This window comes from Triturus cristatus, chromosome 3_1 (genome assembly GCF_964204655.1).
Source record: "Triturus cristatus chromosome 3_1, aTriCri1.1, whole genome shotgun sequence".
In the NCBI taxonomy this organism is placed as follows: domain Eukaryota; kingdom Metazoa; phylum Chordata; class Amphibia; order Caudata; family Salamandridae; genus Triturus; species Triturus cristatus.
The window spans coordinates 59212943-59501300 of NC_140583.1; the positions used below are offsets into that span (position 1 = coordinate 59212943).

Below are 288358 nucleotides of genomic sequence, written 5' to 3' on the forward strand. Positions count from 1 at the left end.
TGCATGGGTTCAGATGGTGGGCCCACTAACCTTGTGAGGTCTATATTAAGATTCCACACTGGGGCAAGTGGAAGTCTTGGTGGTATCACTCGTTTTAGTCCTTCCATAAATGCTTTGATTACAGGCTCTCTAAATGTTGTCGATTTTGACGATAGGCTGCAATTGCAGCGAGCTGCAGTCTGATGGATGTATAGGCCAATGATGACTTCTGCAAATGTAACAGGCAGCAGAGAATGTTCTGTATGGAAGCATCCAGAGGGTTGATGTTATTGCGATAGATAACATTGGGCTGCGTAGCAGGCTCTTCTGGTAGGCCGTCTGGCCCTCTTAATAATGTTCATACAGTCTGGTGGAAGGTTCAGATAACCAAACTATGACTTCAGGAGACAGATCATGAGGTTCAATTGTTTGGGATCTGGGTGTTCGATTTCTCCATGGCTCTGTGTGATTAGACTGGGAGTTAAATGTAATTTTTGATGCGGTACCAGAGAGAGTTCCAACAGGGTTGTGAACCAGGGTTGACGTACCCATGTAGGAGCTACCAGGATTAGTTTGAGAGCTGTTTGCCTGAGTTTCTGAACCACTGATGGAATGAGTGGGAGAGGCGGAAAAGCGTAAGCAAATATCCCTGACCAGTTCATCCATAGAGCATTGCCTTTGGATAACGGGTGTGGATACCTGGAGGCGAAGCTTTGGCATTTTGCGTTTTGGGGTGTTGCGAACAGGTCTATGTGAGGGACTCCCCAGGCCTGGAAGTATGGGTGGGGAACGTGAGGGTGAAGTTCCCACTCATGTATTTGATACCTCTCCCTGCTGAGGAGGTCCGCAATCTGGTTGTTGACTCCTGGGACGTATTCCGCTAGGAGATAGATATTGTGGTGAATAGCCTACCTCTAGATGTCTTGGGCTAAGTGGGACAGCTGGAGATAATGTGTCCCCCCCCCCGTTTCTGTATGTAATACATACCTGTCATGTTGTCGGTTCGAACCAAGACAGCTTTACCAGACATGTGATCTTAAAAGGCTTAGAGAGCTAGAAATATTGTCATCCGCTCTAAATGACTGATGTGGAGCAACCTTGGCTGGTGGCTCCACAGACCTTGCACTATATGTTGTTGAAGATGAGCTCCCCAGCCAGTAAAGGGCGCGTCCGCTGTTAATACGGTCTGTGGAACCAGGTCTATGAATGGCCCTCCTGTTGACAAATTTTGTGTGTTCCACCACTGCAGAGAGCGATGAGTACGGCCGCTTACCAACACTAGATCGGGTAACAGACTGTGAGACTGGTTCCACGCACTGGCTACGCATTCTTGAAGTGGATGCATGTGCAGCCTGGCATGGGAAACGATCATGATGCAAGACGCCATCATTCCCAACAGCTGCATAACAACTCGAGCTGGAAGTGACCGATTGGCTTGAAACTGGAGAATTAACGCCTGAATATTTCGAATTCTGGCTGCGTTGGGAAACGCCAGAGCCCTCCGAGCATCTAAAGTGGCTCCTAGGTAGTTCTGAGTTTTGGATGGCTGGAGATATGATTCTAACACATTGACTGTAAACCCCAGTTGGTGAAGTAACTGAATGGTTACCGAAGTATGCTTGCGGCATTATTGATATGTGCCGGCTTTGATCAGCCAATCGTCCAGGTATGGGAAGACATTGATGCTTGGTCTTCTCAGATGAGCAGCTACTACCGCCAGACACTTTGTGAAGACTTTGGGGGAAGTGGTGACTCCGAATGGGAGTACCTTGAATTGGTTATGTTGAACAGCTACCACAAACCTGAGAAATTTGCGGTGAGCTGTGTGGATTGGAATATGAAAGTAGGCATCCTTTAAGTCTAGAGTAGACAGAAAGTCACCCTTCTGCAAGAGAGGTAGTACTTGTTGAAGTTTTACCATGCGGAAATGGTCTGACTGTATGATAAAATGGAGTTCTGTGAAATCTAATATTGGTCTGAGAGAGCCATCCTTTTTGGGAATTAGGAAGTAAAAGGAATACACGCACGATCCTGGATATTGTGGTGGTAGGGGCTCTATAGCTCCTAGTAGTAGAGACTGTACCTCTTGTTTGAGGAAGTGTAGGTGATCCGGTGAAAGTTTGTGTGACTTTGGGGGAATGTTTGGAGGAGTGTTGATGAACTCCAGGCAGTAACCAGAATGGTTAATATGTAGAACCCACTTGTCTGTTATTAACTGCCACTTTGGTAGGAAATGTGACACTTTTCCCCCGACAGGTGTTAAGTTGTCGGGGGGGATTTATAGGCAAGTCACTGCTTTGTATTGGAGGGGCAGGTACGTGTGTTAGAACCTCTACTTCTGCCTTTGCTGTTGTTCCCTCTGTACCACCCTCTGAAGTAATTTTTAGAGCCCGGGGGTTGGTTATTGCCCTTATAGGTGGATGCAGTTTCCGAGGAAGTATTTTTGGACCCTGCCCGATAGAAAGAGTGCCAAAAAGATCCAGAGCCTTGTGTAGACTGAAAGGCTCTAACAGATTTAGCAACTTCAGTATCTTTTTTCATCTTCTCAAGTGAAGAATCTACCACTGGCCCAAAAAGGTGTGCTTTATCAAAAGGTGTGTTTAATATGGAGGCCTGAACCTCAGGTTTGAACCCAGATATGCGTAGCCAGATGTGTGTTCTTAAAACAACACTAGTGTTTACCGCTCTGGCAGATGGGTCAGCAGCCTTTAGGGAGCACCTAATTCGGTTGTTTGAAATTAATTGTCCCTCACGTACCAGGTCTTGTGCTTTAGATTTATGTTCTTGGGTAGAAATTGGATGAGTTGTTCCATTTCCTCCCAATGCACACGGTTGTGTCTGGCTAGCAATGCTGGTGTTTTAGAAATGCGCCAGAAGTGAGCTGCGGAGAGGCTACCCTTTTCCCTGAAGCATCGAGATGCTAGACTCCTTATCTGGGGGTGGAGCGTCTCCAGCAGTTTGGGAGTTTGCCCTTTAGCGTGCATTGGAAACTACCAATGAATCTAAGGGTAATTGTCCTCTTATGTAGACTGGATCAGATGGTGCAGGCTTGTATTTTTTTAATCCACTCTAGGGGCAAGGATATGTGCCCCGACAGGATCCTTAAATATCTCGTCTACATGCCTAGTCATTCCTTTCAGCAGGGGTAACATATGTGTTGACTTTTGTGTGCTGTTCGATGTTTCAAAAAGGAAATCCTCTTCAAGGGATTCTTTATGGAGCTGCACCTCATGGTAATTGGCAGCCCTGCCTAGCAATTCAATATAGCCTACACTGTCGTCTGGTGGAGAGGGCCAGGTAGGACATAGGTCAGGATCATGGTCTGTGGGCGAGTCAGGGTTGTAGTCATCCCACTCATCTGTAGGTCCTGGCTGACCATCATCATTATCATCATCCCCATCACCCTGATTAGCAGGTGTATGTGATGGTGAGTGCTCAGGGGAAGTTGGCACAGGTAGAGACTGAGGAGAAGGTGGCGATTGAAGAGGAGGAGGAGGAGGAGGAGGAGGCGGCGGCGGGGTAGGGTTTGTTCCAATACGTCTCCTCTTCAATGGAATATGATATTCCTCTTCAGAATTAGTTCTTCTCTTTAGAGTCACTTTAGTGGTAATGTGTCCAGTTTTAGGATGTATGTACATCGGGGTTGGTGTTTTTGGATCAGAGGTGGTTTTTGGTGCAGAGAGGTGAGGTTCGGAGCGGGACTTGGGATTCGATCCTGAAGCCTTTGGCTCATGGAGCTTTTCAAAGCCGGCAGGCTTTTTGGTAGCTTTCGGTGTCGAGCGAGAAGGCGGGGCGTCGGAAGCGTGGTCTCGGGGCCGACCGGGGCCCGAAGGCACGGGTTGGTCTGGAGCCCTCTTTTTCGGTTGACTCTGGATTTGGGGTGAGGTAAGAACAGTACTTACAGTATGTTGTCCATGTGGGATATCATAATTCTGGTCGGAGCCGTCCTCTGAAATCGAGATCGGATCCTGTTCTTCCTCAGCCTGGATAGCATTGCCGGCTTCTTCTTATTATTCAGGTCCGAAGAGGTCTGGAAGAGCTCTGCATGTTGCATCATCCAGTCAGACGGTCGCGAAGCGTCTTTTTGGAGCGGAAAGCCTTGCATGTGTCGCAGTCCTGTTCTCTGTGTTCTGGTGATAAATACAGGTTGCACACTTCGTGTGAGTAGGGGCGCGGGTATTCCGCGTGGCACCGAGGGCAGAATTTAAAGGGCGTTCGTTCCATCGACTGAGTCAAATCGAGGCGGTTAGGCCGACGGTCTACCACGAGCTCTGATCGAAAGAGGGTTTTTGTCGAAATAACATGATACACGAAGAATGGAATAAGTGAAACAATATCGTCGAGGGTGTGTGTTCTACGCACCAAAGGATCGGTGTCGAACTGGAGCGCAGCGAGTAACATCCGAACCCGATGGCGGAAAATAAACAATCTGAAGATGGAGGCTCTCGAGAATGATAGCTTGAAACATGTAGTTACCCAAAGTCTAATGATACTGAGGTGGCTTTTGGTTTTAACTGTAAATGTGGCCCTATTGGGGAGGAGTTGTGTCTTTAGCGCGGTAGGTTGTTCCAATGTCCCACCGAGTAACCGAGTCATATCCAAGCCAGCATGCTGGCCAACCGCAATCCACCAGAAAGCACGACTTCCAAAATACAAGCATTTACACCACAAAAAATAAAGCAATTTTAAATACCACATAAGAGATAATGCATGCATGCAGTGTAATGTAAAACCCAACATAAAACTGTACTTTTAGTCAGCAAATGAACAGACAAAAAAAGAATTTGGTAAATATTTTCATCTAGACACTAGATACGACTCACTGTGAAAGCAAGAGAGGAACTTTTGGTTTTTTTAGAAAATCTTTATTTGAAGATATTTTCACCAATACAATATACATTACTTATCTTTTCTATCAGTGTACACACAGCTCAGAAAAAGAAGCTTGTTCATAACAGCGCAAAAATAAAACTAAACACAAAAATAAAAATAAATTTAAGTAGTATAACTATGGTAAATGAGAAAAAATTAAAGATATTCTCACAGATAAAATAGCAATTAATCGGAGAGGAGCAAAATCTAAAAATGGACATCATTTAATTGAAAGATGCACACTCAAAAATATACAACCCGTGAGGACGCTGTAAAAACACAATTACACATAAAATGTAAAAATGTATTCCCCCTATGTACTATTGAGGTGGGAAAAGAAAACAGGCACTTTGTGGGATACCCACTGACAGAATAAACGGAGCATTACGTGAAATTTAATTTACAAAGTTAGTTCAAATTCACAGGAAATTCGAGAATACCCCAGTAATGCAAAACATAGTTTATGAATTCAGCATAATTTCATTTCTTTTTTGACTCTGCACGTGGTCACAAATTCATGTTCTTAGAACATTTAGTGATACAAATTTATATCCCATTTTTCGAGACCGTAAAATGAACTAAGACAATGCTTAGATAAACTCAAAAATAAAAAAATAAAAATATCTGATCGATGTGTTATCTGTGTGTACTGGTGAACTTCTAAACGATGCGGATACTATAATTATGGGGCAAAAGTAACCGTTAGAAGGGGAGAGGTCACAAGCAATTCTCTCAACATTTGATCTGGGAATTTTATAACAGGCTCACAACTTCTCATCCCATAACCTGAATATATCCAATAGCCTCACATATCTTCTGTTCCACTTGGCTGTCTCACTGCCTCTCTCCTACTGATCGGAGAATGTCTCACAACCTTTCCCTACTGATATGGGAATGTCTCTCACAACCTTTCCCTACTGATATGGGAATGTTTCTCACAACCTTTCCCTACTGATATGGGAATGTCTCTCAGAACCTTCTAACAGTCTCAGCACTTCAAACCTTCCACCTAGACTGTCTCACAGCCTCTCCTCCTCTTATCTGGTAATGCCTCAACAGCCATGTTACCCGCGTCCTTCAGCTACCTCCATCTCAAAGCTGATGACATCATGAGGAGTTAATATAAACAAGAGCTCACAGCTGGTCACTTTGTGACTAGGATCACGCATCATTCTTAAAACAAAATAATCTAAGATACTTGTGGTCTCACAGACTTACCCTCAAATATGTGATTACCGATAGGTCTCGCGATCAGTTCCACATGCCCATCCCCCATCCCCCTCCTGGACCCTTCCTCCTCCCCAGTAAAAGCAGAATGGGCAGGCAGGGTTACCTAGACGTCTAGGAATGTATTACCTACCGGTCCAGGGAAGGAATGAGTTCAAATATATCTATATATGTGCAGACCATGCCAAAGGATAAGGGCTCTAGCACGAAGCGTGGTACCCTGTATTCACAGACTAGTATTCTCCGCTCCCCACTCCCTACAGCTATGCAATGGAAATAAGGCACCTGGGGCAGTACTTCAGAACCATTGCCCCGGTGGAAAAAAATGGTACTCTGATGTACCCCAATTTTGCTGCTTGTGCAGTCCTTCAAGGAGTAAACATTATTTACCCAGGAAACCAGGGCAAAATATGGAGCAAAGTGTTTCCACACTATTTTTTTTAAGATAACCTGCATTTTCGTCCATATACAAAATGTGAAAGAAAGATGAAGTTTGAAGAAAGCATCTATTTCTTTATTACACATGCAGCAATCAAACCCTACACATGCAGCAATCAAACCCTACACATGCAGCAATCAAACCCTACATATGCAGTGGTTAAACAGCTTCTTGCATGTTGTAGAGTAGGCACTGCCTAGGATGTGTTAAAATCACTATTGCAGACATAAAATGATTTTTCAGCAATGAAAGTGATCTATGTACACGCGTCTAGTGGTCTGTGGTCACCAGTGTGGACTGTGGATGTGGAGAAGAGAGGGTGCATGGGGTACGGTGGATGCCCCTTCCCGGACTCAACAAAGGTAATGTATTGCAGAGGGTGGGTGCCATGCAGTCTGTTCAGGTATAGTCGGTATAAACAAAGGCAGCAGAACAGAGAGTGTTCATTCTGTAGAGTCAGAACAAAGCTCATTGTGAACGGTGGGAGTCCAGCTTGGTGCTGTAAAAGGGAACCGTTGAGGGTGTAGAAGGTTATTCCTTCACGCTGTAGCACTGAACCCCTGCTCTAATGGGCCTCGTTTATTTCTCCAGAAGGGATCCCACAATGTCCTTCTAACTTTATTGCCATTATATGGACTGGAAGGAAATCCTTTTACTGCCTTTCTTTTTACGCCTGCAGCAAAACAACGCAAAATGGATTTACCACTGAATGCGCTGGAGCAAGGTTTCATGTCCTCTGCTATGCTGAATTTTGGGATGGGGTGGGGGGGGAGAGGGTGAATGAATTTGTCAGGGGTGGAGGGGAAAAGATCACATGGGTATATTTACATTTGCCTCTATACCCCCATTGCCCTTGATTGGAGAAAGGTCTTCCAGAAAACACACATTTCCCCCACCCTCCTGATTTCCTGTCACTTCCCCAACTCTATCGGGCACATAGTGGTGTTAGAATGTTGGGGAAAACATCCAATTTTTTTATAGGCCGGTTTGCCTCAAAGTCCTGCTCCAAGTTTCAGCATTTTCATTTGTTTTTATGATTTTCTTTTGAGGGTGTCTCTCTTCACCACAGGTTGTGTGCTCTGCTGGCCAGAAAACCAATCACTAGCCGGGCAGGGATATACCAGCACTACGGCTGACCTTCACAGCGCGTTTGACCTGCACAGCGGGTTACTGTTCTCTTCTGCCACACCCACCTTTGCCTGGCCCCAGGGTACCAATGAATGGTACCTCTTCCCACCTCTCCTAGTATCCTCAGGCAGACGAAACTAGTTGGAATCGTCTAGTTTAGTTGGACTCTACTAGTTAGCCACTAGCAGTCCATGGCAGCAGTGTGTCCACCCCACAGCACAATGTATTTGCATAAGCAAGCACCCCTGCCAGTATCCCGCCCGCCATCTAGAAGAAAGGCTTAAATCCCTAGTGCCATCCACATCAGTGCACAGTTGACTCCTCCTCACTCCAGAGAGTGGTCACCTGTATATCTTTGTGCTAGGTACACCCAGCACACACTCTTAGGATCCCACCCTCTTCTTGGATTCCTCTAGTATAGGGACTTGGAGGTCTAGGAAGTCTTTCCACTGGAGCAAGGCATTGCTGCTAGCCGACATCTGCTGCAAGCTCTGGGCTCCTCCTGGACATGTATTATGCACTCCCTGTGTGGACTGGAGCAGCAGCTTATCCTATAGACTTCTCTATGCCCACTTTCAAAGGATCAAAAGAGCCTTAGGGCACAATGCAGAAATGCACCTTCAACTGGTCTCGTTAGCGGGCCGTGATGGGCGCATTGTGTGAAGAACTAGGCCCTCTTGGAGCAGCCCCTCTCAGGGGACACGAGATACACAGAGACAAAGGCAGCGGAGATCCTGCCTCTGAAGTTTAGAGTCCAGGTGTCGGACTGCATGACATGGACTGCAGTACATTCCATCAAAGATCACCCCCTTCAAGCAAGGTGGACCCTGTTATTTACATTAAATAAAATATTGGAAATAAAGTGGAGCAATGCTAAGTTCTTTCACAAACGCGAAGCAAGCTCCAGATTCTAGAGGTGACCAAGCACCCTAGGGGTCATTAATCTGAGACAGCAGATAAGGGGCGCCTGGGTTTGATACAGATCCGCCCGTGAACCTCAGATCAATGATCCGTTATTGGATGTCCACAGAAGCTCATGTCTCCAATGGCAGGGCAGTCCCAGCATGAGTGATTGTAGACCAGGGAGTCCAGTGTTGGTGGGGCCACCTAGCCTGGTGAACCAGCTGTAGGTCAATCTAGTTCAAAGTGGTAGAGGTCACACTCTGGGGTCCCTCAAAGGCTGTATGTACCTAGTCTCCGCGGTTAACGACCGCCCAAGGCATGCATGCAGTTGGACACTCAACGGAGGGCCAGATGATGTGGTTTACATGGACTGTCCCAGGGTGCAATTTCTACACTAAGACAACACTAAATATTTTGGGTAGGGATAGCCTGTAAAAAATGGCTCCGATTCTACAGCACGTCCTCCCGCATAGTGCATGCACTCAGAGTACTGTGTGCCAGCGCGACAGCGAACCTTTAAAACGCACCCGTTTCATGCCCTGGCCATGGTCATAATCATGAGTCAAAAGTCTATGAGGAACCCCTGTAAAGAGGTGTCCGTTTTTGTGCAGGGGACAGAAGGACACGGCCCGTTAATTTTCCTTGCGAAAGCTCTATGAATCGAACACAAAAAACAGACAAACCACCCACATTAGCACAATCCACACATTCAAGATCCATCGCCAGCAGGAATCCTTAACGACATGTGGTTCATTTTACACATTATATCCACAAAGTGCAAACACAGGCTATATACAATGTACTCGCTTTGAGTTGGATGCGTATTTTCAAGGGGAGGGGGGGGAAGAGTATGCCCACCCACCCAGTCTATCGTATGGGTCCAATACCCTCAACCAGCTGGAATCGTGCCTGGGAGGCTGGCTTGAGGTGTGCACACTTGGCTGATTGGAATGCACACATTCAGTTAACAGTTCCGGGTTCGGGTGGGCGGCGTACGAAGTGTTGCCAATATACGTCAGTCACTGTCCATCACTCACAGTCGCTTGCTGATGTTCTTTTCCATGCAGGGTCCTGTCGGCGGTCATCTTTTCTCAGTATTTGGGCACTTTCGTGTAGTCTTCGTTGTGGACACTTCGGCACAGGCAGATGGAGAGAACCATACCCATCAGCTGCAACGAGAGGGGGGGTACACGGATCGTGAGGCGTGGGAATATAAAAGGAGGAGTTTATAAAAAGTGAGGGAAGGTTTAGAGGGGGCGAGACAGAGAGAGAAGGAACATATTGATAGGCCAGGAGAGGCACAGTATGAACACACATCTCTGGCCTTACCTAGCCTAGAGCTAGTAAGACATCACTGGCTTCATTACCCTCCGTGTAGAACATCTCTACTATAATCTGAGTCACAGTACGGACACAAATACAAAATGGTGCCTAGACAATCCAAGGACCTTCTCTGCTCTGTTGAAATATGGCTAACACTACTTTGTGCGAGTATCTTATCATCAATTCCATACACATAAGGTGACACTGGTGTTTACAATCATAACACTGGGGATGGGTTGATGCAGAACTGGATTGCTTTGGTCGGACTGGCCAATGTCATGGCCGGGAATTTTCCCAGTGGGTTGCTTTTAGAGGAGGCTGGGCTGTCATAACCCAACCATTAAGGTATGCTTCTCCCACTTCTGGTAGCTGCCTTCTGCAGGGTGGAGCTAGTTTAATAATGTTGCCACGGTCCAGTGTATCCGATTCATAGGACTGCTCGGAATAATATCTTCGGAGCAATGTCTGTACGCGATAAGGGTGGATTGATTCTTTTAAGTGGTCTACTAGTAATTATTTAAACAGAACCTACTGACCAGATTGATAAAGGATAATTTTGCAAATATTTGATTACATTTAATTTTCAATCTACAAATAATGTTATTTAACGTGAGAAGAACATGTTATCCGCTTCGGACTATTGGCCTATAGATTGTCCTTTGTTTTATGTACACACCGTGTACAGCTTTTATCTTGGTGCTCTAGGACCAACTAAACTAAATATTATTACATTGGACTTCTTTGGTAAGAAAAACAAACTGCTTGGGGTTAGTACATAACCAGGTTATATTCAATGTTGGGATATGCGGCGACACTGGTCCATGTATCTGAACATTGCATCGTGTCCATTCATACCTACCCGCTACCGGACCTTTGGCAAATAGGAACATATTACACATTACCAGTTCTGTATTGGTTATATCAAATGGCTGTGAAAGCAATTCTTATTTTTCAAACTGGGACATATATATTGCAAAAATAAAAGGAATCTACTACACTGAACTATTTGTCTGTATTAAAAAGAAGAGCAAAGTAAATATGTTTTTAAGAAGTTATTGGTTGAGATAGAACAGGTTTAACTTTCTAGAAAGGACATTCTGTCGACAGACATTTGTCAAGCTTTGCCAGCAAGGCAGAGCTAGCCGCAAACCTCATACAATTGGACTGTTTAGGTCTAGCTTAACTTTCATGAAGAGGAAGCTAATGAAACAATGGGCAGCACTGAGTATCTGTGCATTGGTTTGGTGCTATCATTATCTAAATACACGGCCATGCTTACCGGGACTCATTAGCCAAAGGGAAGGGAAGAACCCTGGATTTAAGCCTCCCATTGGATGAAATGTGATGGCAAAAGATCAAATCAAATCAAATCACTAGCACTTGAAAAGCGCACGGCTACTCTGTACTGCAACCACGCTTTACTTCCAGAGGAGCAGGTTAGAAGGCACAGTGAAAGAGACAGGTCTGTGAACCGCGCTTGAAAGAAGCAGCGTTCCTAGTGGCACGAAGGTGCAAGGGAAGCGCATTCCGCCTGCAGCAGCCAGCGCAGAGAAGGAAGAGCCGCGCCATCTTCCACCTGGTCTTAGGCACCACCGCCAGCGCGGCATCAGCAGAACAAAGTTCTAGCTGGAGGATAGCGTGAGCGTCTCTTAGTAAAACAGCTCGGACCAAGGACATGGAGATCCTGCCGGTAAAGGTTGTGTGGACGCCTGGTCTACAAACGCAAAACATAAGCGACTCCATATGGCATGTGGCCACGTTGCTACTGCACTAATACCCGATCATGCTTCAGCAACAAATTCAGATGGTGTTGCAGCGCTCAGCTCCGGACGGCATTCAAAGACCAGGGAGTGACATTAAAGGATCGCATTCTGGCATGGTTGGGAGCTTCTCAAATATTCAGTCGCGATGGGAAGAGTGCGCTGTTTAACAAATGTTATCAATCTACCAGGAAGCAGCTGTTACACGTATGAGTGCACATCTGTTTGTCTTGCCTGAGAACTGAAGGCTACATTTCCATTGCTGTATGAGGGTATAAGTACTTGTGCTTAGAGTTTTTAGTCGGACATTTTGGGGGAGCTCTAAATGCACGGATGTCATTCAGCTGAGTAAACTTCACTCTAACAACTAACCTAATTATAAATTATATTTAAGGTTTGGGTATTGAAAGTTGCACTCTATAAATATTCACTTGTGTTTGTATTTCACATGTAACAAGCATCTCCCTGTGAAATAGGTTTTTTATACTACTGCACTTAATGCAATAAAAGGACCATGCAGTATGTGTGCACGCTTACGCCGGTGTGCACAGAAGAGGGCTATACCTGCAAATCAAGGAGATTTTATTGATGGAAAATCCTTTATGAATCATTGCCTCACCTGATGTTGGATTACAGAAAAGCCTTTGACGCTGGGTTGGTGCATGTACGGTTTTAAAGCAGCTCCTGAAACAACCTGGTGCTGCTGCGGAAGGAGTTGTACAAACCAACTGTCCTGCTCAACCAACTTCTACAACACGCGGAATCCGGGTTTAGATCCTGGTCATATCCGCAGAGTGAAAAGAGTGTGTAAGGGCACAGTTGTAATACCTTAAAAACTTGATAGGCGAAAAGGCTAGGGAGGGATTCTTAGCTATAATGAGTTTCTAAGTACAATCAGTAGAACAAGTGGATTAACTGAATACATCTGAAATGAGATGTGTGACTAAGTCCTGCACCCTGATTCGTACATTCTTGTACATAGTTTTAAGGAATGTTGCTGTTGGTCGGCTCCATCCTTAAGTATTTAGAGTCCTTTTGAGATGTTGGAGGTTTGCTGTCTAGGTCCAGCCATGCCCAGCTCATGTCATGAGGCATACCATGTTACTGCAGATGATGTCACTCTTTAGAAAGATTCCTAATTCAAGCTTTGGACAGTTCTTGTATTTGTAATGAACAGTTTGCGTTGAACGTCTGATAATTAACAACATTGAAGAAAGTCGAGTCCAGTGGGGAGTTCAGTGATTTGGCCAAGAACTTTTTTTTAACTCAGGTACTTTCTTAGCAGAAAACAGAAGTGGGAGTCCTACAAACACCAGGTCACCAGTCACCATCTACTAAAATCCCCGGGGATAAAGAGAAAAGCTGGACCATTTGAGTCCAGCACAAAGGAAGCATTGTCCATCATTAATCACCACTCCCTTTGTAAAAGTAACACACACTCGGAAGAGCCCATCGTCCCCTGCTCACGCGCTGACCGATATCAATCAAGCGCCTACTTTAAGGGGGGAGGAGGAGTCCATGAGGTGCTGCAAAACCTCCAATCTATCAGCACAGATGGCATCACAGGCTTCTATGCTGCAATTATACCTGGAACCCAATTCAGTACCCAGGCTCTCACCGGAGCAGCACCCCAAAGCACCATCCACTCTGCAGAGTATCCCCACAGCACTAGCCAACCATCTCGCAAAGTACCCCGAAGACTCAATAGCACTGTCCTGCAGAGTACCCCAAGGCGCAACCCTCCAATCCCACAGAGTATTCCCCTACTGCTCTAATCTACCATCCTGCACAGTACCTCGAAGACTCTATAGTATCATCCTAAAAAAAGCCCCAAAGCACTATGCACTCTGCATAGTACCCCCCACAGCACTAGCCAACCATCTCTCAGAGTACCACAAAACTCTATCCTTCCATCCTGCAGAGTACCCCAAGGCACTAGTCAACTTTTCACACAGTACCCCAAAGCCCTATCCTACAGACCCACTGTGAACCCCAAAGATTTATTCTACCATCCTACTGAGGACCCTAAGGTGCCAGCCTGCCATCCCACAGAGTACCCTAAGGTACCAACCTGCCACCCCGCAAACTACCCCAAGATGCCAGCCTGCTATCCTGCAGAGTATCCCAAGATGCCAGCCTGTTATCCCACTGAATATACCAAGGTGCCAGTGTGCCATCCCGCAGAGTACCCTAAGGAAATGGCTTATTTTCTCACAGAGGACCAAAGGCTCTACTCTGCCATACTCTGAGTACCCCAAGGTGCTACCCTAACATCTTGTGGAGTATTCCAAGGCACAAGCCTACCAACTCACACAGGTCCCATCTTCCCATCCTGCAGAGTACCCCAAGGCTCGGTCTTATCTCCCAAAGAGCTCAGCATGGCTGTGACCCTTTCCTACAATCGCAGAGTATACACTCGGACACGCAGCTCACCTCAATAATTGCTACTCCTAATCCTACTAGCAAGACCGTGCCAGGGACCACTGACCCTCTACTCACCTCGATGACTGCCACTCCTATGCACACTCCCAAAATGATGCCAATGTTGTCCTGCAGCCAATTCTGCACCTGCATCATGCAGCCCTGTAGAGAGAAGACACAGAGTAAGTATGAATTACAAGTGGTACCACAGCAGCAAACCCTACGTCCCAACACTCTTACCCCTAAAGGAGGGGAAGGAAGTGAACAGAAAGGTCATCCTATGTACTGGTCTACTTGACCTCAGAAGCATGGAAGGTCTAAGGTCATGTTCTATATACTTGGTTGTCACCGGTAATGAGGTCTACAATAGCAGGCCCTCCACACACAAAATGGGTGAGAAGGCATCTTCTGAAGCAGTCAGCTCCAGGCTCTCTCTCATCCCTCTACTAAGCGGTCTCACTTGCTCTCTTATTCGTCACTTTACTTTACTCCTGCTCTGCCATGAGGCCCATGTGCCATATTATTTGCAGATGTGCGTTTGCGTGTACTGACTAAAGGGTTGTGCCAGAGCAGATAACCCTGCAATGCCCACCACACAGGACTCGCATGATGGAATGGACTGGCCAGGAGTGCTTCTCTCAGAGATGATGTCACTGCTCCATCACACAGGACTCTCACACTGGTGTGGACAAGCTTACTAGTGTCCCATGCGCCGAGTCCCACTACTCATTCACGACGCCCCAAAAACAGTGCAGACTTACATTGGTGTACACAGGCCAGGTACCATTGCCAGCGTTGCAGAACCCATGCTCCTGTCCATTGTCAACAAGACTGCAGGAGCACGGGTACTTGGTCCCACTCGAGTTGGCAATCACATGGTTCTCCGTCCAGTTCTGAGAGCCCGTCCAGCCGCAGCATTTCAGCTGAAAGAGAAAGGTGGCATTTAGACCTCACTGCGTGCTCTCTGTGCCCACTTGGAACCACCTGGTTTGTTTCCAATGGAGAATCATTTGGTTGACAGTATGAAGGGCTCAAGAGGTCAAGGGGGCAAGTGTAATGTCCAGGGGTCCTTCAGATTCAACCTCTGGGATTGAAGAGAGTTCGAACGGTGGGCACTTAGAACTTTCCAGTGACTTTTACGAAGTAGCAGGGTACAAGTAAAGGGTGGACGTGTGTGGACAGATGCATCTCTGCTTGAGGTCATAGGAGGAAGAGATGAAAAGAGGTCATTAAAAGCCAGCTTTATTACAAACTTCTGACAGCTTCCTGTGATGTCACTATGTAACGCCTATACCAACTAGTCCATCATCTTAAACACTTAGTACTTATACCAGGCTATAACAACTTAGTTTGGCCATAAAGCCCTTCATAACACACTTCTGACATTTCTATATGCTGTAAATAGCAAGGATTACTATTGCCTGGTTTAACTATAATATTTCATTTGCATCCACTGCGTCATTAGAAGCGTGCATACATTATTTTCTAGGGATTTCGAACCAGACCTCAACATGCAGTACCAGATTATAACACAAGGGGATGGGTGAATATCTGGGATTGAAAGACAGTAGCATGAGCTGCTGAGGTGCGTAGGTTCCTAGGGATAGTCTAAAATATTGAATGCAACATTTGTATAGTACTTTTGGTCAGAGAGCTGAGGTTTTGTGTGTAGGTAAGGAAAATGGTAATTACTCTAGAAGCATCTGTTTGTAATGTGTAGTGCTGTAGATTCGCATGCCTTGCATACCCCTGCCATCTAGTGTTGGGCTCAGATATTACATGCTGTTTTTTTTTTTTAAGTCACTGAATGTGGAATGACTCCTCCCTTAGTCCACAATACGCATGGGTACTGACTCCAACCTTAGAATGTTTTTGCACAGTAGACGAAAGGTGAGAGTGTGCATAAGAGAAAGTATATGTGCTCGGTGCATTGTAGGTAACTAAATAAGGTATGCTGATTATAAAAAAAAAAACATTGTGGAATCGCTGCCAGCTTCTGGTGAGCAGGGAGGGAATCTACAGCACTATACGCTAGGAACACATGCTGACAGAGTAAGATTTTCCATTCACGGTATGTGTGACTGCAGAGACACGTGCTTTGCATCAACTTTAAAGCAGTTTCCCTTCGGCAGTGGCTAGCGCGCCTTATAGACATCAGTTAAGGGTATGTAGGCCAAGAACACACAGAGGGGGTATTTTTACGTGTACGGGGTGCCTTAGGTGGTATGGAGAGCACTCTCTTAGCCTTAGAGTAGCAAGTCTGGAAATACATTTTACCATCCACCTTGCAATTCCTACTTCGAATATTGCCTGACCCCTGTATGGTATTGAATAACAGAGTTGAGTAGTCTAATGGAAAGGCTTTGTCCAATCAGTAGAATACATGAGTGCAAGTTCAACATCTAATGTGTGCACGGCTCTGTCTGAACAGAATCAGCAACTGGGAAGAAAACTGGCAGCTCAATAGTCTGATTCAAATGGAAAAGAGAGACTTCTGTATTTAAGAACCTGGGATTAATATGAATGATTACCCTATCCTTATATACTTGAATGAATGCGTTTTGAAGGGTGAGTGCTTGTAATGCTCTATTACACCCATGAGAAGTTATAACTATGAGACAAGCCTCCTTCCATGAAAGGAACTGGAATAACTATGAATGCAGAGGTTCACAAGGAGAACCACTTTCAAGTTTGAAAGAGCTGCTTGAGGTGCTCTAGGGTTCTGAACCTTTCCAGACTCGAAATTAATGCTTTAACTGCAGGAAAATCTAAAAAGAGTTGAGCATTCCCTGTTTTTCCTCTATATTGCTAGAGCTGGTAAGTGAAGACGTATAAAGGATATTCTAGTCCTGCCTTCTGCAGACATCAGAGGTGGGAGCGGATACGCTGCACCTTCATCCAAGGGATTTGGACAAAAGGCTTCGACTTAGCAACGTAGCATGCACGTGTTGGAGGTCTACAAGATTCACGCAATATAATCATACACAGCTATGGGGGGTTTAAGTATTCAAATCCGAGGACCTCAGATGCCAGATTGCTTGATTTAGCTGCCTGGAGTACGGGTGTTTGATTATGCCCTGCTCTTGAGTGAGAAGGTTCGGCCTGATTGGGAACTTCTTGTGGGCCTAACAGACATTTTCTAGCAACATTAGGTATCGGGCAGTCTGGCCCAGGTTGGTGCCACCAAGATGATAATCATGGAGCCTTACCTCACCTTCCTCACCATTTATGGGATGAGTGGGATGGCTAGAAAAGTATAGGCAAATGTCCCTGACCAGCTTATTCATAGTGCATTGCCCATGGACTGTGAAGGTGGGAACCCGAGGTGAAGTCTAGACATTTTATGATTTCTTGAGTCGGGAAGAGGTCAATTGTTGGGCACCCCACATGTGAAAGTAAGTTTGTTGGACTTGAGAGTGGAATTCTCATTCATTGACTTGTTGATGTGTCCTGCTTAGCAAGTTTGCAAAGTTGTTGTCGTCCCCCCTGCAGCTACTCTGAGAGGAGCAGTTGGGGCTAATTGCCCAGTGCCAAATCTGTTGTGCCAGGATAGATAGGAGAGGGAAAAGGGTGCCCCTTTTTTCTATTCAATACATTGCTGTCATATTATCTGTTTTTGTAAGGACTGCCTTGCCACAGACAAATGAATAAAAAGCTTGGAGTGCTAGGTAAATGGCTAGTAACTCCAGGCAGTTGATTATGCCTGCTCTGCTGAAGAGGAGTGTATGTATGTGCCCTAAACAGTTATGTCATCAAGATGTGCGCCACAGCCTGGGTGAGAAGTCAGTGGTAATGGTCACGAGAAGAGGGAACAAGAATGTCCTGCCTAGCAACAGATTGATGCTGTTCCACCAATGCAGAGTGTGCTGAGTGCTATCCTTCTCAGCACTATATCTTCTAAATTGACGCTCCACTAGTGACCATTGGCTGGTGAGGCACTGTTGCAAGGGGTATATGTGAAATACAGCATACCAAACAATTGCTGTGCACGTCACCATCCTCCTCAGCAGTTTTATTAGTTCTTACCGACAATGGGTACGTTGACTCAAAGAGTCAGCATCTGTTCGAATACCATCACACTCCTCTGGTTAGTATGCCTTGCCTAGGACGGTGTTTGATCCTAAAATGCTTGGATCTGCTGAGGTTGTAGGTGGAATTGCTTTGTGTTTACCGTGGACCCTCATTGGTTCTGCTGCTGCTCTTGGTTAGCCAGTTGTTGAGATAAGGAAAGATATGGATGCCCGCTCTTTGCAGACGAAAGGCCATGACAGCCAGATACTTGGTGAAGAACCTTCGGCTGTTGTAACCTCAAAGGGCAGTATCGGGCAGTGACAGTGCTGTCAGGACGTACCGATGATGGGTGGGGATGGATGGAGATGTGGAGGTAGACATCCTTGCAGTCCAACACCATCATAAACTCTCCTTGTTCAAGCAGCGGGATGAACTAAGGGAGGAGTCACTCCACACCCAGTGTGTAGAAATCTGCTTTTTCTGCCGGGTCACCTTAAGTTCTTCACCTTTTGCTACACCCTTTATTTCTGCTGGCTTTAGAACTCTGTGCGCTTTAACCAGGCTAACCAGGGGTAAGTGGCTTGTGCTCCCCTTTTAAAATGGTTGAATTGGATTACTCCTAATTGGCATAGTTAACTTACCTATAGTTCCCTAGTATAAGGTAGGAAATGCACTCAAGGCCCTGGAAGTTTAATGCCACTAGTGCATTGCAGCATTTATTGTGCCATCCACTATAGTGGCAGTGCAAACATTACTTCATGCCGACCATTGTTACCAGACTACAACAGTACAAAAGGTGCACTGCAACCTGGTAAAGTAAACCCCTTTTTGACAGGTAAAAACCTTCCTTTTAAATATCAATAAGCCATCCTTATGTAGGCGTTGTAACCCAGGAGGCAGGATGCATGGTATTTAAAAGAAGAACATGTACAAATATAATGTATTTACAGACACACAAAAGTTATTTTTACTGTAGCAGGCCCAATTGTACTACATAGGAACCTAGACTGCAGATGCAAAGACTAATACTCTACCTGAGAATGGGACCAGCTAGAAAAATAATTAAACAATTATTTTTAATAGTTATTGAAAAAACACCTCAATGGAAAAGTTGCATTTCAATAAATATCAAGGAAAGGTAACTTTTATAGATAATACCTGAACCGGTCTGAACTGTCAGAAGTCTGATTAGCATAATCCTCTGCCAGTTCTCTGCCTGCTCTCAGTCTTAAATAGGTGTGAAATGCCTCCCGGGGCAAACAGGCTGATCTGAAAGGGCAGAGATGAGTCCTCTGACCTCCACAGAATATGCAGGGTGGGGGCTGTGGGACTCCTTTTGACAGCACAGTGTCAACTCCTACTTGCCAAGGCTTTAGAACAGTACTCCTGTTGTAGATCGGGATTTAAAGGACTAAGTCAAAAGGTAACATCTTTGACCCAGAGAAAACGAGTTGGTGTATCCGACCCTCGCTCCATCACGATCAGCCTCAAATTTTTCCTAGGCCCCGGTCTACTGTAACTATTGACTATCATTTACGCTTTGTGCTTTTTTGAACCATTTCTACTTCAAACATTAAAGATTTATACCTATGGTTCCTCTTACTGGATTTTTTAAATTTTGTTGTCATTTTTTTTATTTATTAAATGTTGCTCTATTTTTCTAATTCAAATGGAGATTTTTATTGTTTCGCGTTTTGATTTTATACAGTACCCGCACAGCAGCCCTACCGATTGCCAAGCATTGTGGGTTAGGCTTGCGTATTTTAATGCCTATTCCTGCATCACCGCACTGGCATGAGTTATGCCCTTAATTGGTCAAAGCGCTGCAACTCTTGCATCCCAGCAGCATTAGAGCCCAACTCTGGTGTGTGTGTGTGTCACAGGCAGCCAGAGCGCAAGCCAGGCCCAGTGTTAAATAGAGGACTATGGTTGTCATGGATTCACCGTAAATTCAGCCCTGGCCTTGCTTGTTGATCTTGTTTGGCTCACAGCTTCCGCTCATGTGGCACCGGACCCGTTTTGCTGTAGTTAGACTGTACGGCGCGGAGTTTAATGCCTCTACAATTCCCTTCCTGTGGTGCCTAGAATAGGAGGTGGCGCTGTTGGTCCCCAAGCTGCTTCCAGGACTGGCACTGACTGCATGATACAACGGTCAGCCACACGGACCGGCATTGTCCTGCGGCTCGCGAGATGGCCGCTCTCCTTGGTTAAATGGGCTGTTACTTGTACAGGTGGGCGATCTGCTGTCAAATGAACATGTAGTCTGTATTAGTTATGAAGCGCTGTCTGTACCATAGGCAAGGTCCCGCTATTTAAACTGCGGAAAAGTAGATGTGTAATGTAGTCGGTGGCAGCGATGAAGCGCCCTTTTAACCCAAGCTTTGCCCTATAAAACTTCCAAACAATGTGGATTCTTCCCATCACTTATGCACTCATTTCAAACGTCAATGAGAGTAAGGTGAAAGCTTCAAACTTTGATTTGAGAGAGGGACTGATTTGCCCAGGGCGAAACTAGAAAACCTGGGATCACTCCTGGTTTCCCTGCTTGACCAAATTGTTTTATTTAACTATGCCTCCGTTTTTTGTTCATGATCACGCATGAGAGCACCTTCAACTACGTGATCTTAGATGCACGCTGGGCAAAATCCTCTCGTGGTTCATTTGATATCCTACAATGTTGCTCCATTTATAGGATAAGATTTTAGGCCACATGTAGGGTGCAAATGACGACTGACTTGGTGTACTTTGGGGAAATGTTTTAGCATGCATTTAAAATAAGTACACCTTTCAGAATTTTAAAGACCCTTTTTTTCAAATATTTCCATGACGTTTGTAGGTTTTTATCCATGCCAAATATTTTCAAGGCTCGGCTTGTGCACAGGCACTTGGCGCCAGAGCCGAGTTTTGGCTCGACTGTCCCTCAATCTGTTGGCTCACCCACCTCTGCTGACCAGGGAGCGCAGCACCACTGACGGTAGGGACAGTCCAGTTCCTCTGCCCCACAGGGAGTCCTATACACCTGCCTGCGGTATCTCTGGCGATCAGCGATGGCTACCCGCCCCCTTGCTTAGATAAACATAATAGCCATTTGTACCGGTTAAGAGATTATGGTTCAAGGGGTAAGAAATATTGAATTCCGATAGTTTAACGCATTAGTTTATGTGTAATCTCCTGAGAATTCCGGCCAGGTGGCAACCTTGGTGATTGACAGATATATCTGTCACTTTCACTCTGTGTACCTGCTGTAAGGTTTGTCTAGTACACTGTTGTAAATGCAGAACAAACGTTTTCCCAACAGGAATTGGGTAGTATTCATGTCAATTATCATTCTCTGCCATTTCAGACGTTTTGCAACAGTTTCAATATCTTTTTAGAGCTTGTAACTGCCGATAAGAGTGTAGTTAGAAGTCTCTTTTTATGCACGTCACTGCTTGGGTTTGCTCACGGGAAAATGTCACTCAAGGTGTCACACATTTGGTCTTTGAATGTCACTCAAATATACTGAAACCATGGAATTGTCACGAATATTCTGAAAATCTGACAGCTATGCGACAGTAATATTTATTTGACGTTGCTCTATTTGAACCCGTCTGTTCTGTGCCATGGCAGTCAGGCGGTTGAGTTCAGATTCATTTCGTGACTTGGAGGGCTCACCCTGTCCAGGGTTACGATTATTCCATTAATTGGGCAGTCACCTTCCAAAATAATAATCCAATTTCTTACATGTGACTGGAAACGCCTTGAATAAAAACAACTTGTAATTTTCAAGCCCAACACCAGATGGCAGGAGTATGCAACGCATGTGTATTTACAGCCACACATGCTATGAACACAACTTTACGGTGAAAGTAGGACAGGACTCATCGGATTTCTGAATTGCAGGTTGCATTTAGATGCCGGAGTGGTGGGTCACGTGTGCATGTAAATACTACAGTATTTATACAGTCCTCGCTACCCCACGTGGGGCACTGAAGCACTAGCCTACATGGGTAGCGTGCTACACGTTATAGGGTGTATGGTTGGAAGTGTGATTTGGATTTTTTTATGCAATGCAGGAGGTGTCTCCCTGTCCTGTATGAAGACCCCCGGCGTGCGGTAATCGTTCTATGGGACGAAGCACCTGGCGCTTTGGAGGTAGAATGGTGTGAGAGATAAAAGCGCAATTTATGGTTTTTTGTAAGCTGGCTGACGCAAGCAGCTCTGCGGGTCCATTTTTGATATTTTTAGGATCATGGTCCACATACCTGGTCACTGCTCTTGGTCGTCCAACTTCATATTTTGTTTACATGTTTGGTCCTCATCAGCCGTAGTTAAAGGAAGAAGTGGCGGGGAGATCTGCTTGGTTGGGCTTTGTTACTATTATCCAATATTTATTTATTATTTGGATTTTGTAGAGCGCGCGGCCACTCAATGGGTGCCCAGCACGAAGGTCCGCTGTCCACAGGTAAGGTATACGGATTATAGAAAAGCCAGATTGAACAGCCACATTTTAAGGCTCTGTTTAAAAGCACTCATCTCTGGTGACTCGTAGTTCGAGAGGGAGGGCCTTCCAGCTGGAGGTGGGGGGGGGTGGGACTGTGAAGGAACAACCCCCCCCCCCCCATTTCTTTCTCCTTGTTCTTGGAACAGCCGCCTCCATGGCATCAGAGGAGCGCAGCGCGATTGTTGGTAGATAGTCCGTGAATCTGTTGGCCAGTTAGCAACCCCTTGAAGGGCACGCTTTCACAAATGATCATGGTGAGATGTAGAGAAGCTCGTGCGGTACCTGCAGTGGTGCACTAGATCAGAGTGCTCTGATTGGCCAGCAGCAAGTGGCAGATCACTTAAGTCATTTCATGCCTGTTGAGTTGGTGAAAGCGGATTTATAAGTTAATGCAGTTGTGGGTGATGAACAAGACTAGTAGAAGATGTGTCGTGTGTGAGTGTAAGAGGACTAAGCTACAATTGGCTGCTTGCCACTGAGGGTGATCACATTAGTATGGGGGTGAAGGATTATACATGAATTAACATTACTACGTAATACTCGGGCTAGGCATAGGTCAGCTCTTCTCATCTTACCTGGATATACCTGCGGCAAAGTCCTCTTAAGCACTTTATCGCACTTCCGTCGAGACCTTTACAAGCGCTTTAAGGCTTCCATCTAGGCTTTAGGAGTGACTTGCGAGGCGTTAGACATTATAATTAAAAATCGGTTTCCCCTCACTCTACGGCTCATAAGGTCAGCCCTTCAAAGAGTTTTTGCAATCGTCTATTTTTTTTTAACACAAGATAACCCTTCCACATTATATTACATGTTCTTCTCCCCCACATTGAGTTTTTGAACAGAGACTATTGTTTCAGTCCCCACCCCCCGCCCCCATCTCCACTGGATCAGGTTACCTGTTTCTATGCAACTCCGGGGAGTCCCGCAGACCCGCCTACGCAATGTGGTGTGAAGAGCACTGGACGCCAGTTGTGTAAGCATTTCAGTCACTGTAGTTGAACAGAAGGAAGGCAGTAGCATACTGCCTTACATCCCAGCAGTCACTTTGCCCCAATGCATCACGGTAGAGGCAGCGTATGATAACACTTACTTCAGCAGTAGTCTTTAGTTTTTCACCTTTGTGGGTGCAGCCCATGCAGTGTAATTCTAGACGACACGAGGTTCTGGATTCATTCTTTCATCATTAGACAGTAAAAAGTAATTTTGAAGGTGCTGGAAATGCTGTCCCAAGTCCTCTCAGGTCTCTGTACCACTCACTTGGTGCAGGTGCATCAACGCAAGCTCATCAGCTCCGTAGCTCAAGGGAACGTTTTCATACAATAATGTGTGTTATCATGCACTGCATTTACCATGATGCATTGGGCCAAATGGACTGCTGGGATGTAAGGCAGTATGCTCTCATCCGCCTTCGGTTTTCCTTCTGTTTGAAAAGGCTTCCTCGAGGTACTGAGCTGACGAGCTTGAGTTGACGCACCTACGCTCAATGAGTGCTACGAAGACCTGAGAAGACTCTGGGCAGTATTTTCAGCACCCCCAAAACGACCTGCTGCTCTCTACTGATGAAGGAATTAATTCAGAAACATGTATAGAGTTACACAGCACAGGGTGCACCAACAAGGGATGATACATTAAACACTATCACTGAAGTAAGTGTTATCATGCACTGCATTTACCATGATGCATTGGGCCAAATGGAGTGCTGGGATGTGAGGCAGTGTGCTCTCATCCGCCTTCGGTTTTCCTTTTGTTTGAAAAGGCTTCCTCGAGGTACTGAGCTGACGAACTTGTGTTGACGCACCTGCTCTCTACTGATGAAGGAATTAATTCAGAAACACGTGTCTAGAGTTACACAGCATAGGCTGCACCAACAAGGGTGATACATTAAATACGATCACTGAAGTAAGTGTTATCATGCACTGCATTACCAGGATTCATTGGGGCAAATGGAGTGCTGTGATGTGAGGCAGTGTGCTCCCACCGTCCTACTGCAGTAGAACAGATAGGGGAGTGGAGAGCACGGTCGTGGTGTGAAGAGCACTGGACCTCGGTGGTGAAAGCGTTTGAATCCCTGTAATTGAGCAGCTGGGGGAAGGGGAGAGTGCAGCTCTCGATGTGCAGAGCACTGGACTCTAGTGATGTGCTTTAGCCCCAGTAACCACACAGCCGGGGTAAGGGGAGAGCACAGCTCACGGCATGAAGAGCACTGGACACTAGTGAGGTACTTTAGCCTCAGCAACCACACCGCTGGGGGAACAGGGGAGAGCGCAGCATATGGTGTGAAGAGCGGTATAGGTCATAGGATATAGGCACCAAAAGGTGGTTTCACTAGATATTTACAAGATGAGTTTCTGAGTTGTAACGGTGCTGTGGGGTTGGGGAGAACCACCTGCCTCCCTAGATTTTTGTGGCAAAAGCAACAAGATACAATGATTGTAGAGACCCTAGCACACGTAATATTCAAGTATGGTTCTTTTCCAAAGTTATTCACATTAAAGTAGTGGATCAATCAGTCAAGTTGTTTTTCTTTTTTTCTCGAACACGAGGAGTCTGGTGTGGGGTCTGAGACGCAGAACGGCGGCTTTATTTCAGATTTGGAAATCCTTATACGGAAGAAGGGTGCTTATCTGTCGCCCAGCTGAGCTAGAAACATCTAATTAATCGTGAAGTACACCCTACGCCACAGGATTAATGTGGCTTGGAATTATCACCGTATTATTAACTACAAAACAGTACTACCGTTCAGCCGTGAACAAGTTGCATGTACAAAAATACTGAGGCGACGAAACACGTGTTGGCTAAAGAACGTTTTACTCACCGGAAACCTGAAGTTTGATTAAAGAAAAAAAGAAAAACAACTTGACTGATTGATCCACTACTTTTATGTGAATAACTTTGGAAAAGAACCATACTTGAATATTATGTGTGCAAGGGTCTCTACAATTATGGTGTGAAGAGCTCTGGACACTAGTGATGTGTTTCAGTCCCTGGAGTTGGGGCGAGAGTACCGCTCATGAGAAGAAGAGCACTGAACATAAGTGAGCAGTTCAGGTCCCATCAGTAAAACAACAGGGGGTTCTTGACCCCACATGCACGTGTCCTGGACCCCCATGCTCATGTGCCCAGGACCCCCACGTTGGCTTGACCCCTTGCGCTCACGTTGGCTTGACCCCTCGCGCTCACGTGTCCTGGACCCCACACTCACGTGTCCTGGACCCCACACTCACGTGTCCTGGACCCCACACTCACGTGTCCTGGACCCCACACTCACGTGTCCTGGACCCCACACTCACGTGTCCTGGACCCCACACTCACGTGTCCTGGACCCCACACTCACGTGTCCTGGACCCCACACTCACGTTTCTTTGCACGTAGTCCCAGGCATCCTCGGTGGCTGTGTTCTGCATGTCCTCGTAGTTGTACGTGATAATCAGTTTGTTGATGACTCCGGACAGCTCCGTTTTTAGCTGTGAAAACAGAAAAAACACATGAGAGCCAAACAAGAAGAAAGACTTGTACTTGAAGTCATTACCCAGGTGCAAAAGGCCAGAGGTCTCTGACCAGGGTCAGTTGGGAAGTTCTCCTCCTGGCCCTTTTAGAACAAACCCATAGAGAGGGATAGCCCAGTAGGGCTGCAGTAAAGACCAGTTAAAGTCAAGAGGAGCTGGGGCCCAGAGAGGGACAGGTCAGGAGGAACCTACCGCTCACCGTAGCCTCTCTATTGGGCAATCCAATGCTGAATATTGAGGGCAACCCGCTGCCCACCGCAATACTCTCACGCTGTAGGACTGACGCACTATTTTTCTAGCCTTTTCTATTTCCCAAAGAGGTTACCATCCAAATTCTGAAAAACACTGAAACTTTCCATTTTTTAATTACCTACACAACCATGGCTTCTACAAAATCTACCGCTGTTGTGTCCCACAGAAAACACTGCCACATAGTACCATTGATGACTTCGCTGGTGACATCACCTACACAAGAAAAGCCCTCTCCACAGTTAGAAAGACTGATTCAACAGTACCGAAGTATGAGAATGCACACAGATATCCCTCTCCACAGCAGACGTGCTTGGAGGGTTTATATAGAGAGGAATGGCTGGGGAGTCCCACTCACAAGCAATCGATGGGCAACAAGGCATTAATAACAGATGGAAGTCTGCAGTACCACTGTGGGCGGCTAGATGTCCCCACATAGTTATATACACAAGAAAAGCTCCTGCAGCTCCAGTTACAAGCAATTAATGGGCACCAAGGCACTACATCTGATGGAAGTCTGCAGTACCACTGTGAGCCGCTAGATGTCCTCGCAGGGTTATATACACAAGAAAACTCCTGCAGCTCCAGTTACAAGCACTCGATGGGCACCAAGGCATTAAATACAGATGGAAGTCTGCAGTACCACTGTGCCGCTAGAGGACCTCAGAGTTCTATAGATATGAACAGCTACTGCAGATCCACTCACATGCTGGAGAAGGTACTGTTGACTAGTTATCTACAGCTGGGGAACATCTATGGTGTTTGTGCTCAGACCACAACTAAAACAACTCAATTGAGAGTATTTCAGGGCATTTTTAACAGATTTGTTTAGAACATTACCTGACCTTGGAAGCCAGGCATAATATTTCTTAACATGAGCATTTCTCAATTATTTTACTTGTGTTTTAGCACCAACATACTTTATCAACTGCACAGAATTGTGTTACAGTCCTGCCCAGTAGGCACCGGCAAAGTCCTGGGCCTAGAACCCTGGCCTCTGTACAACTGGTCAAGGTGTGTAGCTGTGAGAAGCAGCACTGGGCACAAGGCAAGGCCTTTGTTTACATCCTGTGTACAATACTCCAATCTCAAAAACCCTTAGGGCACTGTGGCCTCCATCTTTGAATTCAGTACTCGACAGCCCGATCCCATGGTTGGTGGGTCCAAGGTGCGACTTTTGGTCACGCCCTTCCACAAATATCGCTATATCAACTGTTTACTGGACGACAACATTTGAGGCAATATTGTAATATGTCCACTCCCCATGGGATCAGTCAAAACACTGTATAAGTGAAATTAAATTATGGACATGTTTAATGTTCCAGTGCTTTTGTACAAACCTTTAAACATGGGTTTAGTTATCTTCAATAATCTAGCACAAGCATTGTTTCTCAAGTGTTTAAACCCCTACTGTGAATCCGGGGAACCAAAATGCAGTTTTATCTAGGAAAAAGAAAAAACTGCAGTTTTTGGAACGGTTGACGTGATTTTAATTTTTTTTTATATTAAAACTGGGTTTTAATAACTTGGTATCAATTGAAGAATGTTTGCATAATTTTGAAAAGTTTGAATGGCTGGTTACAAATTCTAAATGTTCTTTATAATTTCATATACGTATTGAAGAATGGCAGTTAAGAGCTTTTGAAACTTAACATTTTTTGTAAATTTAATTTAAGACTTACAAACAAAAAAAGGTAGATGGGATTAAATAAAAAAACATTGTTAATGTTGCATTTAAAAAATTGGAACTGTCGGTTAAAGAATTTATAATTTGAGATCAGCAATAGCTTCCAAAAGTATATTGTTCGTTTAAAGCATTAAAATAACTCCTGCAGGTATGGGCTGATGTTGATTCTCTGTGGGGGAGACAGCCCACGCAGGGGGCTAGAGAAGGCTTCCTGAACCTGAGCGACGTTACTGCTCTCCAACTCATACATTCATGGGGGGTCTGGTGCAGGAGTAGTCTCTGACCTGCAAGGCTGGTCATTCGGATTTATAGACCCTTTTACACGGCTTTCAATCTACCGCCCGGCATACAAAGCCAGCAGGATAGCGGAGTGGGGAATACAACCCCTTTACACATATGTTTAGGTCTTGCCTACTGGATCGAGCATTTGCGGTCTGCTGCGAGACATTGCATTGCAAGTTTTTTCAGTTTTTTCCTTCAATTAAGGAAAAGGGCTGCATTTCAAAATATGAAAAATTGCTTTCTTGAGAAGCAAACACAGACATGGTCTGCTGTCCCCCACCGGTCACAGTCCCTGTTATTTTTGCAATACCAAATGGGTCGCAAACCGAGACCTACCTCATGAATATTAATAAGGTAGGTCTATTTGTGATCCACTGGGAATCGCAGAATGTGTCAAAGACACATTTGTACATGAGGGTGTGCGATTGCAAAAATGTGCTATTTGGTAATCACAAACGGTTACCCACATACATTCGGCCCATGTTCCTCTCTGTCATCCATTTGCTTCTCCCTGCCCTCCGCAACGTTGCGCTCACCCTAGTGTGCCTCCTCCATTGCTGTCTAGTCTGTGTGCTTGCCCTCCGCCCATTCAATGTTGCTGTATCCCGTTGCGTCTCCTTCTCGCCCTTCTCTCTCACCCATTGCTTATCCTCCCCAGCCCGTACACCGTGCCTGCTCACCAGTGTGCTTCTCTCCTGACCGCTCCATGTAGCTCCGTCTGTTCCTTCTCCCCTCAAATGCAGTTACCATCACAACTCAGATCGGTAACAAAACAGAAAAAAAGTGTCTGCATAATTTTGTAGGTGAACGCCGCTATGCAATGACATCACCAACCGCACCAAGATGCTATGCAGCATGGCTAAAATCCATTGGCAACCCCAAAAAGACCCAAAGGCGAGACCCATTGCTTTGCCAAGGTTTATTAATCAACCGCATGCCCTACGAAGCCAGCAAAGACTGTTCAGTGGGATACACCGACCCCTTTCCACAGGTTTTCAATCTACCGCCCTCCATACAAAGCCACAGAGGTGCAACTAGAGCCAAATATCGGGGGGGGGGGGCTGATTCTTCCAGCAATATGCAGAGTGGCGATGCAGGGGCGCTAAGAAGGGGTGAAAACACAACAAAGCCTCGTTAACAAGTAAATGGTCTTTTAAAGACCTGTGACGTACTCGGGTGCGGCTGTGTGTGCGCCCGGGAAGCTGTCTCAGCCGGTCTGACCCACACGACGGGGGTGGGGGGCTGAAGCCCTTTGAGCCCAATGGCCGTTGCGCACCTGCAGAGCCACGGCAGATTGTTCTGTGACATACGCCGACCCCTGTGCACAGGTTTTTAATCTACCGCCCTCCATACATAGCCCCAACAGATAGTTCTGTGTATACACCAACCTGGGTACACAGGTTTTTAAATCTACTGCCCTACATAGGAAGCCAGCTAAGACGGTTCTGTGGGATACACCGACCCCTTTACACAGGTTTTTACTCTACCGCCCGCCATACTTAAGCCATGACAGACTGTTCTGTGGGATACACCGACCCGGATACACCGACCCCTTAAAACAGGTTTTTACTGTACCGCCTGCCATACTAAGCTACGACAGACGGTTCTGTGGGAAACACCGACCTCTTTCCACATGTTTTTACTCTACCGCCCGCCATACTAAGCTATGACAGACGGTTCAGTGGGATACACCGACCCCTTTCCACAGGTTTTTAATCTACCGCCCGCCATACAAAGCCACGACAGACGGTTCTGTGGGATACACTGACCCCTTTACACAGGTTTTTAATCTCCCACCCTCAATATGAAACCACCACAGATGGTGTTGTGGGATACACAGACCCCTGGTTTTGTGAGATACACCGACCCCTTAACACAGGTTTTTAATCTACCGTCAGCCATACAGAGCCATGACAGACGGTTCTGTGGGATACACCGACCCCTTTCCACAGGTTTTTAATCCACCGCCCTCCATACAAAGCCAGCAAAGATGTTTCTTGTTGGACTTTTGTTCCTGTTTTTAGGAGCACGGCGGGGCCAATTGACATGAAGATCCCTCGCTCTCTCGTGCTTTACATAAACATTTCAGTGGCTGATTAAACAAACTCGGGGTTGGATGTTTGCATAATGCCAGAGGAACTCTGCCCTAGTGCCAAGGTTTCCTGCAGCTGGGGACAGCCAAAAAAGGCCCAGAGCAAAGAGCCAGCCATCCCCGGGGCTGGGCAGAACCAGGTGCAAAGAGCAACTCAACACGTGCGCTACAGACTGCGGCTAGGGGCCAACCTGACGGGCTTCACGGCACTACCCAGGGCAATGCCCAGCACAATACCCAGCACGTGCACTACAGACAGTAAGAGCCACCAAACAGAGGAAAAACACAACACGTAATTTACAGACACCACATAGGGGAAAACCGAATGCATGCTTTACAAACCTCACCCAGGGGAAAACACAACAGACAGCAACTAGTGGAAAACCAAACACAAGGACTACAAACTCTACGTCACCACCAAGGGGAAAAACACAACCCGTGCTTTACAGACACCACCTGTTTCAGAGACAACCTGGGGGTCAATACAACATGTGCTTAATAGACACAACCAGGGTACATTAGACATGCTTTAGACACACAACAAAGGGGGCAATCTAACATGTGTTTCCGGACACAACCAGGGTGCATTAGACATGCTTTAGACACACAACAAAGGGGGCAATCTAACATGTGTTTCTGGGCACAACCAGGGTGCATTAGACTGGCTTTATACACATAACAAAGGGGGCAATCACACGTGTTTCTGGACACAACCAGGGTGCATTATACTGGCTTTATACACACAACAAAAGGGGCAATCACACATGTGTTTCTGGACAAACCAGGGCGCATTAGACTGGCTATATACACACAACAAAGGGGGCAATCACACATGTGTTTCCGGACACAACCAGGGTGCATTAGACTGGCTTTATACACACAACAAAAGGGGCAATCTAACATGTGTTTCCGGACACAACCAGGGTGCATTAGACTGGCTTTATACACACAACAAAAGGGGCAATCTAACATGTGTTTCCGGACACAACCAGGGTGCATTAGACATGCTTTAGACACACAACAAAGGGGGCAATCTAACATGTGTTTCTGGGCACAACCAGGGTGCATTAGACTGGCTTTATACACATAACAAAGGGGGCAATCACACGTGTTTCTGGACACAACCAGGGTGCATTATACTGGCTTTATACACACAACAAAAGGGGCAATCACACATGTGTTTCTGGACAAACCAGGGCGCATTAGACTGGCTATATACACACAACAAAGGGGGCAATCTAACATGTGTTTCCGGACACAACCAGGGTGCATTAGACTGGCTTTATACACACAACAAAAGGGGCAATCACACATGTGTTTCTGGACAAACCAGGGCGCATTAGACTGGCTATATACACACAACAAAGGGGGCAATCTAACATGTGTTTCCGGACACAACCAGGGTGCATTAGACTGGCTTTATACACACAACAAAAGGGGCAATCTAACATGTGTTTCTGGACACAACCAGGGCGCATTAGACTGGCTTTATACACACAACAAAAGGGGCAATCTAACATGTGTTTCTGGACACAACCAGGGCGCATTAGACTGGCTTTCCAGGCATCACGGAGGATAAACCTAGGTCCACACTTCAACAACATGGACAAGGAATGAAAGAAACTGTAGAACTGTGAGATACACTCTTCAGTGTGCCCATGCTCCCTGCCTCTGCACATCGAGCAATCCGCTGCCTCACAGGGCACTCACGCGGCACCGCAAGAATGAAACGCCCTATGGCAGGGCATGGTCAGATAAACCTGGAGTATGGACATTCTTGTGTCCCTCGGTTCAAATCAGTAACTGAAGAATGATGGGAGAGACAATATTGCACATTTCATAGCACTGGTACCCGCTTCCCCACCCCCAGAGCTGGGCTCATGTTTACAGCCAGGGCTGTCCTAAGCCACTTGAGATCATCACAAGCCAGAAATTCCTGTGCCACTCCAGAAGAGGTGGACTATGCATGGAGCCTGGGTGGGAACCCGAGCTAGACATGCCCCAGCCCTACTGGCCTTTCTGTTCGTTTATGGGGCTTTGTATAGAACTCGTCTCACTCGGGGTCTCCTAGCACTGAAGCAGCAGCTGTATGGACCGAGCCAGGGCTCGGTGAAGAACCAGGCCTGTTTCTTGCAGATTTCAAGAGCGGAGATGTGCAGGGGTAGGCCGTTCCACGCTTTAGGAGTGAGGTAGGAGAATGCACAACCCCGGTACTGGTTCTGCTTATGCGTGGGGGTGTGCAAGTAGGAGTTTATATGGTTGTTGTGGTACGCGGGGCCAAAGATTCGTATATGTGTGTGAGGCGCTTGAAGAGTGCTGGTTTGTGGACTGGGAGCCAGTGGAGGTCTTGGAGGCGCGGGGAGATCCGAGTGTGGGAGCTTGACTGCCGAGGCTACTGGCTCTCACAAACCCCCCTGAACTCTCAATGGGTCGGTCAACCTCTCCACACAAAGGTAACCATCTGCTCAATTTTTCTAGGAAAAGTCTCCAACGCCGGAGGTTGCTCCAAAACTATTTCGAACGGACTTAAAATGACCTCAGCTGCGTGGAATCTGGACTTGTAAATGTTGTGAAGGACACGTCACGAGCCAGACAGGGAAAGGCTCCGATGCTCTTGTTTCCTGTGTGTTTCTTGTCTCCAGAGACAAAGAAAGTGCACTGTAGGATCCGACAGTGGGATCCAGTCTCATTTTAACCCCTTCATTCCTTATGGTCAGAGGCGCATCACAGGTTGATGGTGGCTTGTGTCTCTAAAATTACGCAAAGTAATATTCTAGCTCTTGCTTTAAATAAGGGAATCGGACCCCCACACCCCACACCGGGGGGAGTCTCTAAGCACCCTGCCCACCTCCACGCAACCCATCCTCCAATCCATACACCACCTGCAGCGCCCATAAAGAGTTTCAACCCCCTTGCGATTACCCCATGACAATGTATACTTTACAACTGGTGTTGGTGCCCAAGCCACATCCACCTTAACCGTAGCGTCTGTAGAGCGCCTGGTTGCTGCCATCCTGCCTCTTGGCACTAGTCCTCTTGAATGTACAACTCAGGAACTGGGAAACTGTACATCTTTGTTAGTTTACTTCTGTAATCTAGAAACGGACTATGCACTCCGACGCGTTACAAATATTGGTGATGGACTGTATCAGACAGGAGGTCTGTACCGCAAGGGGTATGTGTGGGAGAACCTGAACAGCACGTCACCGCCCCAAGGGTCCGAAGCACTATTCCGGTCTCTCCAAGGAACCCCACACCTCTTCCCTATACTATGACGTCATGTACTCAGATATTACACAAGTGCAACCCACTCTCTCCATCGACGTTTCCTCTTTTCACAATCATTGCAAAGTCTTTTACAACATCCCTTTTATTTCAGCAGTGGTGTGGTGTGGGCACTCATGACTGGAGGCAGAGAGGGCAGAAACACCTGTGGACACTCATGACTGGAGGCAGAGAGGACAGAAACACCTGTGGGCACTCATGACTGGAGGCAGAGAGGACAAACACCCGTGGGCACTCATTACTGGAGGCAGAGAGGACAGAAACACCTGTGGGCACTCATTTCTAGAGGCAGAGGACAGAAACACCTGTGGGCACTCATTTCTGGAGGCAGAGAGGACAAACACCTGTGGGCACTAATTTCTGGAGGCAGAGAGGACAAACACCCGTGGGCACTCATTTCTGGAGGCAGAGAGGACAGAAACACCTGTGGGCACTCATTTCTGGAGGCAGAGAGGACAAACACCTGTGGGCACTCATTTCTGGAGGCAGAGAGGACAAACACCCGTGGGCACTCATTACTGGAGGCAGAGAGGACAGAAACACCTGTGGGCACTCATGACTGGAGGCAGAGAGGGCAGAAACACCTGTGGGCACTCATGACTGGAGGCAGAGAGGACAGAAACACCTGTGGGCACTCATGACTGGAGGCAGAGAGGGCAGAAACACCTGTGGGCACTCATTTCTGGAGGCAGAGAGGACAAACACCTGTGGGCACTCATTACTGGAGGCAGAGAGGACAGAAACACCTGTGGGCACTCATTTCTGGAGGCAGAGGACAGAAACACCTGTGGGCACTCATTTCTGGAGGCAGAGGAAAGAAACACCTGTGGGCACTCATGACTGGAGGCAGAGAGGGCAGACACACCTGTGGGCACTCATGACTGGAGGCAGAGAGGGCAGACACCTGTGGGCACTCATGACTGGAGGCAGAGAGGACAGAAACACCTGTGGGCACTCATGACTGGAGGCAGAGAGGACAGAAACACCTGTGGGCACTCATTTCTGGAGGCAGAGAGGACAGAAACACCTGTGGGCACTCATGACTGGAGGCAGAGAGGACAGAAACACATGTGGGTACTCATGACTGGAGGCAGAGAGGATAGAAACACCTGTGGGCACTCATTTCTGGAGGCAGAGGACAGAAACACCTGTGGGCACTCATGACTGGAGGCAGAGAGGACAGAAACACCTGTGGGCACTCATTTCTGGAGGCAGAGGACAGAAACACCTGTGGGCACTCATTTCTGGAGGCAGAGGAAAGAAACACCTGTGGGCACTCATGACTGGAGGCAGAGAGGGCAGACACACCTGTGGGCACTCATGACTGGAGGCAGAGAGGGCAGACACCTGTGGGCACTCATGACTGGAGGCAGAGAGGACAGAAACACCTGTGGGCACTCATGACTGGAGGCAGAGAGGACAGAAACACCTGTGGGCACTCATTTCTGGAGGCAGAGAGGACAGAAACACCTGTGGGCACTCATGACTGGAGGCAGAGAGGACAGAAACACATGTGGGTACTCATGACTGGAGGCAGAGAGGATAGAAACACCTGTGGGCACTCATTTCTGGAGGCAGAGGACAGAAACACCTGTGGGCACTCATGACTGGAGGCAGAGAGGACAGAAACACCTGTGGGCACTCATGACTGGAGGCAGAGAGGACAGAAACACCTGTGGGCACTCATTTCTGGAGGCAGAGGACAGAAACACCTGTGGGCACTCATGACTGGAGGCAGAGAGGACAGAAACATCTGTGGGCACTCATGACTGGAGGCAGAGAGGACCGAAACACCATGAGAAAAAAATGCCTTTTGCTGCCCCAAATTCACAAGGTTCTAAATAATCCTGCAGCTTCCATTCAAATAACTGCTGGTCTGTAAGCCAGACCCTTCCCCCCCCCCCCCCAAGCCCATGCAGGCAAATAAGTGCGCCTTGATTAAGCAGGAGTCCTTGTATACCACAGCCCAACCAAACCGCATGAGGTCTTGTACATCCCTCCAAAAGACAGGTGAAGACAGACAGGTAAACTTACGGAGTCGCGCTGGAGGTAGATGAGGACTCCGGCAGCCACCTGGGCGATGAGGATCAGCAGGAGACCAGTGAAGTACTGCAAAGAAAGGAGACAGACACAGTTAGATCAGTGTCAACAGGCGGCAGACCAGGTCAGTGCCAACAGGCGGCAGACCATGCCAGTGCCAACAGGCGGCACACCAGGCTAGTGCCAACAGGCGGCACACCAGGTCAGTGCCAACAGGCAGCAGACCAGGCTAGTGCCAACAGGCGGCAGACCAGGCCAGTGCCAACAGGCGGCAGACCAGGCCAGTGCCAACAGGCGGCAGACCAGGCCAGTGCCAACAGGAGGTAGACCAGGCCAGTGCCAACAGGCGGCACACCAGGCCAGTGCCAACAGGTGGCAGACCAGGTCAGTGCCAACACGTGGCAGACCAGGCCAGTGCCAACACGTGGCAGACCAGGCCAGTGCCAACAGGAGGTAGACCAGGTCAGTGCAAACACGCGGCAGTCCTGGCCAAAGACTGACTGACCCACCCTTGCGGCGCTTCAGCAATTCCAGTAGGGCTTGTTTGCACCGGCGTGAGGGATGGAGGCGGTCAGAGCCCTTCGTTGTATCCACCCCACACTACCCAACTGAGGTAGATTCTACTCCTGGAGCATTGCGAGCTGGGTTACCAGATGGCTCCATGTCACCAGAGCACAACTTTTACAATCTTGCTCTTACTTTTTTTTTACAAATCATGTTTCAGGTGAGCTAGTCCAGCTGTTCCAGCTGAAACGACAGCAGAACAAGGCTTGCAAAGGAGCAGGGCTATCTGGTCACCCTGTGTTAAACAAAGCGTGAAATCAAAGCACACCCTCACCTCCCCAGAAAGGAATGGAACACTCCAGCTCACCCATAAACCCTCAGGAGGAGAGATGGTGGGAGCTCACCGGCTTCTAGAGCACTCCATGCGAGTGTGGGGGGGGGGGGGGGTAGAAAGTGGGCATGCTCACCATAGGGGAGGTCGCAGCAAGGAGCTAACCAGCAGCCATCTTGCTGCTTGGTTACCCAGACTCATCACTGCATGAGGAAAAGTGTTTAGAGGGTGAAGTCTGTCCAGTTCTCTCTAAACAACCCAAGGTCTCCTTTATTGGCTCTCAGTGTTCCGGCTCTGGAGTTAAACACCAAGTCTCACGGAAAATGTGTAAAACACCACCAAACTGTGTAGAACTGACAAGATCATTCACAGATATCCCAGAGGCGACAATTATTCCAAACCTCCAGAAAATATAGTGAAGGACCTGAAAACCTCTCAGGCCGGAACGAGCCAATGGGAGCCGGTTTCGGCCAGTACTCACCATTCCCAGCAGGCAGCGGATCTCATTCACGGCCCCGATACAGCCGAGGAAGCCCATCACCATGGTTACAGCACCAACGGTGATGAGGATGTAGGAGCCGGTCTTCAGCGACTCGGACGACTCCTCTGTAGGGACAAAGAGTAGAGTTAATGTCAGACCTTACAAATTGAAACCAAATTGTCACAAACCTGACTGCCTCCACCCTCCCCCCCTCAAAATATTGTACTCCAACCTCCAGTCAAGGGTAATATTTATCAGCTAAACATATTACCTCCTCTTGTGAAATTAACTGGCTTTCACATGAGTGTTTTTGACAGAATTACAGAAATCTGGAAAGAGCGAATAGTTTCAGAACCAAGGGTCTCCTTTTAGAAGAGAACTGGCCGACACCAAGAGAAATCAGGACCAGCCGACCAGTCCATCAGGACTCGTTTGGGAAATTATGTTAACATTCACCGATTGCCTGGAAAGACTTTCAAGGCCATATCCTGTGCATCGATCACTGGATCCAGTGCTTAATTTGTAAAAAAAAAAAAAAAAAAGTGCCAGGGCCCTCGTCAAGAGGTCACCGCAGCTTGCACCACCCATTGCTTCTGCCATGTTGCCAATGACCGCACCAGCAAACTACAAACCATCACACTCCTACCAGTGTGACAATTCGGACTATTTCAGTACTCCAAAGCTTATAGCATGGGCGGCAGGTAATGGTATTTTTTTTTCTATATTGAATTAATAATTAACTGTTCATCCCTAAATTAGCCGAACAGCACCACCTTGTGGCAGATTGTCGCAAGCGCCGGAGATGACAATTAAGTGCCTGGTGCTGAGCACCAGAAACCACCGGCTCAAATTAAGCACTGACAAGATCCAAGTTCTATGTGAGAATACTCTCTCAAAGGCTGGGAGTGTGAATATTACTTTCGAGCAGAAGACAATCTCTTGAGAATCTTGGCTCAGAAAAGCACAGCTTACATGTCACAACATGGCAATCCTTAGCTGTTTCTGCACTCTCTTCCGCTGGCAGCGGGCAATGCATGCTTGCTCTTATTTCTGCTTAGAAAGCTATTTCCTCTGCTTAGGCTCTCCACAGAAGTTTATGCAGATGTTTTTGTTTTGTCAACTAAATGTTTTACTATTTATGGTAGCAACCAATTGACTTTCTTTTCTGATAGAGGTTTGGATGAAACTTTGGCACCACTAAAAATGACAGATGCCTAGGACCGTAAACAAATTCTAAGAAGTACTGGTGACAACCAGAAGTGCTTTGAGGCCATGTGTGGGCTTGAAGTACTGTATAAAAGTTACAATTACAATGAAATGGCAAAGATGATGATGGATCAGAGGACCACACCAAACACCAACCTCAGACTCCTGGTATGAAATTAGGGAGTCTGGAAACTCCCTATGTAGAGAGTCATAAGACAATCAATCAATCAATCAGGAAATTCTAAGCGTGCTGCTCACCCGGGAGGGTCTCAAGGCGCTGGGGGCTGGGGGGGTAAGCAGCTCCGTGCAGTCAAAAAGCTAAGTCTTGAGGGTATTCCTGAAGTTGTTCAGGGAGGGGGCGTGTCTGATGTCGATAGCGAGCTCATTCCAGGTCTTGGCTGCGATGTAGGAGAAGGTTCTCCCACCTGTTCTGGCTCTGCGGATGCACAGGGTTTCGGCGAGGACAGCAGATTGGAGGTTTCTCTTGGGTACGTGGAAGGAGATTCTTTCGTTGAGGTATTGGGGTCCGGTGTTGTGGAGGCATTTGTAGGCGTGGGTGAGTATCTTGAAAGTGACAATCTTCTCAACGGGGAGCCAGTGGAGGTTCGATAGGTGTTGGGTGGTGTGTTTGTGTCAAGGAATGTCGAGGACGAGTCTGGCTGCGGCATGCTGTATGGTCTGTAGCTTGTGGATCAGAGACTTGTTGATCCCGGCGTAGAGGGCGATTCCGTAGTCCAGTCTGATGGTTATGAGCGCATGGATGATGGCCTTCCTTGGTTCGGGGGGATCCACTTGAAGGTCTTTCAGAGGATTCGGAAACAGCTGGAGGTGACGGCGTTGACCTGTCGGGTCATGGAGAGGGAGAAGTCGAGTATGATGCCGAGGTTTCGGACGTGGTATGTGGGGGGCTGCAGAAGGCATTAAGAACAATTAAAGCTTCAAGGGTGAACAAAAAGTGCCTCTGCTTAAGTTTAAGGTTCTTCCGTAGGTAAGATTAGGCCCGGGCTTCAAATTTCATTCCTCTCGGAAATTTGGCAGAATTTCGGTGACTCCGCCTTACTCTTGTAATGCGGAGTTCCGGCAAAATTCTGCCAATCGCTGCGTAGTGGAATTTTTTTGCCCACCAGGCTCCAGAAATGTGAGCTGGCGAACACAAATTGGTATCCCATAGCATGATATCTAGTCGCTAGGACTTCTGGTGAGATTTTCTAACTTGGGCGGTCGCGGTCGGAATCAACTAGAATCCGCGATGTACATATTTTCTCTCATTAGGGGAACTCCAAAGGATTTCACTGAGGTTTTATGTAACACAGAATTCTGTAGCGTGAAATTCTGTAAGTTCTGCCCACGCTTACATAAGATTCATTAATCTAGGTGGTAGCCCATGGCACCACGCTAAGTGGGGAGTTTCTATGGTTTCTGGGGTGGAATTATCTTCTATCACAATATGTTTCTCCCCAGTCATGTGCATGTCGCGATATCAGACTATCCTTGAATGGAAGCCGACAGGCTCGTGTGGTCAGCATACACACACGTCCTAGTTCTGTTTAGGGAAACTGTTGCCTTCAGAGGGCATCTGTTTTGACGGCCCGTAGACCCCTCTCCTGCTGCCAGAGTGGGACCCACTGGGGATTACGCACACACAATGGCTCTCTTGTGCAGCAATGCAGACAGCTGCACAAGGCACCACTCAACACATGTATCCGTGAACCCTGCACTACAGGAAAGAACAGAGCACCCAAGATGAAGGGGACACTCGCAGGAATGCCTCTCTATGAGCAGTCACTGTGTCAACAGACATGTCAGCCACATGCATATAGAGAACTACATTGATGCCTACAGAATGTGGGTGCACAATAGCAGAAGGGAAGAAACTTTGGGGTGCACAGCTGAAAACAATGTGGCGATAGCAGTGGAGAATGTTTGGAAATGAAATGAGCCAGTAGGTGACGTTTGGCTTCACTGTGAGGGAGAGGCTTGACATCACTCCTGTGGACAACAGCTTGACAGCACACCATGGACTACAGCGTGCCGTCACACGCACCGACTACAGCGTGCCGTCACACGCACCGACTACAGCGTGCCGTCACACGCACCGACTACAGCGTGCCGTCACACGCACCGACTACAGCGTGGCGTCACACCGACCGACTGCAGCGTGGCGTCACACCGACCGACTGCAGCATGGCAGTGCGCTGTGCACAATAGCATGTCACCATGCCACATATAACCATTTGATGCCACTCTGGTACAAAATAGCTTTAATTCTTACCAATACGACACAATTGTAGCCATAAACTTTGGGTGTCATGTCAGTGCAGACCAACTTGCAGTCACTTGAACAACGAATGCCATGCCACACCAGATGTTGGCTAATAATGTGATACCACAGCAGTGGAGTATAACTGCAATACACAGATGAAGACTGCCATGCCACACCAGCGGTTAATAATGTGACGTCACAACTTTGGAGTATAGCCTCCCAACACAGAAGAGGAATGCCATGCCACACCAGCGGTTAATAATGTGACGTCACAACTATGGAGTATAGCCTCCCAACACAGAAGAGGAATGCCATGCCACACCAGCAGTAAATAATGTGACGTCACAACTGTGGAGTATAGCCTCCCAACACAGAAGAGGAATGCCATGCCACACCAGTGGTTAATAATGCGACGTCACAACTGTGAAGTATAGCCTCGTAACACAGAAGAGGAATGCCATGCCACACCAGTGGTTAATAATGTGACGTCACAACTGTGGAGTATAGCCTCCCAACACAGAAGAGGAATGCCATGCCACACCAGCAGTAAATAATGTGACGTCACAACTGTGGAGTATAGCCTCCCAACACAGAAGAGGAATGCCATGCCACACCAGCAGTAAATAATGTGACGTCACAACTGTGGAGTATAGCCTCCCAACACAGAAGAGGAATGCCATGCCACACCAGTGGTTAATAATGCGACGTCACAACTGTGAAGTACAGCCTCGTAATACAGAAGAGGAATACCATGCCACACCAGCGGTTAATAATGTGACGTCACAGCAGTGGAGTGTACCCTACATACACAGATAAAGAATGGACAAATGCCACACATGTGAAAAATGAAATGACAACACCCAGTGGTGCACCACACGACTACCTGCCCATGTGCAACAATTTCGGCAAAATCTTGCAGGTCTGATCTAGGTGGAAAAACAGAAACCATCTGTCTCAAACAATACCGAGAACCCATGACCTCAATTTTTTTTAAAATTAAGTTTGTTGCCATTTCTCATTTGTTTTTCTCCGAACACCCCCATAAACCCAGACCCAGGCCTGTCAACTTTGGAAAGAATGTCATAGTTTGATGAAGGTGGGGCGGGGCTACGGATCAGCAGGACAATGGAGGGGTGGGACAAGCGAGAGGCGGGACTTCCTGCCAAGCACTTTAGATTCACCACCTCCACAAAGTTTGAGGCTGCCGCCTATTTCCTTTAGATGTTTCAGACCCCGTACCGGACACCGTCTGCACAGCGGCCCCTATCATAGCTGGAAAACTGTTCTTTGTAGGGGTTTCCAGCTCACTGTGTGCACACCGTGTGATCCGAACAAAACAGACAATGGTTCTCTGGGAGCAAGCTTCTAAGTCCAGGCTTCCTCGGCAGAAGAAACTGCACTAGCTTGAGAACAAGGTAAACCGATATTTTGTACAGTGCTCCGATACCCAAAAGGTTCATGTTCGTGCTATAGAAGACACTATAGATAAAGTAATTATACTATTTAAAATTCATCAATAAACAAAAATAAGACATTGCTTTTGTAGTGAGTGTGATTGGTGACAAAATTAAACAATGTGCATAAGTATTTAAGACAACATAGACATAAAATGTTGGCTACTTCGTCTTTCAGTGTAAGAAGCACAGACTGAAGCCAGGAGGACAGGTTTATGGACCGAGCTTCCTCCACATGAACCACTCTCAGTTGTGGTAATAGTGGGTACCCCTGTCCCCAGGAATACAGGGTGGCCCTATGTTTTGTACCGTTTCACCGGGTGATGCCGGCTTTCATCGGGTGACCATGTGAAGGGAGCCGATGTCGTGTGAGACACGGTGACACCACGATGAGAGTACCACGGTTTGCTCTATTCGTTCCACCCCACACATACCTGTGAGGGTCTGACCCCAAATGGTTTCATAGTTTTCTTAGTACTATTTTCAAGACTGTGGCTTTCTGGATTATGGGGTAGACATTTTGGTGTAGAGTCGTGGCATGTCGAAGGGACAGCAGCCCTGCACAGGTCAGTGGTGGTGCTTTTAAGTAAGACCTTGTTTTCCATTTAATGAAAGGATGCAAACTCCACCCCTCTGTAGTTTCTAAAGATTCGTACATTAAAAAAAGGAAAATAACCCTATTAGAGAGGGGTGTGTGTGAAACAGATGCAACCTGTCTGCAGAGAGCTGCGTGGACAGCCGCAGCCGGCACAGACAGATCGAATGAGACACCCAGCAACAGCTGCACGAGGTACGGGGGGCACTGCCCCCTCGGAGGAGGAGCAGCTGTGCAGTGTCTCAGGACGTGGGGGGCAGGATGAAGGGTGAGAAACAAGAGAAGCTAAATAAAGGGTAGGGTGCAGAAGAGACTTTAGGTAAAGAGTAAGGTGCAGAAAGAGGTAGGTGCACTAGAGAGCTAGATATAGCGAGAGGTGCACAAGGCACTGGATTGAGGGTGAGGTGTACAAAAGGGCTAGATAAAGAGTGAGGTGCACAAGGCACTAAATTAATGGTGAGGAGCACACGAAAGGCTACATAAAGGGTTTGGTGCAGAAGAGGCGGGATAAAGGGTGAAGTGAACAAGAGAAGCTAGCTAAATGGTGAGGTGCACAAGAGAGGCTAGATAAAGGCTAGATAAAGGGTTTGCTGCAGAAGAGGCAGGATAAAGGGTGAATTGCACACGAGAGGCTAATTAAAGGGTGAGGTGCACAAGAGAGGCTAGGGAAAGGGTGAGGTGCATGAAAGGCTAGATAAAGGGTGAGTACAAGATAGGATAAAGTGCACGAAGCAGTAGATTAAGGGTGAGGTGCACGAGGGGTCTAGGATAAAGTGCACGAAGCAGTAGATTAAGGGTGAGGTGCACGAGGGGTCTAGGATAAAGTGCACGAAGCAGTAGATTGAGGGTGAGGTGCACGAGGGGTCTAGGTGAAGGGTGAGGTTTGTTTATTTATTTTATTTAGAGAGTTTTATAAAGCGTGAGCATTACCCAAGGGTATCAGAGCGCAGTACATAAGGTTGAATGAATAGAAAAAACTAAAATAAAATGGACATAGACAAGTACAACAAAGTGAATGACATAATGAGCTGATGTCAAAATAAACATACACCATTCCATTATTATGCACTGACCCAGATTCTTCATGGTGGGTATTCTGCTGCTGCACAGAGAACATTCAGTTCCAGGTACCCAGGGGAGCAACATTAGAGAGGGGTTCGCCCTGGGGAGAGGCTCCCCAAAAGTCTATGAGAAGAATCTATTCATTAGGATCTTGTTCCCCTCTTTTTTGAAAAAGTGGGTCTATGGGTTTGAACGCACCTTAGGTGCAATGGCGTAACGAAAGTTTAAGGGGCCCCCTTGCAATGTGAACACGGAGGGGCCCCCGCTCTGGATTTTATCCTGAGTGCTCAGACTCCAGTACTGTGCTGAGGGGGCCCCCTGCAGCTGGGGCCCCCCACACCGCGGGGGATGCGGGGGCCTGTGTTAAGCCCCTGCTTAGGTGGTAAGGAGTTCCAGATCCCTGGTGCCGATCCGGAGAAGGAGCGTGTGTAGGTTTTCTGTTTTCTGAATCTAGGGGGTTCAAGCCTGAGAGAGTTTGTACTTCTGAGGTAGCAGCTGCCACCTGAGGTTCGAATCTTTTCTGCCAGGTATCTTGGTTCGTTAAAATGTAATGCTTTGTGTGCGGGGCAAGCAAATTTCAGTTGGGTTCTTGGCTTGAAGGGACGCCAGTCTAGATACCCAAGTGATGGGGTGATGTGGTCAAAGTGCCTAGTGCCTGTTACCAGTCTCGCTGCAGCATTAAGAGTCCTTTTGAGTGAAGCTGTTCTCGCTTTGGGCAGACCTGATGGAGTCGCCAATCCGTTTCCTAGTCTGGAGACGATTAAACTGCTTGTTTGAATTCTCAAGGTGGCAGAAATGGTTTCAATTTCTTCAGTAATCGGAGTTGGAAAGACACACTGCGCGTGGTAGCACGGATCTGAGCTAGCATGTTTAGATTCTTATCTTCTGTTTTTCCAAGGGATTTTGTGGAGTGAATAATAGTAGGTTTGCAGTTGAGGGCATCTAGGTGTTTGAGCCAATCTTGGATGAGTGTGGAGCGGTTTTGAGGGGAGAAAAGAATGAACTCTGTTTTAAGAGAGTTCAGCTTGAGGTTATTTTGAGATAGCCAGGACTGAGTTTTGATTAGAGTACTATTCAGTTGAATGACGCCATCTAGGGAGAATATCTTTAGGTATAGTTATGTGTCCTCTGTGTACATGTGGTATGCAGTGTTCGATTGTTTGAGGATTTCAGTTAGTGGCTGTATACATCGGTTAAAGAATATGGAGGAGATGGTTAACCCTTGAGGGACTCCGCACCTCACTGGTGAGGAGTCAGAGAATCAGTTGCAGAGTTCGATACGTTGGGAGTGATCCTGCAGGAAGGATGCGAACCATGAGAGCACCTTCCCATACATCCTCATTCAGTGTTCTAGTACTTTTAGTAGGATGTTGTGATTGACCATGTCAAATGCCCATGAGAGGTCTAGGAAGATAAGTAGGCAAGAATCGTTGCTGTCCATTAGGTGAACAATGGCCGATAGCGGTGTCCTGTTCTAAATCCGGATTGAAATTTGTTGAGTAGGTTGAATTGGTCAATATGCTGGCTCAGTTGGTTGTGAACTCATTCTTCCAGCAATTTTTCTAGAAAGAGGATGTTCGACACTGAACGAAAATTGTTCAGGATTGTAGGGTCAGCACCAACTTTTTTCAAGAGGGTCGACACTTGCCCAGTATTCGGGCAATCTGGGATACTGCCTTGTTTTAGTGATAAGTTTACCATCTTCGTTAGTATAAGTGAGAAAAGGTGCCAGAGTTCCTTTAGTGTTGTTGAGGGGTTGGTTGGTTTCATAGATTGTAAAATCTTGTAGACCTCTTCCTCTGTTAGTATTTTGAACTCTCTCCAGACAGCTTGGCTTTTTGTCTTGGAAGGGTGGTTCTTGGAAGGGTGGTTCATCATTGGCTTCACCACTTGGAATGAAGGGTCAACGACGGGATGGTGATCATAGACTAAAGTGGCTTGTGAACTGTTTGCCGGTTGTAATTTATTTTTCAATTTCTAGGATCTTTTCATTGAAAAATGAAGAGCACGCTTCACATTTTTCAGCTGTGTTATTACTGAGCTTGGTTACATCATTTGCCCCAGTCTGTTGGTTGACAATTGCAAACAGTTGTCTTGGCTGATTCCTTGCATTGTCTACTTGCGTTCTGAATTGCGATGCTTTGGCTTCCTAGATGTGTTTTTTGTAGCTGTTTTATCGTTCATATAGTTTGATTAGAAACAATGTTGAGGGTTCCTGTTGCCGCCTTGGCTACGTGTGTCTAAGACTTCTCTTCTCCTCGTTTAGGCTGTGATTGAACCAAGGTTGGGAGGGTTTGATTCTAAGTCTGGGCGAAGTTCGCAGAGTTCCGCTAGGCAGAACTCTGTGAAGTGACCAAAAAACTATGCCGCGCTACATGAGTTCTGCAAGCGTCAGAATGCGCTTGTCAAGGACTGTTCACATTGATTTTCAGCATCTGTTTGTACTTTGCTGGCAAGTCAACACAAACAGCATCATGAGCAGCTTAAGAGGACGCCGCTCCTTTTCTGACGCTCAAGTAGATTTTCTACCAGAGCGGCAACTTTCTCAACGCAAACAGAATGTTTCTCAATGCGAGCAGTTGCCGGGTCTGGTGGCTCAGTGGGCTAATGCGTCCACTGTAGGGGGTTGTATTCCACCTCATGGTCACAGGTTCAAATCCCGGTAGGTCCACTCAGCCTTTCAACCATTTGAGGTCGATAAAATGAGTACTATTGAGTTGGGTAACAATAAACATCGGTTATTCAGCGCCTTGATACCCTTGGGTGATACGTGTGCTTTACAAATACACGTTTGGTTATTGAGAAATAAGACCGCCCGCGTTGAGAAATCTCGCCAGGAGGTGGATTTTTTCTTGCTCGTGTTAGCCAAATTGGTGTTGGGGAGTGAGAGTGAGCAAAAATCTGACCGGGAGGTGGATTTTCCTCACTCGTGCTCGCCAACTTGATGTTGAGGAGCGTGAGCGAGGAAATAAACTCCACTACGCGGAACGTTTTATCGCAACTCCACATGCTCTGCGGACCGCGGAAAACTCCACAAACTCCACGAGCAGAGCAGATTTCACCGCCCAGACTTATTTGGTCCATACAGAGCAGTGTTTACAGCATGTGGCAGAATGCACAGTTTGTATGATACATGGTGCAGTTTACAGTGTGTGGGCCTGAATAAGCACACAGCATTCATGATTCATGCAGTGTTTGCAGTTTGTGAGACTTGATGCACAGCATGTATGATTGAAATGGTCTGTTTATTTCAATTCTGCAGTTTGTAAATGCCAGCTACCATCTAACATAGGGGCACCTGTCAATAAGAGTGAATCAGGTGCTCGCCTAAGACCTGAAGAGTGGAAATTTGCTGTGGTGTCTTTTATTAAAGACAAGCTAAACGTATTATGTTAAGGATAAAAGAGTGACAAGAGGGGTTGCCTGCAAGACCCGCTGCACACTCTTACAGAAACCTGGAAGTTACACCCCCACTACACCAAACACCCACTTCCTGTATAATGCACTAGCAAAGTGCTTAAATTGTAAAAAGGTAAGTGCCAGGGACCTTGTCAGGAGATCACTGCAGCTTTCACCACCCACGGCTCCTGCGAGCGCTGCCAATAAAAACCGCCAGCCATCAATCGCACTGTTACAAGTTTGACAATTCAGACTATTCTAGGCCCCCATAGCGAGAAGCCTAGCTTGGGCGGCAGATACAAGTCATTTTAATGTATATCAAATTAATAAACAACTACTGTGGTGCTCATCGCTAAATTAGATAGACAGCACCACCATGTGGCAGACTGTCATAAGTGCTGCTGGTAAAAATTGAGTGCCAAGCAGCGGAAACAACTGGCTCAAATTAAGCACTGTACTAATCAAGGTTCCTTGGTGAACAGGAAAAGCAGGTATATTAACTTCAAACTCAAAGTGGGAATTAACGTTCTAAATAATACTGGGAAGGAAGAATATAAGTTGAACTGGGGAGGAGGGAAAGCCATCACATCCGCTCTACTCCATTTTTTTGGCCTTGATTAACCCCTTGTGTGCCCCGCCCTTTGCCGGGCGTTGAATTAGCGGGCGGGGTTCATGACGAGATAGTCTCGTCATGGGCACAGCGGAACCGCGGCCCATGACGAGACCATCTCGTCATGGGCACTCAAGGGGTTAAAGAAGGGGGCGGCATTTGTCAGACCCTAGATAATAGCGGTGGCATAAGAACTAAAGTGTTCATATTCCAAAGAAGACGTTGCAACACTGGTGATAAACAGGGTAGGACTGGGACCAAAAATGGGTCCAAGCACTAAAATAAAAGCGACCTCAATTAGTGCAGTATATAGCTAAAAACAAGAGGTATTATCAGGGGAAATCAACAGTAAAAACAGGCCCAAAGCTTCTAAAATCCAGGCCCACAACCCGATGTGTCCGAGCAGCCTATGGGGCACTGCGTGATTGCCCTATAGGCCAGTCCGACCCAGGTGACAAAACAAATGAAACTTCTAACAGTGGATGCATAGCTGAGAAGAGTAATCGATGATAGACCACAAATCATGCATGCTAGAAACAAACCCTATGGTAGACCCTTTATTAATTCCAAATACATCGTCATTTCCCAGAAGTTGCTCAGCAGAACGCTGCACCCCAAGCATCCAGGAAACCACCTTGGAAGCTGCAACCACTGACACTTGAACCCATTTGCATTAGAGAGGTTTGCATGGAATTTGCTTAGTACCCATGGAATACAGTTAGTGGGGGGTGTCTGGAAAGTAAGAGAAAGGCTACAACGCAAGACAAAAGCTAAAAAGTAAAAATATATACAAGTAGCGTTAGGAAAGTAGCAGTGAATAAAAGTTAAAACTAGAGAACAAGAGTTGAGAGGAAGAGGAAGGTAGGCGAACAGGAGGAAGAACTGGCTAGTGGGATTTTCCAAGTGGTGTTGAGAACAATCCACCATCAGAAAACAGCTTTTTTTCTTCTAATCAGTGTCCAAAAGCACCATTCAACTTACGCAAAACAGCAATAAAGCTGGTTTTGTCCACCAATATCCATATTCCGAAGCCTAGGATCACCGCTCCAAGGATCTAAAAAAAGAAAACAAACCGGTTTAAAAGAACAAGCAGGTCCTGTTCATTACTAACATATTATTGCACATAAAAATGTAAATGTTGAAATAAAACCTTATTACAACCACATATATTGCGATAAAGGTAGTATTGACACTTGCTGTACTGTGAATTGAAGCTGCTAATTTTGCCCCAAAGAACAGAGGCCATTTTGTGATCCTTGGGAGGCTGAAAAGCTCATTGGTAAACCTGGGCTCTGAGCATGGAGAACGCATCTCTGCAGCACTATAGCACTCTAGTACTCTAGTAGGATTGAGGAGAGCATGGAGACTTAATAGCATCTAGTGCCTAATTTGTGCTGGTGTTTTCCGGTGCTCAGCACCAGCAGGTATTTGTTAACATCAGCACATAAATATCACAATCTGCCACATGATAGCGTCCTAAGCCTTTTATTTAACACAACACATCAGCAAAGTTTCTAACAATGTTGAAACACACAAACAAAAAAAAGAATACCAGAGTGCCCAGATGCATGATACAACTGTGTGACCTGCAATATTCCAAATTGTCACATATGTAAGCGAACTGGGTTTAACAGGTAGTGTTGGCACAGGTTTTCAGGAGCGCTGTCAGTTAGTGGGTGGTGAAGCTGCGGTAGCCACTTGAGAATTATATTGGGCCTAGGCAGGGCTTTAAGTGGGCCGGGTCTGAGCACCGGCAGTTTTTAGTTCAAGCCTAGTGCAGTGCGCATGCGCTGCCCTAGGAGATGACCTCTAGAAATCGGTTTACACTTTTCAAGCACTCGTGCTTGTGGTGGCATCCACCTTGCAGGAGTGAGCAGCAGCGCGCAGGGTCCATCTGTTTGTAATTAACGTGGCCGCGTGCGCTGGTTTAGATTTCTTTACTTTCCCTTCCACTGCCTGCCTCACCCTCGCACTCCCTTGTCAACAGGTTCCTTTTAAACAACTTTGGGGCCGATTCCGATCCTGGAAAAATATTCCCCGTACGAATCGTATCTGGATTTTTTACCGTACGAATCGTACAAGTCCCGTACAAACTGGCAAGTACGATTCGTATGTTAAAAAGTCCATACGAATCGCATTGGGTAAATTCCCCGACACGTCCTCGGGTCGGAAAAGGTGTCTGACACGTCCCCGGACATTTTTACGTACGAATCTGAAAACTGAAGTCCGAGCGCGCAAGTACGATTCATACCGTCCGTCCGATTGTACAACCGTATGGTAAAAAGACCGTCCGGAGCGAACTCCTATAGCAACCATGGAGACGTCCAAACAGGTGCCCGGTATGCGCCGTCTCCCCCCCAGCCCCCCGTATGTACGTGCCGTCCCCCCCCAGCCCCCCGTATGTACGCGCCATCCCCTCCCCAGCCCCCCGTATGTACGCGCCATCCGTCCCGGCGCGTACCCCCACCCGTGTATGTACGGCACGTTCCCCCACCCCCGTAGGTACGGTGCGGACCCCCTGTGTATGTACGGTGCAGACCCCCCACCCGTGTATGTACGGTGCAGACCCCCCACCCGTGTATGTACGGTGCAGACCCCCCACCCGTGTATGTACGGTGCGGACCCCCACCCGTGTATGTACGGTGCGGACCCCCACCCGTGTATGTACGGTGCGGACCCCCACCCGTGTATGTACGGTGCGGACCCCCACCCGTGTATGTACGGTGCGGACCCCCACCCGTGTATGTACGGTGCGTACCCCCACCCGTGTATGTACGGTGCGTACCCCCACCCGTGTATGTACGGCGCGTACCCCCACCCCCGTAGGTACGGTGCGGACCCCCACCCGTGTATGTACGGTGCGGACCCCCACCCGTGTATGTACGGCGCGTACCCCCACCCCCGTAGGTACGGTGCGGACCCCCAGCGCGTACTTTGTTAGAAGTATATGCTAGCATGTATTTTTGTATAATACATTAAAACAGGGGCTGCTCTCTACATACACTATATAAACAAGCGCTCTCTCCTAGCACATGCTGCCTCTCTTCTCAAATTATAGGAAGGATGAAACTTAGAATCAGCCCTGCTTTCGTTTGAACCTGTGGCTGCTGCGTGTGCACAGATTTCTGGGGCCATCTACAATAACAACACAAGTGCAAAATACTGAAACATATCGATCTATGGATATTAGGAATGAACTTCTAATGGACTGGTTTATGATCAATACAGATGCGGAAGACTTAGCCGATGCACTTATGCCGTATTTACCGCAGACATGTGAAGTAATATTTTGCAATGGCATTATTACAAAAATATTAAAAGATATTGCAACAGGATGAATATATTTATAAAACATATATAAATGTACATCATAAATATTTTTTTGCCACTCAACTTACTTCAAAGTACTAAATGTTAACTAAAAATTCTTGCAATAAAATTTAAACTAAAACATTTGTCAGTTATTCCTCAACAAACCATTGCCAATATCTTTGGTTACACACTTATCAGGTGCCAAAAAAACCCACATATTAGCAATGCCAATAGCTCAAAAATAAAATCCAAACTACCAAGCTCTAATTGGGTGTTTTATGTATGCTAAAAAAATATGACTGCACATTGCTCAGAAGGTACATTTTGTATTTTTAGCCTTCAGGATACTTTAGCATCAAAACTAATTGTAAAGCTGTTCCACATTTTCTTTTTAAGCAAAAAAGCTAGAACAAGATTTGTCAGTAGCACACAATTCATTACTTTGTAGTAGTGTTTAGAAACATAGTTATGCTATAAAAACATTGCCATAGCCAATACATCTCGCCTTTCAGAACATACAAGTATTTAGTTATGCAGCACAATATCCTTGGTGCAACAACATCAACTGTTGCATGGCTAAACACTTTAAGGTCCCAAAGGCGAGACCTATTGGCTATGCCAATGCTTGTTTACTGGAGGCCTCGAAACGGGTCTCCATCGGGCTCTGTTTTGTGCCCTGGGACAGGCGGTCAGTTTTTTTTCCAGACTGCAGTGGCAGCAGGCACATCGATGTGCGCGTGCTCACACTGCTCACACTTGTCACTAGTGGAGAAGTTACGGCATGACGTCATGCCAGGTGAGCGTTGTAGGGGAAGGGAAATCCTTTCAAGAGAGTCATTTTCTCTCTGGATTTCCCTTCTCTTTTTGAAACTCAGGAGCAGCAACATTGTCGTGGTGTCACCAGGGCTTTAAGTGGAAGCTATTTCAATATTATATACAAGCCATCGTTGCTGCTTATTTTTCTTACGCAACTAACAACCATTGACAAAGCCAATAGTTCTGACTTGTTGTAGGTTTGATGTTACTTGCTGTATCATATCTGGAAGCAATGACAGAAACAGCAAAATACAAGTCGGGCGGCACAGTATGCTAAACACAGATTTTTAGATTATGTATTTTTAAGCCACACCCTTAATTACACAGGCCACGCCCCTTTGAAAGACCCTCCAGTTTTTTTTCATCTCACTTAAAGCCCTGGGCCCCGTTACTATTTTTTTTTAATCAGTCAGTCACTAATGACAGCAGAAGATCGTGAATATGAAACTTCTCGCGAGTTACCAGTGACCGCTTAAGGAACAAGAAGCCAGCGCTGGGCAGGACAGTCTGATCTAGTCTGTCTGCTTACACCCGTGGAATCCTTCGAGAAGAGCCGCTTATTGCAACCACCGGCTCAGATCAAGCTTTGGACAGAGCCCTATATACTGTGGCCTCTTCCATATAACAATCATCATTTCAAAACTATCTTAATACTAGTAGGAACATTTTCAGAGATTTTCCATACGTGGCTTCGTCAGTATGACTTCTGTATAGTTCAAGCCACAATGCACTTAATTCGACAGTGAATTATAGAAACAAGATTTACAAAGAATGCTAACAATTAAAGTGCCTCATTTTATGTATTATTTTTTACTTGAAGACTTGTTTTTCCTTTTTGTTTGTGATCTATACAACAAAGTGCCTTGTGACCCTCACGGGTGAGCCGTGCGCTTACAATTTCCTGATTGATTGATTGATAAGCAGTTAGTAGAAGCTTAAATCTTTTTTTAAATGCTTTTGTGAAAAATGTTTCAGGACAGGATTCTGCTGGAATCTACAGAATACTAAAATGATAACATCAGGTCGTCATCATTAAGGCCCTAAGTACAGGACGCTTCACAGCACGAATCCGCGGTCTTTTTTGTAGGGGTGGGCGGAATTTGCGTAATCGCGTTACGCAAATCTCCGCGAAACGGTAAAAAATCTCCGCGAACACGCAGAAATTCCGCGAACACGCGGAATTGCTTGTTCGCGATGCTTTTGTCCTGTTCGCAATCGCTGTTTGCGTGTTCGGGGAGAAATATCTCGCGAACACGCATTTTGAGAACGCGAACAAGCATAAATTTCGCGAAGCCGCGGAAAGCGGGATTTTGGGCAATTTCGCGTTCTCTGCGGAACGCGAAATTACCCAAATTCCGCAAATTCCGCGAACGGAACGGAATTTACCACCCAGGCCTACTTTTTTGCTCTGTCTACACGGCACAAACACTGCCAGGTGGAAAATCCAAACGTCTCTTGAAATTAATGAAAAGAATGTAAGCTAAATGGTTCATGACTGGAAAAAACACAGTGCAGGGATGCTGGCGCACTTGTAAAGATAGCATTATACCTCTGAAGCACTCCCCAGCCACTAACAGAAAGGTGATGGTAATATTGCACCATCTAGATGTGGCGCCTTGAAGCTCCGGCCATCTCTCATCTTGTCGCATCAAAGGGCCAGGATACGGTAACCCCAGGTGCTGATGGACTTCGTCTAAAGCAACCCCACCATGAGAAGACGATTCTCCTTGCACGCTACAAAGAGGTACCGGAGAGTGAAAACACCCACTCTTGAGCCGTACGGGTGCAAAACACTTGTTGTGAATGAACAGTGGGCGTAATTCCCGCCCATCGCTTACAAATGGTTCGCTTTATTGTCAATCTAGTTTGCTTGCTTCTTATTTGATGGCTTCTCTTCCTGCTCTTGTGCCTGTCCCTCTTCCGGAGCGTAGCCACTCTATGATCCTTTTGATTGGCTGACTTGTATCCGTCCACTGTTCTCTTTTATGCAGCGTTTTTTCATTCGGCACTCCATGAGAGCGCCTGTGTGTTTTATTGCCCTCTCCCTGTGTACTGCTCTCAACCCTACAATATCCCCACCTCCAAGCTATGTTGTTCCTCACTTTTTCTAGCTGGCTTGTAAAAACACACCAGGGATATTTTTTGCTGGAGTAGGGCTGAAGAGCAGACTTTAAGGGTTGGTTCTATTTTATCTCCTGCTTTCCACATATTGCTTGAAAGTACAAGCGTTGCCTCACAAAGCCCTTTACGGCTCTTTGGCAAGGGCAGTCTGCTGCGCTCCCTGTGCACGCACCACGTTAGAGTCGGTGTCCCGGCGGTGCAATGCGCAGATGCTTCGGGCACCGTTGTACCACAGCAGGAACCAGACGATTGTGCGGCTCTTTCTGTAATACTGACAACGCCAGTGCCCACATAGCGCTGGTGCGCTCTTAGGAGAGGGTTACCGGATTTGCTTGGGGATGGGAAGCTATGCAAATGAGGGAAACACCTTGCCTCTGCCCCGTGCCACACTATAGATGCAGGCGCACAGGCAAAAAGGCCATCAGCCAGTGGAGCCTTGACTTAGGAATCTGGGGGTCTACCCACTGGTGCCGGGGAGGGAATCGTGCATTCAGAGTGGTTCAGGAGTACAGTTTCCACATGCGTAGTGCCTCCATAGGCAGATCACAGCACTAGCCGTGCCCCTGGCTTCACAGACAGTCAGGCCTAAGGAAGTGACTGAGCATGGAAAGAGAAAAGGGGGGCTTGCGGCCTTCCTGAGTTTGCTGGTCAAGCAGGTGGGCTTGTAAAGTCATCAAGGACTATTCGGAGACAGTAAGGAAGCTAGAGAGACAGTAAGGAAGCTAGAGAGACAGTAAAGAAGATAGAGAGACAGTAAGGAAGAGTGCGAGACAGTAAAGAAGATAGAGAGACAGTAAGGAAGATCGCGAGACAGTAAAGAAGATAGAGAGACAGTAAGGAAGATCGAGAGACAGTAAGGAAGATCGAGAGACAGTAAGGAAGATCGAGAGACAGTAAGGAAGATCGAGAGACAGTAAGGAAGATCGAGAGACAGTAAGGAAGATCGAGAGACAGTAAGGAAGATCGAGAGACAGTAAGGAAGAGCCAGAGACCGTAAGGAAGAGCCAGAGACAGTAAAGAAGAGACAGGAGACAGTACGGAAGAGCCAGAGACAGGAGACAGTACGGAAGAGCCAGAGACAGGAGACAGTACGGAAGAGCCAGAGACCGCACGGAAGAGCCAGAGACCGCACGGAAGAGCCAGAGACCGCACGGAAGAGCCAGAGACCGCACGGAAGAGCCAGAGACCGCACAGAAGAGCCAGAGACCGCACAGAAGAGCCAGAGACCGCACAGAAGAGCCAGAGACCGCACGGAAGAGCCAGAGACCGCACGGAAGAGCCAGAGACCGCACGGAAGAGCCAGAGACAGTACGGAAGAGCCAGAGACAGTACGGAAGAGCCAGAGACAGGAGACAGTACGGAAGAGCCAGAGACCGTATGGAAGAGCCAGAGACCGTACGGAAGAGCCAGAGACCGTACGGAAGAGCCAGAGACCGTACGGAAGAGCCACAGAAAGTACGGACGGAAGAGACAGAGAAAGTACGGAAGAGACAGAGAAAATAAGGAAGAGACAGTAAGCTAGAAGTCTTTCACACCTCACGAAGGAGGTGTGGTACATACTCCTCATGGGACACAGTTTGCAATGGATGGACTGGGTTTCCACCGGTCACCCTTTTGTACAGGAGGGCACATAACGTACTGAGAGTCTCATGAACGGCTAGACTCCCAATAAGGAAGATGTGAGAGCTGCTGCTGCTGCGTCTCAGAGTCTGAGGCCTCCTGCAAGAAGCTCAAGAAAGACCGTTCCATCTCCTCTCTATTGCAGGGAGGGCTCTGAGATGGTCACTCACATGGGGACTTGTCCCATATAACGGCATGCTAGGTAGGGTGGGGTGGGGCCCAGCAGTCTCGAGACCCACTCAACGTGTGGTTAAGTAGCCACTTTAGAGAATCCAGCGTCTCAGTGCTTCACCATTATGTGTGCAGGAGCTGGAAACCAGCCAGAGTGGACTCAGAGACTCTGGATTTCCTATCTTTGAATATGTTGCATGGAAGGTTTGTTTCTCATTCGTTATTTAACTTACAGACGTGCTTCTTGCCTTCACCCATACGAACTTTGCCACCTCAGCTGCCTCGCCGTCTGAACCCTCATCTCAGGAAGAGCTCACTGGAGGGCACGCATGTGGCACCAACACCGTCGAAACCCTGGTGATTGCTACTGCACTCCTGGGGGGATCAGGTTGGCACAGTATAGGGGTAAGAGGGCGAGGTGTATATGGCTGCATAGCCTTCACTTGTGTTATGCAAAGCAGTTCCTTCCTGATCCAGAAAGTTCTGTTTATGCGCTGTATGTTGTTTATCTGTGCACAGTGCATATTGTGCATAGTATTGTTTCTCTACAGGTTATAATGTTGACAAGCGTCCCCTGCATACACCTATGCATCCCCGCAGGACTTTCGACTATTCACATCAGTGAGGCACACTCGGTAACTGTGCAAAATGCACTCTCATATATATAGTGTGTGGGGGGGGGGGTCAGTGTGCGTCTGCATGTGTGTCTGCGTCAGTGCACTAGAATGTTATCCAACTATTCATCCTACAAGTGATATGCAATCAAAGCCAACAGGTCTGGCCTCAATGTGCAGAAGCATCCGACAGCATTTGTGCACGTCCATCTTGGAATATTAAAGCCAGACTTGTGGCGGGCTCCTGTGCTCCAGAAGCAAATTGTGACTTCTTACTAAAATAGGTTTTTAAACCTACCGCAGAGACAAAACACAGGGATTCTTTCTGTATGGAATGCAAGCAAGAGGTAAAGAATCTAATGCGTGATATTCATTGTACCTTTGAAATGTAAAATAGTCCCGCAGGCATTGCAATGCCAGGTCTACACAGGAGCCGCAATAATACACCAAATAAACCTCTGAGTGGAGGTAAAGTCCATTTTCAGAATATTTTAAAGAATTGGTAGCAAATGGTACCACACAACCACGCTGTCAAGCCAGACCTAAAACCTAATTGGGCCACATCTGGGAGCAGCGGTCACCAGTTGGAGGTGTCTAGGATTCGTGGGAGTCCATGAAATAGGTTTGAGTCTGTGCCTAATTTGGAGGAAATAAAATAAGTGCCAGGGCTCTGGTCAGGAGGCCACTGCAGTTTGCACCATACTTTGCCCTTGGTATGCTGCCAATGATAGTAACAACACAACTACTCACCATCACACTCCTACCAGTGAGACAATTCAGAGTATTTCAGGCCCTAAAGCTATAAGAGTGGTTTGGGCGGCAAGTAATAGTCATTTTTAATGTATATTGAGTTATTAATGTTGTGATCCTCTCTAAATTAGCCAGACAGCGCCACCTTCTGGCAGACTGTCACAAGCTTCAGTGTTGACACTAAGTGCAGGTGCCAAGCACCGAATCCACCGGCTCAAATTAAGCACTGGTTTGAGTGCGTCAAAGTAGCCCTGGAACGGTCAGCCAGCACTACTGTCATTTGGAAACACTTTATTAGTGCCAGGTGAACACTTATCAGCACAAAGACCCCTTAGACTGCAAGGTCTAAGGAGAAGCAGTTCTGCTGTGCAGTCAGGTCACATGTCACTACACAAACGTGCCCACGGCACATTAAAATAGCCTCTGACCGCAGCACCCAATGTGGGGCATGTCGTCTGCTTGACTACATGCTTTTAGCCTCGATGCAAACAGGCCACTTACTGGTTTTGAGTGGATCTGGTGCAAAATACAAGCAGGTCATGGGCAGGCAGGGGACAGCAGTGGGTCTGGAGGCCAGGACAGCCCTCTTCTGAAGGAAGTGTCTGGCAAGGACAGCCTTTCAGAGGCAGCTGTTAAATCTGTCAGACCGGCCTTCGAAGAGACAAGGCGTGTGGACACAGATAATCTTACTACCCGATATTTCTCAATGGGGATAACTGGTCTATAGGCAACATCTAGCATTTAGCAGTACGGCGCAGGCAGGTATATTCAGCAATGACATCAGTAGCCTGCCCTTGAGCCACCATTACATGACTGGTCTGAAGTTTAAACTTGGTCTGCCTGTCTTGTAGGCGGTGAGTGAGTTTGACTGAATTAAGGAATTTAAAAGCGCTTCATATTTGTCCAGGTTGCATTTATAAAAGATGGAGGCGTTGGTGCTCTGGATTTTGGAGTCTATGTTTTCACACAAACCCATCGGGCCTAGACGTCAGAGCTGGGATTGTGACACTGCTGGAGAGACGACCACCAGCTGAAGGTTCGATGGCCCAGAATCAGGGGAAGATGCTCACAGGAAGATCGGTTACTCCAGTGAAGTACTACGACAGATTGGTAAGTCAACGAGCAACAGGACTGACCTGTTACGATTCGAGGAAACGACTGGCCCAGAGGCTGACTTTGTTAGGAAAGATGCTCTGGCGGGAGGGCTGCTGAACGTCAGATCTTTACCTAAACACCATGTGGCGATCCAGCTGTTACTGGACTCTCACTGCTTAGATGTCTTCTTTATGACTGAAACCTGGACACATTTGGGATCTGAGGTAGAACTAGGAATAGCATGTCCTCCAGGTTACAAAATCTTACATAAACCACGAGCTAGAGGACGAGGAGGTGGGGTAGGGGTTATTTTTAAGGATACTCTGGACTTCACTTAATTAGATATCGACGAAGTTGAAGGAGGTGAATTCATGGGTTTCTCACTTAAAGACCCAAAAGGTGATCTACTGGCGGGCATAATCTGTTACAGACCCCCTGGTGGGATTAGCTCTCCTCATATGCAGGGACTGGAAGATGTCATTTGCAATATGGCCCTTACTCACTCTAATCTGCTTATTTTGGGTGATTTTAATTTACGGCTTAATGGGAACCTGGATTCAGGATACAGTAACCTAATTCAGTCTTGTGAGAGTCTGAGACTGTCAATAGATCAATGAGGCTACCCACAAGGGGGAGGGGGTGGGGGGGGGGGCATACTGGACCTAGTCCTCTCTAAGGAACAGGCCTTGGGAGCAGTAGAAATCCTTCCAGTTGTCTGGTCCGACCATTATTTGGTCAAGTTTCAGATATTCAACCCTAGGAAGGTACGGTCAGCTACCAGCAAGATAAGGACGTTCAGGAGTAGAGACTGGAAGGGGCTTCTAAAAGGAAAGACCACTTCATCTTTGGTCTTTTCCTTTGAAGAGAATTTCAACAATGGGAGGTCAGTGGAAGACGAAAATGTGGATTTCTGTGATCAGACTAAACTTAGGCTTGACCAGGTTGCTCCCATGAAAAACTGTAAGAAGACTGGCAGGCCGTCAGCCTGCTAGTATAATGATCGCCATAAATCCTTCAAACAGATCTGCCGGCAGGCGGAGAGGAAGTGGAGGAAGCTATAATCTAATGAGGAAAAATCTAGGTGGAAGGCTGCAATAGCGGAATATAGGAAGGGAATTGTTTTAGCAAAACCAGATTATTTTGCAAACATTATCTTAAACTCTAAAAATAACTCCAGAACTATTTTTAAAATTGTAAAGGATATTGCTACTCCCGAATGTGCACAATCTAAAATCTTGCCAACTCAAGCTCTGTGTGACAACTTAGCGACCTGCTTTATGGAGAAAATTAGTAATATTATTGATGGATTGAAGGTGAACAATCTCTCCAGGAAAGAGGGTCCTATTACTAAAACTAATGGGTCACGAGATACAGTTATGGAGAACAGGGCGGAGCCAGGTCCACCGATCTTCTTGAACCATTTTGAGCCACCCACGGAGGAGAACTTTAACAGAATTGCCTTGGGTGTGTCATCTGGTTCCCCTTTAGACCCTCTCCCACATAAAATCTGGAAGGAACTGGGCTCGGAGCTCTTTCCCTCTCTTCGACAGATCTGCAATAGCTCCCTGACTTCTGGATCAGTACCAGCATGCTGGAAACGGGCTGTGGTCACACCACTTTTGAAAAAAGCGACACTCGATCCTACTTGTGCTAGTAACTACAGTCCGATCTCACTCTTACCGTATCCGGTTAAAATCATTGAATGACTGGTCAGCAAAACTTTGTCCCAGTTCCTAGAATCTAACTTTAGGCTTGATGTACAGTTCAGTTTTCGACCTGGCCATGGAACCGAGACTGCTCTGGTGACCGTGTTAGACGATCTTCGATTGAGGGCAGACAGGGGACAATTGGAATTCTTATTCTGCTTGACCTGTCTGCCGCTTTCGACATGGTCAACCATGACATCTTGCTGACCAGGCTGGAAGAGATCGGGGTGTCGTGCACGGCTCTAGAATAGTTCCGCTCTTATTTATCCGGCAGGTGTCAGGCGGTCTCTCGCCCTCCGTACCAATCTGGGTTTTCCAATATCCATCATGGCGTTCCTCAGGGATCGGCAATCAGTCCTATTCTTTTTAACATCTATATGAGACCCTTGATTGATATTATAAAGGCGCATGGTGTGAAATTGGTGAACTACGCTGACGACACTCAGCTCTTTTTCTCCTTAGATGGTAGTCAGTCGATACCTCTTGCGACATTTCATGCCTGCATGAAGGACACTGCCCTTTGGCTAAGAGCCAATTCTCTTCAAATTAATTCTGACAAGACTGTAGTGTTACATTGTGCTTTGGGGAAATTTCCCTCCCCTTTCCTGTACAATTTCTGGCCTTCTTCAACTACCTCTACTCTGGTCCCGGCTAAATCAGTACGTAATTTGGGAGTTAGGCTATATGCCAAATTAAATCTGGAAGTACATGTAAACAAGCTGGTGGTGAACTGTTTCTCCCTGATCAGAGCTTTGAGGAAGATCCTCCCGCTGCTGCCTAATATGGCCAGAGCCTTGGTCAGCAGGTTGGACTACTGTAACGCCCTCCAATTGGAGTCCCCAAAATTCGTGATTGAACGCCTTCAAAGAGTTCAAACTTTGGCGGCCAAATTGGCACTGATGAAACCTCGCCGCTCGTCAGGCTCCTCGGCCCTTGCAGAGAATCATTGGCTACCAACAATGCAGAGAATTCAGTTTAAATTTCTCTGCTCGGTATTCAAAGCCCTTCACGGCTTCGGACCCAAACCTTTACAGAAGACCTTTGCATGGTCTACCCCACCGAGGTGCCTTCATTCCCCCACTGCTTAGCTGGTGAGAACTCCTAAAATTCGAAGAGCCAAGGCAGGAGGTAGGGCATTTAGCTCGCCCGCCGCAAAGCTCTGGAATAAACTTCCTTTGGAAATCAGACAATCCCATGACCTTTTGCAGTTTAGGAAAAAGGACAAAACATGGTTGTTCCCTAGAACTCTAGAACTTGACAACTGAGGACTTTCCATGCTATCCCATATCTGATGCCATCTCGGACTGATGATTCACGTACTATAGCACCAAGATACCCGTTGGGTGATAGCTGCGCTCTATAAATATCACATACAAATCAGTACAGAGGCGAGAGCTGCTGGACTGGGGTGGTGGGGTCTACCTCCTGGGTGATGAAGGGAGTCACGCACAGCCGGAAGTAAGATCCAGTCTCACTGATGGTCAGATTGGTCACTCTCTGCAAGGGTTTAAAGCGATTCATTCGTGATGCGATGGAGAGAAAGAGAGGGAGGAGAGAAAGAGAGGGAGGAGAGAAAGAGAGGGAGGAGAGAAAGAGAGGGAGGAGAGAAAGAGAGGGGGAGGAGAAAGAAAGAGGGGAGAGAGGGGGAGGAGAAAGAAAGAGGGGAGAGAGGGGGAGGAGAAAGAAAGAGGGGAGAGAGGGGGAGAGAGAGGAGGAGAGAAAGAGAGGGGGAGAGAAAGGGAGGGGGAGAGAAAGGGAGGGGAGAGAAAGGGAGGGGGAGAGAAAGGGAGGGGGAGAGAAAGGGAGGGGGAGAGAAAGGGAGGGGGAGAGAAAGGGAGGGGGAGAGAAAGGGAGGGGGAGAGAAAGGGAGGGGGAGAGAAAGGGAGGGGGAGAGAAAGGGAGGGGGAGAGAAAGGGAGGGGGAGAGAAAGGGAGGGGGAGAGAAAGAGAGGGGGAGAGAAAGAGAGGGGAAGAGAAAGAGGGGAAGAGAAAGAGGGGGAGAGACAGAGAGGGGGAGAGACAGAGAGGGGGAGAGACAGAGAGGGGGAGAGACAGAGAGGGGGAGAGACAGAGAGGGGGAGAGACAGAGAGGGGGAGAGACAGAGGGACAGAGAGAGGGACAGAGAGAGAGACAGAGAGAGAGACAGAGAGAGAGACAGAGAGAGAGACAGAGAGAGAGACAGAGAGAGAGACAGAGAGAGAGACAGAGAGAGAGACAGAGAGAGAGACAGAGAGAGAGACAGAGAGAGAGACAGAGAGAGAGACAGAGAGAGAGACAGAGAGAGAGACAGAGAGAGAGACAGAGAGAGAGACAGAGAGAGAGACAGCGAGAGAGACAGCGAGAGCAGCGAGAGCAGCGAGAGCAGCGAGAGCAGCGAGAGCAGCGAGAGCAGCGAGAGCAGCGAGAGCAGCGAGAGCAGCGAGAGCAGAGAGAGCAGAGAGAGCAGAGAGAGCAGAGAGAACAGAGAGAGCAGAGAGAGCAGAGAGAGCCGAGAGAACAGAGAGAGCAGAGAGAGCAGAGAGAGCCGAGAGCAGAGAGAGCGAGAGCAGAGAGAGCGAGAGCAGAGAGAGCGAGAGCAGAGAGAGGGAGAGCAGAGAGAGGGAGAGAGAGAGCAGAGAGGGAGAGAGAGAGCAGAGAGGGAGAGAGAGAGCAGAGAGGGAGCAGGGAGAGAGAGAGCAGAGAGGGAGCAGAGAGGGAGAGAGAGAGCAGAGAGGGAGCAGAGAGAGAGAGCAGAGAGGGAGAGCAGAGAGGGAGAGCGAGAGAGCAGAGAGGGAGAGCGAGAGAGCAGAGAGGGAGAGAGAGAGAGCAGAGAGGGAGAGAGAGAGAGCAGAGAGGGAGAGAGAGAGAGCAGAGAGGGAGAGAGAGAGAGCAGAGAGGAGAGGGAGAGAGAGAGAGCAGAGAGGAGAGGGAGAGAGAGAGAGCAGAGAGGAGAGGGAGAGAGAGAGAGCAGAGAGGAGAGGGAGAGAGAGAGAGCAGAGAGGAGAGGGAGAGAGAGAGAGCAGAGAGGAGAGGGAGGGAGCAGAGAGGGAGGGAGCAGAGAGGGAGCAGAGAGGGAGGGAGCAGAGAGGGAGCAGAGAGGGAGCAGAGAGGGAGCAGAGAGGGAGCAGAGAGGGAGCAGAGAGGGAGCAGAGAGCAGAGAGAGAGAGCAGAGAGGGAGAGCGAGAGAGGAGAGAGGGAGAGCGAGAGAGGAGAGAGGAGAGAGGGAGAGCGAGAGAGGAGAGAGGGAGAGCGAGAGAGGAGAGAGGGAGAGGGAGAGCGAGAGAGGAGAGAGGGAGAGCGAGAGAGGAGAGAGGGAGAGCGCGAGAGCAGAGAGGGAGAGAGAGGGAGAGAGAGAGAGCAGAGAGCGCGAGAGCAGAGAGCGCGAGAGCAGAGAGCGCGAGAGCAGAGAGCGCGAGAGCAGAGAGCGCGAGAGCAGAGAGCGCGAGAGCAGAGAGCGCGAGAGCAGAGAGCGCGAGAGCAGAGAGCGCGAGAGCAGAGAGAGCAGAGAGAGCAGAGAGAGCAGAGAGAGCAGAGAGAGCAGAGAGAGCAGAGAGAGCAGAGAGAGCAGAGAGAGCAGAGAGAGCAGAGAGAGCAGAGAGAGCAGAGAGAGAGCGAGAGCAGAGAGAGAGCGAGAGCAGAGAGAGCGAGAGCAGAGAGAGAGAGAGCAGAGAGAGAGAGCAGAGAGAGAGAGAGAGCAGAGAGAGAGAGAGAGCAGAGAGAGAGAGAGAGCAGAGAGAGAGAGAGAGCAGAGACAAAGAGAGAGCAGAGAGCAGCGAGAGCGAGAGCGAGAGCGAGAGCAGAGAGAGCAGAGAGAGCAGAGAGAGCAGAGAGAGCAGAGAGAGCAGAGAGAGCAGAGAGAGCAGAGAGAGCAGAGAGAGCAGAGAGAGCAGAGAGCAGGGAGAGAGAGAGAGCAGAGAGGGAGAGAGAGCAGAGAGGGAGAGAGGGAGAGAGAGAGCAGAGAGGGAGAGAGGGAGAGAGAGAGCAGAGAGGGAGAGAGAGAGCAGAGAGGGAGAGAGAGAGCAGAGAGAGAGAGCAGAGAGGGAGAGAGAGAGCAGAGAGAGAGAGCAGAGAGAGAGCAGAGAGAGAGAGAGCAGAGAGGGAGAGCAGAGACGGAGAGAGAGAGAGCAGAGAGAGAGCAGAGAGGGAGAGCAGAGAGCGAGAGCAGAGAGAGAGAGCAGAGAGAGAGAGAGAGCAGAGAGAGAGAGAGAGCAGAGAGGGAGAGAGAGCAGAGAGGGAGAGAGAGCAGAGAGGGAGAGAGAGCAGAGAGGGAGAGAGAGCAGAGAGGGAGAGAGAGCAGAGAGGGAGAGAGAGCAGAGAGGGAGAGAGAGAGCTTGTGTGTGTTTTACAATTAGCATCCTGTGTAGTTCCGTGGCTGTCGTTGGATGGTATTCGAGTCCCTCCTGAGCTGTGGGTGTCTGTACTTTTGTCTTTTCTGGCACCCACAATAATCCGGAAGCCTTCTGGCATCAGTGCACCGCACAAATGATTCAATGAAAAGAAGCCTTCGGTACTCGAGGCAAGCAGGGGTGAGACTTGGATCCATTAGAGTGGAGCTGAAGACACTGATGGAAAGCGGTTCCTCATACTGGTCCAACCTCTGGTAGGCACCATAGAGGTTCCGCCCTGGAAACCAGTAGGCCCCTGGAGCTCTGCCGGTATTGTTGGAGTGGGGGCTTTCTCACCACTGCCACGCAGGGAAGGCCCATAACGATACTGGTGGGAACTCAAATCAGCCATGTTGTTTTACTTTCTTGGCTTTAATGAACTGAAATCCCCCAGTGTGAGGAACACAGCACCATCGCATTGACCTTCGCACTCCACGGTGTCTTCCTCGGCCTTTAAAACCCCAGTGAGAGGAACACTGTACCGTCTCATTCATCTTACATACTACGGTGCCTTAATCTCCACTTAAAACCCCAATTAGAAGGCCTCTGTACCGTCTTATTGACCACGACATCCTATGATACCATCATCTCTGCTTGAAACCCCAGTGTGAGGGACACTGTACCGTCTGATTGACCTCAGCATCCCATGGTGCCCTCATTTGCACTTAAAACCCCAGTGGGACAGACTGTGTTCAGTCTCCTTGACCTCAGCATCCTACGGTGTCGTCATCTCCGTTTCCAGGTGCTGGTTTAGTGGGACAAAATCAGTCGGAGGCAGAGGGCTACCAGAGAACAGAGGTGTGTCTGTGCACACAGGGTGTATCAAACACACAAAATACTATCCCCGTTTGTGTGTTTGATGTACCGCCCAGGGTATGCTCAGACGTGGGTTCTGTGCTCACTGTGCCACTGGAACCAAGCTCTACGCGACTGAAGAGCCACAACCAGGGCAAAGCTGGACTGGGGCGGTTGTCTTCTGTTCAGAGAGGACCGGGCCTGGCAGTGCGATCTGGACTGTTCCTGTAGGAGCAGAGGGAAGCCTGATTTGCATAGGGCTCGGACTAATCTGAGGTGGTATGGGGGAAAAGAATGAGGACTTGTATTGCTACCCCGAGCGATTGGCAGTGGTTAGACTTCTTGCAAACATCCTCCCATCATCTCTTGAGCGTTTGAGCTCTTGTAGCAGGCTTCACCCTGTGGCAGTCAGTGTTCCTGCTCAATCATGGTGGCTGTTGATGTTGTTTCCATGGGGACACCCAGCACCTGTAACTGGGCCTCCTTACTCCGGCAGATCCTTGGGAAGGGACTGTAAAACTTCCGGTTCCAGGGTCACGTGATCCACGAGGATGAACTCCAGATGCTAGCTCCTTTCTCCTACCCGCATCCTCTCCCTAATCCCCCCCCCCCCCCCCTTTACCCTCACCTTTGCACAATGTAAATCCCAGATAGGCATTTATGTTTCGTGGTACTCTGGCTCCGTGTGACTTATAAGTTTAACTGGTGGCTATTTAGGGGAGAGGATGTAGCCTTACAGCTAGAGTGGTAGACTTAGGACCTGGGGAACCGGGTTCGAGTCTCGGCAACTACGCTCAATATCCTGTGATTCTGGGCAAATCACTTAATCTCGCCGTGCCTAACAAAAATGAAAAGTGTTCATCTGTAACGAAACTGGTGCTCATGTAAAGCGCTCTGATACCAGATGTCCCAGGTCTAGTTTGAGCTATATAAAACACACAAAAAAATCAAGTAATAAAATAAAAAAAAGTGGACCTGAACTTCACACCAGCAGCAAACTGGATTCATGGAGGTGCTCTGCTCCAATGCAGGAAGCAGATGTTACGATGCCATGCTGGCATCCCTGCGCCACGTTATTCGGTCCTAGCTGCCAAGAGTTGGGCGGTGGGACAGGTCCGCTGCCATCGCCCTGGCTCCTGGGACAGTCGCCACCTCCACTGCACGCCCGGAATCAGCATTTTCAACTTTGAATGCAAACTTCTTTCTTTGCCTTTTTCTAAAATTCGTAAATGTACTGAGAGTCTGACAAGACATGCAACAGACAACACCCACCGGCATGCAAGCTGGATAACAGTTGTGGTCGAGGGAGAGGAGCAGAAAGGGTCCCCGAGTGTGTTTGGCCCACTGCCCCCCCTCCATCAGCATTTACACAACTCATATCCGGAGTGGAAACCGGCCGAGCGGGTCCCGGCAGCACAGAGCGCGAGCCAAGGCCCTGCCTGGCTTTTAAATCAGGAAGATAACAGGAGCGTCTCCCTCGGGCGCTTCACTCGCCAAAGCTTGTTCACGTCTCTCCATTTTCTGAGTGTCTCTCTCCTCTACGTGCTTTGCATGGGGAGGAAGTGGGGGGGGGGGCTCTTCTCCACGTGCTTTGGTTGGGTGGGGGGGCGCTACTCCGAGGCGGGGGCAGTGAAACCTTCCGACAGGCACACCTTGGGTATAGGTTTTTTCCTGGCATCTTTAGCTCCAAGTAACTATGTGTTCCCCTCCCCCTCCTCGCCGGATGCCTGGCTTTGCAGGCAGCCGTATGGCGACTCCCGGCTTTGCTGGCAGCCGTATGGCGACGCCCGGCTTCGCTGGCAGCTGTATGGCGACGCCCGGCTTCGCTGGCAGCTGTATGGCGACGCCCGGCTTCGCTGGCAGCCGTATGGCGACGCCCGGCTTCGCTGGCAGCCGTTTGGCGACGCCCGGCTTCGCTGGCAGCCGTATGACAAAGCCCGTCTTCGTAGGCAACCGTATGGCGAAACCAGGCTTCGCAGGCAGTCGAATGGCGAAGCCCAGCTATGCAGGCAGGGGTACGGCAAAACCCAACTTCACAGGCAGTCGTACGGCAAAGCCCGGCTTCACAGGCAGTTGTACGGCGACACCTGGCTTAGCAGGATGCAATTATTATGATTAATTTATAGAGCGCACAGCTACCCCACAGGGTTTCCCACCGCATGGCAGATAGAGGAGTTGTAGAGAGCTAAGTGGGTTTGAAGAGCCAGAACTTTAATCCCCAGCAAAAGGCACTGAGGGACACGCAGTTCCTCACTGAAACTGGAAGGAGTTCCAAAGTTGAGGTCCTAGAGAGGCGAAAGAACGGCCGTTCATACGGGCCAGGCGAAATCTCGGTACACTAAACCGGGTCTCTTGCGAGGATCTCAGACGACGGGATGGGCGATATGCATAAACCAAATCCAAAATGTATTTAGGACCAACTCTGGCTTTTGCCTTGAACATGTAGCATAGATCTCTAAACTGAATATAATTCAAGGCAGTAAGCCAGTGCAGCTCACGGAGAAGGCAAATTTGGGTAACCTGTCAAGATACCTAGCGGCAGCATCCTGCACAAGCTGCAATCGGTGTATCGTGGATTTATCGCCTCCCAGGTGTAACACATTGCCATAATCCAGTCTACAGATATGGAGAGCTTGAATCACTGTCCTTTGTGCAGAAAAGGGGATCAGCCACAGGATCATTTTAGCCATTTAAGTTCCGCAAAGCAGGTGGGGGTCACCTTAGCCACTTGTGGTTTCATAGATCATGATTCGTCCGCAGTGAAGCCCGGGTACTTAAGCTTCTCTGAAGGTGCAGGTGGAACACACAAAGCGACAGGCCAGTGACGTGTTCCCCAAAGATCGGGCTTCTTGCCCAGAATCGTGACCTCGGTTTTATCCCCGTTGAGTCCGAGTAGGTTATTACGCATCCAAAAGGAAATCTGACAGAGCAGATAACATGGGTGTCATCGGCATAGGAAAAGAGAGACGGCCCGTAGCTTTCCACCACATCTGGTAACGGGCGGATATAAATGTTAAATATCGAACTCAGCACCAAGCCCTGCGAAACTCCAGGGCTTGGGAATTGGACCTAGCAGATGAGGAAAAAACCTGAAAGGATCGGTCCTTAATAAAGGAACGGAACCACTCCAGGGCCACACTGTCAAGACCGAGTGCCATCAGCCCATCCAATAGGATGGGATGCGACACGGTGTCAAAGGCAGCACTGAGATCTACTAGGATGAGTGCTGCTGTTTCTTGTCCTAGCGCTGCCTCGACAACTTAGTTACCCCTAGAAGCAGTGGTCGAAGTGGGCGGGAACGGCAGGGCACGGCATAGCCCTACTTCTTTTATTCTATAGATTCCGTTCCCCTACTTTTTTATTTTGAACATGTGTCCCTGGACCTCAGAAATATCCAAGACCTGCAGAGAAGGCTCGGTATTTGTGGCTGTTTGGGGACGGGCGGGGAGCAGAGAAGAAAAAGGTCTCCGTCTCTTGCTTCCTGCCCAGACGAGACAATGAAGGTGTCCGCTTCTGCTCTCCCACTGGCAGCTGCCCCCCCCCTCTTTCTTACCCTTATTCCCGCTCTCGGTCTTAGCTACTCCTCACTTAAGTCCTCCTCACTTACCGAAAACCGTGATTCAAGAAATGGTTCTCACCCTCTCTTTCTTCCTGTTGTTCATTTGTTCCCCTGTGAAATGGATGCAAGAAAGAAAAACACTTTTGCCGGAAATGTCGTTTTGACATTTTTCTGTTCCAAAGTGCAGCCACGGAAATAAAAGGTTCAAAATATGAAAAATCAATAACTAAATAAAGCAAGATGGAGTGTTCTTAAAATGGCCAGATCGGTTTTATTCAAACCCCAAAAACATTAGCGTCACTTTACTGAGTTTGCCAGTGAAGCGCTGTTTTTCCTCGGTGGGGAAGTGCGCCAAACCTGGAGGTACTGCAATATCTGGTTGATGGGTGGATTGGAAAACAAAATGTGTACGGCGGCTTTGTGTTCACAAATGTGGTCTTTTTAAACCATACTGCTTACGTTTTGTAAGCATATAAGCAGTGGACATTGAAATGGGTCCTTTCTGGGCCCTGTACTTTTCAGGCAGAAGCACTCACTGATTTCTGAATAGTGAGTGTAAAAGCGTTAAGTTCACCATGTTGTTTCTGCTTACATTTCACATGCTTTATTTCAGCTTTCATTCCCTATGAGTGTTTGCTTTTCCCAGGATGTTGTTAGTTTTTCCTTTAGGCTGCATATTGCTCTTGCCTAGTGCGTAATTTGAATTGAGTCGCATCCAGTTGTTTATTGCAGGTCATATTGGATTGTAGTTGAAGGCAGTGAGAATTTCTCTCAGTGGGGCGGTATGGTGTTCAGTGAGGGAGCGGATGTAGCACTAAGGTCAGAGCTGCCGAATTTAGAACTGAGGAACCAGGTTCAGCCTTCATGAGCGGTCCCCCAGACCACTCTCCTGAGGGAGCACATTCCCATGCTAGACCTTAGAAGGCACCGCAAATCCGGAAAAGCCCTGGTGTCTTAACACCAGCAGGTGGACCCTAGCAGTGGCAAGTGTGTGTTCACCTTGAACGCTTGCCCACCATAATCTATGCTGAAGTTCACCTCCAGTCTTGCAGGCAGGCCTACGAAGTAGCAGACCCTAGACCAACAGTGACAGTCACCGAGGTCACAGGACCCCTGAGAAGAGCTGGCTCTAGGGTAGTGCGACCGCAACGGGTGCTGACTTTGAGTGGGGGCGTTGTATATTATGGGTTTTAAAAGCACTTGCTGCCTCCTTCCTGGCCTACAGCAATTTTCGGCAATGATAAAAATGTCATGATAACTCCGGTGAATAAACTGCTTCCTAGAGCGAGATCGGAGTTTGGTCTAGTGGAAGGTTTGACTCATGGAAAGATAGGGTTAATGTGCCTGCTGCTAAGAACATGTACCATGCCCATCACAAAGTGCACATATTGTAAATAGGTCAGTGGGTTATTGCTTTTGTCAGTGAGATCCTTTTGCTACTTGCAGTTTATAAGTTAAAATCCTAACAAAGAACAGTGAGCTATTAACTTTCATCTAAGAGCTGCATACAAACTGCAAGGTATAAACTAGAGCTTTATGGGTTTCCCTAAGCCTTTGATTATCCTAATGTTGCAAAAAGTGTTCATTTGGATAGAAATCAATAATGATTATTAAAGTGAACCCCCAAACATGGTATTAAGTTTTAAATTCTGAGTTTGTGTTTCTCCAGATCAATCACTATTAAACTATACTGCCTACTAATACGGTTGTCATGTGACTCCTACACCTTGTTGTCCTTTGTCTTATGTATTATTTCCCATACAGTGATTTACAGACGTAAAATTAATTGTCTGTGTATATTGCGGACGACAGAAAATCCATGGCTCGGAAACAAATGGCTTGTGCTTCCACTTAAGCATATTTGGGACATTCTGTGATTAGAAACATATCCCGCTTTGTGAATTTATGTTAATGTAAATAACTCATATTAATCGTTAAATAATACTGTGTATCCATTGGTTGAATTACATAACATAATAAGCTGTAACTGGTCAGTGAAATGGCAAACAAATACTAAAGATTGGGATGTTTTGCCAATCCTGGCCACACCTCTAACTCCGCCCACTGATCCAATCCTCAGGTTAATCCCACCCTCTGATTCTCCGCCCACAGTTACCCTACTTTTTTTTCCCCACTTCGACCACTGCCTAGAAGGGTGGATTCCGTCGAGTAGCCCACCCTAAAGCCAGCTAAGAAGAATGAAGAAAGTTCTGGGCTTCCACAAAAGAGATAGCTGGCCATTAACATGTGTCTCCAAGATTTTAGAGAAGATGAACAGCAAAGAAATAGGGCAGAAATTGGACAAATTAGTGGGGTCTAATTTATCTTTTTTGAAGAGGAAGGACCATCACATGTTTCCACTGCTGGGGAACCACCCCATCATTCAGAGAGGCATTAAAAAGGTCCATATTCATGGATAGTAAGCTGGGGTCCAGCTGACAAAGCAAGGAGGGGGGGGGGAAAGAGTATAGGGCGGGGAGCCCGATTTAATGGACTGGAGGATACCATTAAAAGATGTGATGTTCAGATGTTTAGATGATTGATATGTGGATGCCTGGCAGGCAGTGGTATGGTGATGCTTGGCTTCGCAGGCAGCGATATGGTGATGTCTGGCTTCACAGGCAGCGATATGGCGATTCCTAGCTTCATTGGCAGTGGTATGGTAGGATCTGGCTTTGCATGTAGTGCTACGGCAATGCCTGGCTTCTGAGCAAGTGGTATGGTGATGCTTGGATTCGCTGATCGTGATGTTGCTGGAACGAATATGGTGATGCCTGGCTTCGCAGGCAGGGATAGGGCAATGCCCGGCATTGCAGGCAGCAGTACAGCGATGCCCGGCTTCGCAGGCAGCGGTACGGCGATGCCCGGCTTTGCAGGCAGCGGTACGGCGATGCCCGGCTTTGCAGGCAGCGGTACAGCGACGCCCGGCTTCGCAGGCAGCGGTACGGCGACGCCTGGCTTCGCAGGCAGCGGTACGGCGACGCCCGGCTTCGCAGGCAGCGGTACGGCGATGCCCGGCTTCGCAGGCAGCGGTACGGCGACGCCCGGCTTCGCAGGCAGCGGTACGGCGACGCCCGGCTTCGCAGGCAGCGGTACGGCGACGCCCGGCTTCGCAGGCAGCGGTACGGCGACGCCTGGCTTCGCCGGCAGCGGTATGGCGACGCCTGGCTTCAAAGGCAGCGGTATGGCGATGCCTGGCTTCAAAGGCAGCGGTATGGTGATGCCTGGCTTCACAGGCAGCGATATGGTGACGTCTAGCTATGCAGGCAGTGACATGCGGAGCCTGCCCCAGACATTCTGATAAAATGCCCTATAGAAGTGCACCGGCCACTCGGGGGCAGCTCCTGACCAACGGCGGCTGCAGATTGAGTCCTGTGTGGCCAACACATACCCTGTACTCAAAGTCTGGTGCAGAACGACACCTAGTGGCCAGGCAGAGAATGACAACGTTGGAGATCCATAGAACTGAAGGAACACAACACGAGACATGACGCTGGCAGCCACTACAGAGGATTACATGTGTTTAGAGAGCTTTGTAACTTGGGTCTGTCATTGATTCATTTATTTGTTCTGACTGATGGTCTCACTGAGATGACTTCTGCAGAAGCGCCACCCAGTGGCCAGGGTACACCCTGTAGTGAGGTCTAAGTGTGGCAAGTCTCATGCAGTAGCGACTCCAGTGGTGAGGCAGAGAATAGCACTGGTGATGATCTGAGTGAGGCCGACAAAGCTCATGTAGCAGAGACCCCTTGTGGTCAAGCAAGGAACTGCACTGGCAGAAGTAATTGAATGAGCGAGCCAAGCACAAGCAGCTGCAATTACAAGGGGACAAGCAGAGACTGGCTCTGGCCAAAGGCCTCACCACGGATCAGGGTTTTATCAGGGGGCACCAGACTCTGCTATGATGGGCAGCAGCATACCACAGCGGGAGCGGTTCACTGGAGAAAGGATCCATCTGTAAAGCATCTGCTTTACAGATGAACGAGCCCTGCCAGCTGGCGGCTGGACAGGACAGCGGAGTCTGTGATCAAACATTGTCTTCACAATGTATTCAGGCAGCAGAGTCCGGCTGATTGTGAGGCAAACCGGAGCCAGGAACATCAGCGAGAGAAGCGGGAGGCAGGCTCCTCGCAAACAGAGCCGGGAGGCAGGCTCCTCGCAAACAGAGCCGGGAGGCAGGCTCCTCGCAAACAGAGCCGGGAGGCAGGCTCCTCGCAAACAGAGCCGGGAGGCAGGCTCCTCGCAAACAGAGCCGGGAGGCAGGCTCCTCGCAAACAGAGCCGGGAGGCAGGCTCAGGCTCCTCACAAAGAGAAAGGGGAGGCAGGCTCAGGCTCCTCACAAAGAGAAAGGGGAGGCAGGCTTCTCCTCACAGAGGGAACGGGGAGGCAGGCTCCTCACACAGAGAACCAGGAGGCAGGTTCCTAACAAAGAGCCAGGAGGCAGGCTCCTCACAGAGAGACTAGGGAGGCAGGCTCCTCGAAGAGAGAACCAGGAGGCAGGCTCGCACGAATGTGCTCTTTAACTGCCCCTTGCACCCAGATGTGCTTCTCAACTGCAGCAGCACAGAGGGGAGCCCACAGCTGTGATTCTCATCTGTACATGCGCAAAGCCGGGAATCTCTTTGGCTTCCACGCAGGGATGTGCGGTATGACAGGCTGCCCCTTGCACAGAGATATGCGATTTGGCAGACTGCCCCTTGCACAGGGATGTACAGTTTGACAGACTGCCCCTTGCATAGGGATGTGCAGTATGACAGGCTGCCCCTTGCACAGGGATGTGCAGTATGACAGGCTGCCCCTTGCACAGGGATGTGCAGTATGACAGGCTGCCCCTTGCACAGGGATGTGCGGTTTGATAGACCCCCCCGTGCACAGGGTGTGTTGTTTGCTAGACTGCTACATGCACAGGGATGTGTGGTTTGCTAGACTGCTACATGCACAGGGATGTGTGGTTTGCTAGGCTGCCCCTTGCACAGGGATGTGCGGTATGACAGGGTGCCCCTTGCACAGGGATGTGCGGTATGACAGGGTGCCCCTTGCACAGGGATGTGCGGTATGACAGGGTGCCCCTTGCACAGGGATGTGCAGTATGACAGGGTGCCCCTTGCACAGGGATGTGCAGTATGACAGGGTGCCCCTTGCACAGGGATGTGCGGTATGACCGGCTGCCTCTTGCATAGGGATGTGCGGTATGACCGGCTGCCTCTTGCATAGGGATGTGCGGTATGACCGGCTGCCTCTTGCATAGGGATGTGCGGTATGACCGGCTGCCCCTTGCACAGGGATGTGCGGTATGACCGGCTGCCCCTTGCACAGGGATGTGCGGTATGACCGGCTGCCCCTTGCACAGGGATGTGCGGTATGACCGGCTGCCCCTTGCACAGGGATGTGCGGTATGACCGGCTGCCCCTTGCACAGGGATGTGCGGTATGACCGGCTGCCCCTTGCACAGGGATGTGCGGTATGACCGGCTGCCCCTTGCACAGGGATGTGCGGTATGACCGGCTGCCCCTTGCACAGGGATGTGCGGTTTGAAAGACTGTCCCGTGCACAGGGATGTACAGTTTGACTGTCCCATGCACAGGGATGTGCAGGATGACAGGCTGCCCCTTGCACAGGGAGGTGCGATTTGGCAGACTGCCCCTTGCACAGGGAGGTGCGATTTGGCAGACTGCCCCTTGCACAGGGAGGTGCGATTTGGCACACTGTCCCTTGCACAGGGAGGTGCGATTTGGCACACTGCCCCTTGCACAGGGAGGTGCGATTTGGCACACTGCCCCTTGCACAGGGAGGTGCGATTTGGCACACTGCCCCTTGCACAGGGAGGTGCGATTTGGCACACTGCCCCTTGCACAGGGAGGTGCGATTTGGCACACTGCCCCTTGCACAGGGAGGTGCGATTTGGCACACTGCCCCTTGCACAGGGAGGTGCGATTTGGCACACTGCCCCTTGAACAGGGAGGTGCGATTTGGCAGACTGCCCCTTGCACAGGGAGGTGCGATTTGGCAGACTGCCCCTTGCACAGGGAGGTGCGATTTGGCAGACTGCCCCTTGCACAGGGAGGTGCGATTTGGCAGACTGCCCCTTGCACAGGGAGGTGCGATTTGGCAGACTTCCCCTTGCACAGGGAGGTGCGATTTGGCAGACATCCCCTTGCACAGAGAGGTGCGATTTGGCAGACTGCCCCTTGCACAGGGATGTGCAGTATGACAGGCTGCACCTTGCACAAGGATGTGCGATTTGAAAGACTGCCCCTTGCACAGGGATGTGCAATTTGAAAGACTGCCCCATGCACAGGGATGTGCAATTTGGCACACTGCCCCTTGCACAGGGATGCGTGGTATGAAAGGCTGCCCTTTACACAAGGATGTGCGATTTGGCAGACCGCCCATTGCACAGGGATGAGCGGTTTGATAGGCTGCCCCTGGCACAGGTTTGTGTGGTTTGATAGGCTGCCCCTTACACAGGGATGTGTGGTTTGATAGACTGCTCATTTGCACAGGGATGTGCAGCATGACAGGCTGCTCCTTGCACAAGAATGTGTGGTATGACAGGCTGCCCCTTGCACAAGGATGTGCCGTATGACAGGCAAGCCTTGCACAGGGATGTGCCGTATGACAGGCAAGCCTTGCACAGGGATGTGCGGTTTAGCAGACTGCCCCTTGCAAAGGGATGTGTCATTTGATAGGCTGCCCCTTGCACATGGATGTGCAGTTTGATAGACTGCCCCTTGCACAGGGTGTGTTGTTTGCTAGACTGCTCCATGCACAGGGATGTGCGGTTTGACAGGCTGCCCGTGCACAGGGATGTGCGGTTTAACAGACTGTCTAACCGCACATCCCTGTGCAAGGGGCGACTACCCCTTGCACAAGGATGTGCAGCATGACAGGCTGCCCCTTGCACAGGGATGTGCGGCATGAGAGGCTGCCCCTTGCACAGGGATTTGTTGTTTGATAGACTGCCCTGTGCACAGGGTGTGTTGTTTGATAGACTGCTCCTTGCACAAGCATGTGCGTTATGACAGGGTTCCCCTTGCACAGGGATGTACGGTACGACAGGCTGCCCCGTGCACAGTGATGTACGGTTTGATAGATTGCCCCGTGCACAGTGATGTGCGGTTTGATAGATTACCCCGTGCACAGCGATGTGCGGTTTGAAAGGCTGCCCCGTGCACAGGGATAAGCAGTTTGACAGACTGTTCCTTGCACAGGGATATGGGGTTTGACAGACTGCTCTTTGCACAGGGAGGTGTTGTTTAATACACTGCCCCGTGCACAGGTATGTGTTGTTTGATAGACTTCCCCTTGCACAGGGATGTGGGGTTCGACACACTGCCCCGTGCACAGGGATGTGGGGTTCGACACACTGCCCCGTGCACAGGGATGTGTGGTTTGATAGACTGCTCCTTGCACAGGGATGTGTTGTTTGATAGACTGCCCCTTGCACAGGGATGTGCGGTTTGATAGGCTGCCCCTTATGTAGGGATGTGTTGTTTGATTGACTGCCCCGTGCACAGGGATGTTCTGTTTGACAGACTGCCCCTTGCACAGGGATGTGTTGTTTGATAGACTGCCCCGTGCACAGGGATGTGCAGTTTGACATGCTGCCCCGTGCACAGGGATGTGCGGTTTGACAGGCTGCTCCGTGCACAGGGATGTGGGGTTTGATACACTGCCCCGTGCACAGGGATGTGCTGTTTGACAGACTGCCCCTTGCACAGGGATGTGCTGTTTGACAGACTGCCCCTTGCACAGGGATGTGCTGTTTGACAGACTGCCCCTTGCACAGGGATGTGCTGTTTGACAGACTGCCCCTTGCACAGGGATGTGCTGTTTGACAGACTGCCCCTTGCACAGGGATGTGCTGTTTGACAGACTGCCCCTTGCACAGGGATGTGCTGTTTGACAGACTGCCCCTTGCACAGGGATGTGCTGTTTGACAGACTGCCCCTTGCACAGGGATGTGCGGTTTGATAGACTGCCCCTTGCACAGGGATGTGCGGTTTGATAGACTGCCCCTTGCACAGGGATGTGCGGTTTGATAGACTGCCCCATGCACAGGGATGTGCGGTTTGCTTGACTGCCCTGTGCACAGGGATGTGCGGTTTGACAGGCTGCCCCTTGCACTAGGATGTGCAGTATGACAGGCTGCCCCTTGCACAGTGATGTGCGGTATGACAGGCTGCTCCTTGCACAGGGATGTGATGTTAGCTAGACTGCCCCTTACACAGGGATGTTTTGTTTGATACACTGCCCCGTACACAGGCATGTGTTGTTTGATAGACTGCCCCGTGCACGGGGCTATGCGGTTTGACAGGCTGCTCCTTGCACAGGGATGTGGGGTTTGACAGACTGCTCCTTGCACAGGGAGGTGGTGTTTGATACACTGCCCAGTGCACAGGGATGTGTGGTTTGATAGGCTGCCGCGTGCACAGGGATGTGTGGTTTGACAGGCTGCTCCTTGCACAGGGATGTGTTTGACCGGCTGCCCCGTACACAGGGATGTGTTGTTTGATAGACTGCCCCTTGCACAGGGATGTGTTGTTTGATAGACTGCCCCGTACACAGGGATGTGTGGTTTGACAGGCTGCCCCATGCACAGGGATGTGCGGTTTGACAGGCTGCCCCATGCACAGGGATGTGCGGTTTGATACACTGCCCCAAGCACAGGGATGTGCGGTTTGATACACTGCCCCAAGCACAGGGATGTGTTGTTTGATAGACTGCCCCGTGCACAGGGATGTGCGGTTTGACAGGCTGCCCTGTGCACAGAGATGTGCGGTTTGACAGGCTGCCCCGTGCACAGGGGTTTGCGGTTTGACAGGCTGCTCCTTGCACAGGGATGTGCGGTTTGACAGGCTGCCCCGTGCACAGGGATGTGCGGTTTGACAAGCTGCCCCGTGCACAGGGATGTGCGGTTTGACAGGCTGCCCCGTGCACAGGGATGTGCGGTTTGACAGGCTGCCCCATGCACAGGGGTTTGCGGTTTGACAGGCTGCTCCTTGCACAGGGATGTGCGGTTTGACAGGCTGCCCTGTGCACAGGGATGTGCGGTTTGATACACTGCTCCGTGCACAGTGAGGTGCACCGGCGTAAAGAAACTTGAGGGGGGGCCTGCAAAGTACATGGAGGGGCTCCATTCCGGACTCACTCAGGAGCTCTCAGGCCAGGGTACTGTTCTGAGGGGGCCCCCTGGAGCCCCCCATTCCCCGCACTGCGGGGACCCTTGTTACGCCAGTAGGGATGCCCTGTTTGACAGACTGCCCCTTGCAAGCAGAGGTGCTTCTCAGCTAGTGTGACCAGCCCTCCCCAGCCCTCCCGGATTTCCCCGGACAACCCCGGTTTTCAGAGGACTGTCCGGGTGTCCCGACGCTTTTCAAAACTGTAATTACATGTCCCGCTCTAAGGGACAAAGGTCAAGTCATCCGCAAAGCAGAATGTATTTTCTTCAGGGCTCATCTAAAGTCTGAAGATCTTTATCTGTTTTTTTTTTTTGTGCATCTCTTACATAGCATTGGAGCGCTGTACATGAGCACTGTATTTACATTACACATTTAGGCACGGGGAGATTAAGTGATTATCCCAGAATCACAGGATGTGGACGCGAGCGCGAGGCTCGAACCCTGGTTTCCTGCACCAGGGTTCGAGCCGGGTTTAAGCCGACGGACCACATCCTCTGTTCCTTTCGTGCAGCACAGGCGGTGGGCTGCCTGCCCCCAGCAGATGGGAGACAGAGTGAGCGGGGCAGGTGGGCTCAGGGGGGCTGTGCTAGCATCATTAATGTTAGTGAGCGTAGCCTTGTTAATGTGTGCTTGTAAATAAACACACACTCACACTTACACTGTCCTCCCCTTACGGCGGTAAGGGGAGGACAGTGGCAGTGTTCCCCCGACCCCGCTTGGTTCAGGTAATTTCTCAGAGCGGAGCGCATTTGAGCAACTAATAGAAAGAACTGTGTCACTGTGAAATCGGATTTGAGTTTTTAACATCACTTGCGGCGAATTTTTTAAATATAGCACTTTGAAGTATCTTTATTTCACATTGTGCGGTGTATGTGTGCACAATTAATTGCCTAACTGTTATCTAATCTGATAGCACTTTTACGATCTTACCGCTACTGTAGGGGTTCTAGGGGCCAGGTTTCTGTCTCTGCTCAGTGATCCAGCCCACCCGCCCTGGTCCGACTCGGTAGCCAATACCGTTGAGCGGAGGGCGGGTGGACAAGAGCAAGACACGCCCACTAACCCCGGAACAGGTGAGCGGTTAGCGCTCTAACAGATTTGCACTCAGCCTATTTAGCCCCTCGTCGGCCAAAGCGCGCAGCGGGTGCGCGCAGAGGGGCGCCATTGCCGGCGCCGAAGACAAGCCAAAGACCTGCCCGTCTGCGCCCGTCCGCGACAGGACGGGGCCAGGGGCCATGGGGACTGTCAAGACCTACACACAAAGGCATCCCCCGATGAGGCTTACCTATAGCTCTCAGGTATTGAAGGGATATAATGTACCATTAGTAAATGGTGGTAGGGTAAATGAACACCCTGAGGTAGATGGACTTCTGTTAAGCAAACAACGGCGCACTAAGAACACCTTGTTCTCACAAGATCCATCGGATATGGATTGTTCTATTTTTGTCGACCCAGATATTAGAGGGGTTTCAGGAAGTAACCATACTCTTTCTGGGATGAAAAGCATCCTGTGTAACATTAGGTCGCTCTCGAAACATAGTGCTGAAGCTTGGGACCTAATCTCTTCCAAACAACCAGATTGATGCTACCTCACCGAAACGTGGTTGAAACCACACTCCACTCCTGCCATAACCTTGGGAGTCCCTAGTGACTATAAAATAGTTAGGCTGGATCGCCCCACTAAAACTGGTGGGGGGATCGCAATTGTACACAAACAGGAAATTGGTATATCTGTTCTAGATGAAATAAGCTCCCCTGAAATTGAATTAATAATTTTTAAAATAATACTGCCATCTAACGATACCCAAAAGGGTGCACTAGTATATCGTCCCCCTGGATCGTACAATAATTTCTCCAGCTTATTGATTGAGTTACTTGCCCCATATGTCAATAGTGACAGCGAGTTTATTTTAGTCGGAGACTTTAATGTACACTGTGATAAGTCGGACTGCTGCGAGGCCCAATCCCTACTTCTTGACCTGTCCTCATTGGGCCTTGTGAAACGCAACTCTGGGCCCACACATCAGGCGGGCCATACCCTTGATTTGGTATTTTCCAATTTTATGCTACTCTCTTGTCCACCAGCAAGGCAGGTCAACTGGACAGACCACTATGTTGTGGAATTCCTTACTCCCTACCCGAAACGTATTTCCTCCCAAACTAAACAGCTACCGAGGACACGTAGACAGTGGCACAGAATTACCGACACTATTTTTAAAAATACTTTTCATTGCCCACCTTTTGTTTCTAATGAAAATATTGATACGGCCGTTAAAAACTGTGAAAAAGCTATGGTGGAAACTATTGACAAGATTGCCCCTTTTAAACAATTCAAACCCAGACATACAAAGAAACAAGAAATTTGGTTCACTGATCAACTTAGGACGTTAAAATTGCATGCCAGGAAACTTGAGAAGAGATGGAGAGCCTCTCATTTGATAGAGGACAAAAATGAATATTGGAATTCACTATCTATATACCACAAAGCCATTCGTGTCGCCCGCAAAACTCACATTGCATCGCAAATTACAGCTGCAGGAAACTCTTCAAGGATTTTGTACCAAGTCCTACAATCCTTTGTTAAACCGGCAGCATGTGAATCTTCGGATCTTGCATCCCAACAGCTGTGTGATGACATCTCTTGTTTTTTTACGAACAAGATAGATACTATCTATGACAAAATAGTTTGCACTAATAACAAACTGACCACAGATATGGCACCTTTGGAAATAGATGCTGACCCCAACCTGAATAAACTTATGTTACGCTTTTTTCCACCCATTTCCTTACAAGAGACATCTGCACTAGTATCACGGATTAAAAGTGGTAGCCCTGACGATATCATCCCAGCCAGGATTATGCCTATCCTGACTGACGAGCTGTGTCCCATGATCCAAAGGTTGGTGAATCTTTCTCTGGGTTCAGGCATTGTCCCAAGAGAATGGAAACGTGCTCTTATCAGGCCGATTAGGAAGAATACTGCTATCCCATGGTCCGATTTAACAAATCTCAGGCCCATATCCCTTTTACCATTCTCAGGGAAACTGATCGAAAAATATGTTAATGGTCATCTGTCCAATCATATCGAACTTGTTGGCGGCCTGGACTATTCACAATCAGGGTTCAGGCCGAAACACAGTACAGAGTCCAGCTTGCTGTCTGTTATGGATGACTTACATATGTATCAGGACAAGGGTTTCTCTGTAATCCTAGTTCTTTTAGATCTTTCAGCAGCGTTCGACACCGTGTCCCATACCATTCTTATTGACCGGTTGTCGAACGCTGGTATTGAGGATAAAGCCATTGATTGGCTAAAGAGCTTCCTATCGGGGCGCTCCCAGAGAGTGATCATGGACACATATCGATCAGCGGAGGTGGAGATATCTAAAGGGGTGCCACAGGGCTCTTGTTTGAGCCCTACCTTATTTAACATCTATGTGGCACCCCTGGCAAGAGTGATGCGCAGCTATGGATTCATCCCAGTATCCTATGCAGATGACACGCAGCTCCTCTTCCCTTTTAAGACAATGTCCGCAGAAACTAAAAACTCCTTTTCTGCGGGCATGAAGGCGGTGGCTAATTGGATGTCTTCCAACTTCCTGCAATGCAATGTCAGTAAGACGGAACTAATGTTGTTTGGAGAAGCCAAACTATTGTGGACCCCTGATTGGTGGCCCCCCGATTTGGGAGTAGCTCCAGAACCCAAACAGGTTGTGAAGAGTTTAGGGATTCGGATGGATCAAGACCTGTCATTTGGACAGCATGTTAACCATACTGCTGGAATTTGTTTCCATACGATTGGCCTGCTACGCAGAGTCTTTCCCTTACTACCGGACTCTTTTAGAAGAACTCTGGTCCAGACATTGGTTCTGAGTCGTATAGACTATTGCAATGGCCTGTTGCTTTCTGCCAACGAAAATGTGTTGGCCAAACTTCAGGTCATTCAAAACACCGCGGCTCGTCTTGTCCTTAATGTTCCTCCAAGAACTGCGTCCAAACCTCTTCTGGAGAAACTGCACTGGCTTTCCGTTCGCCAGAGATCTAAGTTCAAGATATGCTGCTTAATCCATAAATGTTTAAATGGCCAAGGGCCTATTTATCTTCAGAACAAATTTGTTCCTTATGTTCCTAGTCGCTCACTTAGGTCCAGTAACTGTCTTCTTTTAGTGACTCCCCGTGCAAAGAAATCTAGACACGGTAGTAAAGCGCTATCTATCGCAGGCCCTACCCTATGGAATAGACTTCCTCTTCATCTGAGACAGTGCAAAGAGCATCTCACTTTCAGGAAATCCTGAAGACTGTGTTGTTCAGAAATGAGATCTAGCTCCTATTATTCCTCTGTTTCTACCGGCTCCAGAAAGCGCAGAGATACTCCAGCTGGAGTCGATTCTAGCGCTATATAAACCCACAAATAAAGGGTGCGCATGAACTGGGACAGGCCAGACATGCAGTAGGGTTTTAGTCCCACTTCTATGTCTGGGCTGTCATGTGTTTGCTTCTCTATCTGGTGGCCCTGTTCTCAGCCATGCGCGTGCCCTAGTGCTGGTGTGCCATGTGACCTGCGCTCCTCCCTGGCACACAGATGCGTCTCAGATGCCCTTGTGCACAGCTGGCGTCTGCGTCCTCGCCCGCGCCCTCCAGAGGCAGACTCCAGACAGGAATGCTGGGAATTCACTTTTCCATGAAAGATCCCCTGAGATCGCCTTCTCTCTGCCCTCAATGTGGGAAAGCACTTTCCACGTCTTCCCCGGTTTTCTTCCCGCACAGCGCCTCCCTGAGCGCTCGAGAAGGGTTCGGAGGCTGCACAGGGAGGGTCCCAAGGACCCGTCCTGGCATGCAGGCGGTGCCCATTGTATTTTCTGACAGCCCATGTGTAGAAAACTGCGTTTCATCTCCTGAATGGAACCAGCCGTCAAAGAATTGGAGATTTAGCAAGTTTATTAAATATAATAACTTCTCTCTAAGCCATCCCAGCCTCTGTCTTTCAAGACATGACATTCCGTCCCAGAACAATGATGGCTGATGACGTAGGCCCATTCAAATGACGTACATGAATTCCAAATGAGAAGCTACCACCACATGTTATTCTCAAAACCCGTGCAGCCTGGCAGCTATAAGTATCTGCCTCTGCCCATTAACGCCTGGATCCTTAGCAGAGGGTATAGTGCCCAGGGCTGGCAGCCTCAGAAGCAGTGCACCTTTGCCAGTCGGTAGCAGTGCCACCCTAGACTCAGCAGGAGTGAACCAATTTCAGGCAGAAGCAGCATACTTCCTGGAACCTCTGCCAGCCCTGATCACTATACCCCCTGCATGCACTGGCACCCTGCTTTGTATGCCAACCAGTTATTGCTAGTATTGGGGAAAAAACCTCTATATAGGTTAGCCCTAGACACTTTAAAACAGTGCCTCGAAATAACCTGAATGATCTAAATTACTAGGTCATTGCTGCTGTGCCCCCGATGAGAAGAGGAGGTAATAGGGAGACACTTTTAAGACAATTGGAGGCGAAATTCATACTAGAGCTCGACACGTGCACCCCAAATGGATTAAAAAATGGGAAGGAACTTGCATCCTCAGTACAGAGATCTGGGCCTAAATCCATCGTTTTTTTGCTCACCATGCCATTCCAGTTTGAACCCAGCCATATGCAAATCAGTCTTGACCCTGTGCCTCATGGGAACAGTCCAGCCCGAACTGCCAAGCCAGGTCCTCCCTGGACTGGAAACAAGCATCCTAGGACCGGTTTCGGGGTTTCTCCCCTCTTCATCCAGGATAGCTTGATTCCAGTGGCATGGAGAGCACGGGACCCACGTCTGAGCATACCCGTCCCACTCGGGGTGACAAATGCAACAATAGGTCTCGCCTTTGGGACCTTATAAGTGTTTAGCCATGCAACAGTTGCATAACTAAATACTTATAAGGTCCCAAAAGCGAGACCTATTGGCTATGCATAGCGGCCGTGCGGCCGCGAAAGTGAAAGTGAAAGTGATCGCGATCACGATCAAACATCAAAGCGGCCATACGGCCGTGAAAGTGAAAGTAATCGCGGTAAAGCGCGTCGCGCGCGCCCGTGCACATGCACTGTTGCTCTAGGCTGGCCTGGTAGCACTTTTTGGAGCCCTCTCAATAAGTCTTGCCAGACCAGCGCATGCGCTGGGTCAGGCGAGACCTAAAAACAACCGTTGATGGGCAGAATGCAGAACAAAGCAAAACCAAAGGGGATGATGGACGGAGTGTTGAACAATGCAAGCACTCACCCCCGGTCAACTGATCTGGGTTTAATCCATCATCCTTCTTTAGCTCACTCCGTCACCCCAGTTCAGACATGGCCGTATGCAAATCAGTCTGGCCCTGTGCCTCATGGGAACAGTCCAGCCCGAACGCCCAAGCAAATTTATTTATTAATTAGAATGCCAGGAACCATTTCAAGTTTGTTTTTAATTGCACTTTATTAATCCATTATACTTTCACTAGAAGCACAATCACTTTTTCTATGCTTTACTGCACTTTAAGACATCCACTGAGACTCGTATTATTTGGGTAGTCCTTCTAAAGATCATAATGCTCCAAAAAATGGTGGCCTTATTATAAATTTGTCTTAAGGTTGTGTGTACTGGATTACATCAGAATTGAGACAGCTCATGCACCAAGTGATTGATTTACAATCACGTAGGTCTTTACTGCCAGCCAATGGAATCATTTAAGAAGCCCCATTACGGGTTAATAAGTATATTCTGTAAAGGCACAATTGGGAAGATATTTAACATTTAAGCATTGGAACTAGAAGTATTAGAATTATGGCTATATGTTCAAGATATGTATGACTTTACACTTTGTATTAGTTATTACAATGCACATAGCACATTATACTAGATCTTAAACAAATGGTCTCCCCAATAGAGAAATATTGCGCTAGTTTGCACAGGGAGCTGTATGTATATATATATTTTTTATGATGTGACAATTACACTGTATTTAGCCAGTAACATGATGACTGTATTATACTTGTTTTTCTTAACGTATGTATGTTCTAATAGGAACCTTTTATACATTTTAAATTATCCACGTATTAGCATTTTGTACCATACAAACGACTATAATGCTTGTTGCACTTTAAAATTCAGTGGAGTCTTTTTTCCATTTTGACATAGCATTACTATATATATATATATATATATATATATAGAGGAGGATTATTATTAAATACTGATAAGAGACTTTGCTTGATACTACCTACGGAATGCCTGCTGCAGCGATGGTGTTTTTTCTGCAGCCAACAATGTTTGGGGCGCCACTGGGTGCAGAGAGGCCATATTACTGAATGGGCTTTCACCTGCAGATAGGACGATTTGTTTCCAGCGAGGCCGAGAGTGAGGCAAGCGGCTGAGCACGTGATGAGTCACTGTCCCTTTAATAAAGAGGTGAACCAATTAGATCTACAGCGTCTGTATTTGAACAACGTACGGGCGTGACGACTTTCACTATGAGACTGGCACTGATGAAAGCTTACTGCTGAAACGCGTCTGCCTTGGTGCTTCATAACTTACCACTGTATGCCTCCGGATTGATTAAATCAACTTGCAAAGCTCTTGCTGTGTCGGGCTCATTCGTCTTTGGAGTGAGTATTGGTTTGGATATATATATATATATATTCACTGAAAAAACCATAGGTTTCACACATGTTATAGTTAGTGGAAATTTTACTGATAAAAAACCAATGAAATTGCCCCGTTATAGTTAGCGCGGGCAACTATAACTCACGCGACCGCAATCCTCTGCTGATGCTAATACTGTATTTAGACACTTATTTGCCCATGTCTTCTTCCATACATTTTTAGCTATACATATATTACAAATATTTTTTTTTCATAAAGACACATATGTCATCAGCAGAGGATTGCGGTCGCGTGAGTTATAGTTGCCTGCGCTAACTATAACGGGGCAATTTCATTGGTTTTTTATCAGTAAAATTTCCACTAACTATAACATGTGTGAAACCTATGGTTTTTTCAGTGAATTTGCAAGGTTTTTTAAATGCTAATTCCTAACTATAACGTGTGTGAAACCTATGGTTTTTTCAGTGAATTAGTACAGTTTTTTAAATGCTAAGTTTTTTTCCCTTATAATAAGCCCTGTACATTTGGTGGCCTACGGCCACCAAAAGCACAGGGGGTGGGGTAAGTGTGGATAGTGTTTTTTTCCATTGTAATAAGCCCAGCACATTTGGTGGCCTTCGGCCACCAAAAGCACAGGGGGTGGGGTAAGTGTGGATAGTGTTTTTTTTATTTTTATTTTTTTACCGTACGCTTACCGTAAGCGTACGGTAAGCGTACCCCGCGAAATTGCCGAAAAAAAAATAAAACCGTTTTTGCACTTGGGGGATGTTTGGGGACTCCCTCCACATGACTATGTGGGAGGGAGTTGTCAAAACAGCCCCTTTACATGTTTTTGGGCTTCCGATTTTAAAAATCTCTCTCAGTGCGAGAGACAAAATGGCGGACGCCGCTTCCTGGTTTCGGCCGATTCGAATGTTTACTAAGATCTAAGAGCCAATCAGAATCGCGCTCGCGCACGCCACCGTACGCTTACCGTAAGCGTACGGTAAGCGTACCGTAAGCTGGCTCAGATATATATATTGATTTAAAGGCTATTTTCTCAGAATCTACTGAACAGATTTACACCAAACCTACAAAAGGCACTTCCTTGACCTAGGGACTACCTCTCTGCCAAATTTTGAGTAATTCTGTTCAGCCATTCGGGCTGTAGCTCGTTCTAAAGGTCCTATGGAAAAATGCATGGGAAAAACGCGTTTTGGGACCCCCCTTTTATCTCAGCCCCCGCTTGACGAATCCCCCCGAGACTTTCAGGGTAGGAGCGGAGCGTAGCGCCCCACCTATTTTGAGAAATTCGCGAGGATTCGTCGACCGGCGCCAAAGTTATTCAAAATAGAATGTTGAGGTTTTCCTATGGAAACGTGGTCCTAACTATAACTACCTACTGGCTATCGCCAGTAGGTAATATATATATATATATATATATATATATATATATATATATATATATATATATGGTACAAGGTGTATAAAAACAATGACAAACTCCAAGCTCGTCATGTGATCAAGCCCAGCCAGTGGGCAAAACGCGTCATCAGCCATGTACTGCACCAGCAAAATAAAATAAGAAAACAGCACATAATTGGAGTCCGTGTCCAGTCTGTCTGCGAGCAGCTGTGGGATTTGTGGTGCACTATATTATATATACACGTACATATATACATACATATATATACACACACACACACACACACACACACACACACACACACGGTTACTTTCCATCAAGCATCTGTTTGTGGAATGTGGTGCTGTAGATTCACATGCTTAGCATAAGTCTGCCATTTAGTGTTGGGCTCAGAAGTGTGTTTTTCTTGGAAGAAGTTCTTCGAGTCACGAGTTATAGAAGTGCAGTCAGCCACTCTGGGGCGGCTCCTGAACAATGGCGGCTGCAGATCGAGTCCTGTGTGGCCAACACATACCCTGTACTCAAAGTCTGATGCAGAACGACACCTAGTGGCCAGGCAGAGAATGACAAAGTTGGAGATCCATAGAACTGAACGTGACGCGGGCAGCCACTACAGAGGATTACATGCGTTTAGAGAGCTTTGTAACTTGAGTGGGTCATTGGTTTCTTTATTTGTTCTGACTGATGGTCTCACTGAGAGGACTTCTACAGAAGCGCCACCCTGTGGCCAGTGTACACCCTGTAGTGAGGTCTAAGTGTGGGAAGTCTCACGCAGTAGCGACTCCAGTGGTGAGACAGAGAATAGCACTGGTGATGACTTGAGGGAGGCTGACGAAGCTCATGTAGCAGAGACCCCTTGTGGTCAAGCAAGGTATGGCACTGGTAGAAGTCATTGAATGAGCGAGACCAAGCACAAGCAGCTGCAATCACAAGTGGACAAGCAGAGACTGGCTCTGGCCAAAGGTCTCACCAAGGATTAGGGTTTTATCAGGGGACACCAGACTCTGCTATGATGGGTAGCAGCATACTACAGGGGGAACGGTTCACTGGAGAAAGGATCCATCTGTAAAGCATCTGCTTTACAGAAGAACTAGCCCTGCCAGCTGGCGGCTGGACAGGACAGCGGAGTCTAGGATCAAACATCATCTTCACAATGTATTCAGGCAGCAGAGTCCGGCTGATTGTGAGGCAAACCGGAGCCAAGAACGTCAGAGAGAAGCAAGAGGCTGACTCAATGGCAGGCTCCGATTTGCTTGCATTGGGCAGGGTCATGAACTCCATTGTTGGATTGTTTTCAGTTTGGCAGGTGAGGATGGAGTGAAAGGATAGTGTATGCTATAGAGATGACCATGTAGTGAATGTATGATATATGTATATAAATACAAAGAGCACAAGTCACCGGGGCGGAGGGAGGGCGCATGTGAATCAACAGCACTACATGCCACCAACAGATGCTTACTGGGTAAGAAACATTCACCGCTCGATGGCTTGTGGGGCTGTAGATACACATGCTTAGCACAGACTAAAAAGCCGTTCTCCTTGTAAGCGGTGATTACCTTGTGCTTGGTGCATTTGTTTGAAATAATATACATCAAATTGCATGACCTACATTTGCTTATGGTCTTGCCATAACATCTACACAATAATGTTTTGTAAATGTATGTGGAGTAGTCCATGTAGCAGTTTACATATGTCAGATATGGGAGTATGCCCTAAAAATGCCATAGAAGCCTCTTTTCTGTGTATAGAATGGGCTCTTGGTGGAATAGGGAGTGTTCTTTTGGTTTTAGCATAACAAGTTTGGATACATTTAACTCTCCGACGTGCAATACACGATTTAGAAATTACTTTACTCTTATGTGGTTTTGAAAACAACACAAATAGTTGTTGTGTTTTATGGAAAGAATGTGTTCTATCTATATAGAACAAGAATGCTTTTTTGACTTCTAATGTGTGTAACTCTCTTTCAGCTACTGATTCTGGTTTAGGGAAGCATTCAGGTAACTATGGATTGTGCCATGTGAAAATGCGATATTACTTTAGGTACGAATTTAGGGTTGGTTCTTGAAACAACTTTGTCTCTATGTACTTGAAAAAGTGGTTCTTCTAAAGTCAAAGCTTGAATTTCTCTTACTCTTCTGAGTGAGGTAATTGCAATAAGAAAAGAGTTTTTATGATAGAAAATGAAATTGGCATGTGCGCAAAAGTTCAAATGGTGGACCCATTAACCTGGTTAGTACAATATTTAAATTCCACATTGGTGTAGGTGGCGCTCTAGGTGGGACAGCTCTTAAGTCCTCATAGAAAAGCTTTAATTACAGGAATTCTAAAGAGAGAAGTTTGTTCTATTATCTGAAGATCTGCAGCTAGTGCTGTAAGATGCATTTTATTAGAGATAAAATCCAAACCTGTATTTTGTAAATGAAGCATGTAACCTTTAACGTTTTGAGGTGATGCTTGTATAGGATTAATGTCTTTTGAGTGGCAGTAATAAAGAAAACGTTTCCTCTTTGCTGCATAGTATGCTCTTGTTGCAGGTCGCATTGCCTCTTAGGATATCCATACATTCTTTTGGTAAGTTTTGGTATGCGAATTCGAAGACTTCAGGAGCCAAATCGCAAGATTGAGAGATCTGGGATTTGGGTGCAGTATTGCTACTTTTGTTCTGCGTGAGAAGATCTTGTCGGTTGGGTAACATTTGATGAAGTACTACCGACATCTCCAGCAGTGTTGTGTACCATGGTTGTCTGGTGCATGCTGGAGCAATTAACATCAGTGTGAGGGATGTCTGTTTTAGTTTGCGAATGACACATGGAAGCAGGGGGAGAGGTGGAAAAGCGTAAGCAAATATCCCTGACAAATTGATCTATAGTGCATTGCCCTTTGTTTGTGGATGGAGGCAATGTGTTGACATTTAGCCTTCTGAGGTGTTCAAATAGATCTATGTCCACTTGTCCCCATTGCTGGAAGAATGGGTGTAGGACTTGTACATTTAGTTCCCGCTCGTGGATTTGTTGGTGTGTTATGCTATGAAGATCCGCCAGATGAGTGTCTACTCCTGGTATGTAATCTGCAAGCATCTGAATGTTGTGATGTAGCGCAAACTTCCAGATCTTTTGTGCTAGAGGACACAATTGTGGAGATTTTGTCCCTCCTTGTTTTTGCAGATAATACATGGAGGTCATGTTGTCTGTATGGATTAAAACTACCTTGCCTTTTAGGTGAGGAAGGAATGCTTTAATCGCCAGATTAACTACTAAGAGTCCTCATTGATTGATGTGTAGAAGAGACGGACAGTGCGTCTAGTTCCCTTGCACAGTTATGTCCTGTAAATGTGCTCCCCAACCTATCATTGATGCGCCCGTTGTAATGGTTGCTTGCAGAATTGGGTCTATAAAAGGCCGTCCCTGTACTAGTGTGTTGGAGTTCACCATTGTAGAGATTGGCAAACTTGGCGGCTGATCAACACTAGATCGTCTAAATGACCCTCCGCTTGAGACCATTGTTGCTTTAAGCAATCATTCCTAGGAGACGCATGACTGTTCTCACAGATATTTGTTTTTGAGGTTGAAATAGTGGCACCATATTTTTGAAAGTCTGAACTCTGGCTGCATTTGGGTAAACTACTCGTGTTTGACAATTTAGGATTGCCCCTAGCAAGGCTGCAATTGAAGTGCTTGTAGGTGTGATTTTACTGCATTTATTGTGAAACTTAGTTTGTGCAGTAACTTCGTTGTTGTTTGAGTGCTCTGCAAACGTGTATAATTTGTGTTGCCTTTGATGAGCCAATCGTCTAGATATGGAAATACGTGCATATTTTGTCTCCTTAAATGGGCTGCTAGTACTGCTAGACATTTGGTAAATACTCTGGGGGCCGTGGTGACCCTGAACTGTAGCACTTTGAACTGAAAGTGCTGTTTATTGAAGGCAAATATCAGATATTGCCGGAGTGCTGGATGTCTTGGGATGTAGAAATATGCTTCCTTTAGATCTAATGCTGTGATGAAAAAACTCCTTTTTGGAGAAGGGGGATTATATCTTGAAGAGTGACCATATGAAAATGTTCTAATAGGATATACCCATTTAGAAGTCAGATCTAATATGGGTCTTAGAGTTCCATCCTTTTTGGGAATTAGAAAACAAAGGGCGTAAACCCTCTTTCTTGGTTGTTGTAGTGGCACTGATGCTATTGCTCCTTTTTTAATAGAGCTTGAATCACCTCCTTTAACAGGTTTTGATGTTGTGTAGACACTGTGAAAGCGAGGTGGTTTGTTTGGAAGAGCTGATGTGAGCCCCAGATGATAGCCATGTTGGAGAACATCCAACACCCATTGATCTGATGTGATGTTTACCCATTGTGGAAAGAACTGTTCTAGTCTTCCACCGACGGGTGTTATATGATCGGGGGAATGGTAGTGGAGTCCCTGTTTGGTTGTGGGAGAGGAGGTATTTTTGTAAAAAACCTCCACCCCTGTTATTATTGCCTCTGTAAGATCTTCTATAATATCCTCTTTGGAGGCTTGTTTGAGTTTTATTAATAGGGGTGGATGTGTCTATGGAGGTTGTTTTAGTTCCTCCACGACATGTAGAGTGACGAAAAGTTCTCCTTTGAGACTGTTTTTTAGTGCTCCCATTGGCATTGCGTTCTCGTTGTCTTTATTTTCTCTAGTGAAGTGTCCACTTGACCAAAGTGGTGCTCACCATCGAAAGGGAGACCTAGAATATTTTGTTGCACTTCTGGTTCAAAACCAGATACGCTTAGCTGTGCATGCATTCTTAGCATAAGGGTGGGATTTATTTCCCAAGCTTCTGTATCAGCTGCATCAAGGGCGCACCTTATGTTTGTTATAAGATTAGCCCCTGATGTAATCTGGTATGCCCGTTTTTTGTATTGTTCTGGAAGAGGCTGAAAATGGTCTTCCAGTTCGTCCTAGTGTGATCGGTCATACCTTGATAACAGACCTATAGCGTTAGCAATTGTTCAGTGATTAGAGGATTGTGCTGCCACCTTTTCCCTGCTGCGTTTATACGTTTACTCTTTGTCTGGTAATTCACCAATTGCTTGACAGTTTACTCTTTTACGTGCTGTTGCTTCCACTAAGGAATCAGGTGTAAACTGAGTCCTAATGTAGGTAGAGTCTGTTGCGGAAGTTTATATTTTTGGTCTATTCTTGGAGTGATAATTGTAGACTAAGGGCTCTTTAAAAAGGTCAGCAGCTTGTCTAAGCATACCTTTTCACACTGGTAGATATTGGGTTGATTTTTGTGTGTAGGAAAGATAAAAAAAAAAGTAATCCTCCATTTCCTCAGTATGCAAAGGTACCTAATGAAAATTTGCTTCTTTATTTATAAGGTCCTAATATGCAGTGGTATCTTCTGGTGGAGAGGGTTTAGAGGAAGGTCTGAATCAGTGTCACGAGGATGATCTGTGTCAAATGTATCCCAGATGTCTTGTGGGGGTAGTGTGTGATCATCACCCTCTCCCCCATAAAAGAGTGTATTGACCATTCAGAAAGTATGTCCTCATGGTTTGCAGATTTTTGAGGTGAAAGTGTATGTTGTATTGGAGGAGGAGCAATCCTAAGTGGACTGGGAGCTTCATCCTCCTGTTTTTTTTCCTTCTTTGCAGGAATCTCATGTTCTTGAGGAGGTCTAGTAAGTATTCTTCCTGTATATGGATAAATCACTGGATGATTTGGTTTATTGTCTAATTGATGTTGCAATTTGTCATAGACTGGTTGAACCTCCTCTGAAGAACGGTCAACTGTACGTCTTTTAGAGCCTATTTTGTTTCCTGTATGCCTGATTGACCGGTGTTTCGGATCCAAGGCTTTAGATTTAGAGCTCGAGTCCATGCGTTTTTTCAGATTCAAAGGTTTCTGTACTGAAAATGTGGATGCTTCAGCTTTGGATGTTTTCGGCTCTGAAGATTTTTGGGATTCGGAGGTGGACTATTTCAGATCAATAGTCCTTGACTGTCTTTTCGGAGCTGAGCCGAGGCCAGACTTTCTGTGATCAGTCGCTCGGTGCCGACCATGGCCCGCAGGCAGTTGAGGCCGAACAGCAGACTTTTGTACCTGTCATGTAACTTTTAGTGGCGGTTTGCTCATGGTTTGTTGCCCAGGTATAAGGGTTTCTTCCTCTGTGTCAGAGCTTTGCTCTTGAGAGAAAGTACCCTCATCTGCGGGCCGACAGATGTCCCTACATTTCTGTTCCGAATTGTCCGGTGAATAATCCATGCTGTGTCGAGACATATGCATTCTTCTTGCTTTATGTTCTCGAAGAGCCTTCTTTATCCTGAAGGAAACACAGGCCTTGCCGTTTTTCTGTTGCTGATCCAGTGAGAGGCAGGAGTTAACACACTGTGTAGATCGGTATGAGGGAATTCCGAATGATAGGAATGACAGAATTTAAATGAGTCAGTTCCATACCCTTTAGTAATTTCTGTATAAGAAGAATGTTGAATTGAACTTCTGCCCCAAAGGGCCAAGGCTGGATGGAACCGAATCTCTTTGAGATTCATTTTATTATGCATTTAAAATCGTCTATCGAGCACCATATTGACGGGGATAGAAAAGGATCCTAAGGACAGTTTTGACCGGAGCAGAGAAACATACGACAGAAACCAACGGTGGAAAAAAATTATTTAACAATGGAGTCGATGACCACGCGCAATACAAACAAGGAGGAGTTACTATAAGACGCTTTTCTTGGTAGAGGCTCTTTGAGTCACAACTTGCACACTTCCGAGCCCAACACTAGATAACAAACATATGCTAAGCATGTGTATCTACAGCCACACATTTATCAATGTGTGTGTATATATATATATATATATATATATATATATATATATATATATTACCTACTGGCGGTCGCCAGTAGGTAGTTATAGTTAGGACCACGTTTCCATAGGAAATCCGCAACATTCTATTTTGAATAACTTTGGCGCCGGTCGACGAATCCTCGCAAATTTTTCAAAATATGTGGGGCGCTACGCTCCGCTCCTACCCTGAAAGTCTCGGGGGGATTCGTCAAGCGGGGGCTGAGATAAAAGGGGGGTCCCAAAACGCGTTTTTCCCATGCATTTTTCCATAGGACCTTTAGACACAGCTACAGCCCGAACGGCTGAACAGAATTACTAGAAATTTGGCAGAGAGGTAGTCCTCAGTTCAAGGAAGTGCCTTTTGTAGGTTTGGTGTAAATCTGTTGAGTAGTTTGCAATACAAACAAGGAGGAGTTACTATAAGACGCTTTTCTTGGTAGAGGCTCTTTGAGTCACAACTTGCACACTTCCGAGCCCAACACTAGATGACAAACATATGCTAAGCATGTGTATCTACCGCCACACATTTATCAACGTGTGTGTGTGTGTGTGTGTATGTATATATATATATATATATATATATATATATATATATATATATGTGCCCCCAGGTAAAACCGCACACAGGAGGTAAGCGTAGATTCAAGGAGAGTAGGCAGAGTCCATTGCGTTCCCGACGCGTTTCGAGCAGGCACTCTTCATCAAGGGGTTCGACTCTACAAGCCACCAGTGAGACGGAGTTCCAGAATATACCCTTCCTTTATTTCTGATTACAAACACGCTCAGGTGAGCATATGACAAGAATTATGGGACTGGAAGTCCAAACATCATTTCCCAAGTGGGCCGCATGACAGTTTAATACTAGTGCTTTACTATGAACCAGTCTTACTATGCACGGATATCTTATATGACCTAATTTCAATAATATTTTTATATTAATCCGAAGCACACATTAATCTTATTACACTTACAAAGTCAAATGTATTTCTGAGGCCCAGAAGCCCTTTTTATGGTCTGGCTTGACAGTGCACCTGTCAGACAATTATGTGAGAATCACCAGGTGAGGGGCTTTGGCATCACCCACATGTTGGGTGCCAGGAGCATGTGTTTTTATTCAGCAGACGTTGCGTGCTTTCATAAAAAAGTGATTGCCCTCTACTCAGCTAGGATTATTTTGTTTATTTATCCAAGTGCCGGAGTTTGGACTTTCAGGCACACATATGACATTATAATTTTATTAAAGTGTCTCACATAACTGCATAATTTATGGTGTTTTTCTTTCTCTGGCAGTCGCACAGATGGAAATGGGGCATTCATTAACTTATAGATATTTAGGTCTGGCTTAGCCATGGAATTCTCACCTGACCTTTTAACCTAGACCAAATTATTCTAGATTTAGTTCCTTCCACACAAATACGTATCTATTCCCATGCTATCTATCATCCCTTTATAGCCAGACCTATTGGCATTGCCAATACTTGCTTTGTTGTATACGACAAAAACACTCCTGGAAGTCATATTGTGATGGGTCTAAGGCACCCAGTAGGTCAAGGGGGAGGGGGTGGATTTACAGAGTTGGTTGCAAAGGAGGTAGGAAACCCCTTTTTTCAGATATACTAGAATAGTATGGGTTTAAAAGCAAAGTTTGCCCAGGGAAGCAATAAAAGGCGCTAGCACCTGGGATCTTGTTCCAAGCCGGTCCTCTCTCTGACAACGGTTTAACCTGAGGTCCCTAATATTCCTACAAGACTATGACAAAGCCCTTGTGCCCGTTCCCACCCTCACCCCTTGGAGACGCGGTCTGTACACTTAGTCTGGCGCTGCCCGCTTGTTGGACTGGCACCCAGTGCAGAAGACCTCAGTGGAGTGATGCTAGCAAAGATAGTATGTAGGTGAACAACCATAGCTGTTAAAATTAGTTAATTTGCAGATTTATATAGCGCTGTTTATCACCCATGAGGGCCTCCAGACGCTGTCTATGTGCACGGGGAGATTAAGTGGTTCGCCCAGAATCACAGGATGTTACACCAACGCCGAGACTCGAATACAGAGTTGAGTTAAACAGCATGAATGAGTAATGTACCAAGCTGCCACTGGGTCCAGGTGTAATGATTTACCTGTTGAGTGAACCCGCCCTCCCTAGGTGGGGCCTTATCACAGGAATGACACAGGCAGCCTTGAGAGGCATAGATACAGCCTGTAATCTCAGGAACACGTGCAAAGTGCAAGGCCACAGATCCTACAATTTGTAATGTGCTGGGCCGAAGAGATCAACATGGGGCTGCAGCAATGCGTGGAGTTACCCCTGAGGACACTATGCATGGGGCTGCAGCAATGCGTGGCGTTACCCCTGAGGATACTATGCATGGGGCTGCAGCAATGTGTGGTGTTACCCCTGAGGACACTATGCATGGGGCTGCAGCAATGCGTGGCGTTACCCCTGAGGACACTATGCATGGGGCTGCAGCACTGCGTGGCGTTACCCCGGAGGACACTATGCATGGGGCTGCAGCACTGCGTGGCATTACCCCTGAGGACACTATGCATGGGGCTGCTGGGGTAGTATACACAGGTGCTGCTGGGAGGCTGTGCTGCCGGTACACAAAGAACAGGGGATCCTGGGAAGCATTACATAGGTGCTTGCGGGACACTATACCAAGTTGCTACTAGGACTTTATACACAGGTGCTGCTGAGACATTATTCACAGGTGCTACTGGGACTTTATACACAGGTGCTGCTGAAACATTATGCACAGGTGTTGCTGAGAGGGTCACATGGGTGCTGCCAATACATCATGTACGACGGGCTACTGGGAAGCGTTGCATAGGTGCTTCCAGGGCACTATACACCGGTGCTGCTGGAACTCTATGCATGGGTGCTGCCAGGACATTACACTGAGCTGCTGCTGGGACATCATGCACAGGTGCTGCTGGGACATCATGAACAGGTGCTGCTGTGACATCATGCACGGGTGCAGCCGTACACTTACATGGGTGCTGCTCTGACACTCTATGCAACAAGGACACTTTACACTGATACTGCTAGGAAAGTCCAGACACCACACTCCTTCACTATTTTCCAGCACCAGGATTACACGTGGCTTTCAGCACACCGGACACTGGTGCGCTGTGCTTGCCCTGCCAGTGATGGTCACACGCTCAAGGCCCCTGGGCACTTGAAACTAAAATCTAGAAAAGTTGGCTGAACAGCCATCACACCTCTGACTGTGCAAGATCCTGTTTTTCCTCCTGTCGCTGCCGCGTCATATCTGTAAGAAAGATGCAAGGTCACACACATCCTTGCAGCACAATCTCCCTCGTGGCACCCTCAGTGGCCCCTCTGACCTCCATGGAGCAGCTCTTCCAGAGGGATCACATTTCTGTGAAAACGATCATTTCGAGTTAAAAGCCTCAGATCGCCACGGTATGCTCTACGTCATGGAAAGTTTTGCTTCAATCCCCCGCCCGCCTCTATGATCAGTCACACGGATAATACAAAGATGAAGACACACAGATCTCAAGAGTGAAACAGCTACTTACAAAGAACAGGAGGTTGAACAGGAAGAGGAAGTATTTCATCACTTTCATGCAGCCTTTCGCCATCTTGTCCCACTAAACGCGACCTGCAAAGAAGAAGATGGTCATTGAGGGGAGCAAGAGTGCGTAGAGAGGTCTCAACTTCTGAAACACTGAACGAGAAAAGCACAATTAAACGGCTTACTGCGGCAGCAAAATACAAAAATTAGAATTCGGACATCCCAGTTTCCTGAATCACAGTTTCTCAGAACTTCCTTTTACTCGTCCGCAAGAAAAATTAGGCCTGGGTGTGGAATTCCACTCTGCGTTTTCCCACTCCGCGCAGCGCATAGAGTTCCAGAAAAGCCCCACTCTGCGGAGTGTTTTCTTCGCTTGCGATTGCCAATGTTAAGTTGGCGAGTGTGGAAAATCTTACTCCAAACCACCTCCAGGTGAGATTTTCAACGCGGACGGTCACGGATGGCTGCTACCGTTCGCACTGAGGAAGATGCAGCTCGAGTGGAACATCTACTCGAGCGGAAGAAAGAAGCGGCGCCCTCTTGTGCTGCACATGGTGCTGTTCACGTTGATTTTCCAACACAGGACAAACACCAAGCGCTAAAAATCAGCCCGAACTGCGCGACCCAACGCAAGCTAACGTACTACGTCGCATAGCACAGTGAAGTATTTGGTCACGGCGCCCAGGCCTAAATAAAATATTGCGGGATTTAGAACACAGGCCGACCCCCACAAGTAAGATCAAGGTACACACAGGGATCTTTACACATTAAAATGTCTTTCCCCCCCCCCTCCTGCCACCAAAAGCCGGTTGGCCAAGCCGTAGCACCAATTGCGCTGAAAACAAGTAATACGTTACTTTATTATTGCTATAATTCACATTTTCATTTTCTATGACCTTCTACCTCCCTGGCCTCTAGCAACAGGCTGCGTGGCAGGACCCCTGCTTACTTGTTAACCACCTCTCACGCACATGGACAGGTTATAGATCCTCCACGATGCCATCTTCACTTTATAAACACGCAGCAAATCGTTTTTTTATTTTTTATTATTCCACATTCTCAATGGCCGCCGCTTAAAAACTGGGTCACGTCTTATTTAAAACCTGAAGCAACATGCCACTTGATAAAATATAATTTGAAAGTCAAAACACAGCCGGCGTTCACGATAGATGCCGCTTCAAAAGTGTTTTACAGAAAAGGGCAAACGGGCAAAGGTGAAGAGCATATATAAAACACCCAAGCACTAACTCCATACCAGCTAGGGGGTTGCCCAGTTCCTTTGGGGGAGGGAGGGGGGGGGGGAAGAGATACACTGTTTCTATGGGAATAAAGAAAGCAAGTTCGACATGGTCCAGCTATCTGCTGATTTCCGCCCAAAAGCCTTCAAACAATGCTGATATTTGACCAGTGGGGTTGGTATAGTGGTAAAATAGGTTGCATCGCAGTTACTTGGGGTCGCTAGAAGTGGGAGGAGTCTAAGAGAAACTTCAGTTCAGGAACTTCAAGCAAGTGAAATGGATCAGAGATGCTCAAAGGCGTGGTCCTATCGGTGACCTTGTGGGTGACCCTGAATACGGATCGGATATTTTGCATTCTAAAGATGCTTCGCAGCGCGCGGGTCAGACAGCTAATTACAAGTGCAAAGCATAGGGCGGCAGATCTTGATGTGAAAATGTATGTATATATATATATATATATATATATATATATACCTACTGGCGGTCGCCAGTAGGTAGTTATAGTTAGGACCACGTTTCCATAGGAAATCCGCAACATTCTATTTTGAATAACTTTGGCGCCGGTCGACGAATCCTCGCGAATTTTTCAAAATAGGTGGGGCGCTACGCTCCGCTCCTACCCTGAAAGTCTCGGGGGGATTCGTCAAGCGGGGGCTGAGATAAAAGGGGGGTCCCAAAACGCGTTTTTCCCATGCATTTTTCCATAGGACCTTTAGACAGGGCTACAGCCCGAACGGCTGAACAGAATTTAATGAAATTTGGCAGAGAGGTAGTCCCCAGGTCAAGGAAGTGCCTTTTGTAGGTTTGGTGTAAATCTGTTCAGTAGATTCTGAGAAAATAGCCTTTAAATCAATATATATATCTGTGGCAGCTTACGGTGCGCTTACCGTAAGCTTACCGTAAGCTTACCGTACGCGTACGGTGGCGTGCGCGAGCGCGATTCTGATTGGCTCTTAGATCTTAGTAAACATTCGAGTCGGTCGAAACCAGGAAGCGGCGGACGCCATTTCTCTCTCGCTTCCTGAGTTGGGCAGCAAAAACGTACCCCAAATATATGTAAAGAGGCAGTTTCATGAGATCCTAACCACCCAGCATTGATACAGGGGTCCCCAAACCACCCCCAAGCCCAAAAAAAAAAATATTATTTTTTTCGGAAAATCACCGATTACGCTTACCGTACGCGCACGGTAAAAAATTTAAAACAAAAAAAAAACTATCCACATTCTCCCCACCCCGTGTGCAAATGGTGCCCGAAGAATACATTTCACAAAGATGCGCAAAATATGTCCCCCATGTGCGCACGGTGCGCGAAGCGCATCGTGCGTACATGGCCCATCCCGCTTAACGTGGGCACGCGGTGCGCGCAGCGCACCGCGTGACCACTGTGCGTGCACGGCACTAACTGTGTAAAGTGGGCGCGCGGTGCGCGAAGCGCACCGCGTGCTCACTGTGCGCGCACGGAACGAACTGCGTTAACTGGGCGCGCACGCCACGAATGGCGTAAAGTAACTTAGCATTTAAAAAAACCTTGCAAATTCACTGAAAAAACCATAGGTTTCACACATGTTATAGTTAGCTGGACATTTTACGGATAAAAAACCAATGAAATTACCCCGTTATAGTTACTGCAGGCAACTATAACTCACGCGACCGCAATCTTCTGCTGATGACATATGTGTCTTTATGAAAAAAAAATATTTGTAATATATGTAAAGCTAAAATTTAATGGAAGAAGACATGGGCAAATAAGTGTCTAAATACAGTATTAGCATCAGCAGAGGATTGCGGTCGCATGAGTTATAGTTGCCTGCAGTAACTATAACGGGGTAATTTCATTGGTTTTTTATCCGTAAAATGTCCAGCTAACTATAACATGTGTGAAACCTATGGTTTTTTCAGTGAATATATATATATATATATATATATATATATATATATATATATATATATAATATCTGTTGATTAGAGAAACATATGGACAGTAGTAATGTATGGCTGGTCGCACTTCAGAAGACAGTATACAATCAGATTCGGTAATTCAAACTTTTTCCTGCATATCTCATTTTGTTGATAGCAAGAACAATTTATTACGGTGCCACTCGGGATACGAAAGTACCCTACTACCTTGTACCGAGAAACACAGATCATGCGAACAATCACTATGTAGGACAATATAGTATATACATATCCCGGCACTCCAAAGCAATACCTTAATTTATCCTGTACCGGTAAACTATAAATAATATTTATCAGTGTCTCACTAGCAATACACAGAGATTGGTTTGTGCAAGAAATCTTTTCATTTTAATATATAAAATGCATCGAATAAAAATCCCAATTTTACAGACTAAGACCACAAGAATACAATAGACATAATATTGAGATGACTGCTTTAGAGTGTTGTCCACGGCTTTATGGTCTTGATCCACATGCGCAACAGCCGACACGTGTTTCGTCACACCAAGTGACTTTCTCAAGGCTTTTAGAACAGATTTCTTTTTCGCGATTTATGTTGTTTTTATTCTTACGTGAAGAATTTTGCGCAATCTCAATCCATACAATGGTCTGCGAAAAGACAATCACGGTACCGCGAGGTCCACGCCTCTCTGATGCACTAGCTGAATATGCGGGGCCTATTATAGCCTGTAAGACGATTCAAGTTAAACGGCTGCTTTATATGAGCCATCCCAAAGGTAATTTATACCTTTATCAACTACTATACGATACGGGGAAATTACAAGAGGTATCAACACACCTTTGGACTTCTTTCTTTGGTCCATTTACATACATCTTTTATAGTGAAGGAACATAACGAGCTTACAAACAGTTATAGGGGACATATCTTTTGGAATCATGTTTTCAGACGAATTACTGATATTATAACACATGGATATATGGACACCTTTGACCAATTAGGAATAATCTGTTGGTGCTGTGATTGTCTTTTCGCAGACCATTGTATGGATTGAGATTGCGCAAAATTCTTCACGTAGGAATAAAAACAACATAAATCGCAAAAAAGAAATCTGTTCTAAAAGCATTCAGAAAGTCACTTGGTGTGACGAAACACGTGTCGGCTGTTGCGCATGTGGATCAAGACCATAAAGCCATGGACAACACTCTAAAGCAGTCCTCTCAATATTATGTCTATTGAATTCTTGTGGTTTTAGTCTGTAAAATTGTGATTTTTATTCGATGCATTTTATATATTAAAATGAAAAGATTTTTTGCACAAACCAATCTCTGTGTATTGCCAGTGAGACACTGATCAATATTATTTATAGTTTACCGGTACAGGATAAATTAAGGTATTACTTTGGAGTGCCGGGATATATATATATATTACCTACTGGCGGTCGCCAGTAGGTAGTTCTAGTTAGGACCACGTTTCCATAGGAAATCCGCAACATTCTATTTTGAATAACTTTGGCGCCGGTTGACGAATCCTCGCGAATTTTTCAAAATAGGTGGGGCGCTACGCTCCGCTCCTACCCTGAAAGTCTCGGGGGGGATTCATCAAGCGGGAGCTGAGATAAAAGGGGGGTCCCAAAATGCGTTTTTCCCATGCATTTTTCCATAGGACCTTTAGACACAGCTACAGCCCGAACGGCTGAACAGAATTACTTGAAATTTGGCAGAGAGGTAGTCCTCAGGTCAAGGAAGTGCCTTTTGTAGGTTTGGTGTAAATCTGTTCAGTAGATTCTGAGAAAATAGCCTTTAAATCAATATATATATCTGAGCCAGCTTACGGTGCGCTTACGGTGCGCTTACCGTACGCGTACGGTGGCGTGCGCGAGCGCGATTCTGATTGGCCCTTAGATCTTAGTAAACATTCGAATCGGTCGAAACCAGGAAGCGGCGGCCGCCATTTTCTCTCTCGCACTCTGAGGGGGGAGCTGATAAACAAATGCCAAAAACATATAAAGGGGCTGTTTAGACAGCGCCCATGCACATAACCATGTTAGTTGAGTCTTCAAAGATCCCCCAAGGCAAAAAACGGTAATTTTTTATGTTTCGAAAATTTCGCCGATTACGCTTACCATACGCTTACCGTCTGCGTACGGTAAATAATTATTAAAAAAAAAAAAACCCCAATCTCTCCACCCCGTGTGCAAATGGTGGCCGAAGGCCACCATTTGTGCATGGCATATAAGAGCACAGCATTTCCCCAAAAAATTTCAACAGATTACCCATCACAAGGAAGCGCATAAAATGTCCTCCATGTGCGCACGGTGCGCGAAGCGCATCGTGCGTACATGGCCCATCTAGCGTAACGTGGGCACGCGGTGCGCGTAGCGCACCGCGTGCCCACCGTGCATGCACGGCACTAACTGCGTAAAGTGGGCGCGCGGTGCGCGAAGCGCACCACGTGCTCACTGTGCGCGCACGGTGCGCGAAGCGCACCGCGTGCTCACTGTGCGCGCACGGTGCGCGAAGCGCACCGCGTGCTCACTGTGCGCGCACGGTGCGCGAAGCGCACCGTGCGCGCACGGAACGAACTGCGTTAAGTGGGCGCGCACGCCACGAATGGCGTAAAGTAACTTAGCATTTAAAAAACCGTACAAATTCACTGAAAAAACCATAGGTTTCACACACGTTATAGTTAGGAATTAGCATTTAAAAAACCTTGCAAATTCACTGAAAAAACCATAGGTTTCACACATGTTATAGTTAGCGGAAATTTTACTGATAAAAAACCAATGAAATTCCCCCGTTATAGTTAGTGCAGGAAACTATAACTCACGCGACCGCAATCTTCTGCTGATGACATATGTGTCTTTATGAAAAAAAAATATTTGTAATATATGTATAGCTAAAAATTTATGGAAGATGACATGGGCAAATAAGTGTCTAAATACAGTATTAGCATCAGCAGAGGATTGCGGTCGCGTGAGTTATAGTTTCCTGCACTAACTATAACGGGGGAATTTCATTGGTTTTTTATCAGTAAAATATCCGCTAACTATAACATGTGTGAAACCTATGGTTTTTTCAGTGAATTTGCAAGGTTTTTTAAATGCTAATTCCTAACTATAACGTGTGTGAAACCTATGGTTTTTTCAGTGAATATATATATACACATACATACATACATACATATATATACATATATACACACACACATACATACACATACACTTAGATATAAATAAAGCTGTCTCAACCAGCCCTAAAAGTGTGACCCTAAACCCGGAGCTAGCTGTCCGCCATGGCAACAGGTTTAGGGAGAGAGAGGACGGGCTGGACCGGGTGTTCTGAGGTCGGAGATGAATTGGGTTGTGAGTAAGGAGGGGGGGGTGTTGAGACATTACAGGATTGGGCGGATCAGGTTCCCATTCAGGCCTGAACTCGATAGCCAGGAGGCGCACACGGAGTGGAAGGCAGGACAGCAGCTGAGCGGGAACAGAGGCGGCCATTGTGCGCCTCCGGAGCCCGGCCGAGGGGGGCCCGCAGGCCCTTTGTTTCCCCAGCGGCCATGAAAAGAGTTTTGGAAACAGGAGCTCGGCCCTTGTTGCCTCACACATGCTGCAGAATAAAGGAGGGGGAGGGGCAGAACCCCGAAAAAGTACAAAAGGCCCCACACCCAGCACGGCCTCTCTGTAAAGCGACACTGTGGGAAAGTGCCAGGCCTGGCATGGGCAGAGCTTAGGAGCAGCCAGGGCGCTGCCCAAGTAGGGCCAGGTCTGACACGGCATAACTTTAGAACAGCTAGGGCTCTCCGTAAGTAGTGCCAGGCCAGTCAAGGGCAGACTTTCGGAACAGCCAGCGCGGGCAGAGCTTCAGAGCAGCCAGGGTTCTTCCGGAGTAGTGCCAGGCCTGGCACGGGCAGAGCTTCAAAAGAGCCAGGGCTCTCCCGAAGTAGTGGCACGGGTAGAGCTCTGGACGTCCCTTTACCCCCCCCCCCCCCTCACACTCCCCCCCCCCCCCCCCTCCCCACCGCCCCAGCACGAACAGAGCTTTGGAGCAGCCAGGGCTCCCCAAAGTAGTGCCAGGCCTAGCACGGGTATAGCTTCAGCACAGCCAGGGCTCTTACTAAATAGTACAGGTTTGGCACGGGCAGCGCTTCGGGACAGCCAGGGCTCTCCTGTAGTAGTGCCAGGCCTGGCACGGGCAGAGCTGCGGACCCGCCAGGTCTCTTCCAAAGTAGTGCCAGGTCTGGCACAGGCAGAGCTTCAGAGCAGACAGGGCTCTCCCCATGTTGAACATGCCTGGCATGGGCAGAGCTGCGGGACAGTTGGGGCTCTCCCCATGTTGAACACGCCTGGCATGGGCAGAGCTGCGGGGCAGTTAGGGCTCTCCCAAAGCAGTACACGCCTGGCACAGGCAGAGCTTCGAAAAGCCAGGGCCCTCTCCCACCCTCTAACCCCCTCCCACGTAGTACAGGCCTGGCACGGGCAAAGCCTTGAACAGCCTTATGTAATGTAACTTGTGGTCATGTACAGCGCTCCAATAACTTTGTGTCGAACTGGCGCTATAGAAAACAAAACTGCACAACAAGCGTGGCACACGCAGATCTTTCTCACAGCCAGCCCGCAGCCTTTTGACCCTCTGGAGAAACTCTCCTAACAGAAAAAGAAACCTCAGATCACCGCACACATAAGGAGAGATTGTCCGCGGCTGGGAACTGGTCCAACGGAATCACTGCACAATGCACAAGGAGCACAGGGAGACGCGCACAGGACAGCACACAGTCCTGTGTGCTGCCTCACACAGAAGAACGTGCAATCCTGCACCACCTATCACTGCGCCTACAAACTTTGGAAAACTCTTCCCCCGATCTTAAGAAAATAACTTGTCTGCTCCCCTTAAGAAAAAGGTCTGAAAACTTGACCTTTTAACCAACAGGTCGCTTTATTGTTTCAATTTCTTTTAATTGGTTTTAGCCATTCTACTTACAGTCTAGTTAGCGCATAGACGCCTCCGGGCAGGATTGCGCTTTATAAATTCACATTCCCATTCACTGTGGTGACATTAGCACATGTGAACCCTCACCAGATACAGACTGAGGCAGACAGGGTTTGACAGGTCAAACCTCGAGCCGAGAGAGGGCGGAGCTTGGCACAGCTGGCTGGGGAGAAGCAGAGCGTGAGAGGCGGGTTCTCCCGTCAGGCCCCGCCCACAGTCTGAGAAACGTCTCCCCATCAGGCTGTGAGGAAAAGGAAGTGAACACCAAAGCGAAACAACTGTCACTTAATATAGACAAGCATTGGCAGAGCCAACAGGTCTCGCCTTTTAGACCTTCGAAGTCTTTAGCCATACAGCACATTATCCTGGGATAAAAGCAATACTACGTAATGTTGTTATGTTATACGTGCATGTTTATAGTTAAGCATATTTTACTTATGACGAATAGCACTTGATTTAAAACATGGTAAGTGAATTACTAGGATAATTATGTGTGTTATTTAGGAGTGTTTTATTTTGTGGTCTCTGCACATCTCCATGTGTGGTCTAGGTCTGTGTGTCTCTCTGGTCTTCTGTGGAATATATGACGTTTTCAGGCATCCGGGCCTGTGTATGTTGCATTGCTAACGGGTGGGTCAGTTGGTCTTGACCTAGTGAACACGGAGCCCATCACGGTTTATGGTAAGAGGTGCACTGCAAGTACTAAACTGTAACCAAAGTAAATACATTTCTCAAGATGTGCCATGTGTTGGCCGTTGTCTCTGGCCCGTATCCTTGACTATAACAGATAAAGCACAACCGGAAGGACAAGTGAATTTCAGGAATTAACTCCACCCCAGGGGAAGGCACTGGGCACCCCGAATCCCCACTTTACTAAGTCTTTGGCCTCTGGAATGCCCTCGGTGTCAAAAGGAGTCGTATTTAGTGACATTCCCTGCTGGCCTTGAATGAACTGCCCGCGTGAGTGAAAGTTGATGTGGAATGGGGTGTGATGACCGTCGCTCTGACCTTAAAAAACACACTGCGAAGACCTGCACCTGAAGTGTCTAATTCAAGGACCACTCTCTGGTGTGACAGGCGACCAAGGAGGCTCTGCACGGTAGAACTGGGGTTAGAGAATGGTCCTGGTTACAGCTTTTAGAGGCGGCAGATATGGGGTATGAAGTGCTATATGAAAAGGAATAAATATCATTTGCGCAAGGCCAGGGAAAAGTGGCCCACGGAAGTACTGGACAATGGCTGCAGTGGCGCAAAGAATAAAAGAAAGGGTTTCTGAGTAGGAGGAGAAAGTCTGCAGTAATGCATAAGAAAAGGATAGCGTTGCAGTGTTGCAAAGGAGGAGGCTGCAACAATGTAGGGGTACACAGCCAAAGGAGAATGGCCGTAACTGTGAAGTGCAAATTACAGGAAAGAGTCGCAGCGGTGCTAGCATGATGGAAAAGCGTGGCAGTGCTGATCCATAAAGGGGCGTCGGTCTCAGTGGTACCCTGCCCAAGAATACTGGTCTGTTGTGGTGTAAATGCAAATGCATAAAGAAAGGGAAAACGGGGTCCTATTGCTGAACAACGCAAAGGAAGCAGGGAAATAGCCATAGTGGCGCAGAGCACATCTTTATCATATCTATTATTTAGGGGTGCATTATTATCAGAAGCAACCCATATATACAAAAACGGAGCCCTTAAATGTACTGTCATTATCAAAGTTATGGACGCATTGTATTACCTTGGAAACTAACATATACCTCACGAAGGGGGCACCCGTACTTGCTCCTGGGAACTTTGTGAGCTATTTACCATGGAGTAATAAAAACTAAATGTTCTTGTGTCAGACATTTTGCTGAGATTCAGCCCCTATGATCTCCCTTCACCAGCGTCCAAACCCCAGCGAGAGACTCTGAAGATCGGTCTCCACATAGCGGGGATGGTAGCAAAGATGGGGGGGAGGGACACAGACAGGTAAGTGCTTGTCAGGATGAGGGGGGGCTCCAGCACATAGAAGAGGGATTGCGCTAGCACAGGAGGCTAGACTGACACCAGGAGCAGCCAGCTAAATTGAGCCTTGCCATCTTTAACCAGGACCAATAGAAAAATGGAAAGCCCGAGCAAAACTTGTGTGCCATGCACCATGGATATCACATTTCTCATCCAATTATAGAAAGATAAGCGTGTAGGAGTTTACCAAACCACAGCGAGTGGAGAAACAGACTTTCATGCCACAGCACGCAAGTGTGGACATCTCACTACAGCGCCATTCTGTTAGCTGTGGAACTTGATCACCCACATCCTCCGTTCTGAAATACAAGCTCACTTTAGTACAATTAGAAGGTTTACTGTAATAAAGAAAACTGAGTCTGACCCGAGGTGACCCTTTAGATCATCAGTCACTCCACTAATAAAAGGACTGTGACATAAATCACCCTACCAATTATTGTAAATACTCTAAAAATTATGTGCGGGAGGGGGCCACAGGAAGATTAAGTGAACTGTGAGGAGAGCTGTGCAGTGAAGCTGAACACTTGCTTATGGCACGAGCAGCTGGGAGCAGAGATGGCACCTAAGCTGAACAACTGCCAATGGCGCAGGCAGGAGAAAACAACAAGCAACAAACACAAAGACGCACTCTGTGGTGGGGGAGGAGCGTTGAAGCGCGAGCAAGACGGAGAGGCGGAGCGAGGCGCGCTTGTGCGCGTAACCGCACGCTCTATGCGTCACAAAAAGCTGTGGTCGGCTTGTTGAAGCCCAGTAACTAAAAGTCTCGCTAGAGCAGCCATGCGCTGGCTCAGGCGAGACCTAAAAAACTACCAGTAACAGAACAGGAGTTACCATAAGGGCCCCAGTGGGGTCACCCAATACAGGCAATAAAGACAGGAACCAGCCTGGAATTAAAAGAACCGCTGCTGCGGGTACTCCGATATTGAATTATCATCATCAAGTCTTATATAGTGTCCAGCCACCCACATGGGGTTTCTCGGCGCTTTAGCAACAGGCAGGGTCTAACCAGGTTATGCGGACTCAAAACATCCAGGTCTTCATCTATTTTAGAAAAGTGGTCAGCGAGGTGTAACTTCAAGAGCTCCGAGCAGGCTTTCCAGAGCTTGGGGCCCTGGAATGCAAAGGACCGGCCTCCCATGCGTGTCCGTTTGACGCTGGTAAAAGTGCACAGGTGTAATCTGTGTTTGTCACAGCACATCTCCGATTTCTTATGCCAATAAAGTGCCTTGCATGGTATTTCACAGGCAGCGCTTTGGCACTGGCAGGTCTCTCCTGAGAGTGCCAAGTGTGGCACAGGAAACATTTGGGCAAAGTCAGGCCTCTATCTTATGATATCTCGAAAACGAGTGGGGGTCCAAGGGATAAAGTTTACAGACTCTATTAGTTGTGAAATCCCCAAATCAACATTATAATATACATAAACAACTATGAGTCTCTTACAATTGAAGACCTTGACACAAGAGTAAAAGTAATGCTAAAAGTAGTGAGGCTGCGAATTCAAGTATGCATATATGTGTGTATGCATAGGTGTAAAATTCCCATCATCCACCCAAAGTGGTTAGCTTCATCATCTGGGAATCGAGGACTTATTAGAGAACCATCTTCTACTTGGCAATTTGTAGATCTTGGTCTCTTATGTGTCCCAAACCAGTGGCTGGTATATTGTTGTTGTTGGATGATGAAAGGGTGCGATGGTTGCAGTGCTCGTGATAAGTGGAAGTGTATAGGTGCTATTTAAAAAATTTTTTTAAATCGCTACCTTGTTGACAAAATCTAAAAACAGTGCTATAACAGTTTCAACGATATAATAACTGTGATGAAAAAAAGGTCTACATGTTTCTGCTATCGGATGAAATTCATCCAAGCTTTCGTCAGGACCAATTAAGCTACTGCAAAATGAATTGATACTCAAGTGAGCAGTGAAGTGGTGAATACAACCTGGACCCAATTGAAGGGCCAAGAGACTCCGTGGGAAGTAGTTTTACTTCACTGACCCAATTTGTGATGGGTGTGCACCTCACCTCACCTGGCCACTGCTCAGGTTTAGGGAGGCCCCGCTCTATCCGTCGGTACCTCAGGACGGAGCTGAGCTCGTAGGGGAGTTATTATATCGTTGAAACTGTTATAGCACTGTTTTTAGATTTTGTCAACAAGGTAGCGATTTAAAATTTTTTTTTTTAAATAGCACCTATACACTTCCACTTATCACGAGCACTGCAACCATCACACCCTTTCATCATCCAACAACAACAATATACCAGCCACTGGTTTGGGACACATAAGAGACCAAGATCTACAAATTGCCAAGTAGAAGATGGTTCTCTAATAAGTCCTCGATTCCCAGATGATGAAGCTAACCCCTTTGGGTGGATGATGGGAATTTTACACCTATGCATACACACATATATGCATACTTGAATTCGCAGCCTCACTACTTTTAGCATTACTTTTACTCTTGTGTCAAGGTCTTCAATTGTATGAGACTCATAGTTGTTTATGTATATTACAAAGTCAGGCCTCCCCTGAGAGATCAAAGACTGGCACACAGGGCTCATGCTGGCCTAGTCAAGCCAGAAGTCGCACCAAATGGACATTAACGTTGTCCCCTCTGTCCCCTGTGCCCCCTGTATATTACCCCCGCCAAACCCACGAAAGCAGTTCTTATTTAAGCCTAGTACAAGCTTTTGATGCCATGGCCTGTAAAGTTCTGGTGAAGGCCTCTGGTCATCCCTAAGAGACACATTTTCAATGCAACACACACATTTCTATTTTCCAGGATTTATGTAGTGCATGGCTACTCAACGGGCCTCCCAGCGCTGGCGAAGGCCTTCTCCCTGGATTAGGATATTTACGAGTCACTAGAATGGATGGGTTTTCAGTGGTTTCCTAAAGGATATTTCCAATTTCTGCTCTTTAATGTGGGAAGGGAGCTTGTTCCATAGCTTAGGAGTGAGAAATCTAAAGGAGCTTCGCCTCTCCCTTACTTTCTTAATCCTAGGAGCCAGAAGAAACGTCCAACCCTGGGAACGTAGGGTTCGTTCCGGGACACGGAGAGAGATTAGGCGTTGAGCAGGCAGGGATCCTTTTCTGTGTAAGCTCGACGGACCAGGCAGAGGGACTTGAATCTTGTTCTTTCTTGGACTGGCAGGCCGCCAGTGAAGAGATGCCAGAGCAGGAGCAGCGGAGGGGCATTCGGGGATTCGGAAGCGCGTGTATGCGGCTGCATTCTGTATTATCTGCAGTCGGTTGGTAAGATATTTAGAGCTGCCTAAGTAAAGGGAGTTCCGTAGTCCAAGCGAGAGTTGATGAGGCCCTGAACCACGACTCTGCGCAAGTTGATAGGAAGCCAGCTCAAGGACTTTAAGTCAGAAAGAAGTCCGATGCCGCATGCTGCCAACTTTATAGCCTGGATTTCTATAGCGAGCACGTCATCGATCCAGAAACCTAAACTCTTTACTGATAGAGCAGGTGCCGGGAGTAACGCTAGCACATCTGGCCAGCTACGTTCATTCCAAAGGGAGGGGTTGTTTCCAACCACCAACACCTCTGTTTTGTCTCCATTCAGTTTTAGATGGCTGTCCGACATCCAGCTAGTACCATGCTTGAGACCAGCATTTATCTGCTGTGAGGTGTTCTTAATGTCTGTAGAGAGCAGGAGGGCAATCGGAGTATCGTTTGCATACGAGGCAAGCGCAAACCCACACATTTGCACAATTTCTGCCAGAGGCGTACATAAAGATTATAAAGGGTGGGACTCAACGAGAATCCCTGGGGTACTCCACAGGTTTATGCACACGTAGATAATATTACCTTCCCTCCTTTCCTAAGGATGTCTGGAGCAGCAGTTTCCAGAGGAGATGCAGATTGGATTGTGGACCTCTCTTTAGTTGCGTCAGTGTGTAGTTTGGTGAAGCCTGTAAAACTGCCAGAGAGAAATGGAATTATTCATTTAGGACCGGCTTGAGCCTCCGAATAGTTGGTAGGACTGGGACAGAGTCGGGCAACTTGCAGATTTTCCATTAGTTTAAGATGGCTTAAGTTGGTAGGTCCCAGCATAGTTACATTTTGTTATAGGTCCGTGCATAGGAGAGGCCGGTGGAGCTGAAACAGGGTCTGTCTTTGCGCCAGCCTCACTAGCTTCTCTTGAAATGTCTCACATCCCCTACCATATTTGTAAAAAAATAGATAATCCGACCACCTTATTTATTTGTTTCCTGCATTTTATTTTAGCCGAATAAAGACCAATATAGACCTCTTTTCATTGGTCCTGGCTATTATTCGCCAGACCTTTATATTTCAGAAAACTATTTACCTTATTTCAAACTATACTATACTGGAAAGTGATACACATAAATCAAGTTCCATGAAAAACAGTCAAACACAAACAGTCATAAACGCATTGCAAATATAACAATAACTGGAACCAATATAATATCAAGTGCAAAAAATCATCAACCGATAATAATGTTACACCAACAGTTTGTCAGACCAACAATTGTTTGGAACTCTATCCAACACTTATTTTTCATCGAGTTCCTATAGCCATTGGGTTAAGCTCAAAGCATTATGGGAGCTGTAGTTCAACTATTATCCCTATGATGCTATTTTGGCTGTTTTCATCACCCTCTTGGAGTATTTTTAGAAAATGCAGACACGTTTCTAATCCCGGTTAAAATCTAGGGATTGTCTTCAGGGCAGGGAGCGTGGCGTAATCTGAACTGTTGCGTATTTATTAAGACTCCGGATTTTCTCAGAAGTGATTTTGTGTGTCTGGTCTTGCTGTAGCTGCATGGACTTGGGTTCTCAGGTGACAGACTGTATTTTTGTAGCCGCACGCTGTATTTTTCATTAGAACTTATTTTAGATAGATGCGGATACAGTTGCAGCAGCCCCCAGGCACGAACACTTTAAGCAGTATGCAGGTTCGTGGAATGTCAATTTCCACTTGGCTTTTAATTATCAGCAAACACTTGGACTCTCTGTCCTCTTGAAGCTTGGACTTTGAAGGATTCCTTCTCACATCCCCTACCAGGCAGCCTGTTTCAGCAGAGAGGGCACTGTGGACAGATTATTCAGGCACAATCTTTATGCCAGTAAACATCTCTGCACAGACACCAGGGCTAAGTCCCAGCCATGCCAACCATACACAGCAGCCCAGGCGGTGATCCCAGAGCAGGGCCTGCTGGGGCCAGGCTGGCATCGCCGGCTGCCAGGGAGGAGCTGCACTGCTGGGCATGAGAGACAAGTGCGCTTAACAAGCTCGTTTGCTTTGCAGCTAGGTTCGCGGCATAAAAACACCTCCATAACAGAAGTAGTTGGGAGCGGGCCAGCATTGCTGCCTGCGCTTACGCGGAGAGGTAAAGAAGGGAGACTGCAGTGTTCATAGGAGGAAGAGGTCCACTTAAATCTCAACTTCAGATTGTGGAAAATAGGCAAGAGGCAGAGGCAAGTACAAAACCTCCAATCAGACATCTGTAAAGCCACGTGGAATCAACTTAAGCAAACATCCGAGAAGAATCACCCATGGTGAAGGACAACAAGCTGACCTTCCAGAAGCCTAGGATATGGGTCACCCCAAGAATGGGCCAACAAGCTGAGCTTCCAGAAACATATGATATGGGTCACCCCAAGAATGGGACAACAAGCCATCCTTCCAGAGGCCTATGATATGGGTCACCCCAAGAATGGGACAACAAGCCGTCCTTCCAGAGGTCTATGATATGGGTCACCCCAATAATGGGCCAACAAGCCGTCCTTGAGGACTATGATATGGGTCACCCCAAGAATGGGCCAACAAGCTGACCTTCTAGAAGCCTATGATATGGGTCACCACAAGAATGGGCCAACAAGCTGACCTTCCAGAAGCCTATGATATGGGTCACCCCAAAAATGGGCCAACAAGCCGTCCTTCCAGAAGCCTATGATATGGATCACCCCAAGAATGGGCCAACAAGCTGACCTTCCAGAAGCCTATGATATGAGTCACCCCAAGAATGGGCCAACAAGCTGACCTTCCAGAAGCCTAATATGGGTCACCAAGCCGTCCTTCCAAAGGCCTATGATATGGGTCACCCCAAGAAATGGCTAACAAGCTGTCCTTCCAGAAGCATATGATATGGATGACCCCAAGAATGGGCCAACATGCCGTCCTTCCAGAGGCCTATGATATGGATCACCCCAAGAATGGGCCAACAAGCTGACCTTCCAGAAGCCTATGATATGGGTCACCCCAAGAATGGGCCAACAAGCCGTCCTTCCAAAGGCCTATGATATGGGTCACCCAGCTGACCTTCCAGTAGCCTATGATATGGGTCACCCCAAGAAATGGCCAAGAAGCTGACCTTCCAGAAGCATATGGTATGGGTGACCGCAAGAATAGGCCAACAAGCTGAGCTTACAAAAGTCAATGAAATGGGTGACCCCAAGAATGGGCAAGCAAGCGGGTCGTCCAAGAGCCTATGACATGGGCGACGCCATGAATGGACCAGGGTGTCAGGCTAGCCCTAGAAGGGACCAATCCCTTTTTCTGTGCTGGAGCCAGCAAAGAGAAATTCAAATTTCAACGACATTGTAGTGCAAAGTGCAATGTAGAGACCTAAAATGCTCTGCCCTCTAATGCTACTCTTCAATATGTCCATGCACTAATACAACATTTTCACTCATCACTACGTGCACATCTAAATATAAATGGAGAACACCCCCATTCCCTTCCTTTTGGAGACAGAAGATGGTCAACATTCCAGAGTGTGTCAATCACATCCATAAGTGGGTGGAAAGGGCGCATCAGCTGTTCAAATGGAGCCAAAACAGAAATCCTAGTCTTGTCAGAGGCAGCCTCATCTGATTCACTCACCTTCAACTGGCCTCTGAACTTAGAATCCCTCCGGCACCTTCTCATCAAGCGAGGAACCCAGTACTCCTCTCTGGTGGTCATCTAGACCAGACACTCTAGCTTCAGTAGTCACCGTTATGAAAAACCCTCTCTGTGCTCCAGAGAGCCCATGGAATAGAACCACCAGGGGCTCGGGTGATGGGGCACCTGAAGTTCTGCAACGTGATCCGCACGGACCTAAAAAACGTATCTCCTGGCTAGGCGGCTACAACATGCGCTGTGTGCAGAATCATATAACGTTTCTTCACCCGCTCCCTTGAGAACACAGGATCAAATATAAACCTCTGTACAAGGCTAAAGGCTTTCTGGGGCAAAGGCTTGAGCGATCTGCAAAATGTGGCTCAACCTTAAATGCCAACCGGTAGGTAAAGTCATCCTCCCACTTTTTCATCTAGCAAGGATCCCTTGAAAACCACAACCATTAGGGGTCCACTAACCAAAAGGCCATAGGTTCGAGAGCATGAAAAGATGCCTCATTGGGTGCTTGGTGGTCATCAGCATCTCCATTTGATTGGCAGCAGCACGTTATAGGATGCCGGAATAAGAGGAGAGATCAGATATAGGTCTGGGGCCAATCTTACGTTAACTCAGAAGAGAGGTTTCACATTAAGAGGGACCTTGGCCTGAAATCAGAGAGGCGTCTTCCGATTGTGTTTATTGATCAGTACCCAGCGGGACTTGATGCCAAGGTTTACACATGGAAAGCGTGTGCACATGCAAGAAGAATCAACGACCATCATGCATCACGTGTTGTCCCAGCACTCTCGGCATCAAGCAATACGGTGGACCACCGCGTCCTAATTAAAAGACAATAAGAGCAAATCCGCCTCATGGATACTGCCTACAACTGGATCTACTCACCGATTTAGAACCAGAACCAACAAGAAGGCAATGGACGGGTTGACTCCTCCCTGTGCGTGACCCGCATTGAGTGCCAGAGCGAGACTCCCTTTCTGCCCAGCTGTTTATCATCCTCATGGAAGTATCGGCTCAACGGATGGGACAATACCCGCTTTGACTCCAGGTGTGTAACAGCCAGATATACCTCTTCCAGGAGAAACTACCACCAAGAGGAGTTCGACACCTGCTCATGGCACACCTAGTTATTTCTAACACAGCCGCTCCAAGACAGACTACAGCGAATACAAAACCCAGCAGGTAGCCGAGAAGTGACCAAAACACAAGGGAAAACGCAACCCTAACCAGAAGGAGCAAACATAAAACTCAGAGACCAGGTCCTCTGTACACTAGGGTGGATCCCAGGCACTCTGAAGAAACTGAGATTTAAACTGCTTGACAATCAAGCAGCTCATGGCAGCTACTAAACACACTATGCCTCAAACTTCAGGTGATGTTCATGGTGGCAGATTCCTCGCCGTTCCAAGACCAAGGGTTTAACACACTCTTGAACCATGCTATAGAACTGCACCCAGTCACCCGCCTAAGGGGGGCTCCTGATAACTGAAACGCCCAGACAAGCTTTTCATGAAATATGCCAGCTTGGACAGAGAACCTGGATGGGACGTCTAAGAGGACATTATCACCCCACCACCCTCCATGTCCCACTGACCCAATGCTTTCAAGGTAATATGTCTCCTGTGCCTAGCAAATAAAAAAGTGTACCGTGCACAGATGTTAATGGGCTACAAAGATTCATGCATGAGCAAGTGCCCTGAAGTAGAAGCAAAGCAACATGTTAACACTGTAAATACAGTGAATTATGAGAGCACAGGTTTGCATGGAGGTCTAAGAACGGTCACGGCTTTTTTTAATCAATGTGTGTTGGTCACAAAAAGAGAAGTGTGTACAAAAGCTGGTTGGGTCTTCAGGTGAAGGGAGTGGATATCACACCGGATAGAAGTGGTGCGCTCCATGTTAGGAGCTGTAGGATTCCAAAATTCAACCAGGGTCTAAAGTGAGCTCCCTTTCGAGGAGCATCAGTCCCAGGTTCTTTTAGTGCGCTGTAGTTTGTAGCATTGTGTGCTCCTGGGCGGATAGTAAAGGAGATGCGGAAGGAAGCTCGACATAGTTTGCCCTACATGGCGAGAACATCATTTATTTTGTTGGGCTCATTTTACAAATTTCCTTCCACTTGATAAATAAAAACTATGATTGACGGCTTCACCTGCGCCAGTTTACACCTGGATCTGCATATCCGCTGCTGTAATAAGGAAGCCAGGGACTGAGATTCTCAAGCCAAGCTGGCTTCCAGAGAGTCCACCAGGGCTCTCGGTGAAGGCTTTAGAACATACTCTGCTCTGAAAGATTTCCTAGCAAACGTGGAAGGGATTTTTTGGGAATAGAGGAACTTATTTCAGTTCAGTATTCGAAGAGGCCTGTGACTAGATCAGGCAGCCGGAAATGGGGGATCTACTGGAAGAGATCCACTAGCTAAATATCAGATCCTTGAGCTCTGTGTATGGATCTACTCAGACCCACCTTTAGCTTCCACGATCCGGTCTGTGGGCCCTTGTATTAAACCCCGACCCTAACAAAGGTCATAAGGTTGAGCAATAAATGAAGTACTGTTGCAGGAAGTGGTCTATGTGGTTTTAGATGATTCTGGAGGCGCTCACTGTAGGTGAATCTGTTCAGTTTAACCCAAACCGTGATCACTATGGCAACACACTATGCAGAAAGCACCTTCTCCCTCGTAAAGAGGCTACAGAACTCGATGACCAGAAACACCCTCGACCTCCCCAAGCATACCAACATCACCCCCACCCCCACCCCTTTTGGGTTTTCTGTGAAATGATTGTATGAGTGTACATGTATGGTGCAGGGCGGCTGTGGTCTGTACACAAAAGAGGGTGGAGGGAGGGCCTGTACCGACCCTCAAGGCTGGACTCCTAGGAGCAGCGACGGACATTAGATCCTTAAACCGGAGACATTGCAAAGGATGGAGGTGGCTACTGACCCTGCCTAGGATGTTAACACTTTTTAGCATCCTCCGGATACCACATTTTGCTTTGTACATTTTCGAAAAAGGCCCCAAGCGATCCAGATTCTAATCGCAGCTTCCCCACTTCACCCACTGTGTGATCCTGGGCGAATCACTTTGTCAGTTCCCTTGTCTGCAGGAAAATGGGAACTCGTTAGTCTTTGATCATCGGGTTAACAATTAAACCCCTATTGAGAAGCACCTAAAACTCTTCTGTAGTTTTGGGGGATTTCCTGTTATGTAAATTTGATTCTCATCCAGCTTTTTCTTTACATGACGTCAACATGTTGGGACGAGAAACATTTTAGCGCAGGATAATGAGAGAAGCGCTGCCAAGAGCAGGGAAGCACCAGCCGCCCCAAAAGGCAGGAACGGGAACCAGCGAGGCCCGTCCCTGTCTGAGGGGGTGTAAGATGCGAGGGGGGGATGGGGAGGCGGGAGGTCTGGACAGTAGGGTAGGGCTGGTGAGGGAGCAGGGCTGGACAGTGCGAGTGAGTTGATGGTGGTTGGCTAGAGGTCAGGTACAGACAAGATAATTCCGCCCATGTGAGGCACATTCCTTCTGACACTCCCTCCCCAGAGAGAGTAGAGACCCAAGCACGGAACATACCAAGACTGTACATAAACCCTTGGGTTTTGGAACCTGGCACGGCAGAGTGCAGATCCCACACCAAGAAGCTTTGGCTGCAGAAGATGGAGAGAAGGTTCGGCCTCAGACCCCACTTTAGCAGAACATGGGAATTCGGATCCTGTGAAGAGACAGGCTGGTCCGAGGCTCCTCCTCCATGGACAGGTTGTGCGCTTTGACGAGAAGAGGCCTCCGGTTCCTTGTAGTTAGCGCGGGCCATTAAAATGCTGACGGGGCTGTTTTTCCAGCATGTGAACTGCCTTTGGGGTCTTTTCGTGCTTATGTTTATGCATCCCGAGTCTGGTTCGGACCTGGCTCCTGGTTTGCGCGCTCTGCAAGGTGTGGTCCTCTCGTCAGCCGGGTATGCAGACGTAGACGTTCTAAAGGACCCTCGGTGATGCAGGCGGTCTCGAAGGGGAGTCGAGCTTCCTTCACGTAAGAGGCAGTGAGACTCCCTCAAGATGGGATAAGGTGGTGGACCCTGGACAGACCTCTGATGAGAAGAGCTGCAGAGTGGGAGGCAGGGGGGGGGGGGGGGCTTCAACCTTCTCTGGTATGAGAGCTACTTATGATCAGTAGAAACCAGCCCGAGCTGCTATGATCAGTGCTGCAACAGTGCCCACGTCACACAAGATTACTTCAGGGAGCGCCTTGTGTAAGTGTACCCGCAGCCACCCCCTCTTCCTCTGGCAGCGGTAATGGAAAAAAAAGGCTTTGTCAATTTGAAATGTCTTTAGGTCAACCATATACAACAGCCACAGAATAAATGCCCTTGGTAACGGTATTAATGAACCGCCCTATTGACACTTGATGTATCACTCAAATATGGGCTTTGAGTATATCAACAGCTGATCAGTTATGAAAACACCCACAGTTTCCTTCCCAATACACAGTTTTCAAATTTGATATTCACATTTTGATTCAGTCAAGAAAAAGCTTCTACTTTAGTAGGTGGGACTGGATGTGGACTATCCTTTTCGAGTAGCTGGAGAGGCTCACAAGCTCCTTGTTGGAGAAGCCTGGTGTGGGGTGGCTCTGTGGGGTGTCTCCGTGGGGTGCCGGAGTGGCTGATGGTCACAGCTCTGCATCCAGCCAGATGGGAGGAGGCCAGGCCTTCACCAGTGTCTTAGAATTCGTTTTGGGCAGGCGGGCTTCACATTTCCAAGAGCGAGAGCGGGTACCATGCGCTGTTGGCCATGTTCTCCTTGACAGAGTGGTCTGTGTTACAAGTGGCTTTGCATTGCCAGTCATATGGGGTACATGGTGGAGAAGTGTTTGCTGCTGTTGGGGTTTAGGAAGGATTCTGCCATGGTTGGTTTCAGGTTTGGGCAGCAGTTGGACGCACACTTCGGGAATACCTCGAGGCAGGCTATGCGATGACGAATGCTGCGAGCAGAGTATAGTTTGCCTCAGAGTTATGCATTTCAGTGGACGGACCGCTGTGCTTGTTGGCGGGGACAGATCCAGGGGGCTCTACATGTAGAGTGAAGGGAATCGGGTAAGAGCTGGATCCTTGGCGGAATCCGCAGGCGATTGACTGAGGGCTTGAGGTTCCTAGCTGGAAAGAATGACCGTTTATTCTTGGCACCCTAAAACGGATGCAGTTTGGGGTCATACTGTCTGACCGCGCTCACATTGCCAGACATACTCCATTCGGCTGACCGCTCCCTCTCCAGGCTCTGTAAAAGTTGCTGACTTCATGGATACATTAATGTGCTGCGTCTTCACATATGGGTTGTGTAATTTCTCAAGGCAGGCGGAGGCGAATCTACGCATTGGACTAATCATTTCAGATACACCCTGAAGGGCGCTTCAAAAAAATATACCAATGGCTGTAGCATCTAAAGGAAGGAAACTCCAGACTCACTCACTCTTCCAGAGTCTAACACCTTGAAGCGTCATCTGATTCTTGTCCTGTCTCAATCCCCTCATAGCCTTTGATGAGGTCCACAACTCTTCAGTGCTGCCCCTTGTGGACTCTTGGACTGCGAGATCTCCACCAGAGGGCTGGATAGAGGTCACATCGTGTTTGATACCAAGGCCCAAAATCCCACTGTTCGTCCATAGCAGTTAGCTTGGGCTTCCACAACAGTCTACTCATTGCCAGCACCAAGACACACATTGCCTTTAATGAAGTCTTGCATTAAAATGTGGGCAACAACTCATCAGTGCTGTCCCCAGACAACTCTCTAGAGGTCACATCCTGTGTGATTCCACGGCCCAGAGTCCCCCTGTTCACCAATGGCAGTCTGATTGGTTAACCGAGATACTCCACTCATTGCCAGCACTAAGACGCACATTGCCTTTAATGAAGTCCTACATTAACGTATGGTCCACAACTCATCAGTGCTGTCCCCAGACAACTGGATAGAGGTCACATCCTGTGTGATTCCACGGCCCAGAGTCCCCCTGTTCACCAATGGCAGTCTGATTGGTTAACCACGACACTACACTCATTGCCAACACTAAGACGCACATTGCCTTAATTGAATGAATTCTTGCGTTCACAAATGGTCCACAACTCTTCAGTGCTGTCCCCGGATAGAGGTCACAACCTGTGTGGTCCCACGGCCATTGCACGGAGTCCCCCTGTTAACCCGTGACAGTCAGCTTGGGCTACCACAACAGTCCACTCATTGCCAGCACTAAGACACACATTGCCTTTAGAGTGCAAAGAACAGGCTGCTCTGCAGACGCTCCATGAATGTGTTCAGTGTGCAAGAATTGTCACTTTGTGCTCGTCTGGTGGGTGGGGCTGTTCCCTTTAAGAAAAATGTCAGGCCAAGTGAGTCTGTCCTCATGAAGTTTGTTTTCTATTAAAAGAACATTTCAAGACAGAAAGAGAGAGAGTGTCCTGATGGGTTTGTATTTTGTAGGGGTGAGGGGTGAGATTGCTGGTCTTTTCATTAGACAATTCCATCGAGAGATGGCCCGGCTTATGGGAAAAGACTAGAGGTGGCCCGGCTTATGGGGAAAGACTAGAGATGGCCCGGCTTATGGGAAAAGACTAGAGGTGGCCCGGCTTATGGGAAAAGACTAGAGGTGGCCCGGCTTATGGGGAAAGACTAGAGGTGGCCCGGCTTATGGGGAAAGACTAGAGGTGGCCCGGCTTATGGGGAAAGACTAGAGGTGGCCCGGCTTATGGGGAAAGACTAGAGGTGGCCCGGCCGACAGGTAAAGACCAGAGGTGGCCTGGCATGCAGGAAAAGCCTAGAGAAAGCTTGGAGTTAAAGACTATAGATGGCAAAACAAAGGGTGACCTGGTCTACGGGAAAAGACCATGGTAACACTAGTGGTGACCCGGCTTATGGGAAAGACTAGAGCTGGGTAATACTAGATGTGGCCTTGCCTACAGGTAAAGGCAATAGAAAGACTAGAGGTAGCCTGGCCTACAGGGAAAGACCAGAATAAGAGGTGGCCTGGTCTACAGGGAAAGACTAGACGTAGCCTGACCTATGGAGAAGGACTATAGGTGGTTGATACTAGAGGTGGTCCCACCTACAGGTAAATGCCAGAGAAAGCCTAGAGGTGGCCTGACCTATGGGGAACAACAAGAGGTGGCGTGGCCTGTGGGGAAAGACTAGCGGTGGCCTTGTTTACAGGTAAAGGCCAGAGAAAGACTAGAGGTGGGCTGGCCTGTAGGGAAAGTCTAGAGGTGGGCTGGCCTGTGGTGGAATACTAGAAGTGGCAGAGGCTAGAGATGTTCTGGCCTATAGGTAAAGGCCAGAGAAAGACTATATGTGGCCTGGTTTATAGTGAAAGACTAGAGGTGGCACAGAACATGGGTGACCTGGCCTACACAGAAATACTAAAAGTGGCAGAGACTAGAGGTGGCCTGGCCTGGAGGTAAAGGCCACAGTAAGACTAGAGGTGGCAGAGACTAGGGATGGCCTGGCCTACAGGTAAAGACCACAGTAAGACTAGAGGTGGCAGAGACTAGAGGTGGCCTGGCCTGCAGTAATGTTTCCATTATGTGTATTTTTAAGGAGCGCTCATCACCCCCGAGGCAATCCAGCCTTTGAAATGTACCGCCTGATACACCGGAGCTGCCATTTATCTAGAAAGCAGACGAGTGGGTTGAGCGCCTGCTGCCCGACTAGTAACACGGACCAAGTGATAGTGGTGGACCCCGTCCGGGTGTTGAAAAGAGGGGGTGCTATGGGGTTGAGACCCGTCTACATTACGAGGCAGAGGAGGGCTTCCATCCATGCTGCTGCTGTGTGGGACAGGAGAGCCCAGAAGGATGAAGGACTCCCCCGGGGAGAGGACTAGCCCCTCAACCCCCACCCCTACCTCTCCCACTGTCTGGTCTTTACATGACCAGACGTATTGTGACCCCTCTGAACACACTGCGGTGGGGGCAGCTCCGTCCTATCTCGGGGTGGGGGCTCACCTCCAGTTCCCTCCACAGCCCCGCTTTTGTCCAGCGCTATTCTCGGCGTGTCATGTCCCTTGACAAGCATTGTCCCCTGTAAGCCGACCCCCGCTCCCAGAGCCCATCAAAGCCCCCGCCTCGCGTTCCCACGGCCGGACGATGAGCAGTGGAGGGCGGATCCGTGCGGACGGCCCCGGCTACAGCAGCAGGCACTGTACCAGCAGGCAGAACAGCAGCAGGCATTTGTACCAGCAGGCACTAGTCTACAGCAGCAGGCACTGTACTAGTCTACAGCAGCAGGCACTGTACTAGTCTACAGCAGCAGGCACTGTACTAGTCTACAGCAGCAGGCGGCACTGTACTAGTCTACAGCAGCAGGCGGCACTGTACTAGTCTACAGTACTAGTCACTGTACTGTTCTACAGCAGGCGGCACTGTTCTACAGCAGGCGGCACTGTTCTACAGCAGGCGGCACTGTTCTACAGCAGGCGGCACTGTGCTGTTCTACAGCAGCAGGCACTGTGCTGTTCTACAGCAGCAGGCACTGTGCTGTTCTACAGCAGCAGGCACTGTGCTGTTCTACAGCAGCAGGCACTGTGCTGGTCTACAGCAGCAGGCACTGTGCTGGTCTACAGCAGCAGGCACTGTGCTGGTCTACAGCAGCAGGCACTGTGCTGGTCTACAGCAGCAGGCACTGTGCTGGTCTACAGCAGCAGGCACTGTGCTGGTCTACAGCAGCAGGCACTCTTCTACAGCAGAAGGTACTTGTACCAGCAGGCACTGTTCTACAGCTGCAGGCACTGCACTGGTCTACAGCAGCAGGCACTGCACTGGTCTACAGCAGCAGGCACTGCACTGGTCTACAGCAGCAGGCACTGCACTGGTCTACAGCAGCAGGCACTGCACTGGTCTACAGCAGCAGGCACTGCACTGGTCTACAGCAGCCGGCACTGCACTGGTCTACAGCAGCCGGCACTGTACTGGTCTACAGCAGCCGGCACTGTACTGGTCTACAGCAGCCGGCACTGTACTGGTCTACAGCAGCCGGCACTGTACTGGTCTACAGCAGCCGGCAATGTTTTTCGGCAGCAGGCAATGTTTTTTAGCAGCAGGCAATGTTTTTCGGCAGCAGGCAATGTTTTTCGGCAGCAGCAGGAACTGGTCTACAGCAGGAGGAACAGGTCTACAGCAGCAGGCACTGCACCAGGCACTGCTCGGTCGGCTGGCTGTTTACTCTAACCAGCAAGGAGTCGATAGGCCTCGCTAGGCCTCGCTGTGCCAGTCTCGGCAGCACTGCAGCGGGCACTGGGTGGACTGCCGGTGAAATATCTGTTGATACGTATTTCCTACAACAATTACTGTAAATCACACTGACAGGTTTTGGCTTATTCATCATTGAAAATCATGAACTAAAGATTGCGGGCTGACCGACTGTCTCCGCAGGGGACCCTCATAAGAGGACGGCCCCTTTAGTGCCACAAGATGTCACACTGGGCAGCCTAGTGTCCAGAGACCCCTTGGGGGTCCTGCGCGTCACTTCCTGCCGAGGTGGGGTAGGGGAGAGGAATAAATTCCTCCCCCGCCCACCTGGCGGCCTCTTTGTCCCCTCGCCCTGAAGTTTGTGGCCAGGCAGTGGGCTTGCCCAACTAATGTGATAATGTCAAGGGTTGCAAGCATGCACCAGGAGATGGATCCTCGAGACCATCCAGGACAGACAAAAAGACCCGCCCTATAGCCAGGGAGCCAGGCATTTGCAGAAGCTGCCAGCTAACTTGTGGGTTGCGGTGCAATAAGCTGAGGGGAACATGGGGTCAGAGCATATTTGGCTAAAATGTTTGAAGGATTGTTTTGGCGTTCACCTGCTCAAGAAGGGGCAAGTATTCGTTCATGTTGTTCCCCCTCTTACACAGCAGGTACACAGGGACACCCGTGCTTATGTCACATATCCCATGGCAGGATAGTCATCAAAAGGGGGAATGGCCATTGACAGCCACTCACACTAACTGGCGCCTCTGGGGAAGATAAATGTTAGAAGCACAGACTGGGTGTGCTGGGCCCAAAACCCTTCACCAAAGCTATGGGGGCCATCAGGCGGTCAGGTGCCTTTGAGGGACGGGCAAGGGCATTAAAGGGACATAGTGCGTGACACATCAGTTGCAGGGATACAGAAGGGTCTCAGTGGATCCACCAAAGGGACCACAGCGAAACATATGACACAGAATCTTGCAGTCCGACACCATTACTGGTGTAAGTATCAAGGGTCACAGGTGGATAGCAGGCACAGGGCATCTGTGACCGGTCTAAGGTTCAGCAAGCAGGGTGGGCTGCGTAAGCTGTCACTTCACGAAAGGGTGCAGTGTCTAATAACGGGCACCATACACTTATTCCCTCAAACCTGTTGTGGCACCATTACTATGTTCGCCAGGGATTAATCGAAAAGAACTATGAAATTGTCTGGTCAATGTGGCGAAGTAATGCACCCTAGAAGAAGACCACGAAGACCACACGGTGCAAATTAGCAACCAGTTGGGGACAGGTGAACTTCAGTGGTCTGTAATCACCCCCTGGCTCCCGTTGCATGGAACTCGGTCGGAGGAGGGGATGGAGCCTGCGCGCAGGAGGTTCATCTGCGCTATGCGTAAATTCACTGAGCAGAGGGGGTTTAGCTTGATTTGACATGGGTGCTACACGCCAAATTTACAGGGTGATTTTAGGACGATGGGGTACATCTGTCCAGTATAAGCATGGACCTGTTCTTGCTGGATAGGGGAGAGGCCCTAGAATTAGCAGGATGTAAGTAGGAATGCCGGCCTTGGTGGGGGGCCCTGGCTGCGACGGTCGCCACACCCAGGGCTGTGGCGGAGTTACATGGCGATCCAGAGGCGGAAAGGTACTCAGGGATACCCTCTTCAGGAGCACAAAGGGCGAGGAGGCTGAATATCCCCAGGAAGTCTGTGCGGTGGACCCTGGGGTGCGACGGCGCCCCATCTGTTCTTTGGGCGGTTGGAAAAGTGTACAACCAGGGGTCGCTTGAACGCTCCGCCCCTCTTGGGAGGGTGTGATTTATATGGTGGACCAATGGTTCACCGGAAGTGGGAGGGGCTATCCCCTCACCACAACCGCTAAGCACCGATTGGCTAAGACCACGATGCAAGTTGGCCCATCAGGTGGTAGGGCGCGAGAGGCAGCTTGCCTTTGGATCGCCTGTAAGATAACCCACCATGTTGGCATATTGGTATGCTAATAAACCTGCAGCAATTTTCTCCACCAAAAGTGGTCTTGTCTGCTTATTTATGCTACCTGTATGTTGCTGTAGGAGGGCTGGTGAGTGTGGCCGATATTGGCACTATGCTGTTACCCCGTGAGAGACGCTCTGCGTGCCAAGGAGGCCGCTGGCACGGGCTTCCTTGAACGGGGGGGAGGGGGGGGGGGTGAGAGCCTTACTGAGCGCTGGATGAGGGGCCACCTGACACCTATTCTACTTGCAAGCAGAGACGGTTCTGGGACTTGGGGGCGCCGTGTACGCAGGGTATGTGCGAGCCCCCCTAATTTGCATACACTGGTACACATCAGGGCTGTTCACACATCAATCCGACCCTGCTCCTGAAGCGGCCCCTCCCCCTCTCCCTCCACCACCTACGAGCACCCCTCAATGCCCCTAAAGGGGTGAATGTGTGAGAGCTGCTTGCGGGCAGAGAGGGATAAAACTGCGGGCAATGGGCACCCTGCTGTGCCTCTGTGGGCAGCCTGGCAGGAGGCTTGAGCGCAGGACGAACCTGCAAAATGTGTCTCCTTGCAACTGGGACCAGAGGGGGTGACGGGGCGCCCTCCCCTAGTTCTCAATGCGCTACACCATGGCTGCAGGGCCAATGGGCACAACTGGAATGAGACACCTCTCTTACTTGGATGGCATGGGTCAGGAGAGGTCAGTACCGGTGTGCAGAGGCCTGACTGACGCACTAGTGCGGGTCCTTGGGCAGCTGCCCACACTGCCTATGCCCAGTGCCGGCCCTGCCTGCAAGCCTGATCCTGGGCACTGACAAGTGCCAAGACAGCTGGTCCGTGTACTGTTGGCATCAGTGAGACTGGACACTTCCACTTCAGATTTTTCAGTGCTCTGAGTAGCAGAAGAACCAAGGAGGGCTGGATCCCGGTAGGTGCCTCTAGCAGGGGCCCGCAGCGGGCCCAACTGTGGACGATCCCGGTACACAGCTGCTAAGAGGCTACACGCCCTGCACGACTCCTGAGCCACTTCCTGGCTCCTAGCCAAGAGCCCTTTGAAGGCTGGTGGTTTGGAGCCCATATTTTCAATGCTTAATGAGAAACTACAAGTACCAGAATGCAATATGATGTTGGCCAAAAGCTAGGATCGAATGGGAGTACGTTTCACAGGTGATATGGAAACTCTTGGCAGCTGTGCACGGGCAGAGGGGCGGGGCAGATGTGCCATTTCCTTTATTCAATGGAGTGAGGCATGGGTAACCAATCTGACCGCGTGGCCCCGAGTGTGTGAAAAGCGCTTGGCCACCAAGAGTGTAGCCCTAAGAGACTGGAAAGGGTGCGGGCCCAATGGTGTGGAAAGCGCTTAGGCCAAAGGGGTTGGGCCCAAGGGTGCGCAAAGCGTGTGGGCCCAAAGCATGGACTTCTGCGTGTGGGTCCGAGAGAGTGGGACCCAGGAGTGTGGACAGCGCATGGCCCCAGAGTGCGGGCCGGGCCCAAAGAGAGGGGACCTCACGTATGGAAAGCGCGTGCTCAGCGTGTGGACCTCAGATTAGAGATGCACTGTTGCCCTTAGAAGTCCACAGATCAATGGTGATTGGGGGCTAAAAGTAGCCCGTGAGCACGTATTGATGCCATCTTTGGATTGATACCACAGTGTACAGCGAGTGCACTGAACGTCTCTAGGAGGATCGGGGAGGGGCTGGGGAATGGTATACGAGCCTACAACAAAACGTGTTTCCTAAGGTCTGTGAGGGTGGTCTTGGAAGACCAGTGTGTTCGCCCAACCCTAAAAGAAGCCTCCTAGGCCCGTTTCCTGGGGTGTTCCCTGTGTCATATATGGCCAGCCCACCCCTGCCAGAGATTCCCTACTGCTCCTCCGGGGTCTAATACCCTGCAGAGGGCGCTATGCTAGAAACGTCTCCTACTCACTGCTCTATCCTCGACCCATAAGACATATTTCACAGCACTATCCGGGAGCCACCTGGCAACAGCAAGTGGCACCACCGCTCAGCTCAAATGGTGCTGTGCCTGTAAGCCACAGCCCCACTAAAGAACTAAGTGACACTGCAACGCCACCGCCCCACCATAGAACTAAGCGAGTCTGCAACCCACAGCCCCACCAAAGAACCAAGTGAAGCTGCAACCCCACCGCCCCACCATAGAACTAAGCGAGGTTGCCACCCAAAGCCCCACCATAGAACCAAGTGAGGCTGCACCCCACAGCCCCACCATAGAACCAAGTGAGGCTGCAACCCCACTGCCCCACCATAGAAGCAAGCGAGGCTGCAACCCCACCGCCCCAAAGAACCAAGTGAGGCTGCAGCCTCACCATTGAACTAAGCGAGGATGCTACCCAAAACCCCACCATAGAACCACGCGAGGCTGCACCCCACTGCCCCACCATAGAACCACGCGAGGCTGCAACCCACAGCTGCTTCATAGAACCACACGAGGCTGCAGCCCCCACCATAGAACCAAGATCGGCTGCACCCCACTGCCCCACCGTAGAACTAAGCGAGGATGCCACCTAAAGCCCCACCATAGACCCAAGTGAGGCTGCACCCCACTGCCCCACAATAGAACCAAGCAAGGCTGCGCCACACAGCCCCACCTTAGAACCAAGTGCTGCAGCATCACACAGGCTCACTATAGAACCAAGTGACGCTGCAACCCCAGCGCCCCACCATAGAACTAAGCGAGTCTGCAACCCACAGCCCCACCAAACAACCAAGTGAAGCTGCAACCCTACCATCCCACCATAGAACTAAGCGAGGTTGCCACCCAAAGCCCCACAATAGAATCAAGTGACGCTGCAACACCACAGCCCCACCATAGTACCATGCGATACCGCAGCCAACAGCCCCACCATCGCAGCCAAGGGACACAGCCGTACACACACATGTATTGGGTTTAAAAGCACTGCTGAAGAGTTCCTCATGTGATTATCAATTTTCAGGAAACAGTAACATGTCAAGATAATTCCGGTGATTAATGTTCATGCAGCAGCGAGAAGGAGTTTTGTCTAATGACAGTTTTGACTCCTCATAAAGTAGCACAGAGGGTTAATGTGCCTGCTGAAAAGCATATGTACCATGTCTATCACAGAACTCCATTTCTGTAAATAACTAAATGGGTTGTGTCACAGAGACCCTTTTGTTACTTGCAGTTCATAATTTGCAATACTAATATAGCACAGTGAGCTATCAACTGTCATCAGAGCTGGATTCACACTGCAAGGCTATAGGTTAGAACATTACGTTTTTCACCAATGTTTTGTTATTCCAGTGTTGATACAAAAGATTTAAGACAAAATAAATTCTTATTAGTAATTTCAACCCCAACCACTGTGGCACATTTTAAATCTTGCCCGAGTGTGTGCTTCTCCAGATCAAAACGTTTGAAATATACCGCCAACTAGTATGGACGGCATGCGACTCCTACACCATGTAATCCTCATTGTCGCATATAACATTTTGTATACACTGATTTACACACATAGGATTCATTCCCTCTGAATTATGTTTGTGAAGTAAAGTGCTCCGACACCCAACTCTGATAAGAGAAGTGCAATAAAACCAAAAATGCACGCGACTGAGGGCCTATCGAAAGATGAGAGGCACTGTTGGAGGGTGGTAGTGAGGGAGTCCATGGAGCAGGAGGTCACTGGGGGTGCAAACATAGATCAACACACCTGGCACCCATCAGTGCTACAGCTAGTCCTGCCTAGTCTGCTTAGCCCAGGACTATGGGCCAATGCTGACTCGTAACTGGTTTTTGTGCAGTCTAGCACGCCTGGCTCAGTGTTTGCAGTCTAGCATGCAGAGTTTGCAGTCTAGCACGCAGAGTTTGCAGTCTAGCACACCGGGCGCAGGGTTTGCAGCCTAGCACGCCGGGCACAGGGTTTGCAGTCTAGCACGTCGGGCGCAGCGTTTGCAGTCTAGCACGTCGGGCGCAGCGTTTGCAGTCTAGCACGTCGGGCGCAGCGTTTGCAGTCTAGCACGTCGGGCGCAGCGTTTGCAGTCTAGCACGTCGGGCGCAGCGTTTGCAGTCTAGCACGTCGGGCGCAGCGTTTGCAGTCTAGCACGTCGGGCGCAGCGTTTGCAGTCTAGCACGTCGGGCGCAGCGTTTGCAGTCTAGCACGTCGGGCGCAGCGTTTGCAGTCTAGCACGTCGGGCGCAGCGTTTGCAGTCTAGCACGTCGGGCGCAGCGTTTGCAGTCTAGCACGTCGGGCGCAGCGTTTGCAGTCTAGCACGTCGGGCGCAGCGTTTGCAGTCTAGCACGTCGGGCGCAGGGTTTGCAGCCTAGCACGCCGGGCGCAGGGTTTGCAGCCTAGCACGCCGGGCGCAGGGTTTGCAGCCTAGCACGCCGGGCGCAGGGTTTGCAGCCTAGCACGCCGGGCGCAGGGTTTGCAGCCTAGCACGCCGGGCGCAGGGTTTGCAGCCTAGCACGCCGGGCGCAGGGTTTGCAGCCTAGCACGCCGGGCGCAGGGTTTGCAGCCTAGCACGCCGGGCGCAGGGTTTGCAGCCTAGCACGCCGGGCGCAGGGTTTGCAGCCTAGCACGCCGGGCGCAGGGTTTGCAGCCTAGCACGCCGGGCGCAGGGTTTGCAGCCTAGCACGCCGGGCGCAGGGTTTGCAGCCTAGCACGCCGGGCGCAGGGTTTGCAGCCTAGCACGCCGGGCGCAGGGTTTGCAGCCTAGCACGCCGGGCGCAGGGTTTGCAGCCTAACACGCCAGGCGCAGGGTTTGCAGCCTAGCACGCCAGGCGCAGGGTTTGCAGCCTAGCACGCCAGGCGCAGGGTTTGCAGCGCAGGGTTTGCAGCCTAGCACGCCAGGCGCAGGGTTTGCAGCCTAGCACGCCGGGCGCAGGGTTTGCAGCCTAGCACGCCGGGCGCAGGGTTTGCAGCCTAGCACGCCAGGCGCAGGGTTTGCAGCCTAGCACGCCAGGCGCAGGGTTTGCAGCCTAGCACGCCAGGCGCAGGGTTTGCAGCCTAGCACGCCAGGCGCAGGGTTTGCAGCCTAGCACGCCAGGCGCAGGGTTTGCAGCCTAGCATGCCAGGCGCAGAGTTTGCAGCCTAGCACGCCGGGTGCAGAGGTTTCCGTCCAGCACGCTGGGCTCAGAGTTGCGACGAAGGAGTAGGGGGAGAAGGAGAATCAGAGATATCAAATGGATAAAGGGCATGATGCAGGGTATTCAATCTCTGTTCTTGACATTCTAAAAGGGACTTGTGACCTATTTCACATATATGGGAAGTGCAGGGTGGTACCAAAAATGCTGGAAGGAGACACTAATTTCCATACAATTATGGAGGAATCAAGTTCTGCACTCAAGCAAGGCTGTGATACTATTGAACTCAGGTGACATCTTCTCTCCATGGTAGGGCTGCGTGTTGCTATGAGACAGCAGCAAACGCCTCTACCATCAAACCCAGGTGACAGAGCCACACACAACCTTACCATCGAAGCAAGGTGTGATGGCAGCACTGGCACTGCCCTATCTTCAATGACCGGTCACACAGCAACAGACCACTCTACCATCAACCTCTGGTGACACAACAACACAGCCCTACTACGGAGTGCAGATGAGACAGCAGCAAACACATCTGCCATCAAGCCCAGGTGACAACACACAACCCTACCAATGTAGCAAGGTGCGATGCCATCACACAGCCCTGTCATTAAGGCCAGGTCACACAGGAACAGAGCCCTACCATCTAACCCAGGTGACAACACACAACCCTACCATCGAAGTAAGGTGCGATGCCATCATGCAGCCCCATCATCAAGGCCGTGTCACAGCAACCGAGCTCTACCTTCTAACCACGGTGACACCACAACACACAGCCTTACCTTCAAAGCAAAGTGATGCAAAACGCAGCCTCACCATTAAGGCCAGTCACACAGCAAGAGAGAGCTCTACCATCTAACCAAGACGACACGGCAGCACACATTGTACCATTGAGCCCAGGTAACAACAGCACACGGCTCTAACGCCAAGACCAGGTGCCATGGGAGTGGAGTGTCGCAGTCCTACCGCTGCTTCACACAGCGGGCAGGGGTAGGTGAAGTTCTGAACTTGTGTTTTTGCAGCAAACAGTTACTTTCCTAGATGCATTCTTTTTGTGTAGATGACGTGGGTGTACTGGCGACAGTTTTCTGTATGAAAACCTCAGTGGATTTGAGTAATGACATGGGTGGGGCCGGCCCCACCAATCACCTGAGGTCTGCCAGGCTACGCTTGTAACTTCGCTACGAGAAGGCTGTCATTTACCGTCTATAAAGAGACTCCATCGGCCTCTCTATAAACATGCTGTTAGTAAAGGAAACCATTCCTGCCACATGCGTGTAGGTCTGGATGATGAAGAGACATGCCATCTCCTGCAACTGCCCACCTCCCAATCCCAGCTGCAGATCCCAAGATGTCCAGTGAAGCAGCCTCCCATCAAGTCAGTACTAGCTCTTGAAACCGCAGCCTCTTTTGCAACTCGACCCTTGGACAGCAGAGCTATCTCTCGGCTTACGCATCTCACAGGCACAGGGCCCACTCTGCTGAGCGACATAGCATCCAGTAAAGCAGCCTCCCATCAAGCCAGTACTAGCTCTTGAAACCGCAGCCTCTTTTGCAACTCGACCCTTGGACAGCAGAGCCATCTCTCGGCTTACGCATCTCACAGGCACAGGGCCCACTCTGCTGCGCTACATAGCATCCAGTAAAGCAGCCTCCCATCAAGTCAGTACTAGCTCTTGAAACCGCAGCCTCTTTTGCAACTCGACCCTTGGACAGCAGAGCTATCTCTCGGCTTACGCATCTCACAGGCACAGGGCCCACTCTGCTGAGCGACATAGCATCCAGTAAAGCAGCCTCCCATCAAGCCAGTACTAGCTCTTGAAACCTCAGCCTCTTTTGCAACTCGACTCTTGGACAGCAGAGCTATCTCTCGGCTTACGCATCTCACAGGCACCGGGCCCACTCTGCTGAGCTACATAGCATCCAGTAAAGCAGCCTCCCATCAAGTCAGTACTAGCTCTTGAAACCGCAGCCTCTTTTGCAACTCGACTCTTGGACAGCAGAGCTATCTCTCGGCTTACGCATCTCACAGGCACCGGGCCCACTCTGCTGAGCTACATAGCATCCAGTAAAGCAGCCTCCCATCAAGTCAGTACTAGCTCTTGAAACCGCAGCCTCTTTTGCAACTCGACCCTTGGACAGCAGAGCTATCTCTCGGCTTACGCATCTCACAGGCACAGGGCCCACTCTGCTGAGCTACATAGCATCCAGTAAAGCAGCCTCCCATCAAGTCAGTACAAGCTCTTGAAACCTCAGCCTCTTTTGCAACTCGACCCTTGGACAGCAGAGCTATCTCTCGGCTTACGCATCTCACAGGCACAGGGCCCACTCTGCTGAGCTACATAGCATCCAGTAAAGCAGCCTCCCATCAAGTCAGTACAAGCACTTGAAACCGCAGCCTCTTTTGCAACTTGACCCTTGGACAGCAGAGCTATCTCTCGGCTTACATATCTCACAGGCACAGGGCCCACTCTGCTGAGCTACATAGCATCCAGTAAAGCAGCCTCCCATCGAGTCAGTACTAGCTCTTGAAACCGCAGCCTCTTTTGCAACTCGACCCCTAGACAGCAGAGCCATCTCTCGGCTTACACATCTCACAGGCACAGGGCCCACTCTGCTGAGCTACATAGCATCCAGTAAAGCAGCCTCCCATCAAGTCAGTACAAGCTCTTGAAACCTCAGCCTCTTTTGCAACTCGACCCTTGGACAGCAGAGCTATCTCTCGGCGTACATATCTCACAGGCACAGGGCCCACTCTGCTGAGCTACATAGCATCCAGTAAAGCAGCCTCCCATCGAGTCAGTACTAGCTCTTGAAACCGCAGCCTCTTTTGCAACTCGACCCTTGGACAGCAGAGCTATCTCTTGGCTTACGCATCTCACAGGCACAGGGCCCACTCTGCTGAGCGACATAGCATCCAGTAAAGCAGCCTCCCATCAAGCCAGTACTAGCTCTTGAAACCGCAGCCTCTTTTGCAACTCGACCCTTGGACAGCAGAGCTATCTCTCGGCTTACGCATCTCACAGGCACAGGGCCCACTCTGCTGAGCGACATAGCATCCAGTAAAGCAGCCTCCCATCAAGCCAGTACTAGCTCTTGAAACCGCAGCCTCTTTTGCAACTCGACCCTTGGACAGCAGAGCTATCTCTCGGCTTACGCATCTCACAGGCACAGGGCCCACTCTGCTGCGCTACATAGCATCCAGTAAAGCAGCCTCCCATAAAGTCAGTACTAGCTCTTGAAACCGCAGCCTCTTTTGCAACTCGACCCTTGGACAGCAGAGCTATCTCTCGGCTTACGCATCTCACAGGCACAGGGCCCACTCTGCTGAGCGACATAGCATCCAGTAAAGCAGCCTCCCATCAAGCCAGTACTAGCTCTTGAAACCTCAGCCTCTTTTGCAACTCGACTCTTGGACAGCAGAGCTATCTCTCGGCTTACGCATCTCACAGGCACCGGGCCCACTCTGCTGAGCGACATAGCATCCAGTAAAGCAGCCTCCCATCGAGTCAGTACTAGCTCTTGAAACCTCAGCCTCTTTTGCAACTCGACCCTTGGACAGCAGAGCTATCTCTCGGCTTACGCATCTCACAGGCACAGGGCCCACTCTGCTGAGCGACATAGCATCCAGTAAAGCAGCCTCCCATCAAGCCAGTACTAGCTCTTGAAACCGCAGCCTCTTTTGCAACTCGACCCTTGGACAGCAGAGCTATCTCTCGGCTTACGCATCTCACAGGCACAGGGCCACTCTGCTGCGCTACATAGCATCCAGTAAAGCAGCCTCCCATCAAGTCAGTACTAGCTCTTGAAACCGCAGCCTCTTTTGCAACTCGACCCTTGGACAGCAGAGCTATCTCTCGGCTTACGCATCTCACAGGCACAGGGCCCACTCTGCTGAGCGACATAGCATCCAGTAAAGCAGCCTCCCATCAAGCCAGTACTAGCTCTTGAAACCTCAGCCTCTTTTGCAACTCGACTCTTGGACAGCAGAGCTATCTCTCGGCTTACGCATCTCACAGGCACCGGGCCCACTCTGCTGAGCTACATAGCATCCAGTAAAGCAGCCTCCCATCAAGTCAGTACTAGCTCTTGAAACCGCAGCCTCTTTTGCAACTCGACTCTTGGACAGCAGAGCTATCTCTCGGCTTACGCATCTCACAGGCACCGGGCCCACTCTGCTGAGCTACATAGCATCCAGTAAAGCAGCCTCCCATCAAGTCAGTACTAGCTCTTGAAACCGCAGCCTCTTTTGCAACTCGACCCTTGGACAGCAGAGCTATCTCTCGGCTTACGCATCTCACAGGCACAGGGCCCACTCTGCTGAGCTACATAGCATCCAGTAAAGCAGCCTCCCATCAAGTCAGTACAAGCACTTGAAACCGCAGCCTCTTTTGCAACTTGACCCTTGGACAGCAGAGCTATCTCTCGGCTTACATATCTCACAGGCACAGGGCCCACTCTGCTGAGCTACATAGCATCCAGTAAAGCAGCCTCCCATCGAGTCAGTACTAGCTCTTGAAACCGCAGCCTCTTTTGCAACTCGACCCCTAGACAGCAGAGCCATCTCTCGGCTTACACATCTCACAGGCACAGGGCCCACTCTGCTGAGCTACATAGCATCCAGTAAAGCAGCCTCCCATCAAGTCAGTACAAGCTCTTGAAACCTCAGCCTCTTTTGCAACTCGACCCTTGGACAGCAGAGCTATCTCTCGGCGTACATATCTCACAGGCACAGGGCACACTCTGCTGAGCTACATAGCATCCAGTAAAGCAGCCTCCCATCGAGTCAGTACTAGCTCTTGAAACCGCAGCCTCTTTTGCAACTCGACCCTTGGACAGCAGAGCTATCTCTTGGCTTACGCATCTCACAGGCACAGGGCCCACTCTGCTGAGCTACATAGCATCCAGTAAAGCAGCCTCCCATCGAGTCAGTACTAGCTCTTGAAACCTCAGCCTCTTTTGCAACTCGACCCTTGGACAGCAGAGCTATCTCTCGGTTTACGCATCTCACAGGCACAGGGCCCACTCTGCTGAGCTACATAGCATCCAGTAAAGCAGCCTCCCATCGAGTCAGTACTAGCTCTTGAAACCTCAGCCTCTTTTGCAACTCGACCCTTGGACAGCAGAGCTATCTCTCGGCTTACGCATCTCACAGGCACAGGGCCCACTCTGCTGAGCTACATAGCATCCAGTAAAGCAGCCTCCCATCAAGCCAGTACTAGCTCTTGAAACCTCAGCCTCTTTTGCAACTCGACCCTTGGACAGCAGAGCTATCTCTCGGCTTACGCTTTTCACAGGCACAGGGCCCACTCTGCTGAGCTACATAGCATCCAGTAAAGCAGCCTCCCATCGAGTCAGTACTAGCTCTTGAAACCGCAGCCTCTTTTGCAACTCGACCCTTGGACAGCAGAGCTATCTCTCGGTTTACGCATCTCACAGGCACAGGGCCTACTCTGCTGAGCTACATAGCACATTCGTGTGTTTCCAGGGTAATTGTATGTTTCAGCCTCTGACAGTTACTTGGCATTTGATGCTTTTTTCAGACATGATGCCCTGGGCTATTGTTCGCCTGCCTCCAGTGCTTAATTTTTGAAAAAATAAGTACCAGGGCCCTCGTCAGGCGGTCACTGCAGCTTGCACCATCCATTGCCCCGGGCCCTCGTCAGGCGGTCACTGCAGCTTGCACCATCCATTGCCCCGGGCCCTCGTCAGGCGGTCACTGCAGCTTGCACCATCCATTGCCCCCCCCCCAGCGCTGCCAGGACAGTACCAACACCACCTTTACCCATCATGCTCTTGAAGTGTGACAACTCCTAGTTTTCCCAAGTCCCCAAAGAAATAGGAATGGCGTGGGTGGCAGGTAGTCCATGTTAATGCATATAGAATTAACAAACAGCTGTTATGCTCATACCTAAATCAGTCAGACAGCACCATCATGTGACAAGTGCAGGTGCCGAGCACCGGAAACCAGGGCTCAAGTTAAGCACTGCCTTCTTTTAGGTCTCGGCTGACCCAGCACATGCGCTGGTCTGGCGAGACTTTTAGTGTGTGGGTTTTCAAAGTGCTGTCACAGGCTTTTGGTGGGCTAGCGCTTGTGTTCAGGCGAGCGTGCACAGCCGCCATCTGTCTTTGATCGCAATCACTTTCACGGCCAATGCTGGTTTATTAGGTGTTTAGATGTTGACTCTGTCCTGATAGTGACATGGAAGCTGTCTTGTTTGCAGGTTCACTGGCTCGCTTTATATTTTTATAATGACACTCTCTGCCCCCCACATGGGGTACTTTGGCTTAATGGGCTTTACTGGCTGCGAGTGGAATACTTTATTGGCATAGAGCTTCTTGGTACGTAGTGGCAGGGAGGGCAACATTAACTCTCATTCGCAGTCACTATAGACGGCGCGGTCAGCGCTCTAGTATCTAAAAGCATAGGTTTACTTCACGTCCTGGATTATTTACTGTTCACACGCGATCCCGGATCTTTGTTTACATGAGACGCGTACTCTGCGTGCATTATGTACGGCACAGTTAGCGCACTAGTGGGAAAGAGCACGAGGTGTATATAACGGCGGTAGCGCGTCCGGGTTTCTTCCGATTTGGACACAATCCTGAAAAGTCATCGTGCTGAAGGAGCGTACTCGCTTAGGTAAATGTTACTAGACCCCCAGATGTAGGTTACTCTGTTTAGCCGCTGTTGGTGGGTTGAGCTTCAGAATACTTGGTTGACAGTATAGTAATCCGTCTCGTTATATTTACAGAATTCTTTGCTTGTCATTTGGGGCCATACTCGATTGACTACCTCTTTACTGTAGAGGATTCGTCGTACCTTATACAAGGTAAGGTACTTCGATAGTGCATAACAGTGTGATGTTGCAATACAGAGAGAGTTCCTATTCTTTGGTGAGGAGTTATGGATTACACATTTACTTTAAGGTTCACAGCAGTCCAGGTGCATTGAATAATCAGGCACAGCTTGTTCTTTTTAGCTACCTATCCAACTCGTATCAGTAACTAAAAAGAACAAGCATTGGCATAGCCAATAGGTCTCGCCTTTGGGACCTTAGAAGTGTTTAGTTAACCAGTACAATATCCTTGGTGCAACAACATCAAGTGTTGCATAGCTAAACACTTATAAGGTCCCAAAGGCGAGACCTATTGGCTATGCCATTGCTTGTTGTAGTTGGAACAGGTAGGCCTGATCTTGCATGGTTTCTGTTGTTCTTTGGTGCCCTCTTGTGTGTTGGGGTATCCGATGTCTCCCGGCTTTAAATGGAAATATAGAAGTCAGGAACTCACTCCTTGGAGTACCGGTTTGCCCCTGAGAAGTGCCAGTACTCTTCCATTGAAAGCATTGGAGCAGTGCAGATCCTCTTCCTTTCAAGAGGAAAAAGTGCAGGTACCCGGTACTGGACAGTACTTGCCCATTTAAAGCGCTGCTCCCGGCCCAACGCTGCTCAGTTTTGAGGGCCCGACATGCCCTCAGTGCCCCAAGGCAGCTACAAGGAGCTTTGGAGGTAAAAAGCCGAAAGACCAGGGTGAGAACAAGGCAATCACTGAAGGATTCTGAACTCTGCAGGAATCCAGGCTAGTTAGTCCTTCCTTTCTTTCTGGTCTCCCACTGCATTGTGGGCCCTGCAAATAATAGTTAGTGGTAGGAGTGCCTGGGTAATCAGTTGTTTGTTGACATGAGATGGTTCACCGAAGAAGGCGCCATGGAAACACAGGTTCAGCAATGCTTTTATCTTGAGTCGTGCTAATAAAGCGTTATTAGGGCGCCTCTAGGAGTGGCCTTGGCTCGGGTCCAGGAGTGGGTGGGGGAAGCGAGAGGAGTGAAAGTCTCATGGGAGAGGCTGAGACCCAGCCCAGTCTGCTGATACCAGGCGCTATGAAGCATTTGTGCCCAATGAGTCGAGTCTGCAGAATCTGGACACATGACGTCTCCTGAACTAGGGTTTCAATGTAACATGGGCCCAGGCACTACAAAGGGTTGCAGTGCCACATATGAAAAGGTGTCGGTCTTGCGAGTGGGGCTTTCGTGGTTAATTTGTTATTTTAAAAAAACAACAAGAAAAAACACAAGTATCTCCAGGGCCCAACACATTTTGAAAGTGGTTCCTGTAGCTTGCACCACCCACCGCCCCGCCAGGGCAGCCCAATGTCAGGTCCAGCGCTTTCAACTAACCATCAGACCCCTACCTATGTGACATTTAGGCCTGTTTCAGGTCGCCCAAATCGGTAAGAATTGCCCGGACTTGCTGATATTTTTTTTAATGAATATTAAACAGTTATACCCTTCGTGGATGTGCTCTGGGGTGGGGGGGGGGGGGAATGTAGACAATGCCATTGTGTAGTGGCCTGTAAAATTATGTGCCTGGGTTATAGAATAAGAGCTGTGCCAAGAACAAGCAAACACCGACACAAATTAAGCAGTGGGATATATATACTCTTGCGTGCAGGGCTTCAGAGTCACTAGAGGCATTTAAATTCCAGATAGGGGCGAGCAGTATGCGGAGTTACAGAAAAACTCCAAGAGATTCCACGGAATTCCGCCAACGGGTGGGAAAAAATGCAGCTTGTGCTGCAATTTAGCGCCGCCGTTTGCTCAAGCAGTACTGAAAATCAGCGCAAACGACACCATGCATTGCGCAAGAGCGCACACCCATTCCATTTGATTTTGCTGCCACTAGAGTAAAAATCTGCTCGAGCAGCGACCCTCTGACCGCGACGGCTTGCGAGCGCCAGCTTACCTTTTCTGGAGCCTCAGGATAAAAATATAGCCACGGAATTCGGCCAGAAGTACCCCAGGCAAAGCCCTGCACTGGGCCCCGCCTACACAACCACTAAGAGGAATAAAAATGTTTAAAGGAAAATTTGTTTTAAATTCTGGTCTGTATTGAGCCCCTATGCTCGTGGGCCACCCGGCCCAGCGTGCCCATAGATTAAGACGGTCCTGCACCAAGTGTATTGTTGGGTTACCAGAGTAGCACGGAGGTTCGAGGATAGGCTTGGGTTCTAGAGTGAAGCGGGGTCTCGGTCTGTAGGTGGACATCTTCCTTAGTGAAGTGGGGGAGCTCCAGGGTGGAGTTTCACGTTTTCTAAGCTGAGTGTAGTACTTAGTAGTGTGGCCTTTTCTGAGATGAACAACCACTCAATGTGCTTCTGTGCACTTTAGAGTTTTTTAAGACATGCACAGATTTCACAAGAGCTCTGCACTTGCCAAGCACGCCCCAGTCGGCCATCTCAGCCATGATAGCCTGACGCTCCTCATCCGGCATCGAGGACCCAGTGATGGTTCCTCCTAAGGAGCGGAGGAGCGTTGACCCGCGTGCAGCGAGTGCTGTAGGTAAACACATACAATAGTAAAATGGTCATTACCATTCTGTTATTCTGTGTGCTGCAGTGCCAGCCCGCGCAGACTTGCATGCCGGTGGGGGCGGGGCTGCAATAGCAGCATGACTGTTGCCAATGTGCATGTTGGATAGCTGGGCTGCCTACCGCTGGCCTATGCGACATGCGCCCTGTAGACCCAGCAATCCTATAGCTGTGAAACAGCGGGGGATTGCTGGAACAGGAACCCCAACTTCAAAATGGGCTCTGGGTTAGCCTGCTCCAACCAATCCTGGAGCTGCGCTCATGCTGTAAAGAGCATAACAGCAGCTCCAGGATTGGGTGTTGGCACAACAGGAAGTCATGAACCACCTTCCTCTGCGTCGCCCAGGACTTGGAGGAGGAGAGACACGCAGCATGGGCGAGTCTTTAGCATTGCGCCGCGAACCTCCCCCTGGTATGGAGGGCGTTTACACGCCCTGAGCAGGAGAAGAGCACGCGCTACTCAGCACTCACACGCAACAAGCGACACTGAAGAGGGGCTTTCATATATCCATGGTCACTTCATCTATGTAGGGCCGAAGGCGAAGCGCTTACTCGATGCCACCTGGGCGCTCCATCACCTACCGACACAGCCTCTGATTTTAGCGTCTTATTCACGACCCAGGGTCACTCTCTGGCCAATGATGCCTTTAACACACAACGGCACGGAAACTTGATAAGACACAGAGGAAATGAGAACACCTAGTCACGTGCGAGGAAGGAATGGGAACATCGCACCCCCAGACTGCATCGCTCCAGGACGAACTTGTACAAACCTACATACCAACCCCCTCCCCCCCCCCCTCCCCACCACCTCCCCTGCTCCCTTGCACTGCACACGACTCTAAGTGTCAGGTGGGCTGCGGGCACAGGAACCACACTTCCGTGCCAGGTGAGCCGCTCAAGGCCCTCGGATGGGCTAGGACGCCGCGTAGCCGCCCTTGGAGCCCACGCTTCCAGCAATTGTAAAATGAGAGATTCACACGCTTGGGGTGGGGAGCGGCAGGGAGGCACAGTCCAGTGGGCCAAAGGCCTCTCCCTCCACTCTGAACTACTGACGATTCAATGTCTTATCGTTCTGTCGTTAGATAGCGCAGCATGTTGAGTACCTGCTGTATGCAGCCAAGACTACGCAGTCTTTCATCCTTTCCAGGCCGATAACATATCTACCATTGCTTTCTGCAAGAGCAGCGCCAAGACAGAACTCTAGCTTATCAAATATAAGTGTGCATACACTCCCAGCATGCCGCCTCTGGCTGCTTCACAGCGGTCTATCGCCAGTCGTATTCATGTAGGTGCCTTTTTAAAAGAGCAGTGGCTTTTGCACCCACAGGTAGAGGGCAATGAACACATGCCACAGCTTGAGATATCGGTGACACTGGGACTGTAGTAACCCATGATCTTCTCGGACTTCTGCAAAGGACTTCAGTAGACCTCCACTGGTCACGTTCCTTGGACTACAGATGCCGAGGCTATCCCAAAACCCTCCATGGCAGCCTGAAAGCCCCACCATTATACTAGTTTCGGGTCTTCCTTCTCCCAATGACACTCTGGACTCGGGGGAATTTCTGAAGAGAGTTTTCCACGATACAAAAACTGGATCAGGGACTTCCCCTGACAGAACCACAGCTCTATGGCATCGGCTGGACCCCGTTGGAACCCGTTGGATCCCGTGCGTGTGGAACATATCCAGTTGTTTGCCATCAGGTGAGCGGACCAGTAGTTGAGACCTAGTCATAGCTAAACCGCTGCCATACCTTGATTTGCCACATTTGGGGAATGCAATCCAAGGGTGGACTTTGTGACATAGGAACGGTAAGCATACAAAATGTTGGGGAGGTGGTCATTTTCAGCAGGGCGATTCTACCCACCATGGACATGGGACGGGACATCCAAGCTTGCCTATCTCCCCGGATACCCTCAAGAAAAGCGATTATGCAGTCAGTGTGAGCGGTGTCTTCTACCGTCTCAAGGTGAGCCCCCAGAGATCGCATGCTCTGGGCAGTAACCTGAATCCCACTTTCAGCTGCCCATGACCCAGTGCTGTCCACTGCGGAAAGTGGATACAAGTTTGTTTTCGTCCCACTAACCAGCAGACATGTTTGTTGGCTGAAGACCTCCAACAACTGCATCACTGTTGGCCCAGAGGATGCTGGGTTACTTAAATAAATTAGTAGGTTATCTGCACAGTTATTTTATACCTTCCAGCTTCTCTGATCTGAAGCCAGCGACCAGTTGAGACTGCTAGATCCGGCGGGCTAGAGGTTAATTTGAGCCAGCAAACAAAGGGGAAAGGACACATCCCTGCCTTACCCCTCTCCCAAGTCAAATGGGGTGACGAGGAGTTTCCAACCCTAACCCGAGCACCTGGCCGCGTATATAGCATACGGGTATAAGCTACACTGCATGGTCCCACGCGCTTTAGTGGCTTAGAGAGCTAATCCCATGATATGCTATCAAAAGCCTTCTCTAGATCTATAAATAGTAAGGCTCAGTTCGCCAGCGACTCCCCGCAAGCGCGTTGGTTGCACGACAGATATTCGGTCTAATCACTCGGTGTGACACAAAGCATCTTTGGCGCGGAGATTTGCTACCGTAATAACTGACTTGAGCCACCTTAACGGAACTATTGGCCAAGATTTTGCCTCCATGTCAATTGGAGGGAAAAAAAGGCAAGATTTTGACAGCTAGAACACGAGGCGTTTATCATTTCAGTACTAAATTTTTATTTGAAATACTTGCACATACATGGGAGAAGCCAACAGGTCTAGCTTTGATATGCTCATGCATGCAGATAGCATGTGTGCACGCCTGTGTTTGTATGTCTAGGCCAGACCGGTCTGCTTTGCCAAGGGTTTTGTAAAGTATGCATAAATACTTAAGTTGGCTGATTTACTCAAGCAGATTGTCCACCACGTAGGAACTCTGTGTTGCCCATTATTGAACAGGAGGAGTACTCGTGGAAACAGGTGACTGCCATACTCGTGGTTAATTTGTAAAAAAATAAACAAATAGGTGCCAGGGATCTCCCCAGGAGGCCACTGCAGCTTGCACCACACTCCGCCAGCGCTGCCAGTGTTAGCAACACCACAACTACTGACCACCACACTCCTGTAAGTGTGACAATTCGGACTATTTCAGGTTCCAAAGCTATACGAATGGCTTGGGCCGCCGGTAATAGTCATTTGTATATATATTTTGAATGACTAATTAGCTGTTGTTTTGATCATCTCTTAAAATTAGCCAGACAGCGCTGCCTTGTGGCAGACTGTAACAAGGGCTGGTGTTGACAATTAAGTGGCGGTGCCGAGCACTGGAAACCAATGGCTCAAATTAAGCACTCGTCGTATTGTTTATTAGTGCTTCTGTATGGTCTATAAATCTTTAAAAAGTGTCTCTCTGAACCTGCCCAGACAGGAGTGCTTGGCAGTGAATGGTAAAGGAACAAATAGAATTAACAAAGAACCAGAGAAGGAATAAAGAGGAAACCAGCAGCTTTTATTGAGCCAGATCGGAGATCCGTCTGACCGATGTTTGACATGCGGAATTGGTTCCGGAGTAATTCTCCAACACTGGACACAATTCAGCAGCGCCTGCACGTTGTCTGCTCACAATTCAGCAGCGCCCGCACGTTGTCTGCACACAATTCAGCAGCGCCCGCACGTTGTCTGCACACAATTCAGCAGCGCCCGCACGTTGTCTGCACACAATTCAGCAGCGCCCGCACGTTGTCTGCAGACAACTCCGCAGCGCCCGCACGTTGTCTGCAGACAACTCCGCAGCGCCCGCACGTTGTCTGCAGACAACTCCGCAGCGCCCGCACGTTGTCTGCAGACAACTCCGCAGCGCCCGCACGTTGTCTGCAGACAACTCCGCAGCGCCCGCACGTTGTCTGCACACAATTCAGCAGCGCCCGCACGTTGTCTGCTTTCTGTTGGGAGCAGATCCAAGCTATTTATGGTCTATTCCGATTGGGCCCAAAACAAAGGTACCATCAGCGCTGCTTTTGTCCAAGTTTCATCCTGGCTGGGAGCCGCCCATATACCAATGCGTGGAAAGGGAGTCACGCAGCTCGTTATCACTTGCAAAAGTACTCAAGCGAAAGTACGAGTTGTGCAGCTCCTAAATGTAAGATATGCATGCCCTGTAGGAATGTCAGATGCATCCGTGTCTACAAGCATTTCACGAATGATAATTCAAATAGCAGTTACTCATTTTTTTGTTTAATATTTTTATAGCACTACTCATCCCAAAGTAGGGTATCGGAGCGCTTCGCATCACACACACACTAAATACACAATAAATAACACGTCTGTAAATCATACAGGATGACACAAAAGACAGTGAGGGTGTAAGAGTCACACATTGTCTTAACTGATATGGATTATAAATTAACATTGCATGGCTGGGGAAAAAGCTCAAAGTAAGAATTTAAAGCACATCTCGGTGCTTAGGGTTGACAGTAGTAATACGGTTATATTACTACCCAAAGAAACCCTTTTTAGCAGCCTTATAAGAACAGATTGAGGAAAAACAATATGGTTCTAAACCCACACTTTGCAAGCAGGGCCTTGATGCCGGCTCATAGCTCACTGAGCTACATTAGAAGGATTGGGATTTATGAACTGCGAGTAAGAATAGATCCGCGTCAAGGGTAGTAAGTAACACACTTACCTCGCTGCATCACATAATAATCGGTCATCTGCAGGGGTCACGGTGTGCACTGCAGGAGATATTAATCCTCTCTGCTACTTCAGGAGTTAAACCTGGGACTAAACAAAACACAGGTCTCTCCAGCCAGTGCTTCAACCACCAGAGCTACCTTACCATTATTATTAATATCATTATTCCCTGAGACTTACTGAGCACACAAAGCTCCCTGCTGCACGTGCCTTCACCCCATAAGTTATTTGAAAATCTAGCCTTGGCGACCAATCAAGTCAGAACAAACACAATGTCACTTTTCTCCTTTTTGCCAATTCTTTGCGACAATGTTCATGGTCTGTCTGCTTCTCAGGAGTCGACTCTCTTTTGTTGTCCCCCCCCCCCCCACCCCCCGCACATTTTATGGGTTCCCCGAGTAAAGTTCTCCTAACTTCACCACTGCAAACAAAGAACAAATAACATTCATGAACAATCCATATAACTAAGGGAAAAGAAAGACAACAAATCGCAACTGAAAAGAAGTGACAGCAAACATGAAAGAAACAGAGAACTCAACAAATGGCGCACTATGAAAGAATGCTGTGGACTTAAAAGACAAATGTAGGGTTAACAAGAAATGGCTCGAAATAGAAATGTTGAAATCGCCAGCTGATAAAGTTGGTCTGAAGTGTTAACGACCGCGTTGCGTGTGAACATTCAGCTCTCGTGAAGTCTGGCGGCAGCCCCGCGGGCCCCCGACCAGAGCGGAGCCGGTGAAAACCCGACGCCGAGCGCCCAGAGGCGGGCTGCAGTCCGTGTAGCGCTGCTTGCGTCTGGAGCAGGCAGGGGCGCGCGGATCCGCCATCACGCAGGGCGCAGGCACCATCAATGTCGCTGGCAGGCTGCCGGGCAAGGCCTCGTCGAATAATTTCAGTTTCAATCTGAATTTCAGAGGGGTTTTATCAGCCGGAAACTGAGAGGGAGGGACTTTCCAGGGTGTTCTCCCAGTCTCAATTGTCCACGTCAGACGACAAAAACACTAAAGTGAGGAGTAAACACTAGTATAGAAACTGGTCTCCCCCATACACGCTTTCCTTCTGAACAAACTCCTGCTTTGTGCAACCAGGATACTCGAATAACGCTTCATTTAGCACGTCTGACGCATCTAAGCACTGCAAAAACGTGTTAGTTTGCTACAGTTATATGGTATTCAACGTAACCATATCAGGGGACTGGAATACAGAGCTGGTCTCGAAAATCACGGCTGATGTCGGTGTCCTGTCACTCACACATCCCACTAGCAAAAACAAAACCAAGAACGAGGTCAGTACACGTAACCCACCATTACCAAAACCCCTGGCATGCCTCCTATCCCACCCAACGTCCACGCCACGCCCCTCGTCACCAGGACCTCTAGAAGCTGTGTAGGGTACTCGGACCCCTCATACTGTCGTCACTCATACGATCTTTCCACTAGTACAGAACACTGTTGTAGCGCCTCATTTCTCCCGCCTCCTCGGACTTCAAACAAGCACTAGAAGCTGTTTTCCACGAACGAGAAAGGCATGCTTCTCACTACTGTACAAATCAAGCTATATTTTGAACACACCCGCCTTCACATTAATGCTAATATTTCATTTTCTGTTGGTGGATGGCATTAAATATTATAGAAATGAATAAGGGTCCCTGGCTTCCAGTACGGTTTCAGAGTGTGAGAGTCTCCCTCACGCACCCACTCTCACACACACACACACACACTCTCTCTGTCTCTCACACAGCACAGCGAGGTTCTGATGGATTAGAACACCCTAGGCTGGCATGCTGCCTGTCGGAGAAAGGACCCAAGCATGCCAGGGCGAGTCCAGTTATGGGCCAGCCTGATGCTGCCCACCGAGGCCGAAACATGTTCACACACTTAGAGGAGTTCATTCAGGATTAAATATATGTTTGGGAGTTTGCCCAAGAGCGAGGTGTACTTGGGTGGACCTTCTCTGTAGTGATTCGCTGAGGAAACTAACCATGGAATTGGATGTACCTTGAGTAACTGCAAGCAGTTAAAATATATTGCCTTAGTGGAAAAATGCCCCCACCCCCTTCCCCAGCCTCGACTACACTTCGTACTAGAATCTGTGACCAAGCAGCATATAGTTGAAGCCAATCCAAGTCAGCAGAACATGGATGAAACTAGCCAGAAAGCAGGTAGCACATCTCTAAGTCTGCGTTCCTTCAGCTAAGGCCTCCAACTAGCGCCGCCACCTTTAAACAAGCATTTGCAATGCAATAGGTCTCGCATTTACGAGAGTTTGAGCTATTTGCTTTGTAAATGACAATGCCTTTTATTATTTAGAAGTTGTTTTTTTAAAAAAAAACAATAAAGAGCATTGTCATTTACAATGCCAAATGCATAAACTTTTGAAAATGTGAGATCTATTGCTTTAGAAATGCGTTAAGCTCCCGTGCTAAAAAGAAAAAAAAATGTTAAAGAAAAAAAAAGTGTTAGACGAAAGCGTGTCCTGCTGACAACAGAACAGAAGACAACTGAAAATAGTGCTCAGAGGCTGTAATTAAAGCCTACAGAGTAACAACACGCTTAACAGAGGGCTTCCTCCTGGGAGGTTACAAAATAAAACAAGGCGCTACTAAGGAGAGACTACAACTTTAATAGATTAGGTTATGCAGTATTTATTTATGCAACGTGCATACTATCGTTGGCCTCGGAGCAGCAACGCGAGGGCTGTGGAAGAGATCTAAGCTCGCTCTGGGAAGACCCAGAAAGTTCTGGGTGCGAGTGATGGTTTGTCGTCCCTGGCACGCTCAGAGCCAAATGTGGCGTTTCCTGCTCGTTGCAGCGGTGTGTGTTTTAGTAGGCCTGGGAGGAATTGTGCTGTAGTAATTTTGGTAATTCCCTGTTACTCTTTGATGCGTAATTACTAATAATAATGCAACTACGCCCACTCTGGTAAGTACGAGTGATTTGGAGAAAAACAATCCTACCACGAGAGCATGTTGAGCGCGCACGAAGCTGTTCCTAGCTCTGCTGTTAATGTTTGGTTTCATTTAGCAAACAGCAACATGAGACAAAGTGCTGAACCTTTCCAACCTCTCACCTCTAGCAAAGAGAGCTGGATCAATCGTTCATATTGCTCACTATGCTACCCCAGTTTGGACCCAGCCATATGCAAATCAGGCATGGCCCAGTGCCTCATGGGAACAGTCCAGCCCGAACTGCCAGGCCCTCCCTGGACCAGAAACAAGCATTCTCGGACCGGTTTTGGGGTATCCCCCCTCATCAGCCGGGGTCCTGTGTGGTGCATACTGCTCCCTCTGTCTCTAGTGCCACAAAACCTCACTGCAGTGTGTAAGCGCTTTATTTAGGACTATTGACAAAATGCGGGATTAGCTCACAGGCTCAAGAGCAGGAGGTCTGAAGACCCCAGTCAACGTAGAGCCTTTTCGATCGCCCTACTCTTTGCCCAGAGGAAAGGGCACCCCTGAACTGCTCTGCTGTAAGGGGGTACTCACAGTGTTCTACCTGCACTAAAAGCCCTTGCTCCCAGGGAGAGTAATCCCAGCCCACTGCCCACTGCCCTCTTCATAGCGGATTTCAGGTTGGGACTTACTTAAAGAATGGAAATGTCCTCATGCAGACAACCCTTCTGGTCTTGCCCCAGGATCATGATTGTTATGAACCATGAATGCGTATGGTAAAGACTGAGGGAGGGGGGGGGGGCGGTAAACTGCACGACTCCACTTGGAGCACTGAGTTTCAGAAAAACTCCGCCAACAGCTGTGTGGTGGAGTTTTCTCTCGCACACAGCTCGGCAACATGACACTGGCGAGTGAGAAAATCAAGCGCTAGACTGCCTCCTGGTGAGATTACTCGACATGGGCGGTCGCGGCAGGTTGCTACCGCTTGCATTGAGAAAGCTGCGGCTTGAGTAGAAAATCTACTCAAGTTGCAGAAAGAAGCTGCGCCCTCTGGCCCGCCACATGGCGCATTTCACGCAGAACGAGCTCCCAGCGCTAAGAATCAGCGCGAACAGTGCGACATAATAAAACTCCACCGCTCGCAGAACTCCACGGAAACTCCACCGCTCGCAGAACTCCACGGAAACTCCACCGCTCGCAGAACTCCACAGAAACTCCACCACTCGCAGAACTCCACAGAAACTCCACGGAAACTCCACCGTTCGCAGAACTCCACAGAAACTCCACCACTCGCAAAACTCCACAGAAACTCCACCACTCGCAGAACTCCACAGAAACTCCACCACTCGCAGAACTCCACAGAAACTCCACCACTCGCAGAACTCCACGGAAACTCCACCACTCGCAGAACTCCACGGAAACTCCACCACTCGCAGAACTCCACGGAATCTTGCAGACAGCCAGGAATTGTGTTCAATGGCATCCATACAGAGGGGCTCGCCACAGCTGGCGTCATGGTAGCCTGGAATCATCTTCATATGATGCAGGGTGTGGATGTCACATGGCCTCCGGAACACCACATTTGCATGAAGTTATAACGTTTGAACAATCCTGACTCTTGTGTTTGTTAGGGGCGGGGCTAGTGCCAGGGAAGTAAGTGCAACAGATGTGTGTGCACCAGGCCCATCTGTGCCAGTACAGCTGATGCCTACTGGGCCACGTTGGCATGCAGCTATTCACTTCTTAGGGCCCCCACACCAGCACCCCAGGCCCTGCCTCCCTTTTAATATTTAGGGCTCAGGAGGGATCCTTGCAGAGCAGATACCAAATGCCACCCATGTCAGTCAGTGACACAGGAGCCTCCGGCCACCTAGACGAGGGGGGAGGGGCTCTATCATGGCAATGAGGATAACAGAGTCACGAGGGAACTGGACAAACCGGTTCTGACCAGCCTCTCGTCCTGCTTTAAGAATGGGCCATAATGACTGCGGCACCTTTTCAAGACGGGCGTACCCCTCGCTAGCTTAAAGGGAAAGTTCCCTCAAAACGTCTTTGGACTCGGAAGAAGCCACAGTACAAAACTGTACAATTGTCTCGTCACTTTATTCTCCCCCAACATCTTTTGTCACTTTTATTTTATAATTGTAACCACTGAAAGTTAAAACATTTGGCAGCCACCCCTTTTCTCCTGGAACATTTGGATTTCAAGTGTGGGGGTCGGGAGGTCATTTTACTCGGAGTAACACTCGCATCGAAATAAGTAAACACGTGCACCTGTGCAGCTTCCCCTTTAAGCAAAGTGCGGCAGGCTAAATTATACCCTGTGTCCTCCCCGTCCAGACTACAGGTGCAGTATACACAGAGCCACTTTAATTATGCGGGTGGGGAGGGCCAAACTATGCAGAGTTGGCTAAAGTATGCGGAAAGAACAGTCAAATTATGTGGGGTGACGTACCACATTTCCTGACAGTGTTCTTTCATTATTTTTCCACGTTAACACATGGTAACACTTCTAGGAAAAGATTACACCGTATTAACACCAGGTTAACACCAGATTACAGCGGCAAAAAAACTGAAAGATGACCAATTTACGTCTGTGGAGGGCTTTCTACGGTGTAGGAAACATACTTTTAGCAACTTTTGATCTGTAGATGAGTTGTGTGGCAAATTCATCAAAATCCATAATTATGTGGAAAGTACCACAATTTTGCATAATTCCAGTGGTCCCGAGTATACGCAATTTCTCTTTCCCACGGGGTCAGAAAGGCCGTTGACTGAAGCATTTTTGCACATTCTGCAACGTCCCATGACACCTCTTTTGGCCGTGTGTGTCAGCAGGCTGTTTATTCACCAGGAGCTGACCAGACCCTGGCACATGGTTGGTCCTTTGAGGTAACACTGCAGCTAGGAGGGGCAACTCTGTCCTAGTGAGACGGCGGCTGGGAGGGGCAACTCTGTCCTAGTGAGACGATGGCTGGGAGGGGCAACTTGAGACGGCGGCTATGAGGGGCTTCTGTCCTAGTGATACGGCGGCTATGAGGGGCTTCTGTCCTAGTGATACGGCGGCTGGAAGGGTCTACTCGGTCCTAAAGACACGTCAGCTGGGAGGGGCTACTCTGTCCTAGCGCGACGGCAGATGGGAGTGCTAAGCTGTTTTAGCGAGACACCAGCTGGGAGGGGCCAAGCTGTCCTAGCGAGACGACAGCTGGAAGGTGATACTCTGTCCTAATGAGTCGGCGGCTGGGAGGGTATACTCTGTCCTAGTGAGACGGCAGCTGGGAGGCTACTCTGTCCTAGTGAGACGGCAGGGCTAGTCTGTTCTAATAAGAGGATGCCCCCTGAAATGGTTATTTTTAGATCAGAGAGTAGAAACGCTCCCTTTCAACAAAACAACAAATATTTACACAGTCACACTAAGTGGGGACGGAGACCTAGTAGGGGGCATTCATTACACACAGGCATTCTGGGTAAAACGGAGGATGCCTGTGTGCAATAGGGCAGATTTCTGGATGACGCGCACACTCAGCGAAGCCTTTTGCCCGCAGCATACCTCAGAATTACACTGATCCTGCCTGTAGGACTTCGAGCTTTGTGGGCGAGCTATAGGCGTTCAGAGATGACAGACACGCGCATCACAAGTCCGCTGCAAGAGGAGGTATATTTTGGGGCGCCTCGCTCTTTTGGGTGGGTGTAATAGCAGCGCATCTCGATTGGCTCAGACGGTACTGGAAAGGGGGGGCTTTTGGCCCCCCCGCCTGCATGGCGGTGCGGCGACCTCCCCCGGGCTACTCGGTGGTGGGGCGCGTCACTGAGGTGGCGCGCCCTACCGCCGATTGGCTGCCTGGATGACCCGGATGTCGTTAATCGACATCCGGGTCGGAAGGGTGGGGGGCGGGCCACTGGGGGGGGGGATAAAGCGGTGGGGAGCGCCCAGGTGACCCCCTTGTTCCCTGGACGCTCCCCCACATAGGACGTGCCCCGGCGCTCGGGGCGGATAACTTTTCGTTTGCTTTTTTCACTTTGCAGGTTCACTTCGTAGCTGAGTTTCTTCGCGTTCGCGTCGGACGGCAGGCAGCGGCTTCGGGAGCACGAAGACTCGCCGGAAGGCATCGTGTGGTCCGCCAGGAGGCATCGTGTGTTCCTGGAATCCGATCTCGCGATTCGGGAGCGAAGGAGGCATTGTGTGGTCCGCGTCCGCACGAGAAGGGAACCGCACGTGTGATCCGGCGGCAGCAACGTGCTAGGAAAGTAACAGGTACTGGGAGGTGGTGGCACGCCCCTCCTGCGATCGTTCGCTGTGTGTGTGAGGTCCCAGGCTGTTACGTGCTATATATTGATGTCGAGTCTGATGGGGGAGGTTTGATACGCATTACTTGCCAAGATCCCATTCAGCTATATACAAAGGTGGTTTTTACCAAGTCTCGACTAGAAGACAGGACCTCTGGTGATTCTGAGCAAATCACTTAATCTACCCGTGCCTAACAAAAGCAAGGATTGGTCGATCACAGGTGCAAATAAGTCTGTTTACTGAGCACAGTTTGCAGTACTCTTAGTACACCTTAATTTTGACGCGATCGGTGGTTGCTTAGGTAGGCAGTTAAAGGAAGTGGGTGCTGCTGAATTTCAGGAGGAGTTGCAGGGGGTTACAGGGAAAGTACAGGGTATCGGCGTTACTGCTGGGACTGTGTGACACTGAAACACGCGCAAGGGAATAGTAGGGCGCCTGCATTGGCCTGGTGGCTAGTACACTTTCTCTGGTTGGTAGGATAGGGGCAGCAGCCAAGGCCAGTGGACTGGGCAGTGAAGGAAGGTAGAGCTCGTACATACGTGTGGAACTTTTCATAACTACCGGGATTTAATACATTTTCTATTTCAGGTGTTATTACTACGTCCCTGCAATTTCTTGTGGTAAGCCCCGAGTGGTGGCCAGCAGTTGTGGTCGCAGGTCACTTCAATTCCGGCTGGTAGTACGCAGGATTGGATCGGTAAGAGGAGAGCGGGGGGCTCGCATTACATTGCTTCTGGTAGCCGCCGGGTGGGTCTACGTTAGAGTTTACTCACCCCTGACAAACCGGATAAGCCGGGGCGTTGCGGTTACGGTTGCATGGTGCTTACAGCCCCCTGTAGATCCTCCATCTAGTGAAGGTAATAAGCGTACTGACGCCTGTATTAGGGTATTAGTGTGAGCGGTGCACCCAAGTCATGGCGGGGCCAGTGGGTAGTGAAGGGGGGTCCAGGATGGAGGCCATGTTGCAGGCCATGATGCAGGAGATGAATAGCATCAATAAGAGATTGAGTAAAGTGGATGAATTGGAAGCACGCTTGAATGAAAGGTTTAATGACCCCCCAGCGTCTGCAGGCAGGCCCGCGCGGCAGCGGAAGGCACCCTTGTCCAGGGGGGATTTTGTTAGCCCGCCCAAGTCGTCCAAGGCTAAGAAGCGAAGGCGCAGTGCCCCAGCCCCAGTGGTACCGGTTTCAATCACACCCGCGTTTTCGGTACCCCTGGTATCTGATTCAGTACCCTTGGTACCTGTCCCGACACCCGTTACATTGGCTCCTGCCATGCCGCCGCCGCCACATCCTGTGGGGCCTACTCCCCCGCCCGTGCTACCGATCCCAGTGCCGGGTTTGCCGGTACCGGTCTCTCCATCGCCTATCATGCCAGCCCCACCGGCTATGCCTCCCGGGGGGCCCATAGTCCCACCAGATAGCCCAGACTCGGTCCCGCCTGAATTGGTGTCTCAGATAGCGGCTTTATTACCTTGGCTAAAAAAGGGGGGGGTTTTACCAGCGTCGTCAGATCATGCAGCAGAAGCAGCACAGTTGGTAGAAAAGATTAAATCAGCAGCGGCAGCGGATAGAGCTGCGGTTCCCCCCTCTTCTTCACTTGCAGGTTCCAGCCCCGCCCAACCGAAGGCAGATGGTGGTCAACCGGTCGCGGCGCAGGAAAAGGGTAAGGAGGTGGCACTGCCCCTCTTGGGCGATGGGTCATTGCCCTCTAGGAGTGAGAATTTGGCACAACATGTGTCCCAGGCAACGAAGGAATGCATTTGGGCGGGGAAATATGTTTACATTTTTTCATTGCTACTGGATCACAGGGAGATGGAACAGGCAAAGACACGAAAGGAGTGGATGCTTCCAAGTGAGTGGAGGGCACAGTGTGCTAGGTTTAGGGTTGAAGAATCTTTGCTAAATTGGGTTAGGGCTTTTGCAGTGTTCACGACCATCATGGCCGAGCGGCCTCCTAATGTGCAGGCGTCATTGGCTTGCTACCAGAGTAGAATCGTGGGGTGGAGCGAGCAGTACCCGGGGGATGCCTGGAAGGAGTATGATGTCAATTTCAGGAAAGCTAGGGAATTTGACGCGTCATTGGCATGGGATAAGGTGGACTCTGTGTCATGGCATAGGCAGTTCTCTGGGAGCTCTGCCCCACTACAGTCTGCCGCTGCGGGCAGGGGGTACTTCGCCAGACCTCAGCACCCCTTTCGGGCGGCTCAGGGGAGTGAGGTCCCGGGTAGGGGGGGGGGGGGTTTGAGAGAAAAGGGGTGTGTTGGGACTTTAATAAGCGTACCTGCACGAGGGCCCCGGGCACCTGTAAATTCAGACATGCATGTTCGATCTGCGGTCATCCCTCCCACCCCGAGTCATCTTGCAGGTCCAAGCAGGGCAACCACAGCCAGAGGGGGAGGGGGAAGCCAGTGTAGGGCAGATATTCGGGATATCGTAACCCCTATAGATGTTTTGGCAATGATCCCTTGGTTGAATAGGTACCCGAATCACACAGCGGCCACTCTACTGCAAGAAGGTTTTTCTCAAGGTTTTAGGATCCCGGCAGGGGGCTACACAGGTAGCACACATTGCAGGAACCAACTGTCGGTGCAACATAACCCCGCAGTGGTGGCTGCTAAGATTAGCAAGGAACTGTCCCTGGGTAGGATAGCTGGCCCTTTCCAGGAGGTGCCTGTCCCCGATTTTGTGTGTTCTCCACTAGGGGTGGTACCCAAAAAAGAGAAAGGGGAGTTCAGATTGATCCACAACCTGTCGGCTCCGAGAGGTGCGTCACTGAATGATGCGATTGATGAGGGCATTTGTAGCGTCAAGTATGCATCATTTGACCAGGCAGTGGATTTATTGCGGGCACTGGGGCCAGGGGCATTGATGGCAAAATCTGACATAGAATCTGCCTTCCGCCTCCTCCCAGTTCATCCTCTGGACCATCATCTTTTAGGTTTCACTTTCGATGGCAAGTTTTATATGGACAAATGTATGCCCATGGGCTGTTCTATCTCATGTGCGTACTTTGAGGCGTTTAGCTCATTTTTGGAATGGGTCATGAGGGAGGTGACGGGGCATCGGCAGGTGGTGCATTATCTGGACGATTTCCTTTTCTTGGGTGCGGCGGGATCTCAGGAGTGTGCTTGGGCGTTGCAGGAATTTTGCGTGCTCATGCGGGCTTTTGGGGTCCCGCTAGCCCCGGGGAAGACGGTGGGCCCGTCCACCTGTTTGGAATTCCTCGGTATCGAAATTGATTCCGTGGAGGGATGCTTCAGGTTACCCAGGGCTAAGGTAGCTAGCTTTAGAGCAGCCCTACGGCAATGCCTACGCAAAGACAAGGTTACATTGCAACAGCTACAGGAGGTGGTGGGGCAATTGAATTTTGCGCTTCGGGTTATCCCAATGGCACGCCCTTTTTCACGCTCTATTGCCCAAGCAATGAGAGGACTACGGGAGAAACACCACCACACGAGGTTGTCATCTGAGGTTCGCCAGGATATGCTCATTTGGATAGCATTTCTGGAGGATTTTAATGGCAGAGTAGTGTGGCCGGGTCCTCCCTCCACATCGGCGGAATTGGGCCTATGGACGGACGCTGCTGGGAGTACCGGCTTTGGCGCCATTTTGGGTACCAGGTGGGTCGCCCAGCGGTGGCCAGCGGAATGGAGGACACAGGGTCTGACTACCAATATTGGCTTTCTGGAGCTTTTTCCGATATGGGTAGCGTTGATGGTCTGGCCGGAACACTTACGAAACCAATCCGTGGTGTTCTGGTCGGATAACATGACGGTGGTGGAATGCATAAACCAGCAGGGGGCACGCTGTCCATTCATACTCCGCTTACTGAAGGAGATTGTGTTGCAATGCTTAAAATGGAATGTGGTTTTCAGAGCCAAGCATGTCCCTGGCGTCCTCAATAATGCAGCTGACTCCCTTTCTCGCTTTAAAATGCAGGTTTTCAGGGAACATCTTCCGGCGGCAGATCCCCAGCCGGCGCAATTCCCGGCAGTACTTTGGCAGATTGGTGCCCCAGATTACAGGACCTCGTGGTCGCTAGCTTAGCCCCCAGGACCAAGACAGCTTACGAAGGGGTGTTTTTGTCTTACCGGGCTTTCTTGGGGCGGGAATGGGAGGCTAGGTGGTCCCAGGAGGACAGCTTTGCAGCTTACCTAGAATCAATGCACAAGGAAGGGCGCTCAGTTGCGACTGCGAACAGACATAGGGCGGCAATCTCCTTCTTTGCGTAGAGTAGGGGTATGCGAGATCCCACTAACACCTTTCTGGTGCGCAAGGCGTTGAGGGGTTGGCGCCGTGTACAGGGTTACCGGGGCGATAGGAGAAGGCCCATTGGATTGGCACGGCTGACGGCCTTATTGGGGGCACTGCACACTGTTTGTAGCTCCCAGTGGGAGGTTATCTTGTTCAAGGCGGCATTTTCCCTGGCCTTTTATGGGGCTTTGAGGGTTGGGGAGTTAGTCGCTGGGTCAAAAACTGATAGAGTGGGGGGACTACAGTGGGCCGGGGTTGAGATCAAGGAAGACGTTATGCGAATAACAATTCAGAAATCAAAAACCGATCAGGACTCTCGGGGTCACACCATAGTGCTCCATCGGGCGCGGGCCAACCCCTGCTGCCCGGTTTCTCACGTGGAGGCTTTCTGCAGGCAGCGGGAGTGCACGGCGGGGGACACACTGCTGTGTCACGCCGATGGTACACCATTGACTAGGTACCAGTTTAGGCGAGTCTTGGAGCTAACGGTCAGTCTGGCAGGGTTCGATCCAAAGGAATTCGGCACCCATTCATTTAGGATTGGGGCAGCAACTGAGGCAGTGGCGAGGGGTCTCTCAGTGGAGAGTGTGAAGACACTGGGAAGATGGTCGTCTGAACGTTACAAGAGTTATGTACGAATTGACATGTTGTGACATGATGGTGCTCACGCCCTGTATGTTTCTTTTGTTTGCAGTTTCTCAAACCTGTCACGCAGGGGAGGAACTCGTCACCGGTCGACAACGATCGACATCGGCACAGCACGGAGGACACAAGAAACTGGTGACTTGGATTGTGGGCCATTCTTATGTTAGGCGTGCGGAACATGTTTTTCTTTCAGGAGACCGTAGGACGAGCGCAGCACAAAAAGGGTTGGATATATCATTTTTCGGGAGGGGTGGTTTATGCCTTAGCCAGTTTCGGAGTTTCTTCCAGGGAATTTTAGCTCAGCAGCGGCCCCCCCGTCAGTGGTGATACTTCACCTGGGGGAGAATGATTTGGCAAAATTGGGGAGGCGCGTGCTCATTGAGGAGATCATTTCCACTGCGGGGTGGGTGGCCAGGGCTTGCCCGGGTTCCACAGTAGTTTGGTCGCAACTTATTCCTCGGTGGCAGTGGCGAGGGGGGGTCTCGGTCAGGGCATTGAATCACTCGGTACGGAGGGTCAACACACAGTTGGACAAATTATTTCGGACCCCCCAGTTGCAGACGATTCCACATGGGTGTATCTGGGGCGAGCATTTTTACTTGAGGGACGGGGTGCACTTGACGGAGGCAGCTAATGTCTTGTGGTCTAATAATGTCTGGGCCTGGTTGGAGGGGTTTTTAAACGCGCTCCTGGTTTAGGTCTGGGTAGAGGGGGAGGCCAGATCGTCGGTTAACAATGCTGGCCCGTGGCGGTAAGGTCATGACCGGTGAGCAACTATTTGAAGGTCTGAGGGGGCGGGCATCATCCTACGGAGGTGCCCGCCCAGGGGGGGGCCATTGGCCCCTCCTAGAACTTCAGGGGCAAGGTAACTGGTGCTTCAAAGGGGCGCGGGTTGGGGAGTCACGCTTTGACACCGGTTAGCGACCTTGCCATATGGCCCAGAAATGTTAGTATACAAAATGCAGAGGAGGATGTTAGACTCGGTTAGGAAACAATCTGTATTAGATTCTTTGTTAAGGATAGACACTCACACCTGTTGACAATAATGTATCTAATGTCCTGCTGAATTTTGTATAACCGTTTATCATGCAAATTTGAAATTTATTGTTTTTGTACTTAATAAATACGGCCGGGGGGTTTCGCGACCCCCCGCCTTCCAAAGATACCACGTCTGGGTGCTGTGTCCGGGGGTGGTGTGGTCATAGGGGGAGGGCGGTAGCCAGTCACTGACCATGTGGAAAGGGGGGTTTTTGGCCCCCCCGCCTGCATGGCGGTGCGGCGACCTCCCCCGGGCTACTCGGTGGTGGGGCGCGTCACTGAGGGGGCGCGCCCTACCGCCGATTGGCTGCCTGGATGACCCGGATGTCGTTAATCGACATCCGGGTCGGAAGGGTGGGGGGCGGGCCACTGGGGGGGGGGGATAAAGCGGTGGGGAGCGCCCAGGTGACCCCCTTGTTCCCTGGACGCTCCCCCACATAGGACGTGCCCCGGCGCTCGGGGCGGATAACTTTTCCCCACCCACCATCCCTGGAGTACGTGGTTGATGCGTTGCTAGCCCAACTAGCGGGCATTGGGCGCGTGAAATTGTCATGCGATGTTAGTTTCTGATGAGGTTTTTTCTGTTAGGACTTTTTCTCCCATTGTAGTGATCAATATGGTATTGTGCAGTTATGTTCTTGACTATGCTTTCTTGTAGGCCTTTTTTCTCCCAAAGTAGCGAATGATATTGGACTATGTGTAACTGTTGCAGTCGTGTTTAGGCCTTTTCTTTCCCTTGTAGCTTTATGATGTTATACATGACCTGTGATTTTAGTCAGTGTAGTTGTCCTTTAGAATTTTCTCCCTTAGGTCGTCGTATTTATTAGGTATGAGGGGCATGCGGTAAGGTCATGACCGGTGAGCAACTATTTGAAGGTCTGAGGGGGCGGGCATCATCCTACGGAGGTGCCCGCCCAGGGGGAGGGGCCATTGGCCCCTCCTAGAACTTCAGGGGCAAGGTAACTGGTGCTTCAAAGGGGCGCGGGTTGGGGAGTCACGCTTTCCTTAGGCTGGTAGCCACCCCGCGCGCGCATACTCATGACGTCACCGGATGGCGCAGAGTAAGGGCCCTCCTTTAGTGGGTAAATGAAGTTCACGGCGTGGACCGGGTAATTACCGGGCCCGGCTGCGCATGCGCACACCTGTAGGGGAGGCGCAGCTAGTAGGACCTGACACCGGTTAGCGACCTTGCCATATGGCCCAGAAATGTTAGTATACAAAATGCAGAGGAGGATGTTAGACTCGGTTAGGAAACAATCTGTATTAGAGTCTTTGTTAAGGATAGACACTCACACCTGTTGACAATAATGTATCTAATGTCCTGCTGAATTTTGTATAACCGTTTATCATGCAAATTTGAAATTTATTGTTTTTGTACTTAATAAATACGGCCGGGGGGTTTCGCGACCCCCCGCCTTCCAAAGATACCACGTCTGGGTGCTGTGTCCGGGGGTGGTGTGGTCATAGGGGGAGGGCGGTAGCCAGTCACTGACCATGCGCCCACAGTCAGGCGGAAGAGGACACCTAGCCAGCAGGTCCCATCTCCAACCTGGCAATGTTTTCCCGGACTAGAAACTCTGCTTTCCAAACGGGAAAGCATGACATTAACCTCAAGATTTAAACTTACATTTTGGAAAGAACCTTTCTTTTCCATGGGAATTTTCGATCCAAACTGCGAACGTGGAATTTTTTTGTAAACTTAATCCTTCAAACTAATTGGTATACAAGCTTTTTAAAACTACACCTTCCCTTAAACAAAATAATTCATCTCGCCTACCCACACGGACAAAGAATTATTATATCAGATATTAAATAGCTAGACAATTAAGGGCACACCGTCAAACAAAAAAAACAAAAAAACTGCGACAGGAAGATTTTTTTAAATTCGTCTCAAATACATGCAAAGTAAATGTAAGTCAGATCACAGAGGTGGGGGATTAAAAAAAAAAAAATAGTAAAATGAACGTTATGTGTTCCAGCTTTCTCCTAGTAAATCCCATATGTGACATTAAAAACCATATTGTAAGCAAAGAAAACAAAATGTATGAGGGACTTCAGAGGCCAAACACATTTGACCAAACATTGTTTATTCATGCGTTTTTATTTGTTCATGCTTTTAGGCAGTCCCGACTTTTTATTTACTCATAAGCACGTTACAGACAGTGGTTTTTGTACCCATACACACAATGTTAAAGGGAAACTACAAGTTTCAGAATACAAGATTCTGCTTGCTTAAATTAGGGGTGGGCAGAATGTCCCATTCCACCTGTGGAATTGGTAGAATGTTGGCTACTCCGGGTTACTTTTTAATGCGGAGTACTGGCCAAGTTCCGCCAATCGCCGTGTGGCGGATATTTTCTCCTGTGACGCTCCAGAATATGAGAGCTGAAGAGCATGAGCGAGATTTGGCGTCTCTTAGCATGATTTTCAAATGTGGGTGGACGCCGGCATACGGTCTTGTTCAAAGGGCCGCCATTCAAGTAGATTTGTGTGTGTCGAGTAGAGTTTCTACTTAAACGAAAACAAAACCACCTCGAATGGCCACACGCTCACGGTGCCATTTGCGCTAATTCTTAACCCTGCTCACGCTACCAGCACTGAATTGTAGCAGGAGCAGCTCGGGCTGCATATTTTAGGCCGGTTGGTGTAATTCTGCGGAATCTCTCAGTGTTTTTATTGCAACTCTGCAGAATTTCATGGAGTAAAACTCCGCGAGCTCCACCCGACCCTCGCTTAAATACTAGGACTTGCTGAAGGTGCTGCACAGGACAGGCGGCCACTCGGCTGCAATGATTTCATTTAACATTTCAGCCATTGTAGCCGTCTCTTTTTATAACAATATTCACATGCTTAGTCACCTGCCTGCCACCCTAAAATGATCCGTTATCAGAATCGAAGTAGCGAGGAGTGGACATTAGTAGAGGCCTGCCTTGACAACTACTTCCAGCCATGACTGGACTTACAAAAAAGGCTACTGATGGCCCACTGGAGGGAGCTCAGGAGCTCCATCTTCCTCGACTAGAACCCAGCATTGTCCTGCAGTGAAGATGGTCTGGTATCCCCCAGGTGAGACAAAGGTCTTGGTGGCCAGAGCTTCAGGGGTCCCCCCGGATACCTTCATATCCCCCTGGCCACCAGGGGGACTCCCCACAGTGTTGACCCAAGAATGTAGGTTCCTGCTCTAGGCTGTACATTAACACCACTATACTAAACTCGCTGTAGGAAGATTAAATATTTGGCCTTATCAAAGGGATGTCATTTGCAGTTAATGCATGTTTTAGAATTATGAATCTTTATATAAAGTACACTAAATTGAAATGAAAGTAGCCAGAAGCTTCGGCTCCTGAATATTGTTGGCCCAATGTAACGTTCAAAGCCACCATTTAAGGCATCAATGCCTAACATGGCTCCCCCAAAGATTCCTAGCTCTGGGACACCATCATTCCCAGCCCATCACCACCCCCACCCTCTCCCCACCAGCAGTGCCAGCCTCTGCCCATCACCAACCTCAGCCTTGGCTTCTGCCAGAACAAGCTTCAGCCCACTACCCCACCTGCAGCCCACTGCCAGTCTAAGCCCCCTACAACAACAAGCCTCAGCCCACCACCACACCCACCGCCATCCCCAGCCCCAGCCCACTGCCAGCCCACTGCCAACCCCAGCCCACTGCCAGTCCAAGCCCACCAACAGTCCCAATTCCCAGGTTACTGCCAGCCTCAGCCCACCACTAGCCCCACCTTGAGCCCACCACTAGCCCCATAACCCCTACAGCCTTTACCCACATCACACCCCATGCTACCACCAGCCTCAGTCCACTATCACGCCCATCTTACCACCAGCCCACCACCAATCCCACTCTAACCCCAGCCCCCAATAATTTTTATGGTCAGCCCCTCGAGCATTCCTGACCGCATCAGGATCTCCTGACATCAGCATCCCCTGACCTCCCGAGACAAGCATCCCCTGACCTCCCGAGACAAGCATCCCCTGACCTCCCGAGACAAGCATCCCCTGACCTCCAGAGACAAGCATCCCCTGACCTCCAGAGACAAGCATCCCCTGACCTCCCGAGACAAGCATCCCCTGACCTCCAGAGACAAGCATCCCCTGACCTCCAGAGACAAGCATCCCCTGACCTCCAGAGACAAGCATCCCCTGACCTCCAGAGACAAGCATCCCCTGACCTCCAGAGACAAGCATCCCCTGACCTCCCGAGACAAGCATCCCCTGACCTCCCGAGACAAGCATCCCCTGACCTCCCGAGACAAGCATCCCCTGACCTCCCGAGACAAGCATCCCCTGACCGCCAGAGACAAGCATCCCCTGACCTCCCGAGACAAGCATCCCCTGACCTCCCGAGACAAGCATCCCCTGACCTCCCGAGACAAGCATCCCCTGACCTCCAGAGACAAGCATCCCCTGACCTCCAGAGACAAGCATCCCCTGACCTCCCGAGACAAGCATCCCCTGACCTCCAGAGACAAGCATCCCCTGACCTCCCGAGACAAGCATCCCCTGACCTCCAGAGACAAGCATCCCCTGACCTCCAGAGACAAGCATCCCCTGACCTCCAGAGACAAGCATCCCCTGACCGCCAGAGACAAGCATCCCCTGACCGCCAGAGACAAGCATCCCCTGACCTCCCGAGACAAGCATCCCCTGACCTCCCGAGACAAGCATCCCCTGACCTCCCGAGACAAGCATCCCCTGACCTCCCGAGACAAGCATCCCCTGACCTCCCGAGACAAGCATCCCCTGACCTCCCGAGACAAGCATCCCCTGACCTCCCGAGACAAGCATCCCCTGACCTCCCGAGACAAGCATCCCCTGACCTCCAGAGACAAGCATCCCCTGACCGCCAGAGACAAGCATCCCCTGACCGCCAGAGACAAGCATCCCCTGACCTCCCGAGACAAGCATCCCCTGACCTCCCGAGACAAGCATCCCCTGACCTCCCGAGACAAGCATCCCCTGACCTCCCGAGACAAGCATCCCCTGACCTCCCGAGACAAGCATCCCCTGACCTCCCGAGACAAGCATCCCCTGACCTCCCGAGACAAGCATCCCCTGACCTCCCGAGACAAGCATCCCCTGACCTCCCGAGACAAGCATCCCCTGACCTCCCGAGACAAGCATCCCCTGACCTCCCGAGACAAGCATCCCCTGACCTCCAGAGACAAGCATCCCCTGACCTCCAGAGACAAGCATCCCCTGACCTCCAGAGACAAGCATCCCCTGACCTCCAGAGACAAGCATCCCCTGACCTCCAGAGACAAGCATCCCCTGACCTCCAGAGACAAGCATCCCCTGACCTCCAGAGACAAGCATCCCCTGACCTCCAGAGACAAGCATCCCCTGACCGCCAGAGACAAGCATCCCCTGACCGCCAGAGACAAGCATCCCCTGACCGCCAGAGACAAGCATCCCCTGACCTCCCGAGACAAGCATCCCCTGACCTCCCGAGACAAGCATCCCCTGACCTCCCGAGACAAGCATCCCCTGACCTCCCGAGACAAGCATCCCCTGACCTCCAGAGACAAGCATCCCCTGACCTCCCGAGACAAGTATCCCCTGACCTCCCGAGACAAGCATCCCCTGACCTCCAGAGACAAGCATCCCCTGACCTCCAGAGACAAGCATCCCCTGACCTCCAGAGACAAGCATCCCCTGACCTCCAGAGACAAGCATCCCCTGACCTCCAGAGACAAGCATCCCCTGACCTCCAGAGACAAGCATCCCCTGACCTCCAGAGACAAGCATCCCCTGACCTCCAGAGACAAGCATCCCCTGACCTCCAGAGACAAGCATCCCCTGACCTCCAGAGACAAGCATCCCCTGACCTCCAGAGACAAGCATCCCCTGACCTCCCGAGACAAGCATCCCCTGACCTCCAGAGACAAGCATCCCCTGACCTCCAGAGACAAGCATCCCCTGACCTCCAGAGACAATCATCCCCTGACCTCCAGAGACAATCATCCCCTGACCTCCAGAGACAAGCATCCCCTGACCTCCAGAGACAAGCATCCCCTGACCTCCAGAGACAAGCATCCCCTGACCTCCAGAGAAGCATCCCCTGACCTCCAGAGAAGCATCCCCTGACAAGCATCCCCTGACCTCCAGAGACAAGCATCCCCTGACCTCCAGAGACAAGCATCCCCTGACCTCCAGAGATCAGCACCTCCTGAGATCACCATTCATAGCATCCAGGAAGCTGCGCTCTGATGTCTAACTAGGCCAGAGGGAACCTGCAGCAGACACCTAGACTGAAAAATTCATGCTACTGCATTGAAAACGTCTGGTGGGTCTCCTACAGGGGAGCGAGGAGTGATTGAATGAGTGAAATATTTAAAGGGAAACTGCAGCCTAACTGTAAAGAAAGGACAATAGAGCTGCATCTGATAGGCTATTAGAAGCAGTCTCTCCCACGCATCTTTCCAGCCTTTACACAAGAGTGGGTGCTCAGAGTTTGTACAAGAAGTCACACAAGACCCCTACTTTCCCAGTTTCCTACATGGGAAATATTGACGCGCGGTCCTTGCATTAAAACACAGGCCTCTCTACATGTGCAGGGCTCACACATCTGCGCCACTCTGTAAAGGAAGTGGAAATGCTCACACATTGGGGGTAGGCATGCATGACTTGTGGCCAATAAGTTACCAGCACGTCACTTCATGAACTCTCACAGGAAATCCAGCAGAGCCTCAGAGAGCGGCTCGAAAGTGCCACCCACGTAATGACGGTAAAACACTTCCTGCGTGGGTTCCACCATCCGGGCACTTCCATGAGCATTCGCGAGCTTCTACTCTAAAATGTGGCCCAGTCTAGAAAAACGCTTGCCAATATTCTAGAATTATTGGAGGAAGGGAATGACCAGACTATTATATTTTCCATATGACAAGGATGGTTTTAACACTTCAGATTAGATTTTGGTTTGAAGTTCATATTTGCAATGTATTATAAACTAACGTAACTCCAAAGCCAGCCGGTCTCACCATTTTGACCTATCAGCTTTGCCAGTGTTTTTTTGAGAGGCTGTGGAGCATCAGCCACACAAAGAAAGCATGATGGTGCAATGCACGAATATGTGTAGACCTCATGAAGCTTCTGGCAGGCGCCTTCGGTAGGATACAGGTGCCATTTTATATAACGTTCCAAGAGGCTGGATGACACTTTTCTGCTGTGTAAAAGCAGCATTTTAAAAGCACAGTGGCCAGCAGTAAAAGAAACAGGGTGGGCTGTGAGGGGGTGGTGGGCTGAAACAATGGCTGATTTTGAGGATAGATTAATACAAAAAATATTAAAAAGTCAAGGGGGGGAAAGCAATGGACAGGGTGTCAGAAAGAGGGAGCAACATAGAGCAGGTGTCGTGAGGGAGATACGAACGAATAGCAGCACACGAAGGAGAGCGCAACTGAGGGAGCGGAGTGAGCTACAGGGAGCCCTGTGGCGGTGCGGGTAGACCTGCGCACGAGAGAGTGAAAGCAAACACGTGCACTCTCCCGAGTGCTCAAAAAGAAGTACTTTAAATATGAGAAATGGAAGGATACAACTTTTCCAATTATAGGGATGGTATAGAAGCTAGACTCCAGGAAACAGAAATACACAAGGCGGCGGCAAGCCATTAAACAAGTTGTAAGCGTATCAGAGTGACAATAAAACCAACCAATAGGAAGGAGAGTGGGGGCTTTAATCCCACTACGTTTTTGGTGTGTTACAAAAGAGGTCTTTTACAAACAAATAACAAGAAGCTAGCTGCAGGCACAACATAAAAATGAACCAATTTCTAGCATGTGTTTTCAGTACAGTGATTCCTGAAAAGAGGAGTTTCCCTAAAAGTCTGAGGGGAAACTTGTGCCCATTAGGTGGCACACAGCACCCTAATCTATCTGCACATCAAAGTCATGCTTGGTTTGTTTACAATCCGTTCACAGATTGTGACGTCAAGCACACCGGTGAGTCAGAGCTTTAGAGGAAGCTTGCAATCCTGTTTCCATGACCTCGTGACCAGAAACCTAAATACAAACAAACCACAGCAAATCTTCTTTATTCAAATAAATTGTCCCTGGCTCCCATAGCCAAGCTCTTTACAAAGTGTATGTAGGTGAAATGAAGAGTTGGAGATGAATTTTCCTCATTGTGCCTAGTTACTTTCTGAAAGGTTGTTAAAATATTTCTCATTTACCAAACTATGCGTCAAATTAAGTGCAAAAAGTGTGGACAGGATCACGCTCAGTAGTCCTAGGTTTTTACTGCCTGCACTAGCGTGAGATTAAAAGAAGATTCACCGAAGGAACGCGGACATCCCTACAAATCAGATTTTAATTTAAGAAGATGCTACGCAAGCAAGGTGTAGTTGAAGATGGTGGTCATAGTAACACCAAAGCCACGGTTTACGGATTCCAAGATCCAACCGTTCCGCACACTAACCCCTCTACTGAAACTGCTTCTAACCAGACATTCTGGTCAATTGTCCTCCATGCGAATTAGAAACCGCACAGAAAAGTCACTTTTACAACTTAAGTTAATGTAGAAGTTCTACCAATGCTGATCCTCCCCTCCCCTCTTGCTATAAATCTCCTTTCCAACCCCCCTCCGCCCATTTTTACCCATAAGGTCCTGCAGAGATGTTACAGCTTCAGTAATATGGTTATCCTCTTTAATTTTAGAGGCAGACCTGATCAATTATCCCATACACCTTTATTTCGACAAATCTATGGTAACGACCCCGTCCACATTTCACTATATAAAGTCATCGATTCTGCAGAAAATGTTTATGATCAAAATGTTACTGCTAGCAAACCGATAAATCCATGTTAAGCAACCAGTACTCGGGAACAGTTCGAGACATATCCTATCCTTTCGTGCATCCCATTCGAATGCGGATGATACGTTTTATGTACTAAACAGATATTGCATTTTCAAAGAGGAGTACTCTTGGCTGGCACAGCAGAATTTTTTCCCTTGTAAAGGAAATAGATATTTTACACTTAAGCATAAATAATGTACAAAGAAAATGAGGCAGAAAGGAGAAAAAAAGAAATGCCCATCTTTACCCATTTGTTTTGACCCACGTAAGTGTCAACCTGGATGAGTCTATGGATATACTAGTTAAGGTCCGAATACAGTACTGTTATTTTTTGTAGATGCGGAGATACACGTCGCCAATACGAGTCGCATGACCTGCACGTGTTTGAATCTTTGAGTGTAGCGGAGCAGTTTTGCAGGGAGCCAATACATAGAGCGTGTAGCAAAGAATTTGGTATTGGTTAGTGAAGGGTTTAATTTGAGGTGGAGTAGGTGTGACCCTATTTTTGTCCTGTGTCCTCACTAGGAATAAGGTCATGAGAGGAAAAATAGGTAGTCCATTTCTGGGCCATAGGCAGGTGGCATGGAATATTGGCAGATGATGAATTGTGAGACAAATGCAGTAAAATCCATAACTACGCAGCAAACGCCACATCCCAAAAAACTGCAGAATTCCTGTGGCCCTGGGCAAATCTTATGGTCTTTAAATAGAAGCTGAACTCCCCAGAAAGAAATTAAGCTGGATAACATGTTAGGTCTGCCTGAAGGCATCTCGAGATAGGAATGCCATTCTGCAGCTAGGAACACATGCTCACCTCTCTCCTATCAAAAACACGCCCACAAAAAGACTTATCAACTGCAGAACATCCATGATAAGTCAATCGACACCCATGAACATGCAGGGTTACCCTGGAAACCTTCTCAGCTCCATGCAAGCAGAGAAATAAAAGAAAGACTGCTCTGGAAGTTTCAAAGTGTGAGGGATTCTAGTTGGAGCACACTGGTGTGAGCAGGATTAAGAGCGCGAGGCTGCTTCAAAGAGCGCCTCGATTATGGGTGCCAGCGGTGGGCACGGACCAGACATGGGTGAACAGTGTTGTGCAATGGCAAGTGAAATTCTAGATTTGGTGGACTTTGTTTCATGGGCACAGAAAAGTGAACTCCTGTCAGAAATTCCAAGTATCAGAGGGGGGTGGTGGTTACCTGGGACAACCGAGGTTATGCCCCCTGTAGTGCAGGGTGGCCCCACCCACATTCTACAGGGCCTCCACCCATTCAGTGTCACCGGCATGTCCAGCAGGGAAAATGTGCATGGGTAAAACAGCAAGCACGCTCTCGCCTTCACCCTCAGCCACCTCCTGCCACAGCGAACCACTTCAAGTTTTGACCCCCTACCTCCCTAATCCGATGAATGAATCCAGTGTGATGCGTCATCGGTCAGTCTGGTTATGAAGGATTTAGTTGTATTTATCTGTTGGGGACAGGTGGAGTGAGGACCTGTGATCGGCCACAGGACAGGTACACACATTGGAAACATGTACCAAAGTTGCTTCCATTTTTAGAGCCGATTGTTCTACTTCAAGGGTGGGCTTTGGTGTTCTAACGGTGATACAGTGGGTGGGATGCAGCGAACGCAGAGGAGACTGTCCTGCGTCTCTTGCGAAACCTCCACATGAATGCCCTGGAAACAGAGGGAGATGTGTCTAGCACCCGGGGACCAGGCAACAGCCCGGAGGGTGGCATGAAGCGGCACAAAGCGGCCCAAGGAAGCCTCTGGCATGGTTTGGGTGAACATTTGAGCAGGGCCTGTTCCTTGTTTGGGGAGCGGAGAGTAGATCTTCAAGAATTAGTACACAACGAGCCAATTTACTCAACTAACAGGCACCCATGACTACAAAAACAACGTTCTGTTTCACCTTTCCTAATCCATTCCCATCATTATCCCCACTCTAGCTCTACAAAATGCACCAGAAACCAAGAGCACAAACGTTACACAAGGAATCCACAAGGAAAAAAAGATTGCACTTATCACGAATCTACTAACTATCAAACTCTAATGTTGGGATTCTGGAGTAGCGTGCTACTCAACAGTCAACACCCTGTTAGTGGTAGTTAGGCACAATGTAAATAGAATTTACAGTTCTAATATGGGCAAGATATATTAAGAGACCGGATATAGGGGGTATAGGGGAAATCGGTTGGTGAAAAAGGGGAGGAGTCGAGCAGGAGTCCGGCTTTGACAGGACCTGGTAGAGCTATGCAATAGGAATTTCGTTGCCTCATTATCTGTTACCAAACAAGAGGTTATAAAGATTGTACATCTGGAGATCATTTTAGATGCCGATCATTGTGTGATATTTTTTTCCAATATGATCTTGTATTTTTGTGTGATGTATAAATACGGGTTGTATGTCACAACCACACATTCATTTTCCACGCGTTCCTTAACAACGCGGGCAGTACAACCAATATCTCTGAACCATGCATTCCATTTACAATGCAAGTCGTTACAAAAACTTGCCTGAGGGGGGTGCTGGACTTTGGAATAGTATAATTTACTATTCCAACTCCAGGCACCGTAGCAGCAGGTCGCTGTAAATCAATCAATGCGTGGTTCAGACGCATTCGTTATTCCACCCACGCTACAAAGGTAACTCGTTTGGCGGTCATTTTATTTGCCGTTTCCCATAAATACGACCGGATACACATTCTCAAAACCATTCAAAGAGGGTCTCGGATACAAGTTATTGTGTGGTACCTTTTCTGTGGGGTCCCTATCCAGACAATGGGTCTCTTACTGTGGGGTGCTGGTCTCAGGAAAAATTACACAAAGGCAGAAACATTCAGTGATTCCCTCAGCACGCCTCCGTGCCCGGTGGGAGACCAGGAAAGAGGGGTCGTGCAGTTTTGTGGTCCATTTAAAGGAACTGTAGTGTTGTGTAAATATTCGCTCCTACAGCTACTGTTACAACACCTGCTCAGCTCGGTCATTTTTCCTAGGTTCATGTGTGAAGTGCTGCTCAACTCCAGGAGTGTTCTTTGAATTCTGGGACTTGTAGTCTTGTTTAATAATGTACTAAAACAGAACTACAAGTCACAGAATTCAAAGAAAAAGAAATTCGACTAAACTATGCAGTTCTCCTGCCACAAATCGTCATCAGGGCCGGCCCTCAATTGGATTGACTGGGACAGAGCACTGGGCAGAAAGAAATGCGGATATTTGTTGTGGGGGGGGGGGGGGGGGGTCGGCATTGCGATTTGATGGAAGGAGGAGTGAGGAAGATGAGAGGAGAGCAGGGGGTCGATAGGGTGCTAACGATTACACTAAGGTACCTTAAGGGCTAATTACAAAGTCTTTAACTGGACCCGATTGATGCAAAGGGGGGTGGACCCTCTGCTGTTTCCTTGACATTCATTCAGACGCTCCCTGCTGCGCCCCTCAGGATATGGGGCGGCCTGGGCCCAGCTCGCGCTTGCCCTGGGCTCAGCTCGCGCATGCCCTGGGCTATCCTTTGCCTACAATAACAAGGACACTCTTAATCCGTAGGGATTCACCTCTCAGCCACCGCGATTAATGCTCCTGGGAGGGAAGGGGGACATAATCCCCCACAACTTGTAAATATGAAGGAACCTCCAGAGTCTGCAGAACAGCCACGTGTCAGTAACTGAAGGAAAGAGGGTGATGCAAGCGCCACAGCGGGATAGAGCGCCCATCTGCTGCCACGGGGGCAGAGGTCACGCCGGGCGCGCGGCCTTGCCCAGCACCCGCCTCCATTGAGAGTTTACTTATTAACAGCGCAGAGCAGGTCTGGCGACCGCTCCGAGGCGTCCTTTACTGCTCCACGCACCGGGTGCGAGTCAAGGGCGTCAAGCGGCTGATTCTGGACGTCTAGGGGTCGGACTAGCGGTCCGGGGACACAAGGGGGCTTGCACTGTGGGACCTGCAGTTTCAGCTCTCTGACATCAGCGGGGCCGCTACTTGGGGGTTTCGTGTTACAAAACTGTGATTATTTTTCGTCTCTTCCCTCTAGGGCTTGGAACCAAAGCCAGAGTCCGACTAGAGATGCCGAAATATACTCACAGGGAGCTGGTAACCCACTCACAGGGTGGAGGTACCTGCTTACATTGTATAGCACCTCTCACAGGATGCAGCGACCTACTTGCAGAATGCAGTAGGTCCCACTCACAGCACGCAGGTGAGTACCTGCTCATCTGATCCAATACCTGCCTCACCTGCTCTTAGACCTCGGTACCGTTTCAGAAGAGGAGCACACCTGCCCACAGGCTGCAGGTACCGGCACACCTCTGCAGTACATGCTGTACCAGCTCTCGGCTGTGGCTTACAGGATGCTCACAGCACTTGAGTGTGCCTATCTGCTCTCAAGTAGTGACACTCAGTGCAGTTTAGCAGACTATATCCTAAAAAAGGCCATGAAGAGATTTGTGGAGCTGTCCAAAGCTGCCAGCCTACTGAAACCACACAGCTGCGCGTCTCTCTCATCTTCTTCCACCACTGTGGTACGCGCTGTGCCCCGTAACCACACTTCGGTGGTCATCACTTCCAGCATCTGATGAAAGCAAACACCACTTCCAGCAGCACACTGCATATGATGTAGCTCGCTAACCATGTAGGCAAGCGCTCAGCGCCCCACGAGGGGGTAGTAGGCACTATATAACTGCTGCAATACAAGACAATACCTCCCCTCCTCTCAGAATGTGTACCTATTTACAGAATGCTGTGCCCATACACGGAATGCTCCTAGAATGTTAGTGCTTACACCTTCTCTCAGGTAGTGGTAGCTGCTCTCAGACTGAGACTGTTTACATGCTGTGGAGAGTGTATACAACACGCGGGTGCGTATACCTGCTCTCACGCTGTGGTACCCACCCACAACATGCTCCTCGAATGTGTGCGCTTACAGCGGGATCTCCTGTTGGGTAGTGGTATCCTGCTCTCGGGATGTGATATGTTGCTCTAGGGCATGGGTACCTACGTTCAGGTAGCGGTACCCAACTCTCAGGGGGGGTAGCCTGCTCTCGGGTAGTGGTACCCTGCTCTCTGGGATACCCTGCTCACGGACAGCAGGGCCTCTTTTCAGGTAGAGTTACCATGTTCTGCCCAAGAGCAGGGTACCACTCCCCGAGAACAGGGTACCTCTACCTGAAAAGAGGTCCTGCTGTCCAAGAGCAGAGTATCCCAGAGAGTAGTGTACCACTACCCGAGAGCAGGGTACCACTACCAGACAGGAAGTCTTCTGCCCAAGAGCAGGGTGCCACTCCCCGAGAAGACTCCCTGTCTGGTAGTGGTACCCTGCTCAGGGAGTGGTCCTTTGCTCTTGAGTAGTGGTACCCTGCTCTATGGCATACCCTGCTCTAAGGCAGCGAACCATCCTTTCAGGTAGTGGTACCATGCTCTTGGGAGTGGTCCCTTGCTCTTGAATAATGATGCCCTGCTCTCAGGGATACCCTGCTCTCGGAGAGTGGGACTTCCTGTTTGGTAGTGGTACCCTGCTCTCGGGGAGTGGTACCCTGTTCTCGGGGAGTGGTACCCTCCTTTTGGGGAGTGGTACGCTGCTCTTGAGCAGCAGACCCTCCTTTCAGGTAGTGGTACCCTGCTCTCTGGGAGTGGTACCCTGCTCGCGAGCAGCGAACCTTCCTTTCGGGTAGAGGTACCCTGATCTCGGGGAGTGGTACCCTGCTCTCGAGCAGCGGACCCTCCTTTCGGGTAGAGGTACCCTGCTCTCGGGGAGTGGTACCCTGCTCTCGAGCAGCGAACCTTCCTTTCGGGTAGAGGTACCCTGCTCTCAGGGAGTGGTACCCTGCTCTCGAGCAGCGAACCTTCCATTCTGGTAGTGGTACCCTGCTCTCGAGCAGCGAACCATCCTTTCAGGTAGTGGTGCCATGCTCTTTGGAGTGGTCCCTTGCTCTTGAATAATGATGCCCTGCTCTCAGGGATACCCTGCTCTCGGAGAGTGGGACTTCCTGTTTGGTAGTGGTACCCTGCTCTCGGGGAGAGGTACCCTGCTCTCGGGGAGAGGTACCCTGCTCTCGAGCAGCGGACCCTCCTTTTGACTAGTGGTACCATGCTCTGAGAGCAGTACCTCCTCTCGGGCAATGTGTAACCGCTGCGCTATCCAAGTTCAAGGAATGGTACCACCTCAGACCATGCACCGCAGGCTGCGAAACACCGATTTTAAGAAATAAAATCATAAACTGCAAGGTAAGCAGAACTCCACCTGCCATTAACCCACTGCTTAATGTCTTCAACAAGGAAAAAAAAAACACATGTACTGGGGAGAAGCAAAAACGATTTTCCCTTCTTGCCCAGATAGTCGAGGTATGACTGAAAAGTAACATGCCCGACCAGAGTGCCAAAGCAAGCCACAAAGCACCAGGAATAGGACTGGCAAAGGGGCATGCAGGCGGCAAACTGTGCCTGCACGCACACGACCCCCTGCATGTTTCCCACAGCTAGTAGGGCTAGCTAAAGGGCACAGGTAAAGAGTGTCAAGAAGGCGGCCCAGGGGATGGGCGCGATGAAACAGCACAGCACGGGGGACACTCGGATTAGGCAAATAAACCTGGCCTGCGAGCAGCACGCGGACACGCTTTGTGAGTTATGTTATTTTAATTTATAACGTGCACCAATCTCCCCGGGAGGGGTATCTCGGCGAAAAGCGGCGTTTGAATTAGAACAGAGCGGTCTTAAGTGATTCCCTAAAGGGACAGTAGCTCGAACAAGTTTGAATTTGATGTGGCAGCTTCTTCCAATAGACAGGACAGGCAGTACAGATTGACAGCCGCTTGCGACAGAAAACTTCTTGTTGTGGTAGAGTGCAGGAGTATAGCTGCCTGAAACAGGAGGTTCCATTTTGTGCCAGGCCACAAACATACCCACCAGGGTGTGGTAGAAGGCAGCATGGATTAATAGCTAGGTATGGCAGGAAACGGCTGTCCTGGAGGTAAACTTCCAGGTTGTGGCAGGCAGCCCAGATGCACGAGTGTCTGGAACAGCAGGTTGCATGTTGTGCCAGGCCACAGACCTACTCACCAAGGTGTGGCAGGAGGCCATACAGATGTACAGCTACCTGCAAGAGAAAGCGCCTAGTTGTGGCAGGAGGCACTGACTGTATGGAAGATACACTTCCAGGCTGCAGGAGGGAGCAGACATGCACGAGTGCCCGGATAGGAGGCTCCACCTTGTGCCGGGCTACAGACAGTGCCGGCGATGAGAAAATACGAGGCAGTGGCAGCAGGCACTACAGATCAATAGCGGCCTGCAGGAGAAAGCGCCTAGGTGCGGCAGGGTATACGTAGATGAAGGAAATATACAGATTGTAACAAGACTTAGATACATAAGAGGGGGGCTTTACAAAGCAGGTGCCGAACCGGGTCTCTATGGGACTTTTGCCCTTAGGGTGAAAAAAAAAAAAAATCTTACCTCTGCAGCAGTACCACACCCTTGACTGCTTTTGAGGTACCTTCAAAGAGACTCGCTTTCCCAGTGTCTGTGTGCAATGACAGAAGCAGCAACACACCAGTCGGATTGCACACCATGCTAAGCACAGATTTTTAGCTTGCGTATATTTAAGCCACGCCCTTAATTACATCGTCCACGCACCTTTGAGAGACCCTCTAGTTTGTTCATTCCACTTAAAGCCCTGCATAGGAGTCTAGAACAAAAAGGTCCATGTGGTGGCAGGCCGCAGACGTGGGTGCCATGAAGAGATAGGGGCGGTAGTGACAGCAGGCAGGACAGATGTATGGATGCCTGGGGGAAGCGTCCATGATGGGGCAGACGAGAGACATGGCGGCAGGGGCAGAACAAGCAAAGCTGCCTGGAAGACGGATCTCAGGCCGTGGCAAGCCTGCTATGTAGGGACCCTCGAGGCTGAGGCAGCCGCACACACCTGCCTGGAAGACGGATCTCAGGCCGTGGCAAGCCTGCTGTGAAGGGACTCTCCAGCTGTGGCGGCAGATACCTGTCTGAAGTGAAAGTTTCAAGCCGGACAGATACTTCCAGGGAGAGAACTCAGCTGCGAGCCTGTGACAGGCCTGCTGGCAGGGGAAACCTCCAACTGATAGATACACAGACATCAGACCGGGTGGCGCATGGTATATGGATCGGATGTATGCACACCCCTTACCCAAAACGTACTCCCACCTCCCCTGCGGACCCCGAGGGCAGGTCAGAACTTGCACATTTGGCGACGGTGCTCTGAAGGTTACATGCGAGTGAGAAGGGAGTGTGGAAGAGAATGGCGGGCGGGGTGGGTGGGGGCGGCACGTATACATAATCACGTGCACCCAACTGTGCACAACGAGGCTGTAAAAACTCGAACGGTTCCTCGAGCACATAGAGCGCCCAACCGGAACACAGCGCTCGAGGTGACGGAAAGTGATGGTCGCTTTTTACACCCGTTTCATGATGTGATGTAATAATTCAGACAAGGCTCCTTCCTGACTGTTGAAATACGAATTGTTGTGTGACGTCATAATGCACACAAGTCTCCGCTGAAGACACAGTGTGTCATTGTGTGATCTTGTCACACACAGGGTCGTCTCCCATGCGAAGAACATGTTCCGATGTGAAAAGTCACCCAGCTCCTGCCCCTCATTCACCTACACGTGCTTCATCGTGTGGGGTCACCAGTCACGCGGCACCTGCCCCTCATTCACCTACGCGTGCTTCATGATGTGGGGTCACCAGTCACGCGGCTCCTGTCCCTCACTCCTACACGTGCTTCATGATGTGGGGTCACCAGTCACGCGGCTCCTGTCCCTCACTCCTACACGTGCTTCATGATGTGTGGGGTCACCAGTCACGCGGCTCCTGTCCCTCACTCCTACACTTGCTTCATGATGTGGGGTCACCAGTCACGCGGCTCCTGTCCCTCACTCCTACACGTGCTTCATGATGTGGGGTCACCAGTCACGCGGCTCCTGTCCCTCACTCCTACACGTGCTTCATGATGTGTGGGGTCACCAGTCACGCGGCTCCTGTCCCTCACTCCTACACGTGCTTCATGATGTGGGGTCACCAGTCACGCGGCTCCTGTCCCTCACTCCCCTACACGTGCTTCATGATGTGGGGTCACCAGTCACGCGGCTCCTGTCCCTCACTCCCCTACATGTGCTTCATGATGTGTGGGGTCACCAGTCACGCGGCTCCTGTCCCTCACTCCTACACGTGCTTCATGATGTGGGGTCACCAGTCACGCGGCTCCTGTCCCTCACTCCTACACGTGCTTCATGATGTGTGGGGTCACCAGTCACGCGGCTCCTGTCCCGCGCTCCTACACGTGCTTCATGATGTGGGGTCACCAGTCACGCGGCTCCTGTCCCTCACTCCCCTACACGTGCTTCATGATGTGTGGGGTCACCAGTCACGCGGCTCCTGTCCCTCACTCCTACACGTGCTTCATGATGTGGGGTCACCAGTCACGCGGCTCCTGTCCCTCACTCCTACACGTGCTTCATGATGTGTGGGGTCACCAGTCACGCGGCTCCTGTCCCTCACTCCTACACGTGCTTCATGATGTGGGGTCACCAGTCACGTGGCTCCTGTCCCTCACTCCTACGCGTGCTTCATGATGTGGGGTCGCCAGTCACGCAGCTCCTGTCCCTCACTCACCTAAACGTGCTTCATGATGTGGGGTCACCAGTCACGCGGCTCCTGTCTCTCACTCCTACACGTGCTTCATGATGTGGGGTCACCAGTCACGTGGCTCCTGTCCCTCACTCCTAAGCGTGCTTCATGATGTGGGGTCACCAGTCACGGGGCTCCTGTCCCTCACTCCTACACGTGCTTCATGATGTGGGGTCACCAGTCACGCGGCTCCTGTCCCTCACTCCTACACGTGCTTCATGATGTGGGGTCACCAGTCACGCGGCTCCTGTCCCTCACTCCCCTACACGTGCTTCATGATGTGGGGTCGTCAGTCACGCGGCTCTCCATCTCCCATGTACAAATAAAGTCCTCTAGTGCGATGTCTAGGGCACTGTGGTTCCTCTGCCCCACGTGCGGTTGGCGTGTACTGGTGTAGTGTCACAGCTCATGTAGCTGCTCTTGATCTCCTCGAGGACGGATGGAAGGTGCGATGGACTCGTCACTTCCTTTATAGCACTCGCTGCAAACTAGATCCCGTTGTGGCGCCTGAGAGAAGTAAAGTGTTTATTTTATATCTGAAAAGCTGTTGTATAGAATGTACTTGGAGCTGCGCATCTTACTGCGAGTGCCTCCCTCCTCGCACTGCCCACCAGTGCCAGATGTTTACACCGATCACTTGTGACAGGACCTCAACCTACCAGGCCCTCATACTTCCCAACAGTGCCAGCTTGCCACACTACCAGCCCCTCCAATTGCCCACCACAGGCAGTTCCTCACATTTTACAGCAGTGTTAGTTAGTCACACGCCTAGTGCCTCACACTGCCCACCAGTGCCAGCACCTGAAACATCCCAACAGTGCCAACTTGTCACACTCCGAACACTTTACTCCATGCACCAGTACTAGTTTGTGACACTCCTAGCGACTCACACTGCCCCCCCCACCAGTGCCAGCTTGCCACACTTCTAGTGCCTTACACTGCCCAGTGCCAGCTCCTTAAAACTTCCCAACAGTGCCAGCTTGTCACACGTCTAGTGTCTTACAATGCCCAGTGCCAGCTCCCGAAACTTCCCAACAGTGCCAGCTTGTCACACGTCTAGTGTCTTACAATGCCCAGTGCCAGCTCCCGAAACTTCCCAACAGTGCCAGCTTGTCACACTTCTAGCGCCTCACACTGCCCAACAGTGCACTTTGAACTACACCCACTTGAAGGGGCCACTCAGCTTTAAAGAGTCAAGTTCACTGCCCAGCCCATCCCAGGGCAAGAGGGCTGCCTACACCCGAGCACGCCCTATGACGCCCGCTTCACACAGAGTGCAAAGGTCGTATGTCAACTAGAGTCCTCCGATAGGAGGGATCCACCCTTTGAGATAAATCCAGTTCCTCGGCAACAACGGGTTTGAATTGGCGCCGTGCATTCTGGGACGTCTGGGGCTGGCGTGACGTTTTTCAATGCAGGATTTCACAACCCGCTGACTGGCCTTCCGTTGCCGAGGATCACACTCACCCATGACTCTGAAAAACCCCCAGCCGGGGTCAGCACACCTCTTCTTCATTCATTACGAGTCGGAAACCAGCGAGCCATTCATGCTCCAGTGCACGGGGCCTAGAAGTCACAAGGGAGCACCACGAGGCGCTGACCAACAGCTCGAGGGATGACGTCACTGCGCCCGTAAAATGCCACGCGAACCACCCAGGGCGGGTTTCCTTTCATCAGAAATACCCTGCCACCCAAATATATGGCTCCGCTTCGATCGGTCTGCGAGTGTTTAAAAGAGTTCCATTTCCTCTCGAAAGAGGACATTGGAATGAAGCAGATTTCCCACGCGGCAGCTACCATGATCTGGTGTCATGGCCGCACACCAGCTGAGGTTTCTCCAGGTTGAGATGTTCGGCCCAAGCTTTCCTAACCTAGTGGGGGAGGCGTCTGCCGCGCACGCGCAGCTCTCCCGAACTCTTAAAAGTCATATCTACTTCAAGAGCCATCGATGGGGAACTTTTCGGAAGCGTCGTCATTTATTCAAAGTTGTCATTTTGTGGTCACCCATCCTAGGAGCCTGCGGCCTAGCTCCATATTTACTCTAGTAAAGGAAAGCGGTTCATAAATGTCAAATAGATGAGGATAACAACGTGATGAGTCATTATTGGAATCCATGGGAACCCCCCAATGAGTCACTCCAGGAGAACCTCCCCCAATGAGTCAATATTGGAATCCAGGGAAACCCCCCAATGAGTCACTCCAGGAGAACCTCCCCCAATGAGTCAATATTGGAATCCAGGGAAACCCCCCAATGAGTCACTCCAGGAGAACCTCCCCCAATGAGTCAATATTGGAATCCAGGGAAACCCCCCAATGAGTCACTCCAGGAGAACCTCCCCCAATGAGTCAATATTGGAATCCAGGGAAACCCCCAATGAGTCACTCCAGGAGAACCTCCCCCAATGAGTCAATATTGGAATCCAGGGAAACCCCCAATGAGTCACTCCAGGAGAACCTCCCCCAATGAGTCAATATTGGAATCCAGGGAAACCCCCCAATGAGTCACTCCAGGAGAACCTCCCCCAATGAGTCAATATTGGAATCCAGGGAAACCCCCCAATGAGTCACTCCAGGAGAACCTCCCCCAATGAGTCAATATTGGAATCCAGGGAAACCCCCCAATGAGTCACTCCAGGAGAACCTCCCCCAATGAGTCAATATTGGAATCCAGGGAAACCCCCAATGAGTCACTCCAGGAGAACCTCCCCCAATGAGTCAATATTGGAATCCAGGGAAACCCCCAATGAGTCACTCCAGGAGAACCTCCCCCAATGAGTCAATATTGGAATCCAGGGAAACCCCCAATGAGTCATTAGAGCAACTCGGGGACCCCTTTCCATGATTTGAACTACAAAACAATACACACAAAAAATACTGGTACGAGATTTCAACAAACGCACACCCAAATGATGTAATATTATATTTCATCAAGCAAATATATATTAAAAAAAATAAATAGGAAGGATGGGACGTTTCTAAATTTGAGACCACACATACTATAATCTGTTTGACGCACTTGATCTGCTCCCGAGAATCGATCTGAGGACATTAATTTAGGGCCTGACTTTGAGGTATTTAAAGTTCGGCAAACAGGACAGATATCCCGCGCACTGCATTACAAGCGCATTATATCCAGTGGCACTTGTAATATGGCGGACGGGATAGCGTCACATTTGTGACTTTAGTAAAACGTCTGCCAGCTCCAAATTCGAACTCCAATTTCAAATACACTCACATTTACAGACAGTTTGTAAATTTTAAAGTGTACATTTTGCTTCTTATACACTTTATTAATCTGTTGTTAGTTACTGTTCCAAGCAGTCACAGATCTAACCTACCCTCCTCCCCTCACCACAGAGGGGGCTGCGTGGACCCAGAGGGGTCCCTGGACCCCAGGCTAAGAACCGCGGTTCTAGGGTACAGCGGTCTTTGGCTGACACAACTGTGCATCTTTAATCTACATCGATCTGAGCGACCGGCCTAAACTGACAATAACGCTGTTTTTCAATTATTTGGGTATATTGTGTAAATAATGAAAACTAGCAATTTTTAAAAGTGCCGTCGACCAAGACTGCAAAATATGGGGAACCACCATAAGGATCATGTTCGGTCCTCGGGCTTTCCAGGCGCGAGTTCCCGTAGCGCCACAGACACCATTATTTGATCTTCCAGGTCTGGAGCCAATTCAACCTTTACACAGGATGCACCATCTGATATCCAGATTCTGGACAGACCTCGGCTGAATGGAATAGGTGGATCTCCTCTACACCTTTACATCCACATCACTTCTAATAATGATCCACTCCCTCCTCTACATTCACATCACTTCTAATAATGATCCACTCCCTCCTCTACATCCACATCACTTTTAATAATGATCCACTCCCTCCTGTACATCTGTACATTCACATCACTTCTAATAATGATCCACTCTCTCCTCTACATCCACATCACTTCTAATAATGATCCACTCCCTCCTCTACATCTGTACATCCACATCACTTCTAATAATGATCCACTCCCTCCTCTACATTCACATCACTTCTAATAATGATCCACTCCCTCCTCTACATTCACATCACTTCTAATAATGATCCACTCCCTCCTCTACATTCACATCACTTCTAATAATGATCCGCTCCCTCCTCTACATTCACATCACTTCTAATAATGATCCACTCCCTTATGTACATTTTGGATCCAAGAGCTCTCTCCTCATAAAATGAAGACCACAAATGAAACCTTACAAATTCTTGCCTTTTCTTGCTTTTCTTTAGTGCTGATCTGGCCACTCTGGTATTTCCCCTGGAGGCTGAAAACCTGGGGGCTAGCTTAGAATAGGATGGACCCCATAACCCACCAACAGCTGCTGGGCCCCATAACCCACCCATAGCCCTCGGACCCCATCCTTCGCAAAGCATCCTTCAGTCTCGGGCTAGTTACCAGGGCTGAGTTTGGTTTCCAGTCCGGCCTTGCTTTCCCTAACAGTAGCACCTTGTTGGTGAACTTAGCACCATATGAAAACAAACTTTGACCAAAAAAAAAAAAAGAAGGGGTGGATAGAGGAGTTAAAAGCGGGAATGGCTAGCCCTCCATCCAAGACGGGAGATAGAATTCTTGACATCGCTGTGCCACAGCGGGTTCAAGGACCTCTGATCTTTTGACAATGAAACTCAGATGCTTGTCCACTTCGTTGCGCACCACACGTACACTTGGGAGGTAATAGGAGCGTGAAAAATAGATCTACTTAAATATAGAACTTAAATACCATAACTGGGTAGGACTCCAAACCCATTAGATCTTTCCTTTGACAATATTTTTTGGTTGATCCTGTCCAGCATCAGCAAAACAAAATTATTTTTGTGAACGCTGAACAGTATGGGCAACAGAAAGCAAAAACATGCAATGACGTGTGTGCTCTTGCAACTATACACTTTATGATATTTTAGCAGCCTACCATGATGATATGCGTGTGCTTGCCTCACCACACGTCTACACATACAGCACGATACAAAAAACTATTTGTATTCACCATTAGAACATTGTGTAGTCTAGTTGGACGAGTTATTAAATTATGAAAAAAAGAGAAACGTAGCACCGGCTGGGACCTCCAGCACGTGTAAGTCAAGAATAAAGTTGGTTTATAAACTGTAACTGGAGGGATGCGAAGCAACAGAGGGGCTGAGGTGGAGTCAGTGCTGGAGAAGGAACAGTGGGTTGGACAGAAGTGACAAGAATGTTTTGTAAGGTAGGGTTTCCGTGACTGTCCAAGGTACAGAAATGGAACATCTGTACGGTACTGTTGAGAGCCTCGCTTCTGGACATAAGCGGACTGGTCTGTGAGAGCGCACCTCAGTGCTGGTGAGGAGACCGGTTCTAAGGCAGTGTCGGTGCGTTTCTGTGTAGACGAGAGACAAGATGGTCTGTAAAGAAGTGCCGACGTGCCCTTCTTATCATGACATGTCATGTATGCTCCTATCAGAGTAAATTAATCGTCCTTCATACATTCAGCAGGACCAATGGGGGCAGGCGAGGACGAGAGAGCATTATGGAGAGCCCAAATATTAATGGAAGAGCTGGGGGGTGGTCAAAGGGGCAACTAGCGGTGACATCCTTACACCCCGGCTACCTTGAGAGCACTTGTGGGTTCCTACAAAGGCAATCCTTCCACCCCATTAACAATCTCCCACATTTAATTTTTCCTCAGAGAAATTCCTCTCACTTCTCTACAGGTGGAGTTCTTGGCCTTGGATATTAAATAGTTTTGGATTCCGGTTTACATCGAGATGCTAGAACAGTATTTCCCAAATTGCAGAGGTCAGAGATGATTTTTGGTGAGTCACAGAAGTCCAAGCAATATATCAAGATGCCTTTAAATTATGTACCTATCTTGTCACAATTGCTGCCCTCAGAGAGAGGTCAAAGGTCATACTGTGTCTTCGGACCACTGACTGTAAACACTAGTCCCATTTAAAATAAATAAAGCAGACTCCCCTCACTTTGCATTCAGAGAAAGAAAAGTAAAGGGAATGAATTCCGTGGCTTTTGTGCGGGAGTGTGAAAAGAAAGGCCGCGGGATGCAAGTTTTGTAACACAACAAAAGTAAATCCCTATAAATGAACTACACATTCAGCAGTTATGGAAGCAACAATGTAGAAACTTTTTGCAATTCTGAAGTGTGATGAAAAAGATTTCAACAGGATCAAAATAAAATTAATACACTTCTCTTGGTGATGCACACGTGATAACTATTCACTGGAACCCGAGTTCCACGCATGATCGTGTAGGCTGCATAGATGGACCAGTGAAACAGAATGTCCATTTAGAAAGTCGCACAGCGCATGCTCAATAAAGATAGATGGGTCACGAAACTTTGAAGCGCTAAAAATGTGGTCATGGTTTTAAAAGGTTTGGAGAGCGCTGTGCTAGCGGGCAGCCCCAGAGTTACAACCTCACAATATGTGAGCACAGAAATGATACACGTATCTAGAGCGCTGGCTCCATTAGACACTCTCCGGCGAGAGGAGATACATTTTGAGACATCAGAGTTCAAAGGAAACTGTTGCTGTGCACGAGATATACATCAAACATGTATTTAAAAAGACAACACTGTTTCCAGTGTCTGCCTTACTTGATTGGATTTGAGGACGGTTAGGAAAGGAGAAACTTTCCAGAAAGCTAGGGCACTTTTCCGGCTGCAACATTCTTAGAGTCACGAGGGGTTCAGACACGTGCGTGTGATGGTTGGCACACACCCTGGTGGGTAACAGCTGGGTGGAGGACGTGAAACTAGCCTGCTGTCTGTCCAGGCAACATCTAGAAATGTGCAGACAGCCTTCTAAAGCAAGGTGTGTGCCCGCATAAATAAAATGTACCATCGACCCAGACAAGAACACTTGTGAGCGGGCGCTGCACTTCCGGGGGGGGGGGGGGGGGGAGGGGTTCAAACAGGACTACCAGCCCCCCCAGGGCAGGAGCCAGGATGCTCTACGCCCACGTGCCTAAAGGGGCGCGAGGACCGCAGAGATTTAAAGCAACGAAATCTGGAAGCTTTTCCTCTTCTCTGCGCACCACACTTACAATGCGAGAAGCTTTGATGGTGGAAAATGCTTTACTCCACATCATCAGACTGCAACAACACAGCACCTGCCGCAGACGACAACCATGATCCCTTGCAACACCACCCAGCACCTGCCCATAGGGGACAACAACCATCCCTTCTTCCACATCAACACACTGTACCTGCCCCCAGGCGACAACCACCCTCACTTCTTACCTATCCTCAGACTGCAACACCACAGCACCTGCCGCAGACGACAACCATGATCCCCTCTTCCACATCCTCAAACTGCAACAACACCCAGCACCTGCCCACAGGAGACAACAACCATCCCTTCTTCCACATCAACACACTGTACCTGCCCACAGGTGACAACCACCCTCACTTCTTACACATCCTGAAACTGCAACAACACCCAGCACCTGCCCACAGGAGACAACAACCATCCCTTCTTCCACATCAACACACTGTACCTGCCCACAGGTGACAACCACCCTCACTTCTTACACATCCTGAAACTGCAACAACACCGAGCACCTGCCCACAGGCGACCACCAGGCCTTCTTCTGCATCCCCAGGCTACAACTCACAGCACCTGCCCCCAGGTGACAACCACCATCCCTTCTTCCACATCAACACCCAGCACCTGCCCACAGGCGACTACCGTCCCTTCTTCTGCAGCCTCCGGCTACAACACCACAGCGCCTGCCGCAGACGACAACCATGATCCCTTGCAACACCACCCAGCACCTGCCCACAGGGGACAACAACCATCCCTTCTTCCACATCAACAGACTGTACCTGCCCACAGGCGACAACCACCCTCACTTCTTACCAATCCTCAGACGGCAACAACACAGCACCTGCCGCAGACGACAACCATGATCCCTTGCAACACCACCCAGCACCTGCCCACAGGGGACAACAACCATCCCTTCTTACCTATCCTCAAACTGCAACAACACCCAGCACCTGCCAACAGGCGACCTCCATGCCTTCTTCTGCATCCTCAGGCTAAAACACCCAGCACCTGCCCACAGGCGACCACCATGCCTCCTTCTGCATCCTCAGGCTAAAACACCCAGCACCTGCCGCAGACGACCACCATGATCCCTTCTTCCACATCCTCAGATTGCAACACCACACAGCACCTGCCCACAGGGGACAACAACCATCCCTTCTTCCACATCAACAGACTGTACCTGCCCACAGGTGACAACCACCCTCACTTCTTACCTATACTCAAACTGCAACAACACCCAGCACCTGCCCGCAGGCTACCACCGTCCCTTCTTCTGCATCCTCAGGCTACAACACCCAGCACCTGCCCCCAGGCGACAACCACCATCCCTTCTTCCACATAAACACCCAGCACCTGCCAACAGGCGACCTCCATGCCTTCTTCTGCATCCTCAGGCTACAACACCCAGCACCTGCCCACAGGCGACCACCATGCCTTCTTCTGGATCCTCAGGCTAAAACACCCAGCACCTGCCCGCAGGCTACCACCGTGCCTTCTTCTGCATCCTCAGGCTTCAACACCGAGCACCTGCCCACATGCGACTACCGTCCCTTCTTCTGCATCCTCAGGCTACAACACCCAGCACCTGCCCACAGGCGACCACCATGCCTTCTTCTGCAGCCTCAGGCTACAACACCCAGCACCTGCCCACAGGCGACCACCGTCCCTTCTTCTGCATCCTCAGGCTACAACACCCAGCACCTGCCCACATGCGGCTACCGTGCCTTCTTCTGCAGCCTCAGGCTACAACACCCAGCACCTGCCCGCAGGCGACCACCGTGCCTTCTTCTGCATCCTCAGGCTACAACACCCAGCACCTGCCAACAGGCGACCTCCATGCCTTCTTCTGCATCCTCAGGCTAAAACACCCAGCACCTGCCAACAGGCGACCTCCATGCCTTCTTCTGCATCCTCAGGCTACAACACCCAGCACCTGCCCACAGGCGACCACCATGCCTTCTTCTGCATCCTCATGCTTCAACACCCAGCACCTGCCCACATGCGACTACCGTGCCTTCTTCTGCAGCCTCAGGCTACACCACCCAGCACCTGCCCGCAGGCGACCACCATGCCTTCTTCTGCATCCTCAGGCTTCAACACCCAGCACCTGCCCACATGCGACTACCGTCCCTTCTTCTGCAGCCTCAGGCTACAACACCCAGCACCTGCCCCCAGGCGACAACCACCATCCCTTCTTCCACATAAACACCCAGCACCTGCCAACAGGCGACCTCCATGCCTTCTTCTGCATCCTCAGGCTTCAACACCCAGCACCTGCCCGCAGGCTACCACCGTCCCTTCTTCTGCATCCTCAGGCTACAACACCCAGCACCTGCCCCCAGGCGACAACCACCATCCCTTCTTCCACATAAACACCCAGCACCTGCCAACAGGCGACCTCCATGCCTTCTTCTGCATCCTCAGGCTACAACACCCAGCACCTGCCCACAGGCGACCACCATGCCTTCTTCTGGATCCTCAGGCTAAAACACCCAGCACCTGCCCGCAGGCTACCACCGTGCCTTCTTCTGCATCCTCAGGCTTCAACACCGAGCACCTGCCCACATGCGACTACCGTCCCTTCTTCTGCATCCTCAGGCTACAACACCCAGCACCTGCCCACAGGCGACCACCATGCCTTCTTCTGCAGCCTCAGGCTACAACACCCAGCACCTGCCCACAGGCGACCACCGTCCCTTCTTCTGCATCCTCAGGCTACAACACCCAGCACCTGCCCACATGCGGCTACCGTGCCTTCTTCTGCAGCCTCAGGCTACAACACCCAGCACCTGCCCGCAGGCGACCACCGTGCCTTCTTCTGCATCCTCAGGCTAAAACACCCAGCACCTGCCCACAGGCGACCACCATGCCTTCTTCTGCATCCTCAGGCTACAACACCCAGCACCTGCCCACAGGCGACCACCATGCCTTCTTCTGCAGCCTCAGGCTACAACACCCAGCACCTGCCCACATGCCACTACCGTGCCTTCTTCTGCAGCCTCAGGCTACAACACCCAGCACCTGCCAACAGGCAACCTCCATGCCTTCTTCTGCATCCTCAGGCTACAACACCCAGCACCTGCCCACAGGCGACCACCATGCCTTCTTCTGGATCCTCAGGCTACAACACCCAGCACCTGCCCACAGGCGACCACCATGCCTTCTTCTGGATCCTCAGGCTACAACACCCAGCACCTGCCCACATGCGACTACCGTGCCTTCTTCTGCAGCCTCAGGCTACAACACCCAGCACCTGCCCGCAGGCTACCACCGTGCCTTCTTCTGCATCCTCAGGCTACAACACCCAGCACCTGCCCACAGGTGACCACCATGCCTTCTTCTGGATCCTCAGGCTAAAACACCCAGCACCTGCCCACAGGCGACCACCATGCCTTCTTCTGCATCCTCAGGCTTCAACACCGAGCACCTGCCCACATGCGACTACCGTCCCTTCTTCTGCATCCTCAGGCTACAACACCCAGCACCTGCCCACAGGCGACCACCATGCCTTCTTCTGCATCCAAAGGCTTCAACACCCAGCACCTGCCCACATGCGACTACCGTGCCTTCTTCTGCAGCCTCAGGCTACAACACCCAGCACCTGCCCGCAGGTGACCACCATGCCTTCTTCTGGATCCTCAGGCTACAACACCCAGCACCTGCCCGCAGGCTACCACCGTGCCTTCTTCTGCATCCTCAGGCTACAACACCCAGCACCTGCCCACAGGTGACCACCATGCCTTCTTCTGGATCCTCAGGCTAAAACACCCAGCACCTGCCCACAGGTGACCACCATGCCTTCTTCTGCATCCTCAGGCTTCAACACCGAGCACCTGCCCACATGCGACTACCGTCCCTTCTTCTGCATCCTCAGGCTACAACACCCAGCACCTGCCCACAGGCGACCACCATGCCTTCTTCTGCATCCAAAGGCTTCAACACCCAGCACCTGCCCACATGCGATTACCGTCCCTTCTTCTGCAGCCTCAGGCTACAACACCCAGCACCTGCCCACAGGCGACTACCGTCCCTTCTTCTGCAGCCTCCGGCTACAACACCACAGCGCCTGCCAACAGGCAACCTCCATGCCTTCTTCTGCATCCTCAGGCTACAACACCCAGCACCTGCCCACAGGCGACCACCATGCCTTCTTCTGTATCCTCAGGCTACAACACCCAGCACCTGCCCACAGGCGACCACCGTGCCTTCTTCTGCATCTTCAGGCTACAACACCCAGCACCTGCCCCCAGGCGACCACCGTGCCTTCTTCTGCATCCTCAGGCTAAAACACCCAGCACCTGCCCACAGGCGACCACCATGCCTTCTTCTGCATCCTCAGGCTACAACACCCAGCACCTGCCCACAGGTGACCACCATGCCTTCTTCTGGATCCTCAGGCTTCAACACCCAGCACCTGCCCACAGGTGACCACCATGCCTTCTTCTGCATCCTCAGGCTACAACACCCAGCACTTCCCACAGGCGACCACCATGCCTTCTTCTGGATCCTCAGGCTTCAACACCCAGCACCTGCCCACAGGCAACCACCATGCCTCCTTCTGCATCCTCAGGCTTCAACACCCAGCACCTGCCCACAGGCGACCACCGTGGCTTCTTCTGCAGCCTCAGGCTACAACACCCAGCACCTGCCCGCAAGCGACCACCGTGCCTTCTTCCACTGAAATGCTGCATCAAGAAGGCCAATCTTGAGGACTGTGAGGCATTCTTTCCACTCTTTCTGCAGTAGAAGATCATACGATGGCAGGTTTTGTAATCTATCGGCCTCCAGGCCCAACAGCACAATCTATTTCTAGCTTTGGTGAGAAGAGGGTCCAGCCAGCACTGCGCTATAACAAATTGCTTATCCTGGGCAATTTCAACTGGCATTTTGATAACGATGACAACTTTGAAGTACAATTGCTTTGCAAGAATCTCATGTCCCTAAACCGGACGCAAAATTTGAGCGCTCCGACTCATCAGTTGGGACACATTTTAGACCCGATATTTACCAATTCAGTTGAGATCGAGGTGGGGGCACCGATGGCAGTCCCCTGGTCAGACCACCACTTGGTGGCCTGAGCTGTGCCTTTCTTGTTCCCACTAAGCCGAGCCAGATAATCACTCGCAGGAAGTGGACTACCCAGAGATCGTCTCTCAGACCCTCTCGAATACCAGCCCTAAACTCGAGGAGGATATTAACATAGGAAACAGATGTGGAAAACAGGATAGCAGCGGCGTTGGATGAAAAAGCACCCTGGACCACAATGAACACTAAAAAGAAGAGGATATCGGCACCCCGGTTTAACAACACCTTAGTTATGGTGAAAAAAATGCAAACAATTAGAGCGCAGATAGAGGAAGGACTAGTGTTCTATGAGCAGGGACAACTATGGAAATGAGCTCAAATCAGGAGAACACGCTGTGATTATTACGATGATAAAATTGAAAGAGCGAACAATTCCTCGAAAACATTGTCAACAAAAGAAAACATCTGTGGATCCGGCACTGCTAGAAAACTTGTGCCCTATCTCGTTGCTACCTTTCTTTGCAAACATTGCAGAGAAGGTGACAAACAAGCAACTTGTAAATCATATTAATCAGAATAGCTTGTTTCACACCTCACATTCTGGCTTCAAGCCTCCCACTCCACAGGGATGGCCCTCCTCCTTGCAATGGAAACCCCAAGGAAATGTGCTGATGCAGGGCAGACTGCTGCACTGATCCGGTTGGATCTCAGCACGGTGTCGTATCTCATAATCTACTCCTCAAAAGATCATCTTTTTAGGAGTAGATTATGAGACACGACACCATGCAACTGTGGGGTCAGGGGCTCAGCTCCACGCTGGTTGACCTCTTTCCTCTCATCACGGAGCTCTCAAGTTGCTTAGCACCCACACACGTCTAAGAGCATCCTTCTGTTGCAGGGAGTTCCACAGTGTTGGAAAACGAGGCAGCATCTGTGAGGCCTTAACAAATAACATGACTACATTTGTCCTTCACTGGGAACCAAACACCCAATTGTAGCGCCTGACTCTCAGAGGGTAGCGTTGCAGAGCAGTCTGAGGCTTACTCCAGGGAGGTGGTGTGGGCTAGTAATCGCCATTTGCAGGGCCGCAAGAATAACACTCAACAATTGATTGTCCAGTCTGTACTTTGCTTTATAAAAGTAAGAGTACATTTATTAAACACACACACACCACTCAATACTATGCACCAATTTACAAATATACATAAGCTGTTGGAATTACTTTGTGACATTGCATAAAATCTCCACCCCTCCCGCGGGGGGGGGTGGGGTCTAGTACCACCACTCCCATGTATGCACATCAACTTGCTCCCAATGCAGATAGTTGAACATAACTTGGAGCGACGGCCCTGCGCACTGGCACCATCCCAGTGGCAATCCACCCCATTACCTCAACAAGCATTAAAAAGGGGTAAACCTGCCTTGGTGACACATGACCCTGACTGAGCATCTCCTACTGACCATAAAGTATGCACCTCTATATCTTAAGGGCTAGCAGTCTGGGGACTTCACCTAAGCGCAGCAGCAAGAATCCATGTTTACGCACACTTTAGAATGACAGTACTCATCACCTTGGTTGATCATTTGAATGCATTGCAAATACAGCCCCTAAAGGCATCACACATGAAATCACAGGATTGCGCATATCCAGCCAGACACCCTAGCAGGACTGTCTGGCAACATAACCCCACTTGACTTATGACATCTCCTTACACATGTGACTTACAGTCCCTTCAAAAGAAGTACTCCTGGCAACTACACTTCTCCCGCAGTGCGCCTCTTCACTTTAAAAGGAATCACAGGTAAAAGCATGGGATTACGTAAATACAGCCAGACCCCCTAGCAGGAACGCCCAGCAACATAACTCCATTTAGCTTAACATCACCTTACACAGGTACTTCACTTTACACATGTGACTTTCAGTCCACCTAAAAAGAAATAACCAATAGTAAATGCCTTTCGGTGCAATTACACCACTTCACCTCCAGGGGATGCCCTTCTCCAGACATCCCCAACTCTGCCCTTCACTCCATGATGCACTTCATAATACACCCTCCGCTGTAGAACATAAGTTCCAGCCTAGAAGGTGTTAAAGGCTGGCTGAGCCCATGAGGGGTTATTCTTTCAGATGCCCTGTGAAACGTATGGGTGGACTATTCTTCTTTATGCTGGGGGAGGCTGTGGTGCTCCTGCAGCCCCCCTGCACCCCTTTTCACACATGAGGGTGACCCCCTCCTCTGGGGGCCACCAGGCACCAAAACGGCAGATTTCTTCGTGCGGGGGGGGGGGGGGGTGGGGGGAGACTGCGCTTCTCCAGCAGCTCCCCCAGCACTTTTTCACAAGCGAGTGTGACCCCCTCCTCTGGGGGCCACAAAGCACCAAAACTGCAGATTTCCAAATGCCTGGCGAGGCATTATGGGGCGCTTCATGCTCCTCTTTACCAGCCCCAGCCACTGGGAACACTCTCCTCCGCCCTCAGGGTCTCTGATTCAGCAGGGTGCTGTCTTCACTGGCTCCCTGCGCCAGCCTTTCGCCTGGCTCTCCTCCGTGGCCTCTCTTCTCCCTGCGCAGAGGCCACTGCTCCTGCGCACCGGTCCTGGGCTCTTCTTCTGGTGCTGTTAGGGTCCTGGGGGCAGTCAGGGGGTCTCTCCTTCCAACTGCACATTGCGCCAGGCTCCAGCACCTTCAGCCTCAGCACACCGCACCCCAGAGAGAGCTTCTCTTCCTGTGCAAGCACTTTTTAAAAGTTGAGTATGGGGCTGGCAGGAAGTCTCTGTTGGTCCTATCAAACAGCGACACATGTCCCTGCCCCTGCTCCCTCCTTGTCCAGCCTCTGGGTTTGTTAAAAATGGTGTCATCCAGTGTCTCTGAAGCCCCTTTCGCCCACGCGGCCTTCCCTCCTTGGTGCAGCCTGGTGCCTGCACCCAGTGACAGCTGCTAATGGAGGAGCCTGTATCCCCTCCCATCTTCTCTTCCTGGAGAGGAGGCCCTAGGTTGTGGAAGAAAGGTTATCAATCCATCCAGCTGAGGTCAGCCCTCAGCCTGGGTCTGGTCATGGCTGGCTCAGAGAAATATGACAGTTCTGGATGACCCAAAAGCAGTACAAATATGACTTTGGACTCTGCAGAATACTTCTTTTCACATTTGCTACAGTGGACTTAAGTGCGTGTCTGGAATCTGTAGGCCTAATCTAGCCCCTGGCTCCACATTCCCATAGGGGAATAATGAAGTGAAAAAACAGTAAGACACACTGACTTTCCCTGGCATGTTTCTTTCCAGTGTATAAAGCCTATTCCATGTCACCACCCAATAATGCATAAGTCCTGCCACACCATTCACTTTGTAGCTGCTCCTGGACTGCGCACGCAAGGAATCTCCCCTGCGCAGGCCGTATACGTGTGCACACGCATGTACACATGTGTCTGCATGTTACCAGCCCGGTGTCCCTTACTCCAGCGGCTGAACAGTGGCCTGGTCAAGCCAGGGGAACACCAGTAAAATCCCCATGCAGTCTCTTACATCCTGAGTTCACTGTGGGTGAGTCCCAACTTATGAGGCTCCCCCACAGTAAAAGCTCAACAATTAGGTGCTCAAAAAACAAAAAATCCGGGTGGCCCATGATGTCAGAACCACCTTCTAACACACAGGGCTTGATTCTAAGCTCTACTCAGTTTAATCTCTCCATGGGCCCCCTCGCAGAAGTAGTGGGAAAACACAATGTGACTATTGTTTCATATGCTGATGATAAGCAAACTATTGTCACCTTGTCCCAGATCCCAGTGCGGACAGCAAATCAGTTTTCTCTATGCTTAGAGGAACTAACCTTATGGATGTCCAACCAGTGCCTTAGACTTAATGGCACCAAAACTGAGGTTTTGATAGTCGGTAAGGCCCCCTCGATATGAACATCTGCATGGTGGCCTGAGGCATTAGGGCAAACTTCTCCCCGAAAGCAGAAGTAAAGAATCTAGGGGACTGGACAGATTCCAAACTTACGTTTGAAAGCCAAATCCGGAGGGTGGCGGTGAAATGTTTCAGGACTCTCAAAGTCCTAAGGAAACCCCTGCATCTTTTACCGACGAGTGCCAGGAAAACAATAGTACATGCCTTGTTCACCTCCCAGATGGAATATGGTAATATCCTTTATCTGGGAGCATCAAAAAAAGAGCTAACCAAGCTTCAATCTATTCAAAACAAGGCCGCTCGCCTAGTCTTGCACCTGCCTAAGTGAGCAGCATCTGCGAGGGCCCAAGCTTCCCTCCACTGGCTGCCCGTGGAGAAGAGTTATGTTTAGGGCCTTGTGCTACTGTCACAGAATAAGTGGAAAAAAAGGGCTGCAGTATCTCCGCTCTAAGACAACTGCCTAGAAACCGGCACGGAATTTAAGATCTAAAGGCACTTCCCGGGTCAAGGTGCCAAGAATACAGAAAGCTAGGTTGGGAGTTGGATCCTTTGGTTACCTCGCAGCCACGAGCTGGAACACTCTGCCAGAGGCGCCAACAACGGAACCATGTGAAAGCGCTTTCCACAAGGGATTGAAGACCTGGCTGTTCCCGTCCTCCAACTAACCTTTAGATAATGGAGAACCTCCATTGGGTCAGAGCACACACAGCTGGTAGATTCCTGCAGGTTCCCCCGAGTAGTCTGCTTTAGCGAGGGGACTCACCGGCGGTGCAGCCATCCGCTTTATGAATTGATAAATCAATCAAATAAATATTCCACATCCTCAAGTTGCACACTAGCTCAAAACCCCCCTCCCATTATATTCCTCAAACCCTGTGTGAAAAGTGGCCTTAAATTCAATCTGTTGATTGTGCCTTCTGCGTGCCGTACTGTTTGAATGTCGCCTACTGTACTTTGCACACCTGTCTGTCTAATCTCTTATATATTCCTGCCAACTGTCCATCCCACTCCACAAACACAAATTCTCCTTCTTTGTAACCACTCCTGGCAATCAATATCACCCGTCCCTGGCCGCTCTACTCGCCCTACCTGCTCTCTGCACGAACTCGTATGAATAATCACACTAAACCCCTATTAACTTAATGCACTACAAATAAACAGAACGTATGCATGCAAAAGCTTCCCGAGAGCACACGACTAATGTCAATAGCCGACAGGAATTAACAATCGATGCATTAACAAATAACTTTGCATTTGGTGCAGCGTGCTACCCACCGAAAAGTGCTTCAATGCCCAGTCAGAAGTAGTAGGCACTGTATGAATGCAATTACAATACAATAAAATAAAAAAGACACAATACATCGTAATCTGGAATCCGTCTCCTGCTCGCGCACCATCCAGCACGAGAGATTCCCTGATCAAGGCTAGGCCTGGACGGATTCGCAAAGTGACTAAAAAAAAAAAATCTGCTGCGCTACTTGGATTTCCGCAAGCAGCTGAGTGCATTTGGTTGCATTGTTCCAGCTGATTATTAGCACCTGGCGATTATCCCACGCTGGAAAAATCAGTGTGAACAGCACCACGTGCATCGCAAGAGGGCGCCACTTCTTTCTGCAACTTGAGTAGATGTTCAACTAGTGCACCAGCATCCTCAACGTGAACAGTAGCGGTCGTCCGCTACCACCCGTGTTGAAAAATCTCACCTGGAGATGGTGTGGAGTAAGATTTTTCTCGCAAGCGAGGAAAAAACTCCACGGAAACTCCGCAAGCTCTGCGAGTGGAGCGGAATTTCACACCCAGGCCTAATCAAGGCAAGGTCTGACTGGTGCAGAGTGGCAAAGAATGATGGTCCCATATTAACGTACCTCTTCAAGCCATTATTTTTTTTGCATTCTGGGATTTGTAGTTCGGTTTATTACACTGTAAAATCGAGACTGTAAGTTCCAGGCAGCAAAGAAAAAAATCTAGATTGTACGAGCTACTTTGGCATCATCTTGGGATAAATTAAAACTTTGTTGGAGTCATGCATGTCCTTTGTTGAGTACTGTGTGCTGGGAGGGAGATTCAAGGCACCCCCTCATCAGTGCAGGCAGGAGCCGGTGTGAATATCTGCTATGAAATGCCCTGCTCAGCAGAGGGAACCTGCAGAACAGCTGACTATATATATCCCGGACTCTGAATCACCACAATTAACGCAGGTGGCGGCTCATTAACTTGGTATGAGATTTTTAGGGCGAATGGTTACACCTGAGCCAATTAAGGACTTATTAACAGACTGGTGGACAGGTGCAGGTGTAATTAAATATATAAAACGCTACCGGATTTTTCCATTTGAAAGTGGTGGCTGGTACAAGCAGGGCCGGACTGGGAACCAAAACCGGCCCTGGCAAAGTGCTCGGCCGGCCACCCAGGGCTTGGGGGTGCCGCCAAGCTCTTTCCCAGGGCCGGTTTTCGGCCGATTTTGTTACAGGGCTGAAAACGGCCCTGTAACAAAAACGGCCCCAGGGGCTCAAAACCGTCCCCCACCCGTGCAGCGCACCGGGGGATTGCCCGGTGCCCGCTACGGCCAGTCCGGCCCTGGGTACAAGTGGATAAAGGAAAATACTTTAACATAAAGGCTGGTGTGACTAAAAGAGCTGCAAAGCCAGTGGTCGAAGTGGGCGGGATTGGAAGGGCACGAGGTGCCCCTACTTTTGTGATTTAAGGAAAAAGATCCCCTACTTGTTGTGAAGAGATAACAGTCCTGGGATGGTCAATTCCAAGAGTTGAAATGTTTCTGCTATGGTGTAGGGGGGCCTCCTGTGCTGTGAAATCATAGGGGGAAGACAGCTAAACAAGCCTTCCTGTCAGGGTGCCTGCTTGCCTGAAAGAAATGTAAATGCTCTCAATTGGCCAATCTGCAAATGTAAAGGCTCCGCAGAAGCCCGTATTGGCTTTAATTGATGGATTCACTTGAAGCCTCCTGATGACACAAATCTATTCTTGTTGAGGGTATTGCAAGGGAGCTTCCTGCTGAAGTGTGTACTTTTAAAGGACAGTTATTAAAAAATGCCCTATGTACAATCTGGGTAGGACTAAAATCTATATTTTGGAAGCACCTTTTTTTATCTTAAATCTTTTAACACATTTTGTAGCAGTCTATTTTATATTGTGTGTAATGCCAGCTTAAATGATGAGGTGAACAGTCATAGTGCTTTCTGTTGCACAGTGGGACTTCTTAGCACTATACAGAACACAAACTCCACCAACCAGGATTGAATTCTGGGGTCCTCTGGTTACACGCGCTCACCAGTTCAGTGCACTAACTCAGAGGTTTCATGATGCACAATTGTGCATTTCCCACTGATTGACTTAAGTTGCTTTTATTTTTCATGTAAGCTGTGTCTTATTTTATATGTAGTTACTTGAAGATGAAAGATAACAAAAAGTCACAGAATATCTTGTTTTTTTTAGCGATGCCTTTGACCCTGCCGCCACGCTCACTCACCCAATCACCACTGGCCACAGCATTACAGTTCGCATACTTGTTTAACGCACTGCGACCCCTGCATAGAGCACATGTGGTGTGATCAATTTCCTGTAATACGCCCCTTGAAGTGGGTTGATGTTCATGTTAAGAACAGGGGGCGCGCGCCTATAGTTTTAGAAGCACAAGCCTGTAACACTACATACAGCGCCGCTGTGTGCGTGGAAACTCCTGAGTAAGCGCGTCTTGGAGTGTGCGACGTCTTACATAACGCGCACGTCACAGCAGGTGTGGTGCATGGAGGCCTCCTTTACGCCATAAAGCACAGCCAGTAAACACCCTGGCGCTCAGAGGCAGGCGTCACAGAGCTCAAAGAGACCCGGCGGAGAGTGCACACACACTGTGTGTGCAGCAGTGTTCAGAGTGCAGCCCTGGGACACAGCACCTCATTGAGCGGGCCCAGCAAGTGGCGGCCTGTGGAACACCCCGGGGACGCTCATTAGCATGTGCAAACACACAGAGCTCACACAGGCAGCGCACGAGGAGACACACACACCGAGGCTCGAGACCAGGCTCTTCGACTAAACCCAGCGCCGGGATACCCTCACGGGTTAATCAGCGCTTTACAAGTACTGATTGATTGAAACGGGCAAAAACAGACCTACACCCTTACACACAGACAGACAAAAACCGACACAGTCAGAACAACACAGAAGCACACGTAGAGAAACGGGCGCACATGCTGACAAGCATACATGCACAAAAAAGAAAAACCCACTTCACATATACCTACATATAGAGACACACAGGTCGACATAAACAGATACTGCCACAACAAGAACAACATACAGAAACAGGCAAACATACCTAATAAACAGACTTACACATAGGCCTACATATAGAGACACACACAAGCCGACAGAAACAAACAGATCCAGGGACATTCGTGACAAACACACGTGAACAGACCCATGCCAAGAATCACACAGGGAAACACGCCCACCAGTCCACGCAGAGGCAACCATAACCAAACTTACCAAGGCACAAGCCACATGCAGAAACACACAGACACAGGCCTAACGTCTACAAACACAGGAATCCAGGTAAACACAGTCCCATGCGAACAGAGTCAATCACGCGGATGTACAAACAGACATACACACGTTCTCTCCAGCGACAAACCAATGCAGCCGGGCGCACCCCAACTCCCATCAGAACAAAGCCTTTTCCTTCGTCCCCAATAGTGAAGATAATCGTGAGACTGAGGTTATTTTCAGGTTATTTTCAATTTAACGTGACTGCGATTGTGATGTGGCGCTCCTTATTGTCAATTGTACCGCATACACTTTTATCGTACTTGTAACTGTAAAGCGCTCCGAAGTCGACAATGGCGCGTCACAAAACTTTAAATGAATTGAATAAGCATTTAGCCAGAACTGCAGTAGAGTGCTTCCCCCCGACTCTGCCGGCCTGGGGGCCGAGCCATGACTGAGGTAGCGCTCTATGCACCTTCCTTCCCTCGAGGCGCAGAGGAGGCGGTGCAGGCAGCACCAGTCCAGCACCCACTGTTCTCACACCAAGTCATTATTTAAAGTCCAACAGCCCGATCATAGGGAGGAGGTCAGATTGAAGTATCACCACGCCCCTGCCGGAGTCACCTAGCTGGGCCCTAAAATAGCAGGGCAAGGGCCCCGATGGAGTCTATTTCGGATAACCCAGGGCGCAGTGCTCTGTAATTAACACACACTAATCCTCACGCCCACGCCATGTGTGACCCTGGGAATCCGGCAGGGGCCCCGTATGAATATGGACTCATGGCTGCTCTGGCACTTACTCGCCACACCCACAGCCACTCCAGACACATAAGGAGAATGATGGGTGCGAGGGAGGCACGCGGCCCCAGGTCTCCACGTGCACGAGGCGCGCCTGTTGGCGTCACGTGCCTTCTGTCAGTCACTAGGCCGGTCTATGCATCGAGGGTCGCATGGGTATCACGCTGTAACCCCCCGGGACTGTCCCCTGTCCATCTCCCTCCCCCACCCATTCAGCTCTGCTTGTGAATCAGAGGGTCCCTGCGCATGAATAAATGCCTAAAGTCTGCGGCCTCCCTCTTACCTGCGTCAGCCTGTGCACCGAGCAGTGTTGAAATGGGAGAAAATGTATTCCGGGACCCCTTAAATTGGAAGCTCAATGTGTGGCTAGGAAAAGGGGGTGGGGTCACCTGGGGGCGGAGTCATGAAAAGCAGTTTGACAGCCAATTTACGCATTTACTTTTTAAAAATCTTCCGCAAAGAAATTGTTAACAAGGAGAAAGGTGACAACATATGTTCTGCCTCAATTGGCTGCAAAGACTGCATTTTAAAACATCTTATGAGGTTAAGGCAACTGCTGCAGAGAGCTCTGTGTGCCCAATCTATTTTAAAAAATAATATTGATGGTAAGTTAACTCTTGTGGTTAACGCATTTGCCAGAGAGATCTGTGTTCTGTCTAGACACAGTTTTGACTCAAAGTATAGAGGGTTAATGGGTCTTCTGCGCAGCACGTGTTTGACATGCAGCTTTTTAGGTCCAGCCTAATGCAGCACGCATACGCTGCCCTGTGAGACTTTATGTAAGGGCTTCAAAAATCTGACCACACGCTCGTGCATGTGCTTTTGTTTTTGTCACAGGCTATTGGCCTTTGCGTGCGTCTTTCTAAGGAAGACAGCACGCAATTGGGCAAAGGCAGGTGCATGTCCCGCCTTTGCTCCGCCCACAGCCTAATGCTTGCGGTTACCCGCACGGGAGCCATCTGTTTTGAATTATCGTGCCCTGCGCGATAATTCAAAACAGATGGCTTGCTGTGGCGTGCGCACTTTAGTGTGGGTCGGTTAAATGTCCAGGCGTAATTGTTAATGTGTCTTTGTTTACACTGTCAAGCCGGAAGTTACGTATTTGATGCGCGCCAGGCGGCTTGTCAAAAAGTTGACTAGACAAGCAACCTGAGGGCTGTGCGGGACAAGCATATAAGCTGAAGACATTGCCCGCAGTCAGTCACACACAGTGGGTGCGAGGCCAGGGTCGGTTCCCTATAAGCAACACACATGCAGACGCCAGTTACAGTTGCACCTGAAAAAGAGTCCTGTCCTTCGCGCAGTTTCATCTCACTTCTCACAAAAAGCCAGGAACCACCCAATCGGTTCGGACGCTTTCCCTTGTCAATATCGGCTTACCTGCGGCTGTTGCCCGTATACCCGAGTCCGGCCGCATCCCAAAGAGGATACGATCCAACCCTTCCACCAAGCAGGTCGCGTCACAACCAAGCACGGCGAGTGCAAGGAGCTAGACAGAGGACTGGTGAGTTGGATGCAGTCGTCATATAGGACCGTGCCTTTCTTTCATCCAATTTACAACAGTTGTCAATTGCTAAGCGATATGATAGGCAGGCATCCTAAAACCGAATTAAGAAGGATGTTTATGACATGTATATAGTGTTTACATATCTTCGGAAGTGATCTCGTATTTTAGTTTAAAAAAATGATCAGATGCCTGGTGTACGACCGTAATCGCTTTTCTGCGTAAAATCATATCTGCGAAAAAGGTTTAAAAATGTGTCCGTTGATTTGTGTGTTCAAACAAAACCATAGACCGTAGCAACTTCAGCATCGGGCATTGGTGTCACTTTAGCTCTCTTTCAATAACCGCGAGTTATGACGGGGAAGCGAATGGATTCGCCTTCACAGAGCACCAGTGGCATCATCTGGGTAGTAATCTACAGCGACCTCAAATTTCAGACGGGAATCCCAGTGTTAGCACCTGTCAAGGCTCGAGGAGCTGCCATAGCAACCGCAGCAGCTGTTCTTGTTTCCTTTCTGTTTAAGCAGTGCATGTCTTTTAAGCTGTCTCCCTGGTGTATTTCTCTTTCTCTCTCACTCAGTGTTTCTCTCGGTCAGCCATGTGCTTCTGCCTGACCCACTCCCTGTAGCGCTCCTTCGTGTGCTTCTTCACCATTGCTGCCCTGAGTCCGCATGGAAGCACGCTCCTCCTCTCTCACTGTCAGTGCTTCCCCCCCACCTGTGCCCTCCACGTTGCTACTTTCAAACCTTGTGTTGCATCTGTCCAAACTACCCCATGTCGCTTCCACGGTGCTTCCACCTCCTGTTGATTCGGCTGCTTTAAAAACAAGCATTGGCATAGCCAATAGGTCTCTCCTTGGGATCTTATAAGTGTTTAGCCATGCAACAGTTGATGTTGTTGCACCAAGGATATGGTGCTGCATAAGTAAATACTTATAAGGTCCCAAAAGCAAGACCTATTGGTTATGCCAATGCTTGTTATTTTTTGTAGTCAGATAAGTGAGTTACTGCTTTTGACACATAGATCCTTTTATTACTTGCAGTTCATAAATTCCAATCCTTCAACTATAGCACAGTGAGCTATGAGCCGGCATCAACGCTCTGCTGCAAACTGCAAAGTCTGGGTTTAGAGCCTTATTGCTTTTTCTCAAACTGTTGATATTTTAAGGCTGCTAAAAGGGTTTCTTAAGGTTGTAATTAAGTCCTATTAGTACAGAAAACCTAAGCACTGCATCTTGTTTTAAATCCTGACTGTGTTTCTTCTGGCCATGCACTCGAACACGTAATCCCCACCAGTAAAAAGGAAGCGCGACTCCTACACCTTGAAACCCTCACTGTCTTGTGGAACATTCTGTACATCGATACAGGCACTTCCATGACTTAATGTATAAAGTGTGCATTTGATGTAAAGCTCTCCCACATCTGGATGAGTAGCACTATAAAAGAATAGATTAAAACATTTTTATAAGTGATGCTTAAATTGTTATTTTTGTAAATGCTCGTACAGTCGACTCTTCGGATATTCTTGCAGTGCACGAACAGTGCATAATTGATTAACGTGAAAAGCTGGCCTCCCAATCTCAGCTTGTCATAATACAAGCTGTGTGCCTTTGTTTCCCTGTATTGGATTGGCATCTAGCTGTGAGTCTCCAGACAGCTCCCAGTCAGAATGCTACTGGAACAAATGGAGGGCTGATGGACCTTTAAATCAGGCCGTTGTTTTGGGTCCAGCTGGAAGTGAAACTAAAAGCCTTTTCACCACCTACAGGTTGCTGCTCAGAAATGAAAGACAGACAGACAACATGCAGGCGATGCTGGACGTGTCCCGGTGTCTTCGAATTGCACCAGGACACTCAGCATATTTCACAGAGGCCGGCCGGATCCCAGATCTGGCTCCATCATAGGATCCAGCTGATCCCCCTGCATTTCGGCACTAGCACTGAGGTTTAGCCGACATGCCTCAGCTCCTAAGTCTATGTGTAAAGAAGACTCCTGGAGGTGTCACATGACCTGCCCGAGACCCTCGACTGACAGTGGACCGAGGTGGCACGTCCAACCTACCTTCAATCAACCTACCAATTAATCGGCATTTATAAAGCGCAACACTGTCACCACTAAGGATATCTGGGCGCTGACCTACCAATACACCCCTAGATCTGATGAGAAAGAGAGACAGCTCCCCCCATCCGATAGAATCACCTGGACCGCCGCCGTGCTCTGCAGTGTCCCTCTGAGGTTCTACCTCTAGGATTGCTATTTTACTAAGGAGTCCCCGAGAGGGAGGGAGTGAGAGGTCTGTGGATCCCAGGGGATTCAGCGCCCGGTTCTGACCCTAGGAATACTTGTTTACTGAGGAGTTCCCGAGAGGGAGGGAGTGAGAGGTCTGTGGATCCCAGGGGAGTCAGTGCCCTGGTTCTACCACTAGGAACACTTGTTTAATGAGGAGTCCCCGAGAGGGAGGGAGGGAGAGGTCTGTGGATCCCAGGGAAGTCAGCGCCCGGTTCTGACCCTAGGATTACTTGTTTAATGAGGAGTCCCCGGGAGGGAGGGAGTGAGAGGTCTGTGTATCCCAAGGGAGTCAGCGCCCGGTTCTGCCCCTAGGAATACTTGTTTAATGAGGAGTCCCCGAGAGGGAGATAGTGAGAGGTCTGTGGATCCCAGGGAAGTCAGCGCCCGGTTCTGACCCTAGGATTACTTGTTTAATGAGGAGTCCCCGGGAGGGAGGGAGTGAGAGGTCTGTGTATCCCAGGGGAGTCAGCGCCCGTTTCTGCCCCTAGGATTACTTGTTTACTGAGGAGTCCCCGAGAGGGAGGGAGTGAGAGGTCTGTGTATCCCAGGGAAGTCAGTGCCCAGTTCAGCCCCTAGGAATACTTGTTACTGAGGAGTCCCCGGGAGGGAGTGAGAGGTCTGTGTATCCCAGGGAAGTCAGTGCCCGGTTCTGCCCCTAGGAATACTTGTTTAGTGAGGAGTCCCCGAGAGAGCGGGAGTGAGAGGTCTGTGGTTCCCAGGGGAGTCAGTGCCCGGTTCTGCCCCTAGGAATACTTGTTTAATGAGGAGTCCCCGAGAGGGAAGGAGTGAGGTCTGTGGATCCGAGGGAAGTCAGCGCCCAGTTCTGCCCCTAGGATTACTTGTTTAATGAGGAGTCCCCGAGAGGGAGGGAGTGAGAGGTCTGTGGATCCCAGGGTAGTCAGTGCCCGGTTCTGCCCCTAGGAATACTTGTTTAGTGAGGAGTCCCCGAGAGGGAGGGAGTGAGAGGTCTGTGGATCCCAGGGTAGTCAGTGCCCGGTTCTGCCCCTAGGAATACTTGTTACTGAGGAGTCCCCGAGAGAGCGGGAGTGAGAGGTCTGTGGTTCCCAGGGGAGTCAGTGCCCGGTTCTGCCCCTAGGATTACTTGTTTACTGAGGAGTCCCCGAGAGGGAGGGAGTGAGAGGTCTGTGGATCCCAGGGGAGTGAGTGCCCGGTTCTGCCCCTAGGAATACTTGTTTAGTGAGGAGTCCCCGAGAGAGCGGGAGTGAGGTCTGTGGATCCCAGGGTAGTCAGCGCCCGGTTCTGCCTCTAGGATTACTTATTTACTGAGGAGTGCCCGAGAGGGAGGGAGTGAGAGGTCTGTGGATCCCAGGGGAGTCAGTGCCCTGGTTCTGCCCCTAGGAATACTTGTTTAGTAAGGAGTCCCCAAGAGGGAAAGAGCGGCTGGTAAGTCTTCCCTGGGCCCAGTGCTTTAAATGGGCCAATACTCAGTACTGGCACTTCTCATTTTTACCCTGAGTACCAGCACTTCTCCACTGCCAAGGAGAGTACCAGTACTCAAGAAATGTAAGCTCATTGCTGCTAGTGCTGCGAAGCAGATCTGTAGGGCAGTCCGACCTCCAAAGCGCCTCTAGCCCTTAGCTGAGCCGCCCCATAGCCATTTATCAGTGGCTCGTCTGCATTATGCACGGGCTGTCCGGGTGTTAGGAATTCCACCGTCCTGCGGTCTGTAGAGCAGGCCCTGCCCTGTCAATCACACGTGCCCTGTCAATCACATGTGCACTGTCCCTGTCGCTGCCAAGTAACTAAGGAGTAATCCGAAGTGAGCCTTTGTGTATTTCTCTGCTCGTGTTTGCCTGATTGGGTATGTTTGAGAGAGAAATGGGGTCAGAGAGGAAGAGAATTAGGACACTCCGGGGATATTTGAAAAGAAATGCGTGGCATGCTCGTCTGTGTGTGTGCGCACTCTACAAGACAGAAGGATTGGACATGAGGCAGCAAGTAGGAACAGTGCGGCACCAGGAAGCTGCAAATATTACAAAAACAAGGAAACTAACATTTCGTGTTTGCCCTTCATTTCATGGAATGAGTTCAGCCCTTTGTTTATATTGATATGTTCCTCGCATGTTCTGGTATGTCCTGCAAGTGGTATAGAACTCATCATTAATGATGCCACGCCGCGTCTCGTTGGTCCTGGGACGCACGGATCGTTCGCCCGAGGGTGCCGATAGTGCTGTGGGAGGCTTGGCTGCACTCATAGTTTACAAACCGCTTCCATTATGATTTAGGGCTTGATCCAAACAAGTCTTCACAGCACACTAACACGAATACTCAATGGAAGTGTCTTTGTACCAGCATGCCTCGCTCCGCCTCTAACCCCGCCCCCTAGCCACATTGAATGAGTACCTGCACTTGTATTTTGCCATTTGAAGCACTGCCTGGGCCTGCATGTTCACCGAGGAACCCCTGAAAATGACGGACAACTCGTTTAAGCCCCTAGGTGTGTATGCGTCTGCTGTGAACGTCCTGATATGCGTCCTCTTTAACCCCCTAAATCTGCTCATCAGCGTGGGCAGCAACCACCGAGGGTGGCAGGCGTCTGCGTAGGCACTAATGATGGCGCGTGACCCGCTCGTGCCCTCAGAAACCCCTCAGGTGCCCTCTCTGATTACTACACCCCCACCGACCACTATGCCGCAGGCCCACTGCACACCTTCAGTACCTCCCAGACGGTTATCGGGGGATCTCAGCCCAGAATACCGGCGATGCCCACTAATTATGGACTCATTACAAAGAACATCACAAGAGTAAACATCTTCGCCCCGCCCACCCTTCATAGGCGACTTTACACGTCATTCATCTCTCAAAGATCTGAAACAATCAGACACACGTAGCTCCGTTTGGAGCTTGTCAGCGCGCAGGAGTCGCGGTTTTAGACTAACAGCAAGGCGGCTCTCGGGGTGAGTAACACGTGTCAGGTGTGAAGGCATGCCTGGGCCGTGTGTGTCTGCACACAGGACCTCTGGACACAGGGATGCCACGACAGGCGTTCAGTCCCTCCTGCCTCTGGCTGACCGGGCGCGCTAACTGCACCACATCCCACACGAGGGCGTGTCACACTGCTAGGGTGGCCAGGTGACTCCAGGTCCCCAGGCCACCACGCTCATTTATCATGCGTGTTGGTACAATTCAAGTTAATCAAGACTACACCTTCCAGAATGCATTGCACCAATGTCTTACATTAAAGCTCTGAACTTTAAAAGGTGTGTCCGGTTTGGTCAATCTACGCCACCCCTACAGGCCTCCCCACCAATCCCGCCTCGGATCCGAGCCTAATTGGCGCAGATGTAAATCCGGAGACCATATGGAATCTGGGTCACAAATTAAGTCAGCAAAGAGACCAGCCATACTCAATCTAGCGCTTCCAAGCAGCAGTGAGAAAACATGTAGGCACTATAAAAGCCACACTCACCGAAGTAAATGATTTATTTCCTCGTGCCCAACTCATCAGGCAGGCAACAAAGAACCGAAACGGGCAACTTCTCAGGAAGCGCCCGCGTTACACCACAGGCTCTCAGCCCTCGATCACTGTGTGCCACCCCGCGAACCACACATCTAAACACCCCCCGCCCCCCCATGTGAGAAAGCGCTAAAGAGAAGCTTGTTGCATCAGAAACCGGGCACGGGGTGCCCCCCACTCCCCAATTAAAGTACTGTCATGCTTTCAAGAGTGACTGAAACAGAAAATCACTCCGCGCATCAAGGACACCGCATCTGATCGGGCACCAGTCGGGGAAGCAAAGACAACTTTCGTCCCCAAACTCGCTCAAAAGTTTTCAAGTTCATTGTAAAGTTCTCACGAAGGAGCCTGTGCTCTTCCCTCCAGCCCGGGGCACCCGACGAGTCTCACAGACCAGCAGCGCCCGTGGAAAAACACAGCCACCGGGGGGAACCCCACACCTTCACCTTAAACCACCCGCAGAGGTCGGGCATGTACCAACTCCCTCCCCGTGCCCATCCTGGCCGAGAACAGCTCTCAGCGGCGCCCAGGCTCCCCAGCGCACAAGGGCCCCTTTGTGAGCCCGCAGCGCAGGCAGCCAGCGCTTTGAAAACTTCCTAGCTCCCCCGTGCCCGGGCTCTCACCCTGGCAGAGTCTCGGGTTCGTGGGGTCACTCACCTGCACACGTACCCCGGCTCCTAGACCCCGATACCAGCAGAGTTCCGATCTGGAGATGCGAGTGCCTGGGCCGCCTCTAGCTGTAGTGAGAGCTCTCGGTGGAGGTGTCGTCTCCGCGGAACACTCACTCAGCACTCCCCTCCCTCCCTCCTGCTCTGTCTCCTTCCCTCCCTCGCACACCACACCGCCCCCTGGTGGCTGCTCTGGGGAGCACCGGATTAACCCTTCCGCAATCCGCACCAGGAGGCTGCTGAAACCTCTCTTCACCCCGCTGTTTATCGCACTCCAAACTATCTCTGGAGTGCGACAGAGGTTGCTTGTGTACTAGGGGCTCGGAGGGAAGAGGTGCGCCTTTTACACCCTCGTTTATTTATTTTTAAACTGACTTTACTTGCAAACGCTGCTAAGGACACATTTTTGTAAGGCACGGGTGGAGTAAGTGGTTAGCCCAGGATCACAGGTTGTCGATCCGACGCCTGGACTCAGCAGAGCGGCCATTAGGTCTCATGCCCTCCCAGAGAGTTGTACCTACTGCAGATGTATTTTGGAAACTATGAGAAACGCAAGGGAACACTTCTACACCCAGGCGATAAAATGCAGAACTCAATTTACAGAATATAGGCACCACCCACAGATGCCAAGTACATCCACGTTGTGCCACTCCACCGCCACAATGCATTCTGGATCTTGCAGTTTCCCTTTACAGCAGTACGGATATGACTCATCATCTTAACACGTAGTATCCCAAATACACGTTGTTGGTTCACACAGTCCCAACTGAGTCACGCATCACGACAGCCTACTAGCAGCTTTGTACAAACCCAGAAGGAAGTTGGCATGAGTAATAATGACTTTTATTTCGGTGGAGTGCTGAATGCTTTCGTTTTGTCCTTTCTAACAGTTTCAAATAACAAGTATTGCTCTAACCCGGTTTAATTGGACCCTACTATTATCGACCACTGAAGGCTGAAAGGCTGAATTAGCCTGTCATGATTCAGTCTCGTGACTTGAAAGTCACAGCTGATGTCAGCAGAGAGCGCCTCTCTGAGTCACCTTCCCTGCGTTCCCTTACACCCTAAGTGACGTTTTGGGTTTTTCTTGGTTTATTCGGCTTGTGATTGGCAAGCACAACTTTGGAAATCCCCATTCAGTGAGGAATGTCAAAGCTATTGGAAAGGGTCAGTTACTCCTTTGTACAAAAGATGAGTGGAAGGAACACTGACCCCCTCTGCCGTGCCCCCACCCCACTTCACTCTCGGGAAACTCTACCCTGCAAGCTGAACTAACCCCCACGAGGGGCATCATTGTTTAGGAAACACAGGGGGGAAGTGGGGGGGGGGCTCTGCACTGTATTTAAAGCTTGCTCCAGACAGTTTAGGATTTTCAGTCCCCCCCAAACTCTATCTATGTATATTTTATTTATATTACGTAAACCTAACCAAAAGGTAGCAGACGTCCAATATGTCCTGAGAGGAAAACCTAATATTTCAGAGGGGTCATGTGAGCCATCAGAAGAAGGCCTCAGTTTGTGAGTGGTCTGATTTCACAATATTGATGGTCAAAATCATTATAAAGACGGTGGTGCGTCCATCATGGGCGACTTCTCCTATTACAGGGTCTGCTGAACTCTCTGTGTTCTGGCCAGTTCTAGGTCTCAGCTAGACCGCACATGTGCTGTGTCAAAGAGACGTGTTGTGTTTACTCTGTGGGCTTCAGCCGCTCATTGGCCATTGCTCGCTCCATCATCTGTCTCACATTCTTTGTCACCATTGGTCCCTGGCATGCATGGTCATGCCTCTTCTTGTGTGTAGCCCTCCCCACAGCATGGGCCAAACACTTGTAAGCATCCACTGCTCCCGTTTATATGACCAGTTTCGGACCTACATTTTTCTTTCCGTTTCGGCACTCCACACAGTGCTTGTGCTTTACCGGCTCCTCCTCCCTCTCACCCAACCTCATGCCCCGTACAGAGATCACCCCCTCCCCTGTCGCGGCTTTTCCCTTCGTTGCTGCTTTCCATTTCCCCCTCCCTTTCCCTCCCATCTCTGCTTGATTCCTCACACCTTCCGGTGCTTGCCCCATCCCCAAACCCTGTCACTTCTTTAAACCCCTATAGAGCCCGGACCCCCAAAGTAGTCCCCCCCCAACCTCCATACTCCCACAATCAAAATTGCCCGAACATGAGTGTGGGTAGAAAATGGCCATGTTTAATAACTAACAAATATTCATAGACATGACAGAATATTTTTTTAAATTAATTTCATAAATTCAAACTTTATATTATAATATTTACAGGTGTTACCTTTGATCATAACCACCGGTTATGATTTATCTACTTACTCCAGCACCAAGGGGCCCTCTGGCTTGCCCCTCTTAGCTGAGAACCACGCAAGGCGCAACCCACCTGCGTCCTTGAGCGGGGAGCCCCTAGCCCTCGGTCCTTTTCCGTCCTTTCCGGGGCCCACCCTTCTACCACCAGGCTGCCAAGGAGGCGCTCGTGACCTGGCGCCCTTGCCTCCCCAGCCGGTGCCCCCATTCTCTCTGCGAGAACCTTACCGTCTCTCCCCTCAGTGCTGGCCTCTGGAGTATGTCAGCAGGCCTCCTGTTACCCTGAAAATCAATGTTGTGAGGCCACTTTTCCACCAAGACCTGCCCCTATCCTGCCTCAAAACCTCCAAACCAAGGGACGGGTGGGTGGGAGATAAAACGACGTCTGTGATCCCCAGGATACAGGTGCAAGAGAGGGCGCCCAGGTGAGCCCAGGGGCTAAATAGCCCCTCACCTCGGCTCCGGCTCTTCCGGGCCAGGCCCCGACCAGACATGCGTCACGGCCTGACCCGGAAGCACTTCCTCCGGCCAGTAGCCCTGGCGTGGACTGTAGGGGGGTGTGGCTTGGGGCCTGGGGGGCCGGGCCCTAAAGACGCTCTCACCGAGGCTCGCGCTTTTCATAGAGCTCGGACCCCCCAAGGAGTCCCCCACCCCAACCCCCAGACTCCTACAATCAAAATTGCCCGAATATGAGTGTGGGTAGAAAATGGCCATGTTTAATAACTAACACATATTCATAAACATGACAAAATATTTTTTAAAATTCATTTCATAAATTCAAACTTTACATTTTAATAATTACAGGTATTACCTTTGTTCATAACCACCGGTTATGAATTATCCACTTACTCCAGCACCAAGGGGCCCTCTGGCTTGCTCTTAACTGAGAACCACGCAAGGCGAAACCCACCTGCGTCCTTGAGCGGTGAGCCCCTTGCCCTCGGTCCTTGTCCGTCCTTTCCGGGGCCCACCCCTCTACCACCAGGCTGCCAAGGAGGCGTTCGTGACCTGGCGCCCTTGCCTCCCCAGCCGGTGTCCCCATTCTCTCTGCGAGGAGCTTACCGTCTCTCCCCTCACTGTTGGCCTCGGGAGTATGTAAGCAGGCCTCCCGTTACCCTGGAAATCAATGTTGTGTGGTCTCTTTTCCGCCACTAGGGTGACCAGGGACCACCGGTCCTTCATCCTCACCACCTGCAAACAAGGTCTCGACAAAAGACCAAATCCCTTTGATCCATGCATCCGTGCCAAAGTCCGACAAATGTACGCCGTCTTGATGAAACATTATGTCCCCTGCGATCAGTCTATGTGGAATGTGGCACAAGCGGCCCAAACCTGGGCACAACCTGGCCAATTCCCCATTGAGGCGCCTCACCGACACATTCAGGGCGCGAGATCAGACTCCGGTGGCCCATGTCCAGCGAGGCATCATGCAGGACCATGCAATCTGTGTGTGAGGGAATGTCTTCCCTATCCAGGCGAACTCAGTCAGTAAGGCTTCCTTGACTGCCAAGTGACCCAACTCCACCATGTCGTTGCCGCCCAGGTGAAGGATTACCAAATCCGGTTACTGATGTCCCTCGTGTGCCCACGTCTCCTCGATTAACTGCCACAGTTGCCGGATTCGTAGGCCGCCAACGCCCCGCCATAAAAACGCCATCCTCTTCAGACCCGGTGGTTTAGACACTCGCTTCTGATGTAGACGGACAGTGGCACACCACACGAACGAGTGTCCCAACACCCATATCACCTTCAAAGACATACTATTAACAGGAAATAAATAGAAAAATCAGCATGGACAAGTCGGGTGCCTTACAGTAACTCGGGCCGCACATAGCGTCTGAAATACGCTGATGACCAGCGCCCCACCTTCTTGACTGCCTCAGTTGGTAAGCCGGCGCCTGCTGCCAGTGTCGCCGCCTCAATCCTAAATTAATGTGAAGAAATAGCCCTTAGAATCCAGCCCCAGACAACCCAGCGCCCGCCCAAATTCGGCCCTGAATTGAAACCATGACACGCAGTCACCCTGTTTATGTATGAACAGGGCCATCCCCACCCCTGATGGACGAATTTCCAAGTATGTCTTCATCCTAGCAACCGGGCAGATATCTTCCCCAGGAGCCTGGCGAAACCGAATCGTGACCCCCTTACCCAATGGGTCCGTCTTGGATTTCCTCAGAACCACTACCAGGCACTCTTGCAACAACTCTGTGTCTTGCCACTGTAATCCCCCAGGGTGATCCGCTTTGGAAGATCCTACCAGTTCCCCCAATCGAAAAGCCCCATAAAAGGCTAGGGAAAAAAACGCCCGAACAAGATGCTCTCATAATGGGAAGAGCCGTCTGGAGTACCCCCAGAATATCACCCAGGGTTTTGACATCTAACGGTCTTCTACTATCTTTCCTGACCCCTTCCAGCCTAGCCCAGCCTGACAGAGCTTTCCTTACTACAAAGGCTGCGCCGGGGTCTCGCTCGCCCGCTAATTTAGCGAAGAAGCCAATCTTTGCCACATGCGCCCTAGCATAAGATGCTGGCCTCCCTTGATTCTTCAGAGCTAATAGAAATTCGCAAAGCACCCCTGTGGAAAAAAGGCCAACTGGCCCGCGCATTTAGCAAATATCCTGTAAGCCTTGAGCTGTTGCTGGTACGTCCTTCTAGTACGTTCGCTCAAAGAAGCTCCCACCAGCCCTGCTAGGGCGGGGCTCCAATCCTCCACAGAGATGTCGGGAACCCAGTCATCTGCTCTTCTGCCTGAGGGTGATACTTCCGGAAATCTTGCAACTTGGAGTGAGACAAAGCGTCAGCAGCCTGATTCTCCACCCCAGGGATATGAGCTGCTTTGAAAAGCAGATTGAGATTCAAGCAAGCTAACACCAGATGTTTCAATAGCCTCAGAACGTGTTTACAAGTAGCTCCCTGCCTATTGATTGCCTCGACCACTGCCATGTTGTCTGACCAAAAGATTACAGATTTTTTCCTAAAGAACCCTGCCCAGATGTCCACAGCCACTATTATGGGAAATAATTCCAAAAAGGCTATATTCCTCGTCAAGCCGCTCTCATGCCAGGAAGCTGGCCAATCGCCCCTGCACCAGTGAGGCCCCAAGACCGCCCCAAAACCCAAACTACTGGCTGAGTCAGTGAGCAAACCCAAGTCAGCGCTGGATACCGCGGGTTCTGGCCAAATTACCTTCCCATTGAAATCACTCAGGAAACTGCGCCAGACCCTCAGGTCCTCCCTCACATCAGCCTGCAATCACACGTGATGATGTCGCTGAGTCGACCCCACCATAGCCCGGTCAATCGACCTTGAGAAATGGCGTCCCATAGGGATGATCCTTAGGGCAAAATTCAATTGACCCACCAACACTTGAAGCTGATGCAGCGTGACCTTGAGCCCGGCCAAGGCAGAATCTATTGCTTTTAAAAAGGCTTGTACTTTGTCCCAGGGCAACCTGCATTCCCCCACTACAGAATCTATCTCAATCCCCAGAAAAGACATGCAAGTGTCCGGGCCCACCGTCTTCCCAGGAGCCAGTGGCACGCCCAGCACCGCCATCATACCTACTAGCTTATTCAATGCCTGGCCACAAACTCCTGACGCTGGGGGGCCCATGATCATAAAATCATCTAAGTAGTGTACTACATCCCTATGCCCTGTTCTGAAGACAAACAACCACTCCAGCATTGAACTGAACATCTCAAAGTACTTGCATGATACAGCGCATCCCATTGGCATACACCTGTCATAGTAAAATTGGTAATTCAGCTGGAAACCCAGCAAATATAGTCATCGGGGTGAACTGGCAATAGTCGGAAAGCGGACTCAATGTCTGTTTTAGCCATGACGGCGCTGGGCCCTAGGCCACGCAGCCTCATCAGTGCCGCATCAAAGGAAGCATATGTCACAGAGCAAAGGGACGGGTCAATGGCATCGTTCACTGATGCCCCCCGCGGTGCTGACAAGTTGTGAATCATCCGGAACTGGCCTGGCTCCTTCTTAGGAACCACGCCCAGCGGCGAACACATACCCAGGCAACGAAGGAGCAGAGAACGGGCCAGCCACCCGCCCGAGCACCCTCCCTTTATCGACCTTCTGACTAACCACTGCAGGGTGCATGCGTGCGGACAGTTGATGATTGCAGTACCCCACCGGGGGCAAACCTTGTGCTGGAATGCGGAAGCCCATGGAGAAACCTTCAGACAATATCTTGGCTGCTTTCCTATTCGGGTACTGATTCAGCCAGAAAATCAGCTTCCCTAGATCAACTGGCGTGGGCAGCTCACTGTTGTGGGGGTTTAGACTCTCTTCCCTTTTCTTTGGACTTCTTGATACATTTAAACTCGGGATGGGAAGGGTGGCCGCAGTAGGCACAAACGTGTTTGAACTTAAATGCCCCGGGGGGCCAGGTACACGTCTTCTGATTAAAAGCCCAACATGTTCCCTTTTTCTTCCCTGTGTCCCCCTGGTAAGTCCGAAAGGGCTGCTTCATGGGCGCTTTGTTATTGACGCTCTCTAACCACACATTTACCTCAGTTTGATCCCAGCCCATGTCCGGGTCATCTACCTTGGCCCATCTGAGGTCCCTATCATAATCTAGCCAAGCTACACCCCCATACATTGCTTGAGCCTTCAAACTCTTATTGGAATAGCAAATCAAGGGAATAGCCAACTCTGGTTTCTTTTCCAGCATCACTATGGAAAAAACATTAAAACCGAACAACCAATTAGTGATTGATTCCTCCACCCTCGGTTTCCTCTCTCTGAAGGAACCGTCTTTCCCATCCTTCTCCTTAGGCTCCACCTCCCTCCTCTTTGGTCTAATCAAGGAGAATATGTCAATAAAATCCCCATTCCAGATCTTCTCCCTTGTGTCCTGCGCAACGTGCGATGCCAATTTCCCCCGTTTAGATAACACTTCATCATGACTACCACTTGGTTTTGACCCGCTGTTTACCTCCTTGGTTGCACACTCTCCTGCCTTACCTACAGTAACCCCCGTTGTCACACATAGAGCGGGGGCTGTTTGACCCACCGCCTGAGGGGGCGTGCTTGCATCCTTCTCCTGTGCTTTACCCAAAAGGGCCACCTGTTTGTTCAACTCGCCGATCACATATGGCGTGCCAATCGCTGGCGCCCATGGTGCTACCGTCGCGCCATTGCTACTCGGGCTCTCTACTGGGGGCGTGCCCAGTTGCGCTAACAGTGTCGCCACCGTTGCCAGTATGGCCGCTATATTCGTTTGCCCCCCCCTGCTGCTGTCCCCGTTTGTCCTGAGGCTGGGGGCACTATCACACCAGTCACTCCTACTGGGCTTGGGGCTACCACTGGCGCTACCTCTGGTACTGCGATGATTAGTGGAGCAGGTGTTGGTACCAAGGCTTTCAAAGCCCCTCTAATCTCTGCTAAGATTGTACTTACATCGTCCCGCCCTTCTACTGGTGGAACATTTCCTACCTGTGGGGGTACCTCTTGAGTAATTGGCGGGGCCACTCTGGGTAATGCAGGTACCCCGGGTACTGGGGTAGCAGGCACAGGGCTAGTAAGCCTCGGTGCAGGTGGTTCCACCGGCATAGAAAGCGCAGGTTCAGGCGGGTTGAGAACTGGTGTAGGGAGCCCACTAGACAGCGGGAGCACCGGCTGCTGAGGCATTACCGGAGGGTTAGATATATCTTCTGATCCCCTGCCCCCCTTTCCTTTTTTGGTCACCTTAGGCTTCTTCACTAAAGGTGGAAATGCTGCCTTGGGTGGGACTATGGTTCTCCGGGGGCAGGCCCTTTCAGCCGGCTCAGTGATGTCCTCACTATCGGACACTGGAGCCTCCCCCCCCTGTTCTTCCTCACTCTCCTCCTCATCCCTGCCCATCTTTTCCAACACCAAATTCAAAAGTTGTGCTATCTCAGACTCGCCCCCTTTCCTCTTTTGATTGCGTTTAGGAGGCATTGTTATCCCTCCAATCGGGGTGGCAAAACTACTGAAAATACCCCACTACTGAGATGCTCTACGCTGGCTAGCTGCAACAATGCTCGCTAATCAATCAGAGCGTATGACACACTAACGCAATCAGCAGTCGACTGCGCAAATGATGCTACCTCCCATTGTATGCCCTGCACACCGCAAATCAAACAATATTGCTGTAACAATGCTCCTTAATCAAAGAAGAGTGTGTGCCTCACAATCAACAGTCGACTGAGAAACTGATGCCAAACAATCCCAGCTACCCTCCACCGTACACCGCAAATCAAACAATATTGCTGTAACAGTGCTCCTTAATCCCACAAGAGCATGTGGCTCACAATCAACAGTCTACCGCGAAATTGATGCCAAATAATTCCAGCAACCCCCCACCGTATAACCTGCACACTGCAAATCAAATGATATTGCTGCAACAATGCCCCTTAATCAATAAGCCCGTGTGTTGCTTTTTATTCTGCACGCGCCTGTTCAAATGCGGAGAAGCGTGTACGTAAGGAAGGAGCGTTCGAATTTCCCGCCAAAATGCACCCAATACTGCCCACTCCCCGCTCCGTAAGGCCAGAGAATCACCCCCGCAAAAGCGCGCCAAGGTTCTGATGCGCGCTGCCTGATGGCGATTACCCGCTCTGGCCATCCCCTGCCCTCGCACACAGCCTGGCTAGATTCAGTGCACTAGTGTGTCCGGATCACCCGAGGGAGGTGTCGCACAAGTTACCGAAGGGGACCGAAAGCAGCCACCGGCACCCGGCGCGGGGAAAGGCAATTCGTTTACACAACGCTTCCCTCGCGCACACCACCGGCAGCCACCAAGCGCTCCCCCACACCCCAGACACCTCACCTCCGGATCCGGACACCAGCAAACTCTGTGCCGCCTGGACCTCACTCGCGCACTACCGCCGACCGCTTCCCAAACTCCAAGCCACAGACCACGATGCCGCAATGCCAATGAGGACGACGCTGCAAGTTAAAGACGGTTCAGAAGATAAAACGACATCCATGGTCCCCAGGATACAGGTGCAAGAGAGGGTGCCCAGGTGAGCCCAGGGGCTAAATAGCCCCCCACCTCGGCTCCACCCCTTCCGGGCATACATCACGGCCTGACCCAGAAGCACTTCCTCCGGCCAGTAGCCCAACGGGCTAATGGCGTGGACTGTAGTGGGGGGTGTGGCTTGGGGCCTGGGGGGCCAGGTCCTAAAGCTGCGCTCACCGAGGCTTGCGCTTTTCATTGTAGTCTGTTTCGTTCTTGTGAGTGGTGGTGTTCTGCTTTTTAATGTACTGTTAGTTTATAGCTTACATGATGATTGGTGCCTGCTATTACTTGGCACACATGTAGTCGCTGGTGTGTGTGTGTGTGCACGCACCCTATTTGGCCAGTCAGCATTGGTGTTTATAGCTGGAAAATCAGATTTCAAGTGAATTAGGTATGGGTTATTACAAGGTATGTAGGAGCCTCTAAAGTACCTGTGTCTTCTGCTGTAATTGCATCGCTACATTTCTCCTGTGAGAAATGATTACATTAGCCGTGTCTCACTTTGTTACTTTGTTGCTACTCATTTCATAGGGTGGGACTCTATTTCTTCAAATTTGTACAGTCGGTACACTTTCCTACTTTTTCCGCATTTACTGGTGAATTGTTTCTGTGTTCCATTTTCGCATAACTTGAATTCTCTTCAAAGGAGCCAGGCTGAGTCTTGAAGTCATCAAAGTCTGCCTGACCCTCGCTGTCCATGGCAAAAGATGTCCCTTTAATGTAGTTGCCGATGCAATGTATTTCCTCGTGTTCACTACTGTAAACCAGCCTAATACTGTGATTCTTGCTGGTTTTTTGAGCCTTTATATAGTGCTAACACCACTCGAAGGTAGTGGAACGCTGTACATTAGCACCAGTTCTTTTACACAAAGATACATTCATTTTTGTACGTGCAGGAATAATATGTGATTATTCAGAATCAAGGATGTGATGCCGAAACCCGGATCCAGTTTTCCAACACCATAGTCGGCAGCGGTGGCCCTTAATCCATATCCTCTCCCAAGAGGAAGCCACATCGTCACCCTAGCCTCAGCCTCAATACCACACTTTGTCATTACAGCCAAATCACTTAATCTCCCTATGGCAGCCCACATTTGCTGTAGGTTGCCCTCACCCTTCTGCCCATCGCTACTTCTCCACCGTGAACTCCGTTGCACAGATATCCTCTTCCCCCAACTCTGCTTTTAACATTTTTTTTGTGTACAGTTTTATATAGCACCAACACCACCCAAGGGTATTGGAGCACTTTACATGAACAACAGTTACTTTTCATGAGGACACTGTAAACTTAGGCAAATCTCTTAATCTCCCGGTGGTAGCCCGCATTTGCTGTTGGTTGCCCGTCAACCTTCCGCCCTTTGCTTCTTGCCCACCCTGAACTCCCATTGCACAGATCCCCTCATTGCCCGACTCTGCTGTTCACATTTGCTTTTTTTTGTTGCAGTTTTATGAAGCACCAACACCACCCAAACGTATTGGAGTGCTTTCATTAGCACCAGTTACTTTCTTCTGGGCAGTTGTATATGGCGCTAAACACCACTCAAAGGTATTGGAGTGCTTCACATTTTCACCAGTTGCTTTACACAAAGACGCATTCATTGTTGTAGGTACAGGGAAAATAAGTGATTTGCCCAGAATGAAGGATTTTAGTTCGACAATGAAACTCAAACTCTTTTTCCCAGCTCCATAGTCAGCAGCTCTGGCTCTTATGCCACATCGTCTCCCAAAAGGACGCCACATCGTCTCCCTAGCCTCGGCCTCAGTTCCACAGCTAGTAATCGTGGGCAAACCACTTAATCTCCCCGTGGCTGACCGCATTTGCTGTTGGTTGCCCCCCCACCTCCCACCCATCGCTGCTTGTCACGGCTGTACATCGTTGCACAGATCCCCTCCTCCAACGACTCTGTTTTTCACATTTTTTTGTGCTGTTTTATGTAGCGCCAACACCATTTGAAGGTATTGGAGTGCTTTACATAAGCACCAGTTGCTTATTTTTTGCAGTTTTACATAGCGCCAACACCACCCGAAGATATTGGAGCGCTTTACATAAGCACCAGTTGCTCATTTTGTGCAGTTTTTCATAGCGCCAACACCAACCGAAGGTATTGGAGCACTTTACATTAGCACCAGTTACTTAGAATAAGGAGACATTAATTTTTGTAGGCACAGCAAGATTATGTGTTTTGCCTAAAATCAAGGATGTTAAGCAGGCGCCGAAACGCCGACTCTGTTTACTTGCTCTATCGTCGGAGGCTCTGGCCTCTATGCCACACCCGCTCCCGAAAGGGTGCTATATCATCTCCCTAGCCTTGGCCTTAGTTCCACATTTTGTGATTGTGGATAAATCACTTAATCTCCCTGTTTCTAAACACAACAAACATTGGCAACATCAGATGGTTTTGCCTGTGTTTTTAGGGCTATTGTTGTTAGGTATTGTTTTTAGGTCTCAGCTTGACAGCGCATGCGCTGCTTGGCTAGACAGTGCATGCGCTGTCTTGAAGAGATGTGTTGTGATCTGTCTGTGGGGTACAAGACCGCCCATTGCTTTCCATTGGTAAACTTCAGCGTCACTCTCATTTTCTTTGATGCCATTCGTCATGGCATGTGAGCGTCATACCCTCCTCTTGTGTTTGGCCCTCCCATAAGGCATGGGCCAAGGACATTTCTCCTTACACTGTTCTCAATTTGTGCAGCTATTTTTTCTTTAATTTCAAGCACTCCATAGAAGTAATTGTGTTTTCGCCCGTCTCCCTTGTACACGTACACACATACCACTAAAACGCATGATTGTGTACATAAACAAATGCATGTCTTAAAAAGTTATTAAAACACAAATAGCACTTGTGTTTTTGTTGTTGTTGCATGATGCAATGGCATTGGAGTGCTCGCTCCGTCCTCCGCCTTGCTATAGCGGGAACACGAGCCAATGGTATTGGAGCGCTTAAGTGCTCACCCGTTACATTCCACAATGACACATTAATTTTTGTCGCTGATAATGCTTCAATTAAGGTATTTTGTTTCCCCCTTCATTGTTGATTCCTCCCTCCCTCTCCTGTCATTGCTTGCCCATGTCCTCATCGTCTCCTGCTTCCCTGCTTGAGATCGCGGCTGCTTTTATTTAATTTTTATTTTTTTGCACCATCCAATGGTATTAGAGTACACGTTCCGTCCTTCATCTTGCCATAGTGCTAATACCAGCCGATGGTATTGGAGTACTTCAAACGCTCACCAGTTACATTACACAATGAGACATTCAATGTCGTAGACAGGGGGAAGCGTAAGTGATTTGCCCAGAATCACAAACTATTCAGCCGACCCCGAGATTCGAAAATGGTTCCTCAATTCTCCTGTTGGCAGCTCCGGACGTTACGCAACATCCTCATTTCACTTCAAAGCTCCTTAGCTGTTTCTCACTATCACTTCCACATTTGTTCAGCAAGATCACGTCAACACCAAACAAGCATAGGCAAAGGCAATAGATCTCGGCAATGCCCGAGCTATTGGCCTTGTCAATGAGAATTTTGTCTAGCTTCACATCTGCTGTTCATCATGGCTGAAAATCACTAAAAGACCCACTATGATGCGGTCAACTCAGGCCAAGTCATAACGTTATTTGTTAGGAGGGGCAGGACAATAAGCGCAACATGGAGGGTGAAGAGACTCTGCGTCGGCTCAACATCCTGTGAATCTGCGCTTTCAGTGACTTTCAGCCATGCTGAACAGCAGATTTGCTGATCGAGAATATGGCTAAAAGATTGAGAAGGCCAAAAGATTGGGCATTGCTGAGACCTATTTGCTTTGTCAAAGCTTGTTAGTGGTGTGTTGTTAAAATGTTTATCTGCTGCTCTGTCAGGGCTGCGAATAGGTCTATATATTGCAGAGTGTGCAAACTGTTATCAAAGCGATAAAAACTCCATGATGGTGGTTTGTAGACAGGCTTTGGAGACCACATACGCTCCCAATCAGATGTGAATGTTTTTAACTGAAAACCAGCCGCACTTCCTTCCAACCAGTACTCTATTGTGTGCCCAGAAAGTTTGATCGTTTAAAGGTACCACAGTCAAAGTGTTGGCACGCAAAGGCTCTCCCCGGAGCGCACAGCATCTATTTGACCTGTGCTTGATTTGTAAAATAATAAGTTCCAGGGCCCTGACCAGGAGACCACTGCAGCTGGCCCCACCCATCGCCCCGGTCACCGCTGCCAAAACAATTACTGACCTTCTCTCTCGCCTGCAAGTGTGACAGTTCAGATTATTCTAGGCCCCCAAAGCTAAAGGAGTGCCTGGGGCGTCAGGTATTAGCATTTTTTTTAAATGTATATTGTATTAATAAACAACTGTTGTTCTGCTCATCTCTATATTAGATGAGCAGCGCCACCAAGTGGCAGAGTGTTATAAGTGTGTTGATGACGATTAAGTGCTGGGTCCGAGCACCGGAAACCAATTAAGTGCGGGTATGGAGCATCGGAAACCAATTAAGTGCCGGTATGGAGCATCGGAAACCACCAGCTCAAATTAAGCACTTAAGTACTTGTGTGGAACTTCTGTAGCTGGAACCTATTGAAGCGACAGCAGCACACAGCTCATGGTCAAAGGCAAAGATACAGTGAAAGAGTGGTTGGAGGTGCAGCTGTGTCTAAGAGGTGGACTGCTGTGTTACAGTGAGGTTGCGCTCTTTCCTAAACTGGAGCAGCGCTGCAGTGGTTCTTATGGGTGCGGGGATGTTGTTCCAGATTCTCTGCTCATATTTTTTAACTTCTTGGTATCCACTCTGAGGGGGCCTTGGCTGTGCTCAGATCTGTCAACTCACATGGTGCCACCATGTGTCACAGGATATAGTCTCCTTTAACACGGGAGAGGATTAGAAGCCATCACACGCGGGTAGACACCATGAGTTGGAAACTCCAGCAGAGAGCGGGTTTCCAAGTTATTGTGTGGAGGTTGACCACAGCTGATTTCCGTCAGGGTGTTACAACCTTCCCGGGACATCAGCGGCAGCCCTGGAAGCTTCTGTTTGATTTTGTTTGTTTGTTAGGGTTAGGGCTCTTGGGCAATGATCTGCACAAAGTCCCCCTCTCTCCATGGCCCTTCCCCCTCACAAGCACTCTCATATCTGGAGCAGAGCAGAAATAGGTTCAAGGCACAACCCCTCTCAAGAACCCCCCCTCCCACAAGTTCCTGCATCTCACAAAATTAGTTTTTTTTCAAGTCGACAGTTCTGTGGACTTGTCAACCAGATAGGCCGGGGTGCTGGTGGTGACCGTTGTGTAGAAGATGTAGTTGGTCTTGAAGATGGTGCAGGCAAGAAGAGCCAGTGCAGTTCCATCTCAGTGGCGGCGATGTGGTCCTTGCTGAGGTGTCCTCTGCTTCAAGGGCACTAGTGTAGAGTCTGGGAGGCCGTGGAGTAGGATGTTGCCAAAACCCACCAGCCTGAGCAGCAGTTTACAAGCCCCTTTCTGATGTGAATGTTTTCTCTGTTTCAGTAGAGAGAGCTGGTACCAGGCTGTCCTCGTGTTCTTGCTGCTATGCTCCTTAGGGCGACTGGGCACAGGCTGAAGGGTGGTGTTCGAGTCAACCCACAACAATATAGTGTAGAGCAAACTGTAGCTTTAGAGTGGAGGTAAGACCACGGTAGAAAGAGAATTACCACTACCCCCATGTGTTGGATGTCTGCAGAACACATCAAAGCGTTGCAAAGACCGAAGGTCCGCCCACGGTGAAACCGTGACGCATCATGATGCTCATGGGCCCTCAGACACTACGTCACAAGGAAGCTCGCGTTCGTAGATCTATTCATTTTAGACTCACAAACCCTCATCGTGCTTGCCCTGGATGTAGCCCCGATACAGGCCTTTGGGTATCTTTTGTTTTAGGGATAGGGGTGTTTACAGGGATTACAGGTGTAATTTTGAGGTTTCCTTGAGGCATGAAGAATTACCAGTGGATCTGGTACCTCCATGTCCAAATTCCAGCTGCTGGTAATATTCTTCCATTGAGTAACTGTGAGATTTTAGAATCCCAATGTGAAACAAAATAGATCCCCAGAGCACCTACAGACGTCACAATCATGACGGAGCCAGTAACTGTGCCGCCCAATCAGAAGTAAGAGGACATTCATAATGATGTAAGAGGACACTCATAATAATAGGCTAAGATGTCGGCAGACCAACGCCCCAAAGGGTTGAACACATAGGGTTCCTCAAAACAGAGAGTTGTACTGGTTAAAAAAAGAGTGAAATTTGCAGAGCATTCAAACCATGGCTTTCGGGTTGGGCTTTTAGGCACAGCTGGGATGACCCTTCCCAAACTGGAGGCATTACTTCTGGTACTTTCCTCGTTAGAGGTCATTACCCACCACCTTTCTACTGAACTACCCTCTCCTACTGAGTTCCGCATGGGTACTCCCTCTGCCCTCTTCAATTTATGGATTAAATCTTTTTATTAACATTTCACACAGCGCCTTGAGACCCTCTCGGGTGAGTAGCCTGCTTTATAAACCCCTGATTGATTGATTGATTGATTGATTGACACATACCCACCTACATCCATTGGCCGGTGGGGTGGTAAATTGCCATACCACGTGTGATGTATAAAAGTGTTTTACAAGTCAAATACCCCAGAAAGTTCCCTCCTCCCTCCTCTGGTCTCGACCAGTGGTATAATTTGTCATAAATGTTATTAGATGCTCTACTCTGTCTGTATCGGTCTGAATTCACCTCTCTACAATGACATAGGTCTGGGGGACTGTACTGGCTGTCTGCGGAGTGTAGCGGAATGTTGCGGAACGTGTAAGACCCTAAGATACCTGGGCCACATAAGTTCCCTGTACTCTTGGGACAGGAAGGCGATGCATGGCCACTATGTCTTCTCAAAATGGATCTCCTCTCTGTCCAAAGTGGATGATCTATTTTCCTTAGGCAGGAGTTCCCAAAGCGTGTTCAGCCCGGTCCCATAGCCTGGGGCCATGTCTTTCACCCTAAGTTTATTGATCACTTGTCTGAAGGCGCATACCGTTAAAGTGATCGCCCTGCCTCTCAATGAGTATAACAGTTAGATCGGTCTGTTAGGGCAGCCCAGTAGTGTGTATTCTGGAGATTATGAAATATCGGTGTTGAACATTGTGTTAATAATAGGGGTTGCAGAATGTTCCGTCGCACCTGTGGAATTGGTGGAATTTTGGCCACTTGTGTAACTATTTAATACGGAGTTCTGGCCACATTCCGCCAAATACCACATAGTAGAATTTGTCGCCCGTTTGGCACGATTTTCTTGCACTGGCGGGAGCCAGCATCTGTGAGCTTTTGCGATCGCTTTTGCGATCGCAGAGCTGCAGTTCGAGTAGATTTGCAGCCTCTAGAGTAGATTTTCTACTCAACCGGCAGCAAAATGAACTCAAATGGCTGCGCATTCTTGCGTAATGCATGGTGCTGTTTGCGCTGCATGCGCTACGACACTAAATTGGCACACGAGCAGCGCAAGCCGTATATTCTCCACCCATTGGCATAATTGTGTAGAATCTCCTGGAGTTTTTCTGTAATATCACAACATTCCGTGGAGTGATACTCCTCGACTTCCACCCACCCCTAGTTTAACTGGGTATTATTTTATTTTGGGCATCGCCACAACAGATGGGTTAGTGTTCCTACACCACAGCAGTTTCTCCAACACGTGGAGGTCTTCTCTGGGAACGAGTTGTATAAGCGTGCTTGGGTACAGTGCCGATAAAGTGTAGTACTGATCAGCGCTGCTCACAGCAGAAGTACAGCCCCCTAAATATCTGCACATTCCCCGTTTATGACAGAGCATTCCAGGTCCATCTCCCACCTCTTTTGTGCTGGGGATTTCCAGGGCTTGATATCTTTCCAGAGGAATTTGTAAATATCTGACAGTAGGGTTTATCATCCTGTTTCGAAAATTAGCATTTCTCAAAGGGAGTTAAAGGGCAACTGGCATTTTTCCTTCCACAAATGAGGTTTTCTATGAGCTTCTGCAGTTTGTCAATGAACCCTGGAGTGGCTGCAGCATTTTTGTCTCTATTGCATGTAATATCTTAGGGAAAAGTGTCATCTTGATCGCTTCAATCCGGCTTAGTCAATGTAGCCCACGTGACTGCCAGTTTTGTAGCTCTTTGCAGGTTATGTTTATGAGGGCCCTATATTTGTCGGCAACTGTCTTGCCTGTGGTAGGGCAGAACTTAACCCCAAGATATTGCAATCATATTGATTTTGAACCCTGAGATTTGGCCAAATATTTCTAGTTCATTAAAAAGATCAGGTTGGGAAGTAGAGGATTAGCGACCTTCACCAAAACATCACCGGCATCAAAAGCCAATCTGTGGCCATGGCTCCCAGCCTTATCCCTGTAACACGTGGGTTGGACCTCAAGTTTTCTGCCAATGGCTCCAAATAGAGTGAGGTGGAGGGGGGACAAGGGTACGCTGAGGGAGTGTGATAGTCATCCATTCAGATCCCCTGCAGGGCCAGGGTACTCGATGAAAACACTTTTCAGCATCAATCGAAAGCAAAAAGACCAATGCCTAGGTGCAGCAGTTCTTTCTAAAAGGTGCATGACATATTTAGTGTTTTTGCCACTCTCCCTCTCAGAGATGAAGCTTGGTTGATCCGGGTCCACCAATTCCCGCATCTAGGGTCCCAATGGTTGTGCTACTATGGCTGTAAAGACCTTGGCATCTATGTTGTGAGGGATATGAGTCTATGTAAGGAACATTGCTCTGGGTCCGTGCCTGACTTGTGAATTAATGTAATAACCGCCTTGATCATGGTGGGTGTGAGGGAGCCTGTATTAGCTAAAGAGTAGTAAAGGCGGGTCAATGGCTGTGTCAAAATGGGGCAGAAGGATTTATAGAAATATCGTGGAGAAACCGTCATGGCCCAGTGTCGTGCTATAAGCAGTTTTGCTTTCCCAGAATTGGCCATTCTAGTATATTGAATAGGCCTAGGTGTTAAATGGTAGCGGCAGTTTCAGTCGATAACCTTTCAAGTATTTGCCCGGCGGTAATCGCCTCTCATACCACTCGATAATTTACCAATGAAAGAGGCAGGCGCCGGAGACTGGAAGGCAGGAAACAAAGTTTTATTCCGTCGGAGCAGAACACATCAGATCAGACAGCAAGGTATCGTCACGAGGTGCTCTAACTGCATCTCTGAGACCTGGTCTCTTATACACCGGTTTATTGCTTTATTACACATAGTACATTCTTGAGATTCCCTTGATGCATGAGGGAACATCCCCTGAAGCCCCGGCTCAGATCCGATCCCACACATAGTTACAGTAGAGGTTCTCACCTTACCCGCAGTGGGAGATGGCTATCGTGCAGCAGGGAATTCCGCCAATTCCCGGGGGTGTGTGCGACCGGCCGGGTCTCAGGGGGTAGGGGCTTTGATCCACTGTAATCCCTTTGATGTGGGGTGTTTCCCTTACAGTAGGGGCAATAAACTGCATCCGCAGGGCTAGGTGATGGCCTGCGACCAGTTCGGACAATGGGGCGCAGAGGAAGGGGGTTATCAAAGGAGCGGCATGACCATGTATGGGATGTCGGTCGGATGTGGTTCCGTAGCAGGGTCGCGCTGAAGGAGAGGGTTTATGGCCCGTGTATGAGAGAGCGGGGGTGGCCGGCGCGCGGGGGATGTTCGCAGCGCCAGGGGAAAGCGCTGGTGATCGAGAATGAGCGGGGAGAGAGTGGGGTGCCTAAAATGGCGGCAGTGCATTCGCTGTGCGTGGCGCTGGGGAGAGGCAAGATGGCGCAGATAATGTTCAGTTTGCAAGCTAAATTTCCACAGTCCTCCCTTTTAACATATCTCGCCAGCTTGCCTAGTTTGGATCTATCCCCATAATACCCCGTACTTCCACCTCATTCAGAGCTTTCATTCGCTCTGTTTCAAAGTCCAAAGTCTTAGGGCAGATGCAGTTCATAAAAAGCGAACATAAAGGTGGCAGACACTGAATCCCCAAGCAACATCCACATAGTATCACAATTGGTATGAGGATAAATGAAAACAGCCTCCATCCCCAACTTTTAATAGTGTCCCAAAACCAACTCCCCAGTGACCATTCTTCCTGCTCTTGATGGACCTCTGTGGACAGTCTGTGGAGGTGTTCAATTGCTTTGTAGACTGAGGGTGAGTTATCCGGTACGTAGGTACAACAGCTGGACCCAATGATGCGGCATGCTCCTCCACGATCAGCCAGAACCACATCTAGAACGAGGCGGTTCTGAAGAGCCACCAGGCGGACGGCCTGAAGCTCAGCGGTGTTGTTGGCGAGGGCTCCAGCTGTAATGTTCATCGCCGTCTCGACTGCCTGGGTTAAGTGGCGGATGGCACGGCTGTTTGCCATTGGACCCCAGAGTGGAACAAGGCCTTTCACTGCGTCCATGAACTGTGCTCCGGCGGAGTCGGCTTGCACAATGTCTTTGGCCCGCTTCTGTCGGTGGTGGTTTGCTGGAGCCACATATGTCGTGGGAAGGACAAAGGTGATGTAGCAGGTGCCTCCCCAACCTTTCGGAAGCTAGGTGTAGGCCTTAGTACCACAGACGAAGTACATATTCGGGGAGGCAACAAAGGAGGGTGAGTCAACTGAGTCCAATGTTTGGGTGATGAGGCAGGAGCTGTGGCCCACCAGCTGCGTCCCCAGGCCTTCGAGGCACACAAATCCAGTGATGTTGATGACGGACAGGGCCACTGTTAGGGTGGCGGCCGTCCGTTTCCGGAGGTAAGAGAAGGTGGGTCTGGCTGGGTTGTTGAACACCTGCATTTCAACTCGTTCTTTGGCAGGGATGTCCATGTGAAAGGAAGTGTTCGATCTCAGAGGGCAGAAGAGGGCAGAAGTTCTTCCAGTTTTGTTCAGCCAGAACCCATGGTAGAAGTGTGACATGGTTCTGCCGGAAGTGGCATTGTCCTTGTAGCTTTCTTGCAGGAGGATTAGCCAGGCGAGGCAGGAACCATGGACAGAAAAAGGTGAAGGGATGAAAGGGATAGAGTGTCCAGTGGCATGTGGCAGCAATCCACAGATCCAGCAATTGGTGGCGTTGGCAGCAAGATTGTGTTGGTGGAGCAACTGCACAAAAGAGTTATTCCAGAACTCCTTACGCCTTTCTCGGAGTTTGGGTGAAAGTGAGATCAGATGGTGTTCTTTCGTGGTGGTAGGTTGAACGGTGGTCAGCAATATCTTATGAGCGGGTGTGCCCTCCTCCATGATCCAGAAGGTGACCACGAGGAGAAGGCAAAAGAGAAGGGTAATGAAAAGTGCGATAGACTTGAAGCTGTGCATTCGGTCAGTCTTTGGGTTTTTGTAGTGGATCTTCGGACGTCCGGTTGCTTCCATCATCTTCATGTCGGGCGCTTCCATCACCTTCAAGAGACTCGGTAGCGGGCAGAACCACAGACTTCGCTTAGTTTCTCTCCCGGTGGCCTTTGAGGTGACTAGGCTACCGCTCTGAGATTTCCACTTAGCCTGTGGTCTGCTTAGCCGAAGTTCTCTCCTTTCGTCGCAAGTTATACCCTTCCTTGGATGGCACGGTGGGATCAGGATATCTTACTAACTCGAGTGTCTCTGTATCTGGGCAGCGGCTCAGGGATGGTCGGTCTTTGTCCAGAAGTTCTTCTTGGGCGGTGATGTTGTCCGTGGTTGTCAGGGTCGGTGATACCTTCTTGCAGTGGTGTGCATGCAGCCAATTGCGTTTCCCCTCCACTCGAAGAGCTGTTCGGGTGGTGATCAGGACTTGCAGGGGGCCCGTCCACCGGGGCTCCAGACTCTTGGTGCGCTGGAAGTTACGCACTAAGACGAAGTCACCGGGTTGGATGTCGTGTCCCGGGCCCCTGGAAACATCGGGAATGGCGTGCAGCACCTGCTGATGGATAACAGACAACGTCTTAGTTAGGTTATACAAAAAGTCAGACATGAGGACGTCCGGGACGTCGTGGATGGATGTTGGTTTTGGTGCAGTCCAAAGGTTCATGGGCCGCCCAAAGACGACCTCGTAGGGGGTTAAGTGGTGTTTGGTGGGGGTGGAACGCATTGATAGCAATGCTAGTGGGAGAGCGTCTGGCCATCTTAGTCCTGTGGTGGCGACTATTTTTGCTATCTTAAGCTTCAATGTGGCATTGTGTCGCTCAACCAGGCCTGCAGATTGGGGATGGAAGACCGCATGGAATTTCTGTTTTACACCCAACCCCTTTAAGATGAGTTGGATAACTTCGGCTACGAAGTGGGGGCCGTTGTCGCTCCACAAAATTCGACAAAGGCCGTATCGGGGGAAGAATTCCTTCAGTAGTACTTTTGCAGTAGTCATAGCGGTGTTGTCGTGGGTTGGGTAGGCTTCCACCCACTTGCTGAAGGCACACACAACGACAAGTACGTACTTCAAACCTTGGCACCTTTCTAACTGGACATAGTCCATTTGTAGGACTTCAAAAGGGTGATTGGGGACCCCAAACCCTCCCCGGGGTACAGCAGTTCCTTTCCCAGGGTTGTGTTGGAGGCATACTAGGCATTGTTGGACCAGACGTTTGGCTGAGTCTGGGATCTTGTCGTTGTGCCAGACTTTGGAGACGAGTTCGATCATGGGGGCAAACCCTATATGTGCGGGGGAGTGTGCCATGGTCAGCATGGGGATCAAGTATGAGTCTGGTAGCAACCATTTGTTCGAGTCCTTAGTCCGCCAGCAACCATCATCGTCCTTCAATCCCACCCGTGCCCATTCAGCTAACTCGTGTGGTGTACTGGCTAATTGGATGTCCCTAATCGTTTCCCCAGCATCCTTCCATTTCTCAGCTTGTGACCTGGTCACGTACATACGGGTCGTGGACCTATTCTCGGCTGTGGTTCGGGCAGTAATGTCAGCTAGTGCATTTCCCTGTCCTATAATGTCTGTCACTTTCTTGTGTGCTTGGCATTTGATCACAGCCAGCCGTGTGGGGAGGAGGACCACTTCGGTCAGGGCAGAGACTAGATCTCCATGCAGGATGGGTGTGCCATGAGAAGTCAAGAATCCCCTCTCTTTCCATAAGAGCCCAAAGTGGTGAACTACCCCGAAGGCGTACTGACTGTCGGTGTAGATGTTTGCGGTTGTCCCTGCTGCCAGGATGCAGGCTCGTGTGAGAGCAATTAGTTCCGCCGCCTGTGCGGATCGCTGTGTGATGCGGGCTGTCTCAACAACTGTTCGGGCTGTGGTGACTGCATAGGCAGCTGAGGTGGTGCCATCGGGGAGCTTGATGCATGAGCCATCCACCCACAGTTCTCCGTCAGGGTCCGGGAAGGCAGTATCTCGGAGGTCGACCCTACTCTTGGTCTGTTCGTCGGTGAGGGTCACACAGTCGTGTATAGGGGACGCATTGGGATCAGTGTCAGGGAGAGGTAGTAGGGTAGCTGGATTCAGAGTGGTGCATCGTTTCAATGTGATGTGGGGGGCAAGCAGAGTCAGTTCGTAACCGGTCAGTCGTGTGCTAGTCAGGTGTTGGGTCTTGGTCTGGTTCAGGAGGGTGTCAACCGCATGGGGTACCAGTACCGTGAGGGGGTTTGAGAGTACGATCCCCTCGCTTTGCCGGATAGAGATAGCCGCGGCGGCTACTGCTCGAAGGCATGCGGGCAAAGCTCTGGCTACAGGGTCAAGAGTGGCAGAGAAGTAGGCACAAGGGCGTTGTTTAGGGCCTATGGACTGGGTTAGGACAGACAACGCACATCCCTCCCTTTCGTGGGTGTAGAGGGAGAAAGGTTTAGTGTAGTCTGGGGTTCCTAGGACTGGGGCCGAACAGAGGACGTCTCGTAATTCTTTGAAGGAGGATTGACATTCGGGTGTCCAGGGGAGGGGGAAGGGGACATCTTTAGCCAGCAGGGAAAGCAGAGGTTTTACGATAAGACTGAAGTTTGGCAACCACTGTCGACAAAAGGAGGTGAGGCCTACTAGGGACCGCACTTGCTTCTGAGTTTTGGGAACAGGGGTTTCTAGGATGGTCTGAATTCGGTCAGGGGTAAGTTTCCTCCCGTCTTTGGATAGTAGGTGGCCTACATACGTTACTTGGGGCTGGCAGAATTGCAATTTCTTTCTGGAGACCTTGTGACCGTTCTCCGCAAGGAAGCGGAGGAGGTGAATGGCGGCTGTGACGGCAAGTGGAGTGGTGTCGGCCGCCAAAAGAATGTCATCGACGTACTGTATCAACACCACTCCATCGGGTAGTTGGACTGCATCTAGCTGTCTCTTGAGGGCTTGGCTATAAATGCTGGGACTCTCAGTGTAGCCTTGGGGTGCCCTACAGAATCTGTATGAACGGGCTTTTAGGGTGAAGCCGAAGAGATAACGGCTGTCTGGGTGGATGGGGATGGAGAAGAATGCGTTTTTGAGATCAATAACAGTAAATGTGGTGGCAGTGGATGGAATCAGGGTGAGGATGGTGGTGATGTCTGAGACCACGGGGTACTGGGGTATGACTACTTTGTTAACCTCTCGCAAATCAACAATGAAACGGTAGGCTTTCTCATCTCCCTCGCCTTGCTTCTTTACAATGGGTAGGATAGGGCTGTTGCAAACATTACTGACTACTTCTTCTACCACTCCTGTCTCGACTAGGGACTCGATGATTTCCACCAATGCCTTCTCGCCTTCGGGTGATATCCGATACTGTGGAAGCTTTGGGAGCACTGCGTCTGGTCGGACGGTTATGTGTACTGGGTCAATCACCATGCGCCCTACATCTGAGTCGGTTTTAGCCCATAGATGTGAAGGTAATGTATCGAGTAGGGACATGTCAGCATCGGTTATAGAGAGCATACGCCGTGTGTGACAGGGTCTGGACAGATCTGGGTTATCGTGTAGGATGACTCGAACTCCGTCTGGGGAGCATCTGATGGTAGCTCGAAAATGTTTTAGCAAATCAAGTCCCATAATAGCATCGGGGGTGTTGGAGGAGAGCAGAAAGGTCGTGTCAGTGGTGTTATCTTCTAAGTCAAAGGAGATTGGTGCTGATAAGGGGTTAGTGGAGGGCGTTCCATCGAAGCCTATTGAGGTTACATGTGAGCCAGACAAGGGTGCCCTAGGGATCAGTCGTTTGGATAACGCACTACGTGTCGCCCCAGTGTCTACCAGGAATGGAGATTTTGTGCCCAAGACCTTAGCAGTGACGTAAGGACCTTGCTGGTCAACACGGAGTTCGACTGGATCCCTCCCTTGCCCCTGGCGGTCCTATGCGAAGTCATGGGTGCTTTCGTAGTCGGACTGCTGACACTGGTTTTGTCGGGGGCGATCAAAGGTGTTTGGTTTGCCTGGCCTGACGTTGGTTGCGTCGTTCGTGTGCCCTCGTCCCTGTCCTCTGTTTCTGGGGTCATATGCTGTGTCTCTGGGATCCCTAGTTTTGTTTAGTTCCAGAAGGACCGGGCACTGGGATTTCCAGTGTCCGAACCCTCTACAGAACGCACATTGGTTCCCATCTAAGTCTCTCCGTCCATTGTAGGGTGCAGGTGTATGGTCTCTAGGGGGTAGCTTTCTAGGGGCGGTTGGTTGGTAATTCTCTTTCGGGGGTTCCCTTCCTATGGTCACCCCTTGCAACTGCGCTATCATTACCCTCTCCTTCAGTTCCTTTTTCTTCTTCTCTGACGCCCTATCGTTCTCGTTTTTCTGATTTTCGTAGTATTGGGCCATCTGGAGAATTGCTGCGGGTTTGGAGGCTGCCCAACTACTCTCGCTGGTCTGTAGTTTCTGGGAAACTTCTTGTGACAGACCCTTCACATAATTCTGGACAAAGAGGTGATGTCCGGTTGCGGTGGTCATGTCTTGGCCACTGTAATCGGAAAACACAGTCTCGAATCGGGAGAAGTATTCAGACACATCCTCCTGGGGTTTCTGGCGGCAAGCCGTCACTATCGACCAGTCTACCTTTCTTTCTGGGATTAGAGTCTTCAGCTTTAGTACAATCTTGTCTGGGAGCTCTAATATGGCTTTCGGGGGTTTCTGTCCTGGTTCTCGCTGCTTATCTATGGTATCGAGTTGTACCCAGGTATATCCGAACGGCTCAGCGTGGTCAACTTTCCGGATTTGTTTCCACACATCAGCCGGCAGACATAGCCCAAAGAACAAGTCGATATCTGCTAAAGTCATAATCGTAGAACCTAAGGCTGTACCCAGTTCAGTGTAGAAGGCAGTCGGGTTCTTTCTCAAGTCGGGTAGAGTTTTTCTAAAGGTCAAAATATCTTGCCGGTCCCACGGCTGGTAGACCCAGTTATATACAACCCTCCCCTTCGCATCTTGGTGGTTGATGTCGTCATGTGTTCCCTGACCTCGTGGGGGGACCCAGTAGGGGGCAGCTTCTTTGATGGGCATCATGGCATCAGCCCTTCCTTCCTGGGGCTTAGTCGCTATGGGGGTTTCTGCTTTGGTGGTCTGCCTATGTTCTTTAAGGTGTCGGTAGACCTCGAGTGTACGAGTAAAGAGGTTCGTCACGTCGCCCTCTCTTTCTTCTCCGATGTCTACCTTCCTATATAGGGCCGCTAAGCCTTCGGGACCTTTATCGTGGTATCTATCCTCATATGCATTCAGGGCGTGATAACAGAGCCGTACGACAAAGTGTCGTCTGCGGCTGTCGGCATACGAGTTATACACGTCTGTTATATACTCCTCACTTTCTTTTCGCTCCACCAGTGTCCCTACTATCTTATCAATTCCTGCTCGTTCATCCTTCGTTAATCGATTCATTCTGGTGGAATCTTTCTTTCCCATCTCATGGTCATCTAGCGTTATTGCCGAAGTTGTGTTCAGCACAGGAGGCTCGGCCGGCGCGGAGGCCGTGAGGACCGAGGCCCCTGTACTGCTTTCGCTCGTGTTCGGGGGTTGTGGGTGTTGCACCACTAACTGGGAGGGTGCATATGGAGGGGGCATGTAAATGATCGGGGGACCTAACAGCAATTCGTCATTCGTTCGCTGCTTGGAGGACAACTCAGGGTAGAGCAAAGAAGGGGTCCTAACAGCGTACTGGCCTGATGTTTCGGGCTCCTGTCTTAGTTTAGTTTCCCTTCTCTCCTTTATTTCTTCTTCTAACTTTCTAGCGGCAAGGTGAGCTGCCTTTCGTAATTCCTTTTCTGCTTTTACTTCTTCCCTCTTTTTCCGTTGCGTTGCTTCTTTGCGCCACATGCCGATACTGTCAAGCATAGTAGGCGTTGTCTTATTGCTACGCAGGGCTATTTCTAGCACTTCTATCTTATGGTCGTCGAAGGATCCCATCAGTGGCCACTGACTCTCGGGGTCCTTCTTTGTATATTTATGCCATAGCTTGGTATAAGCTACGGCGACTAGTCCATATTTAGTGAACATGTCCTTATTAGGGGTGCCCTCCAGTGGAGCCGGATGGTTCACCTCTAATAAGCGGTCCGGGCAGAACCAACTACCAATCAGTGGGGAGAAGATAGGCATGACGGGTTTCAATGGGGACAAAAGTCAGCACTACCTATCTTTTCACTGCTTGCAAAGACTAGACAGAATATCTCTATTCTTCGTTATTTGTAAGCAGAGAATACCTCCAAAGAACCAATATCGAACAACTAGTGTTCGGACAATCAATCAATCAATCAATCAATGGGAGATAAAGATAGGCATGACGGGTTTCAACGGGGACAAAAGTCAGCATTACCTACCCTTCACTATTTGCAAAGACTAGACAGAATATTTCTATTCTACGTTATTTGCAAACAGAGAATATCTCAAAGAGCACTATTCTTCAAAACAATCAATGTTCGGACAATCAATCAGTGGGGAGATAAAGATAGGCACGACGGGTTTCAACGGGGACAAAAGTCTGCGTTACCTACCCTTCACTATCTGCAAAGGGAGAGAGAGAGAGTATTTCTACTCCTCCCCGTTTGTAGACAGCGAATATCTCAAAGAGAACAATCAATGAGCACAATCAATGAGCAATACTAGTATTCAAAAGATTTGGACAATCAATCAATTATTTCGCAATTTGTCGTGTATCACGACCTTACCCGGACCGCGTGGACAGTTTCTCGTCTTCCGCCTCCAGCGCCCGATCGTCCTCTACTCTCCGTATTTGCCGCGGCACTCCTGATGGTTCCCAGTCAGGACCGTAGATCACTCGAGAGAGGTCTGCTCGGAACCAGTGAAGTTCGGATGATCGGCTGCCAGACGAGGGTCTATTGGGCAGGAGCTCTCCCGATCGTTGCAGTCGTTCACTCTGTCGTCGGGACCTCTCCCACTGGATCCACGTGTCGCTGATGGGCCCCACGTTTGGGACGCCAATTGTTAAATGGTAGCGGCAGTTTCAGTCGATAACCTTTCAAGTATTTGCCCGGCGGTAATCGCCTCTCATACCACTCGATAATTTACCAATGAAAGAGGCAGGCGCCGGAGACTGGAAGGCAGGAAACAAAGTTTTATTCCGTCGGAGCAGAACACATCAGATCAGACAGCAAGGTATCGTCACGAGGTGCTCTAACTGCATCTCTGAGACCTGGTCTCTTATACACCGGTTTATTGCTTTATTACACATAGTACATTCTTGAGATTCCCTTGATGCATGAGGGAACATCCCCTGAAGCCCCGGCTCAGATCCGATCCCACACATAGTTACAGTAGAGGTTCCCACCTTACCCGCAGTGGGAGATGGCTATCGCGCAGCAGGGAATTCCGCCAATTCCCGGGGGTGTGTGCGACCGGCCGGGTCTCAGGGGGTAGGGGCTTTGATCCACTGTAATCCCTTTGATGTGGGGTGTTTCCCTTACAGTAGGGGCAATAAACTGCATCCGCAGGGCTAGGTGATGGCCTGGGACCAGTTCGGACAATGGGGCGCAGAGGAAGGGGGTTATCAAAGGAGCGGCATGACCATGTATGGGATGTCGGTCGGATGTGGTTCCGTAGCAGGGTCGCGCTGAAGGAGAGGGTTTATGGCCCGTGTATGAGAGAGCGGGGGTGGCCGGCGCGCGGGGGATGTTCGCAGCGCCAGGGGAAAGCGCTGGTGATCGAGAATGAGCAGGGAGAGAGTGGGGTGCCTAAAATGGCGGCCGTGCATTCGCTGTGCGTGGCGCTGGGGAGAGGCAAGATGGCGCAGATAATGTTCAGTTTGCAAGCTAAATTTCCACATAGGCGGAAAACTACGATAAGCTCGCGGAGTGTGCGTAGTTTGCACAACTACACAAACCGCGAATCGCACGTAGCACAGTGCAAAAACGCGTAGCGTAGCGGGCATTTTTTGCTCGCTCGCGGTCCTCAACGTCAAGTTGGCGACCGCGAGCGAGCAAAATCAACATCCCGGCGAGACTTTTTCCTCGTTCGCGATCGGCAACATCAAGTTGCCGATCGGGAGCGTGGAAAATAGACCTCCCGGAGAGATTTTCAACGCGGGGAGGTCAGGTTTCTCATTGCGAGTGGTCGTGTATGCTCGCGACCGCTCGTGATGTGAAATTACCAGTCCGCATTGAGAAAGCAGTCGCTTGAGTACAAATCTACTCGAGCGGCAGAAAACTACCGCTTGCACTGTGCATGATGCCGTTCGCAATGATTGCGCAGTACGGACAAGCATCCGGCACTATGCAATCATTGCGAACAGCATTTCCCTACCGCACTACGCAGTTCGCGTAGCTATGATTAGGGCAAAGTGCACTTCGCATAGCTACGCATAGCGTGACTACGCGAACTACGCCCAGGGTTGATATTGAACAGCTGTGGTATGAGGGCTAAGGTCGGTACCGATTGTTAGTAAGATTCTATGGATGTTTCTGGTGTATGTTCCATAGTATAGCGGTCTGTGTAAAACTGGCAGAAAGCTTTAGAGAGCTCTTCTTTTTCACATACCTCTCTCCTTCTCCAGTGACTATTTGTTTGATGGTCTCTTTCTGGGTCTGAGCCCTTAATTTACAGAAAAGCAGTTTGACCACTTTATTCCCTCCCTCATAGTAACATTGGTGTAATAGCAGCAGGGTGTATTCTGCCCTATCCGTGTCTAGTGTTTTATTTTGTTGCCTGTCTTAGTTGGCACTATATTCTACCAGATCCCGATTGTTTATGTGTGACCTCCAGTTCTTTGACCCTGTTCCATTTGTTTATCCCGTCCCGTGCTTAATTTGAGAAAGAAAGAATGCCGGTACCCACAGCTCAGCTCAGTTGCCGGTGGCCGGTGCAATTAAACATCAGCACCCAATACCAACGCCGGTGGTCTTTAATCCACTACCATAGTCTCTCTGCCCCTTTTTGTCAGTCTTGCAGGTTCCTCCTTTCTGTTTGTGATGGTTTGCCATCTTTTTCTTCCTCCATATTTTCGCTCGTTGTGCTTTTCCTTCTCTTGCACTCGGTAAATATCTGATTTTGAAGAATAAGTGACTGTTCCCAAAAGTGTGTGCGAGTGCCCCCCACGGATATCCACCAGCTTCAATTAAGTACTGATCCATCTTTTCATATTGTATTTTGCTGCCAAGGAAATTAATTTACTCCCAGATAACTGTTTTTAGGGTGTCCCAGAGGACTGAGATCTGGGTCCCACTACCCTTGTTGCCTTGTGAGAAATTCGTACTGTTTTGTCGTATTGTGGAGTATTTAGACATGCTTTTTATGAGATCATCATTTAGTCTGCATGTATGGTTATGTGAGGGTGTGAGGGGCCTCTGCAGTGTGATCATGAGTGAGTGGTCAGATAGAGCCGAGACTTCAATGTCAATGTGTAGTGTTCTCGCAAGCATCTGTGCTGTGTTGAGTGTCGAGTCTGGCCTAGGTCTGAAAGGATACAGATACTAGGATTTCCGAGTCTGGTGACGTCATAATTTGAACGAAGACCTCCCGAAGAAATTACTCGATTTTGTTTGAGGGCATAAATGGAGCCCAAAGTTAAAGTTTGACGATCTGCAGGAATCTATATCAGCAAAAGATGCCCAGGTATGGCTGTGTGTGTATCTAGTACCTTTCTTTTCAAGGTATTTGACAGGAGGATACCCACCCACCTGCCATGTTGGTTCCTGCGGAGAAATGTTGTCTGGAGAACCAGCAAGATCTCAGGCTGCCACAATCCCGCTTCAGACGATAGGTCTACTGTAGAAGGCATAGATCACAGATGGGCTTTGCGAACATACTAAGTATGGAGAGGCTTTTGGCAGGGGTGTTATGGCCTCTCACATTAAAGTTCACAATTTTCATCGTCTGGCTTCCTGAGATGTTAGCTCTCTACCTGCCCAAGAACGCGGCGTGGCTATGTTTGTCTACATTAAAGTGTGGTGAAGAGTGTGTGTTGCATCTAAGGGTGCCAGGTCTCACCAGACTGAATGTATCCACAAATTAAAAATGAAAGAGCAAATAGTCAAAACAACGCCACCCCATCAGCAGTTTGCATCACCTGCGCTAGGACGATTGTACCAGTCAAAGGGGTCCATAAATGTATTCACTGTTCCCATCAATGCCCCTCAATTCTCCCTCCTCTTCCCCCCCCTCCTTGCTGTCTGTAGTGCAGCATTCCATCCCCTGCCCCCTCACAGTTGAAGCCAGTTTCTTCCTTGAAGCCGGTAAGCTATCCATGTGTGGGCCACGGTTTCTAAAGTTTCTAATGTTTCTCCCCTCATGTGGAGGTGGTAATGTGGAACTCAGTCCTCCCCCTCGGTTTCTCCTGCTATCAGCTTCTCTAATTCTGTCCTTCTATCTTGCTGCATCTCTTTGTGTGTTGGCTTAAGGGAGGATGTGAGAAGTTGGCCTGGTATATGATGTTCACTAGTTAAAGTGACCACCTTGTACCATGCCAAGCAACCCTTATGGTGTGGTTGTAAGTCAACCTTTTCGGACTAGCTGCCCTAGTGGTAGCGTAGGCTAAGCAGTCTTTGAGGCTAAACTCGTTAAAGCGTGTTAAGCAAGCTGTTTTACCATATGTAACCCCCCTTTATACCAATGAAAGGACACCACACAGATATATATTCAAAATATATATGTATTTATTACTCAAAGTATCCCCTAGACTCTTTATGAGCACAGGAGCACAAATCGTTAAACAAGAAAGTATCACAATATACAGAAGTTGCACTTTATATGGATAGGCCCTGGTGGCCGCTCAAACCATATACTAAAATAGTGCTATAAGTGCCACGGCTAGGAAAGGGAAAAGGCCTAGGGCCTCTAGAATTGCTGGGCCTACTAGGAGCTAACGTTAGATAGTGACCAGGAGGTCCACGGGTCGCGTGTGCAGTGAGGAAAGTTACACGCGGGCTCCCATAGGTTTTCAATGGGTGCGTAAAAGTTCAAAAGTTACTGCTAAAAGGGTCTTCTGGTTGAACTACAAAATCAAGACTTCAGATCTAAACATTAGAGATGTCACTCTACACTTGTGCACCGGAGTGCCAGCTTTACCTCACCCACAGGAAGCGGGTGCATAGGGCTCGAAGTGCGTCTGGTTTCGTCTATCTGTTCAATGGAGCCTGGTGGCAAAGATGCTGCAGGCGGCCGTTCCAGAAGAGATGCGGTGGATCCAAGGGTGGATCGGAGTTGTAGAAGACCTGTAAGCAGAGGGGACAGTGTTCACAGTCACTAGCCAGTGACCTGTGTGGCACCAGGTAGGTACCAGGCAATGTCGGGTGCAAACAGGTGAAGAGGTGTAGCTTGTCTCCGCAGCCACGTGGTCCTGAAGGTTGTTCACGTCCAGGAGTCGCTTCACGAGCTGTCCCACGCAGGCTCTCGCTGTCAGCGGTGTCGGCGACTCAAAGGAAGCAAACAAGCCTTGGAAAAAGCAGGAGTCACAGGAAATGAAGAAAGCTGATGGTTCTGACCAGCAAGGTCAAAGGGGCTGCTCCTTTGGAGGGCAGCAGGGGCCAGTCTGGGGCAACCAGACCAGCATCGTAGTTTTCAAGATAGTTCACCAAAATGGCCACTAGCCAACGGGCCAGGGACCGGGCAGGCGCGTCGAGTTGCAAAGTGCAGAGGGGCCCCACGCAGATCGTGGAGATGCTGGAGGGCTCACCTTTGGTGCAGATGCTGCGTGGGTGTTGGGCTTCTTAGGACCCAAAGCACAACTTGGAGGGAGCCTCTGTTGTCGTGCTTGCAGCTTGTCGAGTGTCTTCCAAGATGGCTGGCTCCACGTGTCTCGGTGCCTCCACGGGTTCCTTCTTTGCAGGGACTGTGGATCGGGCGGTGAGAGGTCTGGAGGTCCAGTTCTTGTCGGTCTCTGGGCTCGGGCGGCAAAGCAGACGTCGATTCGCTGGTTGGTGCTTGCGTTAGCAAGATGGTCAGTCCCTGACCATAGGGGAGAATTCCTTCTGTCCTCTGTGCAGCAGAGCGTCGAAGTTCCCGTCTTCTTCTTAGTGTTAAGTTGATTCCAGGATGTCTGAAGTCTTAGGACACAGCTCCTACCTTTAAGCGGATTCTAGGGGCCGGACTACCTGCTAGGTCCCTCCCTAAGGGTGGGACCAGGAAGGGGGGTGGTTACACCCCCAATCCTTTGTCCAGCTCGCCCCAGATCCGGGGCTGGTGTGCCCCAGGACCGGTTTGAACTGGCATATGCACCGAGGCTCCTTGTGAGCCTCAGGCATGTCTGATTCTATTCAAGCCCTACCTGACCAATACACAAAATCCTGTCTGGGGTGGTGCACGCACCTCCCCTGGCAGGAAACCCTTTGTCCATGTCTCCCAAGCTGGAAGGACTCCCAGCAGCAGGAGGGCAGACTTGTGTCTGTGGTGGCAGCGTCCATTTTGTGGAGCTGAGGCTATGTCTGATTTTACCCGGGTTTCAGGTACTGTACATGTCGTGTCCCTCTAGAAGGGTGGAATGCTAACCCCGTCGCCAGAATTGGCGAGGGGTTAGTATTCCAATTCGTATGACACCTTACTCAACATGTTTTGATAAAGCCAAACCAAAGTTAGCATTTAACCGTGAGGTTCATAATGCACTTAAGAGTATATGGTATGGCGATATCTGGAATCGGTAGAAGGAAGTTGTTCCGACCACTGCAGACAGGCTCAGCTCATGCCAGAGCACCATCTCACATGGAACCAAGCACTCTGCCTTCAGGATTGTTAAGGCCTGCCATAGGAGTGACTTATAGGTTAACATGTGTCCAATTTAAGGTTAGGTATAGGTATACTACACCTAAGTAAGAGGTGGTTACACCAACTTACCCCAGCTGAGTGATCAGCCAGTTGTGTCAAATTGCTAGGCCAGGCCAGGGGTGGCACAATACATGCTTCAGCCCCTGGTAGGCCTTAGATACACCAATGCCCTGGGTACCTAGTGTACACTGGTACAGGGGCTCACAGGGTGATCCATTTCCAATTGGTTATGCACCTGGAGTGCATAGTGTCAATTTAGTAGAGAGAACAGCAGGCTGGGGGTCTGATTAGCAGGCCCACAGCCTCAATATGTCAAAAACCAGTGACGCAAAAAGCAAAAATTTGGGGTGACCATAGGATAGCAGACCCTACTCTCCTACACAACCCCCCCCCCAAACGCAGGGACATTAAACTAGCCTTGACCAGTCTCGTCTTCATGTCCTAAGTGGAAGTACCTGGAGAGACCATCTGCATTCCCATGGTCTGTACCTTGCCGGTGCTCCACTGTAAAGTCCATCCCCTGTAGGGAAATGGACCACCTAAGCAGTTTGGGGTTTTCACCCTTCATCTGATTTAGCCACAAGAGGGGCTTATGGTCGGTCTGAATCTTGAAGTGAGTGCCAAACAAGTATGGCCTCAGCTTCTTCAGGGCCCACACCACAGCAAAGGCCTCCCTCTCAATAGCTGACCAATTCTTCTCTCTGGGGGTCAACCTTCTGCTAATAAAAGCAATGGGTTGGTCTTGACCATCTACATTAAGTTGTGACAGCACAGCTCCCACACCCAACTCAGAAGCATCTGTTTGGACAATAAACTCTTTGGAGTAGTCAGGACTTTTCAGGACAGGTGCAGAGCACATGGCCTTCTTCAGGTCTTCAAATGCCTTTTGATAGCTTACTGTCCACTGAACCTTTTTGGGCATTTTCTTGGATGTCAGATCATTAAGAGAAGTCACAATGGACCCATAGTTCTTAACAAACTTCCTGTAGTACCCAGTCAAGCCCAAGAAAGCTCGAACTTGAGTCTGGTTGGTTGGAGGAGACCAGTCCTTGATGGATTGTATCTTACTTTCCAGTGGTTGAACTTGGCCTCCACCTACAAGGTGGCCCAAATACACATCCTTACTCTGCCCTATCTGGCACTTAGTAGCCTTGATAGTGAGGCCTGCCTTTTGCAGAGCCTCAAGTACCTTCTTCAGGTGGATCAGGTGATCCTCCCAGGTGGAGCTAAAGACAGCAATGTCATCAAGATATGCTGCACAAAAGTCATCCAACCCAGTAAGGACTTGATTCACCAACCTTTGGAAGGTGGCAGGTGCATTCTTCAGACCAAAGGGCATCACCAAAAATTGGTAGTGTCCTCCTTGGGTTGAAAATGCTGTTTTGGCCTTAGACTCCTCAGCTAACCTGATTTGCCAATAGCCATCTGTCAAATCAAATGTGGTCAAAAACTTAGCAGAAGCCAGTTTATCTATGAGCTCATCTGCCCTTGGAATAGGATGTGCATCTGTCCTAGTGACAGCATTGAGTCCTCTGTAATCCACACAGAACCTCATCTCTCGCTTGCCATCTTTGGTGTGAGGTTTGGGGACCAGAACCACTGGGCTAGCCCAGGGGCTCTCTGAGGGTTCAATGACACCCATTTCCAGAATTTTGTGTACCTCAGCCTTTATACAGTCCCTGACATGGTCAGGTTGTCTGTAAAGTTTGTTCTTTACAGGAAGACTGTCACCAGTGTCCACCACATGGGTACACCAGTCAGTTTGACTAGGTATCAATGAAAACATATGCTGAAATGATTGTAGAACCTGTCTACATTCAATCTGCCGATGCTCAGTGAGGTTGCCTCCAAGGGTCACTCCTTCAACTGAACCATCTTCAGGGTTCTGAGACAACAGGTCTGGGAGAGGGTCACTCTCTTCCTCCTGTCCCTCATCTGTAGCCATGAGCAAGCCCATGTCTGCCCTGTCAACATATGCTTTTAACCTGTTAACATGGAGTACCCTGTGGGGACTCCTGGGAGTGCCTAGGTCCACCAAGTAGGTAACCTCTCCCTTCTTTTCCAGGATTGTATGGGTCCAGACCATTTGTCTTGGAGTGCTGCTGGGGCCACTGGCTCCAACACCCATACCTTCTGTCCTGGCTGAAACTCAACCAGGACAGCCTTTTGGTCATGCCGAGCTTTCTGTAAGGCCTGTCTTGCCTCAAGGTTTTTGGATGCCTTCTCCATATACTCAGCCATCCTGGAGCGGAGACCAAGTACATAGTCCACTATGTCTTGCTTAGGCTTTTTGAGAGGTAACTCCCATCCTTCCCTCTCCAGACGTAGGGGGCCTCTTACAGGGTGCCCAAGCAACAATTCAAAGGGGCTGTAGCCAACTCCTTTTTGTGGGACCTCTCTGTAAGCAAACAGAAGGCAGGGTAGAAGGATGTCCCATCTTCGCCTGAGCTTTTCAGGTAATCCTTTGATCATACCCTTTAGGGTCTTGTTGAATCTCTCAACAAGCCCATTGCATTGTGGGTGATAAGGGGTGGTGAACTTGTAGTTGACACCACATTCCTTCCACATAGCTGTCAAGTATCCTGACATGAAGTTGGTACCTCTGTCAGAAACCACCTCCTTAGGAAACCCCACTCGGGAGAATACTCCCAGCAGGGCCCTGGCAATACAGGAGCTGTAGTGGTCCTAAGGGGAATTGCCTCAGGATACCTGGTGGCATGATCCACTACCACCAGTATAAATCTGTGCCCAGATGCAGTGGGAGGATCCATGGGACCCACTATATCTATTTTCCACTCTTTCAAAGGGAACCCCCACCACAGGTAGTGGTATTAGGGGGGCCTTGGTTGTGCCACCTGATTTGCCACTGGCTTGGCAGGTCACACAGGAGCGACAAAACTCCTTGGTATCTTCATTCATGTGAGGCCAGTGAAAGTGAGGGACAAGCCTGTCCCAAGTCTTGTTCTGGCCTAAGTGTCCTGCTAGAGGAATATCATGGGCCAAGGTAAGAAGGAAGCCCCTAAATTGCAGAGGTATAACCGACCTCCTGGTTGCACCCGGTTTTGGGTCTCTAGCCTCTGAATAAAGGAGCCCATCATCCCAATACACTTTATGGGTACCTTGAGCATTCCCAGCAGCCTCAGCAGCAGCCAGCTGTCTGAGGGGTTCAAGAGATGGACAGGATAACTGAGCCTGCCCCAAGTCAGCCCTGGAAGGTCCCCCTGTCCCCAGAAACTCAACCTGGTCAGGTTCAAGCTCTTCAGGGACAGTTCCTTCAGGGTTCTCTAGATCATCCTCCTGGGAAGACTGATCATCACTTGGAGGCAGGGGGGAAGGCACAGCCTTAACCCTCCTGTTCTTCTTCTTGGTAGGTGCTTGGTCCATTGTTCCAGGATCCAAGACCTGTGGTTCAGTAAGGCACTTTTTGGCCTGTGACCTGGTCACAGCAAGGACATGTGGTGATATACCTAACATCTCTGCATGTGTCTTGTACTCCACTTCTGACCATAGAGAACTCTCTAGGTCATTGCCCAACAAACATTCTACTGGGAGGTCTGCACTAACCACAACCCTTTTGAGGCCAGTTACCCCTCCCCATGAGAAGTTAACAATAGCCACACTATGAGAAGTAGTGGCATTGCTGGCATTGGTCACCAGGTAGTTCTCACCTGGTATGTACTGTCCAGGGTCCACAAAGCCTGGTGTCACCATAGTGACACTGGCACATGTGTACCTGTAGGCTTGAGCCATTTTTGCATTTATTAAAGGAGTCTGTCTGTACTTGCCCAGGTTACTGGGGCTCACAGTCAGGGACAAATCCATGTCCCCATCACAGATCAAGACTGCCTGTGTAAGGGTTCTGTCTACGTCAGAATCTCCTTCAGTTCCCATAGTGATTCCCACTACACCCTTTGTCTGGGGACCAACACTGCTAACAGTAGTACTGGGAGCAGGTGCCTTAGGGGCAACAGTGTTGGGGGCTCCACCCTTCTTACAATCACTAGTGCAGTGAGTTGTATTCTTGCAAGATTTGCACCAGGGTTTCTTTGGACCTTCTTTCTTCTTCCCTTTAGGTTGTTGGGACCCACCCTCGTTAGTACTAGTTTGGGGCCCTGTTGAAGACTTCTGGTCTTTGGATTTCTGATCTCCCCCCTTTTGGTCTGTTTTCTTCTGATCACCCCCTTGGCCCTGGTTCTGGTGATTTTGCTTAACGCTGGTTCTGACCCATTTGTCTGCCTTCTTTCCCAATTCTTGGGGAGAGGTCAGATCTGAGTCAACCAAGTGTTGATGCAGTTGCTGGTTCTGACAGTTATTTAAAATCTGTTCTCTCATCATCAAAATGTACAATCCTGTATAATCAGACACCTTACTTCCCAGCAACCAACCCTCCAAAGCCTTAGTGGCACATTCAATGTATTCAGACCAGTCCTGAGTCTGTGCCTTCTGGGTCTCTCTGAACATTAACCTGTACTGTTCAGTGGTTAAACCTAACCCATCAACCAGGACACTCTTCAGGGCTCTGTTGTTTCTGACATCCTCCTCTCTAACAGTGAGGAGTCTATCTCTGCCTCTACCTTCAAAGGAGAGCCATAAGATTGCTACCCACAGGTCTTCAGGAACCTGCTGCACTTTGCAGGCTCTCTCAAGAGCAGTCATCCATTTGTGGATGTCATCTCCATCTCCACTTTTGTAGGGCTGCACAATCTTGGACAGGTTCCTATTATCAAAGACCCTATCTTTGTCCCTAGGGACAATGCTGCCACCAGTGGGTATAGACCCACTCTCTCTACGTTGCCTAGCCTTGCTCAGTTTCTCTTCCATCAGGGCTACTTCTAGCTCCTGTCTCCTGATCCTCAGCTGGGCTTCCTTCATTTTGGCCTCATGCTCCCTCCTCTGAGGGCTGGTCATCCTTCTTCTGGAGTGACCCTGAGAGCCTCTAGAGGCATGACAGCCATTAGAGTCACCTGAGTGATTCCTCTGTCTCCCAAACCCCTGGTTAAGTCCACTAGGGAGATTCAATGGGGGGAACCCATTGTCAGTCCCAAGTAGTCTTAAGTTAGCTGAGCCAGGTATAGCACCTGGCACTGGGCTATTTCTCCCATCAGAACTACTACTACTATCAGACTCACCCCCTTTGTCATCCCTGTCCCTATGCTGATCCTCATCATCTGTAGTCTGATTCTCACCTAAGGGGCGACTGTTAGAAAGGGGTACTTCAGTAGCATCTTCAGAAAGAGGGCCTCCTGTTCCAGTCCCTGAGGGGTCTAACTGGGAGGCTTTCTTGAGAGCTCTCTGATCTTCATCAGCTTGTAAGAGTTCTCTGAGTTCAGCAGAGGTAGGGTTCCTGGGCTGTTTAAGGCCCCTGATATTTGCCAACTGCCTGAGCTCATTCTGGTTTAGGGTAGCAAAGATGGTTGGTGCCCTCTGGGGGTCACTCTCGACAGAGATGGGTACATTGGACCCCTCTGCCCCAGCCATTGCTCTTAAGTGTGGGTGGATGTGTTGCAACTACCTACACTTGGGTTTTCCTACTAAACCTATCTAGTAGTTGTAGTCAGGGTGTGCTACTCCCTTTTGCTCTACAAAAACTAAGTTCAGTAGAACTTAAGTATATAACTAATCTTGTTTTATATGTACCTACAGGTACCTATGTGATCTTTCAATTGGTAACAAAGAGATTACAACGGTAAAACACAGCAAGCTCAAATCCAACCGCTGCTCACCAATGTGAGAAGTTGGCCTGGTATATGATGTTCACTAGTTAAAGTGACCACCTTGTACCATGCCAAGCAACCCTTATGGTGTGGTTGTAAGTCAACCTTTTCGGACTAGCTGCCCTAGTGGTAGCGTAGGCTAAGCAGTCTTTGAGGCTAAACTCGTTAAAGCGTGTTAAGCAGTCTGTTTTACCATATGTAACCCCCCTTTATACCAATGAAAGGACACCACACAGATATATATTCAAAATATATATGTATTTATTACTCAAAGTATCCCTAGACTCTTTATGAGCACAGGAGCACAAATCGTTAAACAAGAAAGTATCACAATATACAGAAGTTGCACTTTATATGGATAGGCCCTGGTGGCCGCTCAAACCATATACTAAAATAGTGGTATAAGTACCACGACTAGGAAAGGGAAAAGGCCTAGGGCCTCTAGAATCACTGGGCCTACAAGGAGCTAACATTAGATAGTGACCAGGAGGTCCACGGGTCGCGTGTGCAGTGAGGAAAGTTACACACGGGCTCTCATAGGTTTTCAATGGGTGCGTAAAAGTTCAAAAGTTACTGCTAAAAGGGTCTTCTGGTTGAACTACGAAATCAAGACTTCAGATCTAAACATTAGAGATGTCACTCTACACTTGTGCACCGGAGTGCCAGCTTTACCTCACCCACAGGAAGCGGGTGCATAGGGCTCGAAGTGCGTCGGGTTTCGTCTATCTGTTCAATGGAGCCTGGTGGCAAAGATGCTGCAGGCGGCCGGTCCAGAAGAGATGCGGTGGATCCAAGGGTGGATCAGAGTTGTAGAAGACCTGTAAGCAGAGGGGACAGTGTTCACAGTCACTAGCCAGTGACCGGCGTGGCACCAGGTAGGTACCAGGCGATGTCGGGTGCAAACAGGTGAAGAGGTGTAGCTTGTCTCCGCAGCCACGTGGTCCCTGAAGGTCGACGACATCCAGGAGTCAGTTCACGAGCTGTCCCACGCAGGCTCTCGCTGTCGGCTGTGTCGGCGACTCAAAGGAAGCAAACAAGCCTTGGCAAAAGCAGGAGTTGCAGGAAATGAAGAAAGCTGATGGTTCTGACCAGCAAGGTCAGAGGGGCTGCTCCTTTGGAGGGCAGCAGGGGCCAATCTGGGGCAACCAGACCAGCATTGTAGTTTTCAAGATAGTTTGCCAAAATGGCCACTAGCCAATGGGCCAGGGACCGGGCAGGCGCGTCGAGTTGCAAAGTGCAGAGGGGCCCCACGCTGATCGTGGAGATGCTGAAGGGCTCACCTTTGGTGCAGATGCTGCTCTGGTGTTGGGCTGCTCAGGACCCAAAGCACAACTTGGAGGGAGCCTCTGTTGTTGCGCTTGCAGCTTGTCGAGTGTCTTTCAAGATGGCTGGCTCCACATGTCTCGGTGCCTTCACAGGTTCCTTCTTTGCAGGGACTGTGGATCGGGCGATGAGAGGTCTGGAGGTCCAGTTCTTGTTGGTCTCTGGGCTCGGGCTCCGGCAGGAGGTGGCGGCAAAGCAGACATCGATTCGCTGGTTGGTGCTTGCGTTAGCAAGATGGTCACTCCCTGACCATAGGGGAGAATTCCTTCTGTCCTCTGTGCAGCAGAGCGTCGAAGTTCCCGTCTTCTTCTTAGTGTTAAGTTGATTCCAGGATGTCTGAAGTCTTAGGACACAGCTCCTACCTTTAAGCGGATTCTAGGGGCCGGACTACCTGCTAGGTCCCTCCCTAAGGGTGGGACCAGGAAGGGGGGGGTGGTTACACCCCCAATCCTTTGTCCAGCTCGCCCCAGGTCCGGGGCTGGTGTGCCCCAGGACCGGTTTGAACTGGCATATGCACCGAGGCTCCTTGTGAGCCTCAGGCATGTCTGATTCTATTCAAGCCCTACCTGACCAATACACAAAATCTTGTCTGGGGTGGTGCACGCACCTCCCCTGGCAGGAAACCCTTTGTCCACGTCTCCCAAGCTGGAAGGACTCCCAGCAGCAGGAGGGCAGACTTGTGTCTGTGGTGGCAGCGTCCATTTTGTGGAGCTGAGGCTATGTCTGATTTTACCCGGGTTTCAGGTACTGTACATGTCGTGTCCCTCTAGAAGGGTGGAATGCTAACCCCGTCGCCAGAATTGGCGAGGGGTTAGTATTCCAATTCGTATGACACCTTACTCAACATGTTTTGATAAAGCCAAACCAAAATTAGCATTTAACCGTGGGGTTCATAATGCACTTAAGAGTATATGGTATGGCGATATCTGGAATCGGTAGAAGGAAGTTGTTCCGACCACTGCAGACAGGCTCAGCTCATGCCAGAGCACCATCTCACATGGAACCAAGCACTCTGCCTTCAGGATTGTTAAGGCCTGCCATAGGAGTGACTTATAGGTTAACATGTGTCCCATTTAAGGTTAGGTATAGGTATACTACACCTAAGTAAGAGGTGGTTACACCAACTTACCCCAGCTGAGTGATCAGCCAGTTGTGTCAAATTGCTAGGCCAGGCCAGGGGTGGCACAATACATGCTTCAGCCCCTGGTAGGCCTTAGATACACCAATGCCCTGGGTACCTAGTGTACACTGGTACAGGGGCTCACAGGGTGATCCAATTCCAATTGGTTATGCACCTGGAGTGCATAGTGTCAATTTAGTAGAGAGAACAGCAGGCTGGGGGTCTGATTAGCAGGCCCACAGCCTCAATATGTCAAAAAACAGTGAAGCAAAAAGCAAAAATTTGGGGTGACCATAGGATAGAAGACCCTACTCTCCTACAGAGGATTGTGCAAAAGAACCTGTGGACCAACCCCTTGGTGACGCTTTTGTCCTCTGCTATCTGCTCCAAGCAGCATCTGTCCGGCGTCCTGTGATTGCTCTGGCAAAGATTGAGCTTACGATAAAGTACAGATAATATGTGTCTTACCAGTCATGTTGAAGATCAAGCAGAAGGGGTGTCTAAGGGAGTATTTAATCCCTTTCTCCCGTAGGAACCTGGTTGCCTGTCAGAGATATCTTCTGCTCTGGAGTGTTTAGGTGAGGGGTTCCGATAGATTTATATTTTATATCGTCGCTCTCTCAAACAAGACTGTTGCCGGATGAGAGTGCCACTGTCATAATCATTTCTTTCTGTTTGTAGTGGTGCATGTGTCAGTAAGTCTGGAGGGCGGTCATGTAGGCCAACAGGACCTTAAACTCTGTGTGTTCTATCTTGTTGGATATCCACTTCAGAGAGGTCACGCAGGAGATGTTGGTACAGACGTTGAACATACCTTTTCTGCATCTCAAGGGATGCCTCGTATTCGTATGTTGGAAGGCCACGTTCTGTTTTTAAGGGCCTCAAGATGACCCTGAAGATCAATATTTTACGGGTTGGTGATAAATTGTGCTCCACCTGTGGAGTGGGCAGAATTTTAGCCAGTCCGCGTTAAACATGTAACACAAAGTTCTGGCCAAATTCAGTCAACCGTGTGCCAGAGTTTTTTCTCGTGGACAGCTCACCAACAGTAAGTTGGCAAGCGCAAGTGAGAATTGGCATCCCCTGGTGCAATTTTCAGGCTCTAGGATGGCACTCAGGAAGATTTCCCCAACACAAGAGTTCGCAACTGTTTGCTTTGAGAAAGCTCCTGCTTGAGTAGAAAATCTACTCGAGCAGATGCAAATCCAACTCAAGGTGCAGCGCTCTTTGGCACGCCGTGCGGTGCTGATTTTTCAGTGTCGAACAAGCTCCCAGTGCTAAAAAACCAGCACGAGCAGCGTGTTCGTGGAACTCTGCAGAATCTCATGGAGTTTTCATGTAAATCACCAGAATTCCGCAGATTGAAACTGCGCGAGTTCCATCCACCCTTACAATATTTTAGTGTTTGAGCTCCAAAACCTCTCTTCTGAAGGAATCCATTTCTTCCTCCATAGTGTTGCCCACATTTTCCAATGCAGATTCCCTCTGTCTCAGTTCTTGAACGTCTTATCTCACCTCCTGATCCTTGAAAAAATCCTTTTGAAGGGCAGCAATATCCCTTCTCAATTTGCCTTAAAGTTCCTCCATAAAAAGAGCAGGTAAGGGGTCCTTCAGTAGTGCTTTGAGGAAGTCTGTGGTGGAGGAAGGTTCTCTGCTCTCCCCTCCTTTATTATCTATATAGTTCAGGCCATCTTGTCTCTTGCCTGCAACTTTGGTGAGTATATCTTTCAAGTTAGGGTCTTTCTTGTGTTTATGCAACGTCATGATGTCTCTGTGAGAGCAGTTTTCTTTTCACTTCAAATGTATTTCAGATTGAGCCTTCACTACTCTAAGTCGTGTTTACAATGTCCTCCATCTTACCTCAATGTCCCTCAGATTACGCGTGGTTGTTGTTGTCATTCCTTGTTCTAAATAAAGAACTGCACGACTCTCACTCATGAACCAAAACTTGCTCCCAGCTCTCTCCTTGCTACACACCAAGGATGGCTCAGCTGTCCCAGGCTATGTCCATACAATATATCCAGGGTACTGCCGAACTAACCGTAGAATGTCTGCACATCCAATGTAATGCTCCCATGAGAGAATCCTCGTATGTATTCTGTAGCAAATTGTTTCTTATTGCTTGCCCTCTATTGGTGCATATCCTGAGAACCCCGTACTCACGGAGAATGGCTGATTCTCTTTTTCTAAAGTCCTATAAAAGGACGTAGATTTCAGGGGACGTATCTCTCCCATTTTCCCACTCTGCGTCAGATTTCATGTGGAACTGTACCGCGTTCTTTGTACTCATGACTTCTATGCTTTGCGGTTAAATTTCCCTAATGATATTTGCAACCCGCCTAAAATTCTCTGTATATAAAACTGCTCCCCTTGCCTGTCACTCTTATTGGAATGCTTGTCCTCTGCTACTGAACAAAGAGGGTGATGGCTGCAGTCGGGGAGCACCAAAGTCCGCACTGGTGCTGGACCGCTCCCGGTCCAAGTTACTGGCGCACCCATGAGTAGCATTTATGGCAAGGAAGGACGATGAGCGATACTTTGGTGTGTAAGTTAATCAGACTCTGTGAGACAGGGATATTGCGTCTCACGATCTAGGCACATAGATAAAGGGAGATGTCGAGTTTTCTGCCAGGGCTCACCCTAGGGATTCCAGCACCGTTCAGAAGTGGCCGCGGCCTCTCCGCATCTTGATTTGCTGTGATGATCTCCCATGTCCATGTCCACTACCACCACAGGCGCTGTCCCCCTCCCTGGGTGAGTTTATGCTGCTGTTCGCAGAATTCTGGTACACTTGGAAAGGGGGTGGGGGTCACTCTCCAGTCACTCCAGCCCCTCATCTCGCATTGTACCCTCAGCTTAGTTTGAATATTGGATGGAAGCCCACGGGACAGTTGTGAGGGCACCCGCTGTGGTGTTTACAATGGGAAGCGCAACTCCACACATCCCGTAATGTCCCTTGAAATAAGGCACAAGCTCCCACCGTGGAGGGCGGGTGGTGCTTGTTTGTGTGGAGGGGTCATTGCTCCTTGAGTTGATGTGACTGCTTGTTGCTGTCTGATGGGCCACATCTGTGTATAAGGGCTGATGGTCGCCATTATAGCGCCAGGTCTTGACCGCGGATAGTGCTTGCCACTCACTGTTGTGGTCCGCAGCCATCCAACACTGGGCTCGCCCCATCATCGGCTCCTTCTTTTTCTTGCTGTGGTCTCCATAAGTAGGACCTTGTAGCTGTGCGCCATGCCCCGCACTGGTGCGCCGTGCCCCGCACTGGTGCGCCATGCCCCACACTGGTTGCTCGTGCACTCTTTGTTTTGTGAAACAGCCTACTGGAGGTCTGGCTTGGGACTCCTTTCTGATCTCTGAGCTGCTCATGTCCTTGCAGGACCCCTGACATCCAAGTCCCTTCAGCTCCTATAACTGACCCCCTTTAAAGGGGCCCACAGAGGGGACTGGGGTTTTTGGGTCCTTGGCCTTCCTTCAACCTCAGAATGCTGATGGTCTGTATTCGTTGTCTCTGAAACCCTTTACTGTTTTCAGAAACGTCGAAACCGCACCTTATGTCATCCCTGCTGCCTCGGACTCTTTGACCTTCTCTCTGTGTACACCGCTCCGAGCACCAGCATGCCTTTTTGGCAATATCCGAGTTTTACAAGTAAATAAAGTAATGGGGCAATTGTGGCTGACCCTCGGGTCTCTGGGAGAGAGGGAATCCCACCCTGCTGTGAGTTGTGACTGAGCTGTCACAAGGTTTAAATCCCCTGGAGCTGAAAGGTGAGCTGTGGTCTGCGAGGAATCTCCTGTTCAGCCCTGGTGGCGGCCCAGCAAGCAAGGCGTGTGGTACATCTGCAGCAACTAAGCAAACACCATAAAACAACGCACCTAAGAAAATAAGGCACCTACACAAACCTAACATGCCCTGCAGACTTCGAAGATGTAGGAAACAACAGTTATTGCAAACATTGGGAAACAGCGCTAATAACCATAGCAAACATTTCTGATCCGACCAGCAGCCCCTCACCCTCCCACCCCCAGCGATTGAGACCCTCACGGATGAGTAGCCGTGTTTACAAGCCCCTGAATGATTGATTGATTGATTGATCTCAAAACAGCCAGAGTCAAGAGAACACTCACCGTAGGCCCTGCAAACGCGACCCGCGCCTCCCACAGCAGTCTGTTCCACTCTATAAAGTGTTTTTGGAAAGATGGATTTGAAAATGAAATCAACCTGCTCATCTCAGCCGATTTACTCCACTTCAAAGGCAATATTCACCATCAACATATCCTTGATAAAGTAGTGCCCTTATCTTCCAGAGCGCCCTTCACATACCAGTCCACAGTTTCCACGTGGGGGGCGGTGGGAGGGAGGGGTCCACTGGGCGGGAGGGGTCCACAGCATGATATCCAGCTGGACTCCGGATTTCCCAGTCTTACACCGCCCACAGGACCGTCTGCGCTGTGCAGACACCGGGCAGGAGCTGCCCAGGGGCCGCTGTGACACGTGTTGAGCAGCATTTGAAGGTTGCTGCTCCTTGTCTGCCGTGTGCAGATCCGCCCCAGACTCCAAACTCTGCCCTGCGCTGGATCTGTTACTTTCGAGGTTCCATTCCTGTCCATCGTTCCTGAACGAAATGGCAGCCATGTTTCCGGATTTTCGACGGCTCTGCAGCTGCACAAAGCGCTGTGCCAGGCACACGATTTAACACAGTAACTTTAGAATAGCATATGATATCTCTCCACTGCTGGCTGTTCTCGGAGCCGGCCTGGGAGTCGGTCACCTGTGGCTCCAATGAATGCACAGCGCATCTGCTCTGCAGGACTGACTCCTACACCCTGTGGTCCTCTGGCTTCTGTAACATTTCCTAGAAGTTGATTTATGCACATATGATTGTCTCTTTGTAATGTGTGTGTGATGCAAAGTGCTCTGACATCCTACACTGCTATGAGTGGCACTATACAACTACATGCATCTGAGAGAAAGGGGTTTTGGAGACTTGAGGGGCACTGTTAAAAGGAGGTGGTGAGGGAATCACCCCCTTCACCTCAGATGGGGGCGCCAACAAACATTGTCGCACTGGGCGCCACCAGCGCTAAAGCCGGCCCTGGCCACAGGCTCACCAATATTACATGCGCCAACTTCAAGGTAACGTTGGCAGCCTCCGCCTTGAACTCGCCTTCTTCGATGCCCCACACTGCCTGAAGGCCCTCAAGGACGGGTCAGAAACTTAAGTGGGGGGGCCTGCTGTCTGTCTACCGGGACATCTCAGCCCCCTTCTCTGGTCCACACTGGTCACCATATGATGCGCGGGAATACTAGATTCTCCCCACCACAATTCCCACAGCATCTACAGCTAACGGTCCCGCCTCTTGGCTGCACAGCAGCATGCAGTTGACAGGACCTTCAGGGTGCATACATGTAATGGATGACTCCAGGGTGGCAAGATGAGGATCTGCAACTCCGACAGGAAGAGCTTCTCAAATCAGAGTGGTGAGCAAGGGTGGCAACCTGACGCTCTCAGTACCTTGAAGAAACGTAGCACTCCTCCGAACAGAAGATGATGAGGGCTGTGGTGTTGTCGCGCTTAAACTACGGCATCTTCATCGGGCACTCAGGGGAACTGATCAAAGAGCACAAAAACAAGCAGCCAGGCTGCCTGAACTGTTGACTAGCCAGCCATATTTAACTATCCCCCAAAGCCTTCCACCGCTCCCACTGGATGCACTGAGTACGATGAAGGTTCTCTGCAGCACACACAAAGCGCACTGCGACAACATTACAGGACAAGACTTCTTCATTATGCACCAAACAGGAGCCTGTGCTTTACAGCTGCACTCCTGTTCAACCAATGAACTTTAAGCATCTGAAATCCAGAGATCCAGGTTGTGGAACACCCTCAACTCAAGCATAGCAGCTGAACACACATGATACGTCAACGCTTGCATTCCCCTGAAATCCTCAAAGAATCAGATATGCATTCGATGAGGAAGGGATAGGGCTAGGAATGTGCGAAATTTGACTTATTCGCTTTTGCGTAATTATGCGAAATTTCAGAAAAATATCTATAACTATCCAAATTCATCATTTAGTGCTATATTTTAGCCCAAACTAAATCCATGTGTCGATTTTTGATGCAAAAAAGCATTTTGCTTTAAAAGAATAATGCAAAAAAAAAAAAGTGGCGCGAGCAATAGCCACTTACGTTCTGGTCATTCGCATTCTCCAGCATACTCGCTGTCAAATTTTTCTGCAAATGACACGTAATAATGCACCATGGAGTAATAGTGCTTATTTTGGAAATTTTGCATAACGAGTGTAATGTGACAGTTCAAAAATTAAGCAAATTATGCTGATCTAATTTAAATTATACATGGGCATAGGCAGGGTATGACCCATCTCTCATTGACTCTGTGAAAACCCACAGTGCTTGTTGAAGTTAACTTTACTAACTTTACAAAGGATCATTTTGCCTTTAACCTAAAACAGATTTACACCTCGTTATCTGATAAATGTAATTCAACCTAAACTATATGGTAGAGATTTGAATATGTGTGATATGCCTTTTCAATTAAATAAATGGTTTATGTCTCACAGTCTCTTAAATCTTTCTCCTCAGCTATTACCACGTATTCTGTAACTTTAGCTGAGACCTTTCTCACACTGTCTTTTTTCAATTTTTTGACAATTTCAAACTTTCTTCTATTTGGTGTAATAAAAAATTAATAACAGTACTTTTGAGGAAAAGTGGACACATAGGGAAATTATTACAGAGGGTCAACACAGTTTTATTTACATTTCACAAGCTTCAAGCAAAATTGTAGTTGTGCCCATCTGATATTTCTACAGATGAGCAGCTAAACACCATTGTGTTACAATCCTATTTTTCTCTCTAAATGTTGTACCTCAATCATCAAGGTGACAGCTTCCTATATATGCAGAGTTTGATATAGTTGTTGCAGAGAAACCAAAAATGAAACTGGGGTTACAATAGGAAACTGATTTTCAGCTGTATTTTTCTATCCAAATATTGAGTAAAATTTGTTCTAAAACACACTCAACTTCTTGTCATGGTTGGCACTTTTCTCCTTCCTATCCAGACAACCTGCCGATTCTTCTGTTGCACATAGTTTTTGAACCTCCATGAATGTAACATTTTAGTAGAAAGTTGTTAATTAATATGATTGAATCTGTTCTTTACTTAGTTCTATTTTCTCATTAAGTCTTTTTCATTACCTTCTATTTTCTCCTCTTTCTTTCCCATCTATATTTCTCCAAACATTTCTAAAATTCTATGCTTAATATTTAATACTATGCAGGGTATTGAGCACTTTTCACATGTTGGAAATGTCTTGTGTTATATCCTGTGAATATTTCTAGATTTTCAATGTCTTTTTGTACTTATTATGGTGATTACCAGGCTGTTATATTTTGTCTCATCTAATTTGTCTTCAATAAAACATTTCCAAATAAAATAAAACCACACTGCTCTGAAATTACCAAAAGGTGATGTGTAAAAACGACAAAATTATTATTAAAAAGGCAGAAACGTATAGCCTCACCCCCTTTCTTGTCCTGCGCTTTGTTTTGTTGAGCCCACTTCACGTTACATTTACTATGTTACTGGAAAAGTTGCAAAGACTTTAATCTACAAGAGAAAGTGCTCCCTTGTGTGCTTTTCATCCTTGTTAGCTTGGTGGTGTGATGTTACCTACAGTGCAGAAAGGCTCACATTTGGTGCAGAGGAGTGGGTGTGAATGGGAGTCACTCAGACATTCAATCTGAGCCTCTGAGGCATTTACTAACAGCCCCTTTCACAGCCAACCTCCTCCCTGATTCTAAAATGCGCAAATAATTCAAAGTGAGAAGTTTGCTAAACTTCCTTTTATGAATAAAAACCAGCGAGTCATTGACAGCCCCTGGTTACTGTGAGTTTGGTTTCATTCTGATGTTTCATAGTAAATTTAAATGAATGAGCATCTTACTTGTCATTCCCTCAGTTATCACGCCCACCCTCTAAAACGGGTGAAGTACATAAGCAGAGGGTCTAACGCAGCCTTACCACTAGAGGGTGCTCTCCGCATCTATAGAAACATTACATTTCCTGTTGAAAAAAAATCTCCAAGTGCCCCTGAAATGGTCTCAGTATGATGCTCTTTGGAGAACCAAGGAGAATGATGAAATAGGAAGACATTCTATCTTTCCCCACAAACCAGCAGGGTCTAGGGGTATCCTGATCCCAAGAGTACAGAGAGAGGAGCAGGTCCAGATATTGGGATATTTGTTTACCCACAGTCCTCGCCAATCAGTCACTTCAGGCTCCTCTCAGACATGAACACATTTATACATCACACGAGGGCACCCCGCAATAACCCGATTCTACCTGATAAGTGACAGTGTACTGTCAGGCCTTATGACTGCCAGCTAGCTTTTTATAATTGGAGCCTGCTTGCTTCTGGCATGCCTGTAATGTGGAACCCATCTGGGCAATGACATGAAGGCACAAAGGCATCTGGAGTGAAGGCCAACTGTGTTATCTGAGACAAACCATAATCTGCAGCGCTTCTTTAAGTCTGGTTTGAATGAGGGAGTAGAGAATTTACTGGCGAGGACCAAACAGAAACTGGGGCTTTGGAGAAAGGAAGTTGACCTCTGATAGGAAGAAGCTTGCACCCATGAACGAAACGCTGCTAGTTTTCGAATATACCACACAGGTGTGGCAGGTACCACCAGGAGCAGTAAAGGGGGTTCATCTGGCACTCAGTAAGGGCAGAACAAAGACATTTGTGGTATTTAAGGTCAGTGACAGGGGAGGGAGATGGTACCAGACATCTCCACCATGTTAGGAGGCTTCCTCATGAGCAAATTTGTGAAGAGCAAGCTGAAATGCAAAGACGTGACTTATGCTGGCTTCATTATGTCCCTTACTTCTTCCATCAATGTGTAGAACATTTAGAAGGACATCTCACAAAACTGGGCCGCTCCAGGTCCTATCAGGAAGCAGAGAGTTCCACATGGAGACAATAACCCAAGACCACTCTGTCCCATAAATCCACCCGCGAATCTGCACAAATGATTGTTTCCTACCATCAGCTACTTCAGGTCTAGAGAAGATTTTTTTTCCTCAATGCACCTCACAAGTTAGTACATCTAATGCCAGGACACGTAACCACTACAAGCCGTTCTGGAGGAGACGCTCCGAAGACCTGCTTGTCTACCAACTCTTCTGGAGCTACACCCAAGAACGCTACTGGTCCTGGGCACGGACCCAGAGCCATATCAGCCATGATGAACATCAACAGTGGAGTAGCAATAGATGCTGTTGTCCAGTGGAACCCACGCATGGGAGGGGCTGTGGGGCTCCTTCACTGATTTAAAGATGTTCTTCTGTTTTCCAGAAACTTCCTAGTTCTCTGACAGAAGATCAAATCAACCAAATCGTGTAGGAAGACGATCATCAGCCTCCAGTAAGAAACAAGATCAGAGACAGAAAAATGAGAAAGACGGGAGAGAAATATGCCTTTTACTCACCTGCCTTGTCCTTCCATTGAAGAAAGCTCAAAAGGACATCTTGTACACATGCTGTAAAGACTAATATTTGGGAAGACATAAAAATGGTGCTTGTGAAAGGTGAAAATCCACTACATCTGAACAAAGCACGAAAGTGACGATCTGTCTGTACATGTTCTAGGAAGCCTGAATGCACGGCTATGACTAGACACTGCTGCTCCTCTGATCTGGTGCTTTCCAAGTTATTTCCAGTAAAGGTCTGCATTGTGCAATGTTTACTTTTGCATAACTGGAGGAATGCAATCCTCTGCAGCTTTTCAGGTGTAGTTTGAAAGTGAGTTATGCACCTGATTACCTTGTCCAATATACATGTGTGGTATCAGGATATCTCTCTCTCTCTCTCTCTCTCTATATATATAAAGGCGGCTTGCTGTCGAAACGCGTCGTGGTTCTCTTTGTGAAATAAACCCATTTTTTGCTTTATCCTCACGGAGTCTACACCTGTCATCATTTGTTTTTGCCAGGACTGGTTGCATATATATATATATCTATATATATATATCTCATGTGATCAAGACTGGGGAAACTCGGTCGAAACGCGTCATGTTGCTGATCCACAATAAATCACTGCATTTTTTAAATTACTGGGTGGTCCGTACCTGTTTTCCCGTGTGATGAGGATATTCAATCAGGATAAATACATAACTTAGCATTTAAAAAACCGTACAAATTCACTTAAAAAACCATAGGTTTCACACACGTTATAGTTAGGAATTAGCATTTAAAAAACCTTGCAAATTCACTTTAAAAAAACCATAGGTTTCACACATGTTATAGTTAGGTGGACATTTCACTCATAAAAAACCAATGAAATTCCCCCGTTACAGTTAGTTCAGATAACTATAACTCGCGCGACCGCCACTCTATCACAAGGATGATGTCATCAGTGATGTCATGAGTGATGCCACTGACCATGTCATGAGTGATGTAATATGTGACGTCATGAGCAGTGGATTGCGGGCGCGCGAGTTATAGTTATCTGAACTAACTATAACGGGGGAATTTCATTGGTTTTTTACGAGTGAAATGTCCACCTAACTATAACATGTGTGAAACCTATGGTTTTTTAAGTGAATATATATATATATGTATATAGATATATATATGTATTGTCTGTTGTTTACTTAGGGTACTGTAACACTGTTTACAGTTCACTATTGTGCAATATGATATTTGATACTGAGATTTTTAATGCTGCCACATCGATCAAGATGGAAAAAAGTTAATATTTTTACATTTTTAAGGCTTATACATTTTTTAAGAACTGTGCATATATGTATAATCATGTATTTATATGTGTTATTTCAGTTGCAGTATCTCCTCTAATTGGCATCCCTTTTATTGAGAGCGTCAATATGGGTTGGTTTTATCAGGTATTTATTTCCAGGTTAAACAGAGAACCTAAGTGATATTTATATTTTTATTACTTTGCGTCATTTTGCACAAACGCTAGACTAAAAGAGCTGCTATGTTAAAAACAATTTGCGACACCATAAAAATGTTTTTTTCCATGTCTATGATGAAGTCCTGGTTTGATTGAACACTGTAACTTTAAAATGTGGAGAGTGTACCTGGTAACGTGTCATGTGAGCAAGGTCCCACGAGGATCAAAACGTATAATGACGGCGGTGCTGGGCATACAATAAAGAAGAAAAAAGCACTGCAACCTTGGGTTCGCTTCGTCTTTTCTAGGATTGGAAGTCAGAGACGAGTTTACAGGATAGATATATATATTGAAAAAACAATGGTTACAGGGACGTTATAGTTAGGCTCAGATTTCAATCGTACAAAACCAGTGAAATTCAGCAGTTATACTAACCTGAGCTAACTATAACTTACGCCCCTGCAATGCATTGCTTATGAACTCACATATTACATCACTCAGGACATGGTCAGTAACATCACTGATGATATCACTGATGACATCTCAAATGACATCACTGATGACATCATCAAGTGAGTATAAGTGTTGTTAAGAGTTTATAGGTGGTAAACATATATACCAACCTACTACAAAAGTTAGATTAGTAAACTAGCTGTACTACTAATGAGTGATACTATCACTAACATGTGTAGGCTGAGTGGATGTGTGACTGTCTGTATCAGTGAATGAAGGATGTGTGAGTGGCTGTATGGGTGAATGAATGGTTGTGTGAGTGGCTATACGAGTGAGTGGCTCTATGGAGGGGTGAGTGGGTGGGTGAGTACTGGTATGGGGATGTGAGTGGTTTTGTGGGTATGTGAGTGCCCTTACAAGAGGTTGTATTGGGGTGTGAGTAGGTGTGTGAATGGTTCTGTGGATGATGTCAGAAGGTATGCCACTCACCATGTCATGAGTGATGTAATATGTGAGAACATAAGCAGTGCATTGTGGGGGCATAAGTTACAGTTAGCTCAGGTAACTATACCTTCTGAATTTCAATGGTATTGTACGAGTGAAATCTGAGCCTAACTATAATGTCCCTGTAACCTCCGTTTTTTTCAGTGAATTTCTATTGTTTTTTTAATTCTATTTCTTAAATATAACGTCCCTCTAGCCTTTGTTTTTTTTAGTAAATTTCTACGGTTTTTCAAATTCTTTTTTCTAACTATAACTTCCCTGTAACCTTTGTTTTTTAAGTGAATTTTTATTGGTTTTTAACTAGTAGTCGTGTTTGCAGAGTGGTGGAGAAAGGGGGTGTGGTCTTTGACGACCTTTCAGAAGATATACTACAACTGGTTCTGTCGGGTGAACAATTTTGTTACAGTTCCATCAATATATGTACAGAAATAAAAAAGGAAACACACATCGATTGAACCAATCAAAGTAAGTATATTTTAATCTTTTTTCCTTTTGTTTTGGCGTTTTTTGTCATAAAAATTGTATGGCTGTCACGAGAAAACACTCATAATTCAAAAAGACGAAAGGGTGACTTATACGTGAATAAGTGATCTAGACGTGACAAGGTGTTTAAAGTGAAGAAAATATGTACAGTGCTACACAAAAAGTACATGAAATGTTAAGATCAATTGACATCTGTTCCTAGACATATGCATCTCCAATAAACCTCTCATACATTCTGTTATTTTGCGTGGGATGGAGAACGTTTCGACCCAGAATAGTGCGTGATTGCGACGGAGTCACAGCGGGTCTTCTTCAGGACAAAGGGAGGACAGCCTGTCAGTAGAAGTGGTATGGGATACCACTAGGAGTAATATATGATTATAAAGAAGCGTAATCCACCGACCGGTTGGATTCTTTAAGGAGCAGAAATAGGAGTGATTCACGTTGCTCAAGGTGGAATCTTATTCCATAGATCAAAGCTTCAGATCGGCAGACCGCAGACTGATCAACCGGACAGTGGATTATGCTTCCTTGTTGTGTAAAAAATTTGTAAATATGCCTCCTTATGTCAATATTCCCAAGTCAATGGGTCAGGTTTAATCCGTCTCCGGTGCAGAGACGTTTAAAGCATGGGCACAGTGGGCAATTGCCCAGGGCCCGCACCTTCCAAGGGGTCCTGGGAAAGTGAACTTTCTCTCTCTCCTTGATCTAATTATCTATTTCAACCTTTGAAGTATTATTCTATTTTAGTTAGCACTATATAAGACTATTACAAAAATAAAATAAATAAATATGTGGCATAATGGAGCCTGAATTAGCAGAAATTCGTAAACAAAATATAAAGTAGAAGCCCGTAAAGTATGACTGGCCACAGGTCCCCAAAACTCTACAAAAACCCCTGTCTCGCTGGTTATACACACATTTCTGCAGCAGGCGCTAAACCCACTGTGTTATATCATTGGCTAAAGAGAGCAGATAAGTCGATGGCACAGAGCCTGCAGAGTTGTACCAAGAGCCCACTGATAAAACACTGAACTAAAGCAAACTTTGCAATGCTGTGGCCTGGAGCCCAACTTCCCTACCTTCAGCCAGACCTGGTCTGTTCTCCACGTGCTGCAGCCAGGCAGGCAACGTGAGTGCGTCTGTAAACTGTGAGTACCACCGCCATCACTGGCGCAGCGTCCCACAGACTTCTGGGATTCTGAGCTCAGCACCAGCCTGTCTGTGGTCAGCACCGGATCCACGCCGGGCGCTTTTTAAGATTCATAGGTTTTTATGTCTTCCGCAGGAAACGGAGAGCAAGAAATACAGAACAGAAACAAGGATATGGAGAAGACGTGCATCACAAGTCTGTTTCTATAAATGTATTTTATTAAGGAAACATAGCCCATAAAATAAACACATTTAGCATACATGCCAACGTTTTAGAGCAGGCAAGTGGGAGATTAAAAACAAGTATTTGCAATTGTTACAATCCGGGGTCTCTGGTTGACGCAGATATGCACTTGCGACAAGCAGGGACCCTTTCCTCTAAGTCAGGGCAAAGGATTACTCGTGAAAAATAACCCCTGCTCACCCTCTAGGTAACTTGGCGCGAGCAGTCAGGCTAGATTCCAGAGGGCATGAGGTTAAGCATTTAGGGTATCCCACAATATCCACCAACCCACCACACAGAGACACCAGACTGTATTTTATCAAAATAAAGCTCTTTATATAAAGACTCTTTAAGCAGGCTTCAAAATACAGTTCTTATCTTTCAAAGAGGGTTCCAGTAACTTGTATTCAATGTTCCAGGAGGCCACAGTTCTTAAAAGGCAGGGTGAAAAAAGTGATAGAGAGACCGAGCGAGGTGCACGCAGCAAGTGAGAAAGGGCGATAGAGACAGAGAGAATGAAAGGTATTTGGAGTAAATTCCTGCAGCTTTTCCAGATTCAAATCAATTTTTTAATTAACATACAAAAGATATCAAGTACGAAGTTGTATTCAATCCCCAAAGAGACACAAGCACAAAGAAATAAAGAAGAACAGTGGAAGTAGAGAAAGAAGGAAAGAAAGAAATAGAATGAGATAATATGAAGAGCAGAAAGAAAAAGAATAAAAGAAAGGAGGTAGGAAGGCTAGAAAGAAGTGTGAAAAAAGGGCAGCAAGAACAGAATAAGGAAGAAATGAAGAAGTACAAAGTGGAAGGAGAGAAAGAAGATGGAAATCAAGAGCGTGAAAAGAATAAGAGATGGAATAAGAATGGAAAGAAAAAAGGAAGGAAAGTAGGTAAAGGTTAATGAATGGAAAGAAGAAACATAAGTATTGTCCTTTTTGCTAATCAGAAAAGACATAATGGAATGCAAGATTAATGAGAGAAGGAAGGACAGCATGATGGCGAAAAGAAAGGAAGAAAAATATGAAAGAACTATGGGAATGGAAAGATGAAAAGAAGTACAGAAGATAAAGTAAGAATATATAAAGAACAGGAAGACAGCATGAGAGACTGAGTATGAGAAGACTCAATAGGAGGAAAAACGACGCAAAAAATGCAAGAAAATGGAAACAAGAAAAGAAACAAACAAAAAATAAAAGAATGGAAAAGAAGGAAAGAGTAAGCAATCAATAAAAAAGATGAAGCAAGAAAGGAAAGGCTGAATGAAAGAAAGAACAAAGGAAAGAAAGAACGTAAGATTGATTAAAATTTAGGGCCATATATACAAGGACGGCGATAAATAGACGCAAAGCGAGCTTAGCGCTTTTCTATTTATTGCCGTCTATTGCTTGATTAAATTGCCCTGTTAGCACGTTATTTACAACGCGTTTCTCCAGGGCGATATAATTACCAGCGATAGTGGGGAGATCGCCGTTTTGCAGGGAACATTGCTGATTTTCCAGCGATGCTCCCTGCAAAACGGCGATAACCTTGCTGCTACGACCCACAGTGTCGTATCAGCACAATCCACCCCCATAATATCTATGCCGAAGTCTGCATTTTGGCAGATGTTAGTTTCCGGCGAAAACAGCGGTTTTCGCCTAAAACTAACGTCTGCTAAAATGCGCTGGCACCCTTGTAAATATCGCGATGTGCACATCAGCGATATTTACAAGGTTGTCCTGCCCAGTGACGCCCACTTTGCATCTCATTAGAGATGCAAAGGGAGGGGTTGGGTAAAAGGGTGCTAACATGTGCTAATGCATGTTAGCACCCTCTTGTTAATAGGACGATAGTTTTATCTCCGCTTTTTTGGCTTCAAAAGCCAAAAAAGTGGAGATAAAGCCCTTGTAAATATGCCCCTTAGTTTTTTGACCAGATTCTTTTAAAACTGTACTGTAAAATGCATAACGTTTGCACAATATTTTCTAAATGTCCTCCTGCTTGCATCAATTCACTTACACAGAAAAGTTGGGGATCAATCACTCTGCTTATTCATCAATAACACAAAGCAAGAAATAGCCCAACCCTGGCTCAATAATTTGAACATTGATGGCTTCACACCTCCACCTTCACCCAATGCCGCGTCACTTTGACACCTTCTGGACATCCACCTCACCCTCATGGGACATATTGCCACGAAATCTAAAAGGGCCTGTTACTAGCTGTCGCTGAAAAAGAAAGTGAACCTGTTCCTTCCAGAAGGCAACTTCAGACTGCAAGTAAAGACCTTGTACTCTTGCATCTTCATGGTGGAGATGCCCTACTTCATGGCTTGCCAGACTACACATTGGCACCACTATACGACGCAGCACATTTCATGTAGGACATGAAAACATATGATCAATGAGAGACTTTCCTCGCTCCTCTTGCTGGCCTGCAGCATCGTCAAAACCAACTGCATCATCTGTAAAGCGGATATGACCAGCACCCCCTCCTTACTGGGCAGTCATTGTTGAAACGGAACTCTCGATGCTCTGGAAAGCGTGAGCCCCACCTCAAATTCACCGCAGCTGTCTGTAGCTTTTTGACACCTCACTTTTTAAAAATATATTTTTACAATTTGATTTTCATTAACATTTCATACAACAAGAAGGCAGATCAGTCCATTGCACGATAAGACGTCACGTGCAGATACATAGATTATGGCATTTCAATACAATAGCACAGGAGGGCATAAGTAATCATATATAGACTCAACATTATTGGTCACAGTGCTACAATAACACTTTGCTGCACACCAGTACTCTGATGACGCCCAGTGTCCCAAGTGCAGAGTCCAGCATGCAGCAGCAGGGATCAGAAGCTGCCACCAGCATGCAGCAGCAAGGAGCAGCAGCTGCCACCAGCATGCGGCAGTAAGGAGCAGCAGCTGCCACCAGCATGCAACAGCAAGGAGCAGCAGCTGCCACCAGCATGCAGCAGCAAGGAGCAGCAGCTGCCACCAGCATGCGGCAGCAAGGATCAGCAGCTGCCACCAGCATGCAGCAGCAAGGAGCAGCAGCTGCCACCAGCATGCAGCAGCAAGGATCAGCAGATGCCACCAGCATGTAGCAGCAAGGATTAGCAGCTGCCACCAGCATGCAGCAGCAAGGATCAGCAGATGCCACCGGCACGCAGCAGCAAGGAGCAGCAGCTGCCACCAGCATGCGGCAGCAAGGATCAGCAGCAGCTGCCCACCAGCATGCATCAGCAAGGAGCAGCAGCTGCCACCAGCACGCAGCAGCAAGGATCAGCAGCTGCCACCAGCATGCAGCAGCAAGGAGCAGCAGCTGCCACCAGCATGCAGCAGCAAGGATCAGCAGATGCCACCAGCATGTAGCAGCAAGGAGCAGCAGCTGCCACCAGCATGCAGCCGCAAGGATCAGCAGATGCCACCGGCACGCAGCAGCAAGGAGCAGCAGCTGCCACCAGCATGCGGTAGCAAGGATCAGCAGCAGCTGCCCACCAGCACGCATCAGCAAGGATCAGCAGCTGCCCACCAGCATGCAGCAGCAAGGAGCAGCAGCTGCCACCAGCATGCGGCAGCAAGGATCAACAGCTGCCCACCAGCACGCAGCAGCAAGGAGCAGCAGCTGCCACCAGCATGCAGCAGCAAGGATCAACAGCTGCCCACCAGCATGCAGCAGCAAGGAGCAGCAGCTGCCACCAGCACGCACCAGCAAGGAGCAGCAGCTGCCCACCAGCATGCAGCAGCAAGGATCAGCAGCTGCCACCGGCACGCAGCAGCAAGGAGCAGCAGCTGCCACCAGCATGCAGCAGCAAGGATCAGCAGATGCCACCAGCATGCAGCAGCAAGGATCAGAAGCTGCCACCAGCATGCAGCAGCAAGGAGCAGCAGCTGCCACCAGCATACAGCAGCAAGGATCAGCAGATGCCACCAGCATGTAGCAGCAAGGAGCAGCAGCTGCCACCAGTATGCAGCAGCAAGGATCGGCAGATGCCACCGGCACGCAGCAGCAAGGAGCAGCAGCTGCCACCAGCATGCGGCAGCAAGGATCAGCAGCAGCTGCCCACCAGCATGCATCAGCAAGGAGCAGCAGCTGCCACCAGCATGCAGCAGCAAGGATCAGCAGATGCCACCAGCATGTAGCAGCAAGGAGCAGCAGCTGCCACCAGCATGCAGCCGCAAGGATCAGCAGATGCCACCGGCACGCAGCAGCAAGGAGCAGCAGCTGCCACCAGCATGCGGCAGCAAGGATCAGCAGCAGCTGCCCACCAGCACGCATCAGCAAGGAGCAGCAGCTGCCACCAGCACGCAGCAGCAAAGATCAGCAGCTGCCCACCAGCATGCAGCAGCAAGGATCAGCAGCTGCCACCAGCATGCAGCAGCAAGGATCAGCAGATGCCACCAGCATGTAGCAGCAAGGAGCAGCAGCTGCCACCAGCATGCAGCCGCAAGGATCAGCAGATGCCACCGGCACGCAGCAGCAAGGAGCAGCAGCTGCCACCAGCATGCGGCAGCAAGGATCAGCAGTAGCTGCCCACCAGCACGCATCAGCAAGGAGCAGCAGCTGCCACCAGCACGCAGCAGCAAGGATCAGCAGCTGCCCACCAGCATGCAGCAGCAAGGAGCAGCAGCTGCCACCAGCATGCGGCAGCAAGGATCAACAGCTGCCCACCAGCACGCAGCAGCAAGGAGCAGCAGCTGCCACCAGCATGCTGCAGCAAGGATCAACAGCTGCCCACCAGCATGCAGCAGCAAGGAGCAGCAGCTGCCACCAGCACGCACCAGCAAGGAGCAGCAGCTGCCCACCAGCATGCAGCAGCAAGGATCAGCAGCTGCCACCAGCACGCAGCAGCAAGGAGCAGCAGCTGCCACCAGCATGCAGCAGCAAGGATCAGCAGATGCCACCAGCATGCAGCAGCAAGGAGCAGCAGCTGCCACCAGCATGCAGCAGCAAGGATCAGCAGATGCCACCAGCATGTAGCAGCAAGGAGCAGCAGCTGCCACCAGCATGCAGCAGCAAGGATCAGCAGATGCCACCGGCACGCAGCAGCAAGGAGCAGCAGCTGCCACCAGCATGCGGCAGCAAGGATCAGCAGCAGCTGCCCACCAGCATGCATCAGCAAGGAGCAGCAGCTGCCACCAGCACGCAGCAGCAAGGATCAGCAGCTGCCACCAGCATGCAGCAGCAAGGAGCAGCAGCTGCCACCAGCATGCAGCAGCAAGGATCAGCAGATGCCACCAGCATGTAGCAGCAAGGAGCAGCAGCTGCCACCAGCATGCAGCCGCAAGGATCAGCAGATGCCACCGGCACGCAGCAGCAAGGAGCAGCAGCTGCCACCAGCATGCGGCAGCAAGGATCAGCAGCAGCTGCCCACCAGCACGCATCAGCAAGGAGCAGCAGCTGCCACCAGCATGCAGCAGCAAGGATCAGCAGCTGCCCACCAGCATGCAGCAGCAAGGAGCAGCAGCAGCCACCAGCATGCGGCAGCAAGGATCAACAGCTGCCCACCAGCACGCAGCAGCAAGGAGCAGCAGCTGCCACCAGCATGCAGCAGCAAGGATCAACAGCTGCCCACCAGCATGCAGCAGCAAGGAGCAGCAGCTGCCACCAGCACGCACCAGCAAGGAGCATCAGCTGCCCACCAGCATGCAGCAGCAAGGATCAGCAGCTGCCACCGGCACGCAGCAGCAAGGAGCAGCAGCTGCCACCAGCATGCAGCAGCAAGGATCAGCAGATGCCACCAGCATGCAGCAGCAAGGATCAGAAGCTGCCACCAGCATGCAGCAGCAAGGAGCAGCAGCTGCCACCAGCATGCAGCAGCAAGATTCAGCAGCTGCCACTAGCATGCAGCAGCAAGGAGCAGCAGCTGCCACCAGCATGAAGCAGCAAGGATCAGCAGCAGCTGCCCACCAGCACGCATCAGCAAGGAGCAGCAGCTGCCACTAGCACGCAGCAGCAAGGATCAGCTGCCACCAGCCTGTAGCAGCAAGGAGCAGCAGCTGCCACCAACACGCACCAGCAAGGAGCAGCAGTTGCCCACCAGCATGCAGCAGCAAGGAGCAGCAGCTGCCACCCGCATGCAGCAGCAAGGATTAGCAGATGCCACCAGCATGCAGCAGCAAGGATCAGCAGCTGCCACGGGCACGCAGCAGCAAGGATCAGCAGCTGCCACCAGCATGCAGCAGCAAGGAGCAGCAGCTGCCACCAGCATGCAGCAGCAGGGATCAGCAGCTGCCACCAGCATGCGGCAGCAAGGATCAGCAGCTGCCACCAGCATGCAGCAGCAAGGATCAGCAGATGCCACCAGCATGCAGCAGCAAGGATCAGCAGATGCCACCAGCATGCAGCAGCAAGGATCAGCAGCTGCCCACCAGCATGCAGCAGCAAGGAGCAGCAGCTGCCACCAGCATGCAGCAGCAAGGATCAGCAGCTGCCACCAGCATGCAGCAGCAAGGAGCAGCAGCTGTCACCAGCAGCCATGTTCTACCAGCTGACGCTAACAAGAGTGCAGTGGGTCCCAAAGGTTCCTCGGCCAAGCAGCCGGTGAAAGAGTTAAGACATAAGTCCCGGGTCAGTCCTCACAGAGGGGCATATCTTTGAGCCAGTCCTGGAATTTCAGAGCTATTTAGCCGCCCAAGTAAATCTGCGCTGTTTGAGCCAGCCTCGCTGCGTGGTCCTGTTCCCCCTCGCTAAGCCGCACGAGGTCCCATGCACCTCGGGGCTCCTCCTTTTTGGATTGTACGTGACTCTACGTAACCACCTACGTGACCCCGCTCCACCCGGCCTCGGTCCCAGCGAGGCCCGACATCGAGGCGCCAACCCCTGGCCCGGATACCACGTGAACCCTTCCCACTCCCGGCGGAGGGCAGTATCGATGGGACCCCCAACCGTCCTTCCACACCTAGGTGCGATCGCCCCACAGCTCTCTGGGGCCTGGCGCCTCTCCTGCTGGGCGTCTGGCCGCTCCCTACCCGGCCTCTCCGCCCCCCCCGGGCGCAAGGGTCCGGACATCAAAGGGCTCCAGTCCTATATCTGGGGCGACCTGACAACAAGACAACAGTTGTATCCTGGAGTCAAGAGCCCTGCTGATCGGATCGCGGCTGACCCTACGGAAGAAGACTCATCCTGAACCCACACTCTGAGCCCTGTTGACGACGTCGCGGCTCCACCGTGCTTAAAGACCTTCACGAACCTTTGGGGCCCTGCTGACGCTGTCGCGGCCCGACCTTGTTGAAACTTACCATCAGAGCCCAGCTGACCTCGTCGCGGCTCGACCGAAGCGGACCTACCACCGGAGCCCTGCTGACTGTGTCGCGGCTCGACCCAAGCGGAACTACCACCCGAGCCCTGCAGAGGCCGTCGCGGCTCTCCACGTCCGAGCCGCTCTGAGACCAGCACTCAAGGTCTGGCGCCGAGCCTTCCCGTACCTGGCTGGTACTAAGACTGTCCCGCTACCCTATCCCTCCAAAGACATTGAGACTCTTACTGGATCCCTCGATCCCACTGTAAATATTGAACGTACTACTATTGATAAAGAACCAAGCTAAGCAACTGATACGGAGTCCTGTGTGGTGGTATTACTGGGCCTAGTACGATCATAGGAGAAGGACCTCCCCTAGGGGGCTTCTCAGCGGCGCTCGGCTATAACTTTGCGGTAGGAAGGGGCCCCGGAGTAGTCTCCCCGACTCCCCGGTGGTCCTCCCTCCAACATTTGGTGGCCAGCGACGGGATCCGAGCCAGACGCAATCGTACAGGCAAGTAACGCACCCACTACCTAACCAGACGGAAAAAGAAAAGGGAACCATGGACGGCCAAGAAGCAACCGTGGCCGCAACCTTCCAGCCGGAAAGGCTGGAAGACTACACCCACAAAGAACTGAAACAATTCTGCAGGGACAAAGGGATCCCAACCACAGGATTGGGCACCAAGGAAGAAATGCTGAAAGCCCTGAAAGCCTGGGCAGAACCCGAGACCACTCCACCCCGAGCCGAAGGGACCTCGGCCCGGGACGGTAACCTGCCGACCCCAACCCCGACAGATGGGGGGCGAAACGTCCCAGAAGCCAGCCTTTCCCACGAAGAAATGCGAGAACGGGAGAGGGTCCGGACACACGAAATGGACCTCGCCCGACTCCGGCTGGACGGTGAGCTCCTACTGGCGGAGAAGAAAATAGCCTTGGATCAACTGCGGCTGCAAGAGGAAATCGAAGAAAAGAAACGGCATCGGGAACTAGAGGAGAGACGGCTAACCCTCGAGCACGAGAGGAGCCTCAAGGAACTTGAACTAAAATCCAAAATGGGGGAGACCAGCACCCCCGGATCCCGGGACGCTCTGCCACTGACCGAGCCAAAGGTTCATATCCCCAAGGATGTCGTCAAGGAGTACTATAAAAATGATGACATCCAGCAAGGGTTCCGAGCATACGAAGTAGCCATGACCTCCCATCGGGTACCCCGGAAGGATTGGGGTGCCGGCCTATGGGGGAGGTTCCTCAGCGAGGGCCGGGATACCCTAATGCAACTCCCCGACGCGGTGATGACATCATACGACTACATGAAAGAAGCCCTACTCACACGCTACTGACTATCAGCCGAGATGTACCGGCAGCGCTTCCGGGACTGCAAGAAGATCCCCGGTACCACGTGGGTCGAATACGTGGACTTCTTCAGCCGAGCCTTTGAAGGATGGATAAAAGGGAGCAAGGTCACCTCGTACAATGAACTGTTCGACCTCATTGTCTGGGAGCACCTCGCCAACAACTGCTTTGTTGAACTAAGGCAACACCTCCTGGACAGTAAACTGACCGAGCCCCGGAAGCTCGCTGCCGAAACCGACCGATGGGTCAACACCCGGGTCCCCCGGAACCCCGTGGGGGACTACCAACGGAGTACCACGGGACCTCCCCGCCAGCGAGGCGGAGGAGGGGGGTCCCACCGCAGTCGAGAATTCCCGGCCGGGCCGCCCAGAAGCCCGCCACGAGGCCAAGCCACCAACCACACGTCCCCGACCCTGGGCTGAAGGGGGACCCCTATCGCACGGCCTGGACCCCGACCGACAGTGACCTGCTTCGGCTGCCAGCAGACCGGCCACAATGCGAGCGACCCGGCCTGCCCCGTGAACCGACGGAACGGGACCGCTGGGCCCCCTCCCCGGCAAATAGCCGCCGCAGCCCTGGGGGAAGGAGAAGACGAGGAGGAAAACCACGACGGCGGGTCCCCCGAGTGGGAACCAGCTGCCATGTCGCTCGTATGCCTGGGCTCCCGAGAAATGGTGCCCCGAGCTGCCATCCCAAGCAACACCCAGAAGTACCAGCAGTGGGTCACCATCAATGGACGACGGGCCGAAGCCCTCCGGGATACTGGGGCCAGTGTGACCGCTGTCCGCTGCCACCTGGTGACCCCCGAACAAATCCTGCCACATGTCCTATGCCCTGTCCGGACCGCGGACAACACCGAGAGCATGTGCCGGATGGCCAGGATCCCCTTCGAGTGGGGAGGAGTGTCCGGCACCCTAAAAGTAACTGTCCGCGACGACGCCCCAGTGGACTGCCTCCTGGGGAATGACCTAGAGAGCTCCCCCTGGGCCCAGGTGGAACGCCGAGAGCATCTGGGGATGCTAGGGCTGCCCGAGTGGGCCTGCGCCACCACCCGGTCCATGACCGCCCAACCAGCCGCTGCCGCGGCCCCCGACAAGCCGACGGGCCCCGAACTACCACCCGCCTCTGGCACGGAGGAACCTGACGATGAGGCCGGGCCATCCGAACTTTCTCCCGACGAGGCCGCCTCCCTCAGCGAGATCCCCGAGCTGGCCCAGTGGCGCCACGACGGGGGCCCCACCCGCGAACAATTCCAGCAAGAGCAGAAGGCCTGCCCGTCCCTCGAGGGGGCCCGACAGCAAGCGGCCGCCCAGGCCGCGGGGGACCCCACGGGAACCCACTGGGTCTATTGGGACAATGACTTATTGTATAGCGAGCAGAAAGTCGCCGAACTGGGGGCCGGCCGGGTGTTGGTGGTCCCCCTCCGATTCCGAGAGTTCCTCCTGAACCTGGCGCATGACGTGCCCCTCGCCGGACACCTCGGGCGGGACAAAACTTACAGCCGCCTAGTGACCCATTTCTATTGGCCCCGAATGAGAAGAGACGTGGACCATCACTGCCGGTCCTGCCCGACCTGCCAGGCTAGCGGGAAGACTGGGGGTCGAGTTAAAGCCCCCCTCCAACCATTTCCAGCCGTCCACACCCCGTTCGAACGAGTGGGGATCGACATCGTGGGGCCCCTCGACCCCCGAACCGCCCTGGGACACCGCTTCATCCTGGTACTGGTCGACCACGCCACCCGATACCCCGAGGCCATCCCACTCCGCACCGTGACAGCTCCAGTGGTGGGCCGGGCCCTGATGGGCATCTTCTCCAGGGTGGGGTTCCCCCGAGAAGTGGTGAGCGACAGGGGTACGAACTTTATTTCAAAGTACATGAGATCCCTCTGGCAACAATGTGGGGTCACCTACAAATTCACCACCCCTTACCACCCCCAGGGGAACGGACTGGTTGAGCGGTTCAACAGAACCCTGAAGGGGATGATCAAGGGCCTGGAAGAGCCCCTGAGGAGGAGATGGGATGTCCTGCTGCCCTGCCTCCTGTTCGCCTATCGAGAGGTACCACAGAAATCCCTGGGCTTCAGCCCCTTCGAACTATTGTATGGGCACCCCGTCCGAGGGCCCCTCAGCCTGGTCAAGGAGGGCTGGTAGGCGCACGTCCAAGATGCCCCACCGACGTCTACCGGTACCTCCTGACCCTGCGGAACCAGACAAGGAAGTTCCGGGCCCTGGCAGAAGCCAACCTCGAAGCCAGCCAAGAAGACATGAAACGCTGGTATGACGAAAATGCCTCAACCTTCGAGTTCGAGCCGGGCCAGCAAGTCTGGGTCATGTCACCCGTGGACCCCTGCGCCCTGCAGGACAAGTGGACCGGGCCCTTCAAGATAGTTGAGAGGAAGAGCCCCGTCACGTACCTGGTCGACATGGAGTCCCCGAGGAACCCCCTCCGGGTCCTGCACGCCAACCGGCTCAAGCCCCACTTTGCCCGAACTGAACTAAGCCTGCTGCTGGCCACCGACGATGGGGGCGAAAGCAACTCCGAGCCCCTACCAGACCTCCTGGGGTCCTCGGGCCAAGACGGCTCCTTGGAGGGCGTCCGCCTCTCCGCCACCCTGACACCAGAACAGCGCCATGACTGCCAGAAGCTGCTGCAACCCTTCGCTGCCCTCTTCTCTCTCACGCCCGGGGTGACCCCCTGGTGCGTCCACGACGTGGATACTGGGGACAGCCCCCCTGTGCGACACCGCGCCTACAGAGTACCTGACCGAGTCCGAGCCTGCATACAGACCGAGGTCTCCAAGATGCTCGCCCTCGGAGTCATCGAGCCATCAGACAGCCCGTGGGCCAGCCCGGTGGTCTTGGTGCCGAAGGCCGCCGCCCCCGGCACTGCCCCGGAACTCAGATTTTGTGTAGATTACCGGGGCCTGAACGCAGTCACCAAGACCGATGCCCACCCCTTGCCACGGGCAGACGAGCTGATCGATCGCTTAGGGGCCGCCCGCTACCTAAGCACCTTTGATCTCACCGCTGGGTACTGGCAGATCAAGCTCACTCCCGGCGCCCAGGAACGATCCGCCTTTTCCACCCCCGATGGGCACTACCACTTTCGGGTAATGAAGAACGCCCCAGCGACTTTTCAGAGGCTGGTGAACAAGGTCCTGGCCGGGCTAGAAGCCTTCAGCGCGGCCTACCTCGACGACATTGCAGCCTTCAGCGACCACTGGGCCGCGCACCTAGGACACCTCGAGGAAGTCCTGGCCGCTCTCCAAAGAGCCGGGCTCACAATTAAAGCCAGCAAATGCCAGATCGGTCAAGGATCTGTGACCTATCTGGGCCACCAGGTGGGGAGTGGCCAGGTGGCGCCCCTCCAGTTAAAGGTCGATGCCATCCAGGCGTGGGAGCCCCCCGCAACCCAAACCGCTGTCCGGGCCTTCTTAGGCCTCACAGGCTGCTACCGACGATTCATCAAGGATTATGGCAGCATTGTGGGCCCCCTTACGGAGCTCACTTCCAAGAAACAGCCCAAGGCGGTGCACTGGACGCCCCGCTGTCAGACCGCTTTTGAAGCCCTCAAGGAGGCCATGTGCGCTGCCCCTGTGCTACAGGCCCCTGACTACAGCAAGGAATTTGTGGTTCAGACCGATGCCTCGGAGTACGGGGTCGGGCGGTCCTCTCCCAGATGGACGCAGAGGGCCTCGACCGACCTGTGGCCTTTATCAGCCGCCGGCTGCTGCCACGAGAACAGAGGTGGAGCACCATCGAGCGAGAAGCCTTCGCTGTGGTATGGGCTCTCAAGAAGCTCCGGCCCTACCTTTTCGGCACCCACTTCAGGGTCCAAACTGACCACCGGCCCTTGCGGTGGCTCATGCAAATGCGGGGCGAGAACCCCAAGTTGTTGCGATGGTCCATCTCGCTGCAAGGGATGGACTTCACCGTGGAACACCGGCCCGGCAACGACCACGCCAATGCTGACGGCCTGTCCAGATTCTTCCGCCTCGGCGAGGAGAACCCCCAAGGAGATGGGTGACTCTCCCTGCCTTCAGCTGGGGGGACGCGTGTTGGAGCCGGCCTCGTGGCGTGGTCCTGTTCCCCCTCGCTAAGCCGCACGAGGTCCCATGCACCTCGGGGCTCCTCCATTTTGGATTGTACGTGACTCTACGTAACCACCTACGTGACCCCGCTCTACCCGGCCTCGGTCCCAGCGAGGCCCGATATCGAGGCCCCAACCCCTGGCCCGGGGGATACCACGTGAACCCTTCCCACTCCCAGCGGAGGGCAGTATCGATGGGACCCCCAACCGTCCTTCCACACCTAGGTGCGATTGCCCCACAGCTCTCTGGGGCCTGGCGCCTCTCCTGCTGGGCGTCTGGCTGCTCCCTACCCGGCCTCTCCGCCCCCCCCCGGGCGCAAGGGTCCGGACATCAAAGGGCTCCAGTCCTATATCTGGGGCGACCCGACAACAAGACAACAGTTGTATCCTCTGGAGTCAAGAGCCCTGCTGATCGGATCGCGGCTGACCCTACGGAAGAAGACTCATCCTGAACCCACACTCTGAGCCCTGCTGACGACGTCGCGGCTCCACCGTGCTTAAAGACCTTCACGAACCTTTGGGGCCCTGCTGACGCTGTCGCGGCCCGACCTTGTTGAAACTTACCATCAGAGCCCAGCTGACCTCGTCGCGGCTCGACCGAAGCGGACCTACCACCGGAGCCCTGCTGACTGTGTCGTGGCTCGACCCAAGCGGAACTACCACCCGAGCCCTGCAGACGCCGTCGCGGCTCTCCACGTCCGAGCCGCTCTGAGACCAGCACTCAAGGTCTGGCGCCGAGCCTTCCCGTACCTGGCTGGTACTAAGACTGTCCCGCTACCCTATCCCTCCAAAGACATTGAGACTCTTACTGGATCCCTCGATCCCACTGTAAATATTGAACGTACTACTATTGATAAAGAACCAAGCTAAGCAACTGATACGGAGTCCTGTGTGGTGGTATTACTGGGCCTAGTACGATCATAGGAGAAGGACCTCCCCTAGGGGGCTTCTCAGCGGCGCTCGGCTATAACTTTGCGGTAGGAAGGTGCCCCGGAGTAGTCTCCCCGACTCCCCGGTGGTCCTCCCTCTAACATGCGCTAACCCTTCGGCACCTTCTACACATAAGATGGAAGTGCCATATTAGGAGCTAGCTGGAAAGCATGGTCTGTCATGTCTAGTATCGCCTCTATAACCAGAGCCCAAAAAGCAGGAACCGCCTGGCAGGACCTTGGCAAATGGAGAAAGTCCGCACCCCAAGCACCGCAGAGCTTACATCTTGTATGATCCGTGTGATAGTATCGAGCCAGGTGCGCCGGGTCAGATACACCCTATGCATTGCATACATTTATAATGAATTAAACAATATCTGACATTAGGAGAACCTCTCCGGTCTGCTGACAGCAATATTGTCACTGTTCATTAGAGATGTCCAGCCCCAAATCTCCCGCCCATTGCTGTCATGCCTTGGAAGCCTCTGGCACTGGGCAGTCCATGGCAGCACTGTGCAGTCTAGTGGTAAGTTTATAAGGCTGAGGAGTGGATGGTAATATTGCCGACACGTTCCATTCCGGTGACTCCTCAGGAAACATGACAAAGAGGCGTCGTAGGAGTCACCCAAATATTCCAGATATGTTTTAATCCTACTTGTTAGAAACAGACCCCCCTGGTATTGATATGTTTCCTGCCTAGGAATGCCATCAGCTCAGGGGAGCAATCCAGCTGAAGCCGACGGGTATGTGCAAAGGTTAAATGGGGAGAATAAGGCACCGAGATATGGCATAGTGAAGTCACCCTCTTCCAAGCCCATACAGTACATCTGACAGCAGGTATTTCACGCGATGGCCTATAAAGCTGTGCATAGGGAGCAGTGGGGAGGGGAAGAGGTTAAACTTGCCCCTGCTCAAGGACAACATGTGTGGCCTTTCTGCTGTTGTGTATCCAATGACGGATGAACTGTACCTGTGCCACCAGGTGGTACACCTCAAAATGAGGTGCAGCCAACCCACTCTTATGATATGGGAGTTTTATTGTACGCCAACAAAGCCTGGATTGCTTGCCTGCCCACGCCAACCTGGTCATGACTGGCCGCAATCGAGTATAAAACGCCTTATTTCATGGAAATGGAATTAGAACAAGTAAAGGAGCTTAGGTAAAACTATCACTTTCATCAGGGACACCCTGCCTGCCAGAGATACTGGTAGGGTAATCCATCGACAAATCTGTGCCTGTAAAACCTCTAAGTACCTCCCATTATTCTCCTGGAGGATAGCCGAGATATCCATATGATAAACTATACCCAGAGAGCTAACAGGCCCAGGTTGCCATTGTAACTGATAGGGGGTATCGGGTCGAGCTGTAACACCTGTCAGGGGCACCATGATAGATTTTGACCGGTTCATCTGGAGGCCAGACCAGCGTCCAACCTGTACTATTTCATCAATAATGGGGCTCAGATGTGTTTCAGGGTCTTTAACCACCAACATTTCATCACCCGCATACATAGATAATAATGTATATCAGAAACCTATATTTATCCCCCGGCCTTCAATGAAATTCTCGCAGAGCTCAGGCCAGAGGCTCCGAAGCAATGTCAAGTAAAAGAGCCGACTGGGGACAACCCTGCCGCGCCCTCCTGCCAATCATAAACGGTTTGATCATCCCACAATTTGGTCTTATTCTAGCCATAGGGATGGCATAAAGAAGCTGAACCCATTTCACAAAAGCTCTGCCAAGCCCAATTCTGTCCAACACTCCCAGTAAAAATGGCCATTCGACAGTGTTGAATGCCTTGGGGGGAGAACACCTTGGCAGCATCTAAAAAGGCAGCCCCTACCTGCAAATTATGGTTCAGTTAGTATGTAGGGGCAAACAGTGTATGGGGCTTGTCCGCAGTGGACGGGCTGGAGATAAACCCAGACTGATCTGGTCGGACCAGACGAGGCTTCAAGGGGAGCAGCCTATTCGCCAATATCTTGGCAAGAATTTTGCTGTCCGCATTGATAAGGGAGTGAAGGAGATAGGACTCGCAGGAGGCTTGTATGGCTTCAGTAATGTCATTATTATGGCATCATGTATAGTCAAGGGCTATTTGGTAATACTCATCATACACCGCCAACAACACAGGCGCAATTTTCTCGGTATACAGCTGATAGAACTCAGCAGGGAGGCCGTCACTCCTTTGCCCGCTCCCATTTTTTAACTGTTTAATAACTTGTTTGATTTCTTCTACGGATATGGGCTGACATCGAGCACTGCACTCTGCCTGACCCACCCACGCCAAAGTCAGATTATCTAAGTATGATTTGATGTCAGTAGGCGTTGACTGTGTTCTGCATGTATACAATAGCTGGTAAAAGACAGCAAACTCTTCCATTATGTCAGATGGTTTATAGGCCATGCTCCCTTCAGAGGAATGCACCCAAGGCCCATCTAAGCTTAAGCAGAGCAGCAAGTGTATGCCCAGTCAATCCCCTTCTCTGTGCTGCCTGGCTTGGCAATGTTTGCTCAAGAAATTGAGCTCCCTGTCTGCCTCGCTCGGAAACTCAAGAAGGAGGGTGCATATGGGGCCCACAAGTTCACTATCCCTAGTCGAATCATACCTGGCTTCCCGATTGTGGAGGTCGCGGCTCCTGTGCCTCTGACCTGTGGGTCCTCTTGAGGGTCTTCTTTGATTTTAAAGGGCCCCCCTGATTGCATGGGGCCTGCTCTGACTCCCCTGCTTGTGGTGAGTCACCCGGATCTTGCTAGTACCCACACTGCACCTTCTTCGCTTTCCATGTTATTTGCAGTTGCCAAGGCTTATTGGTGCTCCCGCACACAATGACTGCTCGGGCTCTCAACATCTGACATGGGACAGCTCGTGAATGGCTCCTGGTCTTCAACAGAGCTGCCTGGTGCTCACAGCAGCAGCTCCAAGGTCGTCGTAATCTCTCCTGCAGCACCCAACATCAGTGGGCATTCGTCTTCCATGCCTCCTGGTCACTCCTGAGTGGCACAGACTCTGTCCCCTCAGCTTGCAGATACTCCTCATCTTGAATCCACCTTTGGGTTTCACCAGACACTTTCACCTTCTCCAGCAGCGGCATCTTCCTGAAGTCCACCATTGGATTTGCACCCGACTTCCCTAGTATAGGTATCCTGGTTCCTGGGGTATCCATGGGTGGGGTGGTTCTCCAGCCTTCTGTCTTCCACGGGGTTTCTTCTGGGTCCACTGGGAAGGGTCCTTCTTCATTAAAATTGGAACCACAGCTTACCCGTTGACTTGTATTGAGCCCTCGGTCGTGTTCACACTCTGCACATGCCTACGTGGGGTTCCTGGTTACTTACCTTGGGTGGTTTCTTGGATCCCTGGCACTTCTATGTCTTCTAGGTCTAGTCTTGAGTCGAGCCGTGGTTCGCATACCACTATTTTAGTATATGGTTTGGTCTCGCCCTGGCGACCACTGTGTATTTCGTGCTACTTACCTGTTTCTATTGAAAAGAATTGTGTGTATTGTGTATATCTCTGGTTAGAAGATATCTGTATGTGTTAGTGAGTGTTCTATAATAAATACATATTTTTATAACTACACTGTGTGCTTCTTTTTCACTTAATCTATACCTATAAGATTACGTTCTGGTAAAGCAAGCTGCTTTACACTCCTTCTGGACTAAGCCCGAAGGCTGCTCTCCACAGCTACCACTTAAAGAGCTTTTTAAGGTTTTCTAAGACCACTAAAATAACCAATTAGGGTTTTCTGGATTGGTGCAGGGTGCCCACTTACATAAGTGTACATCATATACCCAGCCAGCTTCTCACAATGATGTGCAGCGTTTGAGATTCCAGCCTGCATTGTTTTTCCAGATAATCTTGGTGTGGATTAATTAAAAAACCATCACTAATACTAGGCACATATATTACAGCTTAGAATAAGTAAGCTCTACTGAATGTAAGGTTGGGTAGTTAAGGGCCTAGCACAACCCTTTCTCCAACCTCAGAGAGTTTAGTTTATACTAGGGTAGGTAGGTGCAACACCTCAGTACACATAGAACCATGTCTTTAGTTGGGGATACCAGTGTACCCTAGTCTGCTAAGTACAGTGGTCTAAAGATCTAGGAACTAAGGACCCTGTGTAGCCTTAGAAAGATAAAGACAGGTGACAACCCCACCACTAAGCTGCTCTTAGAGCGGCTGCATGAGGATGATATCCGTCCTGAGAGGCCAGAAGAACAGGAAAATGTGGGTGGGGATACTCCTGATGAGGGAGCATCAGTAACTATTCCTGATTATCTCAAATCTGAGTATGGGCAGGAGGAATCAAATAATTCAAACCTGTCAAACTCTGACCCCTCTGGGCATAGGTCAGATGGCCCTTTGTTCCTCCTAGGAGGGCCCAGAGTAGACCATGGATGCCCTGATCCTCCTCTAGAAAATCCAATGCTTCAGGACATTCAATTCTCGAACTTGAGAAAGCAAGGCTCAGGAGAGATCAGTTGGCCCTTGACATAGAGTCCCTGGAAGTCCAAAAGGCTAGGAAGAAATTGGGACTAGAGTTCCATGGTGGCAGCAACAGTGTCCCTTGAATCAGAGAAACGTCTTTTGACAATAGGAACCTGAGCAGGATAGTCCCTCCTTACCAAGAGGGGGATGATGTCCATAAATGGATCAGTGCTTTGGAGAGGGTCTGCAAAGGTCAGAGGGTCCCTCTGTAGTGAGGACATGGGATTAACTGCAGGCATTGTTGAAGTCAGCGTAAGATAGTAGATGCTTGGCCGCCATTGTACCACTTTTGCACGCGTTACCACATGGCTCTGTTCTCGTAAATACTCTGCTTGCGCTTTTTCACATGAGAACTGTCTGCCTTTCACACATCTACCTGTACACTGTGCTCCTCGTCTGCACAGCGTGTTTAAGGTCGAAAAACAATGCATATTATTGATTCACTTTGGTCAGTCCCGTGCCCATAGACATAACATAGAACACATCTGTACTACTGAAACTCGGGTGCTTTTAATATGGCATTGTATGCGTGTAGAAGGACTTGGAGAAAATCATTCCAATGAAGAAGAGCTGTGTTTGTCCAGAGATGTAAATCCTTGCATCTAAACTTGGAGGTATGGGATCCCCCTGATAAAGCCTAGAGGTATTTTATAATTATAATAAACTAGCTCTTAGCATGGGGAGGGTGGTAAGGCGCTGTAGTCCTATTTTCACTGTGATTGTAATATGGTTTCCCCGTTCGTGCTTTATGGAATTGTAACAATGCTGATTACATTGTTCTTATGCATTTTGCTGCTAGTATTGGCTCGTGTACTGCATTATAGAGCACGTTAGTTAAAATAAACATTTTAAACTATACAGTGTCTCTATTTATTCACGTTGTGGACTAGTATGAGTGTTTGAATGAAAAAGTGTTCTTGTCCCCGCGATTCCTGAGAGGGTCTGAGTGACATGTTCTAGGATGTCTAATCATTGGTAGCTTTGCTGGGGTACAGAGAACGAATGAGACACTATAGCTAGTCAGATTGGGGTTCTGGGCACCGAGGTGAGTTTTTTGGTACACCACTACACACCGAGGTTCTGGATTCCTGCGCATAGTTCTGTGTATGTGCAGAATCCCTGCAAAATGGCGCACCCAACGTTTTGTCTGGTACTTATTTACAAGGCACTTTAGTAGTACTTGCACTTGTCCACGATACCCTCGCTTCAGTTTTCCAGAAAACAGCTGTGACGGCATAACCGACCTATATTGATTTTTTTATAGGTTTTTTCAAGCTTGATACAATTAAATGTTTTTTTTATTCTTTTGAATTACTACCCTATTGCTCTGCCACGCATTAAGTTGTTATTTTTTCTTAGTCCTTATGGCTGATGTCGATATTGCGGCACATAGCCACGCTACGCTCTGTCGTCATTTGAACGCATATGGAGTGCCTGACGTGGGTATCGCACTTATTTTTGGGGTTGGAGCTGATCCAGCTTTCCACTTTGAGGTGTTTTATTCTTGGGTAACCTTTCCTACAGTAAATGGAGATGATAACTTGTTCCATGTATACACTCACACTGCAACACCTCATGTATATCAGCCTTATAGAACTCTTGAAGTTCTGATTTCGGCATGGCAACGCCGTATTTGGTTTAATGATGCCCTACCCCATTCAGTGACTCCGGTCCGTTTAGGCCCTTTATCAATTCCAGGGGCCACTTGGCCAGTTTTGGCCGGGTACACACCACATCCACGTTATCTAGCAGTCCCAGTTGACGACCTGCGTGTCTTGCACACCTCCTTAATCGAGGTGCATAGGGCTGTAGTACAATACGTCTCACACAATCTCCAGGTGGGAGCACCTGGGGTTGCTGCGCACCCAGCTGGACCTTGCGGACTGACTATTAGTCCCATCATGGTTAATTCAGTTATAAGCAAGCGTCCACAGAATAAGGATGATTTACCTTACTGGTGAGAAAATTGACCAGCTGGGAGCGGTATTTCCAATTACCAGTCAGTCAAACAAGCTTTATTCGACAGTTAGTCATAAAAGCGAAATACAAAACATGTTACTAAAAAGATAATCCAATATCCATGTACAAAATAGTTAAACATGATTGAAAAACTTGTTTAAAAATGCAATTGGATCATCATGACACATAAGCTTAAGTCCTAACATGTGGGGCCAGCATTACAAAGCTAGATACGTTTTGGTCAAAGTGTAGTTATGGAACTCCAAATGCAGGTACAGAATAGCATTTGTTAGGTGGAAAGGGAGTGTGACCTTATGGCCCATGACCAACCTAAAACTTTTGCTACAGCTGTAATGATTGGGATAGAAGTATTAGTACATAAGACTCTTCCCGCTTCTTCGCTCCTTCTTGTTCCAAGTAGTTTACAAATTGGCACAAGCAATGCCCGACGAGGAGCGGCATAAGCTGGGCAGACAAACAGCAAATGTGCCACCGACTCCTCTTGGGTCTGAAATAAAGGACACATATTGTCACATGATTTAGACCACCTAGCTGTAAAAACTCTAGTGGGCAATAAACCCACCCTGAACTGAAAATATAATTTTCTGTCATGTGGTTTAGCTATTATGTCCCAGTATGGTTCTAGGCTCGGAGTCAATTTGTCTTCCAAAAAGTTTCCTGTTAGTGTCGCTAACACACTGTTTTGTGCGTGATCATCTCCCAATATTTTTCTTTCAGGATCTTTTTTGTCTGGTTCTTCCTATAATGTCCTCATACCTATGCTTAATAGGGCATCTCTAATTTCTCTCAACCATCTTATTTTGTAAAATGTGTCAGCCCTTATTATATCCAAATAGCACTCCTGTGGAAAAACACAGGGTTGTAACTATTAGTTTGCAGAAAGACTTAATACTCAAAGTAACTGATTGTGAAAATTGGGGTGAAGTGTTCGCGGTGGTGTATTCTAAGTGTTTTGACACACCTTCTATGACTGTGCTCCCCTCCGTGATTATGTGTGTTCAAGATGAGCACGGACCGGAGGCGGCTGTGGAGTTAGGGATGAGGTTGGTTGGAGTGTACGAAGTAGTTTCTGATCTCATCCTTGCTAACGTCAAGGGAGATGCAGTTAACTTTCAAGTGTCTAATGCTTTGCACCTTGTCCCAGAGGACGATAAGCCCTGCAAATTACCAAAAATTATTGCAGATGGTTATAAGACCATTGGACGCAATCGTTTGGGTGTTAAGCCTTTTGCTAGAATACCAGCACAACAGCAAACACAGACGGCACAGTCTAATGAAGACGACCATCCTATCTTTCCTAAAAAGAATTGGAAAAATAAAAAGCAGGGGAGGCAACAATAGAAACAAGGGTCGCATGCAGCGTCACCGGTACCCAAGACTTCTGAGCGCACTTATGATTTCCGTGAGTGTGCGAGAATTAGGTCTCGTTACAGGATTCAGGTTCCTGATCAGCGTTCTCCTTGTTCTTCACAGGAAACATCGGGCTCACAGTGGCGGGGAATGCTAGGAGCGCGGCAGAGGTCGAGGCACCCCGCAAAGTCGCGAGCAACCTCGTCAAACTGACGGAAAAGGGAAGAAAGACCATTTTCCTCGTCAGCGCCCACAGTTTCAGAAAAAGAAAGTTGCAGCTTTAACAGCGAGATATGCCACAGACGGTGAGGACCCTGCTCCGGAACCTAACATGGGCAGTAACGCTGCTAGACGGCGCAGCGGAGGTTACCATAGTGCGGCAATAACTGCGTCCATTTCTGGAGGGGACAGCAACTGAAACGTTCATCACAGTAGAAACGGCTGACACCTGAGTGGCTCCCCCTGACAGATTATATGATATTGTTCTTCTGATTGAAGGTGACATACAGCGTGTGATTAAAGGAATTTTTGGGAGTAAATCTGACTTCTTCTGGTGACACTTTCTTGGCAGAGGCAGATTGGCCCATGACTTTTGTTCTGGCCGCTCCGAGGGGTGAGGAGGTTATACTCCCAAGTTTTTCGCACAACGTCTCCAAGGAGCAAGCATAGGCTTTTGCAGAAGAGTGGGCTTTGGTGCTTGCACCGGCTTTGTACCATACTCAGGTGGGCTGGGATAAAGATTCTCCCCTGCATGAGATACCATTACGGTCTATGCCACAGCCACAACCCCAGTATCCCTTCTGGTGGGAAGCGAAAGCTCCTGTTTCAGATATTCCCGATCAATTAGAGTATCAAGGAGTGATTGAGACATGTGTGTCACCGATGAATAACCCTCTTTTTACCGTAACCAAACCTGATGGGTCATACCGCTTAGTTTTGGATTACCGGCATTTGAACTCTCATTGTCACACCTTTGCGGTTCAGAATACCCATAGTTCTGCTCTAGTAGACGGTCTGGTTCGTAAAAAATATAAAACTACAATCTGTCCTGTGCAAGCAGTTAATGAACCGCTTTTACCGCCGAATGAAAATAAAAACAATTCCGGCATTTGGCCATGGGCTATAAAAACAGCCCGGGTGTATTCGCCGCCCGTGTCGTCTCTTTGTTAGACGGCATAGACCCTGATGCGTGCTCGTACATTGATGATATTTATCTCACGGACGACGAATTATGGCCGCATCTTTGTCACGTGGACCGCATCATAGTTTTGTTTGCGGACTACGGCTATAAATGTAACTTTGCAAAATCACACATTGCAGAGTACATAGTGTTGTTATTGGGCTATGAGCTCAATAATGAAGATAGAGGCTTGGCGCCTCACTTCTTGGAGAAATGCGCACGTTTGCATCCTCCTACAACACTGAAAATGCTCCAGTCTTTGCTGGGATTTTAAAAATGTGGTCGAATTTACATTCCCAAATATGCCCAGCGTATCAAGCCACTGTATGCTTTGATACAACCTAAATTTTCTAAAGCCTGCTGGCTTCCGGAACATTCAGCTATCCTGCAATCTTTACAGTCTGATTTTCTTGAATCAAAATACTTGTTGACACGTGATAACCACACAAACCTGGTGATACGTATCGTGCCAGGCGCGGTGGGTTTCACTTACTTGATGTTTCATAAAGGTGACACAGTACCTATTGCTTGCAAATCACATTTGTACACTTCGGCTGAACTACGGTTTTTCACTGTTGAAAAAGTCTTGACAGCTGTCCAGATGGAGATCCTAAAGGAACTCGCTCTGGCGCTGGGGAAACGCATTTTGGTTGTGACACCATATCCTGCTCTTGAAGCAGTGACGAAAGCAAGTGTACCAAACTCAAAGGCTTTGCATCTGCATTGGATACAATGGGCTACTTCATTGACATCTCCGGATGTCACCTTTATCTTCGACTCCTCCCTGGAAACACAGGAGTTTTTACAGTATGAATTTGTTCATCCTCCTTCTCTGTCAATGCGTCCGTTGGAGGAGTACCATTGTATCATTTACACCGACGGTTCGGTGCAACCGGCAACCGGGATGAAGTATTCTTAATCAGCAGCATGCGCTATTGTGGCAGGTGCCATAGTGAATGGAGAGTTCAAGTCCAGTGTTGTACACACACAGGCACTAGGTGACTGTACCGCCTAATTAGCAGAGCTGCGAGCTCTGGTACTTGCACTGGAGTTTGCAGATCCAAATGTGACTACCATAATTGTAAGTGATTCTTACTACTGTGTTCAGTCTTTCAATGACAACTTATTCTTTTGGTCTCAAAATGACTATTGTGATTCTAAAGGCAGCGCAATTAAGCATAAAATGCTTTGGGTTCGAGTAGCAGATCTTAAAGAACGTCTGCCTCTTGCACATGTGATTCATACTCTTGGCCACCAGTGCGTAGGAGTACACATGTTAGGCAATAGTTTGGCTGATAAAGCAGCTAAATCGGCAGTAGCCACGTGTTTGTTTGCAGCAGTAACAAGATCCATGTATAAGATTGATAATGACATCTTGGCAGCAATAGCTGCTACAGAGAAGGGTGGCAATTACCCGCAGGCTTTCCCTTAAAAATACACTTGTCATTTAAGTCCCGATAAAGTTCCTTATGTGAGAATTCATGACGTTGGTGACAGGTTGATTCCCAACGCAGACCGCAGACCTTCTCTGATAACTGCCGCACACAAAGGCATGGCTTCGGCGCACGCTGGCGTGTCAGCGACTGTTTCTATCTTGCAGCAGCATTACTGGTGGCGTGGTTTATATAAACAAACCCGTAATTATGTGCTTTCTTGTGCTGATTTGTTTTGCTACCAGCATTTTGGACATTACTACCTGCATAAAGCTAATACATTTAGAAATGTTTTTAATTACACACAGTGGTAACATTGCCCGACTCCTTTGGAAGGCAGCTCAAAAACGCTTGACAAAGAGGTTTACCTTACTGGGGAATCATGCGATTCAACAATAGGTCATTCTCAAGTTTGCAAAAATATACAGTTGCATGGAGCTTGTAACCTTACGACAACAAATCTTGCATGTGTTTGAAGGGTAATACAGTGGCAGCTATTACACCTACTTTCAATCTGCTTGCAAACGGTAGTTATCTGCTTTTATATAATGAGGAATGCTGCGACATGCTTGCCAACATCCCTTACTTGTGACAGTCTCACGATGTGTGGTTTGCTGTAAAAATGTACTTTTTCTACCCCCACACAGGAGGCTCGATAACTCGATTTGGCCTTCCATTCTGACCTTGAAGGCAGGCTTCAATAAGTTGAGCAGAATAAGGAGCACTATTATCCCAAAAAGAAGTTTCGCTCACATCTACCCGTGACACATTCGTCCTTCATGTGGCTTATATCCGAACAGAGGTACAAGCCCTTCTTAATACTGATCTCCCATTGCATTTCGGTGCGTTAATTCATACTATTTTCAATGCCTCTCATACTACAGGCTTGGCCCATTTTTTAAAGTTGTGGGCTCTGGCCTTGTGACTTCTTTCCAAACTATATTTGATGTGATACCAGCATTTATTCATTCTATTTTTTTCAGCGTCTTCAGTGGATTGCCACTGTTACTTGCCTTAGCTGCTTGAGTTCTGATGTTGATTTGCCTGCTGCGAAATGGCTGCTCCTCCTGTGACCCTACACAGCCTAGACCGATTGCAGATGCTTCGTAACCGTAAGCTTGAATGCTTCGGTATTCTGCTCCTGGCCACACTCATGGATTATCCTTTTGTTTTGTATACTACACTTGCGTGCAACCATTCTTCCCCTGCTTGGACTGTTCATTTGAATGGGCATTGGATCTTTGGCTCTCCAATACGGTATCTCCTGCACCGGATTTTGATCTGCTAATGAGTCCCTTAGTGCCCCATGAGCAAGAATGTTCCGGTGTTGGGATTATGGCCTGCGCGGCTGCGCTTGGAGTTTGGCACAATGGGATATCTGTGCAGCTGCACAGGACTTCCTCCAGCGGAGTTATATCGAGTATCACGTAAGTTGTCCTGTGATGGTGCGGGTGTGGGAGTGAGACTCTCTAGAAGCCCACCAGTACAGGGGTTCACCCTTCTGCGTACTCAAGTCCTTGGACTAACAAATAGAGATTGGCACGGAATCTGTAATATCAAGAAAGTATTTTATCATCAATCATGAGTGGAACTACATCGACACAGAGCCTTCAGGCAATGTATGAGGTAGTACATGGAGTACAGAAACCAAGGTGTTTATATACTGTATTAGTTGCAGTGTAAGCATAGAAGCTCACAAAGAGGCGGTACAAGTATACACAGGAATAGTTATTCACATATAAGGACTAACAGAAAATACTTAGTCAACAAAGTAGGAGGAGGAATATAGTTGCTGACATTAGTTGAACTAGCCCGACAGTTACTTTAGGAGCGGGTGCATTCTAGCAGCTACAGGCCTTTCTGAGCATGTGGAGTGCTCTGGCTCAGTGCTGAAGGAGTTAACTATTGATGATGACTCAAGTGAAATAGAGAAGCAGGCAACAGTGAAGACGGGGAAGCTCATGGCCAGCACATGGCTAACTGAAATGGCTGCCACAAACAAAATGGCTTCAGCTCATGCTAACAGCGATTTCGGTCGATTCCCACAGATGGCCCTTTTAGCATTAGCTGAAGACATCCGTATGATCTAGAAAGAATCTAAAAAATATTTTGCACATTCATTCTCATAAATTATTAATATCCTGATCCATTGCTAAGTGGGCATTTATATTCAAAACATTTCATTGAACCGGTATATATAAGGTATAGGCAGGAGCACAAAGGGAACAGAACATTAGATCATACAAACAAATAGCAGGAGAAAATAATGACTATTACTACAAACAGAACTATTTATATTTTCCAACCCAAAACAGAAAGTAAATCCCAAAACCACCCAGTCCAATTCCAAGTTTCAGGGCTCCGATGTATTTCAGTGACCATCTATTTCAACTTCAGAATAGGCAACAGCACATGTTTTATATAATATCTAACTAAAAAACATTTTTTACTAGACCTTTCCAGTGTTCTTTTTATCAAGCCTGGGCAAAGCACTACGCTACACTCGCGTAGTTTGCGAAGTTCGCGCTACTTCGCACTACGCGAACTGCACGTAGCACAGTGCGAACACGCGTAGCGTAGTGTTGCGTAGTGCTGTGGTCATTTTTTGCTTGCTCGCGGTCCTCAACGTCAAGTTGGCGACCGCGAGCAAGCAAAATGACATCCCGACGAGACTTTTTCCTTGTTCGCGATCAGCAACATCAAGTTGGCGATCACGAGCATGGAAAATAAACTTCCCGGCGAGATTCCCAACGCGAGGAGGTCAGGTTTCTCATTGCGAGTGGTCGCGTATGCTCGCGACCGCTCGCGATGAGAAACTACCAGTTCGCGTTGAGAAAGCTGCCGCTCGAGTAAAAATCTACTCGAGCAGCAGAAAACTACAGCTCGCACTGTGCAAGATGCCATTTTCAATGATTGCACAGTGCCGGTTGCTTGTCCGCACAGTGCAATCATTGAAAACGACATCTGGCACAGTGCGAACAAGGTACTACGCAGTTCGCGAAGTGCTACACGTAGCTCGCGTAGTGCGAACTGCACTTTGCGTAGCTTCGTGAAGTGCTACTTCGCGAACTACGCCCAGGGTTACTTTTTATGAGGGCTAGAGTACCTATTGGTATGTTCAGGAGGAGGGCAGAGTAGTATTCATCAACACATACACAAAACGCTTCTCTTGTAGGAAAAACAGTATTCCAAATACTAATATTAAAGTGAATACACAGATCATCACAAAAACAATTTTCGCTTTGGGGGACCAGGAAGACCAAATAGCGCCATAGGAATTAGGACGAGGAGCCGCAAAGGGCTGCTCCTCTTCAAAAATGGGACAACCAAAGGGGTACATTACTAACAAAAGAAAAGTCCTTGGGGAATTGAAGCCGCTGTACAACCAGCCAGAGGGGAGTCTTCTCCCTGTGTTCATCTGAGCCTCACAGGCAGGCTCTTGTTGATTCACTTCTCCCACGGTGGAGCTGCACAACTTGCAACTCAGGAAAACAATCACGGCCCAGATTGAGGAAAAAAGTCTCTCTTTCAGGTTAGGGCAATCACCCCCCAGGGCAAATACCCTCAACAATCCTGTCCAGTGTCTCAGGCAGCGCACCAGTTTTCTTCACTCCAATCTAACAACCACCAGAGACACAGCACCTGTACCCTGAACTCAAGTCCTTCCCTAACTCAATGTGTTGCTCCGCTGGCGCACTGCATCAGGCCCACACATTGTACCCAGTATGCCCAGGCAACTCTTGATCAACAAACAGAGGTGCAGACGTGCATTCACTTGGGGACCAGAACTCAGCGGCCTGATGCTGAAATATCTGAAGCAAGCCTTGTTTCAGAGGGGGTCACCTCAAGCAAAG

General features: G+C 49.4%; 1 protein-coding gene across 2 annotated transcripts; it reads right to left on the minus strand.

The window, feature by feature from the left end:
• Window positions 1-5059: 5059 nt before the first annotated feature.
• On the minus strand, window positions 5060-205359 carry CD82 (CD82 molecule). Of its 2 annotated transcripts, none has more exons than XM_085643451.1 (9): window positions 205192-205359; window positions 97085-97167; window positions 48574-48646; window positions 37004-37128; window positions 35682-35756; window positions 25903-26010; window positions 14814-14975; window positions 14131-14214; window positions 5060-9717 (listed from the first exon to the last, which is right to left on the minus strand). In XM_085643451.1, exons 2-9 carry the CDS (start codon window positions 97145-97147, stop codon window positions 9640-9642), a joined length of 768 nt encoding a protein of 255 aa, XP_085499577.1. In that variant the 5' UTR covers window positions 97148-97167; window positions 205192-205359; the 3' UTR covers window positions 5060-9639. The 2 variants fall into 2 exon arrangements, with proteins under 2 accessions (XP_085499577.1, XP_085499578.1); XM_085643452.1 differs by having other exon boundaries at window positions 205204-205351.
• Window positions 205360-288358: the final 82999 nt, after the last annotated feature.

Coding starts and splice junctions, on each gene's coding strand:
- CD82 (XM_085643451.1), bottom strand. CDS start 97,147: ATGGCGAAAGGCTGCATGAAAGTGATGAAATACTTCCTCTTCCTGTTC. Junction 48,647..97,084: donor TGTTCAACCTCCTGTTCTTT/GTAAGTAGCTGT, acceptor TTCTTTTTTTAG/ATCCTTGGAGCGGTGATCCT. Junction 26,011..35,681: donor TCTACCTCCAGCGCGACTCC/GTAAGTTTACCT, acceptor CTGTTTTCACAG/CTAAAAACGGAGCTGTCCGG.